Below are 288,358 nucleotides of genomic sequence, written 5' to 3' on the forward strand. Positions count from 1 at the left end.
ACTGGAGACAAATGTTTCCTCCCCGATCCAGACTTGGACTTAGCTGCAGATAGACTAGAAGTGCTCTGGGAAATGAGGCCTATTGTTCTTCTTCAAGGTTATCTGGCTCCCTAGTCCCGTGTATAATAGTGGAAGATGTAACAGAGAGGAGAGGGGAAGTAGGAAGGGTAAGGTATGGCAGAGGGATGATGGAGTTCTCATAAAATCGACTTTAAATACAATTTTTTTAAAAGGAAATGAACTTACTTTGGGGTATGTGTGTGTGTGCCTGTGTAAGTATACATATATGCATTTAACTGTCAGCAGAGGCCAGAGAAAGTATAGGATAACTAGAACTGTAGTTACAGGCAGTTGTGTACTGGGAACTGAAGGCTGGTTCTTTGGAAGAGCTTTTAACCAGCAAGCCATGTCTGCAGACCCCATTTAAGAGTTTTGAAACACCATCTTCCTTTTTGAAGAGGGAAAAGGCTTCTACAGTAGCTGTAGACACACTCTATATTGATGACTCTGTTAAAAATCTGACCACAGGATGAATCACTGGTCCCAAACTCAGTGCTTTCACCCAGTCTAAGACGCTCTGCTGGTGCAGTGCCTTCCCGATCTCCATGCTTGGACCAGGATGTATATCCTGCATCCAACCTGTTCACTCTGTCAGCCAGACTTTACCCTGATAACCCCTATATCATATTCATCTTCCAAGCCAATTTCTGCTCACAGTTCCTATGCTCTGGCCAAGCCTGGTAAGTTCACTGTCCTATGCCTAAAGGACCTTGCCCTCATGCCAGTCCTCAGGTAGAGCCCAGGGCTCACACACAGTGCTTTGGTCCAGTCCAAGGAGCTGTGCTTGCTCCTTCCAAGATTCAAGTCTGGGTCAGAATGCACACCTTCTGCAACAATCTAGCTTGCCATGTCCATATCAGACAAAACCAACAAAAACATCCACACGCCTGGGTCTCACCTCAAATACACAACAGTGTTAAAGGTCAAAACAAATATGCCCCTTCCCCAATCTATCAGTCCTACAGAAATGACCTTCAGTGAAAATTACCTGAAAGAACTATCATAAATTTCATCAAAGGAGCTTAAAGAAAATGCACATAACTCAATGAACTTACAGAAAACGAACTTGAAGAGAAACAACCATAAGGCTGAATGAAATTATAAAAGCTACCCAGAAGCAGAAAACTAAATTCAATAAAGAGATAGAAACACTGAAGAGTACTCAAGCTGAAATGATGATATATAAAATAACTGAAGAACCCAATAAGAATCTCTGGAACGAGGATTAAATAGAAAACAGAATTTCAGGTTTTAACAGTAGAGATATTAGACCACACAAGCCAAAGCTATGAAAAAAAATCAGGAAAGAAACATACAAAAACTATGAGACACCATGAAGAAAAAAAAAAAACCTTCAAATTATAGGCATAGAAGAGAGAGAAGAATCCTAGGACAATGGCATAGACCATATCTTCAACAAAACAATAGGGAAAACTTGCCTGAATTTAAGGAAGATACACCCACACAGATATAAGAGGCACAGAGAACACCAAACAGACAAGAGCATAAAAGAAACTCCCCAAATCATATCATACATATGTATATATCATGTATACACATGTATATACATATCATATATGTATACAGAACATAGTATAAGTATGTGCTTACTTATACATAAGTATACAGAACAAAGAAAATATATTGAAAGATGCAAGAGAAAAAAGTTACACATATAAAGGAAAACCAATCAGATGATTTTTCAACAGAAACTCTGGAAGTCTGAAGAGCCTTAGAGCAAAGCACACTAAGTCTTCAGAATTAGGCTATAGCAACTGAACCATAACAACTAGAACTAGCCATGGCAGTTGAAGGAGATGGAAGAGACTTCATGCTTCAGATAGGCTAAAAAGTTCTGGTTCACCAAAACAACCCTATGAAGAAAACTGGAAAGGAGCAGAGGTGGGGGTGGGAGGCAGGTGGTAGGTTGGGGTGGGGGGAGAGGGAGAATATAAGCAGGCCAAGATACCTAGAAGGCAAGCTCAGGAAGTTTAAGCACTGAAACTGTGTGTCAGAACAAGTATCAGAACTCAAGGATCGTGGCAAGTTATTAATTGAATGGTCAAATATCCAAACAACAGTTAAAATCAATACTAAAGAAGACTCTGAGTGACTTGCCAGAATTTTCAAGATATACTCGGAGGTCACTAAGTTCAGATCACTAGAGGAAAGTAAATTCATGTATATCTTTAAAAGTCTGTCTCTAAGTCATGTCTGATAGCACAGGACTGTAATCTCAGCTGTTTGGGAAGTTGAGGTAAGAAGAGCATAATAGCCAACAAGGACTGCATAGTGAGTTCAAGGCCAACCTGGGAAAGTTGGTGGGGCTTGTGTTGAAGTAATTTTTGTCTAGGGTTTTTGCTCTACTCTAGCGTGTATAGCTCCCAAATAAAAGACATAGAAATGTGGTATTTTGATTAACAAGCTCTAAGCCTAGAATGGGCAGCTCTGGGCTATTCGAACCGACATCCCAGTCACAGGCCCCATGTTACTTGCTGTTTGAGTCTCACCTGACTTGCTCTGTTCATGTGTGTCTTCAGGATGAGCTTCTCTTGGTGTCTTAGTCAGGGTTTCTATTCCTGCACAAAATATCATGACCAAGAAGCAAGTTGGGGAGGAAGAGGGTTTATTCAGCTTACACTTCCATATGACTGTTCATCACCAGAGAAAGTCAGGACTGGAACTCAAGCAGGTCAGGATGCAGGAGCTGATGAAGAGGCCATGGAGGGATGTTACTTACTGGCTTGCTTCCCCTGGCTTGCTCAGCCTGCTTTCTTATAGAACCCATGTCTACCAGCCCAGGGATGGCACCACCTACAATGAGCTGGGCCCTCCCCCTTGATCACTAGTTGAGAACATGCCTTACAGCTGGATCTCATGGAGGCATTTCCTCAACTGAGGCTCCTTTTTCTGTGAAAACTCCAGCTTGTGTCAAGTTGATACAAAACCAGCCAGTATACTTGGCCACATGCTTATGGTCCATCCTGCCTTATGGCAGCCTCCTTCTTCACGCTCCGCTCCACTCTCCCTCTCCTCATGGTCTCCTTTGAAACCTCCTACTCCATCCCAGGTTCTGTCTTCCTGTCCAGTCATAGGGTCCAGCCTTTTAGTAACCAATCAGGGACTATCGGGAAACATTTTTTACAAAACATTGGTTAATACAGTACCCCAAGATCAGGGTGCAGTCTGGCCAGGGGCACAGAACTTAGCTTCTGAATACACACAGTGCAGAAGGGTAACCCCAAAAGGCTTGTCTCAAAATAAGAAGCAAATGGAGAGCTGATGATCTGCTCAGGCGTAGAGTGTTTTTCTAGCATGTGCAAGGGCCTTGGGGCTCATCCTGAGTGTTTCCTACTCCCTGTAAAATTTCCAGTGTTAAAAACTATTTGCTAGGCATTCCGTTCTTACTAAAATTTAACCCCAATATGCTAAGCATCAGGGTCACCAAAAGTGTCAGGGGTTTCAAAAATAACTATGACACTTATATATTTATTTCTTTTAAAAATCTAGCTTACAGTTTTTGAAGCCCCATTTTTATTCATTGGCTGGAGATCATAGTGTTACTGTGAAATTATGTCTCAACTAATTTTTTTTTATAAAAGATGGGGTTCTTTTCTTATTCGTGCTCCTATCAGATAGCATTGCTTACACCCCTTCTGGTGAAATACTTTGTTATCCTAGGCACCTAAAGTGAATTAGGAAGGCCTGGTTCCCTCGCTCGAGAAACGAAGGGTGCAGTGTAAAGAATGATTCGCATGCTGCATGGACATGTTCCTGAGATGCTGGGTGTGAAATACTGCGGAAGACATTCGGACATTATAACAACTGTATCTGCTGCTCCTGTTTTCTCTGGGGGCGGCTGCTGTCTTCCTATGGTGAGGATGAGGAGCACTTTGAGGAGGTGATGGGTTTGGGAGGGTCTTCTGAACTGGTGTGGGAGCTGCTTCTGGCTCCCCTTGGCTTGAACTCATTGCTGTCTTGGTTGATAGGTCCCTGTACAGAACACTCATGTTTGGTAAGAAAACCAATGTTTTTCTTAAGAGTTACAGTTGAATTGTCAGTGTATTGCCTTTTTCCTTTTTAAACCCAAAGAGGTGTTTGTAGGCTGCAGAAACCTCAGTCATGTGTGTATACATTTATGTTGTTTAAAATGATTATATGATTGTTTTCAGCAAAAATAACAATGCTTTCAAAAAGCCTTTGTCTATTATGTGGAACTTGTAAAGTAGAAATAAAATACCAATCAAAGCTGCTAAAAAAAAAAAAAAAAAAAAAAAGGGGTTCCTTGGGATTCTTGTTTTTTTCCCCTTGGTAACAGGATCCAATCATGTCTAAAATCTAAGATGCTATGCATGAGCTACTCAAACCCATTCTGAAGGCAAGACACACGGAAGGCTTGGAGTGCTACCTCATGACACATACAATAAATTTCTTTTAACCTCATTTTTTTTCTCTTTGCCTCTTAGGGTCACTGGTATTTCTAGTCTCCTTATAAAGGTTGTGAATAAAATATCAAGATGAACAATGACCAAGTAACTTTAACCAATGCACATTATCTACTTGGAATAATATTCTACCCATATTTGAATTGTTAATTAAAAGACGGTTGATATTTTGGAATAAAATAATTTCCGAAATGAGACTCTTCCCCATTTACTCACACTTGGCCAGTAGAAAGCTTTCTGCCCTTAGTATTCAAACGAAGACATAACATGTATGAATGTTCGTGTTTATAATGAGAGATATCACACATGGATGCTCATGTTCATAAGATGAACACCCCTATCAGCTCAGAGTCTACGGGTTGCTTGGTAGAACTAAGACACCAAGTGGGAAGTAGTGGGCACTGAGGACACTGGCTTGGCTCATTGTAGTCTCACTGAGCCTCATAAGCCTCAGTGTCTTCTTCCTGGTTGTGAGAGCCCAAGACAGAATACCTGTACCTCAGTGACCTGCGAGCTGCAAGACCCCACAAATGGCCTCTACAGAGATCACAGCCAGTTTTGATCATTTTCTAATAGAAATAGAGAATGAGATAGTCTTAAAAGTAGATAGATAACTCAAAAGAAAATAAACATCTGACCCAGGATCAGGTGCTCAGATCCTTGAGGTATCCTGTCCTGAGAATGGTTTGGATGAAAAGGGTGAAGGGTTGAGCACCTGGAGAAGCCTGGGCTTAAAATGGCCCACAGCCATTTCAGGCTGTAATACTTGGTGCCTGGGTAGTGTATAGAAGGCACTGAGCATCTGGCTATTTTTAAAATGTGCATCCTCCAGAAAGAGCTGTGTATTCACAAGGCATGTGAAAATAAACTTTAGGGTTTAATCGTCTGGGGAAACGTTGTCACCTTCTCTGGTATCCAGTAAGTTCCATATTGAATACTGAGCTTTTTCATAGAAACAAATGAAAAATTTCCCCATTTCCTCAACTCTAGTCCAGAACACCTTCCAATTTTGAGTTTGTTTCATTTTTTGTTTTGTTTTTTTAATAAAGAAAAATCTGTTTAATTTGAAGATCAGTGTATATATCCCCAAAGAGGATCTGGATAGAGAGGTTTTCATTCTCTCTTTTTCCCCTCTGAGTGTTCACAGAACTCTTCACCTCCTGTTGCTACAGTCAGCTAACAGGAAGTCTGAGTAGAAACATGAGAACCAAGCTCCACATAGACAGTCTAGGGTAGAACAGGAGGACCACTCCATTCCTGCTAGAGTCTGAGGTGAACCCCAAGTGTTCAGAGGGACGTCATGTATAACACATATTCTACATATATGATGGAGAAACACTGTAAGAAGGAGGCTGCAATTTCAACAACAGAAGCACAAACTATGTGTGATAGGCTAAAACTATATCCTTCCTCCCAGCTAAACATGGATGGATGTTAGTCAATGAGCTATGGCTGATTGCCAAGCCCTTCATTGCTTCAAGATCCAAAGGATAGCTAGCCCCCAAATGGTGTTTCTCTCTGCTTTTCACAGGGCCCCTGTGTTTCCTTAGGTGGCTATGCTCTGAAGTCAGATGGTTGGTGTCACCCTTTTCTAGAAGCCTTGACAGCTGAGAATATGGTCACATCTTTTCCTAACCACAGCCTGAATTTCTGAAAGGAAACTCAAGAATTCCATTAAATTGTTTTTAATAAGAAAAATAGAAAAGTCACAGATTAGAAGTTATAAACAATATGAAAGACAAGGAAACCAAAGCATGTGCTATATTTGATTAATTAGGAAAAAATAGAATTCACATTTAAATGATATATAATTTAATTGCATAATAAACATGTAAGCATTTAATATAAAACTAAATAATTCAAATTCCCTCATCTCTCTATTCATTTATCACCCTATTCATCTCACAACCCAAATGCCAGTCCCACCCATGACAAAGGGAGAGTTTGGTAACTGCAGGCATGTAGGGAGCCCATTTCTCCTAAGAAAGAAGACATGGTGGCTTCTGACTCTCCTACTTGGAACTTTGCAAAAATAAAATTTGGATTTCAAGAATGCAAGCAGTAGACTGTGGTATTACATCACTGGCTGTTTGAGACAGGCTGGGATGGGATGGTGTCAGAGGACCCTGAGTTCCTACCACCTCCGTGCCTGGTCAGATTGATACCCCATTGTCAGATTCAACAGTCTGACCCATCTGTGAAACTAGTGATGTCTTTATTGGTATCACAACTATAGGCTCATTATAAAACCACACAAAGTTGCAACATTGTGCAGGAAAGGTTTGTTTCTTAAGAAAATAATTTAATTGCCTGCAGCACTCTACAGACTTGTTTTAGCTGCTGCACATGTATCTTCTTGCCATGCTCTGGCTGTCCATGAACACAGGGTCCAGGGAGGCCACCTTGGCAGCAATGAAGGAGTGGATGCAATGAAGGACCGCTGTCAAATCCTGGAACTCCAGCTCCTGAGGGGAAACAAGACAGGACTGTGGTCACTAGGAAGATGCTGTAAGGCAACTTTCAGAAAACTCGGTTCTTTGTGTACTGTAAGACTTGTTCTCCAAGTAAGTACAAGTACATAGTAAAACAGGTACTTTAATATAAAATAAAGGCAATGCAGTACAATCAACATCTATTCACAAAGATGGCTATACTGTTGTTTGTATTGGTACTCAGACAATATAGGCTGGGTTTCCTTAATCTCTATACAGGGTGAGATGTGTACCCTTTATTCAGCATTCCTCCTTAGTTTGTAATAGGTCTTAGCCCTGAAGATCAGAGTCACTGGCTGTCTTCACCACAGGCAAAAATGCCAGGGCTATCGATGACGCTGGCATCAGAATCCTGTGGTGGTGGGGCTGGCTGTTTGCTTACCCTGGTTGCATGTATATATTCTTCCATGTGTGGCTTGTAATGAGCATTTTTAGAAGGGTAACCAGAGTCCTGCTGTGTGGACAGCACATAGAGGGAGAGACATTGGTTCCTCCACATCCAGTTGTCATGTCAACAAAAGAAAGAAATGATGCTCAAGAATAAGGTTCTTTAGCTTGTGGTGCTCTCGTTAAATTTATGGTTTAAAAAGCACCTTAAATTCATGGGTCCTTACTTCTCCACCTTACAGCTCTCAAAGACTAATGTTGAAGAATAAAACCTATGTTAGCTGTTATAATTATTTTAAAAGTCATAATAATAATAATAATAATAATAAAATAATAATTTTGTGAGTGCCACACATGTAGGGATCAGAGTACACTTGGTGGAGTTATTTCTCTTCTTCTACCATGACTTCTGAGATCAAATTCAGATGGGTTCTGAGCCATCTCACTGGTCTCTGAGTTTATTCACTCCTCTACATAATTACCCACACAAAGTTCCCAGTCCCAACCAACAAAATTGGCAATGAACCTGCAAGGCTACATACAAGTTGAAGTCCTCACGTGTCATGCTGTTATAGAGAAAAGCAATCTTAGTGTATGGGGTACATGTCCACCCCGCCCTGCCATTCATCCAACAGATAGAAACGGTGATTTCAGTACATTACTCATATTTTTTTTTGGGGGGGTGATGTTGTTTGTTTGTTTTCTACTCTATGCTGTTTCAATATGGTGAATTTCCAATATGGGAAAGAACAGCACACTTCCTCTTAAGGTGACTGTTCATTCATTGACATCCCATTTACTAAATTTGAGCAACAATCTATCATATTCTAAAGTGCCGAGACAAGAGCACAGAGAAAGCACCATCATTTTCAGGAGAACAGTCTGCTCAGGCGTGTCAGTCCCTCAGTTCTACTCTTTGAAGCTGACCAGATGAAACCACTGGAATGGAAAGTCAGCACACCTGCCTTCAGGAAAGAAGGCAGCTCATCAGAGGTGCTAACATCCTTCTGGACACTGATGCTTGCACTAAGGTGCTTCTCTTCCTAAGAGAAGGATATCATACTGCAAATCGAGCTTCTAACTTCTTTTACAGAAGCCCCACCCTTATGCCTCTCTTGTCTTTAGTCCATTCCTTTCAGAAACTGCTCCTGTACTGGTGCTCAGGACCCTGAACCAACCAGAGTACCAGGGAAGGGTGACCCAGGAGAGGGGACAGGGGAATTCACTTTGAAATGACAAGGAAGTTGAGCTGCTGGTACATGGAAAGTGTGAGCCAGATGGAAAATGAATCCCACAAAGTCATTCCAGGCCAGAGTGGGAGAGAGAGAAGGAGGGAGAGGAAGTGAGGGGGACGGGGAGGGGAAGAGGGAGAGGGAAGGAGAGGGAAGGAGAGGAGAAGGGAGGGAGGGAGCAAGAGAGGGAAGGGGGGAGAGAGAGAGACAGACAGAGACAGAGAGATAGAGAGAGACAGAGAGAGACCGAGAGACACACAGAGAGAGGACACAGGTATGGGGTTCCTTGCACTTAGAAGCTATGTTCTACCTTCTAATACCTGTGAACCAAAAGTTGTCTTTTCTTCTTGCCAATATAAGATCCTGCTTTGCATGCAGGTGAAGATTAACCTTGATTTTACCTGCATAAAAGAATTACTTTGTTTTTTTTTTTTTCTGTTTGTTTATTTTTTGTATAGGTAAAGAACAAGATGTTGCAGATCCTTGGGGTTTTCTTTATACTGCTAAAGGGATTTCATAGTGGAACTCTACACTTGCTACATGGGCACCCCATCCTAGTTGTATGTTGAATCTATGAGTTGAGTTACCTAGCTGCTTTTCTGGGTGTCAACTCATCCTTGTGTCTTTTTTGTACACCATGAGATGATAGTCAGGATGTTTTATCACTTATGATTTTTCTCCATAAGAGAGGAAGTCCAAAGAACATTCTTGAACAAGCACAACATTCTTGCAAGCTTACCAAAACTACTTCAATCTGTATATGTTCCTGATCATCATCACCTTCTCGGGGAGATAAGTGGAACGAAAAAGTCACAAACCCCACAGTATGATTCCACAGCTGTGATTTACGTACAAAGGCTGAAAATTGCTTTACAAATTTCTACAGTTCACTTAGTAACAGCCTGGCACTCTGGAAGAAGCAGCCAGATGGCTACTGGCATTGAGATACACATCTCAAAGCAGCCTTGGTATTTCCCGGCATGGTAATTTGAAGCCACATTGAAAAAAAAAAAAGGAAAAGACTATCTACCACAGAGTGTCACTACATGCAAAATCATAGCCAAGAGTTTCCTTATGCAGGAATTGAGTGTGAGCTTCTGAAGCAGGAATCAGTCTTGATCCAGATACAGAGCATCCTTCGTTTGGGCAAGGGTCAAGTCATGGTACCTGATGCTCTGCTTATATCTTAAGCAGACACTGCCAGCAGGGCCATCCTGAACTACCCCTTTGGAAGAGTTGTGAGCCAAAGACATGGTTGGGACAGGACATTCATAGTGATTCCAGTGTTGTCTCTGTGCCTGACACTCCCCACTGGCCCTTTAAACATTTGTCACAGGTGAGGGTAAGCTAAAAGTCCCACCCACTGAGATAGGGAATCTGTACACTCCAGTAGGAAGTCATACAGCAGGGATACAGCCACCTTTTCCAACTTTGCCTGAGGTATATATAATAAAGATAATTGTTTTTAAAACAAGTTTGGAGAAAAGCCAAGAAAGCCATATCTGTAAGTATAGACTGTCGCTGCCCCTTTCTCATGCCAGCTGAGCCGTCTAGTCTAGGAGTGATGCATGTGCTAGCTTTTTCAAACACATTTGACATTTTGAGGATGGGGGTCTTCAGCCACAAGTGCAGTGGAGCCAGGAGAAGCCCAGGTGAGGATGATAAACCTGAGTCTCGGTGTGTTATACTGCTAATATGTATGCGGTGTTTCTACATTTAATCATGCTTGTTGTCAGTAGAGCCTCAGTTCAGGTCTGAGTAACAAAGAATTCGAATCTAGAAAGGAGCCCTGACCAGTGACCCAGTTTCTGCTCACCTGTGCCAGGCCAGGATGGAGTGGAGTTCATGGCTAATGTCTGTGACACAGAGATCTCACCCTGCAATTCAGATTCTGGGTCCTCCATATATACAGGGTGGGGAGTCCGGTCGTGAGTAGGCCAGTGCCAATAGCCTTCCAATGTTTTTAACTTTTGCTACTAGCTTTAGTGTCAACACTCCTCCCATGATTGTCTTTAAATTACTAATTGCTTGTCACATGGCTAGTCCATTTTCTACATGAATCTGGTTCAGTTTTGATCAGATATAGTAAATGGCTGAGCTGAGCAACCAGGACACTGGGTAATTTCCCTACCTGTAACCTCATAGCAGCTCCTGTAGCATCCCTGTGTAATTAATTAAGACTGAGGACAGGGATCAGGGGACTGTCATCGGAGCATCATCAGTGTGAGATGTCTATTATCCCTCTATCAACACAGCTTTGTCAAATCAATAACATCGACTCACCTCAAAATTACAATGTAAAGTAAGATAAAGGTCAGAGACCACCATTCCAGTTTTAAAATGATAAAACGGAGTTCCAAACAACCTTTCAAAGTGACAAGGACAATTTGTTGCAGAAATGTCACTTGAAGCCTCATAGGACTTTCCTGTGTCCCTGCTAGAGTTTTAGGAACTTGGTACAATAGTGTCATTATGTTGCAAGCTGTTTGAGAATAAGCTTTACCTCAAACAATCCTTCATCACCAGGATTCCTGAGTTTCCCTGAAGTACAGGATCCCAGCCTTTTTCAACTTCCCTATTCTGCAGCTGTCTTGGTGGACAGGTGGGCAGTGTTGACGGAGGGACATTCAGATGAGTCAGCTGCCCTCACGCTGGATGAACATGGCCAGTAACACCACACTGAAGGTATCAAGGAATGGAGGGGAGAAGGTAATTTTGTTTGATGGTTCCTTCTTCCCTTGTGAATAAAGCATCTTTGCATTTGTGCAGGGGTGGTGGATAGAGACAGTCCAGAAAGGGGCAGAAGCAAAAGCAAAAAGCAGATGGTAGCTATGGGTCAGTGCATGGGTATCATTGGGGAGAAACTATGCTGAGTAGGTTCTGAGAGATTCGTTAAGGTCATAGCACAGAGCACAGCACTAACACCACTCTAAAAACAACCTTTCAGGAAGTCTAGGGAGCTATGGATGGAGGGTGTGCAGGAGGCAGAGGCATGTCAGTGGGGCTAGGACACCTGTCTAGCATGAGACATAAAAGGCCTGTGGAAAGAAATTTCTTCCAAGAAAAGGACAAGAGTCAGTGGGGGCTTGACTTAGGGTAGAAGGGAAGGCAATGTCAGCTTTGAAGGGTGCAGGTAGATGCAGGGCTAGCTTTGTTCTTCTTGGTACAACCTGGATAATAAATCCCCAATGAATCAGGACTGTACCTGTGTTCTCCAGAAATTGTGAAGCAACCAGTGTGTGTGTGTGTGTGTGTGTGTGTGTGTGTGTGTGTGTGTGTGAGAGAGAGAGAGAGAGAGAGAGAGAGAGAGAGAGAGAGAGAGAGAGAGGAGAGAGAGAGACAGACAGAGAGATAGATATAGACAGAAACACAGAGACACAAAGACAGAGTGAGACAGAAATGGAGAGACAGAGAGAGACTGAAAGGAAGGAGCAGGAGAAGAAGGGGAGATCAACTCTTGGTATAGTCAGTATGGAGCTGGAGGGGACTAATGGAGAGTGTGAGAACACACTGCTCTCCTCAGAGGAGCTGCCTCTTCTCATTCTATTTGGAACTTACTTGCATCAGGTAAACAGTGGTTTCACTTTCCCAACATGTGGTTCACTGAAACATGAAAATACTCAAAATTTCCAGAAGTCAGAAATTTCTAAGTTTTAAGCTACACTGATTTGTGTGGCTTGGGGGGCCACACACTGTCTCCTGTCTTCTAAGCTGGGATGCTGACATCCTTCTGCCCAGTGTATACACACTGTATACACTGCAGGCTGCTAGTCATTTCGGGGCCCTCTGTGGTTATATCAACTGTGTTGGCACCACAGTGACCCTTACTCTGCGCAGTGATGACCCCAAGGAAGAAGAATGGTTATATTGGCTATTCAGATAGGACAATAAGAAGACATCAACTGCTTCCCTTTAGCAAATGTTAGGATGATCACGAACTTGAATGGCAAACACTGGAGGAAACATAGATGCACTGGTTTCAGTGTTAAACTCATCACTTCTAAAATCATTATGGCAAAGTATCTGACTTAAGGAATTTACCGGAGGAAATTTTACTTTGGGTCAAGATTTCAAGAGATTGCCGTTCATCACGATCAGCACCAGGTGGGAGCTGCTCATGGTAGTGGGAGTGTGTGAAGCACGTGCTGGCAGCTCCTCGAATCTTTACAGATCAAGGCACAGAGACCGCAAGCCAGAACAAGAAGCAGATAAATAACCTTCAAGATATATATCTCAGACAGCTGAGGCTCGCTAGCCGGAGCCTGGTGCTAAAGTTTCCACAACTTCCAAAATCAGCAATAGCAGCCGTGGACCAAAAGTTCAGACACACCTGGAGGACATCTCAGATTCAACTCAAGCAGGTGTTATCTGTGACTTCTGGAAGCCACTGGGTCAGGGATGGGTAGAAGCATGCCTTCTGGAAATAGAAACCCTGTCATCTCTTCTAGCAGGTTCATGTCTGTCTTAGTCCCTGATCTACTGCTTGAAGAAACACCATGACCAAGGCAGCCCTTATAAAAGAGGGCATTTAACTGTAGGCTTTCCTACAGTTTCAAAGGCTTAGTTCATACCATCATGGCAGCATGCATGGCACTAGAAAATAGCCCAGACCTTTATATCCTCATCTGCACAGAGGCAGAGAGACTGGGTCTGGCATGGGCTTTTGAACCCTCAAAGTTCACCCCCCAGTGACACACTGCCTCCAAAAGGGCCATACCACTTAATCCCTCTAATTCTTTCAAATAGTTCAACTCGCTGGTGACTAAGTGTTCAAATATATGGCCATTGGTGCCATACTTATTCAAACCACCATAGTATTTGGCAGGTTTTGAAGGCATCTATTCTGAAATGTTTGCTGTCACCTTCAAAATTGGCATTGTAATCTGTCTCTAGGCCGTGATCTGTGTTTGGTGATGGAATCATATGTTTTCTCTGATTCACATTCCTTTTTTCAAGGAAGGATCCATTTTAATTAAAAAATATGTGAATGGTTATATGTATGTGCCGGATATGTATATGTGACTGTAGGTGCCAATGGAAGCCAAAACATGGCATCAAATCTCCTGGAATTGGGCTATAGGCATTGCAAGCTGCAAGGCATGGGCACTGTAAATGGACCTTGGTTCATCTATAAGAGCACTCTGTGCTTTTCACCACCAAGCCATTTCTCAAGCACCTCAGGCTCACATTCCCAGTCTTTTTCCTTTAGTAAATAAGAGAATTACAAATTAATGCATTTCATTGACATTGGCAGGGTTTATTAATTTTTTTTTTTAAGACAAACGTGACTTCTCCAAGTAACCTTGATTCTGTCACATTTGGTGTTTCCACATATGTTAAGATGGACGAGAACTTTTGGCAAAGCTGTTTTAACTAATACGGCTTTTGTAATTTGCACTGGCTCCAGGGTATCACACACATACCGAGAGCAAAAGAAGCTGGGAATGAAGAACACCTGTGTGGTTTCACTTTTTTTTTCTGTGCTAGTAAATTTTTTATTTGGAAATTTCCATGTTCTGACAAAGATAAATAACCCTACACATTTTATTCAACCAAGGTCAATATCTTTATGGACAGTATAGAGTTTCCCTCATTTTTAATTTAATGTGGAAGGGTTAAGTCTTGCTGGTGATGCCCTGGGAAGATGCCTTCATGTTATTCTGATGCACAAATAATTTCCAATGCACGAAGCTGGCACTGGCTCACACCAGGATGTGCTTTGCCACGTGGAGTATCATCAGCCTCTGCAAAGCTGCCCAGTGCAGCCTTTGAGGTTTTCTTCCTGTCCCAGTGAGGACAATAGGATAGCATCCATTTCCCTTTTTAGAGGGGCATGCACACACACTTGTGCTTCTGTTTCCTAAAACACGGTGCTCGAACTCACTTTTCACTCTATCATTAACGTGAGTTGTTTCTTTGAAGCCAGACCTTCAGCCTTCCCTCATCTCCGGGGACAATGAAAAAGGAATACACTCACATTCCTGAAACAGAGAGGGGAATTGGGCCCAGCTGTCTCTGCTTGTAGAATCTGTTATTTCATAAACTATAATTAGAAGGAAAGTGATTAATAAACTGGATGAGGAGTAGAAGAGAAAATCTAGTCAGTTCCCTTGCATAGAGGAAAAAGCTTGTTTACAACAGATGTCTGCAGGGGCAGCTAGGCCAGCGGTGCTTCAGGGTGTCCAGTGTTCTCCTGATGCTTGGCCATGGGCACAGTCTTTTCATAGGTGGAGATAATCCTTTGACAAAGTTCCTAGCAACTCAGTTAGCTTTCTAGATATCTCCTCTTCCCAGGTAGAGTCTCATCTCTGTGATGGTTTTTCCCAGGCTCACTTCCTGGGTGAGGGTCCTCTGTCTTTCCCCAAATCTAAGTGTCACCCAGAAAATGGTATCTGTGCTGTAGAAGAGACCCAAGACATAGAATGTGACTAAGGGACCTCTTGGGGGACTTTCTGATCATCTAACCAGGTAGCATTTACTTGTCACTAATAAAATCTTTAAATTTTAATTAAATTTAAATTTTAAACAGACACTATGATTTATTATAGTCTCCAAAAAGCTCATAGCTCATTAAAAAAAAAGAGAACCATTTGCAGAGGTTGGCGTGAGCTGGCTCTGAAGTACACTGGATAAGTATCGTTCCAAGCTGAACTGATCGTGATGATTAAGAACACATCTAGGCCTGCCCACAGACAGAAGTTTCTGGAGAAGCCTGCTGAGTGTGGAAAATAGGCTGAAGAAAACAGTACTATCAGCTGAGATTCCATACACATCTCCAAGTCATGTCATAGCCTAGACCCCAGTGATAAAGGCCTTTATGGAGATTGTGGGGTCACATGAGTGGAGATTATATTATGGGTCTGTGTTCTTGCTTAAAAACCTCTTCCAGATACAGGAGGATACAGAAAGGGTGGCATTTGTGAACCAGGAAGCCTCGGATGCCAGAAACCAGATCTGGCTGAACCTAGGACTTGAAGCTCTTATAAACAGACTTGTCCTTAAACTCAAGGGACATGCTGGTGTCCACCGGTGTCCACCTGTCTCATTCTAGAAAGAACATCCCAGTGTGTAATTACGCTAGTTTTTCTTGCCTTGGCCTCTTTTTCTTCCTTCCTCTAACCTAAAGAGAGTCAGCAGCAAAGGGCTCAGAGATCATTCTTAGGGAGCAGGCTTCCCACATGCTTGCCTCACTATACAGCCCGGCTTGTTCAGGAAGCTCAGGATGTGAGTTGTCAGAGAGCCTCAGAAACTAGCTCCAGCCCAGGGACCTCCTAGATGGGTAATTGTATTATCAAGCTACCACTTGATACAAAGTATCTTCTGATGGTTACATATTTGCTTAGAGATCATTTAGCTATGTATTTCTGTCAATAAGGTAGTTCTAATTTCACAGTCAGCCAGGACACTCTTATTAAAATTCCACAACAAACAGGACACCCTTAAAACAAAACAAAGCCAAAAGAAAGCCACCTGCTATTATGTACTGGCTAAGCAGTAGGAACAAGCTTGCATGGGAGCAGATTCAAATGACTCTGAGGAACACCGGGACTGAGCACTGCTCCCGAGGGGCATTTACCCATCTCCACTCTTCCTGCTGCAGAGATCATTCAGCTGTTCCTGGTTCCTCCTCATGAGCATTGTAGCAATATGTCTAATGGCTGGATTGGGTTGTTCACTCTGCTTTGCTTCTAACTAGTTTTTCAGTGTGACTAGTGCAGGAGTATCAGTGATCCATGCCTGGCATTGGTCTCTGTGGGGAGACCCCAAGAGCAGAGTTCTGCTCGCTGCCTGCTGTTAGCCCAGGTTGCTCATACCCGGTTCTCCACTCTGCATCTCACAGGCTTTATTGACTTTCTGACGACAGAAACTACTCTTCCAGAGTGAAAATGATGTGCTATTGTTTCTTCCAAAGACAGAATTATTCTTCATTAGATTGTGCTTTGTTACAGGGATATGGATGGGGATATTAGGAGTAAGATGACAGTATTGGTCTGCAGTGATGAAAGTACTTCATTTTAATAATGAGAATCATTTTCTTCTGAGAAACTTGTAAAACCCCCCTTCTTCTTCCCCTCTGTTTCTCTTATCCTTCCCCACTCTCTTTCTTCCTCAAGACAGAGTCTCATGTATTTTAAGGTGATCTTAAACTTGCTGTACAGCCAAGAATGACTTTCAACCTGTGATGCTCCTCTACCTCCCAAATGCTGGGATTACAGGCATGAACCACCACACCCAACATTTTACAGTACTTTCTGTATTTCTGTACCACGTTTTTCCTTCAGTGTTAAAATGGACTTATTAAATACATGTGCACTGGACTTCATGCTGCAATGATTACCCATTTAAACCTGTCCTGAATTTCAGTCTCAAACACAGAAGCCATAAGAAACTTAAATACAGCCAACAAACGTAGAAATTTTGTGTGTGTGTGTGTGTGTGTGTGTGTGTGTGTGGTGGTAGGGGTTCACATGGTAAGTCATATAACTAACTAGTCAGCTACTCCAGGAAAGTAAGTCTTTTATTTATGAACATTTTAGAAGTGGGGGAGATGGCTCAGTAGGCAAAGTATTTGCCACACAAGCTTGAAGACCTGAAGTCATATACTTAGGAACCACATGAAGACATCTTTCATCCCAGCACTAGGCAAAGATAGGTAGATTTCTGGAGCTCATTGGCCAGCCAGCATAGAAACTAAGAAAGAATCAAACATTGGCTTCTGGCCTCTACAAACAGTACATGTAAATGTATGTGAACCCATATGTACATGTGCACACACCTACATGAACACACATATACCAGACACACACCCACAGAGGGAAAGAGAGAGATAGACACACACACACACACACACACACACACACACACACAGAGAGAGAGAGAGAGAGAGAGAGAGAGAGAGAGAGAGACAGACAGACAGAGGAATCAATTGATTGATTGATTGATTGATTGATTGATTGATTGAAGCTGTGTGTTAATTCCAAGAACACCTAGAGGTTTAATTTTCCCCCTGCTTCATACACCATAGCAGTTGCACTGGGGTCATTTCTGAGTGGAGCAGGGTTATATCAGGAGGGGAATCACCCCTGATTCTTTCCCTCACTGTGGTAACCTTGGGCTGGACCTGTGGAAGCCTCCTAGGCCAGGAAGTGCCCCTCACTCTTGCTTCACTTCAGTTAAAGCCTCAGCCTTTTTATGCATTGTCCTCACTTGTTTTCCCAGAGAAGCTCTGGTAATCTGAGATCTATGAAGGATCAGGGCTGGGCTGCAAGGCTGTACATCTGAATTTGGTGAGAGGTATCCATACACCTTCCAGACATTCCTATGTATGTACATAAAATTTCTCATTTTTTCTTAAAAAGATCTTCATGTTTAAATTTTTTGTTTAAACTAAATTAAACTTATTAACTATTATTATTATTAAACTAATTTAAACTAAATTAATTATTATTATTATTTAGTTTAAAACTCTTATTTGCGACATGCAGACAAAATGCTCAGGCCATTTGCCATCGGGAACAGCAGAGATCCAGGGACTCAGGCCTGGTGAGACTGCACTGCGAGTAGCTGGGGTGCAGAGAGGGCTAGGCCTGGTATGTGCCCCCCCCCATTGGTTCAGGAGAGCAGAAACTCTGCCTTAGGGACTTGGTTTCCACCCAGAAGGCCCATGCGTGTGGACCAAATGCTCAAGCCATTTGCAACGGGGAAAGCAGAGATCCAGGGACACAGGCAAGGTACACAGGAGAGACAGAAACCAATCACTGACAATAAGACCACATATAATCACAGACAACAAGATGGCAAGAGGAAAGCAAAAGAACTTACCCAATGGAAACCAAGACAACCTGGCAACATCAGAACCCAGCTCTTCCATCACAGCAAACATCAGAATGCCAAACACTCCAGAAAAAGAAGACTCAGACCTGAAATCATACCTCAAGATGATGATGAAGATCTTTAGACAAGAAGGAGAGGAAAAACATAAAGAAATAGAAGCTTTTAAAGAGGAAACACGAAAAACACTCACAGAAATCAAAGAATTAGAGGAAAACAGAACCAAAGAGATGAAGGAAATGAAGAAGAAATTTAAATGAAAATAGAAACAATAAAGAAAACACTAAAAGAGACAACACTGGCAGTAGAAAACTTTAAAAAGAAACCAGGAGTCACAGATGTAAGCATCTCCAACAGACTACAGGAAATGGAAGAGAGAATCTCAGGGGCCGAAGACAACAATGAAAACATAGACAAAACAGTCAGAGAAGATGCAAAAGAAAAAAAGCTCCTAACCCAAAATGTCCAGGAGATCCAGGACACAATGAGAAGACCAAACCTAAGAATAATAGGAATAGAAGAGGGAGAAGAATATCAACTAAGAGGCACATAAATATCTGCAACAAAATTGTAGAAGAAAACTTCCCTACCCTTAAGAATGAGATGACCATGAGCATAAAAGAAACTTACAGAACTACAAATAGATTGGACCTAAAAAGAAATTTCTCCCAACACATAATAGTCAAAATGCCAAGTGCCCAAAGCAAAGAAAGAATACTAAAAGCAGTAAGGGAGAAAGGTCATGCAACATATAAAGGCAGACCAATCAGAATCACACCCGACTTCTCAACAGAGACTATGAAAGCTATAAGATTCTGGACAGACATCCTAAGGGAACACAAGTGTCAGCCTAAGCTGCTATACTTAGCAAAACTCTCAATCACCATAGATGGAGAGACCAAGATATTCCAGGACAAAACTAAGTTTACACAATATCTGACCACAAACACAGTACTACAACAAATTATAGATTGAAAACCCAATATAAGGAGGGAAACAACATCCTAGTAAAAACAAGAAAATGCCTAAGCAAGAAAACCAAAAGAAGAAAGATACACAGGCACAATTTTACCTCTAAAAGCAAAAATAACAGGAAACAGAAACCATAATTCCTTAATATCTGTTAACATAAATGGACTCAATTCCCCAATAAAAAGACATAAGCTATCAGACTGGATACATAAACAGAATCCAGCATTTTGCTGCATACAGGAAACTCATCTCAGATACAAAGACAGACACTATCTCAGAGTAAAAGGTTGGAAAAAAAAAAAAAAAAACCTTCCAAGCAAATTGCCCCAAGAAACAAGCTGGAGTAGCCATACTATTATTGAATAAAGTAGATTTTCAACCAAAAGTTATCAAAAAAGATAAGGAAGAACACTTTTTACTCATTACAGGGAAAATTTGTCAGGAGGAACTCTCAATCCTTAACATATATAAGAGCACCCATATTCATAAAAGAAACCCTACAAAAGCTCAAGAAATACATTGCACCTCACACAATAATAGTGGGAAACCTGAACAACCCGTTCTCATCAATGGATAGATCATGAAAACAGAAACTGAACAAGGACACAGTGAAACTAGCAGAGGTTATGAACCAATTGGAATTAATAGACATCTACAGAGCATTTCATCCTAAAACAAAAGAATACACATTCTTCTCAGCACCTCACAGCCACTTCTCCAAAATTGACCATACTATCAGTCAAAAAACAAGTCTCAATAGATATAAGAAGATATAAATACTCCCATGCATCCTATCAGATCACCATGATCTAAGGCTGATCTTTGATAACAAAAAAGACAAGAAAAAGCCCACATACACATGGAAACTAAACAATGCTCTGTTAAACAATAGCAAGGTCAAAGAAGAAATAAAGAAAGAAATTAAGGATTTTCTACAATTTAATGAAAACAAAAACAAAACATACCCAAACATATGGGATGCAATGAAAGCACTGAGAAGAAAACTCATAGCTCTGAGTGCTTCCAAAAAGAAACTGGAGAGAGCATACACTAGCAACTTGACAGCACAGTTGAAAGCTCTAGAACAAAAGGAAGCAGATACAACCAAGAGGAGTAGATGGCAAGAAATAATCAAACTCAGAGCAGAAATTAACCAAATAGAAACAAAAAGAACCATTCAAAGAATCACCAAAACCAAGAGCTAGTTCTTTGAGAAAATTAACAAGATTGATAAACCCTTGGCCAGAGTAATTAGAGGGCAAAGAGAGAGTATACAAATTAACAAAATCACAAAGGAAAGTGGAGACATAACAACTGAAACTGAGGAAATTCAAGAAATCATCAGATCCTACTACAAAAGCCTATACTCAACAAAGCTGGAAAATCTGGAGGAAATAGATGAATTCTTAGACAGATGCCAGTACTAAAGTTAAACCAGGACCAGGTAAACTCTCCAAATAATCCCATAACACCTAAAGAAATAGAAGCAGTCATCAAAAGTCTCCCAACCAAAAAAACGCTCAGGTCCAGATGGGTTCAGTGCAGAATTTTATCAGACATTTATTGATGACCTGATACCAATACAATCCAAAATATTTCACAAAATAGAATCAGATGGAATACTATCTAACCTATTTTTCGAGGACAAAATAACCCTTGTTCCTAAACCACACAAAGACCTTACAAGGAAAGAGAACTTCAGACCAATCTCACTTATGAACATTGATGCAAAAATACTCAACAAAATCCTTACAAGCTCAATCCATGAACACATCAAAACGATCATTCACCATGATCAAGTAGGTTTCATCTATGAGATGCAGGGATGGTTTAATATATGGAAATCCATCAATGTAATCCACCATATGAACAAACTCAATAAAAAAAACCACATGGTCTTCTTACTAGATGCTAAAAAAGCATTTGACAAAATTCCACATCCCTTCATCTTAAAAGTCTTGGAAAGAACAAGAATCCAAGGCCCATACCTAAACATAATAAAAGCAATATACAGCAATGCAATAGCTAACATCAAACTTAACAGTGAGAAACTTGAAGCAATATCACTAAAATCAGGGACTAGACAAGACTGCCCACTCTTCCCCTACCTATTCAATATAGTACTGGCAGGTCTGTCCAGAGCAATTAGACAGCAAAAGGAAATCAAAGGGATAAAAATTGGAAAGGAAGATTTAAAAATATAACTGTTTGCAGATGACAAGATAGTGTGTGTAAGTGACCACAAAAATTCCACCAGAGAATTTCTACAGCTGATAAACAAGTTCAGGAGAGTGGCTGGATATAAAATTAACTCAAACAAATCAGTAGCCTTCCTCTACTCAAAGGACAAATATGTGGAGAAAGAAATTTGGGGAAAGATACCCTTCACAATAGTCACAAACAATATGAAATATCTTGGTGTGATTATAACTAAGGAAGTTAAAGACCTTTATGACAAGAACTTCAAATCTATGAAGAAAGAAATTGAGGAAGATCTCAGAAAATGGAAAGATCTCCCATGTTCATGTATTGGAAGGATCATCATTGTAAAAATGGCCATTTTACCAAAAGGAATCTACAGATTCAATGCAACCCAATTCTTCATAGAGTTGGAAAGAGCAATGTGCAATTTCATCTGGACCTAGAAAAGCAAAATCCATTCTCAACAACAAGAAAACATCTGCGGTAATCACCATCAAGATATATTACAGGCAATTGTGTTAAAAACTGCATGGTACTGGTACAGAGATAGTCACATGGATCAATGGAATAGAATAAAAGAGCCAGAAATGAGCCCTCACATATATGGTCACTTGATTTTTGACAAAGGAGCTGTAAACATTCAATGTTAAATGGACAGCCTCTTCAACAAATGGTGTTGGTCCAAGTGGCACTCAGCATGCAGAAGAATGAAAATAGACCCTTTCTTATCTCCCTGTACAAAGCTCAAGTGCAAGTGGATCAAAGATTTCCACATTAAACCAGGTACACTGAAACTATTAGAAGAGAAAGTAAGAAAAATCTTTGAACACCTAGGTCCAGGAGAAATTTTCCTGAACAGAACACCAATGGCTCGTGCTCTAAGGTCAAATATTAACAAATGGGACTTAATGAGATTGCAAAGTTTCTGTAAGGCTATGGACACTGTCAAGAAAACAATATGGCAGCAACAGATTGGGAAAAGATCTTTACCAACCCCACATCAGATAGAGGCCTAATATCCAATGTATACAAAGAACTCAAGAAGTTAGACACTAGAGAATCAAACAACCCTATTAAAAATGGGGTACAGAGCTAAACGAAAAAGTTCTCAATTGAGGAATATCTAATGGCTGAGACGCACCTAAGGAAGTGCTCAACATCCTTAGTCATCAGGGAAATGTAAATCAAAACAACCCTGAGATTCCACCTCACACCAGTCAGGATGGCTCACATCAAAACTTCAGATGACAGCAGATGCTGGTGAAGATGCAGAGAAAGAGGAACACTTCTCCACTGTTGGTGGGATAGTAAACTGGTACAACCATTATGGAAATCAGTCTGGCAGTTCCTCAAAAAATTGGACATAGTACTACCTGAAGACCCAGTTATTCCACTTCTGGACATATACCCCAGAGTAGCTCCAACATATAATTAGGACATATGCACCACAATGTTCATAGCAGCCCTATTTATAATAGCCAGAAGCTGGACAGAACGTAGATATCCTTCAGTAGATGAATGGATACAAAAATTGTGGTATATTTAAACAATGGAGTACTACTCAGCTATCAGAAACAATGACTTTATGAAAGTCTTAAGAAAATGGATGCATCTAGAGAATATCATCTTGAGTGAGGTAACCCAGTCACAAAACAACAGACATTATATGCAGTCACTGATAATTGGCTACTAACCCCAGAAAGCTCTTAACACCCCAAAAACAAATCACAGGTAATATGAAGTTCAAGAAAAACAAAGGCCACAAAAAAAGAAAAAAGAAAAAGAAAAAAAAAAATGAAAACTCATTATGCTTAATCTTTACACACCAAGAAAACTTTGACTATTTCCAGGTTACATCTTGTTTTACATATACTTTATGCTCATTGTAACTAGTAAGATTTTAATGCATACTATCAAACCTTAAAAAAAATCAAGTACTGACAAAAATGTATTCATATACTTTTATGCATAAAGCTGTACAATTATCTCTGTTTTTTAAAAATAAAGTTGTTCAACTAAAAATTTTTTTTAAAAACCTCTTATTTTCCCAACATTCATTTCTATGGCTTCTATAAATATTAGGTCTTTTTCTTTTATTACCAACCAGGATGAAAATCTACATAATCCAAGCTAAGGGCCACAGAGAAGTTGACATTTATTTCAGATTACCACACAAAAATTTCCATTTGTCACAGGCTGACACATCTTCCTCCCTTTTATCAACATGGCTAACCTTCAGTTGACTGACCGATTGTTAGAAGACAGGAAATTCGACCTTTAAATCCCACAGTTCCACCTCCTATAGGGTCAGCTCAGATGCCTGGCAACCATGTGCTCCTCCTTCCGTGTGTTTTAGGATAGAACAGTGCTTCAAGCCTACTGTGAACCAGCATCCTCAGCCCCCTGTGACTCTCAGGCTGAAGGAACGACTGGAAAGATGCAGAGAAAGGTGACAGGGCCCTCCCTGAAGAAATTCTGACAGGAAAGTGCTGCAAGTCTGCCCCACCCTTTCTATAGTAACCTCACTCAGACCCCAGGACTTGGCTTGCAGTAGAGGGAAGGATGCAACCTTCGGAGACAGCCCAACATGCTAAGAGTCTCATCCCCTCACTTTTAACCTCAACACAGGAGTCCACAGCTAACCCTAGCTTAGGGCTTCACAGGTTGTCCCCAGCCCTTCAGAGCTCCACACCCTCTTACAGCTCAGGACCTCAACAGCTTTTCTGTTTCCCTTGGTTTCTTACCACCTCAAGCCTCCACAGTCTTCCCTCTCTGCAGAGCTCCACAGCCCTCCCATCTCCACCTCAGGAACCCAAAGCCTGAATCTCCCATCTAAGGAACCCACCAATTCCCACTTCCCTTCAGAGCTCTGCACCCTTGTACTGACCACAGCTTGCCCAGTATGTATCTCTACCACTGGCTTTTGCCAATTCTCCACATAGAAAAGCCATGTAATTCTATATAATTTTTCTTCTTTGTAAAAATGTTCTTTTGTGGAATGAGACAAGGGCAGGATAAAAATAGACCCTAATCCTTCACATACAACAATGTCAGGTGGGTTGTGTTGCTCTGGTTAACTTCATAAGGAAGAAATTCAAGGAAAGAGGTGACATTCTGTCTCTAAACAAATGTGTATGTGTTACACACACACACACACACACACACACACACACAAATCTTTGAATGCACTAAATTTATACATTCATTTGACTTTAGTTTGCATTAAAGCTAGTTTGTTGATGATGGCAATTTTATGTAAAGCTGTGAAGAAAGTCTACCTAATAATAAAAAAAGAGGTACCTCAGTGGAGTGCCTCTGAAAGGGACAAGGGACTTTTTCTTACATTCAGTGCCTCAGACAATGCAGCTTGCAAAACTCCTCAATTAGATTTTGGCTTCTAGAGCATTTTCAAGCGCTGACTTCCTGCTGCTATTTACTAAGCAAACTGTGGATTTTGTTAGAATTAAATACTTTGTTTCCTCTGTCACAATTTCAGGTCATAGACTCTCAGTGGAAAACTATCAGCGCAGAGCTTAGGTTGGCTCCTAACTCTGGGCTGAACTTGATCCCACCCATGAAGCCTTTCATCAGCTGAGCCTCTCCCCGTGTGTCTGTGGTACAGCATGCACAGGTTATACCTTTGTTTCAATCTGCTTGGTGTCTGGATTCTGAAACAGCAGCTTTACTCGAGTTTTTCCATCGTCTGAAGATCCCTTAAGCTGAGAGAACTTGAATCTCCAGAGTACATTCTGTGGAGAGATGAGACAAATGAGTGATTGATAATCAGGGTTATAGTTAATCAATCAGTTCATTTAATTAATATATGTTAATAATGTTAAGCACCTATTGGGTAAATGCCACCTGTTACGGCATGTTCACCTTCAGTGTGCAGAGACTGACCCATGTCCAACCAGCTCAGTGCCTCATACTGACCTTTCTGGTCCTTACCCTTTTTCCCTCCTGCCTTTCCTGTCCCTATCGTGGAAGGTTCCTAAGACAGTTGCTTCCTTCTTTGCTTGCAGAACTATGAATTCAACTGAAGGCAGGTCTTCTACCCTGTAGGATACCCACCCGTTAAAATGGAAAGGTGGAACCTGGCTGATTACTTCACCATGGCTACCTTGGATCATTCAGCCTCAGGTTCCCAAGAACCAACAGCTCTGTCTTCCACCATTATCTCCAGTGCCTCTGAAGCCCTTTCTGACGTGCTTCAGAGGTAAAATGTAATCTCAGTCCTTAGGAGGCTGAAACGGGAAGGCAACCACAAGTTTGAGACTAATCTGGTTCACCCAGTGAGCTTCAAACCAGCAAGGGCTACCAGGGAGAACCTGCCTCACAAACCAAGAAAACACAATCTATGTTGTCCTATAAAAATACCAATGGGGATTAGAAATGTTCTAGCAACCTACAGGTTGTTTCTATTACAAACATCATTTCTGAATGAACAAAGCATTTTCAGTGTTAGGCAGACAAGAAGAGGAGAATGGAAAGTCTCAAAACCGGTTCTGTTTCTCTAGATGGCAAGCCATGCCATCCACACTGGCCTCAGGGTTCCTTGTGAGGTCCTTCATAGATAGCCAACAGAGGATGTGGATCTACAGAAAAGTCTCAAGGTTCATGCTCAAGACATTCGGACTCCACAGTATACTGAGACCCATTCACTCTATTCCTGCATTTCCTCCCTGCTGAGGCTGAGCCTCTGCCTTCTCTGTGCACTAGGCTGTTTTCTAGAGCAGGAATTAAGAGAACACAAAGCGTCTAAACCCAGTTTCATCATGTAGCCCTCATCTGGGAGTGTTAGAAGAAAATGATGCTCCGTGTCTCCTGCTTTGGGATGTGTCATGAAACATCCAGGCTCACATATTACATGGGGTGGTCAGCAGGCTTATTCTCTCTCTCTCTCTTTTCATGTGAGCCTTATGCCCTCAGCTTGGTGATGCCATAAGCACCTTGGGATAGTTGACCCTTATTAAGCTCCTTGTCTTTAATGACTCATGGCCGTTTGTTTCAACTTTCATACATTTAGAATGTAACTTTTTTAATTTAAAAGAAAACTATTTCTGAAAGCCGTGAATACCGTTTCTGCCTGCAGTCTAAGTAAGCTACTCAATCTCTAAATGCTGAGCCCTTCTTAAATATGCAACTGAGCTTCTGTACACAGATCTATCTGGGTTTGCAAGCTGGGAACTCAGAGCCCAGACTGGTTGCTTAGAGATCATGACACAGGTAGTGCTTACTCAATTCTAGACATCAGGAGATGGATTAGAAAGGGCATTGAGTCCCACTGGAGTAATAAAGGCTGAGGGGCATCTCAACACTCAGGTCTCGGTCATAGAGCAGAAACGCATCTTTGTGTGCTTTTAGCAACCAAAGCATCTCTATCTCTTTTTCTATTTCTATCTCTACATATCATCTATCTATCTATCTATCTATCTATCTATCTATCTATCTATCTATCTATCTTTCTCTGACCTTTGCTTTCCTTTCAACATTGACAATTTCGTTGACAGCACTGCTCACCCCTTCGAAAGTACTTGGGGCTTTAAGGTATTGAATGTAGAAAGTGACACAGATACCTATTTGGGATGCCTGGTGGGGTCCACTGGGGCCATGACACTGGAATTGTGGTATTCTATTTCTACTAGCAGAATGACTTCAGTACCTTAGTTATTTCCTTTTTTGTTTTGAATTTGGACTAATCTCCTTATAGTATTATGGGGGTCCAGCCTGGAGATCAGGCTTCATGGGCACCCTTCCAGCATCAAGCACCCAGGAGACCTACACTGAGAAAGTTGGAGTCTTGATGCTGTTAGCAAAGAGGCAAGAAAAGCAGAGTTCTACCATCCAGCAATTCTCTAGTTAGTAGCACAAGAAATATTTGCTCCCTCCAATGTTGGGTGGCAAAAAACTCTGGAGTGTGACTTATTTCAGAGAGGGACAGAACCCTGGTGTTGCTGGAAATCTGAAGGGCATAAACCCTGGAGTCCTGAGCCCTATGTTGCTGCTGAAAGGCTGGGCATTTTACACTGTTCATAATAATGGCTGGAGGAAGATCTTTTTTGGGTATCTGGCTGTTCTTTATTCTATGCAAGTGAGCCAGGAACTCGGAGAGTAAAGAGAAGTATTCAGTCTCTGCTTTACCTCTTCATTTCTAGCTCTTTCCCTGCCTCGATGTACCACAACAAGACCAGAACATCAGTTAGCATCAAGCTCAGAGCAAAAATTGTGTTGACTGGTGTTCTCTTGCCAACCAGCCTGTAGACATGACAGGTCCAGGGCTGGGGCCATATACCTAAAATGGTGTTCTTGCTTATTCCCATTTTGAAGACTTTAAAATATCATTGTAGAAATGGACCCATGTTCTATAGTCTTCTTGTTTAGCATCCGGGTAGGAAAATGCTTGGTTGTTCTTCCTGCACTTCTTAATGACGCCTTATGTTAGTGAAATGGATGCTGATGAGAATAGATGGATGCTCAGAGACAACCGCTTGTCTCTCCCAGGTAAGGGAGAGTGGGGATTACAGAACTGAGCCATTCGTGTATGAGGGATGTCTATGTGGATATCCACTAAAACACAGTTATTAAAATCTTAGCACTGTGTGTGTGTGTGTGTGTGTGTGTGTGTTTGTGTGTGTGCATGCATGCATTCGCACAGACACACTACAGAGAATGGAACCAGAACTGAAGGCCTTGTGAGTGCTATCATACTTTTCCACCAAATCACATTCCACTCTCAAATTGTGTTTTTCTTAGGCAGTTAATAAGGAGAGCTACTCCCGAGTCATGGACCTAGCTGTGGCCCAGCCATGTACAGAAATGGACTGGTTCAACAATGTGAAGGCTTAAAAAAGCCTCCTCATCATTTCTCTCTGTCTCTCTGTCTCTGTCTCTGTCTCTCTCCCCCCCCCGTGTGTAGGTGTGCATGTGGAGGCCAGAGGGTTAATTTCAGTTGTTCCTCAGGTACCATCTATCTTTTTATTATTTATTTATCCATTCATTTATTTTTGAGAGAGGCCTATCATTAGCTTGAAACTTACCAAATAGGAAAAGGCTGGTTGCCAATAAGCTCCCAGAATTGACCTGTTTCTGGCTCTTTTGTCTCCCTTATATAGGTTCTGGGGCTGGACCTTATGCTTGCAAGGCCAGCACTGTATTGACTGAGCTACCTCTGACCCCATCCTTATCCATGGTACTCTGGTAAGGGGCAGCCTACTTTGTCTAGCCCAAGGAGGCATTAAAGGCTTTCAGATTAGCTTGATTAGACAGTCTGTCACCAGAAAAGCTACTTCCCAAGGGCTCACAGCAGTCATGTACAGCATTCTGAAACAAATGATACCATTTAAAATGTCTGAAAGGTTGATTTTCAGGGAATGATGCTAGATTAAATGCTAAGGCCTGCACTGGAGCCCCATTTGAAACTATGAGAAGTAGGGAGGGACAAAGAAGGGTAAGGGAGCAAGTAAAGCAAGATGGCTGATGCATGGCTTAGTCGATATGGTGTGCTGTGGATTCAACCCCCACACAAGAGTAAGGGGTTGTGCAGCCATGAGGCTGAATGTGTTGCTTGTAGCCTGTGTAGAGCAGCTCAGAACTTTGCACAGATCCTTACAGAAACAGGAAGTGAGCTACAGAATACTAGACCCCCTCTTCCAGGTCACTAGGAACCATACTTTACATCAAGGTCGTTCCCTGCAGTGTTGTTACCCCTGACTGCACACTAGACAGTGGGTAGACATGGTACGATCCTCACAATGGCCTCTTGAAGAATCTTGTGTGTACTGTTCTAGTCCCTGGAGTGACAGGAAGACTGGCTGACTATGGGTAAGACTAATACAGGAGCACACATGGACCATCAGTGGAATTTCCAGCAGGCAGTAAGACTGGGGTGCTGGGCTTTGCTAGGTTAGGGCCTTGACCAGGATCTATTCCAGGACATTGCCAAGTGCAGCACAAAAGGCACACAGAGAATCCTTCCAACTGTGTGGAGGCAGGACATGCAGACTTGCCCTTAAGGTAGAATCCTGAAGGTCTTAGATTTAGTGTCCTGAAGTACAAGACTTTGTGTGTCTCAGAGGAAGAAGCAGAAACTAGGTGGAAGGCACTTCTTCCTCCAAGGTAAATGCTGTATCACCATATGCACGCCCGAAGGACACACATGACAAGAACATTCAGGTCTGGCTTCTAGATCATGTTAGTAGCAAGTGCAGGTCCTGTGTCTGTACAGTGCCATGGTCACAGAAAGGTGTGGCGGGAAGAACCCTTGACAAAGGTCAAGAAGTCATTTGCTCACTGACTCTGTGCTTTAAGCATACACGGCCTTTGATACAGAATGCTGGATACAGAATTGAAATCCATTCTTGATATTACATTTTCATGTAACTGCATTTCATTACTATTACAATCACCATGTGAATCCATTATAATAATTTCCCTGCGAGGAAGTAACAATGTGAGGTTTCAGGTACAGGGATTCTGTAACAAAAGCAGGTTCCTTTCCTGTCTCAGGATTTCTATATCTCTGCACACAGACTGCTTGGATGTTTTAGGATGCTCTATGCTGTTCAGGGCAGGTGCTAAGCAGCACTTCGGAGGCGGTGGGGGGGAGCATCACGGACACCAGAAGCAGCAGACCCCTTCCAGGGGTGATATAAAGCCTTCTCCAAACTTCTCCATGTGTCCCCTAGAGGGCAGACTTGTCCTGGCTGAAATCTTTGTTCTGGCAGAAGGAAGGGCATGGGGAAGAGTTCTAGACAAAGTTGAGGTCTGGGAACACTTATCAACTGGTTGAGAGACTGGGTCACAAAAGAGCATAGCCTAAGAGGCTCAGCTATGGTGGTTTGGAAACAGCTATGAGAAAAAGATTGCTGGCTTTCACGGGCCTTTGATGAGCCTTTACTTCTTCAGTGTGGACTCTGGGAACCAGGGGGAGGCGAAAGCTGAGCCGCACAAGGCATGCGGAAAGCAAGTTTCTGGAAATGTCATTATGGTTAGTAACAGAAATAAAGACACGGTCCAGTAGAACGAGCCTGAGCACGAGGCCCAAGAGACCAGACCACATTGGCATCGCTCACAATGGCACATCATTAAACTGAAGCTCTATACAACAAGAAAAGCTGCAACAATTCAGAGTTTCGTAAGTGCTTATCGGCAACAGCCAATCTGAAGGGAGCCACGCTGGCCCGAATGGACAAATAGGATGGCCTTTCTGCTTTGTGCTGCAAGAGAAACCACAGGAAGCTGCTTCCTGTGAGCCATGGGGTTCTGTAGCAAGAGGCACCTTGACGCTGCTCAAGCCACCCAGAGAAACCACTCTTCTGCTCTGTGGGTCTGCAGTGGGCTGTTTCCTGTTGTCCTTGCTAATAAAACCCCATGAGATCTTCAAACTAAATCTCCTGGCATCTCAGGTCCACCGTAGCATTCCTCACGGGGGCTTGTTTTCTCAACTGTCACTCATTTACAATTAGCAAGGTAGATTTTTATAAATATTATGTGAAAAAGCATCGGCTCTTCATGTTGGCAAAGAATTTCCTAACACTTAGGTAATTTGGAGAAGCCCTCAGATGGTGGTGGAAATAATCCAGTGATTTCTATTGCTTACACGGGTGGCTTCATCAACACAGCTGGAATCAAGGGCAGCTTTTCCATCCTGGATGCACCCTACCAACATGTGGAGTTTGCTCTCACTGAAACCACTCTGGTTTCAAGCCAGGGCTCTTTTTAGTATGTTCTAGTGTTGTGGGTTTTACCTTCGGAGAGATTTTGAAACCTCATCCTATGTTTTCCTCTCTCCTTCCCTCCCCATCTCTATCTGTCTCTGAATCATAGCCAAACACCATTTCTTTGGAGGTTTTGCTGCATGGGTTCTAGGGCTTGTAAACACCCAGGGACCCCCAAACTAGCAAGTAGGAAGGCAGATTATATAGGCAGACCTTCAGTTCAAGCACAGCCGATGGATGGGAGCTGCCTGCTCTCAGACATATCTGAGTAAGTGCAAACTAACACACACAGACCCGCAGGAATTCCCTGCATCTTACCTTTGTTTTACTGTCAAAGCAGGTGAATCCCAGAGCAAAATCCACCGTGAAGCACAGCGTTTCTCCTTGCCAGCTGCACAGATATGTTTTTGACTAGAAAAGAGTATTAATTTTGCGTGAGGACTCTGCAATAGTTCTGGTTAACTATAGGAAGGTAGTTGGGCACATTAGCTACTTTAGGCAAAGTACACTGTCTTAACGTTGAACACACAAATTATGTAGAATTAAAGGGAAGGTTTGGGGGCTACAGGGAACTGCAAATCTTCCTTGCTTTTCATTTTTAGACAAACAAAGGATGTTTTTAAAGGCATCGACTAAACAAAGTCAAATCATTAAAACATTTCAACAGATACCTGTTCTCCAAGGTACTTTCAGAAACACTCACTGGAATATCTGTGTGCTTTAAGTGTTTTACTGTAGTCTAGGGAATATAAAGGGCACATAGAAAGAATCAGTCCTAAAACTTCAGTAATCAGTCTGCAGGTGCCGTTACCTCAGTCCACAGAAGATATGAAACCATCATTTCTGGGTGTGTGTGTGTGGGGGGGGAATTAGGGTGCTTTCAAGGAATAGACATGAAGACCTTGCTTAGGGATGATGATGGGACTGGACTTGCATTTCTGACATATGTACTCAACACCAGGAAGTCAGGAGGAGCCCACCTCACATCTGTACATCACTCTACCCAGGATGCCCTGGGCATCCTCTGCAGTGTTGCTGACTCTGCCACTTAGATATGTTATATTATATCCTCTTCCCAGCAACAAGACAGATGCCTTAAATAGCATTAAAATAGATCAAAGTTCCCTGGTGAGGCTGTCACTGCATCTTGGCTCCATTCTCCCCTTCACCTCTCACAGGGGTTCAGAGAGCAGGCTCTCAGGACAGGGGAGAGACATGGAAGGTTCATGCAGAGAGGCTCAGCCCTGTGGAATCTCACAGCACAGTCAGCCAATGTTTGCATGGCACACAGCCTCTCCTCATTAAAATCTCCAGAGTCTGATTTGGTGTGTGTGTGTGTGTGTGTGTGTGCATATGTGTGTTAGATTTCGGCACCTGCATTGTGCTGTATATTAACTCCTTTTTGTTACTATGCTGGAAAATACCTCAAGTTGATACCTGCTTCCCAGGCTTTTGAGAAGAGTAGGCCTCGTGGTCCATTCAGTAGGAGAAGGTTATCAGAGAAGTGGTCACTTTGAAGGGACCCTTGTGGACTGCTTACATTTTAAAAATACATCAGCAGCTCAAACATTTTAATGTAACTGGTAGGGATAATTTTTATGTCACATGTTTGGAATTGTTCAAGATATATAGGCTTTAAGAATGACTTACTAAATAGCTTTAGATCTGATGTTTAAGGTAAGGATAAAAGTTATGCACAGAACACTTGGCTGGCCCCGGGCAGAGGAAACATGCCTTATTTTAAGGGACACTACAGCATGGCATACAACGACCCATAAAACAATGCTTCCTGGTGACAGTGGCACAGGACACCTAACAAAGCTCTCTGAATAAATTACTATGCTCAGGAGAGATGTACTAAATGCCTCCCACTACAAATGCCCAGACTTTAGAACAAGTTTGCAAAGCGTTTTAGAACATATTATATGAAAATGTCAGAGGGGCCTTAATAATAGCTTAAAGTGTACGGCTGTGAAGGTCAGCATCGGAACAAAAGAAAAGGCAGCAATAAAGAGTAACCAGTGTTTAAGAAAAACACCCAAAACCTCAAGCACAGAATCACATGGAGTTTTCATTTAAAAAAAAAATTCCGAGGCAAAAACCAAACGAGAATACTAGTGATCAAAAATGTCTTCTCAGCTTTGTTCTAGAGAAAGAAACAAAGATATGAAACCATCATTTCTGGGTGTGTGGGGGGGGGTGGTTGCCTAGAGATGGTGCAGAATTTATCCCATGCAATTGCTCATATCCAAGGAGGGGGATTATGTGAAAAGCGTTAATGGTCTGTCAGGTTTAGTATGCTGGCTTTCAGGAGGCTGAGGCAGAAAGACTGTTAGCCTGGGCTAACTTAGCCCATATTGTCAGACTCTGTCTAAGATAACAATAAAAATGAGGATGCAAATAATGATGATTAAGATCAAGACATCAACACAAAGCAACTTGGGAACGTCCTGGGCTCAAACACAGAAAAACAAGGAGCAGGCCTGCTCACATCCCTCTCACCAAGTTTGCTTGTGTTTACAAAGGATGTGATGTGAGTGTCCTTTCTAGTGTTGTTTTAGTGTGTGCGTGTGGTGTAGGCATGTGTCTCTGTGTGTGTGTCTGTGTATATGTGTCTGTGTGTATGTGTGGTATAGGCATGTGTCTGTGTGTGCTTGTATATGTATGTTTATATGAATGTGTATTATATATGTATGTATGCATGACTTTGTCTGTCTCCCTCTTTCCTTTCCATCCCTGTCCTTCCCTGCCCTGCCCTTCCTTTCCCTTTCCTTTCTCCTCGCTTGATTATGGGTAACTACTTTCAATTCTTTTCTATGTATTTGGTAGAATTCTCCAGTGGAAGGATCTAGTCCAGGTCTCTCTTAGGAAAGATGATAATGCTTCACCTTGATGAAACCCTTGATTTTTGTCACCTACTCTATGTATTCAGAGCTTCACAGGGCCTATCTACAAGAAGTCTGTTATGGCTTTTCTTTCCTGGTTCTGCCAACTCATGTTCTTTCCTCTCTTTCTTTCTTATGAGCCTTTTTACAGGCTTGTCAAAGTTCATGATATTTATAGAGAGCCACCTTTGTGATTTGCCTTAATACTGCTCTGACACATTAATGACATAATGTTTTCAGTTATTTGAGTATGTTCCTGTTACCTTTCAGTTCCTGATTACTGGTCCCAATTTGATGGGAGAATACAATTTAAATGGTTTTAGTTCTTCTCAATTTTTTTGTGATTATTGCATTGTCTGGGTATGGTTTATGTTGGTGTACGTCTCACAACCCTTGGAAGTAACCTCCAGTTACACGAAAGTAAGCTCCTGTTCAGGGGGATGCTATATGATTGCTTCCTGTGCTTTGCTGTTGGTTTGTTTCCTTCGCCCTCCATCAGTGTTTACTTCATATATTTTGCAGTCCTGTGTCTGGTGAACATACACACATTGCCAAGATTCCTTGGCTAGGGAGTTGGCTGCCCATCCCCCCACAATTCCTCCTGCTGCAGCATTCTTTGCTTTGAAGTCTACTTGATTTGATGATCTCTACCCTTGCTTTTCTTTGACCTGAGCCACATGCTGATATTTGAGGCAGCTTCTCTGTAGACATCATATGGTTGAGTGGTACTTGCTATCTGTGTAACATATTAATTATATTATAATATATTTGTATACACACACACACACACACACACACACACACACACAAATTTCCAATCTCCTGTTTGCTTCCTGATTAACGTCATGTTACGAAAGCGTTGGCATTCTCATTTTATTTGTCTGCAAGGTTTTGAGTTTTGTCATGGCTGACCTCACCCCCAGAGACTTACAGAGGCCTTGCCTGTGTCCACATGGCCTCCCCTCCCCACTCACTTGGTTTAAGCCTTTGCACTCTGTAATTTAGACTCAGACTGGACAGTTAGTATGGCTTTTGCTTCAACCACGACAAGATCCCTACCCTTCTCTTCCATCTTCTCCATCACTCTGGGTTCCCACTCTTGTTTCTTGTTTCTTGGTTTCTCTTTTCTGGTTAGAGAGATTGTCTATCAAGTCCTTTTAGGAATGTCTGCCAAGGACGATTCATCTTCATTTCCCCCTTAATTAGGAAATAGCTTGAGCGACATTTTTATTCTCTGAAAGGTATTTTCAATAGCTATGGGATCTGTCAGACACTGTCTTCGCCCTGGCACTTAAGTACTGGGACCTTTCTGTCTGCCATCGTTCTTTTTTTTTATGAGAAATCTCGCATAACCTCAGTTATTTCACTCTATAATCTTCTATTCCCTCTGGCTTATTTCAAGATAGTTTCGGGTTTTTATCTTGTTTTCTGAGGTTTAATCACAGCAGGTCTTGTTGGCATGGGTGTCCTTTCGATGTTTCTATTTAGCATCTGCTCACCTCTTAAATGCACAGGCTTCTATCTTTGAACCATAATTTCTTTGAGTATATTTGTCTTTCCTGCTTTCTCCTCTCAGGTTTCTGGCCACAGGCATCACACCTCAATCTGCGTCTTGAATCTGCCTTCTGTGCTTCCCCTGTTACTCATATAGACTGCTTTGTCAACTCGGATCTGGCCCTGCCCTTCCCTCTGCCCTTATCTTCCCTCACTGGTTGAGTTTTGAATTCAGTAATTCCCACATTTACATTTTCTATCTTATTCTTTCTCTCCTCTCTTGTGTTAGGTCTGTTTGTGCTTATAATATTTCTATTTGTTAAACTATGTTCATACTTGCTTTTTGAAGCGTATATTTTTTAAGGCCACAGTTGCCCTTGAATCTTTCCCAAAATAAGTTTAACATTTTTGAATTTCAATGTTGGCACCTGAGGACTGTCTAGCAAGTCTCTGAGATGTTTCCAGGTCTTGGCACAGCAGGTGGTTTTCTTTTGCAGTCTGGGGAGTTTTGTCTTATGAGATGTCTGATCTTAGGCAAATGTGATTGAACTAATTCCTTGATACTGTCTCAGCAGGGGAGAGGATATCAAGTGTGCTCAACACTGGAACCCCTTCTTGGCTTCTATGCATGCTCTGGATTTCTTGTTTGCCTGGATAAAGATTAAGAATCCTGGCCATCTACTTGTCTGCTGAGGACCCACATGGGAAGGATGTCTGAGCCTCCCCATAGTTGGCAAAGGTGGAAATCCTGACTCAAGAAAATTCCCAATCTCACAGCCAGAACCATAAAACAGGTCTAGGGCTTTAAAACCCTGTGAACCATGAAATTTTAATAAGCAGGAAATGCCCATCATATGCCAAAGCTTGCAAAACAACCTGGCTTATCTAACATCTTGCAACTTATTTAAAAAAGAAGTAATAATAATAATAATAATAATAGGAACAATTTTTGGCCTGGGTCCTTCCTGGCTCTGTTCTCTGCAACAAAACCTGATTCTTAGATCCTGCATGGCACATTCTCCTGTACTCTCAGACACTGAGCTTCAAGCTTGTCACCAAACTCTTAAACTAGTAAGACTGTTCTAGCTGTTTTACATTGAATAATTGCTATGCAGATGATTTGTTGCTTACTAGGCTGCATCTTTAGCATAGTGTTCTTCTGAGTCTGCCTGTTGGCAGTTCCTGGGTTTCCTGGCCATAGTTTTTTTCTTCAGTTCTAATTCTGAAAAAGTGAGGCAGAAGAAAATCCAGGAATCACCCACATTTCTTTCTCTCTCTCTCTCTCTCTCTCTCTCTCTCTCTCTTTCTTTTTGTCCCAAGGCATTTGGCTAGTCAGTTTCTGCCATGGTTTGGATGGAACTCTTTCTGAAAAAGATAGATGCATTGAGTAGTGGTCTCTACCTGGTGGCCCTATTTTGGGAGGGTACAGAAACTTCAGGGGGTAACTCTTTGGAAGATATTTTGTCCCTGTCATTTCCTGTCCCTCTCTCTGCTTTGTGACTTCCACAGCTGAACAGCTTTGTCTAGAGACTCACACCACACCACCCCACCTCCATGATATCCCACCTTATAACTGGCCAAGAAGTAGGGATCATGAACTGAACCTCCTGAAACCAAGAGGCAAAGAATGTTTCTCTTCCATGGCTCTGCCAGGTAACAGAAGTTACCAATGGTTTTCTGTTTTCCTACTCTCAGAGATACCCTGTATATTATATGTAATATCTAGGGTTTTTTTCCCACTTAGTGAGAACAAAAAGTTGCCTTATGATACTCTTCAGAAGTAATAGCTTCATAAGATTATTTTCAAAACATTTATTTTTAGTTTTTGGTCATGACATAATGTAAGGATTTAATAAAAAATATTTTAAAACAATCTACTGCTATTGAAATTCTAGTGTAGGTTTTCTGTGACAATCTCCTGGATTCTTAGTTCTACATGCAGTTCTTTCTAGAACACAGAGCAAACACACGGCTAGGCTTTCCCTCCCTTCCCAGTGGCCACAGTGGTTTTGTCTACTGCAAGTCTGCAGAGGAGCACAGGACAGCACACTGCTGCTGGGGGTATGGTGGGGTGTGGAGCCAGTAGGCTCTGCATGCCTCTGTCTGAGCTATATTCAGGGACCATCCCAACCTCTTCTGCCTGTCCCTGAGAATGAATGAATCCTTTCCCCCTTCCATTTCTCAAGCATACACCTTACTTAGTAGCTACAATGAACAATGTACTAAGGATGGATCACTTGCCAAGGCCGTGGAGGACCCAGTGTATGGGTGGTTTTCCACAGACACTCGGTTGAGAAACTGAAGATCAAGCTGAGCGCTATGAGAACTGCAGATCTCTCACTGCCCACGGTGCAGAGCTGCAGGCTTCTTCTGCTAGCTTCTTTTTGGCACAGTGTGCCTGTTGCTAATCAAGCCTCCCAAGCCCTGGGAAGGCACAATCAGAAAGGTTCTGAATACCTACCTATGCTTTCATCTCCAAATGCCACGCCAGAAAATTACATGTGTGGTAGTAGCAGGAAAATCAAGATAATTAAGATTAAAATAGCTCTTTGTACGATGGTGGGTTGTGAACTAAATCAGACTGTGCTAAAATGTAGTTTTAAATAGCACATTTGGGTTCATTTTCACATATTAAAAAATATTCACACTCCGGTAACATTAAATAAACAAAGGCTTGGATATTAGCTTTTGAAATATCATAAAGAACATGGTGGAATGTTTCAATGGAGCCTGGTAAATAACAAAGGAGCTGAGGAAGCAATTCTTTTTACTGAGAGGAGCAGGAAGCCTGGGGTTGTTTGGAGACACCAGGGCAAGGAAGAGATTGTAAAGCAGCTGCTACAGAAGCCCTTTGTCAGCAGCGCAGACACGGGGCAGCCTTCAAGCCGGGGCTCAGTCTGTCCACTTTCAAGTTATAGTAGAAGAACCATGCTAAGTCCTGCAGATCACACCCTCTCAGTTACCTAGGTGGCAGGTATCTTAATTGCATTTTAAGGTACGCAGCTTTGCCAAAGCAAAGGGAGGGAGGTGCTTGCTCACTGTCCTTGTCCTAGCTCAGCCTCCTCATCCTGCTATAGGCCACTAGAGATCAGAGCTGCAATCAGAAGTGGTTACATCCCTTTTAGGTTGTAAAGTGCTCCCATGGAAAATATGTCATGATCCTAAGTCAGGTGAATACAGTACTAAATGGAATGTTTACAGCGTGAGGTGTGGACCTTAAATAAAGAATACAGACAGCAACTCAACATTACGCTGTGGTGAACGAGAAAAAGAAGAGAAAGGGTGGAATGGAAATCTAGACAAAGGAAAAAGATATGCAAGATAAAAAATGCAAATGAAGGAGAAAATAGAAAAACAACAGAAAAGAGTTACAAGCTCAAAACCTTGAAAGGCAATTATTTTATTTTTAAAAGAAAGCCCTGGAGTCTAGCTGTATTGATGAAATACAAAGAAAACTCAAATAGCCAAAGTCAGAAGCCAAACAGGGCATGCAGTTGCTGGTTTTGCAGAAATAAAAATATGGCCAGAAAATACTAACAATTTCATAGAAATAAATGAGAGAAATGAGATGAAATGCATGTGTTCCTATGAGACACACGATCTTCTAAGACTGAATGTCATGAGGTAGAAAATGGGAACATTTATAGAACCGGTAAAGGTGCCGAGCCACAGCCACTGACCAGTCCAAAGGAAACCAAGAAACCTCTTGGCTTCTCTGGTAAATGCTACCAAATATCTAAAATAGAATGAACATCTCTTAAAAAGTTAAGATTTTGTGTTTTCAGACAGGTCCTCTGGGATAAGCTCTGCATGAGCTTGATTCCAAAGCCTAAGACTCTCTAGGAGAACAGTAAAGATCAGCGTTTCTAATGGAGACCAGTGCCCACGTTTACCACTAACAAGAACAACGTGAATTCAACAATGCATTATGACTATTACATACTGCTACAAAGTGGTATTTATCTCTGTTTAAAAAGAAAAAAGATAGTGCGGTATGACACACTCAGTCAATAGCCTGCAGTATATTGGAAAGGGATGGAGGAAACTTTTTCAGAATCCAACACCATTCTATGATTCAGGCAGAGAGATCACTGGTATACATGTAATGAAACAACACCACATAAGAAGGGCTGCGTGTGAAATCCCATAGCTAATGTCAGTGGTGAAAGCTTGGGAGGGTTTTGTGTCTTTGAAAGAAACAAAAGGCCTGCAGACTTGAAATAGAAAAAAAAAAAAAAACAACATAAACTCATCTTTGTTCACAAATGACACGAACTTTTATGCAGAAAATCTTTTAAAAAATCAACAAAACTGAACAGTTCTCATACATAGAAAATAAGTCAACCATGCTTCTACATGACAATCATGAACAGCCTAAAAAAGGTATGAAGGAAATAATCTACTTTATAATTACATCACAAAACATAAAATATTAGAATAGTCCACCAAGTAACAAAACACTAACCGGTGAATAAATATTCGAAATAAAATATTTAACTAAGAAATTTAAAAAGTCACACACTTGAAACTTGAAAAGTCATCTTGCCTTTGTAGCCCAGATAATGTAATGTTGAGGTGCTGATACTATGTGCTTTACCAATGCAAACCACATAAAAGCTCCAAAGACGTCTTCATCAGGTTAATTTTCATGAGACCATAAAACTGTTGCAATCAGACTGTGTACTAAGCTGTTCCAACTGTGTAAGTGGTTTTTCTTTTGGTTTTTATTTTTGTTGCCTTCTTGGAGGGGAACTGTGTCTTGTTTTAAGACAGTCCATTTTAAAGGCAGCATTTCATTCCACTGGCACGCGAACACAGGGGCAGGAGGACTCTGCTCCTTGCTATGATCTTAAACATCACCTATCCACACACTCCAGACATTGTCTTAAACTTTGCAGTTACTAACCGTTTACCAACAGTGAAGTAACTCTCAGTGATTAAATCTCTTGATTCTATTTTATAGATAAGGAAACTGAACCAAAGATATCATTATACACTTGGTCATAGTTTTCTAGTATGTGCAGTAAAGCCAGGGCCCAGGCCTGGTGTCCCACAACGCCGTACATTTCAAGGCCATGGTGCCTGCAGACTGGGTGAGAAATATAGGGCTGCTAAAAGGAAACTTTTTTTCCCATTTTTTAAATTGGAAATTCTCTGCATTTACATTTCAGATGTTATCCTTATCCCACAATCCCTTCCCCCCTCCCCCTCCTGTTGCCTCCATGAAAGTGCTCTCTCTCCCAACCACCCTCTTCCACCTCAGAACCTTGGCGTTTCCCTACACTGGGAGAATGAACCTTCACTAGACCAAAGGCCTCTCCTCCCATTGATGCCAGTCAATGCCATCCTCTGCTGCATATGCACCTCAGGCCATGGGTCTTTCTATTCAAGTTCATCAGTTGGTGTTTTAGTCCCTGTGAGCTGTGGTGGGTTTGTTTGGTTGATAATTTTGTTCTTCTCATGGGGTTACAGACCTTTTCAGCTCCTTCAGTCCTTTCTCTAGCTCCTTCTTTGGGGTCCCCATGTTCAGTCTCATGATTAGCTGCAAGCATTCGCCTCTTACCAGTATGGCTCTGGCAGAGCTTCTGAGGAGGCATCTATATCAGGTTCTTGACAGTAATCACTACTTGGCATCAGCAATAGTGCTTGGGTTTATTGGGCACATATGGGGTGTATCCCAGGTGAGGCAGTCTCTGGATGATCTTTTCTGCAATCCGTGCTCCTCTATTGGTCCCTTTATTTCCTCCGATGAACGTTTTGTTCTTCCTTCTAAGAAAGACTGAGGCATCCACTTTCTGGCCTTCCTTCTCTTGGAGCTTCATAAGTTCTGTGAAGGGTTGGTTCCTTGACCAGTTCTTTATTTTTCACTGAGGTAACTACAAAATCCCAACAAAGAAAACAATACCCACTGTCCCCTGCCCTCCAACCCCAGTCGAGGTACTATGAGTATTTAGTCTTGCTCATTGTGACCTTGGGCCCTCTGTTGAGCATTCCAAGTGATGTCTGTGAGGATGGTGCTATTAATAGTGTCCTCATTAGCTTCCCAATCAACAGTGTTGCTTCAATTTTTCATCCCGCACTGATTGCTCAGTCCAGGGCCACAGGCTCATGGTGGTGGCTTCAATGTTCCCTGGTCCCAAGAGTGGCTCCCCATATTGCTTTCATGACCAGTGTCTGTGGATCCTAATAATTTTGGTGTGGTGCAAGGGAGATATCCAGGGGAAGGCATCAAATCTGCGCCTCCCCCAAGGCCCATTTATCTTTGAAGCCCCTGGCTCTGAGCAGAAGAAAACCCTGGCGAACAGGCTCATGAGGAAGGGAATAAAGAAGGACAATAGCAATCATGAAGGCCACTTGCTGACAATTTCTCTTTGAACTTGGTTGTCCTGGCTTGTTTATCTGTTGCCAACTTGACAGAATTTAGAGTTGTCAGAGGTAATATTCTAGCAATATGCTACTTGTTCTGTAAAACTATCCTTTTAAGTAAAAATTTAAAAGCAAACCAATTTTCCTCTGGTTTATTCAGAGAATACGTGACATATTTTATAAAGATCCACCAATAAACTGTAAAATACAGTGGTTTGAAGTGCATTCCAAAAGAAAATTCGACCACTTTTTAGGTCACTTTGTAGATTTTGGGAGTACTTGATCTGTGAAAGCATTCCTTGAAGATTTGGGGTTCTAGTGACAAAGGAAACAGGAGGCTGGTTACGCTGGACATGTGCTCTGGAAAGCCACCTGGGCTCTGCTGTTAGACACATTACCAGGTCAGTGTTCATCCCTCCCTACACCATCTCTCAGAATGGGATAGCTAAAACATGGGGAGCAGAAGCTTCAAGATGAAAGCAATTAATAAAAGCTAATTTGGCAGGCTCTTCTGGAGAAGGGTTAGATTAAATCCTGAAACATAGTAAGTGGCAAAAATAAAAACAGTGCCACCAGTAATCCAATTAAAATTAAGCTATGATGTGCTTTACAGAAATACCTCACCAGCTCTAACCCAATCTAGGCTCTAGCCTTTGGATAATATTCAGAGAAGCCAATGTGCCAAGAACAATTCATCACCTCGGTTCATGATATATTTTGTATTTAACCACTGAGCCATTGTACAATGACACTACCCTAGACTGACCTCAACACACTAAATAGCCACACAGCAGCTGTTGGTACCTGGAGTGGGGAAGTATCCCATGATGTCCCTGAAAATTATAACGTTGTCTGGAAGCCCACAGAGATGTGGACAAATGGAAAAGACTATTGTACTCACAGTGTGGTGAGTCTAGCCTGCTAGAGCACAGGATAGAGTAGAGTACCCAGTGGCGTCATGGTAGAAGTATCCATATAGAACACATTCTGTAGGTCTGGCTTTTGTCCTGAAAGAGGGCATCAAGTAAGGATGCTCTTCCTCAGGAATCCTTGCTCTAAGATGTGTGACATAGACCACTGAAAGTCAGTGTGGAATGGACAGGAGAAGTACATGCAGAGAAAAAAAATGGTTCTTAGACTTTGCTCATTGATGTTGATGAGACAAATCACAACAGACAGAGCCTGGTCCAAGATAGTAGCCAAAGACTTCAGGGTCAAGTGGTGGCAAAGGGGATACGGGCACAAATGTGTCCCTCCTTAGAAAAGCAGGATCTCAGTAGCTTGAGAGGACACTTAGAAACTGCCCTGCTGTATTAGTCAGGGTTTCTATTCCTGCACAAACATCATGATCAAGAAGCAAGTTGTGGAGGAAAGGGTTTATTCAGCTTATACTTCCACAATGATGTTTATCACTAAAGGAAGTCAGGACTGGAACTCAAGCAGGTCAGGAAGCAGGAGCTGATGCAGAGGCCATGGAGGGATGTTACTTACTGGCTTGCTTCCCCTGGCTTGCTCAGCCAGCTTTCTTATAGAACCCAGGTCTACCAGCCCAGGGATGGCACCACCCACAATGGGCTGGACCCTCCCCCCTTGATCACTAGTTGAGAAAAAGCCTTACTGCTGGATCTCATAGAGGCATTTCCTAAACTGTGGCTCCTTTATCTGTGATAACTCGAGCTTGTGTCAAGTTGACACAAAACTGGCCAGTACACCTGCCTTCCTTCCTGAGAACGTGGGTTCCATCATGAATGCTGTCCTCTATAACTGCTCCTGTCTCCATGCATGTATTTGGTGTCTCCTGATGATGCCAATTCTCCAGCTCAGGTGCTGGTTTGGGTGCACACTGTATTGTCTGGCTTCAACTTGATTGTCTGCCCTGAGGAATGCAGAACCCACAGCACAAGGTGATAATTCAGTAAGTGTCTGCTGCGAGAAAAAAACGTGCCCCACTGAAAACACCCTGTTATCTCTTAGAAGGAGGTGAATTTAGTGCAACCTGTAAATAGATGGAAGGCACTGAAAGGGAGATCAACGTATTTTCAAACACAGCAAAGTTGAAACAGGCACACTGTCCACATTCAGGCTGTAGAGGCCACTGGTCACCTACTTTTTCTGCTCCCAGCATGGCATCTTCTCACATCCCTTGTATGAATGTATCTTCTAGGGGTCTCCAGATGTAGAGGTACTCTAATGAGATATTTGGGGATGAGGGTAGCCCAGTGTGCTTTTCTTGACTGATCTGTGCCCAGGGTTGGGTAAGAGCCCAAAGTACACATTTGAGTCAGTACAAACTCCAATGCTCTTTTAGGCTATTCACCAGCACCATGCCAACCTTGAAAACTTATTCGTGGTAAAAGGTAGATGAGCTTCCCTGTTTACCTAAGGACAAGCTGTTGGTGACAAGCTGTGATTCCTGCCACGTGTTTTTTTTTTTTTTTTTTTTTTTTTTCCAGCTGACACATCAAGCTACTTGATCAAATGTTCTCTGTCCATCCTTGATATCTGAAGGGAACTCTTAAGTTCTTAGATGGCCTCCTTTCTGGATGAAGTGTCTCTAGGGAATTCCTGTTATCAGGCTTTGACTTCTTATGTAAATGACAGTGACTTCTTGTAACATGTCCTTGAAAGATACCTGAACCCAGCTTCATGCTATTCACAGAGTACTGTTATGGTGCTCACTGTGAAGGCTTGCAGGAGGGAGGGGTCAGAGAGGAGGAGATTCACAGTCTTTCTTCCAAAGATGGTCTTCTCACCCCCTTTAAATGTATCTTTATGAAGGTTGACTCCCAGCTGGTCTTATGGCAGTAAGATGATATTAGTTGTGAATACAGTTCTGATGCACGGGGAAGTGGGGCAATGAAATCAAGAGAAACAGGTCACCTGATCCTAGGACAATAAGGCCCAGGATTCATTCAGATCAGATAATGGACAGACAGAAATCACTGTTGCAGATAGTGCTGGGCTGGCATCCAGCGAGAGGTTGAGGATTAGTAATCTAGGAGAAGACAAGGAAGCTCCAGAGGGCTCTGTCCAGAAACTCCACAACCCTACCTTTGGGGAAAAGGGTATGAATTTCATGTGCACATGCCACGAATGGGGCCAACAGTGGAAGGGAGACTCAGGGAAGGGCTAAGGCAGCACAGCTAGGAGGGATGCTAGGCCTAAGACGAGAGGGCTAAAGTACTTTTAACTGGAGGGTGTTCCAACCACAGACTCTTGCTGGAGCATGAGGAGTCTGAGCCCTTTCTGACTGTGGCTTGTCATGGGGCAGGCCCATGAGGGGACTGGGAAACCTAAGGAGAGACTGCACGCTGTGTAGCCAGCGACTAGCTCATTCCAGAAGAGTCTCTGCTGTCTTCTGCTCTACATGTTGCATGTGCACACATAGGAGTGGACCAAAGATGGAAGGGGCAGCCAAGCTTTACTCTGCACAGCAGATTCATGTCTGAAGACAACAAAAACTTAAAACAGATTAGCAAGTCAGCACACAAGCAAAGAGCTTTAGAATAGTTAAAACTGTTACCCATTTCCTTCTTTTGGTTAGGGTCACATTCCCATGGGAGTGTAGGCAACAGCAACATCAATCAGTATTATAACAAAGTAACTCTGCTCAAGGGCTAAGGTCCTCTTGAAATGACTAACTTTGCTCTTCCACAGTCAGGATAAGAAAACACATGTTGGAAACAGCTGCTTCCTGGCAATAGGAGACAAGCTGGGCCACTATATACCTGGTTTGCACTGTGTACATCATACACATATGTACACATAAATGTATCACACAAACACAACACACACACACACACACACAGTGGCTAGCTTCAGTCAAGTATGAAATTCTACGTTCAATGATAGTCTAGCATCATGGCCTCCAAATGTCCATCTAGTAATGCCTTGGACTTTGGGCTATTCCTTAAGTGGCTGAAGGGGTTCTTCAGGTATGACAGAGGGAAAAAAGACCTTCATAAAAAGAAACTGGGTCATTAGTCAAATCTCCTGAGCCCTCACCATAGAAAACCTGATTCCAGAACAGGGCTATCCCTGACTTCATGGATAGAGCAGAGCCAGGACAAAGGTATGGGGTAAAACTTTTCTGCCAGCTTTATAAATCCTGTGGGAGAGAACACTGTAGTGCCAGGTAAGCAGCAACACACATGGTATCTCTCAAGGCAATAATACCATTGCTCTTGTACCCAGTCTGTCAGGATAGTTCTATTTTCCTGTGATTGTTAGGGAGCTTGCTATCTTCTTTCACTCTAGAGGGTGGCTGAAAACACACCATATTCTTGTCTCAATTTCTGTTGCTTCACATTTTCTATTTGCCTTTTCCAAATAGTTTCCTAGGAGGTGTTTGTGTTGGGCAAACATAAACACAATTTAAGTCTAACTCCTATGTGCAAACATCAGGAGAGGAAGCCCCTGTTAAATGTATTCATGGATATGCATTTTCTGCATTGTTCACCAGCCAGACAGGAGGTGCTGGAGTTGGGCTCACCTCTCCTGGGCTTTCCTTTCAGGAACCATTAGCATGAGCCATATCTGATGATATCACCACAGGTTATGAATTAAGCCCAGAGAATGACTGGGTAATGCTAAGGGTGTGGTCAACATGAACTCCCACATACCTCTACAGGCAAACCGTGGTAGATAGCTATGGATTGTGAATACCTAAGTTTGGAGGGTTAAATAATATGGCAATGTGCTTAACAGAGACAGAAATCTAACAGAATTATACATTTCAGTTAGATTTAAATTAAAAAGTGTTACTTGCATATATCCATGACATGTGTGTGAAAGTGCATGTGCAAAGGCTTACATGTAGAGACTAGAGGATGATTTTTTTTTGCACATAGTTCTCTCATTTCACCTTTAGATTGGAGTCAGGGATTTGAACTCAGGTCCTCAGATTTGTGTGACATATACTTTGCTTCCTGAGCCACCTAACCAGCACAGTTTTTAAGGAACATTTTAAGAGTGTGAGATGAATATCATCCGATGAAGTCAATGTTCCCTTAATGAAGAATATCTCACAGAGAATGTTCAAACAAGTGAATGACAGGAAGGGCTCGTTACAATGTGGATTTATATGGAACTTTAAGAAGACGGCAGCCTTAGCGTCTGTTCTGTGGTCTGAGAAGCAACAGGAAAATGCTGGAAAGGAACAAAATCCCATTTCAAGAGTAAGGAGCAGTGCATTGATGGTTCTCAATTAAAATGAAAATCCAGCTAATAAGCTACTTCTGAGAACAGCTCAGCAAGCCAGAACTGAGGTGCTCTGCTTTGTGTACCAAATCAAAATAAACAAAATCTTAATTGCTTTAGGCAGCAAAGTGGTGATGGTCTTTGAATCACCCATTCATCCAGCCCAGCCCATCTGTAGTGTTCCATTCAGTGTCTCATTGGTTCTTTTTTTTATTTAATAAACAATAAAGCTTATTTGTAGTAGTCACAGTCACATGGTATTAGAATTCTTTTACTAACAGTGGTTTTTTGATATAACTCCAAGATTGAGATTTCCCTAAAAATGATATGGAAAATTAGTGGAAACACTTAGGGAATTGTATTTAGCATATTTCAATGTAAAGTGTATTTTAAACATTGATTAGCTAAATTACTGCTATCACTCAGGAGATAAATAGTAATTGCTTTAGAAACAATATGCGAAAGGAAAGCAGGTTTGCTTTCCCATCGTCTGACAAATTCAGTCAACAAAGTCAGGTCAGCAAATGTCCACTTTCCCCAGGCACCTCCACAGCCCACACTCCCAGTCATGCAGTGATGATGTGCAGAAAATATATTACACTCTAAACTCATGTTCCCTGTGGTGGTCAGAACCAGCTCTGTGCCTTTCGCCTACAAGGTGGGAATATCTCCTGGAGGAAGCAGTCCCAGTCTGGTTCTGTGCACTGGTGCCCTACACACTATGGGCAGCTCATCAGAGAACCCATCAGGCAGAAAGGATCGAGATTTACCACAGTCCCTGAGACTATGCAATAAAAGAAACTAGAGAAGCGAAGACTCTGATGGTGACAGAACAACTCATACACAGGAAACTTTAAGTCCTGTGCACCACACACTCTCAGCTTTTCACTTGGATTTAACTGCCCACTATTGAAGAACACTGATGGGATATTTAAGGTGTATTTTCTCTAGTGCCAGAATACAAGGCCATCTAATTTGGAGGAATAAGGTGTAAGCAAGAAAAGGAGAATTGATACTTGAGGAATGAAGGAGAACCTAGTTAATTCGAGGTATGAATGATGGAATAGATCCGTGTTAGGTAAGGGCAGGTCTCCTGAGTATGTCCTGTGTGCATCCCTGCCTATGATACTCTGGTCATTCTATGGGTTCACCCTAACTGAGGTTACTGAGGTTACCTGTTACTTATCCATAACAAAGTTCTGGGTTTGTTTAGAACTGAGATAAATGTCCTGCAGTTTTCAGAAATCTCTGATAGTCAACTGATGACATTTGACCAGTAAAATCATGCCAATGGTTTATTACTTATATCCAGTAGGTTTGCTGTGCCTTGGTGTTGGAGCAGATTCTGCTAACTGGGAAGCTGTGCTAACATTGTCTCTGTTTCTTTCCAATCAGAAGTCATGCATGATCCCCAGTAGATCTCCCAGTGCTTGCCGTGGTGCTGAGCTTGTGCTCCATGTCTTCAGGGGACGGAGATCTTCCCCCATGACTCCACTGTGTCGCTGTAGCCAGCTTTCCTGCAAAATGTATGCTGTGGCACCCAACATGAGAGGCATCACTAGCTTCTTTCCTTGTAGCCTCACAGAGCCCACATGAGTGACTAGCTGTGTCTCTGTTGTCACATGTCATCCACGAGATGAATCCCGTTCCATGCCTGGATACAGACTTCAGTTGATTAACATGGTTTTGAAGTCTTTGCAAATTTCAGTTGTTGTAAATGCAGCTGTTTTGAGCACTTTCCAGAATGTGTAGGTGGAGCAGGGCACCACTGACCTATAGTAGGTACTATTCCATTTTGAAGACCCCAACAACCCTGGGACACAGTTCAATTTCCTAAGAGTGGAGACTCCAGCTTCTTCAGCCTTATAGGTAGAACTGTCATCACCATCATCACCTTCTTCCTCCTCCTCTTCCTCTTTTTTTCCTCTTTCTCTTCTTCCTTCTTCTCTTCCTTCTTCCTGAGCCAATCATTTGCCACACATTCTCCCCTGAAAATTCCTGACAACTGAGCTGGTGATGACTGTCCCTAAGTCAACCTTTCCTGCTTTTAAATAGCTCTAGAATTAGGACACACATCATGTCACTGTCACAATGGCTGGGCTATGTCCTATGTTCTACTTATAGAAGAATAAACTAGGGTAAGTGTCTCACTTATATCAAGACTGCCCATGGATGCTCCCCTGGCTACACAGGGCTAAGTTTTTCAAAGGAAAAGACCCCAAAGCTTCTATTGAATACCAGGAGGCTTTCTGGTCTCCATATCATTCCAGATCCCCTATGTGCAAGCCATCAGCCTGGGAAGAATCATTCATCTGCACAGCTGGAGGCAGGTGGACCTTCAGAGGATTCTGAGTAAGGGGGAAAAATGTGACCATGGATGACGCTAATCATAGAGGCTATACCCCTTTCGTGTGTGACTACTTACTTCCTTACTGTTTTATATGGAACCATGAGAGTGGACAAGTGCATATAAAATAACTGATGCTGCACCAATCGTATCAACCCTGGTGTGGGGACACTTTTGAATATACTTTGCAAACCAAGCTTGGTGCAAAGAAGAGTTTGCCAAGCACTGGAGATAAGGTAGATATGCAAAGCCTCTTTCAGAAAATCGTGTTTCACTCCTAGAGACATCATGCAATCAAGTTCTTGTGGGCAGCACAGGGCCTTTGATGTGGAGCACAGAATAATGCTATCAGAGCATCAAATGTCACAACCTTGATCATTCAGTACTCTGAGCCTTGCTGCTTACTGCCCAGCAAAGGCATCACAGAGGAAACATTTCCTCTCATTCAGTCAAATGTGAGAGGTACGCTGCAGCAGAGAGACATGTAGATTAGCCTGTTTCATCTGCTGGAGATGGATGGGGTGATGGTGATAGTGGGGAAAGAAAACTCCATCACAAGGACTCTGATACAGAGCAGGATGTGCACATAGGTATCTTTTTTAAAAACACTTTTCTTATTAATTTATTCATTTTATAAAATATTATTGTAGCTCACAAAATATGCTACATAATAATATATGATGAATACATGATTCTTTTTCTTCTTCTTTTTCTAAGAAGACTGAGGCTTCCACATTTTGACCCTTTTTCTTTTTGAGCTTCATAAAGTCTGTGAGTTATTTCTTGAGTATTTAGAGATCTCTGGGACTAGTATCTATTTATAAGTGAATGCATATCATATGTATTCTTTTGTGACTGGGTTATCTCACTCAGGATGACAGTCTCTAGTTCCATCCATTTGGCTAGGAATTTATTAATGGAGTACTACTTAGCTATTAGAAACAATGACTTTACGAAATTCCTGGGCACATAGGTATTTCTACAACCATGAATGAAGGGCTGAAGCTAGTTGTAAACAGCACTGTTCAGACAAATCTCTTGGGCCCGAGTTACCACACTATGGTTCTCACCTATAGTTCCTGGCCACTCGGTGAAATAGCATCCTTAGTGACTATTCACCTTGCATTTACTTAACTCATACACTCTTCTCAATTTGCTCACATGCAATTTAAATATAATTCCCTCATTAGTTACAATGAACATATTTTTAGAGTAAAAAAAATTATGCTTGGGGGCACACCAAATGGGGCATTTGGCACCAGGAATAGCAGAGATCCAGGGACACAGGCCTGGTAAGACTGCGCTGGGAGTAACCAAAGTGCAAAGGAGGCTAAGCAGACACTCTGGTTGGTTCAGTGGAGCTGGAACTCTGGCACAGGGACTTGGGATTGCCCAAAAAGCCCTGGCTCAAAGTCTAGACACACAGGCCCACAGTAAGGCACAAGCCCTTTTCAGCGGGAGCCAGGTATTGCCCAGGAAAGGCAGTGCTTGAAGTTCAACTCTACAGACCCTCTTATACCTGGACCAGAGAGGAGTCTGACACATAGATGCAGGGAGAGCAAATCGGGAATCCTCAGAGAGCAGAAAGTACTGTGCCATTAGGAAAAGGGTCTGCTGTGGCCTACAGAAAGAGCCAGGTCCCTGCCAGTAATACTCAGGACCTGTGGGCACAGGGCTGAGCTAACAGAACAGCCTCACAAGAGCTCCCACATTTGAGCCCACAAAGACAGAGCGGAGTCACTGCTACCAGAACTGACTGCTTGCCCACCAAAAGCCAAACACTCAAAAGCAGTTTTCTTCCTGAACCTACTGGCCCTCTGGTCCACAGGAGAGTTGGATACCAATCACAGATGACAAGACCACATATAATCACAGAGAACAAGATGGCAAGAAAAAAACAAAAGAACTTAAGCAGAAACCAAGACAACCTGGCAACATCAGAACCTACCTCTCCCACCACAGCAAGCAGTGGATGCCAAACACTCCAGAAAAAGAAGACTCAGACTTGAAATCATACCTCAAGATGATGATGGGGATCTTTGAGAAGAGCATGAATAACCCCCTTAAACAGATACTGGAGGACAAGCATAAACAAATAAAAGCTTCTAAAAAGAAAACACAAAAAGCACTCAAAGAAATACAGGAAAAAAGAACCAAAGAGATGAAGGAATTGAAAATGGAATTAGAAACAATAAAGAAAACAGAAAAAGAGACAACCCTGGAGATTGAAAACCTAAAAAAGAAATCAGGAGTCACAGATGCAAGCATCTACAACAGATTACAAGAGATGGAAGAGAGAATCTCAGAGGCCAAAGACGACATTAAAAACGTAGACAAAACAGTCAGAGAAGATGCAAAAAACAAAAAGCTCCTAACCCAAAAATCCAGGAGATCCAGGACACAATGAGAAGACCAAACCTAAGGATAATAGGAATAGAAGAGGGCGAAGAATATCAACTAAGAGGCACAGTAAATATCTTCAACAAAATTGTAGAAGAAAACTTCCCTACCCTTAAAAATGAGATGACCATGGTCATAAAAGAAGCCTACAGAACTCCAAATAAAGTGGACCAGAAAAGAAATTCTTCCCAATACATAATAATAGTCAAAACACCAAGTGCCCAAAGCAAAGAAAGAATACTAAAAGCAGTAAGGGAGAAAGGTCATGTAATATATAAAGGCAGAACAATCAGAATTACAACCAATTTCTCAACAGAGACTATGAAAGGTAGAAGATCCTGGACACATATCATACAGCCACTAAGAGAACACAAATGTCAGCCCAGGCTGATATACTCAGCAAGCCTCTCAATCACCATAGATCAAGATATTCCAGGACAAAACTAAAGTTACACAATATATGACCAAAAATCCAGCCCTACAAAGAATAATAGGTGGAAAACCTAATACATGGAGGGAAACTACATCCAAGTAAAAACAAGAAAATACCTAAACAAGAAAACCAAAAGAAGAAAGACACACAGACAAAATTCTACCTCTAAAAGCAAAAATAAAAGGAAACAGCAACCACTATTCTTTAATATCTATAAACATAAATGGAGTCAATTCCCCAATAAAAAGACATAGTCTATCAGACTGGTACATAAACAGAATCCAGCATTTTGCTGCATACAGAAAACTCATCTCAGAGACAAAGACAGACACTATCTCAGAGTAAAAGGTTGGGAAAAAAACCTTCCAAGGAAACGACCCCCAAGAAATAAGATGGAGTAGCCATTCTAATATTGAATAAAGTAGATTTTTTCAACCAAAAGTTATCAAAATAGTTATCAGGACCAGATGAGTTCAGTGCAGAATTCTATTAGACATTTATAGATGACCTAATACCAATACTCTCCAAAGTATTCCACAAAGTAGAGTCAGATGGAACAAGACCTAACTCATTTTTCAAGGCCACAATAATGCTCATTCCTAAACCACACAAAGACCCTACAAGAAAGAGAACTTCTGACAAATCTCACTTATGAACATTGATGCAAAAATACTCAACAAAATCCTTGTAAAGTGAAACCAAGAACTCATCAAAACGATCATTCACCATGATCAAGTAGGCTTCATCCCTGGGATGCAGGGATGGTTTAATATATGGAAATCCATCAATGTAATCCACCATATAAATAAACTCAAAGAAAATAACCACATGGTCATCTCACTAGATGCTGAGAAAGATTTGACAAAATTCAACACCCTTCATGTTAAAAGTCCTGGAAAGGACAGGAATCCAAGGCCCATACCTAAACATAATAAAAGCAATATACAGCAAACCTATAGCCAACATCAAACTTAACAATGAGAAACTTGAAGCAATCCCACTAAAATCAGGGACTAGTCAATGCTGTCCACTCTCCCTCTACCTATTTAATATAGTACTGGACGTCATGGCTGAAGCTATTAGACAGCAAAAGGAAATCAAATGGATACAAATTAGAAAGGAAGAATTAAAAATATCACTATTTGCAGATGACATAATAGTATATGTAAGTGACCCCAAAAATTCCACCAGAGAACTTTTACAGCTGATAAACAAGTTCAGCAAAGTGGCTGGATATAAAATTAACTCAAACAAATCAGTAGCCTTACTTTACTCAAAGCACAAACATGTGGAGAAAGCAATTAGGGAAAAGATACCCTTCACAATAGTCACAAAAAATATGAAATACCTTGGTGTGACTCTAATTAAGTAAGTGACAAGAACTTCAAAGCTCTGAAGAAGGAAACTGAGGAAGATCTCAGAAGATGGAAAGATCTCCCATGCTCATGGATTGGAAGGATCAACATTGTAAAAATGGCCATCTTGCCAAAAGCAATATACAAATTCAATTCAATCCCCATCAAAATTCCAACCCAATTCTTCATAGAGTTGGAAAGAGCAATGTGCAAATTCATCTGGAATAACAGAATACCTAGAATATCAAAATCCATCCTTAAAAACAAGAAAACATCTGCAGGAATCACCATCCCTGACCTCAAGATATATTACAAGGCAAATGTGTTAAAAACCACATGGTACTGGTACAGAGATAGGCACAGATCAGTAGAACAGAATAGAAGAACCAGAAATGGACCCTCAAATATATGATCTCTTGACTTTTGACCAAGCAGCTGTAAACATTCAATGGAAATTGGACAGCCTCTTCAACAAATGGTGTTGGTTCAACTAGCACTCAGCATGCAAAAGAATAAAAATAGACCCTTATCTCTTTGTACAATGCTCAAGTGCCAGTGGATCAAAGACCCACACATTAAACCAGGTACACTGAAACTATTAGAAGAGAAAATTGGGAAAACAGAGCACATAGGAACAGGGGAAATTTTCCTGAACAGAAAACCAATGGCTTGTGCTCTAAGGTCAAAAATCGAGAAATGGGACTTAATGAGATTGCAAAGTTTCTGTAAGGCTAAGGACACTGTCAAGGAAACAAAACAGCAGCGAACAGTTTGGGAAAAGATCTTTTCCAACCCCACATCTTAGAGGTCTAATATCCAATGTATACAAAGAACTCAAGAAGTTAGACTCTGGAGAATCAAACAATCCTATTAAAAATGGGGTACAGAGCTAAACAAAAAATTCTCAATTGAGGAATATCAAATGGCTGAGAAGCATCTAAGGACGTGCTCAACATTTTTAGTTATCAGGGAAATGTAAATCAAAACAACCCTGAGATTCTACCTCACACTAGTCAGAATGGCTAAGATCAAAAACTCAGATGACAGCAATTTCTGGTGAGGATGCAGAGAAAGAGGAACACTCGTCCACTGTTGGTGGGGTTGTAAACTGGTACAACCACTCTGAAATCAGTCTGGCGATTGCTCAGAAAATTGGACATAGTTTTACCCAAAGACCCAATTATTCCACTTCTGGGCATATACCCCAAAGATGCCCCAACATACAATTAGGACACATGCACCACAATGTTCATAGCAGCCCTATTTATAATAGCCAGAAGCTGGACAGAACACAGATGTCCTTCAGTAGATGAATAGATACAAAAATTGTGGTATATTTACACAATGGAGTACTACTTAGCTATGAGAAACAATGACTTTATGAAATTCCTAGGAAAATGGATGATTCTAGAGAATATCATCCTGTGTTAGGTAACCCAGTCACAAAACAACAGACATAATATGCAGTCACTAACAATTTGACACTAAATCCAGGAAGCTCTTAACACCTCAGAAACAACTCACAATCCATATGAAATCCAAGAAAAATAAAGGCCAAAAAATGAAAGCCTCAGTTTTTCTTAGGTAAAAATAAGTGTATAGCACCCGCTCAGAGTGTGGTAGACCTGGACCTTAAATCATTAATAATCCAAGATCTAAGAATATAGCCTTGTGGCAATTTTTGGTATTCAAAGATCATTATGCTTAATCTATACACATCGAGAAGCCTGTTTCCATGTTATATTATGTCCTACATGTACTTTATGCTTATGGTAACTAGTGGGATTTCAATGCATGCTATCAAACCTCTAAAGAATTAAATACTGAAAAAATATTTATAATGTGTTATGCCAAAATGCCTTTAAAAATCTGTATATGTACCCTTCTTTTTTAAAAATAAATTTGAAGAGAGAAAAAAAATCCTCTTTTTTTCCACTTTCTTTTCCAAAGCCTCAGGTGCTGGTAATAGAACTGGTTGGAAAACATTAAGCAGGAAATATTTGAAAGAATTCATGTGTTTAAATTATATTCTGTTCTGAGTGGTGTAGTGAATTCCTGCTTCTTATCCCTCAGTTCAACACAGGATGTGAATCCTCTTCTGGTCCAGCATGTCCACACAGTGTGTCTTACCTTCCGGTTATTACTTAGAAGTTGTCATGACCCTTCCATTCTCCCAACCCTGCCGACATTTCTTGTTGACTGCACATCTCTTATTTGTACAGTCCTTTTAGAAGTATGAGCCTGCACTACATCCTACAATGGCTCCATTGCCACCTCCTTTGCTTCCATCAGGCAGGTAGTGCATCATCTTACATAACCATGCATCCTAGCACAGCAGGGGCATGAAGGCAGTAAGGGAGCTATTATACAAGAAATGGGTCTCTGTCACATAACTTACTACATCTACTTCATACCCATGCTATTAATTATCTGCACAAGTAAACACTATATTCAGAACTCAATACATCCAAGGTTTTCATACCCACTGGGGGCCTGGGAACATAACCAAAGAGTTTGAAGGTACAGGAGATATAAAAATTAAGGCATAACACTGTTTTCCCACTGGTTCTGAGATGACACGTGTTTTCAAAATCTCCAGGGAGTTCGGGATTCCTCTTCTACTCCGATCCCCTTGCTTTTCAGAAAGTTCTAAGCTTAAGGACAGTTTGCATTTATAGCCGGGTCCCCTTTTCCCATAGGGCTCTCATAACTGAGATGCTTCTAGCCCTCTCCCACTATGCTTTGGGGGAACTGATGTCTTCCAAGTCCCCAAAGTGGAGGCTAGTGGCAGTTCCTGTAGCAGATGGTCTTCCCTATATAGCTCTGTGGTCTGATGAACTCCTGTTCTAAGCTGGCAGAATCAGCCTGAAGAGACCTGGATTTTATTGTTGTCTATATTTTCTTGTCCCCTAAACATTCATAAGGAAACACTTTGCTTCTGAGAGCCGATCTGTTGGGTAGCTAACCAGCAAATACATCCAAGTCTGAAGCCTGGAAAAGAGGAGCTCCTGGGGCCACCTTTTCTTCTCACTGCTGTTAGCAGTACAAGTCATTGCTTGTAGCCAATAGCAACCTATTAGACAGATATTTTACACTTGCTGGCTCTACGTTATTATAGAAAAGATATTTTCTTTCCATTTTAATTGTTAACAAAATGCTGAAGCTATAAACAAAACGTTAGAGGAGCTAATGTGGGGAAAATGCATAAAAATATTTCAAAGTTCAGAATAAAATACATGAAGTAATGGATATATATTTTAATAAAAATGTCCTTGTATGTTTGGCAAGGCAGTTTGAAGGCTATCTGCTACTATCCTGGCATTTTCACAGGAATTCTGGAAGCAGTAGTGGAAAAATGGACCCACAGAAAAAGTTAGATATTTCTGAGTGACGATAAGACTTGAATAACTTTAGATATCTGCAAGATGAATATTATTTAAAACAATAACTCATTAAGACACTGTCACTTGACACTAGTCAGTAAGAAGCCTCGGCTTACTCTTCTGAATCTGAAGGTTCTTCTGTACACTGTCTTGTCCACATGGCCAAGATACAGAGGATTTAATCTGTAGAAATATACCCCAAGTCTATGAGGCACAAAAGGCACCATTCAGAAGTCTTTCTATACAGGTGACAAATTAGCTAATGCATGCAGGAAAATGAGCCCACAGCAGGCACAGGGAAGAAAAACCAATGATATCAACATTATAATTATGCACATCACCCAGACTTATCATGGTGAACCTTGGGTTTGTACAGGATCCAAGTCACTATACATCAAGCTGGTGAAACAGGAAAAAGTACAAGATGGGACATGCATGAAATAAATGTGACTTTGTTTATTATCAAAGGAGACTGGTACTTGCTGTGCCTGAAAGATACCAGTTATGAGGTGCCTCCTATAATTTCGTTTTTTTTTTTCCCTAGGGAGGCTGTATGTCTTATTAGAACAGGGCATATAGCACAGGAACTCTCAGGCTACACCACTATAATTTAATTTCTAGGTAGGTAGCTGTGGAAAATTCATAGCATCCTTATGTGCAGAGAAGCAGAAAGGAAATCAATGTTGCCTTCTCCTGTGTGAGGAATGCGGGAGGCCTGGCATAAAGCTGTGTGGGCTCCTAGGGTGGCCTGGGGTGCATCTATGTGTTGTTTTCAGGAATCATGCTATAGTTGGAAGAACAACTTTGAGCAAGTCACTGAAAGAGAAAGAAGATATCTAGAGCGGAGCTTGCCTTAAAATCAGAAAGGCGCCCATCCCTTCTCCTGTTTACCTGTTTCTTAGAGGAACTACAGGAATTCAGGGACTAAAAGTCACTTCTGTGGTAGAGCATTGTTGAAAATAGCTTGAGGGCCATTTCTAGGTTTCTAGAATAAAGTATCAAGTTCAAGTAAAAATGGAGCCTTCAGAATCTCCAGAGTTTCTGGGTCATCTTCCTTCTTTCCTTCATGATCCATAAAAGACCTGTACAAGCTCAGTATTTGATGCTGATAGTATTTTCTTCTGAATTTGCTTCATCTCTTCCAACATTGATTTTAGCTCCCCTACCCTCTCCCCCTCTCCTTCCTTATCTGAACACTGTCAACTTCTGGAGGACAGACTGTGATGGTTCCAGCCCCTAAGTTACCTTTGCCCCCTTTTTAAAAATGACAGTTCTGAACACTCTAAGAACACTGCAGACCAAACTATTAATCAGACTGAATAACTCACCGTGCCCACCAGCTTCCCTCCAACACAAAGTTCCATGACTGAGCTTCCTCTTTATGTCAGCATATCTCCTGGTTGTCTGTCACTCGTGCTCAGGGACACTGTATTCACCTGATTATGTTGTCTCACAACCTTGGACTGAAGCTCTGTAGAGCAGTGGCCAGATGGGCACCATCCATGTGTCTCCAAAGTAGAACCTGTGATACTTTTGTAAGCAAAGTAGCCCCAAAGTCTCCTCCCTACAAGGGGCATCTCAAAGTTGCCTTCTGGTGGCATGAGCTATTAGTATAGATTATTTCTACATAACTCCATGCTATCATATCTAGTAAGCACTAGGGGAAGGAGAGCCAATGTTGTGGACTTTCCCTCCAGTGTCATATTCTATAAAAAGTGAGACATCAGGTTGGTGCCTCAGCTCTAAGATGCTAATGAGCATCAGGAGCCAATTATCACATACCATGAGTAATGGCCAGTTCAGGGAGAGATATTGTTTACTGTAGATGTCTGGATGCATGTAAGGGCATTTATTGGACTAAGAGACTTCACATGTCATGAATTACCAGAGCTGATCAGTGCTCAGTAATGGCTCAGCACATCCCAGAGCCCATGTACATGTTGACAGCCATGTGACAGGTAAATAAACAGAATCTTTTCATTCTGGGTGTGAAACAGTCGATTTTAGCTTCTGTTGATCACACTCTCCGAGTTATCACCAGGCTAGTCGTGAACCCAGATCCTTGGCAAGGAGACAGACCTTGTCTGATGCATTGCTTCATTTATTTCCTGTCATTCTCTAGCCAGACACATCCTATGAAGAGGCCCATATTTACGACAACAGAGACCATAATACGTCCGTCCTTATCTGCTCAGTGGACACACATTTAAATTTGTGGATGATTTATTTTCGGTCTTTAAGAACAAAGAAGCAATTCAGACACATTGCTGTATCACATTCTCCTTTGGGCCATTAAATCTGAGAGGAGAGACCATTAAGTGCCTTAAAATATTGCACATCCAGGTAAGACAGAGCAGGTTATAGTTGTCTCCAAGTCTCCTGCTTTGTACCCTAAAAACTCCTCCCACAGCAGCAGGTGAGTCCCACAGTGGAAGGAGATTCTGCCCCTTTCCTCACAGTAAATATGAATGCAGATATGAACCTAGATGCAAGAACCCGTGACAGATGGCTCTCCTTATTAATGAAGGCCCTGCTCAGCAAGGATGATTGCTCCGACATGGATGAAAACCATTCACCTCTCACAATTCTCTTTCCTGAAATAAACCCTTATTTATACTCTGCCTGCTAGGTGTCGGATATTGCCTGAAAGCCGATAGTAAAAAAAGTATGAGTCCCACAACATACTTACCCCAGTTCTCTGAACTTCCATGAAAGTTGCTCTTTGGAATGCCTTTTCCCACACAGCCAGCTCATTTCCCAGCTCCACACTGAAGATGTGGCTCTTTCCATGGCTGGCTAGGACACTGAAGCAGTATGACCTGGGGTCTTCACCATCAAAATCTTGGAGACCAAGATACAAGTTTGCCTGCAGCCAGTAGTTATCTGAAAGCCAGAACTGAAAAACGGTATAGATTAGAAATGGGTCAGGACTAGAGGGTTGATCCCAGACTACAGAACCCAACCCACTCCTTGGGAAGAAGGTTGCATTTGCCTGGTGTGGTAGAGTCGGCCTCTTCCTCACAACCACCAAATGTTTTAGGTGGTTAGGAATTAGGAATGTTTTCAGAACAATAGCAAAAGTAATCAAACGGGAATTTAAAGCACTGGATATAGCCTGATGATCCATCACAGACTCATCCAGCTGCCCATGCCTAAAAACAGGCTTCCATATCCTCAGAATGTGTCTCTGATGTGCTTGTTTAGGAGACACCCCTATTGGAATTCTTCATGTCAAGGTTAGCTAAAGGGACCTGGATGTCACCAGCTATCCCTACTCCCAGACGAGGGGTATGGAAACAGGCAACAGGAACTATTAAAGGAGGCTTCTGGAATAGTCGGTCTTCTAACCCCCCACCCCCAATACAGATATAAAAATGACCCATAAAAATATTGTGCATAAGTTATACCCTGTCTCTGATCATTGGAAGCTATCCTTTCCTCAAAAAAAAAACTCTGATACTTACCTTTTAAAAATGTTATTTTAGATATAAAAATCTTTAAGACTCTTGTTTAGGATAAACCCAACAAACTAGTAAAAGCACACGGGAAGTTTCTGCCTACACTGGCTCTGCAGAGGGGCTGGGCTCAGTGTCTCTAAGGAGAAGTTCAGGCAGAATGGTGGGTTTGTTATAACTGCTGAGTTGTGAGGGGAATTGTTATCCAGTGATATCTCTTTACTGAAGAATCAGAAGTGTTCCCTTGTTCTTTCTCCTTTTCTGTCATAAATTGTAGGGAGTGAGTTCCCAGTGGAATGAATAAACCTTAATCAGAGGGAGGAAAAAGGAAAAGATGGTACTTTGAGGAAAAACTGAATCAAGAGGTATAAATGGAGACCACTATCATCCTTATTAATGGATTCATTATAGCAACTATGTATTTATATTGCCATGCTGACAATACTAAGAAGACAGAAACTCTGATCATTAGGACATAACGCATCTAGCTAGATATCTAATAACTCTAACAACGGGTTCAATAAAATGTAATTTATTTATAAAAATTGTTTCTGAATAGACTATGGAGTAAAGAGATCTGGTCACATAGCAACATTTCAAGGAAAATGAATATAAATTGAACTGAAATGTCTGAGTCCCATCTCACACCATGTAAAATTAGAACTTTGGTAAAACTCCCTCCAGATGACCACAGTGCAGACAAGGTTGAGAATGCCCACAGTGCACTGTCTGGGCTTTAAAGAACTAGAAACTTTGGTTCATGATACAGGTACATGAATGTGATAGTGTCACACCTACCAAAATTTTCCTCATGTTAAAAGCCTGTCATCATACCAGTACTTGATTGGCAGGGACAGGAGGGCCAATTCAAAGACACCCTCAACCATAGGATGAATTTAAGACCAGTCTGGGATATAGAAGAATCCATTAAAATACAAACCCAAACCAAACCAGACCAACCAACCAACCAAAAGATACGCCAAAGCTTCTAACAACATAACTAAAAGAATCCCCTCTAAAACTGAGGGTCCTGGATTTCAGTGAAATCTAGTGTGTTCAGGTGGGGGTGGGGGGCTCACCTTGGTAACTCTGAAGATAAGGATCCCGTTCATTATTCTCAGCATGTCAGGTCAGCAATGGAAATAGCCAGGGCTCACAAAGACTAAGGAGCTAGGCCTGTGTCCTTACACTGAGTCCTTGTTAGTGATGACACCTTCCCAGTTGGGGAAACTGACTTCCTGGCTATGGACCCTCACATCAGAACTGTTAAGTACATTGGACAATTTTGACAGCATCACATGATTGCTGTGGATAATCCTTTTCATGATCTTTGAAACGTTCCTCTAATTGGGTAGAAATGCCTTGATTTTTTTCTGGCCTGTCCAGCCCAGGTCACAAACTTGAATTTGATTACTAAAATAAGTCTCAACAGGCATGAAATGTTGAATTGGCAGGTAAGAGTGCTTGCTGCACAAGCATGATGACCTAAGTTCAAATCCTCTGTACCTGTAGAAAAGCCAGGATGACCTTATGTATCAGGAATCCCAGCACAGGGACAGCGAGAGGAGGATTGCTGGTGCTCACTATCGGGCTACCTCCAGGTTTAGTGAGGAAATGATGTGGGAAGAATGAGAGACCTAGCATATTCTCTTTGTCTCTGCATATTCAAGGGTGTGGGCATTTATACTCATGTACACACACACAAACACACACATACACATACACAGAGACACACAGACACACACACACTACTATAACTGCTTCCACTACCCAACCATCTATTCATTCATCCAAACACCCATACATACATACATACATACATACATACATACATACATACATTCCTTCATCCATCCATCCATCCATCATCCATCCATCCATCATTCATCCATCCATCATCCATCCATCCATCCATCCATCCATCCATCCATCCATCCACCCCAACTCCCAACCATCCTTTCATTATCCAACCTCCATCCATCCATCTACCTTAGTAAGCAATAGCATGGAAACGTCACTGGACTAGAAGAGCTGGGAGAACAAGAAAGGCTTATCTTACTATCTCAAAATGCCCCTCAATGAACACATTGCCCCTCCCACTTGGAAGGGCATCTTATCTTCCTGAAGTGTCTAAATGCCAAGGATACTTACCTTGTGAACTTTAAACAGCACCTCACAGAGGTTATAGGCACGTTCTGCTCGTCCCCAATCCAGTGTGCTTACCTGTGGATAAGCAAAGAGACATTTATGCCTTAGCTAAGAGCTCAAACACTTCTACCATGGAATGATTCCACAGGTCTCGACTTAGATGCTAAGCTTCCCTTGCCTTGGGTGTCAATAGACCTTATAGTCTGTTGTGGGTTCTAATTCTGTGTCCTCCTCTGGTGTACAACACAAACACATGAATGCAAAGAATGACACTTTGACACACCCACTACCCACACTGGTAATATGAAAACTTTATACTCTTTGGGATAATTTTAGTTTAAATGTGGATTTAACTCAATTAAATTTTAGTTTAAATGCAGAAAATGTAAGGTGAGTATGAGTGTGGGATGGGTCAGGATGACAGTCAAGCAGACACTGTTGACTCATCTTCTATTCCTCAGGACTACACTTCCTGGATGTTTCTGCTTCAGAAATAAATGGAAAATTCACCTAATCAATTTACTTGAGCATGTTTTTTTTTGTTGGTTTGCCATCACCTACTTCATAACTATTAACTTTTGAATGATGTGTTATGATTTGTAATTTACACTCACATATATGATCTCAGAGTTAAAATGTGTCTGATTGAAAACTGTATAGAGTTCTCAGCAGTGGCTCATCTGGCTCTCTCTATTGAGCACACACTTAGTCTTTCAGGAAGGAAACTTGAACAGGGCTTTTCTGTGTTGCCTTTGAGACACTGAATACACAGGTATTTAATTATCTGGTGGCTTCCTAGCAATTGTCCCGTCACACAAAATGCTGCCAAAGTCCTCAGATGTTAAGCCACTGAAGCCAGACCACTAGCTAAGAGTGAGTTTGACACAGAAGCAACATTGATGCATGACCATTTAACCGATCATTGCTCCACAGCCAGCTCTCTGCTGCTAGAATTCAACAACAACACAATACTGGACAAGTAAACCTTAACTGAAAGCAAGTAAGATAAAAGTGCTAATGCAAAGCTTGGTTTCAGAACAATTAGGCCTCTATGGCTCCTGCAATCAGCAGATGGTAGTCCTTGTTGCATCTTTCAGATTCTAAATGTCTAAGACGTTTGTGCCACCCCCCCAATGCCAAATTGTTCAGGGCTCTCAAGACATCACTGTCCTCACTGAACCAGAAGCCATTCCTACCCTCCTGCCCCACAGCCCTCTTTGCCTGGGCAATGGACATGCAGATGCTCTTCAAGGAAGAGTCCCATGGCCACTGGTATTACTGAACCAAAATAAATCACACTTGGGTGGTCACCATTAGAGAAGTGCTGATTATTATAACGGATTTAAAAAGTAAACAAAAAATGATTAAACACACTATTCAGAGACATGCTCCCTTCAGATCCAATGTGATCTTTAAATATGCATCACGCTTATTCATACTTTTGACTTTTCCGAGTGTAGTTTGTAAAAGAAGCATTTCCCATGTCTTTTTTTTTTTCAGAAACAAAATGTGAGTCGTAACTCAGAACTTCAGTGTGTACATTCATCACTTTTGTAAGCCTGACCTTTGTGCTGGACACTGATTGTGGTTATATTTCAATCATTTTAGCAGTGCCATGATTATTACATTGAGGACATTTCATTCCGGTATCCTGCTGTGTCAAATACATCTCCTTCATTAGCTTGTCATCTGTTATGGTAAAGCAGCTTGCCTTCTATGTTCTTAGGTAAAAACGGGAGGTGGTACTGCTTTTTATTGTTGGCAAACTCCAGGTTTTGTTGTGCTGTGTTTAAGGCATTTCACAGCACCCAAGTTCCTTCTGCTTTGATGTTCCTGCCGGGAGGTCATGCCTATCCAGTGGGGATGAGCCGATCTACGCTCTAGCCCCTGAGGCGCTGACAGTGACTGATGCTCCCATCTTGCATTCTGCATAAATCATGTTTTGCCCCTCGTCCTCTCAGTCACTGTGATGAATTCAGGGAAGATTCTGGACCCTGTCCAGAGATAGTGATGAGACAGAAGGTGCTGAGGTTTCTGGACTTGGGGCAAATGCTCCACATGAGGATTTCTGGAAGTCATAATAGGCATCAAAGACTTTGGTGACTCACAATACCTGGACAGTGGTTCCTTTGTTATAATAACGCAACACAAAGATGCAAAGTGACCTGAATGGGGGGGGGGGAATAAGGAAGGATATGGCTGCCCTCTATCTTGTATTTATCTGTAAGTCTATACTCTGTAAAATTAGACTGGTTAAAAAGCAGCTTTTCTCTTTGCTCCTTTCCCCAGACTACCTAAACTCCATGTATTCCTGGAGACTTCTCAGAGACAGACCTGATGTCTTCCCTCATATTCATAGAAAAGACTTAGTAACTGCACCCGCGCAGCTGTGTACCCAAGTGCTCATCCTTCATTCACCTAACTCTGCATCCCTGCCAGGGTTTGCTCACCTAGAGTACCGTGGCTTACCACTCAGCAGGCCGGGGAGAGCACATAGACAACTTGCTCAGAGAGAAACACACGTGCTGAGCAAAGTCCCACCTTGGGGCTGAGTAAGTAGAGTCAGATTTGATAGTCCTCAGCCAGCCTGGTTCTAGCCTGCACAGCAGCATTTCCCCACATGGCTGGGGTGTAAATATGTCTTATCCAGTAGAAAGGCAAACAGGAGACATTTTTGTTTCTATTTACAGAAAATTATCAGCAAAAATAGTTGTTATATTCCACAGGTTTCTGTTCACTTTTTATTAGTTATATATAATTCTACATCCCAACTATGAATTATAAACAAAGCACTCCCTCAGGTATCTACCCTGATTATCTACATAGCGAAAGCAGGAAACAGTTGACTTGAATAGCCATGTGACATATATTTACATATTCGTTACCAGAATATAGATGCAGAGTTCAGAATCTCAGGTCTGAGTGCTTAACAGTGTTACGACAAAAGTGAAGGTGTGTGGAGCTCTGAAGTTTCCTGTCTTAGTGCTCAGGGTTCAAGCCTTGGAACAGCTACTGTGCCTGCCAAGTTTGCCAGGACAGAGGTCCTAGGCCTTGCTGGTGTTTCAGATAAAGCACAATGACCTCAGTTTTCATTTCTAAGTCAAGTGACACTGGCAAATCCGGAAAACCTCTAGTGGGACAGGGGAGGTGGCCACCTCAGCTTCTCCTGACACTGTGAACAACTGAGTCTCATCTGAGTGCCCACCAATGTGCTGCGGGACCACCCTGTTCTCCTGGTCTGGCAGATTTGTGAAGAAACACAGAGGGCCCTAAGCTCTGTGAGGGAAAGAGGAAGATGGAAGGGAGGAGAAAGGAGGGGTTTGGGATTAAAAACACTGAATTCACACTGCAGGCATACATGTAATTATTGCTCTCCTTACAAAAGAATTGCTGAATTTGCAAACCGAGTTCTCTGTGATATCACCTCCTCAAGGGGAGGCGTCAATCGTGTGGTAAGCACAACTTGTTTTCCACTATGATGTTTTCAGTGTTTCTCTCACAGAAGGGATGAGGCCGCAAGCAGAGAAGGGATGCTCAGTTCTGTGCTGAGCTATCATCCTGCCTGATTCAGGTCTGTCCCTGGCCCTGTCAGTAACTGCCTGGTGGTGCCATATCAAGGCAAGCAGAGACTAAGCCCACGGATCTGAAACCTCCTCAAAGGTATATTGCACAGAGGGCAACAAGCAGACATTCGTGTGAGGAGAGACCACATGTCCTTCTTGCTTCTCTGAACAATGGCATTGATGACTTTCTGCACTTCCTGGCCATACGTGGCTTTGGGAAGAGCCGCCATTTTAGAGATAAGCTAGACAATATTGGTACCTTTTAGGGTTACTGTGGGATACATTGGGATGACTTAGCAGTTCCCCTTGGGAGCCATCCTGATCTGCAACTTAAGTCCATTCTTTTCAGCTAAACTTCTCCAAATGATAGAATGAATCTGCCTAATTGACACTTGTAAAATTACTGCTAATACTTCCTGCAGGCACAAGGGCCTTCACCACATAATTTATACACTAATGCTATGTGATGCTGTCAAAATGATTTCACAACCTTGATTTTTTTAACACATTTTGATGGTGTTTGAAAACACGAAGAGATGAAGCATCACCTTTGAGATTTTCCTTTGCAAGTCAGAAATAAATATTCTATCAGTGAAGTTGAGCAGAGTTAACAGTGGGGCTTAGGTATGGTGGGACTCATTTCATGCTGGACCTTGCTTCTTCCTCAGCAGGATACCTCATGGTCAAGGATGCTGGCCCCCATGCCTCCCCTCCTCCCACTCCCCTGGCGGAAGTCAGAATGAAGGACATTTCTTTTAAGCTCTTCCTAAATTTTCTGTACCAAGAATCTTTAGGTCCTTCTAGATTCTACTTCAAAATTCTGACAAGACATGTGAGAACTACAGCTTAGTGAATATTTTGACTTTTCTGTCATGTCAAACTTTCCCAAATGCTTATAACTGGCTGTTGGGATGAGGGCTGGTTGTGCTGTAACTACTTCGGGGAAGCAAGTGACAAGCATTTGGGGGATACGTGCAGAGTCACCCGCGTAGTTTCAACCTCTTGGCATAGGAAACTCCATCTCCTTCCTCTAGAGAGGTAGAGAACACATCGACTTTACTCAGATGCAATCCATCCTGTGGAGAGATGGGTGTGTGCCCTATTTGCTGCATATGGTCTACAAAGAGTACTAACTTGGAAGCTCTCATCTGGAGCTCCAGGCTCTGCATATGGGGACCATGACCACTGCTGGGCCTACCCAGCAAGATGTGTGTCAGAGCATCCTGATACTGGATGCTCTGCAAGTTGTTTATTGCTTGTCTCTGATCCATGAACTTCAATCTTCATGCAAGATTAAATAGCTAATAATATATTTATTAAAACTTAATGTTTAAGATTTGGGCAAACTGAAAACTGTTATTGAAAATTACTAGCAATGCCGAGATACAAATCCCAGACTCAGGAAATACATACAAATATTTAGATATAAATTCACTTATCACAATATGCATTGCTATGACAACAAAAAGCTGTTTGATATTAAAAGCATGACTCTTATCTCTTAAATTTTATGTGCTTCAGAGCCTTAAAATTCACTTATGTAAGAGAGCCATCCCATGGTCACCTTGGTCCAGTGAGATGTTCCAGTCGAGATTAGTTATCTCTGACATACAACGGGAGAAAATCTGGGATAAGGAAAATAAATAAGTTGCTTCATGTCCCCTGGTTGGTGAGCGGAACAATTATGAAGAAAACCTGTATCTTCGAGTTATTAGCTTGCAGCCAATTCCACTGAGACACAGAATAATTCCTCCTCATTGTCCCATACAATCTGCCCTATCTCAATGTTAAAATATGCTTTGGTTATTGTGGACAAAGGATGAATTGTTTAACACATTTCATTTTGTCCAATGCTATTCTATTATGAAAGGTAAATTTTTATCTTTCTATTTAACATGTTGTCTAGGCAGCTTTCGGCTTTTTCCATTTTTGTTTAATAAAAGGCTGTCCCTCTAAGAGCACACTTGGAGTGAGTGAACCTCACCTGTTTATCTCTAGAAATGTATAGGCACTGAGCCAAGTCTACAGTATAAAAACAAATGAATACGAAAACCCTGCTTTCATGGTCTGGCTTCTAAGCTGTTGTGTTTTGTATTTTTGTCTTTATTTCTTCTTGCTGATGGTGTACAATACATAATCAAGGCTTTCAAATTACTCAGAAACTAATTATAACCCTTTCCTTTGTTGTCCTTAATTAGAAACAGCTGTTATGTTTACTTCCAGTGGTGTTGCTGGGCATTGTAGATGTCACCACACTGTTCGATACTATGAAGACCCTTGTCCTAGATGCCCTTGCTATATAGAGGTCTTGTCCTATGGGGCCAGTTGACTTGGCTAAGTACTTGGATAGGCTTCCTTCCATACGTCCTCTTTCCTTCTCTCACAGAATCTAACATTTAGGAACACTTTCCAATAGTACATCTTCTCTCTCCTCTTGGAAGTTGCTCCATGTTGATTTGAGGGCTTAACAAAATGCTTTTGAGACTGGCTAGATTCCCCCCACCTAAAAATATCTAAATGGTTGATCTTTCCCTTTATATCTCATTTAGGGAGTTTTCTGACATTTCCAATTCACTGAGCACAGCTGTAGAGTTTCACTATCTTCCAACAGAAGGGATTAGCCAGCCAGTGACCATTCAGCAATCAGAGAGTGTCTATGTAAGTCACTTCACCTCCTAACAAGCAGTGACTTTATTATCATTTCAAAGGGATAACAATGACAGCTACATTACCAGAGAATTGAAAATTATACAAAGGCATAGGGCCTGTTCAAAGGAAACCCTCTAAGTTGGTCTGACTCTGAGTTGAATATTCATTCACGCATCACACTGTTTGCTTTGACCATTTTGATTCTTTCACATAATTACCATAGAGAAGAAGGAAACTCCTTAGGACTAGGCCTAGGGGAAGCACATAGCACTTTAGCAATCATAATAAAAGATCCAGACAGATGAACAACATGCTCATGTGGTCCCCAGTATTAAAACTATCCGAATGCTGCTGATATGATTATCCAGGTATTATATCTGAGTATATACTCTTATGCAAAAATATCTACTTTGTTAGACAAAACCATATAAATTTAGTAACCATAAGGAAAATTAATTAGATTATTTTCCGGGAAATTTAATCAGTGCTATGGAAACATAGGTGATTGTAATTCGAGAACATTTACAACGTAAGATTTTTTTAAATTAAAAAAAAAACAAACTTTTATTTAGATACACTGTTGTCCTAATCCAATCCCAGGGAAGAAAAAAACACATTAGAGGGAAAACCAGAGAAGCAGTAGTTCTTAGTGAACCCATTTTCCCACCCCTGGCCTTTCATTTTATACAGGATATACAAGCTGAGGGAAGCTGGGGAAGGTGCAGCTTCAGAAAATACAAAATTGTGCCAAACATTTGTGTTACTTTAATCTCACTTTAATGGTAAAAATTCATGTCTCTATCTGTGTAAAGTCTGATTTTTCAGAGACACCAAACTAAGTTTCATTAGTTGCTTGCAGTTCTGGTGGGTCAGATTCCCAAAAGATATAAAAACAAACAAACAAACAAACAACACAAACAAAACAATAAAAAATAATGAGTGTCTGGGATGAGCGCTCACAACCCATTTGGCCAATCTGTGAACAGTGTGGGTAGGAATTAGAAAATAGAACTATAGAACATCATTATGAATTCTTACATTTGTGTAATGAATCCCACTAGAGCAGGCTGTTAGCTTTAATCAAATCTGAAAATTGTGTGAGAAAGAGTGGCTTTGGAAATTTCATTATTTAGACATTTCATTAGAAATATCTAAAGAGAGGGGCTGTGTGTTGTTTTGATTGCATTTTGGATTATTCAGTCAGATAACTGTCTACATCCCACCCCCACACCAGCTGATATTTGAAGCAGAGAAATGCTACAGCTGTTTGAACTGAAAGACAGAAATGGATTTTCTTTATGAGTTTGAAGTAAGTCACTTGTGGTTAATCCATAAACAGGACCCATTCTAACCACTGAGTTCTGGAGGAAGGCATGAATACCCATCTATCTCTGCCCTCCTCCCGGGCTAACCTATCTGCTGCTTGGCTCATATGAATAACTCTAGCAACAGACCCCTTCACCCACCAGATGCAAAGGCTTCCTTACCGGAGGAGCACTGAAAATGTAGAATGATGAACCCCTCAGGGCCAAGAACTTGGATCTGAAGTTCTGAGAGTTGTTGTCAGCTCCTTGGAGCCTCTCATTTACCCATCCCATGTGCACCACCTGCAGAGGGAAACCTTGGAAAATTAAAAGCCAAGCCTTAATGAAAGTGTCTTAAGAGCAGAATACTAACCACACTCAACACACTACGTTCCATGACTTCAACAAAACATGCCCAGAAAAGATAGGAAGCCAAAGAAGCCTCTATGAATCTTTGAGTTCTAACTCAAACTCAAGTAGAGGATAGAAGTATACAACCCTTTGTGGTGAATCCTCAGATCCTTGTGGAGTAAGGCTCCACGAAGTAGCTGAGTTGAGGGTTTCTTGTACTTCTTAAAAAAATGTGGTACAAGGCTGGAGAGATGGCTCAGCTTTTAAAGGCAATGGATCACAACAAAGTGGACAAAAAAGCAGTGTCGACTTACACTCTACTGGAGCTTTGTTTTCTCATTCTCTTGTGCAGATTCAAAAACAGGTCATTCTATTTTCAGTGTTTACAGTAAATATAAGGCATCATACAATGTGAAGAAAACCGACTAAGGCTTTCTTTAGAGTTTGACTCCCTAACAGTGAAAATAATGCAAAGCTTTCAACTCAGATATTCCTGTTCCATGAAATGTAAACTACAAAACCAGAGTGTGGTTTAGGTGCATCATGGAAACTATAAAATTTGAGAATTTGTAAAATTTGTTAAAGAACAGTCCCCATATCACCTACATTTATACATGGCACATACTTTTTTATTAAGTGGCATAAGTAACTTCAGTTTAATTTTCCCATTTCCCCATTTTGCCTTTTCAAGAAAAATCAATTCACTAAAAAAAAAAAAAAAATTCTTATTCAAGAAAAACTTAAAATAAGACAGACAGAGTTCCCAACTCCTACCCCTGCTTCTCCCTCTACTTTTTAGGTAGTATCTATATGTAGTCCCCTGGCTGTCCCAGAAAGCTATGTAGACCATGCTAGACTCAACCTCATAGATATCTGCCTGCTTTGATTAGTGCTATAATTAAAATCCCTAGTGCTATGATTAAAGATGTGTTCTACCATACCTGTTTTTAGCACTTTAAATGATATATCATATGCACTATTTCAACCAACATTACCCAGCATCCTTCAGGACTCAAGACCTTGAGTCTAGCCAGAGATTATGGACCGAAACAGAAAGCTCACTAGTAATTCACAATGCCCGAAGTAGAGCATCCCTGTATCAACGGCTACCCAGTAACTCCTGGCAGTATTCATTTTCACACACCATAGACCTATCCTTAGGGTCAAGATGTCAGCTGACAACTAAAATTCAAACAAGACAGACTCTGTGGAAAGTAGCCATCATGGCTGAACATAAACACTGCTCAAATGTGTACAGAATATAGATGACTGTCCCTCAAATTTCTAAATTTGTCATTTATTAGAATTTGCATGTATGTATAGAAGCAATATGTATGGCTATTCAGGGATGTGTGGTGCATGTTTAAACATTCATGTAAAATCTGGAAGACTATCTTCACTGTCATTTCCCAGGTACTGTCTTCCTTGTTTTTCTGAGACAGACTCTCACACTGGCTTAAAACTTGTCAAGTCTGGCAGGTTGACATGCCTACAGCTCTAGGATTCTACCTGTCTCTGGGTTATTAGCATGTATCACCACATCAAGGTTATTTCTTACCATCTACATGAATGAGGCAAGTACCTCACCTACTGAGCTATCTCCTTAGCTTTATCTTTGTCTTACATGTGTTCCATAAAGGTGAGTCATATTCATGTGATATGATAAACTGACGATAATATTATCAAAACTTTCATGTGTGGCTTGGGATGCCTTTAACATAGTTTGGCTTTTATTGTAAAAGAGGCTAGAATGCGCAATATTGCTTGATAACCATGATAATTTAATAGTGTGTCTTTAAAAATGCCCCAGGCACAGTGACTGCAGACAGAAATGAAACAGTGTGAGCGCTGTGAAAAAACTGCTGGAATTTAAGTTCTTGAAGGTCTTTTGGATTTGGCAACATTCCAGATAGAAACATGACAGCAGCAGGGTCTTCTGTCTTCCTCTTCATAGGCTTTGTAATGAGCTGTGACATGTGGGCACAGCAGAGAGGATGGTGACATTCATAGGTGGATGAGTGAGTGTGGATAAATCTGAGTGCATGAGCAGGTACAATAGGCAGCTGGAAGGTAAAGTCAAGGGGGCAAGTCTGGATTCCCAGTAGAAATAGAGTAGCTATGATCTCTTCCTTCTCACAGCAGCAGAACTCAGACTTGGATTCTTGTTCATTTGAGGGCCACCATGGGTAGTCGGAGCTACAGGTATTAGCTGGGAATCTGGTGCCACCTCTGGAAGTGCTGCAACCAGCATTTGGCCCTCTCTGTCTGCTCTGCCCTTCACTTCAGTGTCTGGGTGACTCCACACCGCCAATGCCACGCACTCACATAATTCAAAGGAATACATACCATACTGAGGACTGGCCAAGAAGCGGCTGCCCTAGCCAACATGACAGCTCTGGTTAGTAAGAATGTGAATCACCAATTAACTGGATGTGAACTTAATTAAATCCCAAGTGTAATTTAATATAGCCTAGATAGCACCTAAGTAAGTTATAGCTTTGCTGGTGTTCGGGACATTGGCTACCTTGTGACTCTTCTTAATGTATGTATAGCCAGTTCGTAAATAATCTACAGGAAGCTAAGCTTATCTTTTACATTATGAATTTTTTAATGACTTGCTGCATGTTGTAAGAAGTGTATATCATACTTCATGAATGCTTCCCTGATGATATTAGGTAATATAATTAACTGGAGACCCAGGGCTTTACACCTCCACAGAGAAGTACAATTTTATTATCTCTTTTGGTATCCTTTCTGTGGAAAAGTCCTGTTTCTTGCTGGGCCAGTGTAAATAAGTGGCTAAGCCTATGACAGATTGTGACTACACACCTGTTTTTGATTCAGTATGGAATACACTTTCCTGTGCTACTAACATTCTCCTTGGAGTGTTAATCAAGGCATCATCTCCATCCACTGAAATTCAAGTTAGAAATTTTAGAAGAAATTTACTTTGGAAATAAATAAAGCTGTTTACAGTTTTACTAGGGTGAACAAATCCTCAGAGTGTACTTAGTTTGAGCTGATTGTCATTAGTTTTATGTTATCTCTCTCTCTCTCTCTCTCTCTCTCTTTCTCTCTCTCTCTCTCTCTCTTTCAGGGTGTGTGTGTGTGTGTGTGTGTGTGTGTGTGTGTGTGTGTGTGTGTGTGACTACAATAGGTATAGTTCCTTATGGCTGTCTACCTTTTTTGTTCTTTCTTTAAAAAGGGTTTCTCACATGCCTAGAATTCACCAAGACTAGGCTAGCTGGCTAGTTAGCCATAGGGCTCTTCCTGTCTCTGCTTCCTTAATGCTAGAGTTATAAACATATACCACTATGCTTGGCTTTTTAAAATGGGGGTTTTGGGAATCACACTCATGTCTTTATGCCTGCAAATAAAGTACTTTACAAACTGAACCACCCCCCTCGGCCCAACTTGGTCTTTCTTTAAGACAAAAGTGCTCCAGTTTGAGCAACAATTTCTAAGTTTAAATGCCAGATGTAAGAATCTATGCCCCGTGCTTATTGTACTAGTTTCTAGACTTTTTCTCTTTATTTCAAAGTTATCAGTTGTTAGATCCTGTTCTGGATTGTTTTGTGTCAGCCTGACACAAGCTAAAGTCATCTGAGAGGAGGAAACCTAAATTAAAAACAAAAACCAAAACCAAAAACTAAACCTACATGCAGGCAAGCTTATAGGACATTTTTTAAATTAGTGATTGGTTGGACAGGGCCCAGCCCACTGTGGGTGGTGTCATCCCTAGGATGCTGGTTCTGGGTTTTATAATAAAGCAGGCTGAGCAAGCCACAGGAACAAGCCGAGTAAGCAACACCCTTCATCTGTTCTTGCTGCCTGATTCCTGCTCTGTTTGAGCTCCTGTCTTGACTTCCTTTGATGATGAATATTAATATGGAAGTATAAGAAAAGTAATTTCCCTTCCTCCTCAAGTTTCTCTTAGTCTCATATTTTATCATATCGATGATGACCTTAAGACATGTGCCTTTTTTTATACCTATTTAATTATTATTTATTATACATCAATTGATCAATGGTTGCTTAAAGTGGAAAAATATTGCTTTTCATTTTTGAAGTGCTCAATATCAAATTCTAAGACACAAAATCGAGTGTGCAGAGTTTGGAGCAACTGTGTATCCCCTTCTCTAGAGCGTACCCAGACATTCAGGATGGCCAGGCTGGTGTGAAGGCCACCAACACAGCATGATGCTCCTTCCATGTCTAATATTAAAACACTAATGAAGCCTCTGGGTAAGTTCAAAGTGATATGTAAATTTTGAGTTCAGAAATAAATATATGAATAAATAAAATCCCAGAAAGTAAAGCTTCAGATTTAAATTACATGACTTTGGTTCGCTGTGCAGAAGAAGAAATAGAAGCTCAGATGCCAGTGTTTCTGCCAGAAAAGGACACAGCTGGAGTTAGATTCCAGGCTTTCATCAAACATGGCAATGCCAGTGAGGTGTGACGTGTACTGGAATTCATCAGATGAAGGTGGTGTCTCTTGATGTGAAAAGTGATTGGTGTAGGACCTATGGGCTCCTCAAAGGTTCGGCCATACCAAGAGTTGTCATTTCACTGTAGGCTCCTGATATTCAGTGACAGGAAGAGGTGAATTCCAAAGTAAAGGAAACACATCCTGCTTACAGAACAATGCTCCTTCCCTGCAGGAGAGTTGTTTGTGTCCACCTGCAAACTCCACCATTCTCTTAAGCAATCCAGATCCATGTCCTGGAGATATCACTTTCCATGGGCACACTGTAACTCACTACCATCTCTCCTCTAGGAGACCTGATCTTTATCTTTATCATGCATGGTGATCTCTCCTCTGGTCACAGATATCTCAAAAGGCAGCAGAGTCCTGTGGTCCTCACTGGATTGGCTGGAGGAGCTGAGGACAAGAACCATGTCACTCTGGCCATCTTTGAAGGGACAGACTCCCTAATCATGGCATTTTAGAGATGCTTCAGAGTTCTGAGGGGTTAATAGAATTCAATTTCAAAAACAGTAAATCATATGTGGGGAAAAAAACCAACACAAAGTCAGGTCAATATCTCACCAGCAACAGATAAATTGAGAAAATGTTCACGTGTGAACCAAGTGGAGGTGTCTTAGTGGGGAAAATTTTATGAAATTTATTCTCAAGTTGAAAACTTTAGTAGAAATGTAATATTTTATCATAGGGAGATATAGAATGAATGCTATTCTTGCTTAAAGACATTTATGGAAGTACTAATCAAACTAGCCCCTCTTTAAGCTATGAGAAGAAAATAGCTCATGATTAATTTATAAAATATTGAAAGTAATAAGTTATATTTAGAAGAGTTATTATTGTCAGTGTAGAAATGCTGACTCACAGGCCCGATTAAAGTGTAGGCTGAATTTATTGTCTTTCACAGTCAACACTGAATCGGCAGAGCAATGTTCTCCTGAATGTCATTGTCTTGACTTTAGATTCTGATGCCAACCACTGTTTAAAGATCATTCATAAGCACCAGTTTCAGTAATGGAAATACATTTCCATTAGTTTTCTTGGGGTTATAACTCAGGTTTCCTTAAAACTATGAAAGATGTGATCTGGCAACCAATGGACTATAAACAAGTTTCCTTACATGTGCTCAGCCTAATATGTGACTAACCATGGGGGAGGGGTGCCAGGAGTACTCATGAAGAGCTGATGCTGAAGAGGAGCCTGTTAAGGGTGAGCCTTGCCCTGGGTAATACATCCTGTGAGAACATTACCCTGAGGGAGTCGGGTGACAGGATTGTAGGAACAGACATTAACATCTGCCAAATCAGTAGCTCCTGGGAGCCCAAGCAACTATAGATAAGAATGTTATAAACTAAATTCCACCTGTGTTGATGAGAGTCTACAAGGATAATTTTGTCATAAAGAGTAGAGGTGTTTCATATTCAGAGACAAATTATCTTAATTTATCTTTATCTTTAGGAAGATTTGTAGCTCCCTCCAAGTCTGACGTACAATTCTTGGGACAATTATGAAAAGCCTTTCAGAATGTATTAACAGACAACTAGCTACCACCAGCTCTGCAGCTAAGAGTGCCACCAGACAACATAGAAAACCTACCATGTTTTCCTATTTTGCTTTAAACAACCAATTTGATGTTCATATCAATTGTATTCTAAAAGTAGTTTGACTTAGGATTTTTTTTTTCTGTTCTGTTACCATAAAAATGTTACCAAACTGGAATATAGTGTTTGGGGGGAGGGGGAACCTCCACATGTGCCTGTCGGCCATGGTTATTGAAATTTGGTTCCAGAATAAACTCTCATTGAGTCAACAACATCATACAACACAATGATCCCAAGTCACACAGGCCTTTCTCCACCCTGAATCCACTTTGGGCTCTCACACGGTCCTCTCTAAATCCTGTTCAGATCACATTTTCTACTGACTACAGCCCAGGGGCAGCATTTATCTCTGTAAACACAGGCAATCAGAACAGTCCCCCAGTGTGTTCCTGAATAAATAAAGAGCTTTGGGTTCACACACGTGGCAGAGTCTACCGAATTCAGTATGATTCTCACTAGCATTTTCCTATCTAAATTCCACAAAAAGGAAGCAGCCACTTTGGGGGTTCGTTATCCTACTGGGCTGAAGGCATACTACCTACCTGGTCACAGGGAGAACAGCATTTATTTGCCATTTTCATCTGTAGAAGGAAGACAGCAAGGGGTCAGTGTGCCACTCATGTTAGTGCCTTCATGGCTCAGCTTGTCTAAATGGCAGCTGAAATTAATCAGCCCAGGAACGTTCCTTGGAGATGAGTTTCCTCTAGGCTGTGCTTATCTTCAAATCAGAGCAAATACAAATTTATAACAGCAATTCTCAAAGCAGGCAAACAAGGAAACAAAACGAGGCACATGGGCACACTAGCGCCATCATTTGCAAATGTCATCCCTCGAAGTGAAGTGACGGCAGCTGCTGAATGACGCAGTATGACAGATGCTTGACCTCTACTATGTACCCTCTGCCCCAAAAAAGGAAGATGGCCTTCGCTCTACTCTGTGTCACATTACAATGCCCAGTGCCCAGAGTAAAGAGTCCATTCTTTCCTTATCTCTCCAAACCATGTAGACAGGTAGATGTTACTTTCAACCATTTTATCAGTGAAGGAATAGAAGTTCAGAGGAAGATTCATCCATGGCTGTGAGCCTACATGTCTGCCCTGCCACGCTGCCCAAAGGTCACCTGTGATAGTCACCCAATTATTACTACTTCAAATGTTAATCCAGTGCCACCCATCTCCTTTCTGTTTGCTTATTTTAGTTATTTAATTTAAAAAATTATCCATCTAGTATCATAGAGATTTAATGTATGCAATATTAAATGTGATACTGTAGGACTGTGTTGTGCCTTCAGAGTAGAAATCTCACATATGACCTTATCCCTAAACATCTCCGATTATTCAGTCAACTTCTATACAGCAATGGCCAGGCCAGGCAGGAGATGAGGAATGGGGGAACAGCAGGCACTAGGCTGTGTGATGCAGGGTATCACAGGTTGCATCAAGCTGCCAGGAGCAGATAAAGGACTGTGGAGCAAACATACAGCATGGGTACTGAGAGGGAGCAGAGATGGGAACTGGGCCAGGCTGTTGGCAATGACCAGTTCTGCCACAGCTACATGGATACAGCTTGCAGTACTTAGGAGAGTCTTAAGGAGATGATGTTACCTTCCTCAGCACATCTCCACGTATTCTTTCTCTTACAGATCTTACTGACTTGGAACATATCACCCAAGGCACAGAATGTTTCTTTCTGGATCAGCATATGTTTTTGGTTAGGTATGCCATTTTTATTTTTATTTTTAAAGAAATGTGTGTGTGTGTGTGTGTGTGTGTGTGTGTGTAAATGTTTGTGCTCATGTTTATGTGTGCACATACTTGGGGAGGCCAGAGGAAAACCAGGATGTGTGTGTATCATATTTTTAATCCCAGATAGTAGTTTATCCAAATAAAAATGCCACATTGTATTAAGATGGTTTGAAATACATACATACATACATACATACATTATATATATATGGTGGGGGTGGAAGGAGAGAGAGAGCAAGAGGGGGACAGGGAGAGAAATAGCCCTGTGCATGTGGGTGGCAAGAGAAAGAATGGGAGAGAAGGGGTGGAGAGAAAGACAGGGAGGGATCTAGTCTGGAAGTTTCTAATATTTGTATCTAAACACATCTTAATAGGCTAAGTTTTAGTTATTTGAGTTGGATCCTTGATCTGTTGAAACATGCATACGTTCTGTATGCAGACCTAACCTTGTAGTGGGTTAATTATCCTTAGAAGCTTCTCTTCATTAAGCTAATGCAAACAAGAGAGGGAGTAAGTCCCAGGCTTTATGCTCACATGTTGAAGTGTCAGGTCACTGATGTTGGTTGAGATTGCACGCAACCAGTCAGCACAGTCCTGGGCAGTGGAGAACTGAAGAACTCCTGTGCTGGCTCCATCCAGAGCCAGCACCTCCAATGCACTGGACCTGCATCAGGAGGGAAGACACCAGGGAGCCAGTCAGCAGAAGAATGACACCTGGTGGGGAAGGAGTCCAGCAGGGGCCAGGTGCTTCTGGCAGGTGCTAGGCTCAGCTGTGACACACCTGGGAAAAAGCAGACAGTCTTAATCTTCTAGTCATTGGGTATAATAGTCTAGGCTTCCTAAAGTGAGGATCCACACGGAACTCCCTCACTAAGAGCTGTTTCAAATTCAATAGGCACAAGGAAAGCAGGTCAGATGGGAAGGAAGGCTTGCTGTGGTTGAGATCTTTGAGTTACCATTTTATAGGCATCTTACCTGTAACTAGTTTGAAGCCCACCTACCACCTGAAACCGAACACACCATTAATCACCAACACACTCATTGCTGATGGGGGATGGGATGTCCCAGTGCACTTAGGCTCTGCAGCAGAGCTCAGAGAAGCCCCGGGGCCTTGCTTCAGTACGAACATGGGGAGGTGACTGACATAAGAGTAACCCAACCCCCAGTAATTGTCCTTGCTGGGAAGTCCTTAAAACCCATACTGCAGTCATATTTATCTACAGTCCACACTCAACCATGTTGTAATAACCTTTCAGCTATGAGTTCTGCTGAGCAAGGGGGAGGGCATGGGGAGGAGAGCTACAGAGACTTTCCATCCCCATGCATCAGTAATCTTTTTAAAACAGAGATCCCTGACGGTTCCAACCTTAATAAGCAGTTCTTGAACGAGAATGAAGCATTTAATTATTTCCAGCTGATTTTACAGCCTGGTAGACTATGAAGGGTGATGAATGCATTTCTGAAAGCTTTGCCAGAGGCTGAGCCTAAGGTGCAGCTGAGTTTAAACTGAAGGTGCAGGCAGATGGCAGAATCTTAGGGAACAGGCCAAGCATCTTCGCCATTGCCTTCATAGCAGTTTCTAGTTGCTTCTTTCAACTGTGTCTCCCAGGTAGAGCCATTTGTCTCCAACACCTTCATTTCAAGGTTCCTTGTTCCTTGGTTCCAAGGTATAGCTGCTTTAGACCTGTGTGTTCTGCATGACAAATTATTTCTCTATGTGACACATTAAAAATCTTTCTGTGTGTTTATTTTGGACATCGCAAGGGCATGGAATTTATTCTAACTGCACTAGGAAGTCACTGAGAGGCAAAGAAATGGCATGATGAGAAATGGAGGTTAAGTTTACAAATAAATAAATAAATACGTGTTGTAAACAGGCCAAAGGGACGGCATAGGGTAAGAGAGGCAACTGTCAACTGCTGGAGAAAGGAGAGCGCTTGGGGAAGCCATCCTGGGTAGGTGGCAGGAGGGGAAATTAGTGTAAAGATTAGACTCAGATCACAGGGCACGGAGGAATCAACAATGAATGCAAGTTTTGGCTGAATGCACAGAGGTATAGCTGTGTGATTTAGCAGCTGTGCTGGAGTAACCGAACCCAGCATGTGGGGAAGGCCAGATCAGGGACACAGTTTGGGCCATCTGTTTTCTTGTGATGCTGCCCAAGTAGAGCTGGGAGTGGCTGCTGGAACAATCAAGTGTGGGCACTGGGGACATGTCTTGTCTAGAAATAGAGCATGCACGCTGTCCACTGTGAAGGGTCAGGCTTCGAGAAGGAGTTAGCTCATCATGAAGCAACTTAGTCATCGAGGCACCTGAAGAAGTGGACAACCAGCAGAGAGAACAGCAAGACTCCTGGACAAAGTGGGAGATGCTAGTCTGGCATGTGTCCCCAAAAGCCAGCCCCCAAAGAAGGATTTCTGCAACAGGACTGAATGTTGGGGTTCTGATATTCTCTGTGCACCAGATGTGAAAACTCCTACTGCCCCCAAATATAGAAAAGATATACAAACCATCAGATGTGCAAATTATCACACAAGAAACATGAAGAAGCATTGCAAAGGGATGCTTACAAAAGCCTAAAGTTCCTCAACTACGAAACACGCAGATATTAAAGTAAGCAAAATGTCAGACCAATCAATATTCTAAAACTTCCTGGTAAAATGATGAAGAGCCTGAAAGAAGTTACAGGGAAAGTGATAAATTCAATATGGAATAGAGGAAAATGAACCTTGACTCTATTCATTCTTCAGACAAAGAGGTAAGTGAGAAGGGTATCATCCACCCAGGATGATGTTTGAAGACCTATGATGAAGGAATAATGTCCAGTCTTTTGTCTGGATTTGAGTGGAATCTCAGTTAATGGAACCAAAAGAGTTTTAACAGGATTTGATTATGTTTTATGAAAGTATTATAAAAATTTTATTTATACATTGGAAAAATGTATTGATTAAGGATATAGATGATGTCTGGAAATCTGCCACAGCATACTTGAGCTTTCATCTGAAAGCTGCTGGAATGCCATTTACAGTCCCTTCTGCACCCAGAGATCCTGAGACCGAAAGCCTTGTGCCTACTTCAGCAAGGCTTTCCATCCCCAAGATATCTATCCCTCTCCATGGACAGGAGCTGTGGCATCCACCTGAATGGTCAGCACCTAACTGCTGTCTACTCTCACCAAAAGGCCATGCAAAAGCCACGTAAGGCTGAAGGAACAGTTGAATGTCAAGTAGCAGCTCCTGAAGCTTTCTCTGGTCTTGACAACTCAATATCACTGCACCATCCATATCCATGTTAGTGACCATATAATCTGATTATGTTCTTCTGCAGATGAAAACCTGTTAGATTATCCCAAATCCAGTTGAATGCAATATATCGATGCTACATCAGAGTTCAGTGATGGTGGTGGGATATGAATTGATCTACCGACCAAATTCCGCATTATTAATCCTTCATCCTTATTTGCATCATAATTCACAAACATTTTTTAACTCGTTCCACTAGAAGTCTCTTTTTCATCTCAAGACCAAACACTAAATGATACCCAAAGTGTCTTCTGAGAAAACTTCATCAATAAATATATTGGCTTATTAAAGAGCTTCAGACACCATGGAATTGTAGTGGTCAGATGCTCATGTAGCTGGGAAGAGCTAGGATTCATCCACGCCATGCACATTGTTCAACATAGAAACAAACCCTCTGGTCACTTGTGCCTTTTCTGTTTTATATGGATACTAGAAGGAAATTGAAAATAAATTCTTAGTCCACATGGTGCTTAAATTCTGTTCCAGGAGCCCTGGGTAATTTTTCTGGCTAGGATTCTACTAATTTTTATAGAGGTGAGAAAATGAGTAAAGAATTTCACTGGGTCCAGTGGGTGGAGGCAGGAAGATCAGTTCAGGGCCAGCCTCAGCTCTAGTTATGTGAAACCCTGTCTCGAGGGTATGCCTAGGTAGTTAAATAAAAAGGAAAGAATACAAATTGTATGCCCCTCTCCTATTTCTGCCTTTTAAAAATGATTATCTGTTGTGCATGTGTGTACATGTTCTCATGCCTGTGTGGGGATGAGTACCCTTAAAGGCTAGAAGTCAGCGTTGGATCACCTGTAGCTAGAGTTACATGGGTCTTGGCAATTTCTGCCCGTGTGATGTGTATTTTCAAATATGTCTACAATGTGCAAAGAATTCTTATGCCTTTCAAATGAAAGTGTGTTAATTCTCTTTGTATCTCTTTGTGAGTCTGTGAGTCAATGATTAAACAACATGGGAGGGGCAATAAAGATATTTTGCACATCTAGCAAACAATGGCATTTAAAATGAACAATAAGGAGCACCAGCTGGCAGCCAGCCCTCCTTTGTAATAAACACTGTGCTCCAGTTTTCAAACATCATGCTGGTGTTATCCTCACCCTGTGGGTGTTATTATTGAGATTTGGAAAATGAGCTTATACATGTTAACCACTTACCCAAGTGCACTCATAAGGCCAGGCTAGCAAAGATAGGGACCCATAGTCACCACCAGGAGAGCGGAGGGGCTTCTGACTTCAGCCCCCTTTTAGCACCTGATAGTCAAGTCATCTGATCTGGAGAAACTATAAGATCCCATGCTCTGAAACCATGGCACCTGCTGTTTCCAGAAGTACATGGCTCATTCCTTCCCGACCTTGGTATTCATTTGTACCTGGTTTCTGATTGGGTTTTGGTAATTCTACATTGGCTATGGTGGCTAGTGGCTGTCATTTTCCCTTTTCCTTTTGGGCCAGGACCACAGACTGAAGAATGTGTGGGAGTCACACTACCCTCTGGGCAAACTGGCAGGAGCTTTGAACCGGGTCTTATCTAAGTAAAGATAAACAAAGCAACAACAAGAACAAAACTCTCTATGCCAGAAAATTACTTGGCTGGGTAAACTCTTCATTGTCCTAGGATCATGTCTACACTGAGCAGGAAGCAGAGGGCATTTGTAAGCACAACTGAGAAGTCTCCTTTTAGCTCCACATAAAGAAGACGGTTCCCTCTAAAGAAGAAATCTGGGTAAATGGTCTCTGGGAAAGACTTGGTCTTCATGGGTGACAGGCCAAAGAACTGTCAACATCAGTGTTGTTTTTAGGACTCCAGAAGGAGGTCTACTGTCACTTTCTATATATGAGAGCAAAGTGAGAATCTGGTGGAAGTCCCCAGGGTCACGAGGACAAGGCTTCATACCTGATCTGGGACTTCACGCTCTACAATGACAGATCACTGATGCTGTCTGGCACCTGTCCTGTGCTGCTCTGTCACAGCAGCTGCCAAGGGATCTACTGAGCCAGATTAACCCATGCTGGGGAATCACTGCCTCTAGCACTGTCTCCATCTCCTCTCCCAACCGAGGCTCTGGACCTGGCCATTGATTTTCTTGGATAAGAACTAGGTACTAGATCCTTTTCTTTATCTCTGTGCAACGTTCTTAACCACCCTGTAGTTCTTAAAGATGAAGAAGCAGGTAAACTGAGGACAGAGAGTCAAGATAAAATGACTTAGTGTGCAGGAGCGAGTCAGGACTAGAGAAGTCACATGCGTCTGCCACTGGCCGAGATGAAAGATCTGTGCACACAGCGGGCAGCCAAGAGCAGGCTCTGGGGAAAGTCATGCACACTGTATGCTTCTTTCATCTATTATGATTCAATTCTTCCAACTTTAAAACCTCCTCCTATTTATTTTCATTTCAGATCTTGAGAGCCTATTAAAGCTCTACACACAAAGAGAAAGAGCATCAACTTAGCGTCCAAATGGAAAGACTTGTGATGAGTTTATCTTGCTCAGCTAAGAAGCGATCTTTGTGTCTGAGAGTGGAGGCTTCGGTATCCATCAGCACACAGGGTACTAATCCCTTACAGTCAAGATGAATAATCCCCAGAGATAGAAGTGAAAGGTTCTACATGGAGATGCTGATATTTGATGCAGGGGGAGAGGCAGACAGAGAGGTTGCGGGAGTCAGACACAGAGGGTGGCAGTGATCTGCATCTGGAAGAAAGACATGGCTGTTTGGGGCAGCAGGGCAAAAGTGTGAGGATGACTAGGGAGACCATGGAAGAAGCATTTTGCTTCTGGACCTAACTGCAAGGACTCAGATCAGAACCATTATATATAAATGGTCACTAGTCAAGGCAGTAGACCAAGGTGGAGACTCAGAATATCTGTGGCTTCAGTAGAACACTGATCCCACCGGAGAGCTGTAGCCCAGCAGGTGTCAGGAGCCCATGGAGCAAGGCATCCTTTCATCAGTTGAATGGAGTTCTCCATGGATTTACACACAGTTCATTGTGAGGTCCCCAGGCAGAGAGGGTACTTCCTGGATAGGATGGAGAGAGGTTTCAGAAGCAGACACAAAGCAAAGCAGCTGCTCCTCTGCCAAGGCGTCCAACCCAACTGCCTGGTAACAACAGGGGATTCCATAGTTGTGGGAAAGGTAAAGCCTGCTGCTTAGGCATTGGCAACTTTCAGAATAAACACCCAGCTAGATGGTGACCATAGGGCCCCAGTACTGATAACTCTGCATGAACACTTGACTATCACTGTCACACACCCAATCTCACGGCAGGCCCCTCTTCCTACAGGGATGAGTAGTGTTCAGGGCTCTGCTTCTGTGCTCTACCCGAGGCTGGCACCCGAGGCTCACAGGCTTTGGGAAGACTATACTGTCGGAGGCCTAGAGTGCCTGACATTCTATAGAGAAGCCTTTCTGTTTTTTCTTGAATGAGTGTTTAAACATGGCACTATCATTTTGCAAAGCGTATCAAAGCCTTTATCAGGATAATTGTGACTTGTGTTATCACTTTGCAAAACATGCTTATGTGCAATGTGCCCCACTCTGTTCTGACTCCGCATAGCCCACCTGGTTCTCACTGATTCTTCTTACGTAAGGTGAGTGCTTCAGAACAAATAGGGTGTTACTCTAAGTTATAAAACAAAACTTCATTGTTATTTGTAGAACCTGAACAGATGGGACAGCAGGACCCACCCTTGTAGACTATACTCCTTCTGCTCTTTTTCCCCTTTGTCTTTCTGCTCCCCTTTCCCAACATGAAAAAAGAACAGTCAGTGACTCCGTATCCCTTTCAAGGCCAGCATGAAACGAGGTGTGGAAGGGCCCCCTGTATGGTAAGATGGAGACTGCATATTGGAAAGGGTAATGTCACACAGGACAGTGGGTGAGTATGGGCACCTGCACTACTGAGTTTCATTTCTTAGGGGTCTCTAGAGAAGCAGAAACTGTAAATTATATATGCACATATATTTGCATATGTGTTATGTGTTACATATTTACCAAGATTTATTAGATTGCCTTACAAAGTTTGGACCAGGTAGTCCAACAATGGCTGCATGCTGGAGAGGCTGAGGATCTGGTAGTAGTTTATAAAACCTGGATGCCTTCCCAGAGGCATGTCTCTTTATAGACATATAGATTATTGATCCAGTCAACTTGATGATGAAGATTAACTGCTCTTCTTTGGAAACATCCACTCAAATCTAAACTGTCTTCCTTCATTTTGGTCTTACATTCCTTAGACCTGCCCCCATCTGCTCAAGGTGTCACCACTGTGCCTACAGTTAGGCTTAATGTTACTCTCCCCAAACCATGGCAGGAAGCAGTGACGTGTTCAGCTTACTTCTCTTCCCTTTGTTCAGAGAGAGCCAAGCTCAGGTAGGAGCACCTGCAAGCAGCAGCATTCAGCCCCCAGAGGGCACCGGAGGGCAACTCCGGGTGCCCACCCTGCATGCTTCTCAGAGCCCACCCTCAGAGCTCCCTCCCCACAGAAACTGCCTCTGGGCTTTACAAACCCTCAGCTCAGTTCTACAGCTTTTTCACAGTGAGAAAGATTGTTGATGGTCTGCTGATATAAACATTGCTCTTGTCTTTTTGCTTTGACCCGCTAGACCAGTACTTCAGTCTTAACCAACACGAACCCAGCAGGGATCATCTAAGCCAGGATGGCTCTTAACTGAAGAGCTCTAAGAGGCAGTGACTGTCATGTGTATGTGTCAGTCGCTACGATTTTACTGATTTGTTCCACAGTAAATAAAAAAAAAATATCAGTTTGGTAAAGCTAAGAAAAACATTAGCCATATTCATTCCATAAGAGCTTGTCTTCTCTGTAGCATCAGTAGTCAAGAAGTGCTTATGAGAGAGGCATCTTGGTAGCTACCCAAGAGTCTACATTGCATCTGGTGCTTAGCAGTCAGTAATGCAACATGACTGAAGAGTCCTAGGCATCTTCCTTTCTCCCCTTACAGAGTTGAATTTGCTCTGCCCTCTGGGGGTGGGGGGACCCTCTGAGAACATACAAGTTGTTGCTAAGAATTGGTTTCATATCAATGTATTCTGTCCTCAAATTCTCATTGAACAATTAATTTCTGTTTGTGTAGTATAATTTAAAGACAGCCAAAAAAGACCCAAAGGGCTTCATCATATCCATATCTAGTTCAGAGCCTGTTTCTGAAACCATCCAGCAAGGGAAGAGTCTAATATCAGGGCCATTGAAGAAGGTCTGATCATCTGAGAGTTTCCCTATAATTCAGCGCAGTCTTTCAGCTGTGGGTCCAGCTCTGTGCTACAAACACATGGACCTAGAGGGAGACATGGCCAGCTGTATACCATGACTTTGTCATAGCAGATGCTAAATGGTTCCCAAGTGCTCATGAAACCCCTTGGATTATGACCCAGGAACGACCCAACACAGATGAGGGACCCACCAACTTCTGACACTGGGCCAGGCCTGCTGATCTTAGTTCCCAGGAGATCTTGACAGGTTGGGAGCTCAAGAAAACACCTCCTATCAATAGCCTGAGAATATCTCTATCCAGCCAAAGTTCCACAGGGAGATGATTGTGAAGTCTTTAGGGCAGGCTTGTTTGCCACCATCCTACAATAAACCCTCTGTGATTCCAAGACTTAGATCTCAATTCTAGTTCATCTTGGCTATGTACTAAGAAAGGCTTGCCTCGGCAAGACTGGATGAAAATGTTTCACACAGTGCTCTGCAGGATCTTGAGATGGCCGTACACCTAGTGTCTAGGCCTTACAATCACAGACCAGAGCAGCATGAATTACCCAGGAATCTTTCTAGCTTTTCATCAGTATCACCTAGAAACTCATAGGGATATATTTCATTCAATGAACCCAGTTCCAGGTTTGCAGCCCCACAGAACTCACAGTTCTGGGTAGCCCATCATATCCAGAGTAAAATAGGACAGGTGTCCTTTGGAACTCTGATGACCATCAACTGTGGCTTCAATGCACTTGAAGTTTAAACAGCTGACTTAATTGTGCCAAAGACAAAGTTAGTGAGGTAAAATGCAGGTTATTTTTAATAAGACAACTAGAGGAAAAAGCAGAAAAATGAAACAAAAGAGTCAATAAATCTTGGTGGACAGAAGGGAAACCTTCAGATACACACTGATGGAAGTCCACTGGGAAAGAAAAGAAGCAACAGGCGAAAGCAGTGTCTGGAAACATCCTGAATCTTGGGAGAGATACAGAAATCCAGATCCAGAGATCTTGAAATACCCCTAGAATGATCAATTCAAAATGGCACAGCCAGTTATATTAATCAAATCCTCAAAAGGTAGAATTCTGAAGCAGCCAAAGAGAACAAAAGTATCACATATCAGGGATCAACCCTCAGATTGTTCTTCAAATTCTCAGGAGAAAGAGTGTCAGGAGGGGGTTGGGCTACTGAATTTACAGTGTTAGAAATAGAAATGCCAAGTGAGAATACAATGCCTGCCAGGTTGTCCTTTAGACTAAAGGCAGAAGGATTTTATCACCATGACAATCACAGAAGTACTGAAGGGATCCCTCAATCTGTTATGAAGAAAATGTTAAATAATGCACAAAAATCTATGAGCGTGAACACTCACCAGCTTTGCCCTAGGGTTGAAAGCACCTGCCAGTATGTGGCTCAGATAAAAAGAGTTCTGAGAGAAAAGCAGCATGCCTGCCTGGCGTCTTCCTACATAGTGTGTTTATGACCATCCTGCAGCGATATCACACTCCAGCTTCTTCCTTCTATCAATATAAGTTAAACTCCACTGACTCTTCTGGAAACTCCTGAGCTTTGATGCTAGGAGGTAGTTCTTGAGGCCTCTATCTTCAAGGACTGAACAGCTACCAGGTTCTATATCTTTGTGCAGAAAAGCACTGAACTACCCTGTCCCAAGAGTGTAAGCCACTTCAAAAATTCCCTTTCTCTCTCAGGGGCGCATGTCACTCTCCCTGCAATTCCTTGTGCAGAAAATCTGTCTCAGTGCACTTAGAAGAGAAACTAAAACTAACATTTGGTGTGTTTTACACATGTGCATATCTGTATGTCATCCCCAAACAAACAAGAACAATAAAAGCAGACAAGAAATGAAGGAAAGGAAACTGAAAGCAGAATAAGGCTAGAAGTTGTTTTTTTTTTTTTTTTTTTTTTGAAAGATAAAATTGATAAGAACTTTGAGAGGTTTTAAGAAAAAAAATTTGCAAATCAGAAATGAACAAGAAGATAGTGCAGAGAATATGTAAGAACAGGAAGGACTGAATGCAGCAACTGGGAACCATTATAGCAATCAAGTGGATAGTCTAGAATGCTAAGGTGATCTAGAAGATAAATTCTTGGAAACACACCGAAAAGTAAGACTGAACCATAGTGAAGCCAACACTCTTAAGAACCATTAAGGAGAGTGGATTAAGAGTTTGTGTTCTCATAAAAGAAAATGTGAGGACCTGGATGCATTACTGAGTTCTACAAAAAATTACAACAACAACAACAAAAAACACCTAACCAAGCAACCAACCCACCCACCAACCAACTACCACCGCCACCACCACCACCACCACCAAAATCATCAATCCTTCTAAAACTCTTCCAAAGAATCAGAAATGATAGAACACAGCTAAGGTAACCCCCAAAAGACTATTGCTAGCATTTGTCTGACCCCAAAGCCAGACAAAGACACTACAAGGATACTACTATGAGCTATGAAGAGTACATGCATATTAACAAACAAACTCAACACAGTCGCAAATGACCACTTATGTAATCAACTGGAATTTGTTGTTGAGATAAAAGGATAGTTAAGTGCACATAATAAACAGGATACACTAGCTCAAGAGAATGAAAGGCACAAACACCTGACAATTTCAATGGAGACAGAAGGAACACTTGACAAAATTCAACATAATATAAAAAGTCTCAAAAGTCTGGGCATGGATTATACCTTAACAAAACCAAACCATGGAGTGGTAGAAAAAAAAAAGCACAAATCATACTCAGTGATGAAATGGTAATTTTTTATATATATAATTGGGAACAAGAGGAGAATGTCTATTCTCATTGCTGGTTTCTCTGGTAGTATTGAAAGTACTAAGCAACAAGACAAACAAAAAAAAGAGAGGAAAACCTGTGTACATGGACACATACATACAGGAAAGGAAGAAATGGAATACTACCTGCTGATTACTTGATCCTGTACACAGAAAATACCACAAAGACTTCACACTTGCACACATACACACACACACACACACACACACACACACACACACACACACACACACATACAAGCCATTCAAACCGACAGAGGTACTTACTCACTACAGCCAGAACATACAAAATCAACATACATAAATCACTAGTGTTTATGAACATGAGAAACAAACCACATAAAAAGAAATCAAAGAAAACAATTCCGTCTGTAAAAATGTCCTTTGCACAATAATAAAACAGTAAACATAGGGAAATTCAGGACATACATTCTGAAATCTATAAACATTGGTGAAGGAAAATAAAGAACATTGAGTTTTTATGGACTTGGAAAATTATTATTACCAAATGTCCACATTATAAAGAACAGTCATTGGGCACTAACTAGTGCTTGAAACCCCTGTTCGGGGAGATCTGGTGCCCCCCTTTGTCCTCTGCTGGCATCTACACGAATTTGCTCCCACACTTAGCAAATAAAGTTTGTTTTATATTTTAAATTGTGCATTTGTGTGTTGGGAGTCTGTAGGGCATGTGCACAGTTGCCCGTGGAAGCCAGAAGACAGCGCTATATTCTCTGGAGCTGGAGTCACAAGGGTTATAAAATGCTCAGTGTGGGTACTTGGGACCAGACTTAAGCACTCTGTAAGGCCAGTGTAGGTTCTTAACCACTAAGCCATCTCTCCACTGCTAACAACAACAACAACAACAACAACAACAACAACCAACAAAACCATTGAGGAAATCATGCTAATTTTATCACCACATATTGTGTGTGTATAAATATCACACCGATCTCCATGAATACATAGGTCTTTATGTATCAATAAAAAAGAAGCCTACAAACACACATATGTTCACAGCACCAATCACACAGTTCAACTCCACATGCACACTACACGTATACCGCATAACAAACATTGCAACCCCACACACGTAATTTCATGGCAGACAAAACTCAGTTCACAACAAGATGTTTATGCTGTGCCTTTGCTAACTTAGGCTGGGCACTGTTCCCTGTATCTGGCTTGTCTGTGAACTCAAGCAAGGAGCCTTGGCCCCTCGGATTACCCAGAAGGATACATGAGCCTTCATAAACACATTTTGGAACTCCATAATTAACAGGGCTTCCAAACTAGTAGCATTCATTGAACACAGGAGGTGGCCTAAACTTCTTACTTTATTAGTGCAAAAAATAAAGATCTCTGAGTTTAAATAGCTTCTCAATCTATTTGTAACTCAGAAAAGCACACATTCTTTTATATTTGATCCCACTCTGTTGATATTTAAAGTTCAAGACAAAATTTCTTCTTTTTGGACTATTTCTTGATCACTAGCAATCCTCTTGCTAGAAGAGAAAAGTTCCCATTTAAAATAAAATCAGTCACCCCAACTGCTTCTGTGCCACCTTCCTCTTGGCCTTCAACACTTCCTCAAATGCTACCCCACAGAGACAATGCCCGTGCCCGCCAACAGCGCCATCAGACACTGAAGCAGCAGATAGAATTGGTTTAACATGGGGTTTGCCAGACTTTTCCACAATGCCAGTTTTTCTCACTTAAGATGTTGATTGCATACCTGAGCTTTTCTGTTCCAGCTTTGTATCTGGAGATCCGAGCCATAGACAAAGGGACTGACAAGGCATCTAGCCAACGCTTCTCATACTTTGGTTCCTTAGCTATGGGTGAGGAAGGTGATGAGGGAGCCTGTGAAAATAAGGAAGAGTCAGTCACCACAGGACCGGTCACCACGCCGTCCTCTGGAGAGGCTCACAGAAAACGGAAACACCCCTCCCACAAGACCCAGATCAGCCCACTTCCACTGATGAAACCATTCAAGGTAACTTCTCAGGGATCCATAGAGAAAGCAGCACTCATACTTGAATATAAAAGCTTTCAAAAAATGTGTTTTAAAAAACATCTTAAAAAAGCAAAGACAGCTAAAGGTCAGGGCCAAGAAAACTGCATTTGAAGGAGGATCTCATAGACAGATCTTCCTTAACTTAAAAATGGGAAAACTTAGGAGGATGTTGGTCCAAATGGGCTGAGACAGTGAATGTCAGAGACCCAGGAATGTGGGCCAAAATGATATTCTTTCTACCAATGACAAATGGATCCCAGTTATGAGACATATTTCTAGGCCATCATGGGATGGTGGGTCTTGGGTTTCCTTGTTAGACATTCAGAAAGATGTGAACTTATACCTCTCCTTGACTAAAAGAACACATTCCTTAAGAAATTGACAGTAGCTCTTCCTACTTAACTTTCAGGTTCCAGAAATACTCAAGGACATGCCATTCAGCTTCAGACAATAGGTACCTTTGAAGAGAACTGGGTCAGACCTTTGTCTAACAGGATGGGTTGACTCAACAAACTGACTCAAAACTTACAATACAAGTTTTAAAAGATCCATGGATCTGGTACGAAGTGAATAAACAACAAAATAATCAAGTCCCCAGATCGAGAGAGTGAGGGAAGCCAGACAAACTTCTTAGCTGTCAGTGCAAGGCACTTCTGATGAGAAAGGAAGGTGTCCAGGGACAGATCTGAGTGAGGCCCATAGCACAGAATTCTCAAGGATGAGGACACATTCTAGTCCAGGGCCTACCCATTTATGCCTACCCATTTTAGAGTCACTGTGGAGTGGGAAACATTCTAGTCTCCTGTCTTAAGAGAGTGTGTTCATTGTGGTCAACCTGGCCCATGTTCTGTGGCTTCTCCTATGGTATCAGGTGAAGAATTGCCAGGGAAACTGAGCCAGGAGCCTTACTGCACAGGTCTGGTTTCGGTAAAGTTACTTGGTCCATCCACTTGCCTGATGGGTTAGAGGCCAAAGACGCACATCTTTGGAGATGTGGAGAGAAGCCAAGTGCTCTGACAGCAGGGAGGTAGGCTTCGAGCTTGTGGGAAAAGTCTAATTAACTCACCGTGCACACACATGTGTTTACGTTCACACGTGTGATAGGACTTGGTCATGGGTGGAGGGGGTCATCGACTGTGAAATGACAGTCACTTTTTTGGAAGCTCATCCTTGTGCACTGCTAACCAGCAGCAAGGAAGCTTCAAGAAACCCTGAGGGGGGACCTGGTGTGGAGAGATGTCAGCAAAGTGGGCACCCTCCAGAACAGACTCCAAATAGCCTCTGGGGCCAACCACGCTCACCCGACAGATGTCTACATCCAGCCCTACCAAATTTGTAGAATAAATTCCTGATTCTTAATAAAATAAAACACGTTATTAAGGAAGCAATGCCCAGGATGAGGTGCAAATCTATAAATACTGGGCACAGCAGCTGTGATACATAATTGTGAAGGGACAATTGGATTTAGCTCCTTTGCATTGTATCCAAAAGGGTCACACACTAGAGGAACCCTGCCAGGCTTCCTGTTCCTCAATCAGCCACTATGCCCCAATAATTACTCAGGAAAGAGGAAACAGTTCACTGTTGGAAATGTGAGTTTCTACTTAGCTCTCCCAGATTAACTAAAACATCTTAGACTTTCTTCTCATCCCTGGCAACACAAAGACTGAAAACTATGTTGATGGTTACGATTCTTTTGGCCGAACGCCTACCAATCTCATGTCTAACTGCATGAACTGAGCCTGCCTCCTTGTTGGCAAAGGCATGTTCTTCATCCCAGGGCAGTGGCTTCTATAAGCAGTTGAGACACATTTATCTACCAGGGAGGGAGAATGCTGAAGCATTCCACAAGTGTGATGAGAAAGCTATGTGTCTAAGGTGTCTCCTCTCTGGATGCTCATCTGGATGTCCAGAGAGTCGACTATGCCTCCCCTCCGCTCCAAGCACAGGAAAACCTCAAAGTTATCCAACTTGACAGCAATCATCTATGTTTGTCTCTAACCCCTTGGTTCCCTCCCCTGTCTTTGCCCTAAGCAGTCTTTCCCCTGCACACTTGCCTCTCAGTATTCAGCTAGATAACAGAGAGCCTGCATTTCCTGGCTCTCTCTTGTCACCCTGTCAGGTTATTTCTGCTTTGTCACACAGTCCAGCTAAATCAGAAATCTGCACCTGTCCCTTTTGAAGTCAGCAGAATAGCACATTGTTCCTTTTCCATTGTCCCAACACAGACCCCCCCTTGGGGGGGTCCTTCCTGTCACCTGCCTCACTGTTAGAGCTGACAGACTTCAACCACCTGGTTCCTGTTGCTTGAAAGCAAATGCCTTGCCTTATCCTGCTTAATGCTTTTGAAACTGCTGCCTCCTGTCATTTGGAATCTCCTTGTCTGAGAACTGTGTGGCACAGGAAGCCTGGTGGTCATTTGGATTCCCCTGTCTATATCTGACAACATGTTGCACATTGACTTGAAAAACCTCACTGTGAATATAAATCTCATAGGCAATTCCTCAAATACATGTTCTCAGGCCAGGTTCAAGGACAGTTTATTGATACTGAATGTGACCCTAAACTCTTGCTGTTAAGGATCCACATGACCTTGACCCTGCCACTTAGTCCCCCACTGTGGAGTGACACCTTGGTGCAGCTGTCACTCCAAGTGTGCCTTTCCTCCATGTGACCCTTGCTCTGTTACAAGAAAGGAGTCTCCGTCCCCCTGTGCTTGTGAGTTGTGCAAGCATCCTTTGGTGTAGCAGTAACAGAATTTTGCAAACAAATTTTAACTCAACTTTCCAGTCCTTAGAAGAGAATGCAGTGCTTAACAACATTTAAAATAATGTCACCTTGGAAAGGAGCATCGAGTGATACTGCTTGAGGTCTGGCTGGTAAAGCCACAAGCAAATAGAGCCAGGTAATATCTAGTACCTGCCAATAAACCATGTCCTGTCTTTACTTCACCTGAGCACAGTTTGTGACCTTCTGCCACATCCAGATGCTAGTAAAAAAAAACACTCAGCACTCACGGTGAAGCTCCATTATTTATTTAGTAGTATTTATTTCTACAAAATCAAAATGTAAAAGCACTAGACAAAATGACTGAGGACTTGCTTGTTAAAGGTATCGTTTGTGGCTATTTTGACATAAAATAATTTTTTTTTATAAAAGGAAACTCATCACTCAATCAACATTACTAAGCAGAACACATGCAACATGTCAGTTTGAACAAAAAGTGCCCCCCACATAGCCTTTGATGTGGTGTGCGCGTTTCTTGCAGTGAAAGCTCATTATGAAGGGCTACCATGTCTCCATGTTGGCTGTAGATAACCACAGAACGATTTCAGTTTTTAAAGAATGTTTTGATCAATAAATAATCACTAAACCTAAAGATAAGAGTCTGTCTCTAGCTGTGGGGACACTTCATGTTCCATTGAAAAGTAACGATGGCTGCTCAGCAGACAAAAACCTGCCTGTGGGTCTCAGCTTGCAATTTTCATCCTCAGAAATCCTGCTGGGGCTGTGAGCCCTTGGTAATATGATTTTAGAGAACAAAACAGCATACACATGATTTGAGAGAGAGACAGAGAGAGAGAGAGAGAGAGAGAGAGAGAGAGAGAGAGAGAGAGAGAGAGAGAGCAACATTTGACCCAGCAGAGAGAAAAGGACAACCCCAGCAAGGCCCTGGGTTGACAGGAGACTGTGAAACACTCTGCATGTGAACATGAATCACCTTTCCCACTGGGACTCTGTCCATAGAGGGGACTGCCATTTCTAAGTGCCTGGGAAGTATTAGAAAGATTTCAGTGGGAAGTTCCAAGTACTGCTATGCCTTAAATGCATGCAAAACTACAGAGGCCTGTGTCTGAGGTCTGGCTGGGAGACCACCAGCAAGTAGACAAAGGGTGCACCTAGTGCTTTGTCAGCAGCCCTGTCTCTCCTTTACTAATCTGTGCTCAGCAGGACTCTTCCCACTTTAACTTGTCTAGACTATAACACCTAACAAAGGGAACAACAGGAGATAAACAGAAAATAAATAAACCGAGTGTAGCAACTGTATTCTAATACCCCCCACACCCTCCCCACACATGCACACACACACACACACACACACACACACACACACACACACATATATGACCCAATCATTTACTGAAATAGAAGGCATAGCTGCCCTGACTCCTGCCCTGCCAATCCTAGCTCTGTGCATAATTTGTGCTGTGGACATGAAGCCCTGTGCATGCCTAACCCTGTACACACCTGGCTTGTTACACCTGACTCCATTAACATTGGTCCTTTGATCATCTGGCCCTTTGCATGCCTGGCTCCGGGGACACCTGGCTCTGCCTACCCCCTTTGACTCATACCTGCAGAAAAACAAAAGAGTAACTGAAAAGTCCAGGTCTTAATAAAGGCACAGAGTCCTGCTTTCATGCTCTCAGAGGTATTTTTGGGAGTAGGAATTTAAACTGTAAACCATGTTGAATTGGAAACAGGCTGTAAATGCTGGATTTGTTACCATCTCTAACTCTCTTAGTAAATTTGTATTATGCTGTAGAAGAGGACTAAGGAGGCACAAAACATGTTCAGGGCTTTCTTCCGAATAGCTGAGAGCTGGGTCAGTATTTTGTTGATGTAATAAAATACCAAGGAAATAGGAGGAATCATTTATTTTGGCTGATTCAGCTTATGGTCTGTGGTTGGCTCCACTGTTGTGGCTTGAAAGCTGTGTGTGTGTGTGTGTGTGTGTGTGTGAGAGAGAGAGAGAGAGAGAGAGAGAGAGAGAGAGAGAGAGAGAGAGAGAGAGAGAGAGAGAAGCTACAGTTGAGGATTGTGGTGTTGCATATTATTTTCTTTCCTCATAACTGTGAATAATACCTGATAACTTAAGGGAGGGTAGATTGATTTGGGTTCACAGTTTGAGAGTACAGTCCATGATGGTGGAGAAATCATGGTGGCAGGCACAGCTGTCCATTGGAACTGTAGGCCCATTGCATACAGCAGCCACCTAGCCAGAACTCTACAAACCTGTACCTGCCAGAGATAGAAAAAAGGCTCCACAACTTCCCCAAACAGTGTTGCCATCTGAGGACCAAGTCTTCAAACACATGAGCATGTTGGGTTTGTTTCACATTCAAGCCATGATATGGAAGAAAACTTCTGACCTCAGCGCATCCTAGAAGCTAAGTATGTAACAAGAAGGGACCAGGACAAAATACATCCCTCAAAGGCCTGGCTACTACTGTCAATAAGGCTTCACCTCTTGGCTTCTAATACTTCCTAGGGATATTATCAAATTCTAACTCAATCGAAGGACGGATCCACTGATCAGGTAATGACCAAAGCACCCTTCATTGACTGGATCCAGCATCTGGAACCTTCCTTTTACATATAACTGTTCTGAGCAATACTTCACATCTAAACCATAACAGGTACCTGAAACACACTTCTAAGTGCAATGTATAAAATAAGCCAATTCCTCATCTTTTGTACTGGGCAGGAGCTTCCATAAATTCAAGACAACTCCACAGCCAGTCTCCAATGGCAGCTGGCATGCAGTGCTTTCCACAGCTCACTTTTCATGACAGAGAACCGTCATCTAAAGTACATTCTGCTCACATAAGATATCAAGTCACACAAAGGTCCCCAGATCCCACAAGAGGGTGCAGGTCTGCACTTTCAAATTCTTTACTGATAGCAGTTCTCTGCCTTCTGAAGCCTTCCCAGTTGTCTTGGTACCTCCTCAGAAAACCCATGAGTTTTCAGGATGAGACTTCAGCTTGCTCTGGTATCACCTTTCTTGTTTTAGAGACCTGAAAACATCTCTGATGTCCCCAGGAATGATATAATAGCTAATCTTAGTCTTGACTGCTAACTTGATTGAATCTATAAATTCTGAGCTAAATAAAGCATACCACAGTCTCTCTCTCTCTCTCTCTCTCTCTCTCTCTCTCTCTCTCTCTCTCTCTCTCTCTCTCTCTCTCTCACACACACACACACACACACACTGTTTGTGTGTGTGTATCTATCTGTCCGTTTATCTGTGTGTCTCTGTTTATTGTGTGTCTGTATCTCTCATCTTTCTCTCTCTCTGTATATGTGTGTGTGTGTGTCTGGTTCTCTCTCTCCCTCTCCCTCCCTCTCCCCCTCTCTTTCTCTCTCTGTTTGTATGTGTGTGTGTGTGTATAGATAGGTCCTAAATGTGAGTAAACATGAGTGGTTCCAACCAGTAGGCAGGGCAGAAATGGCACAACAGAATGAAAAAAGAAAGTGAATGAGCTCAGGAGTTCTCTGTGCACCCCGCCAGCACGATGCTCGAGGCTTAGGTGTAGCACAAGCTCCCTGCTTCTGTGAAGAATGAAGCCTCTGAAGCAGTGAGCTAAGACACATCTGCTCTTTGTTGCCTTGTTAGCTTTGGATACTAAGTGATAGCAACAAGAAAACCATCATAGCTAGGCAGGTGACTGAGCCATTAGAGATGGGAGAGAGTGTGGGGACCTGCAGATACCATATGAAAGTCAACAATCTTTTTCTACTCTCACACTATTTCTAGAGTCTGGACCCCAAATTTGGTGCCTGTCTAATTTTGAAAATTCACACTCCATTCTCCTAGAAAACTGCTTGGCACAGAAGCTGCCCACTAGTACCATGGCAACTCTGCCAAAGAACAGTGTGCAGACCCCCAGCTGTCCTGAATAACAGCAAGCTGCTGAGTTTACAAACAGTGCTTCAGGGCACTTTTCCTGCAAGACAGACAGCAGCACAAACCTGCAGGACAGGAACCCTCACTCCTCCTCTGTCCCTGTGGGGGAGTGAGGATACAGGAGAGGTAAGTCAAATAGTTCCTCCCAGCCTTCCTGGGAACAGTGAGTTTGTGATTTTCCCTTCTGGGGTGGCACAACTGTACAACTAGTTAGGATATTTTGTGTGAAGAAATAGTTTGATTCTAACCACCCCAGCATTATCTAGGGAAACCCACCTGAAACAAGAAACTAGCTGGAAGGTTGTATTGATGAAAGTGATTTTAACAGCTGGAGGAACTGGAATCAATTCATATAATTGCAATAATTGATATGATATGATAAATAATCAATAATTGCACCCATGTATTCAGAGATGAGAAAACAGGGAGCTATGGGAGTCAAAGGGAGCTTCCCCCACCTCTCATACCTGGAGGATATCCAGAGTGCAGAGAATGGCTGTGAACACACTTGTCAGGACATCCACACTCTAGTGCTCCAAACAGCCCAGATTTGGGAGGTTATTCTTACCTTATTAAAATGTGGGCCTTGTATAAAAATCACAGTGATTTTAACTGTGAGTTGATGCTGTAGTTTGGGTGTGGAATGGCTCTTCTATAGGCTCCTGCTTTGAAAGCTGAGTTTCTAGCTTGTGGGATATCATGAAGGATCTGGATCTTTAGAAGGTGGGGGTCTTTATGGGTAAGAGGATAACCGAGTAGGTACTTGAAGGAAGCACCCCAGGCTCACCCCATACTTCCTGCTTCCTGGCTGTTGTGTTCTGTTGTAGAGTAACGAGCCCCCACCACATGTTTGGCTATAGCAAACTCCTCCATGCTTCCTGTCATGGTGGCCGGAAGTTCCCTGAACCTGCAAGTGAAATAAACCTTCTCCTTTTGGAGCTATTTCTCTGAGGTATTTTGTCTCATTGAAAAGAAGAATAACTAATAAAATTGCTTAAGATATAATTGCTTATGTGACTTACATGAATGGGTCTCATTTTATGGGGGGGGAGATACACACCACCTTTATTTGTTTAAAAACATAAAACAAAGTCAGGTTCTAATGTACTGTAAGAAAATTATGTGCTATTTCCCCCCATGCAAGATCCAAATATGGATAAGGTATGGTAATATTTCAGGATAGAGCTTAGTCCAAATACAACATGAACCTCTAAACTTCAAAGTCTTCCAGAACAACGACAACAACAACAAAAGAATTGCAAGCAAATAGTTTTCATGCATTGGAGGTATAAAAGCAAGGCATTAGTATAAGCTAGACCTAAAAGTCTTCACTGACTTCCCCAGTTTAGGAGGGAAGGTTTTCTAAAGGAAGCACTTTTTTAATAAGCAGGCAATGAAGATTGCTGTCAGTATGTAATTTAAGGTAACTGCTACCTGATGTCGGAGATGATGGGTTATTTTGATGGAAGCACTACATCCCCCTTTAAGCACTATTTATAGCAGATCTTACATCTTTCCTATTTTGCAAACAGTGGTTCCCTGCTTCTCTTCGGGGAAGAGGGGTGACATCACTTTTCTCTCAGCTTCTGTAGTCCCTGTGCTGTGGCAAACACTATGTCAGTAAGTGGTCACCTCCTGGTTTGACTGTCCTGTTGAATGAGTCAATTTCTTGTCATCCCTGCCTTTGTGATGGAAGGTCTCCAATATGGTCATCAACCATGTTGTCCCCTACAGAGAGCGTGTTCCTAGCCGGGTGTCTTCTCTACCTTCAGGTACATCTTGCAAGAAGCAGGACTAAGGTGTCTATTTCAGGTCCTTTGTCCTGGTTCATCAGTGACTCCTGTGTCTAGTGTAACATAGAGCAACAGCCATTAGAGCTTTTCTGCTTCTCTTTGCTGACTTGCCTTAACCAACTGTCAACATTTTACCCAAACCAACTTCAAACTCATGAGCTCAATTGATTATTCTGTCTCTGACTCCTCTCCTGAGACAGGCTATTGAGGTATGCTGCTATGCCTGGCTCAGAACTAAGATTTAAAGTCAAGCGATGGCTGTGAAAATTAGGATGCTGTTCCTCTCTGGGCCCAAGACTGAGAGAAAGAACTTAGCAGTGTGCTGTTTATCCTTTGTTGGTTACAGAAGCCACATTTTAAATCACTAAAAGCTATTTAAACTGCCAAAGCAAGGAGTTACAGCACCTTGTAATTATATGAACAAACATGAGGCTTTCCCCTGGGTTCTACTTGAATGTGGGAACAAGATAGGAACTACTATAAAGTATGCTTTTAAACCAATTGTGGAATGCTAAGATTCTGCTTCTACACTAAGCCGACTTCCCAGAGGGAGGCTGGTCTCAGTTTTTGGAGGCAGACCCAGGAGAGCGGGCATTGGTGTTTGCGATGATGCTTTTCCTTTGCCCAGTTCTAGGCTCTTAGTAGAGGGAAGAAGAGGCACAGGATTGCACCTCTTTGTAAGTACAGAGTGTGCTTGCTTCCTTGATATTGTTTCTGAATTCGGGAATAAACTCTCACTGTACCCCTTTCATGTGAGTCTTCTGGAAGTCTCCAAATATCAACTTGAGACCCGGTTGCTAATGTTGCCTGAAACTCAGAGGCTGCTTTGAGTTCTACCTCAAAATGAAGAATAGCATTTGCTCTCTATGCCATTATGAACTACTGGTTTATGGTGTCTTAGTGGGTATAATGATAAAGACCCCACATGGGCGTAAATGTCAACAAAACTGACTCTAATCCCTGTCATTTCTGTTTCTTCCAGAACATCTACAAGAGCCTCTGTTGGATCATGGACGGTTTCCCCTCAACCCAGGGCCCTTGGGATTGGCTTTTCCAAGTTATGAGGTCAGGGGATTGCACGTACTTACTGTGTGGCTGCAGTGTCCATTCAGGTGCAGACCACTGTCAAAGAGAGGCGATGAGGCCCTGCTGCTGTGGTCACTGGATGGCCCTGGGGACCCTGAAACAAGATGAGAGACTTCATTCCAGCTGTGGTTTCCAAGCACATCATGTGTGCCTATATGTCTGCAAGATGACAAATCACACAACTAGGGTCAGCAGTCCCTGGATAGGTCCCTCTCAGGGATAGGGAAGTGAAGTGGGGTCATTGCTTTCTTTGCTACTTCATTAGCCAGAGGTTCCCTCTCTTTACTAGGGCTTGGTCTCTCCATCAGTGCTCCTCGAGCAATCATTTGCCCATCATGTCATCAGGCACTATCGAGTTGTAGAGCAGAGCTTTCCCTATAGTAGGACCATTAGCCCTTGCAGTTTCTCATCCTGTTCCCTCATTATAGCATATTTCCTCAGAGTTGCTGGTTAGTGGATGACTTTTTGTAGTGGGAATTTTTGCAGGCAGGCAGTATGAGAATGCAGACAATACAGTTATGGAGACATAACCCTGTATCAGTCACATCACACACCACCATCATCATGATTGTCTATGGCAAACTGATTTAAAATTTATTTGTGTATTTACAAATGCAATGAATTTGCTTATGTAAAGACAAAAAAGATGTGGCAGGGTAACATCAAATTAAATGGAAAGAAATTTAAAGAAATTTAACTAAGATCAAAGATAGGGCACTCTTTCTATATCTATTCAATGTAATACTCAAAGTTCTAGCTAGAACAATAAGACAACTAAAGGAGATTAAGGGGATACAAACTTTAAAGAAAGAAGAAGAAGCATGTTATTTCTGGATCATATGATAACATATATAACCCCAAACATTCTACCAGAGAACTCCTACAGATGATAAACACCTTCAGCAAAGTAGCTGGATACAAAATAATCTCAAAGAAAATCAGTAGTCCTCCTTTATAGAAGTGTTAAATGGGCTGAGAAAGAAATTACAGAAACAACACCCTTTACAATAGCCACAAATAATATAAAACATCTTGGTGTAACTCTAACCAAGCAAGAAAAATATCTGTATGACAAAAACTTGAAATTGAGGAAGATATCAGAAGCTGAAAAGATCTTCCATATTCATGGATTTGTGGGATTAACACAGTGAAATGGGCATCTTACAAAAAGCAATCTACAGATTCACTGCAATTTCCATCAAAATTCCAACATAATTCTTTACAGAACTTAAAAGAGCAATTCACAATTACATATGATAAAAAAATTCCAGGATAGCTAAAGTAATGAGTACAATAAAAGAACTTCTGGGGTAATCATCACTTTTGACTTGAAGATATACTACAGAGTAATAGTGATGAAACCCACAGAGTGTTGGCATAGAAACAGACAGGTTGATCAATGAGATAGAATTGAAGACCCAGAAATAAACCCACCTATAGACAATTGATTGTTGACAAAGAAGCCAAAAACCATACAATGGAAAAAAAAGAAGCATCTTCGACTAATAGTGCTGATCTAAGTTGCATCTAACTGGATGTCTACATGTAGAAGAATACAAATATACCCATATTTGTCACCTTGCACAAAACTCAAGTACAAGTAGTTCAAAGGCCTTGGAACAAAACTGTGCACATCAAATCTAATAGAAGAGAAAGCAGGGACTGCCTTGAAAATATTGGCACAGGAGATAGATTCCTAAACAGAATACTTAGCTCAGGCACTAAGATCAGCAATTAATAAATGGGACCTCACAAAACTGAAAAGCTTCTTCAAGGCTAAGGATACCACTGAAAGGACAAAACAGTAGCCTACAGACTGGTAAATGATCTTCACTAACGCTATATCTGACTAAGGATTAATATACAGCATACATGAAAACTCAAGACATTAGACAACAACAAATCAAATGACAATTAAAAAATGGGGCACAAAACTAAACAAAAATTTTAACACAGGAATCTCTAACTATCAATTAAAGCATTAAAATTATTATATAATATATAATATGATATATGTTATATATGATATGACATCTGTTTTATCATATATGTATATAACACACAAACATATATAAAACATACATATATGTATATACTATTTACCAGCATATGTATATGTGTATGTGTATGTGTTTACATATATACCACATACAAGCTATACCACTGTTTCTTGACATATACCCAAAAGATGCCCCACTATTCCACAAGGACACTGTTCAACTATGTTAACAATAGTAAAAAACTGGAAAAAACCTAGATGTTCCTCAACTGAAGAATGAATAAAGAAAATGTAATAATTTACACAATGGAACACTACTCAGCTATTAAAAACAAAGACATCATGAAATTTGTAGAAAAAATGGATGGAACTAGAAAATATCCTGAGTGAGGTAACCCAGACCCAGAAAGATAAGCATGGTATATACTCACTTATAAGTGGATATTAGCATAAAGCACAGGATAACGATGCTACAATCCACAGACCTAAAGAAAGTAGGTAATAAGGAGGGACCAAGAAAGGACGCATGAAGGGGAGGAAAATAAACACTGCAGGTATATGAAGGCAGAGAACTGGGTGGAAGAGGGTTGAGGAGGGGAATGGAGATGAGGACCAGGTGTGGGGAGAGGGGAGAAGAGAGAGCAGAAATCATTGTGGGTGGCTCCTCTGGGACTAGAGACCTGGGAGAAGGGAGATACTCTGGAGTCTTTGAAGTGACCCTAACTGAGACTCCTAGTATTTGGATTCAGAGCCCGAAGTGGCCACCTCCTGTAGTCAGGCAGTACTTTCAGTGGAGGGAGGGGAACATCAACCCATCCACAAAACCTTAGACCCAAACTTTACCCTGCTTACATGATGTTCAGGGATAAAGTTGGAACAGAGATTAAGAGAAAGGTAAACTAGTGACTGACCCAACTTGAGACCCATATCATGGGAAAGAGTCAACCCCTGACATTATTAATGATACTGTGCTATGCTTCCGGACAGTAGTCTAGCATAACTGTTTCTGGAAAGGTTTCATCCAGCAGAGAATAAACACAAATGCAGAGAACCAGAGCCAAACCTTTGGTGGAACTCGGGGATCCTTTGGAAGATATGATTGAGCAAGCAAGAAGGGTCAAAGACACCACAAGAAGACCTACAGAGTCAACTAGCCTGGCCCCATGGGGCCTCCCAGAGACTGAACTAACTACCAAGCAAACAACATGCAAAGGCTGGCTAGTTCCCCTACACATTTGTAGCATATGTGCAGTCTGGTCTTTATGTGGGGCCCCTAACAATTGCAGTGGAGCTGACTCTGACTCTGTCTCTTCCCCAAGCTGGAGAGGATGAGCTTAGTCCTGCTGTGACTTGATGTCCCATGGTGGGAAGGTACAGGGGGGGGGGGTGCTTCCTGTTCTCAGAGAAGAAATTAATGGGGGAAGGACTCCCAGGAAGGGTAGGACTAGAAAGGGGTTATGACTGGGATGTGACATGGATACATTAATGGAAATAAATAAAGAAGAAAATAAATGTGGCATGGATAACATTCATAACCATAACATTTTTACAGATTAGGGGACTGATAGATCTTCCTACTTTGTCTTTTGACAATATTATGGGAAATTATCTGACACAAAAATGTTTTCCCAGGGATAACATGGAAAGACTCCACCTCAGCACATCTGATCCAGTTCAGAGACAACAAATGCCCAATAAACATAACTCCTTTTAGGAACAACCCTGAAACCACACACATTCAACAATCAAATTAATCTTGTTTGTAATTTAATTAAGAACTCATAGGGAAAGCTGTCCAGACTCAAGGTCCCAAGGGAAGCTCCAAGAAAAAGACCGTATTCTGTATGTTGGTTCTTCCTTCCTTTCTTTCTTTTCTTTTCTTTTTTCTTTTCTTTTCTTTTCTTTTCTTTTTTTTTTTTTTTTTTTTTGTGGTGACATCTCCTAAAGGCAGATGGTTGAACACCACTGCCTCACTGACAGAGTCCCAGAGACTGTACATCTGGCAGTACATAAGAGCCCCTCTAGAACCCACAAGCAGAGAGCCGGCCAGGGGATTGGGCCTTCTGAGCCCTTGGAAAGCAAGCAGAAGTGCAGAGGACAGCAGGATGGCAGGTCCTCTCTCAGTCTGCCCCTTGCAGCAAAAGACAGTGAGAAGGGAACAGAGAAGCAGGACCATGTCAGCACTTGACCATGTCATCTTCCTAGGACTTATTCTCCCTCAGTGCACATGTGCACTGGGTGTCTATTGAAAGAAGGCTCTGAGGCTGACAACTCTTCTCTAGTCCATCTCTGCACCCCCACATATGCACACCCCAGCAAGTCGGTGTCCCTTTTCCACCTACATTGTACCTGTGAGGATCAGCACTAGCAAACCCTTCACCACATTCCTACAAGAGCAGGGGAACATGAGGGATGTTTGTTTCTATTTAAATGAACCATACTAACACCTAAAAGTTTCTCTGCTCTTTTATTACCCAGATACATACAGATGCTGCCTAGTAGAATCTATCCCAGTCCAGGCTTGTGCTCTTTCCATTACAGAGTGCTATTTTTTCAGTAGCACATAGGCTTGTTTTTGTTTTGTTATTTTATTTTAGCATCTCTGTGTACACTTTAGGATAGTCCATGAAACACTTTCCAAAGTCTTTCATTTATTTCCAGAATCAGCTTGTTATTTGAAAGAAAAATGAAAACATTTTGAACTGCCTATATTTACCCCTAAAACCCCTGAGGGGGTGATGTTGTTGTTCTAAATGAGACATAACAAATGTCACCATAAACATGTATCTGAAGACTGGCCCAATGTGGGATACACCCAATGTGTGGGCACCAATACCTGACACTATTGTTGGTGCTATGTTGTACTTGCAGACAAGAGCCTAGCATGACAGTCCTCCAAAAGGCTCTACCAGCAGCTGACTGAGACAGATGCAGATACTCACCACAAAGTATTGCACAGAGGTTGGGACCCCTATGGAAGAGTTAGGGGAATGACTAAAGGAGCTGAAGGGGATGGCAATGCCATAGGAAGACCAACAATGTCAACTAACCTGGATCCCTGGAATCCCCCAGAGACTGAACCACCAACCAATAGATTGGACTGAGGCTCCTGGCACATATGTAGCAGAGGACTGCTTTGTGTGGTCTCAGTGGGAGATGATGTGTCTAATCCTGTAGAGACTTGATGCCCCAGGGTTGGGGGATACCCAGGAAAGCACACTCTTGGAGACAAAGGAGAGGAGGATGGGGAGGGAGAACTCTGGGAGGGGGAATGAAGGGGAGACATTTGGGCTATAAATAAATAAAACAATTAAGTAGTTGATAAAAAGACTTTTACCATTAAGAAAAAAAAAGATGAGCAAGAGGAGGAGTAGGAGGAAGCAGCAGCAACAGCAGCTTTGCGTAATAAGTGAAGGAACTTAAAACTGGTGGTCTTTTGTGGACACGGGGTTCCTATTAATTAATTTCTCAGTGATTTTCAGATTTTCCTCTGTATCTCCAAAGAAAGAAATAGAACAGTCCCTATATTTTCTGTTTATAACCAGCATTATCTATTTCAAAACTTGTCAATTAGTAATTGGGGTATGTAAGAATGTGTGTGTGCGCATGCACACATATGTGTATGTACGCACATTTCTGTTCACTTGTGAGCAGGAATATGTGTGTAGAAGAGTACATGCACATGTGTGCAGATGTATGTTGACAATAAAGGACAACTTCATTTATTCTTCCATGAATGTCATTCACCTCAGATTTGGAATCAGGGCCACTCACTAGCTTAAAGCTCACCAAGCAGGATAGGGAGACCCAGGACATCACACTTGTCTGCTTCTCCTCTATTGGAATGACAACTGTGTTCCTCTAGACAACTGTGTTCCTCTATACCTGCCTATTTTTATGTATGGACTGAGGATGTTTTCAAGACAAGCACTTTACTAAGTTCTCACCCCAACTTTATATTTTCAATTATTGATTCTATAAGTAGTTTGTATAAACATATTTACAATAAATAGTTGTAAGACCCTCATCCTTCGAGGAGTAAATTATATTCTGTCAAAAGTTCTTTCTGCATTGATTAGACACAAAGCAGCAGGGGCCACAGAGGTAGATATCCTGGCAGATGCTCTAAGCTAAACATGGCATCACCATAGGACCCAGAATGCCCTTCTTCAGTTTGAGTATTAACAAAGATGTCCAAACAAGGCCCGTTGATGAATGTTCACAGAAGCGTAATTCATAACAGTCCAGAAATAGAAGCAAGTGTCCATTATCTGAAAAGTAGATGGAGCAATGCCCTACATCCATATAAAGCAGAGCTATGCAGCCTTAGCAGATGCATGTTACCTCACCAATGACTTTTGAAAGCATCCCACTGAGTGGAAGGAACTGAAGGCCAAGGTCACAAATTGTCTAACAACGTTGATACACATTTCCAAAAAAGGAAAATCCACAGAGAAAGCAGTGGCTACCAGTGGCTGGGGCCAGGAAGGCTTCTGACTGCTAGCTTGTGGAGGACATTTTGGGCAGTAGAACACGAAGAACTTTAATCAATAGTGATGGTGTATGGCCCAATGAAATACTAAACAATATGTGAAGTCTATCTGTATAAAACCATCAAGTGTCTGGAAAAATCACACAGGTCTGTTCTCTCAATCTCACTGGGTATTTATTTTCCCATTAATATCAATTTCAGAAATGCTGATGTGGACATTTTCTTTACAAGTCTGTTGGGATTTTTCTACATCAGCAATCACCTCTGTGGGACAGATGTTGGCTTCAGACAAACAAGCAATTCAAAAGGGGCTGCTCAGGCAGAAGCAATTTTACCTCAACGACATGTATTCACCAGAGGCCATTTTGCATGGATTTATGGAATGGTTATGGCCCTATTGTTTAAATTTTTATAGAGACCATGAGTTAAGAGTTTAAGGTTGTAAAGAACAAAATAAAAGGAGAATGGACATTTATGTAATTAATGGCAAATTCAGTACACATCCCTGAACTCTACATTGGTCCTGGGCAATGGGGATCCCAGGAGTTCACAGTGGGTCTAGCCAAAAAGGCTGAGCTCTGCACAGGCTCTCATCAAGGGGGTTCACAAGAGCTCCTAGCTAAGTGAGAGCTATGGGGCAAGGCCTCAGATTGCAGTCAAGCCCGTGAATGTAAGTTAAAGTTCCTGGACTTGAAGAGCTCTTTTATCCTTCAAGAAAAATAGTGGCCTCAGAGTCATGGTAGCCTTTCCTTTTCAAGTAATAGATGTTGAAACCTTTGTAGCTGTTGGCTCTACGGCTCCCATTATACCAGGTTTAGCAGCTACGAAAAACTCACCATTCTTTTTCCAGCTAGAAAGGTTACTGACCTCTAATGAAGGTGGAAAGGCTGTGAAAGTCTCCTATCATCTATGTGGTTCCTGCTGTCCCTTGGGCCAGGCTGTAATTATTCCTCTTTTCAATCTCAGCACACAGGCACATTCAGAATACACAGCTCCATGAAGGAGTCAAAAAACACTCACCTGGACATAGGCTGCTATGTACTCTATTTAACAAAAATAAGATGAAAACAAAGGCTCAGCACTGGTACCAGCCTCTTACATCGTGGGGGGAACAGTGTTGGTGTTTGGATACAGCCTCTTTGTACACAGCCCTTAAAAGACTCCATTATTTCCAACCAGAGAGTTTCTGTCATCGTTATGTGATTTGGGTACATGTGCCACAAAGGCCATGTGCTAAAAGGCATGGTCTCAGCCTGTGGCTGGTAGATAGGGGATCTATTAGGAAGAGACACAAAGAGAGTGTCTAAGTAGGAGGGCCCCATCAAATACCTCCCCTCAGAGCTCAGGGATCCCAGATAGAAGAGAAGACAGGAAGAGGGTAAGAGCCAGAGGGATGGAGGACAACAGAAGAACAAGGCCCTCTATATCAACTCTTCAAGGTGCAAATCCACTCATAGAGACAGAAGCAGCAAGCACAGGGCTTACATGGGTCCTACCATGTCCTGAATAATACCATAGCTTTTAGCTTAGTAGTTTACAGGGCTCCAAAATGTGTGAACAAATGAGTTTCTGACTTTTGTGCCTGATCTTGGGTTTTTCTTCCCCACTCTTGTGTTACTGTATCCAACTTTGATATAATAGGGGTTTTTTTTTGGTTTTATTTTATTATATTTTCTTGTGTCAAAAAAATCTTAGCCATGTTCCCCCTTGAAAAGTCTAACTTAGAGGGAAAAGTTCAGGTGATGTGTCCTTGGCCCTCTAAGCCCTTCCAAGTCTCTCTCCCTCCCTCCCTCCTTCCCTCCCTCCCTCCCTACCTCCCTCCCTCCCTCCCTCCCTCTCTCTCTCTCCCTCCCTCCCTCCCTCCCTCCCTCCCTCCCTCCCTCCCTCTCTCTCTCTCCCTCCCTCCCTCCCTCCCTCCCTCCTTCCCTCTCTCTCTCTCTCTCTCTCTCTCTCTCTCTCTCTCTCTCTCTCTCTCTCTCTCTCTCTCTCTCTCTCTCTCTCTCTCTCTCTCTCCCTCTCTCTCTGAGATTCCCAGTAACCAATATGAGCAGATGCCACTACCATATGTTTTACTGGGCTCCCATAGGCTCAAAGTCACAGGCTCAAATGACTATCAACCAACTGCATTTAAACAACCCAAACATCCTTCATAGGGTTATCCTCCCTAGTGTTTTGTTATAGACATGGAGCAGAGAGAAACACAGGCCTCTTCTTTAACCCATTTTCCATCAGGGCACATTTCTGTCCTTCATAGTCTACATGCCATCACATCCACAGCAACTGGACCCCACTCTGATAGGCACACTGTTACTTCACATGCTGTTTAAAGAGCCTCTGTCTACATCCAATGGGCCATACTTACTGACTCAGCTTCCCAACTACCAAAACATGTTCTTGACATCACTCTCTGAGTTGATGAAATTGGTCACATCTGATACTGTCTATTATTATTCGTAACTTTCTCCCCATTTTCATATTTGCCTTCTTTTGTCACTCTACTGTGTTCTTGTTCCTCTCTCTCTCTCTCTCTCTCTCTCTCTCTCTCTCTCTCTCTCTCTCTCTCTCTCTCTCTCTCTCTATCTATCTCCAAATCACCCTAGTGGCACTGACAAAATACAGAGTCTTGCATCACCTCCCATGTCCTCCCCACACCATCTGAGCAGCTTGTAGGATGCTCATCCTGATCTGTGGTTACTCTGATCTATCATATATCACATTCCTGTCTCTGTGCCCATAGGACCATTGCTAGCATCATCCATGGCATTCCACAATGACAGCTGTGATCTTCCTTCTAGGTTTGGATCTGTCTTTTTGTATCTACTTTCCTTACTCTGGGATCCTCCCATCATCTCATGAAACCTTTCCATGTCCTCTTCCACATCACCCCTGCTATTCTTCCTTCATTTCACAAGGTGGTCTCCATGGACACAAGGAAGGTAGCACCTCTCACACACGTCTATAGAGTAGCTGGGTACCAATTTCTCTAAGAATAGCAAATATCACAGCCACTCCCTGTGTTCCCTGAAGATGACAGGCTCAAGGGTTCCAGGAAAAAGAGGGTAACAGGAAAGTCTGAGTCCAATGGTTCTTCTGATAGAGCATGGAATGGGTTGTGTGGTCAGCATCTATAGCTCAATAGGCCTCAGAAGCAGCACTCAGTCCACTTGCACAGTAAATAAGAAAGATGCCAAGAACAGGTTTACAGGGATGGGAGAGGAGGAGAGTGAGTGGGCACCAGAATGGACCAGAGAAGAGTCACCCTTTCCCGAAAGAATATGAATGGGAGAGTAAGTCAGGGTAGGAAAGGAAAGCTGCCTGAGGCCAGGCAGGCTCCTTGGGCTGTCTGCTGCCCCTGCACTTGCACCAGCAAATGACAACTCTAAGGAAGCTAAGTATAGTCTTTCACATCTTTCTTAGAAATAGAAGACAACATTCAAGAGGGCCCACACCTGTACTGCTACTCAAAGAAAGGGCAGGACCTTCTGTTAAATGTAATCAGCTATGGAGAAAAGTTAAAGTCACAAACAGTGCTCAGCAAAGCACTTTTCCAGGCTTGATATTTATCACAATCTTGATTTATTAAGTATAGAAGAGTATCACAAGCTCTGCTCCCATCACACTAGACACTTGAATATGTACATTAACATGATTGGGCTGTATACTTAATATGAGATCAACCTAGGTATTATGAATATAAACCACTTGACATATATGCACATGGATATATGTGTAGATAACTGTGTGTGCATGTGTGCTTGTGTGTGTGTGTTAGTGTGTGAGTCTGTGAGTATGTATGTGTGTTAATGTGTGTGAGAATGTGTATATGTGTGTGAATATATGTGTGTATGAAGGTAAACACAGTATCAGGTAGTTCATGTGAAGAAAGGCACAGAGTTGTTTGCTTCTGATGATGATGTGTGGAGTACTTTAGGGACCTGTTGGGCTTCTGTTTGTCTAAACCATTTTTCTTTCTGAGCTCTCATTTGGAAAATGATTTATATGGACTGTTCCAAGATATGTGGAAAGATAATTCGGGGAACAAGAAAATTCCACAACACACTAGGATTCCACCCCTTCGCACTTACCTAAAGGCAGCTTCAGAAATGAGGGCGCTTCCCTGAGATACTCAACAGTGATGGTGACATCATCGCCAGCATTTCTCAGAAGATGCACCTGTTCAGAAGGTGAGAACAACACTTCACCATCACAGAAGAGCCAGATGCAAGGGAAGCATGAAGTCTTTATAAATCCTTCTTGATTGTTAAGAATTTGTTTTGGAGTTATCTTTGAGATACAGAAACTCCATAGGGCTAAACTGGGGTAAAGACAATTGGCTATGTATATCTAAGAGTGCACAGCACCTGCACTTTGGCTACGAGTGTGTGAACATCAAAAGCAGCCATGTTAATCCACAGGGCAAGGGTCCCTTCATGTTAAATGATTTAATATACCAGAAAGTAAGATCTCATGCATGAGAAGTCAATTTGTTGATACAAATCGCCAAATGTCAGACACTGGCAAAAGACACATTGGCTGAGTGACCGTGACATAACCATATAATTTCAAAGGTCAACTATCACCTTAACTGGGGAAAATGACAGGCATCATTATCTGTGATGTGACACTCTCTGCTGAAATCTCAAACTACTCATGTGGGTTTGGTTTTAGTCACACATCTCATATCCATTTCTAAGGGAACCCAAGGTCAGCTTTTTGTACACAATACATTTGTGCTTACGTTTATTTTATTAAAATACTATTAGCCAGGCAGTGATGGTGCATGCCTTTAATCATAATACTCAGGATGTGAAGGCACCTAAGTTTAACACCAGCCTTGTCTATAGAACAAGTTCAGGGCAGCCTTGACTACACAGAAAAACCCTGTCTCGAAAAACAAGACAAGTGTAAAACACTGTTGGTCTACATGCTATATATTTGCTTATTAGGATTGATTGGAGTCCCATGATATGCATGACTACAAACTTTCACCATCAAAGGTTCATCAACCAGCTCCTTGGACGATCACCTCTGGGTATGTCTTTCGTGGGCGTGGCTGCCCCAATTAGCTTTATCTGACCTGTGAGCTGACTAGACCCTGAGTTAGCCAGACCTTCTGAACTGACCGGACACTCTGTGTTCACCGGTTTTTACTCCATGACATGACTGTCTTTAGGACTTTATGGACCATGGCCTCACACACTATTCCTTTCCCATTAGAATTGCTGAAGCTCTGCCCTGCCCTGACCCTGTTTGCTCTCATCAAAAATTTGGATGTCTCTCCCCTTAATGCTGCCTCCAGGACCATGTCCTAACAGTATCCACACTGCAGATGTGTCAGGTATATGTTCTCTCTACCCAGACCCTGAGTATTAACTTGCCTCAAACTTTCTTAGTTCTACCCAAGGGTAAGGCTGAGTCAACCTGACCCCACCTCCCTATCTCCATAGCATGTGTTGACCTGCTGCTTACATAAGGGCACAGAAACTGTGCTTAAGGAAGGACATGTCACTATCTCCCCTGCAACAGGTCCCAGTCCCTAAATGTTTTCTCTCTGTCTTCAAAGCACTATTAGTACAAACAGAAGTGGGTCTTGCACCAAGCAAGGATATATTGAACTGAGCAGGGAGGAGGCTTCTCCTTGCTTGGCATGTATCCCAGGAGGTGGACCTGTCTACACTCACTTCTTGGCCAGTCCAAGAAAGTGTGACTATCTTTCCTTGGCAAGCAAAGTCCAGGAACAGATGGGAAAAGTGCGTGTAGCTGTATATCCTCTTGCTGCAGTGAAGGGTTTGCCTTGTAAATCTTTCTTCTCTCTGGACAGGAAATGGCCAGGGAGGCTCATGAGTGGATAGCCATAATGATGCCCTGGTCCCAAGAACTCAGTGCAGCTTAGTTCTAAAGAACAGGGACAGGAACTGTTGAGGTGTGTGGAAGCCAGGTTGTTACAACCTTGAAAAGCTTTCTCTGATATCCACACAGTCTAGGCAGGCTATGGTGGTTCTGTGGCTCTGCCATGGTAAAGTTTGCTCTGCATGTTTGTGCAAGTATGTGTGTCCCTGTTGAATTATTAAATAAAATAAAATGTGAATCTCCTTAATTAATTCTAGAGCCTTCAGCAGAACCAGTTTGGTTTGAAACATTAAAATGTGTGATCACATATTTATACGAGTTTATATGTATCTTGATAATTTTGCCTGAGAATAACAGAGCCATCTGGAAGACCATGGCTGTATGACCTGAAATATTCAAGAGCTTTAATTAAAAGTTAGTGACTTTTTAAAAAATTTCTTAAATCTCAAAGTGCTCACATCGCTCCGATCTTTCAGGATAATGTGTGGGTGAGAGACAAGTCTTGACTTACTAGCCATTACTTTCTTCTAGGTCAAAGCCTGTGTGTGGAGCAGGAAAGATAAATCAGTACTGGCCATGGGCGCTGTTGTGTTTACAACAATCTACAGCTTGTTTCTTCCTTGGCAGATCACTGCCTTGTACTGACAGCAGCTCCTTTCTGCCAGCAGCCACTAGTTACCTTTTGTAATTGTTGCCGTTCCTTGGGGACTGTTGCTTGGGGACACATCCCAGATTGTAGTGTATACCTCGCTGGGGCCATTGCTATAAGCTACAGTTTTCATATCTGATTTCTATCCAGGACCTCACAGGTAAGCTGTCTTAAGGAGGTTTCCACATAATAATTTTTTTCCCTATACTTCTATACCATCTGGGACATTTCCTATATGTTAACACCCAAAGCTATCTTCTCAGATTATCCAGACACAAAGGAACTAGACACTAAAGTTTCCTTCTCGGGGTCTGGGTTCTGTCATAAGGGTTGATTCTTGTGAAATACTGTCCTGCAGCAGGACAACTATATGTGCACCATGGAGAGAGGCACTCTAATGTGGTCACCTCCCAATGGCCCCACCTCTAAATGGACACAGCACTCTGCTATCAAGAAGACTGATGATGACCCAAATCGAGGGCTCTGGGACCTCAGTGTCATGTTCTTTATAGTCCCCCACATTTCTGGGGACATGAGTGGATGCCCTACATGAGCAGACATGGGGCAGCCCCAGAAGAGTGACTGCACAATTTCGAATTCAAAAAGTATTTAAAATGCGATGGAAGAACATGCATTTTAAAAGGTGCAAACCTTTGAGCACCATTTCAACCTTGCAGGCCACTGTGAAGAAGTTTGTACCTTTCCAGAAATAGTCACAGTGAAGTCCTGCCTCAGATCTCAAGGGCAATTATCTGTTAAAGGGCAATTGGCTTTATCTGTAAAAGCTCACTGGTGCCCATTTGCCCACTGAGCACACAGTGAGTCCATCAGTTCCCGTGACATGCAGGAACGAGGCACCAGAAGATTATTCCGTCCACTTTCTCCATTTTTTTCAGTAATGGATACGTGCCCTGGACTCTGGCTGATTGCTTTCTTTGCCTAAAACAAACATCAGAGGTTCGTGAGTTTCTGGCTACTGTTGGATTCATGTGTCTGGTTCGAAAATGTGCCTGGTTTAGGTTTGCAGAGTGGATCCGGCAGTGGGGTTTGTTCACTGACCCCTGGCTCACAGACCTTGTCTGTTGTCTTTGCAGGAGGAATCCAACCAACACACTAACACCCCTGTTGTTAACTGTGCTTCCCTCACTTGCTCAGGCTGCTTTGTAAACTTGCTCCTTCATCTTCTTTGTCACATCTTTGGTCATATTAATTCTCTCTCTCTCTTTCTCTCTCCCTCTCTCCCTCCCTCCCTCACTCCCTCCCTCCTTCCTTCCTTCCTTCCTTTTTTTCTTCATTTTTTTTTAAAAACCTTCATGATTGTGTTAGAAGCTCCTTTCTATCCACAGGTATTGCTAAGCTATGTCTCATAAATTCTGACATAAGAAATGTTTCAATGTTGTTCATGCTTCTTTTATGATTTGAAATATTTTCATGTGTTTCAACTTGGTTAAAAGTTGATATTATAGAAATGGGAAAACCTTACAAACAAGGTTAATTTTTTTTGACTGGAGAAAATCTATGCTAAGCTTCCTTTGTGGCTTAAACTACTTCAAATATTCCATGTATTCCAAATATTCCACATGGGTATTATAGGGAATAAATACAAACTTTTACCCTTACATATACACATATTTCCAGACTTAGACTCATGCTTACACACACACACACACACACACACACACACACACACACACACACACACATACACACACACATCCTAATATACACTAATACACACAACATTGATACACACAAATTTTTAAATTTTTAAAATAAAATTAGTTTACCTGTTTCCTATATTGCTTTGTTCAATCCAAATGTAACTATGTGAAAATGTAGTTATAGATACTCAAGTTTAATTATAACATCAGGACACCAACCTGTATGTACAATCATGAGGCTTTATTTAAATCTGCAGTTCTCCCTTATTAAGTGAACCACAGGAAGTCAACTAAAAGAAGTGAACTTTGAGGGTCTTCTACCTTTTATCCCTAGCACTGCAGCACAGGATTCAACACCCATAAAAGAGGTAGAAGGGCATCCATGATACTTTTCTCTGCCTCTGGAGAATAAGGGAGATTCTACATGGTCTGGGAAATTCTATCCTTCCGAGAGACAAAGCTGCGTGGAGCCTCCATAGGAAACACCCTAGCTCACTTCCTTGTAAACACATCACATTTTTGATAGCAGAGCTAAGTCAGACTTAATGTGGCCTTTCCCCCTTTCCAGTAGCTGGTGCTCTCTGAGCATAGAAACCAAGGGGTAGCCACCTTATGGAAGGGTGAGCAATATGCCAGCCTGGACTTCAGCTGAACACAAAGGTCTGTTCACAGAGCTGCACCTCATCTTCACCCTGACCATCAGAGTGCAGGAAAGGCGTGATTACTGTCAACGGGCTGCACAGTCTCTCAGTAACCCCACTTCCCGAGCTGATTTACACCAAATTAAATTGAAATTGATCTAAGTGACTTCGATTTCTGCCCTACAAATTGAGACCCTAGAGTGACCCAGGCTGGGTACCCTGCCCAGAAGAAATGTCTTCAATTCATTCTTGTCTGGAGTTGTGGCTGCGTCTGGGCTCTCATAAATACAGACTCTTCAGAATCTAGCCCCTCCTCCCTTTCCCAAGGTGACATCTCTTTTACTCATCTGATGACACAGAGATCTCGAGTCAGTGCTTATGTGAATGGTGTGCCCTGTATTCCCAGCAACAGACTTGCCACCTCACAGCTTGGCCTCACTCTAAGTCAACCTATGCCTCTCAGAGGAAGATCTGCCTCTGCTTCATCCCAGACAGCCACTCAGCCTTCTGAAAGCTGCACCCCACTTATTCCGTTATTGACCACATTCATTGTGTTCTGGGCTCTTCCAGATGCACTATATCCAAGCACCTTGTGCCGGAGAAAGTGTGCTTGGTGCACGCCACTGATGTTTCTACTTTTCTGTTCATAGCAAAATACTGTTAAAATTCTGCTTGCTCTTCAACCCCTCCTTATGTCTGCCTCTTTATGTCTACTCACTATATCCAGTCCAGTAAAGCAGAATTCCTAACCTTTATAGCTCACACAAGTTGATTTTCCTGGTACCTTTAACCTGGCTGCTCCCTGCTCCTTCCTGTCAGTCCATTCCAGTGTGTTTCATACCTGTCTTTGTATTGGTCTGCCTGGAAAACCCTGCTGTCCTTGCTTATATCTGAATGCTGCACCCTTCATTCCTTCAGTGCCTCACCTGAGTGAATGTCCCTTTTCAAACATTCACTGACAAGCTCCAGCTTCCAAAACCAGATATACACTTACTGTCTCCTTCTCAAAGTAGTGTGACTCTGCAAAGCCCTTTCCTCAAACACAAACTTCAACCATGTGGCTACCTACTTGCTGCCACAGTGAAGACATACTCCATTTGTACTGTTGTGGTTAACAAGTACAAACCATAAAAGATGGTTGGCATGTACACTGGACCCTAGTGCTCTGAGCCTTTACCCTGAAACCCACCCTGTCCTTAAATTACTAACATTTTGGTCAAACTATCTTAGAGTTTCAAGAATGCATGGGTGTGTGTGTGGTGTGTTTATGGTGTATGCATGTATGTGTGTGTGGTGTGTTTGTGTGTGTATGTTTGTGCTGTGTGTATGTGTGTGTGTGTGCATATATGCACACATGTGAGTACAGCATTGTGCTTCTGAGCAAACAGGAAAGTCCATTTTTATAAATACAGGAAAAAGTAATCTAGTTTTCACTTAATGCTTTAGTATTTTAATTTTGATGAAGTGTTAGATTGACCAGTGTCATATCCATCTGTATTTTGTATGATGTTTGTTTTACTGACTCCCTTCACTTTATATTCTCAACACTATTTTTCAACACATCTATGTATCATTAATATTTCATAATCAGCTTTTCTAATTTAATTCTATATGATCATTTATTAATTATTATTATTGTTATTATTATTATTGTTATTATTATTATTAGTAGTAGTAGTATTTGTTTTTCAAGACAGGGTTTCTCCCTGTAGCCCTGGCTCTCCTGGAACTCGCTTTGTAGACCAGGCTGGTCTTGAACTCAGAGATCACCTGCCTCTGCCCCCTGAGTTCTGGGATCAATGCAGTATGACACCACACATGGCTACGAAGTCTGGCTAGTCTTTTCACTCCTCCTGCCTTCTCCATGCTATGTGGTCGATTTTTGTGTTCTCAGTTCTAGACTGACTGGTGCCACCCGACTTTCAGGTTCACTTCCTTGCTTCCCACTATTCTGTAGATATTTCCCTTAAGGGAAATTTTCTCTTCAGGATGATGAAGGAAGCTCCAAGAAACATAAAAGACCTGGCAGTTTCAGAAAAGGATAACACAACCGTCCTCTCCCAAAAGCAGCAGAGGGGAGAGGAAATCTCTTTGGAGAAGCTTCCTGACAGCTGGGTGCTTATGTGTTACAAGTCATCACCCATGCAGAGGGGTTCCACATGATGTAGATGCAGCTTCCCTTGAGCCACTCATGTTGTAAATAACCCCGATACATTCATTAGCTCAACAACCAGACAGGGGAAATGATTCCTTTCCTTTGATATGTCATTGTTGAGGTGAATAGATAGCAAGAACCACTGTGATGGTGAGGATTTCCTGGCTTTGTTTAAACACAGTAAGGAGTATTTTTTTTTTAATTACCTTGAATCATTTCATAACAGAACCACAATTATACCTTTTCACAACTAGTTTCTAGCTTGTATTCAGCCTTTTTCACCCTGACTTATTTTAAACACAGGCATCTACTTATGAGGCACATGCTTAGTTCTTGTTTTAGTAGCAACCAACTTCATGTTAGTGGCTACAGGCATTGGGAGTCCACCGTGTTTTTCGTGATGCTGAATCACTAGTTATTTGCGTTGGAAAATAAATACAATTTTAACATCCACCAGGCTTTGTTGCTTTCAATCAGGTGCATTTTTTCTGCTTGGTTTAGTTACTGCATTTAAGCAGATTATAAAGTAAAACCTGAACAAGTTCTAGCCACAGGAAAATCAAATGTCTTCTGTGAACAATTATAAACTTTGAAGCGGTTTCCACCTTCTCTTTTTCTTTGCATCACACAATTGCCATCTACCTATGAACTTAGACAACCGAGTTTTAATTTTCTAAGAAGATATTCTTTGGAGTATTCATCATTATCAGGCATAAAGTAGACCCATTTTTACCTTTTATAGTTGGATCTATATTTTTAACAATTTCATGTTTTCTTTACAGCTCAAAAGAAGCAGGTCCTATTTTGTGTCATTCGAACAAAGATGAGGCAATTTTCAAGAGTGGGTCATTTTTCCTTGCATATTTTGACAGGATCATCACATAGGACAGCAGTCCATAACTGGCTGTAATGGTGGATTTCTTGAGTCAACCCTGTTGTTTGGCTTCTCCCAGGAATTTTAAAAGCAGGTCCTCTGCTACAGATTTCCCATGCATATACACATATACACATACACACATAATATCACATGTTTGCACACAGGTAAACATACATGAACACATCTTCTCATGGTGTCTTTAGTAGCATCTAATGAATCATTGATTAGCAGCATGATGCTTAGAGTGACTGGGGCAGCATGAACTATCAATTCGGGATTCTTTTTCTTTTTGTTCAGATTGAAATCACAGATATACAAAGAAAAGCTCATCCAAGTCTGAGTTCAGGGTGACGGGGTCCTCCATATTTGGGGTTACAGCTCCGTGGCAGCCAGAAGTATGTCTCAGTGTTTTCTGGAGTTCTTGCAGTGACGGAGACTGCAGCTCTCTGTGGCCTTGGCTTTCTATAGCGTTGGCTTTCTATAGCTGTTGGAAGAATCAGCCTTCCACTTTCTTTTCTTCTCAGTACTTCTGTAGTGTGTATGGTCTCAGCCCTCCAAACTCTAACCCTCAGCTCTCTGAAATCTGTTCCTAACTACTCTGAGATTCTTCATCCACCTTCTGGCAGTGGCTGGAATGTCTCTGCCTGGAAGTTCAAACAATTGTCTACTCTTCATGTTACCAGCTCAGCTTGGCTTATCCATCATAAAGACTCCAGAAGGGGTTGGATATAGAAATGTGGTCAGTGCACAGTGGGGAGGTCTGTTGGACTGCTACCCCGAGAAGTGAGAAGATGACTGTTTATATAACCAAGTAACACGGGCCAATTTCTAAACATGAGTTGTGGAGGGGTTCTTCTCCTCTAGACTGGGAACATCTACAGAGAAGTCACTGGAGTGGTTTGCGAGTGTGTGTGTGTGTGTGTGTGTGTGTGTGTGTGTGTGTGTGTGTGTGCATGCTGGCTCAGGGACTTCTGGAACTGTTATGGACAAATTAAGTAGCCCTGGTAAGGTATTTAAAGTAGCCATGACTTAAGTATTGAACTGTTTATTATCCATAACCCTTGTAACTGGAATGAAATCTCTTCAGTGTTAGCAACTGTCTTGAAGCATCTGTGTCTAGATCCAAGTCTCTCTGAGCAGTTGTAAGATATTTAAAGTAGCCACATATCTTGATTACAGCTGGGGGAGGGTACGAAACATGACTGTATGATTGGCAGCTCCTGTTTTAACTTTCTCATTCCTTGGGTACCATTTCAATAACTTCTGCTTTAGCTTCCATTATTTATTTTCTTCTGCTCACTTCTTCCAGGAAACAGCTACTTGCTTTACTATAAGTGTATTTTTAAACATTTTAAAGTGTATTTTTATGATAAATGAACTCTGTAACTATGACAATGTAAAGCAATGCATTGAAATGGACACAGAACAGAATGATGACAACGATCAATTTTCTTTCTCTGAGGCACCATACACCTCATACTCTGTACAGCAAGTGTATGGACAAGTTGCTGTGTCCAATAGCTAGCTACTGAAATACTATGCAGTACCATGACTGAAGCATACCGCTGAGCTATAAGAAGAAACCACCTATTAAATTGTATGTTTACATGTTTAAACATTTTCATCAACTTCAATTCACAGTTGATTTTTCAAACCAGCAGTCTAAGCTTCACCTTGCAGATACGTCACCTTGGGAATATATTTATGTTAGAAAAATTCTTTACATTGAACATAACTGATGTTTTTTCTTTAGGCACTGAAACCAGAATTTATTGTAAGATTGAGAGAGGAAAATTGTACGGTGTATGGGGTATTTTACAAATGGGACATCTCTAGGACGCTTACAATCCTGACAAACTAAGTCTACATATATCATTAACAGTGCTCTAGTCATTTATTTTGCATCATACAATAATGTATACATGAAATTTGATAAAAGTATATTAATGTCAAATAAATCTTGGTATAACAACATTTATAGAATCTACATAGATATATGTTTCTATTTTTATTTACAAACTACTAAAATTGAAAAGTTAAATGTATGGCCTTTCTCTACAGTGTGTTTTCTTATCATTAAAAAGTCATACTTTGCAGAAGACAAACATCAGTGCTTATTATCACTAAGTCCGGAAACCTAATAATGAGCATGCTTCCTCCAGCTGATCATAAGCCCAACTACTCATCTCTAAAGACCAAGAAACATGTCTGCCCATTTGTGAATCTCTCTCTAGCCTTGCACACAGGGAACAGCAATAAATATGCCCTGTGTGAGGACATTAATAAATCAATGGGCTGCTTGCGCTGAGCAGGTCTTCATCTGGGCACAAATCACTGCAAACACTCCATCTGGTTTCATGTGAATTCGGCTCTGGGCAAGTGGGGAGGAGCTTTGCCTTCCATAGGAATAGAGTTGACTTACTGCACAGGCACCGGGAGTGGAAGGATGAATGGAAGAATGCCCAATAGGAAATGCTAACTAACTAAGAGCTTATCTGAATTGTACTTCAACACAGAATGAGACCCAAAAGGGACCCTTTCATGGTCTCTTAGGGACTCAAGCCTGCCCCTTGCTTCATATTCTCTCCTGCTCTTTGCTCTGGTTTCACATCTCATGCCAGCTCAGACCCTGTGCATGTTTTGGCAGCACCCCACTTTTCTCCTCTTTCACCCTGTTTCTCAAGACAGCTTTAATGCAATCTCCATATTTGCTCATACATGTGCAACCTAGACCCTTATTACACAAGCTCCATGGCACCATCCTTTGAATGGCTGCACTGTAGGACTCTATCTCTGCCCAAACACTAGATTTGATGCCTCAAGATTAGGTGTCTCTCTCATATTTCTTTGCTCTTTAAAGCCCAGCCTGATTCAAATTCATTTCCTTGGGGTCAACTGCTTATGAATACCTTTGATCCACATCATCTTAATCAACCACCTAACACTTTAACCTTCCACATTATACATTTTATACACTAAGATGCTGGAATGAGCCAATGTGTCCCAAACTGAACGCTGTACAGTGGGGGTCTGTGTGGTACTGGACAGACCTTAAGTAAAGCCTGGGAGACTTTGATTTTTGCCCTGAGGTGACCCTCTAAGGCAATATGGGAAGTCAAGTAATCCATGAATTTCTGTGCCCTTGAATTTAAAATAAGAAAAAATCATATGTATTTCCTTCAGTATTTGTGAAGACCTGCAGGTCCCAAGTGTGTCTGTGTTTATGAACACACTCAGATAAATATGGGTTAATAGAAAAATATATTTAGAAGCAAATAACATACCAAAAATAGCCCCCCTGAGATATAAGACTTACCACTTCTTCATGGGTTGCATTTTCTACGTTAATGCCATTAACCTGAACAGACAAATGAAGAGTTTTGAGGATAATGGTTGACTGCAATACGTTTAAAGTTTAAAGATGGAATAGAGTTAAGCATTAAAGTGTAAGGTACTGACCTGTAGCACAGCATCTCCTATGAACAACATCTCTGTCTGGTCAGCTGCAGGGTTGCAAAAGCACCAACATCGTTAAGGGGATTTTGGCAACCTTTCTTTACAGCAGTCTCTAATCAACGTGGTGTTTCTAAGAACTACATCCATGTGCTTCAGTGTCTGCAAATGTTTGTACATCCGTGCCCAAACACGTTCTATTTGGTGTGTTTGAAGATCAGTGTTAGTGTGGTTGAGAGAAAACAGTGATGAAAGTGTGCATGCTTGCAGAGTTGTATGGAATGTACATTCACATGCATGTACCTGTATGTACACACCTGTGTATACCAGTCTGTGTTGTGTGCATTGTATATGCACATGAGTTTGGGTGTATATGTGTATGCATAATTGTATGTGGGAATGGGAAAATGGAAGACATCAGGGAGCTAGATGGATGACCAATTTTAAGCATGTTAAGAGATCTGTGATGTGGAGCATAAGTGCCATCCCCTCTAAGGACAGATTTGATTGAAGTATGTAGAAAGTGTGGTTCACACTTTTCATCACAGATAATAAACAAGGAATTTCGGGAGTCATTCAGCATCTCCCTCTCCTTGACATGAATGTGCACAGATTGCTGTCATTGAAAAGGAAGTACTACGTTCTAAAGCTGAATGAAATCTCACACACATCTCCACTCAACATCTTCCCTGTCATAGGATAAGAGATGACTCAATGCAACTGAATGAACTTCCACCGTACAAAGCATCTTCTTGCATTTATAATTAGAGTGAAGTCTGTGAGTTTGTTTGACTTTGTAAAGATATTCCGCTAAATACTAAAAAAGAATGACCTATTTTTCTACATTGGCATCCTCTTAAAACTGTTTGTATGGTTGTCATGAGACAGAGGCAGGTGGAGTTCTCTCCGGCTGGCCTCACTGTTTACACAGAACTACACTTAGACTCTTTCTCAAAAACCCAACCAATCAACCAGCCCAACCCAAACATACAAACAAATACAATATGTAAAAGATATTGACAATTGTCAATATTGTTTCTACTTATTGACAACATGAAATAAGATGGAAAATAAAATATATCTTCCGTATATTTGAATCTTAAAGCAAGTATGTTAAGTAATCTGGTTCTTATTTCACTGAGGCTTACAATAGACAAAACCTCACAAACCACGTCTTGTAATCTGGTCAGACAAGCTTCCTCAGTCATCTCTTGTTGTGACCAGGTCTCCCTTTGGCTAAGTACAGATGCTCATAATTCTCTTTTCCCTGCCTTTCTGCCTCTGCAGCCCCCTTTGGCCCTCAGCTTCACCAAGTGAGATAGGGCTAAATTAGAATCCTTGATCCTCTGGCACACAGGAGGAATCTAAAAGATCTGGGTTGACAGAAGCATCAACCCCAAATTCCATCAAAAGATATTGCACATATAACAGAAAAAAATATTTACAAGCTTCTACATGAGTTTTCAAAGGTGTATGCCTTTGACCTCTGTCAGACACATGTTGAGAAGGTCCGTTTTGTTCCCAGGATGACCAGAAGACATCAGCTGAGTAGAGAGGGAAGGAGCCAATGTTCAGCCATGCTTACACCTATATTCCTGTGCTGGGCCAAGTTCATAGCTGGACCTCCATACATGCTACTCCCTTTCCTCCGTGCCTGTGCTGTGCCAGGCTTCGATCTGTCCCCTCCCGCCTTGCCATGCCTGCACTCTTCTGCTAGACTGTGTCCTCATTCCTTTTACTCGGGTGATGCTTTTATTGGTTCCTTCCTTCCATGACATGTTAGTACCTGTAGCCCACACTAAACAAAGCTCCACATGTTTCTTCCTGCTATGCCAAACCCTGTTCCTGCGCTACCGTTTCTGGATTCAGTGTATTCCTATAGGACTAGAGGTTCCTTAGATGGCAATGAATGCTGGGTGGATGTGGTCTATGCACTGAAGCATTTTCTCCTAATGCCTCTTGCATAGAATACCATTTTTAACTCCGGTCATGAGACTTGCATATCTGATTCAACACATTTCCTGTTTGGAATCAGCTCACAAGCCAACAGGACTTCCATCTGGGACAAACAGCTATGTCCCATATTTTCCAGAGTGGATGGTGTTGTGTTCTGCAGGCTGTGCTGTGTCCAGATGCTCCACGCCAGCTGGGCTTCAAGAGGATGAGCGTTAGGAAACTACTGCACAATTTTGATACGTACACATGTTATAAATTCCCAAGTAATAAAATTAAAATGTCAGCAGTCACCTAGGTAAATAGCAAAGCACTTGAATAAAAATTTCAAAATATGTTGGGAGGGAATGAACACCCTTCAAGAAAGTGGGTAAGCCCTCCTTTCAGTGGAAGCCAAGAGATCAGAAGTCAGTGGTAAGTGCCTGCTGAATAATTTCTGTCTCCACTGTGTATCTTCTTGCCTCAGAAGGCAGTTTTTTCTCCCTCCACTGGGAGTTAAAGAAACAATGGAGGGAAATTTTTGAAGAATAGACAGAGGGAAATGGCCCATGCTTGCCTTTCCTTCAGGAAGAAAATGCAAGCACAGGTGGTCTTCCCATACTGTTCCTTTGTTGTTTGTTTTTCTGTGCTATTTGTGGAAATAACCAGATTTATTAGAACCACCATTCCTTGAATTCAAAGCAAACTGTAAGCTTTATTTCTAGTATGATTGAGACTCTGATATTTACAACACAAAAATAGTCACTTGGCAATTTAGTTAAACTGTTATCCACAGTCTCACTGAACTTAGAATGATTCTTGCTGCAAATGTAATTCTAGCTAGAAAGACCGTAAAGTAGCTGTCTGCCTTATGCTCTATGCACCTACCATCATGAAGAATGCCTCAGAATAAAGGAAATATAAGACAAGGAAGGACCCTGCTCAGCTCTTGGTGAAAGCTGAGGTCATTAGGAATTTCCCTGAGGCCACCATGGAGAAGTAGGAAGTGACCCAGTCTCAGATAAAAATCTCTAGAGCCCAGTTCCCTGCAAGTTGCCACTAGGTCCTGTTATGTCTGTTCATCTTTCTAAATCTTGATGCAGGAATGTTCAACATTTCCTTTTTCCCCTTTCTCTTTCTTCAGTAGCTGCCTAGCATGTAGAAACCACCTACTTGTGGTTTTTCTATTACTTGAGGCTTTCTTACCCTTTCTCAAAAGCATCCATCCCTGCCTTATGGCTAACCTTCACACCATCTTAACTCAGCACAGCCTTTTTCCTTTCTTCTTTACTCCTCCCCCAAGTAGCTACTGAGAGCCACAGATTTCAAACTTCTAAAATTGTCCTTAACCTTAAAAAAATGTTTCCCTGTGAATTACAAATAAACAAATCTAAGACAAATGATATGGTCTGTTATTAATGGACAAACATGAGAGTTGAGTTTAATTGTAATGCTCTTAAATAACATAATCTATTTCATCATATTGGGCTAAATTTATGAATTTTAGCCTAATGGTGATTCTAGCTCATCTCTGTGGAATAAAGTCATTATGCAATATACAAAGCCTGATGCACTGTCATCCACACAGGTGACCCCTGACGAACATCATCAGCTTTCACTTGTCCCAGACTTTCCTTCTCACATACTTCTGAAGGACAGCTTTGGTGGGTATAGCCTACTTCTTAGCAGTCAGGTTTTTATTCATACAGTTTCCCTCTTAAGAACGGTGAGTCCGGCACGGGGGTGGTACATGTCTACAATTCTAGCATTTGGGAGTTAGAAGGAGAACCGTGAGCTCAAGGTCATTCTCACCTTTACAGCAAAATTTAGGGCCAGTCTGGGATACCTAAGACCCTGTAACCTTGGACCACAGTACTGGGAGAGATAGTACAATTTCCTACGGTGCTTGGGTCTTTCTCTCTAATGTTTCTCCACTAGAAATGTAATGTGCTCATGACTCCATTTGGTATTCTTGTGGCAAATATTACCCCTCCCAGGGTACCACAAAAAAAAAAAAAAAAAAAAAAAAAAAAAACACCAGAGCAACCTGGGCACAACTACCTTTTAATCTAAACTTTCTATGAAGAAAAAAAAAGAGATAATATCAAAATTATATTTTGTCAAAAACAAACAAACAATATATTACATCTTAGCACTGGGAACCTGTTAAAATATTAAGTCCTCCTTGACCCTCTGTGTTTCTAGAATAAATGGGGGAGTACCATTACTGAGATAACCCAGGGTTCAAATCTAGGGTTGAAAACACCAAAGCAGACCTACAACTGCTAAACATTCAAGCTATAAAATTTCTCAGACTAAACCTATATACAAAGCATCCTCTATTTGATTCCTTTTCTTTGGTGTGTTAGACCTCACGCCTGTTCAGCCCAAGCTCTGTCCCTGAGCTACCTCCTGAGCCCCCATAGCCCAGTGCAAACCAGAGCACCAGTGTATGCACACACATGCATAGCATGTGCACACACATGGGCACAGCGTAGCAGGAGTTAGATGATATCTGGTCTCACCTTGCACTTCTGCAGTTTTTTATTTAGTTTTTGTTCCAGCGCTGCCATGGTAATAAAATGTTCAGGCATGTTCACACATGTCCACGCATGTTCACACATATTCATTGTTCTTGTGAATCAGGGAAAGCAGTAACCTGCTCCTCCAGCCTTTTCTGTGGTCTGACTTTCATTAGCTCTGCCTTACAAGTGGAAGCCAATTAGGCCTGTCCTCATCTGTCACAGGTTTCCTACAGCCTCTGAACTCCCAGCACATTTTGTCCAGTCACATGGGCCTATGGTAAGTAGTCAGCCACAGTGGCTATTTCCTGTTTAGTCATGGGTTCAATAACCCTGACTCAAAAAGTATTGAGTAAGATGGGAAATTATGCCATTTCCATCAGAGCTGGGGACAAGAAGGACCAGGTGGCCTTATGTTGGGAAGGTGGCTCACTACTACCTCCTTAAGGAAACCCAACATGGGAGTTCAATATACAAATTCAGTTCATTTCCCAAATCCTGTCTCTGTGAAGGTTGTATGGCCTGTGAATTTGAAATTCTTGACCCAAACAAGGGAGATAGATTTCACGTATTTCAAAGTACCCTAGGACTGAGTAAGTGAGGGAACTCTTAGTAGAGATGATGTCCTCCATATTCTGGGGACCTCCTAGGGTAGAGGAACCTTAGTGGTTATTATTGTTTGAAAGTTTTTCTTCAGTGCTAGGGATAGAAACCAGGCCCTCACACATATTAGGAAGGGCTACACTCAGCAGCTATAGCCACAGCTTTCTGGAGAGGTGTATTTTACTGCTAAAACAGCTATCTACATCCTTACAATAGTTTAAAGGATGCTAAACTTTACTTTCAACATTAAAATAGTACTTTTTCTCCAGGGCATAAGGCAAGGACCCAGTGGTATTGAGTGTCTTCGAGAGCAGAAGCAGAGGAGCCCAGAACCCCATGCCTCGAGTAGGGCTGTGGGGAGGCACCAGGAGGCTTAAGTGTCATGTTCCTGGAAAATCTGTGTGGGTCCTGAATAGGCTTGAGAAGCTTCCAGGACATTGGTCCAGGGATCTGTAAGGCTTCTCTCCAGACACTAAAACCACAAGCTCCACACTGCGGTCAGTCGGTGGCCTGGTTCTGACATTGTCACAGTAGCCTTTAGTGTTTCTGTTTACCTTTCTTTAGTTTTGTCTTAACTCAGCTGCTAGAGATGAAGGGTCTCAGACAGAATTTAAATTAAATCTGCAATAGATAACGTGTGCTTCTGAGCTCTCGAAAGATCCCAGAATTCTTTTTGCAGCGTTCACATTTCTCATTCAGCTCTGCAGTCATTTTGATTATCCTTGTCAAGTTCTATTTATTCTGATAGATTTAAAAGCATTTCTCTCATTGATGCCTTAACAATGAAGAAATGTTGACATATTCTCTCTTTGATTTGTGGCCCAATTCAGGGGTGAAACAAGAGCATTCCTTATTTGGGTCTAAGGACAGACTAACCTGAAGCCAGAACAAAACTTGTTTGGCACTGTGAATCAAAAAGCAAAAAAAATTAACATAAAAAACAAATGTGACTGCACATCTACCTTGGCAGGTAAGTAGGTTCCTTGTAATGCACTTCTGACAAGTCCATCCAGACACTGAGATAAGACAGTGTCACATGACTCCAGACATTCAGAGAAAAGATACTGTTTGTCACAGTGGGCCCAAATGTTCACATTTTAAATTTCAAGAGCAATTTCTTTATAGCATCAAATAGACAGGAGAGTGATACACATGGAAAGAAAAGTCTTTCATCGGAAAAACAAGCTGCCTCCAACCCAGATGTAGGGCATGAACATGGTGGGTGCTCCAGGGCATGTGGACAGTGGAGTCACAAACACATCCACGAAGCTAAATGTTACTGTTATTGAACTAAATAATATTTGAAACTTTAATGGAAATATGGGAATCAGAGAAGTACAAATGCTCAGAGGAAAGACTTAATATTAATTTTATATATTCAGAAATACAAATAAAAAATATCAAATGGGGAAAATCCCTAATGACAAGAAAGTGGATGGAGTGGATGGCAGGCACTGATGACAGTGAAGATTGTGGGGAAGATTAGTGTATTTCTATCTACCTACCCATCTATTAACTATTATCTGTCTGCCATCTGTTCATGTACAATCTACCACAACTATCCATTTACTATTATTTAGCATTTATCTCTCATCAATTGACTGACATCTATCCACCCATCCATCTATCCATCCATCCATCCATCCATCCATCCATCCATCCATCTATCTATCTATCTATCTATCTATCTATCTATCTATCTATCTATCTATTCATCCATCCATTCATCCATCCAAACACTCATCCATGCATATATCCATCCATCTATCCATTCATCCATCCAAGCACCCATCCATGCATATATCCATCCATCTATCCATCCATCCATCCATCTACTTATCTATCTACTCTTACCCATTCATCAATCCATCCACCTAAATCACAGAGATGGTTTTCCTGGGTACATGAACAAACATCTTCAGGAATGACATACCATGGTGCATGCTCAGCCTGACATTAAACCACAGTCCAAATTACAAGTTAGTCTTTGTAAGATGTCATTGCTAGCTGAAGGCTTTTGGCCACACTTCACCTGAATATACCACAAAAAGAAGACAAATTAATCCTAGTTAATTTTTCCAGATTTTTGATGGGCCTTTGTGTCTTTACTAACTGTTCTATTTAGCATCATACCAGTGAGGCTCAACTCCTATTCAGGTTATTAAGAAACAATAGTTTAGACAGCTTGCAGTGGTGAGTAGCATGTGGTTCTCTGAGCCCCAGTGGGCTTTTTTTTTTGGTCCAGAGGAGCTTTGAGGAACTTCAAGAGCATTCTGCTCACTGTGGAAACCTTCAGAGGCCCCAAAACTAACCAGCTTGGAACCTAGCCTGTCCACCCGTCCTTGTCGGATCTGACTGCCATTTAAGATGGTCTACCTCACACAGTCTGCAGAGGTGAGTGGCTGGATATAAAATTATCTTAAAGAAACCAGCAGCTCTCTTTTATACAAACAATAAATGGGATGAGAATGAAGTTGGAGAGACAATAGCCACGAATAATATAAAAGTGAAAGATCTGTCTCACAAGAACTTCAAATCTCTGAAGAAAGAAATTGAGGAAGATATCAGAAGATGGAAAGATCTCCCATTCTCATTGACTGGAAAGATTAATAAAGTAAAAATGGTCACCTTGCCAAAAGCAATCTATAGACAGATTCAATACAATTCTATCACAATTCTTTATATATCTTGAAAGAACAATTCTCAACTTCATATGTAAATAAACAAACAAAACTGAGTGGCTAAAACAATCCTGAACTTTTGGAAGTATTACCAATTTTTACCTGAAGTTTTACTATAGACCAATAGTAATAAAACTGCATGGTGTTGGTATAGAAACAGACAGGTCAAGCAATGAAATTGAATTGAAGACCCAGAAATAACCCACACACCTACGGACACTTGATTTTTGAAAAAGAAGCCAAAATCATACAATGGAAAAAGAGACAGCATCATCAACAATGGTGCTGATCTAACTGAATATCTGCATGTAGATGAATGAAAATAGATCCATGTTTATTACCCTACACAAAACTCAAGTTTAAATGGATCGAAGACCTCAATATAAAACCAGATATATTAAATATAATAGAAGAGAAAGTGAGAAATATCCTTGAACTCATCAGTACACTTCCTGACAACTTCCTGAACAGAAGGCCAGTGGTTCAGGTATTAAGGTTAAGAATTAATAAATGGGACCTCATGAAACAGAAAAGCTTCTGTAAGTCAAAAGACATCATCACTAAGACAAAATGACAGCCTATAGATTGGAAAAGATCTTCATTGACAGCTTACAGTGGGCCAATATCTAAAATACATAAAGAACTCTAGAAGGTTGACACTAATAATTCAAATTTTAAAAATTAGGTACAGAGCTAAACAGAAAATTCTCAAAAGAGGAATCTTTATTGGCCAAGAAACACCTAAAGAAATGTTCAAAGTCTTTAGTCATCTGGGAAATGCAAATTAAAACTACTCTAAGATTCCACATTACACCCATCAGAATGGCTAACACTTAAAGAACAGCACATGCTGGGGAAGGGTTGGGGTGGGGAGTGTTAGTTGGTGTGACACTCAGAGGAGCCTTCTCTTTTTTAAAACAGAAGGGGAAGAAGAAATGTGGTAAGACTTGTGTGAGCAGATACTGGGAGGAAAGAAAAAGCTGATATTGGGTTGTAAAGTGAATTAAAAAAATAAATTAAAAAAATAAAATTATTTTGTCAAAAAATAACATTCCAATTAAAAAAAAGAATTAATTGTAGTATATTTTTAAAAAAATCATTATGAAGTTAGCATTGTGATCAACTTATTTAATTAACAAATTCAAGCTGTACGCCATGTGTTTTATTAGTAAACAATGAGATGTCCTGTTGTGGCACAAAGAAAAACAATGTTTTAAAAATTGAGTTTACTAAGCTGTCTGTACTAGTGGTGAGAGACTGGGTAAGCCATCATTTCTACCTGTTTCCTGACCTGTAAAATGAGCAAAAGCTTCTATGCCATTTCTCAGCTTTTCAGGAATTTTTTTCATATGTTGAAGTTATTTTGACCATTTCCAACTTCAGGAACTTTTTTTTAACTACTCATTTTTTGTGATCTCTGTGTAGTTTGTCCTGGATTCTAAAACTTGGCTAAATCATCACTAAGTTCTATTCTGTTACCAAGGAAAGCTTCATTCTACATTACTTTGATAGATCAGGTGAGTGACAGCAAGCTATCATGGGGACATTAATTGATGGGCTAAGTGACAGATGACCTTCCATTAAGATGCATAGACAGCTCAAGGTACCCTGTACCTCTGTAACCTCACCCTACATGTACATGTTACACATGTATTACAAATCAATGTGAAGCGATCTGTGTAGAGGGTGGAAGAGTGATTGCATGCAATATAGGGTATGGATGATGAGGGGAAGGTAGATTCCCTAAGAGGATGCCAGTTTGGCTGTAGATAGGAGCTAGGTTAGTAACAATGACACAAAAAGAAGCTCAAAATCCAGGTGGTTCCACTTGTATAGCAATTGAGAGTTGTCTGTTTATGGGGCGATGGGTTGTCAACAGTCACATTGCAGAATTATGTCCAAAGAAAGTAAATATTAATGGGAATTTATATCCTTAATGGTAGCATCTAGTTCCCATGAAACTATCTCATTCTAATAAAGTGTGTGCAAGACCTTCACAGAAAGGTGTGAAACTTGCTGCCACTGGGAAAGTGGAACGTTTTGTGGCTTTTTCTGTATGGCCCAGGTTCACAGGCAGCCATTATGTTGACCAAGCAGCCTAGAGTCCTGACCAGGCAGTGTTTGTCATATTACTCCAGGTGCCTCTCTGAATGAAAAAGCAAGTGTCCAAAGTTGAATGCCCAAATGGCTCAGCCTGATCTGAGAAGCTGATTGAGTTTCCTCTTATGATATAACCACTTTGTACAATAACAGCCATGTACTTTGCTCAGTTCTAAGAGACTTATTCTTGCTACTCTGTGGCCACTCTGATGTTAGGAGGAATGAGAAATTGTTCTTCACTTGGGTTTTGGAACGTTCTATCCGCTAGATCTCACCAGCCATATATTCCTTTCTGTTTGTAGCAACCCTCTGCTTAGAATTCCTGAAGAGAGAGAAAAAAAACATTGAGCAGGAGAGGGAGATGCTACTTATCAGAGTGATAGGTTGATAAGAACAAGCAATGTCTTCATCAACAGGAGCAAGGCTCTTAGACTCTCAGAAAATCCAATAAGTCAAGGAATTGAGGAACTTCTGCAAGCCTGTGTAGCCACCAGGAAGTCAAGCCTTAGTTTCCCAGAAAGGTATGGAAGACAGCTGTGGTGGCTGCTAATAAACACGAAATTTGGGCTTTTCTACTCAACCTTCTTCTACAATGATGACATTAAGGCAAAATAGGGCATTAGGTTTCTCAACATCCATTTGAGTCCTCGGTTTGTCTTCCCAGGACCTATAGAGGTCACTTTGGCATCACACTTCACGTGAGAATCAAAGGCCAGTCAAATATACTGCACACTGCAATTGAAAATACATAACCTTCCACCTTGTTAACTTTATATATTTTTGAAATTGCTTGCTTATGTAGTATATAAGTGTTTGAGTGCCCTGTCTGTATGCCTGAATGACAGAAGAAGGCATTAGATCCAATGGTTGTGAACTACTCTGTGATTGCTGGGAATTAAATTCAGGACCTCTCCCCAATCCTTAAATTTATATTTTTATGATTATATGCTTGAGACTATTTAGCCTAATATGTATGTGAGATAATCATAATATGTTTACATATATGCATGTATATATAAATATCAAAACTAAAATGTATATATGTGTACTAATATACACAAATATAGCCAATATTAGGTAAACAAGTGAGAATAAGCAGATAAAGGGTCAGATAGAGGAAGATAAACAGAAAGATGGACTGAGAGATAAAGGATGAATTCACAGATGATCTAATGACAGATGACTAGATTTCCATCTATGACTCAGTACAGCTTTCTTCACTATGCCACGAACTTTCTAGGCTAATCATCTTGTGCTGTCCCACTCTGTGTTCTGAGAGCAGGCAAGATATTAGACACTCATGATGGAATTTTCCAAGCAAAGGAAGGTAGACAGAGAGAACTCCAAGGTTACTACAGGCTGCTGCAGCTGCACGTATCCTGCCTACTGTTCTTTGCTGTTTCTGCCAGCTGTCTTCACAGTGTTAACTACATAGCAAACTCCCATGTCAACTTAGACATTCCTATATGGGGTAAGGGCTATCCTCCTTCTGATATGGAAGGAAGTAAAATTAAGACAGGCCTGGGGGCTTCTGAGACCCTCTATTTGTAACGGTTTATCACACAAAAGATTGTAGTTCTACAGTCAGAGCAAGGAGAACTTTATGATGCTATTTCTAACATTTTCATTCTAGTTAGTAACAACTTTTAACAGACAGTGCTGCCATATCTTTACTTACTACTAGACATGTTTTAAATTTAACATGAGCTACGGTGCATAGTACAGTAACCTGGAAAGACAGTTGAAGGCCATGTCCCATCTCAGTGTGTCAGTAGCTCTTCTGTTTGCCTCCTACTTGATTATGTATCTTCAATCCTCAGATCTGTCTCTCATATTTCTCCCAATGGTCTCCAGTCAAGGACAAAAATGCCTTGTTCAGTACTGAGCCGTGTTCTGAGGAAGGTGAGCTTGAGGCTTACTCCCCAATTCTCTTTTCTTCTAAGCCACGAAAGCACAGCACAAAACACAACATATGGCGAGTCTTCCATGTGTCATGTTAACAACAGAACAAAAACGACCAGAAAGTAGGATCACTTGGAAGATGGAAACAAAGTAGGCTATCAAGGTGGGAAGAACCATTTGAGAATGGAAGCAGAGAGAAGATGGCTCAGTGGTGGATATGAGGCAGTGATGTCCATGGGGCAAGGGTGGTTGGGTTTCTAGAGAGCTTAGTTGAAGAAGAAAGGCCTTAGATTGTATGACTGGTGAAGATGCTACAAGTCAAGTAAGCTCCTGTGTTCTCATACATGAACTACCCTGCTCTCCACACTAAGAAGGTAGAGTCATTGGCTCCTGAAAGGAAATATACCCTGAGTAAAGAAAAAACACTCAGTAAGTCATGGCAAGCAAGTTGCTTCAACCTCTCAGGAGATGAATTTGGGGCCCAACTCTGACATAAAGGAAAGAATATGAAGAGGTTTCTCTCTTGAGAGATGTAAGTATAGTTGCTTGGTTATAACCCACATTTCTCTCTTAAAACTGGAATAAAGATTCATCTTCTCTCAACACTGTTGCTCTACTGCATGCATGAGACAAAAGCCTGAAGGAATTCCTGCAGGCTAAAGCCATTGCACACAGCACGTGTCCTCCTTGGTTGTAAAAACAAATGCTCTTTCTTCAAGACAGCAAAGATTGTGCATATTTTACCACCACACTCTTCCCTACTGGACAAACTACATGCTTCCACAAAGCATACACCTAGAACCACAGACACGGAGCATGAAACCAAGTGACTGGGCTCAACCTGCACCATTTCTTTCTCCAAATGCTCATGATAAGGAAAAACTCAAACCTTAAGGGAATGTGTGCACATGAAGAACCACTTTTGGCTTCTTAAAAAAGGACGTTTAAATATAAAAATGTTTGAGGCAAGAAACTATCTTAATCACTTTTCAATCGCACTAATAAGATACTATGACCAAGGTGACTTATAGAAGTGATGTTTAATCTGGGGCTCATAGTTGCAGAGGGATAGAGCCAAAGATTGTCATGGCAGGTAGTCTGGAAGCAAGCAGAATGGTGTTAAAGCAGGAGCTGAAAGCTTACATCTGATCAACAATACATAGCAGAGATGGGGGGTAGGGAGGGGGAGGGAAGGGGAAGGAGGGAGGGGGAAGGAGGGAAGTGGAAACTAAGTGTGAATGGCATGGGATCTCAAAATTTCAAAGTCAGTCCTAGTTGTGTGCTTCCTCCAACAAGACCGCCCTAGTCCTTCTTAAATAGTTATACTAACTGAACCAAGAATTTAAATATATGGTTCATTATGATTAAAATGATTAAATCCACCATTCTGATTAAAACCACCAGTGATCTAGTTATAAATTAATTTGAGGTAGTAAATAAAATCTTGTTTTTAGTTAAATAACTAATAATCAGAATAATCTGTATGTGAATGATTCTGGTTTTATACCTAAGGTTATCTGAAATGTTGTTTTAAACCTCTTCTCTACAAGACGTGATCAACCTTACAAGGCAGTAACCCATAATAGGAGAAATACAAAGGATGCTCAGGAGTAAATGAAGAAGCAGAGATGTTAACTGCTGTACCAACTGCAGTATTGTAAGAGGTCCTTCCAATTGCACAGTGCTGTAAGGGGCTGCACAGAACAGTGAAGCCAGAAACCAGGGATGGGCATGTTCCAGCTGCTGATGGAAAATCCTCCCAGTGTCTATGCTTCAGTAACCCCATATAGAGGTGATCTGAGCAGGAATTCATTGGATCTCTAGAAGCCACTTGATGAGGTACAGAACATGAAAGTGCGAGCTTGAATTCTAGTGCTTTTATTGGAACTAGAGCTACACAAAGCTCTTATGTTTTCTCCCCTTTTCTAATGTTCTCTATGAAAGCAGGTTTGTCTTTCTCCACTACCTTTAATGACAACACCAGTGCATGTCATGGTGTGAACACTAAGAGAAAAGGAAGGGAGGGAAGGAAGAGGGAGAAAGGAAGGAAGGAACAAAGGCTGTAATTATTCTAGTCATGGCTGTTTGGACTGTTGGATGGAGTTTTTTAATTGCCAAATGAATCAGTTACAGACATGCACAAATTTGATTTGACATAGGTGAGAAATCAAAGGAACTAAATTTTGTGATGAAGTTTTAATGCTCTTGAATTATTTTCAAGATTCCTTTAATAAAATATGTGATAATAAATTTTCCCTCATGATGTTAAAAATCACACTGTATATTACTAGGGATTTGGAGACAGAGATAGTTAGACTAGCATCTGGTCTGTGGACAGTTCCAGAATCCTCTGGTCCCCTAGCCATAGGAGACCCAGACCTCTAAATCTTCAGGAATCTGAGATCATAGCTAGGGCTGTCCTCATCTGAACCCTGGGGTCTGTTCTAAGTGTGGTCTGAATTCTATGACCTTATGACATTCCTGTAAAGTATCATCAGGATCTGCAGTCGGGTCAAGCTCAGTAACTTGCATCTAGGATTCATGTTCTGCAGTGGAGGAGATGAGAAAGATTGCCTCCTAAAGGGTGGGAAAGCCAGGGCTGAGTCAGCGTTCTTTCTTTCTCAACTCCTGTGTTCTCTTTCAGCCACAATCTCAGCATCATCTCTATCTGTATGTGTCCTTAGGGAGTTGCCTTGGTTCCATCAATTCAAGTAAAATCCATTTTTTAAATCTGATTTCTCATCTCCATTGTCCTGTGAACTTAAGCATTACACTCCTCTGGACAGCTCATGCAACTGACATGGAATATTGGCTTCCTGCCCTTTCTTTCATCTGACTCCACAGGACCAGTTAAATTACTTTACCAAGGTAACTGTCACTCAACTGTTTTAGAGTCAGTGTGCAGTCTTCACTCTCTGTCCTCCCATTATGATACTTCAACCTGAGCAGTCTCAGACTGCATCTACAAAGGGCATCTGGATCCTGACCATTTACTCTCCATACTGCAGCTGAATAATTTTACAATGCAAAACAAACCTTACCATTTATTTTACTTTTCAAGAGATTTCATGTGGTACCTCTTAATCATTAAAAGAAAACTATTCCTTACACAGCAAAATAATAATTAAAAAAAAAACAGCCATGTTTTCTTACTCTCTCATCCTTAACATTTTAAATATGCCATGTGGTTCCTGTTCTCGGAATGTACATGGTGGGTGTATTAATTGCCAGCCTTTCCTGCTATATACAAGACCTGCAGCAGACAACTTCAGTCTCTGCGCTAATGCCTCAGAGAGCTATTTGTTGAACAACATTGGAGAAATTCTTGGAAATAAGAGAACTCCTGATTTTGTGTTCTCCTTTGATCCAACAGGTTATTTCAGCCTTGCTCCCAAGAGCAAGAGAGAAAAAATAGCCCAAGGGGCATCTGTGGTTAGAGAATGAGAACTGGAGAATGTTCTTATTCTATTTCCTTCTAGGGATGCTGTGATATCTATTCAAATTGGAGTATGCTGGGACATAGGAAGTTTCTCTTGGAATAAACAGACATTCCCAGAATTAATGTCTTGTTCTGATTTCTACTTTTCCTACCCAATCCCTAGCCTGTCTGAAGACTCCGTACTTGATTGGATGATGGTGTGTCCTCTGAATGTCCACATCTACATGAGAAGCATAGGCTCTGTTTCTCATGTCTGGGAATAGCTAAGCATCTGACACCTTCATGCATTAGTGACTATTGTACCTACTGCTATGAGGTCAATCCTCCAAGGATCCTGCAACATTGGGCATTAAGTACCACACCCCACCATCTTCTTCATTAGGAGAGCATAACCCCAGTCAGCCTCACATAGAGATTCAGGATGAGCCAGCCTGTGCCTTTGCCTATGATTCTGAGTCTGTGTCATGCATTAAGACATGAACAGGTGAGATTAAACCCTAACCCTAAGTGCAACCAAAACACTAAAATTTCCTTTAGACATTTAATATGAAATACTACAGGACAGCAGAAATAGAAGATGAACAAAATGAAGTGATGAAGGAAGGTGTCTTTGAGACCTCCATCAAAGCACTGAGAAGATCCTGTAGGAAAGGGCCCAGGGCAGGATAACACGGTCAGCAAACCCTCAGGTTTGGATGCTCACAACAATGGTGGCTGTCAGATAAAAAGAGGATTGTGAGGCAACACCACCTTCATGCCAAGCCTGTCTGGGCTGGAAAAGTTAAGCAAGAGACCTCCAGAAAGATGAAGAAAAGGGGTTTTCTCGAGAAGCACTGTGCCAGTGTGTCACACTCTAGACAGCTCTATTTGCAGCCGTCTGGGGCCTGTACTCTCTGACCACACATACAATCATATAATCACCATAACCAGGCACAGAGGCCACACTTTTTAGAAACACAGCCCCAACTCCACTTTTCAGTTGTCTTAGGCTGCCTCCTGAACCACATTTTTTCCCCTCAGTTGAGCATAAAATTCTTCATGGACTTTTATCTGTTGCTTTGTCTAATTCCTTTTTTGAAGCATTTCCTATCCACAAGTAAAAGAATGCCCCATTGAGAAAGAACTGATAATGTTTACAAAGATTACCTATACTGAGAGAAATGCACACGAGCAATCTTCCTTCAATTATTAATCAGCCAAGCAGATGGTTGACAGGGGTGCAGAAGTAATTAAACAGCTAACACACAAGAGAATTGATTTATTCCTCACTTATAGAATTTTGCTTTCAATGCACGAGAGCCTACACGTCTGCAAAGCGTGTCAGCTCCACAATTATATTTGATAAACAACACAGATTCCACAGTCAAATTTAACCACAGCATTTGTTCCTAAATGCTTTTAAAATCTCAGAAAGAATGATTATTTGATTCTGAGAACTGTAAAACTCTTTCATTTTTCCTGCTTGCCAACGTTAGAACTAAGCTCACATTTTCCGATCAAATGAAATTTCTTGGTGCCACCAAGGGGGAAAACGCATACTAATATGTGTATTTCCATTTCTTCTATCCTGACCCACAGGTGGGGTCCTCCATTCCTCTGCCTCTGGGGAAGACAGAAAGCTGCATTCTTAGGCTTACTGGCTCCCAATCCTAATTAAATATCCTGTCTGCTGTAAGCAGGGCTTATCACCTTGCTCAGAAACAGGCAAACTAGATCCCTGCATTGACTCCTAAATGTCCTAGGAGAAGGTGAATTTTCATGCAGATTCTACTTTTATAATGAACCTTGTGAACACTACTCTCCTTCTCAAAAAATGTATTTAAAGGTGTTATGCTGCTCTATAAGTCCCCTGAAAATTCACTGCTTGTTTGAACTGTCTGCAACAATGCCATGCCTCCTGTGATCTTTGTCAGTGGTTTGGATGGGTCTATAACACAGACTTGCTGAATCCTCTGCCATTAAAGCACTCCACCTACACTGTTCTGTGCACTCCAGACCAAAGCTAATTGTATCAGAACAAGTTGGGTTCTTGGTCTAGTACAGTCAGATGTAATGAATAAGGAGGTTTTAAAAGATAGTTCAAGTTTATTCTTCTCTATTGCCCTGTGCCTTTTGTTTCCAACAGGGACAGAGTCAGAGTCATGGGAGTCCATGGTGGCTGGACACCCCTAGATTTGGTCTCAGTTTGAGGTGTGGAAGTTCACCAAACTGACCACATGTCCAGGTGTCCTGACATAGTTCCTTTTCAAGTAGAGACCTAAGGAGGCATGTTAACCCCGAGATGACTAGACCTCAGGGGACCTCCATATTACCTCCAGCACACCAGTCTCTAGGGACAGAGCTCCCAGGCAGAAGATTGGTTTGGGATGATGAAGCTGGAGGAAAGGCTTGACAAGTCTGTTATGAGAAGCTTAGGGCAGCATGTCCAGTAACTTTGTGACATTGGAACATACCTACTTTTTCTGAGAATTACCTGTCCTTTAAGGAAGTTCTACCCTCACTTTTTCCTGTGTAATGGTGTCCTCTACCAGACCTCTGTTATTACCAATCAAGGCTGGTACCCATGTGATGGGCTGATGTGATACTTGATGCCAAGATGTTCATGTGCCTTGGTTCCAAGCAGTAGATTTTCACCTCCCTTCTGGGTCACTCTTGACGTTCTACAATGGATATGTATTTTTTGTGCCTGTGGGCTCTTACCAGAGATGCCAATGGGCCCTATAGGGTTTCAATTTACACTAAAGTTCCTGTAGCTTTAAACCAATCATTTTCCAGACTTGTAGTAGTAGTAAGTACTCTCTGTATAAGTGATATCACATAGCAGATAGTCTCTTATTGGCTGACAGAAATAGAAAGATCAGCCAGCATGTATCAAAGTACCAAACATATCTTCTGAAAAGACACACAGCTATAGCAATAAAGTTTAGCTTATAGAATGTAGCAAATAAACATGTGCATGCTAATTTCTAACTTAAAAAGCCATTTTCTTATACTGGTTACAATTTCATGACCATCACTAGGACCAGTCTTACCTGCTTGGTCTTTGAATATTTTGGATATGACGACAGGTACCCCATGTTCTGCTCCTCCCTAGAAGGCAGAGACATGAGAAGAATATTGTTGTAGGTCTGACATTGAGGGCTGTGACACCTAAGGGGCAGAGATGACAAGAAAACAAACTCATACCTTGATACTGAGGCCCAAGCCGCCCACAGGTTGTCTGTGAAGTGTAACAGTTCTGTGCTTTAAAAAATGTTAGGAAAAAAAATAAGTTTAGGTCACAATGCAGTATCAGAGAATGAGCAAAGGAATGTCTGTATAACTTCCCAATTAAAACTTAAGCAACTCTTAATACAAACTTCCAGCTTGGCCCTCTCCAACCTCTGCAAGTAGCAGTACCATAGCCAAACTTCAACCAGTGGTCTGCACATGGGGAAAGAAGCTTCATGGGAAAATCAGGTCCTGTTGAAGGCATCACTGGAGTTCCACACAGAAGGCTACAGAGCTGGTTAGCTTGTTGCCTCACTCTCATTGTTGCTATGACAACAGAGCCCCATGTGAACACTGCTGATGTCCATTCTCCAAGTGGAGAAGCTGACACCCTTTCAACATTCCTCTCCTGACACCAGCCCCAGAAGGGAGCTCCGCAGTTCAGACCTCTGCAGTTTAGTCCAGCTGTGATCATCCGTATTCATTCCAGAAGAACCAGTTTTTCCAGGCCCCCTGAACAAAGGTGGCTGATAAATTTAAATCAATATGGTAATGCTAGCTAAAAATATAATTAGGAAGACTCAAAATCTTATCTCTTATATGTGAAATTATGGTCACTCCTTTTGCCGTGGTCTAAACTGACAGAAAATATTTTGCCCAGCCACATGCTGGCATGGGACAAATCAGGCAAGAGCTGCCTTGGAAAGGACAGGCAAGATGTCTGGGGTACAATAATAGAGAAAATATTTCTTTTCCTATAGTATATTACAGGAACCACAAACATCATATTTAGCTGAAAAGTAATAACACCCATACTAAAGGACTCCAAAGAATGGATGCTTGAAAAGCAAGGTCAGAGGTTGCAGGTTGGGGAAGAACACCTGGGGACCATGCTTTCTCCTGGGATTTGGGTACCACAATAACACAGAAACAGCAGGCTGGTAGGAAAAGTTGATGTGGCTTTTGGCAGGTGTGATGTCTTCTACATCATGCCATATCAGCCTGTAAATATACTCTTAGGAAGAATTATGTCCGTTATTAGATGGCTACATGCTAGCTGAATGTGGCTGCACATGCCTGTGCTCCCAGAACAAGAGGCTTGCACCCATTACTTCCCACACAGCCGATGCCTTAAATACGTGATAACCTCAAAATAAAGAAACCAAAAAAAGAAAAAGAGACGAAATATACTTCACAGGGTCTATGAAGGAAAGCCCTGCATAACATTGTAACTGGCAGCATTATACTTGTGCAAAGATCAGATGTCTAAGCAATGAACTCTTAGAGCATTCGAGGAAGGATAGGACTTCATTTTAAAAACCTTAGTGGAAGAATGGTCATTCTCATTTTCCTCATTGAGGCTACATCCAAGTGCACCTGGCTCTCACCCCAGACACTTTGTCAGTACGTATCTGAGGGGCCAAGAATATTGTCAGCCACACTGCAGCAAGAGAGGGCAGCCGCACATTTTAAATCACATACATCACAGCACTTATTAATTACAACATTCAGAATCGCAAAACAAGCTGAGTGTCTAAGGATGAATGAATGGAGCACAGAGGAATGTCAGCAAACCCTGAACAGGAGGGGAAGATACTCATCTGTGACAACATATACTAACAGTTGAGTATTATTAATATGTTGAGACAGTGCAGGCACAGAAGAAAAATATCTCATGATCTCACATCCATGGCAGATGCCTGGGTTATAAGGTACAGATGTAGCAATACTGTTCAGAGGCACAAAGTGTGAGTTAAAGGTAGGTTTTATATATATGGCAGGTATGGTGGAACATGTCTAAAATTCTATAGGCATGAGGGTTAGAAGTTATGGCCATCCATTGGCTACATGAGGGAGTCTGATGCTAGCATGGGCCATGGGGAAACCCAATCTCAATTAAACACAATCAAAAAAGGTTAAGTTCTGGGTATCTGACTATAAAATGTATGGATGACAATTCACAATATTGTACTGTACACTTGAAGTTTGCTAGGCAAGTAGATCTTATACTCCAATACCACCGAGATCTCCACACACATGCAGGAACATGCATGCCTGCACGCATGCATACATATACATACACTCAGTGTGGATGCACAAAATAATGTATTAGCTTAATTACAGCAATCATTTCACAAAATATATGTGAGCCAAATCACGACATTGTATATCCAAATATGTGTGATTTTATTTGTAATTTATATCTTAATAAATCTGATAAAATGAAACTTGTTGTAATAACAGACTATTAGAGGAAAAGTCATAGGGATTGTTCTGTGATAAAACACTATGATCAAAATTAACTTGGGAAATAAAAGGTTTATTTTAGCTTGCAGGTCCAACATCCCAGTTCATCACCAAGGGGAGTCAGGGTTGGGACTGGAGGCAGGAGATTAGATGCACAGACCTGAAAACAAGTTTGAAAACATAACAAGATTTAGTTTGGATGTTAAGAAGTGAGGGTTACTGAGGGTAAGAAAGACTATTATGGCAAAGCATCTTCTAGAACTGCGAAGCCACTTTTATGCTTACTAAAAAGATGTATAGAGTGTGAGAATTGTCTGTGTCGCAGCGGGTAGCTCTGTCTCAACTCATTAATAGTCAGAAGGAAATGCCAAGGCCTGAGTGCCAGTTGATTGTTAGGAGAGGGCTGGGCTGAAACCTAAGTGCAATCTCTTCTAAAGGTCATTTCATAATACATCGTGGGAGGGGCATGAAACCCAATTTGAGAATTCACTGAAGTACCCCCACAGAACACATCCACTTCCCAGGAGGAAAGTATGGTCACATTTTATCATCCCTTCTGGGTCTGGTCCTCTTATGAATGAGTGCATGAGGGCCTATGTGTGCACAGGGAGGGACGCTCATTTGTTGTGGAATGTTCAGACTGCACACTGCCAGGGGTCAATCACATTACACAGGATCCCCATTCAACTCCATATCCAGCTTGGGATGCTATGGCCCCGACTCTGACCATAGTTCTTCCAATCATTGAAGATGACCTTTTCTTTTTTATTAAAAACAAATAAATCAACCATTTTATCTGAATATTTTAAATATAGTCCCTTCACATGTTATAGAGCAAATTGACAAACCTATTAGCTATATAGAAGATTTGAACAATATGTTTAATAAGATTAAAAATAATAAATGTATTATTACACACAAATATGTATGTAACTTTGTAGCTCACAGAAGATATGCCCTTTTTGGGTCAGCTGTAGAATGATCACAGAAATGCTTATAAATTATGGCACAAAGGCAGCCTCGGTAAATTTAGAAGGATCAACATCATATAAAGATTTCTGACAAAAACACAATGAAGCTACATTAGCTGGAGGCAAGGATTTTGAATGGATTTTTCACAAAGAAATGATAAAGATAAAGGATAGCTTAAGTACCCTGAGTTGGTGAGAGTGCAGTGTTAGGAGGAGTTGTGAGAGCGCAGTGTTGAAAGGCCTCCAGCATCCAGTGGTACCCATGAAGATAGACACGTATTACTTGTCAAGCCCATCCCCCTCCCCCCTCAACCAAAGACTCATGCCTGGAGAATGAAAATAGCCAGCTGGAAAAGTATACAAAAAGCTTAAAAGAAGGAAATAACTCTACAGGAAGATGTAAATAAACTGCAAATTATAACAAAGAAAATTCAGAAATGGATGTCTTTGGAAAAGGTTAATAAGATAGATAAACTACTGGTGAGACCAAATAAAAGGGTGTAATAAAACCAAAACCAGATAAGAAATTAAAATGACAAACAAAACAGATTTTGATAAAATAATATAACATAACAATGCTCTGAACACATACTATTTAACACCAATACTCTGAAAAACATAGATGAATTGGAGACCTCTGTAAAAATGAGAAATTCGAATGTTGGCAAAAATGAACATAACATCCAGATCGCTTATAGAGAGTAAAGAAACCAAGACCCACCCTGTCCTTCCCCCAGACCTAGGTCTCTGGGATCACAGCTGAGTTTTGTAAAGCACGGGGGGGGGGGGGGGAATGTGCCTCACTTCAGAGAAGCTTTTATTGAGAGAGAGAGAGAAAAAAGAAATACTGATTCATTTAATGGAGTAAATTTAATCAGCATTCTAAACTAAAGGCAGAAATAAAGTATAATTTACTTGAAAACAGAGTCTTAAAAATGCCTGTTAAAACTTCAGCAGGCTTTGGGGCTAGAGGGATAGCTCAGTGGTAAAACAAAACAAAACAAAACAAACAAAACAAAACAAAAAAAAAAAAACTCTTGCTGCTCTTGCAGAAGACCCAGATTTCATTCCATGTGGCTGCTCACAACTGCTTACGATTCTAGTTCCAGGAGATCTGATACCCTGTACCACCCCGATATAGATGTAGGCTGTTGCATCTTTGTAGTGCACACAACTGCCTCTTGACTCACAATGGATCTGTCCGGATCTTTCTCTTGACCACAGAGGGAAATCCAAGAGTGGACTGGTCTGGGCAGCAGCAGCCTTCAGAATCCCATCTCCTCCAAATGACTAGTTCTGCCAGACGTTGACGGCCGAGCTATGTGAAGAACTCTTTATTCTAAACCATACAGTGGTTAAATAAAAGCCAGCACCACTTGTGTGGTTGCTGTTTTGGGTTTTTAGATAGACTCTTACTCTGTGCATCTTTGTAGCTTTGAACTTGCCATGTAGTCCAGGCTGGCCTCAAACTCACAGAGAGAGATACATGACTGCTTCTGCCTTTAAATCCTTTCCTAGCCAGAGGTGTCCATGTTAAGCAATGTAGGGCGTATCATGCTAACCAAGCAGTGATAGGTAGAACCACTGGGCTCACTGACTAGCCAGCCTAGCCAAACTGCAGTGCTCTGGGTTTGGTAAGAAACCCTGTCTCATGAAACAAGGAAAAACAAAAAAGACCAGAAGGATCTGCTATCAGCCTCTGGCCTCCACACATTCATACAAGTGACTACACCACACACATATACACTTATACAGATGTGTACACCAAACCTCCTCCACTCCCACATACATTTAAAAAAAAAGTGGAGAAGGAATGAGATAGAGACACAATAATAATATTTAATTTTGTGATGTAATCAGCTGGTACTTGCAGACAGGTAAACTGCAACATGCAAATTTCCATGGAACCTTCTGGAACAGCAAGTTTTGAAGGCCTTTCCTGAAGCTCCTGGTTTGGTGTGAGCCATGCTCTGGAAGCAGGAGCACTTACATTAGCACCAGGAGAAGCTCCCCCGATGCAGACGACATCTTGCTTTTGAATAGTCAGCACCTCTTTCGTCAGCTTCAGGCGGACGTCATAGGCATTTTCCAACCCGTCATCATACAACAAGGCCAGAGCTGTTTTTGTCTGTGGATACAGAATGGAGACGTAAGCAAGTGAATGCAGGAGTCCTCAGCAATGGCAGATGATATGTGCCTCCTTTCCTGCCACCTAACCTGTGCACACACATTTCTCTTTATGTATGGTAGAAAGTCAACTGATTTACAGATATATCTTGGACATATCTTGGTACCTTACGAATGCTGCTTGGGGTTTTTCTGACTTCATGAACAATATTTCCACATCCTCAGACCAGAGGGGCTAAGTGGGTCTCCTTGTCTCCATTTGCAGCAGGTATTCAGGGTATCAGGGCTACCTCAATAGCTCTAGATGGGAAAATGCAGGGCACTAAGAGTCCCTTGGAGTCAACACCCAGGACAATGACAACAGAAGTGGTTAGAACCTGTCCAGCAGCTTTAGTCCATGGCACATGGAAAGTCACACCAGGCAATGGCCATCTGAGGAACAGCCTCATGCTGATGAGAAAAAGCAGGGCACTCAGCTGACATGGAAAGGCACAATACCAATTCAGGTAATTTCAATATGTCAAGCACATAGTCATAGATATTAATTGTCAATAATACATGGAGCCAAGAAACTTGCACCAGTGAGTTGTCCTGGTTAAGAAAACCTCTAGGCTCAGAGACTACAGGAGTTGAAACAACTGAAATTCATTCAGAGGAGAGGACAGTTACCTAGGATAAAGGACAAAGAGAAAGTACTGGCCCTTCAACATGTGAATATGACATTCTAATTATATATTTTGTGATGCTTCATCTCTATAGCTAACTTGGCTAGATGGAGAAATGCCGAGGAGACCCAACAGACTAGAGTGAGTCTGAGGGAATTTCTAGATCCAACTAGACTGAATCATTTCCAAGCTGACCAGTGGTTTCATTCACTAATGGATCAGGAAGTTCGATGACATGGGACTATGGAAGGTACAAACCCACGAGAAGAAGGTATGCCTTTGAAAGGAGTATCCTATCCATTTCCTGTTCTTTCTTTGCTTTCTGATGTGTCATTCACACACTGCAGCTCCCATGCATGCCCTGATTCACCATAGCCTGAAGCCACAGCACTGTCATATAGTGGTGACTTAGTGTAATCCTCCTGCCTCACGAGTGTTTTCATAATTTTTTTCACAGCTACAGAGAAACTGGGAAATACACATTTAAATATTGTATGCCATCCATTTAAAAGCTTGCCAAAGAGAACAAGCAGGACTCAATAAAGACCTGAAATGGGCCATCTGCTGCCTTCCTTTGCCATCTGAACCAGGTAACGTCAGTAAATCCAGCCCCTCAGATGTTAAAAAAAAATTAAAAGTCAGGGACAAAACCAATTTGGAGATAATTAAGCTTTATAAGTCAAAACTATAATTTTATTCTAATCACTTTTTCCTATGAAAACATCCACTTACACCCAACTCCAATTAGCTTGCCAGAGATAATTGTGCTTTGACATAAATATGACACAGCACCCAGGGGATGTGCCGAGTGCTCCTTGACGCACCTCCACAGACCCTGCCCACGGTCGTCAGAAAACCCACCAGAGTTGTCTAGATGCAAAGCAGTGAAGAGACCATAGCTGGCACCAAATCCAGGCAGGTTGGAGAAGCAATCTTCCTTCTTCCTGCTCCACTCCAACGCAGGACTCTCACCACTGCACTGTGGACCTTTTCCTTCACTAGTACCCCAAAATAAAAGTTACCTTAATCTGCTTCTTTAAAGTAAACTTGTTTTTTCTCATTAATGAACAAAGAATTAAAAACCCAATAAAATAAACTACTATCCCTCCCATGGCTTTCCATCTTGGGGTGGACAGTGTTATTGTATATTCTCTATGTTATCTATAGGTGTGTTAGGGAACACACCTAATCTTCTGAAGCCATAGGCCACTGCGTTTTCCTGAGCATTTAACCATCTCCCAATGCCATCTATGCCCCATAGGAACTCTTTACTATGACTAGGGGAGCCTGATAAATGCTGATCATTCTTCTGGGAAAGGAAAGAAAGACGCAGAGTCTTCACCTCACAGGAAAAGCAACATTTTGTAGTGCTCTGTGGGCTCTGGTCTCCCCCACAGTCTGTCTTTGGATGTTCAATTACACTGGGGGGGCTACCAACATTGCAGTCCTGTGCCCACCTGCTCTTTACTAGTCTGACACAGCCCCACTTTCACTTCCTGAAGGTTCAGCATCTAATCTTCACACCATCGCCTGTTATATCCCTGAGGCCTGGTTCCCTTCTCTGCTCTGCTTCTTCCTTGGAACCCTCAGAAAGTGAGTTTCTCATACAAGGAGGACCCTATTTACTCTGTGTACGTTTGGGTTCAGGTTCCTGCAGCTGAACTCATTATTGCCTAGAACAGAGAAATGTTCCTTTCCCTAGTGAGATTAAGGAAGAAAATTTCTCCCTCTCTCTCCCCCTTTCTCTCACTCCCTGACCCATACCCTATCTCCCTCTTTGTGTGTACATAGTGTAGTGTACTAGGTTAGCATGACTTAAAACCACGCCACTGCCTTGCCCAGGAGCTGACACAGTACTAACCCTTCCCTTTTGTTCAAACCGGTTTAGCTCAGGACTGATCACAACCAGCCCTAACCCCAGCTTCCTTTTGAATTCCAGGATGAAAGACACACACACACACACTCAGCCTTGTTACCTTAACTTGCCTGCTAAGCTCAATTGCTGGTCGCAAATACCTCCCACCTGGAAATGAGCCCATACCAATTTATTATCTCCATTTCTCCTCCTGCCCTAAATTTAGTGACTTGTTCCAATTAGCCCCTGCCGAACATCTTTGGCAACTTGCCCATAGTGGGAGACATCAGACCCTACCTGCTCCAGAAGTCTTACATGGTTGCTGTGTCCGTTTCCTCCAAAGCATAGCAAAAAAGGCCCCTTCTCTTCTTTCCTGAATCTCCTTTTCCTCTGGGACCCTGAAGTCCCATCTGTACCTTCCACCCAGCAATTGGCTCCCAGCCTTCTTTATTAATCAAGAACCAATTAGGGAACTAGACCTAAGGATCAGGATCTCTCCTTACACATCTTATATACTATGCTACCTTTGTTTGCTATGAAATGAAGTTTCTGGGGACAAGCCAAATTTATTTTAAAGACTAAAAAGCGAATTGGCTGATCAGAAATTAGTGATTGTGAGGAATTGGGATGTTGCAAAGCCAGAGCCAAATCATCCTGAGTTATCTACAGCCCCCTTAATAGTCGTCATGGTCTACATCCGTTTCTGACTTACCACTTTGACTACTACCATGTGAAACATTTCGAGGTGGGTTCACAGCAGGTTCACAGCCTCAAAGCTAAGTTTGTCCTCAGAGAGCATCTGAACATAGCAGACTTCCCTGTTTTGCTTCACATGGTTGTTTGATGGTTTCTCCAGTGTGTTTGAAAACTGCCTTGATTTATAATGTACTATAACTATAAAGACATCAGGAACCTGTTACCACATTGGGGCATGGTATTTGGGACAAACAGTGTGTGAGTTCCTGGTCTATCATTTCTTATATATTTGTCTCTAACATAAACAATATCTTGTTCCTCTTGAGGTGAGAGCTGGGTTTTGTATCAACACAACATTCAGCTTACAATAAAGTGACAGTTTTGTTGCAGAGATAAATCTGTTAGTCACTATTTCAGGGTTAAGGCATGCAGTAGTTTAAGATCATTGGAATGCTGACTGTTAGATGCATAAACATCTTTTTGACTCACTCCACAGCACATTCCTTACTATGAGGACATAAAAGCTCTGATCACATTGCTAGGCATTGGTTTTTATCGTGTGTGTGTGTGTGTGTGTGTGTGTGTGTATTAGCATGTATGTGGCCACATACATATGTAAGTCTTCATGTAGAGGCTAGAGGAAAGCTTCAAATGTTGGTTCTTAGGTGTTTTGTCTACCTCTTTTTGAGACAGGGTCTCTCATTGGCTTGGAACTCATTAATTAGGCTAAAAGGGAGCTTGACCCCCTACCATTCAAGTAAAACATTAGGCATGGTGGCATGTTCTTGTAATTCTAGTGGCTAGGAGGAAGAGCCAAATGGATTGCTGCAGCTTACTGGCCATCCAGACTAAACTACTTGGGAGAATCCCAGGTCACAGTGAAAGACCCCGTTTCAAAAAAAACAGCATGGAGAGTATCTGAGGAATGACAGCAGAGGTTGCCCTCTAATTTCTATAGACATATAAGCACAAATATACATACACATATATCTCACACACATATGCAAAATCAGCATGTGTGTGTAAAAAGTAAACAGAAGGGGTATCAATATTATGAGTAGACATTAAAATGTATTTCCACCAACAATGGACATAAAGGATGAAGTACCTCATGTTAGCATCAACATAAAGGTGAGCTGGTCACCAGATGAACTTGTTTCTATTTAGTGTTAGAATAAAATTGCTATTCTTGCAGCTTAGTCATTGGCCACCATACAATATGTAGTACAAGATTGCTTATATGTGTAATTTCATTTAGGCATTTTTATAGTCTTTTGGATTTATTTTTCAGTAACTGGAATACCAAATCAAATAGAACTCCTTAGCAAAAGCCTGACTTCTCATTAATGACCTTGAGGTGACTGAAACCAACAAGGAATTTGAAGATCATTACAATAGTGACATCAATATTATTATATTTTTAAGTAATTAACATCCAAAAGTCACTATATAAAGATAAGACAAAAGAAGGGACATATAGTGAATAGGAAAGACCAGGGTACAGCTCAGATCACTTTCCTATCATATCCTACCATATCATTATATCACATCATTGTTAGGAATGCATGTTGACATGCTTGCCGTGGTACATATGTGTAAGTCAGAGGTCAAGTTTGTAGAGAGAGATCTCTTTTACTACATTTAAGTGAGTGCCAGGGATCGAACTGAGGTCAGCAGGGTGTGTTAGGTGCTTGTTGTTGTTGTTGTTGTTGTTGTTGTTGTTTTAATTCTTTCATATATTGCATCCCAAATGCAGTTTCCCCTCTGTCCTCTCCTCCCACCCCAGCCCCAGCCCAATCCACTTCTCCAATGTCCCTTCAGGAAAGGGCAGGCTTCCCAAGGATCTCAAGCAAACCCACTGAGCCACCTCACTGGCTCACCCAAGTCTGTTTTAAGAGGCATTTTCATAGCAATAAATCTCTACATTAAAATGAAAAAGACAATATAAATGTCTTTAAATCATGCACCCAAGGATATAGGACACAGAAAAACCAAACCTGAGGTTTATATAAACAGGGAAGAACAGAACAAATAAGGAAAATAGAAATTATAAAATTTACAAAAGAAAAAATCAATCTAAGAGTTGTTTTTTTTTTTTTTTTTTTTGTTTATTTTGAAAATTAAATAAGCCTTTATCTAGACTGAGGAGAAAATGCAGAAGAGTCAAGTCCTGAGTGGAAAGTGCAGGTGTTTGTTTTAGCTACACAGTGTTGGGAGAGCCATCAAGCGCCATGATGGAGTGAAACTGAAGGCGAATCCAAGTGGAGACGTGAATCCACACGCCACAAAAATAAAGCCACCAGCAGGCGCTAAGAACAACCACAGACCAAAAGTATCCTAGAGGAAGTGAATACATTCCTAGAATTATATGCCTTAACATGATTTTATTGGGCATACATGGGAACCTTGAATAGAACAATTGTAAACAGAATACTGACCTGGTAATTCAAAGTTCCCAACTAAAAAGAGCCTAGAAACAGATGGCTTCCAAGCTGAATTCTATCAAATGTTCAAAGGTGAATTAATGTCAGGATGCTCAAAGTCCTTAAATACCGGGCTGGAGGAAATACCTCTCCCCTAGAAGGCTAATTTAGAGGCTAGTAGCACCTCACACCAAACATCAACAATGACACTGTAAAAGAACTACTACTGTGTTCAACATTGATGCACAGGTCCTCCACAAAATACCAGCAAACTTAACTCAGTAATAACTCAAAGACAGCACATGATGTGAAAGTAGGTTGCATCCCTGGCATACAAGACATAATTCAATGTACTATATTGAAATAACATAAAAGTTAAAGACCACATGATCATTTCAGTTGATACAGAGAAATTATTTTCTAATTAAACATCCTGCTTCCATTTAAAAAATAGCAGCAGTTTGCATATAAAAAGGCTGTCTCTCAATAGAAACATTCATGAAAATCCTCTCACTAACAACATCAGCTTTTGGGAAACTGAATCAGAGCTTTTAGCAGATAAATAAGAGCTCCTTGACAATGGACATATCTGCCATGTCATTTAATGGAAGGAGTATCACAAAACCACCTGAGAGTACAACAGTGTAATTAACAATGATGATGATGATGATGATAAAAAGTGCTTGTAGTAAACTGAACATATTCCACAACCAAAAGGAAAGGAAACAGTGAAAACTTAAATTACAGACTGAGAAACAAAGCAAGACACACAACCAATATGGAGCTAACATGAAATTTACATACAGCTCATACAATTCAATAACTAAAATAAAATAAATGGACAAAAAACAAAACAAAGATCCAGAATGGATGTTTCCTCCAAAGAGGAAACAAGGGTGACCAAGAAGTTTGCAGAAAGATGCTCAACATTATTTACCTGGAAAATGCAAGCTAAAATCAGGATGAAATGTCACCTCTTGTACAGTTGGACTCCTATTATCAAAGTCAAGGGAGAGAACAGAGTATTTAGTTCTCTGGTAAAGCATTTACTTAGCATGCCCAAAACTCTAGCTAGGTTCAATCCCCAACAGTAAAAAAATAAAAATAAAAATAAAAAAGTAATGGGTGTGTGAATATAGTTGGTATAGCCATTATGGAAAACAGTGTGATGTGTAAGCACCCCCCAAAAACCCTAAAACCATATCTGCCACATCACCCAACCAACCCTGCAACCTTCATACACTGAACCCTAAATACAGTCACCAAGTGACAGTAACAGCTGCACCCTCATGCTCATAGCACCTGTCTGAAAATGCAAAACAACTTGTTTCTATCAATGGATGAATGAATCAAATATTCAGGTTATATCTATGCAGGCCTAAAGATTATTTGACTTTAGTGAAGAAAGAGAACCTGTCATTTGCTTCAACAAATATGGAAGACATTGTGCTACATTGTGTTAAGTACATGTAGAAATACCCAAGCGACATGGTTCCATTTATGTGTGGAATCTCAAAAATAAATACATCAAACACAAAGATAAAACTATCTTGAGTGCTGCAGAGGAAATGGGGCAACACAGGTCAGAAGACAGGCAAGACTGGGCAGTTAAAAGGCAGCCTGGAGGCCATGTTTAAAACAGCACAAGTTTGAGATTTCGGTTAGGTAAGCAAATACCAGCTGCTCCCACAAAGCATAGGGGTTACTCTATGAGATAGTGGGAATCTCAGTTTGCAGCACACAGCAAGTATCTCACTAGTTGTATCTTAAAACCTCATGTGAAATGTCTTCAACACACAGAATAAAAATTGTTTAAAGCCATCAAGACTCAGGACCTGCCTGCACATGGCTGAGCCCCTAGAGAATCCTTGCAAGTGCTCTCCCACCTGAGCCCATGGTAAGCCCTCAACCTGCCACATACCCTCACTGGCTCTCCATGGAGGGAACACCTAGTGATCTCCTGAACAGATAGGGTGGTGAACTGTGGGATCTGATCCTCTCTCGCCCACCAAGAGGGCCAGGTGACTGCAATCAAGACTAGGGACCCGCCTGCAGATGGCTGATACCCCAAAACAGCCCTGCATGTTTTTCCACCTGAACCCACAGGGAGCTTGTCACACACCCTTCAGGCTGTCCTGGGAGGGATAGCCCTGAGCTCCTGGAGGACAGCTAGCTTGGTACACTCTGGGATCAGATACTTTCTAGCACAGCGGGAGGGCCAGACAACCGCCATCAAGACTCAGGACCTGCCTGCACATGACTGAGCCCCCAGAGAAGTCTTGAAAGAGCTCTCCCACCTGAGCCCATGGAGACAGTACAGAGTCACTGCAATCAGAATTCACTACCTGCCTGCAAAAAGGCAAACACCCAGAAGCAATTTTCTTCCTGAGCCTACAGGCCCTCAGATCCACATGAGAGACAGGCTCCAGTCAGAGACAACAAAATCACCAATAATTACAGACAACAGGATGGCAAGAGGAAAGCAAAAGAACCTAAGCAATGGAAACCAAGACAACTTGGCAACATCAGAATCCAGGTCTCCCACCGTGGTAAGTAGTGGATTGCCAAACACACAGAAAAAAAAGACTTAGACTTGAAATCATACTTCATGAGATATTTGAGAAGCACATAAATAACTCCCTTAAACAATGACAGGAGAACCAGGAGAAATCACTCCAAGAACTACAGGAAAACACAACCAAACAAATAAAGGAACTGAAAACAGAAATATAAACAATAAAGAAAACACAAAACGAAAAATTACCCTGCAGATAGAAAACCAAAAATAAAGAAAGAAAGAAAGAAAGAAAGAAAGAAAGAAAGAAAGAAAGAAAAAGAAAAGAAATCAGGTCACAGAGGCAAGCATGACCAACAGACTACAAGAGATGGAAGAGAGGATCTCAGGGGCCAAAGACAACATATAAAACAGAAAAAACAGTCAGAAAAGATGCAAAAATCAAAAAGATCCTAACCCATTATGTCCAGGAGATCCAGGACACACTGCAAAGACCAAACCTAAGGATAAAAGGAATAGAAGAGGACGAAAAATATCAACTAAAAGACACAGTAAATACCTTCAACAAAATTATAGAAGAAAAGTTTCCTGAACATACAGGAAGCCTACAGAACTCCAAATAAATTGGACCAGAAAAGAAACTCTTCCCTACACATAATAGTCAAAACACCACCAAATATTTGAAACAAAGAAAGAATCCTAAAAGCTGTAAGAGAAAAAAGACAAGTAACATATAAAGGCAGACCAATCAGAATTATACAAGACTTCTCAAAAGAGACTCTGAAAGCTAGAGGATTCTGGACTGATGTCATACCGACCCTAAGAGAATGCAAATGCCAGCCCAAGTTACTATATCCAGCAAAACTCTCAATCACCATAGATGGAGAAACCAAGATATTCTAGGACAAAAACAAATTTACACAATATTTGTCCACAAATCCAGCCCTATAAAGGATGGTAGATGGAAAAATTTGAAACTACACCCCCCCCCCCAAAAAAAAAAGTAAAAAAAAAATCACTCAAAAGAAGAAGCACACAAACATAATTCTACTTCTAAGGACAAAAATAACAGGAAAGAAAAATCACTATCCCATAATTTCTCTTAACATCAATGGACTGAATTCCCCAATAAAAAGACAAAAACTATCAGATTGGATACATAAACAGGACCCAGCATTTTGCTGCATACAAGAAACTCATCTCAGAGACAAAGACAGGCACTACCTCAGAGTAAAAGGCTGGGGAAAAAACTTTCCAAGGAAATGGTGCCAGGAAACAAGCTGGAATAGCTATTCTAATGTCAAATAAAACAGATTTTCAACCAAAAGTTATCGAAAAATATAAGAAAGGACCCTTTTTAATCATCACAGGAAAATCTATCAAAATGAACTCTCAATCTTGAACATCTATGCTCCAAATACAAGGGCACCCACATTTATATAAAAAAAATCCTACTAAAGTTCAAAGCATATATTACAGCACACAATAGTGGGAGACTTCAACACCTTGTTCTCATCATTGAACAGATCATAGAGACAGAAACTGAACAGAGACACAGTGAAACTACCAGAGGTTATGTACTAACTGGAATTAACAGACATCTACAGGACATTTTATCCAAAAACAATATATATATATATATATATATATATATATATACATTCTCAGAAAATCATGGTACCTTCTCCAAAACTGACCATATAGTTAGTCACAAAAGAGGTCTCAAGAGATATAAAAAAATTGAAATACTCCCATGCATCCTATCAGATCACCATGAACTGAGGCTTATCTTTAATAACAAGAAAAACAAAAAAAAAAAAAACCCACAGACACATGGAAGCTTAACAATGCTCTACTCGATGATAACACGATCAAGGAAGAAATAAAGAAAGAAATTAGGAATTTTTTTAGAATTTAATGAAAATGACACCACTACATACCCAAATGTATGGGATGCAATGAAAGTAGGAGTGAGAGGAAAACTCATAGCTCCAAAAGCCTCCAAAAAGAAACTGTAGAGAGCATACACTAGCAGCTTGACAGCACAGCTGAAAGCTCTAGAACAAAAAGCATCAGATACACCCAAGAGGAGTAGACAGCAGGAAATAATCAAACTCGAAGCAAGAATCAACCAAATAGAGACAAAAAGACCTATACAAAGAATCAACAAAACCAAGAGCTGTTTTTTTGAGAAAATTAACACAATTGGTAAACCCTTAGCCAGACTAACTAGAGGGTACAGAGAGAGTATCCAAATTAACAAAATCAGAAAAGAAAGGGGAGACATAACAACAGAAACTGAGAAAATTCAAGAAATCATCAGATCCTACTATAAAAGCCTATATTCAACAATTAGAATAGATTTCAAAACTAGAAAATTTGGAGAAAATGGTTAAATTTCTCGACAGATACCAGATATTAAAGTTAAATGAGGATTGGATAAACTATCTAAACAGTCCCATAACACCTAAATAAATAGAAGCAGTCATCAAAAGCATCTCAACCAAAAAAAATCCCAGGACCAGATGGGTTTAGTAGAGAATTTTATCAGACTTTTATAGAAGACCTAACACTTATACTCTCCAAACTATTCTACAAAATAGAAACAGAGAAACACTATCCAACTCATTCTTCGAAGCCACAATTGCTCTCATACCTAAACCACACAAAGGCACTACAAAGAAAGAGAACTTCAGACCAATTTCTCTCATGAACATTGATGCAAAAATACTCAGTAAAATTCTTGCAAACTGAATTCAAGAACACATCAAAACAATCATCCACCGAGTAGGCTTTATCCCAGGGATGCATGGATGATTCAATATAGGAAAATCCATCAACATAATCCACCATATAAACAAACTCAAAAAAAAAAAAAAAAAAACCACACACACACACACACACACACATGATCCTCTCACTAGATGCTGAGAAAGCATTCAACAAAATTCAACACTCATTCATGATAAAAGTCTTGGAATGATCAGGAATCCAAGGCCCATACCTTAACATAGTAAAAGCAATATACAGCAAACCAGTAACCAACATTAAACTAAATGGAGAGAAACTTGAAGCAATCCCTTAAAATCAAGGATTAGACAAGGATTAGACACTGACCCCTTACCTATTCAATATAATACTGTAAGTCCTGGCCAGAGCAATTAGACAACAAAAAGAAATCAAAGAGATTCCCATTGGAAACGAAGAAGTCAAAATATCACTATTTGCAGATGATATGATAGTATACTTAAGTGGCTCCAAAAATTCCACCAGAAAACTTTTACAACTAATAAACAACTTCAGCAAAGTGACTGGTTATAAAATTAACTCAAACAAATCAACTACCTTCCTCCACTCAATAGATAAACAGGCTAAGAAAAAATTAGAGAATCGACACCCTTCACAATAGTCACAAAGACTATAAAATACATTGGGGTGACCCTAACCAAGCAAATGAAGGATCTATATGACGAGAAATTCAAGACTCTGAAGAAAGAAATTAAAGAAGATCGCAGAAGATGGAAAGATCTTCCATGCTCATGAATTGGCAGGATCAACATTATAAAAATGGCCATCTTGCCAAAAGAAATCTTTACAGATTCAATGCAATCTCCATCAAACTCAATTCTTCATAGAGTTGTAAAGAACAATTTGCAAATTCATCTGGAATAACAAAAAAGCTACAATAGCAAAATCTTTTCTCAAGAATAAAAACACTTCTGGGGGAATCACCATTCCTGGTCTCGAGCTATATTACAAAGCAACTGTGATTAAAAAAACAAAAACCAGAAAACAAAACAAAACAAACAAACAAACAAATCCAAAAATAAAAAAGACTGCATGGTATTGGTACAGAGATAGGCAGGTTAGATCAATGGAACAGAATTGAGGACCCAGAAATGAACCCACATACTTATGGTCACTTGATCTTTTACCAAGGCATTAAAAACATTCAATAGAAAAAGGACAGCCTCTTCAACAAATGGTGCTAGTTCAACTGGCAGTCAGTATGTAGAAGAATGCAAATGGATCCTTTCTTATCTGCTTAGACAATGCACAAGTCCAAGAAGATCAAAGATCTCCACATGAAACCATGTACACTGAAACTATTAAAAGAGAATGTGAGGAAGAGCCTTGAATACATAGGCACTGGGGAAAATTTCCTGAACAGAACATCAATGGCTTATGCTCTAAGATCAAGAACTGACAAATCGGACCTCATGAAATTGCAAAACTTCTGTAAGGCTAAGGCTACTGTTAAGAAGACAAAATGTCAGCCAACAGATTGGGAAAGGATCTTTACCAATTCTAAATCTGATAGAGGGCTAGTATCCAATATATACAAAGAACTCAGGAAGCTAGACTATAGCAAATCAAATAATTCTATTAATAAGTGGGTACAGAGCTAAACAAAGAATTCTCAGCTGAGGAATATCAAATGGCTGAGAAGCACCTAAAGAAATGCTCAACATCCCTAGTCATCAGGGAGATGAAAATCAAAACAACCCTGAGATTCCACCTTACACCAGATAGAATAGCCAAGATCAAAAACTCAGGTGATAGCAGATGCTGGCAAGAATGTGGAGAAAAAGGAAAACTTTTCCACTGTTGGTGGGGTGGTAAGCTGGTATAACCACTCTGGAAAGCAGTCTGGCAGTTCCTCAGAAAATTGGACATAGTACTACCTGAAAACCCAGCTATTCCACTCCTGGGCATATACCCCAAAGATGCTCCAACATATAACAAGGACACATGCTCCACCATGTTTATAGCAGCCTTATTTATAATAGCCTGAAGCTGGAAAGAACCCAGATGTCCATCAAGAGATGAGTGGATACAGAAAGTAGTTCACCTTTGTGAAGGCAAATGGAGGGGGAGGGGCGATGGGAGTTGGACAGAGTAAAGGGATAACATCTCAAATGTAAATACAAAGTAACTAATAAGAAAAGACAAAAAATTGTTTAAATATGTTCAAATATACAGTTGAAGATAATATAAATTGTATATTTTAAGGCTCATGATTTGAAAACTATTATAAACATTAGAAATAATATAAACATTAGAAACAATAATATTTTCTTGGCATATAATTTGAACATTTAAACTACACAAATCTATATCAAGAAAACATCACCACATCAGACAAGGCATATTATAGAAGGTTATTATTAAACAAACAACACTCCCTCTTTGACAGGAGACTTATTCCCTGTTTGGCATCAAGAAATGGCTGAATGGGTTATATAGGTACACCTCTGTGAACACTATACCTCAGTGAGACTGGGGACAAGAACAGTTTATATCCTGTTTCAACATTCTTATGGATAGCATCTCCTTTGGTTGTTGAGACAATCACTTGCTCAGTAACGAAGACAGGAGAATGGCTATGAATGAAAAGGTATGGTTTCTAGTTCCCAGAGTACAGGTGGTGAAGGAACACAGCCACCCTTCTATGAGACTGTACTGTTCTCAAGCTCAGGAAAGGAGGGTTTTCTCCAGGTCACTAAGGTAACCTGGGGCTTTATATTAAACTGGAGAGATGATAGGCTTGTTTTTATGTTTCTCTTAGTGACAACCTTCCTGCCACTGGCTTCATCTGTATAAAATCCTAGGACTGTCCTCATGCTTGGTTTTTGACCCGAAATGTCTTTTGTTTTGTCTTTTTGTGAAGTATGTTTCTAACCCTCTAGGAGTTATAGCCCCAAATTTTAATCAGAGCCACTCTTTTCAAGGCTCTTTAAGTAAGACGCCCGATATTATTGCTTTAAATATACCACAGTTGGTTCTGATTTCCTGTTGGGATCCTCTGTTTTCCTTCCTTCCTGTTTAGCTTTCTATAGGAAATAAAGGAAAAGGTGGAGGTAAACTGGCATGAAAATGCGAGAACAAAGCAACCATACTTTTATTAATAGCCAGGAAGATGCACCCAAGCTTGGAGACCAAGTACACCTACAAGGTTGGATTCAGCATCAGCAACTAATGTACAAGACAAAGATGGGGAAAGAAAGACTTCAACATGTGACTACTCACCAGTCTCAGTGACCAGCACATGAACAGCCTATAATCATCTCTTGGGGGATAGAAATAGGCTATGGACACACATACACATACCACATTTTACTCAAACTCAATATCCCTAGAGTCTCTATAGAACTTATGTTGGTCCATAAACAAGTAGTTCAGAAGGTTCTTCCTCTCCTGATCCCTTCCTACTCTTGGGAGTTTTTCACTTTATCTAAATTATGCTTTTAAAAGTTTGATTTCACCTTCTTCCTGTATGTGGCCCCGTTTTTAATTATCAGTGTGAGATGATGAGCTCAGGAGGTAGTGTTCTGAATGGCCTTTGATTATCCAGTACCTGAGATTTTTGAGTTAACCACATCTTGGATGAGAAAGGCTCCATTATTTTGACCTTCTATCCTGCCTTCTTGGAATGAGTCAAGTATGTCTGAGTCAAGTCAATTATATTTAGTGATTATTCTTAGCTAGATCTCTTTGTCATACTTTCAAAAATTTCCCTAGAGATGAAAATACTCCAATACCATCTCTTCTCCTTCTGCTACCCTGGCAGCAAAACTCCTCTCTATCTGTCCCATGCCCAGGGTAGATAATAAAGACATACACTGTACACATGGCCCTTTGTGTTCTGTTCACATGAGCTGTGACAAAGTAACTGCAGAGGCTTAAGCTGACATATGATTTCCCAGGTTCAAAAAAGACACTGCTCTGTGGACACTATAGTGGTGCTATGGTGAGGTATGATTTCAGAAGTACACACATCAATAAGGATGTCTGAAAAGACAGAAGGAATCATATTATTAGCTGTCTAGCTCTTAATTGGAATTAAAACCTACTCATCAAGAGAGAAATCATGCCTGGTACTGGGAACCTAGCCAAATACTCAACATTAATAAAGATCTTGGAGAGGAACTTTACTAAACCAGCATAAACTATAACTACATTCTAAATAATTGTTCTTTTTTTTTTTTTACAGATAAGTGTAGTTCTCACCGCTCCTCAAAGAAATTACTCTTGCAACAAACTGAGATCATTAAAAAATCCACAATCAAAATGTAGACTCCAATCCCAAATGATATATTTACAAAACAATTCCTGCACCTGAAGTTCAGGGATCATTGTAGAAAATGGGGTAAGAAGCTTGTAAGAGTCAGAGGAATATGAATTTGTTGTAAGATTGTGTCCCCTAGGAATGTCAGAAGATACATCTATAAAGTTTAAGCATCATGACTTTGTAAACATGAGCTGAACAAGGCTGAGACCAATAGAGATGCATGGACAAGTAAAGGTCAAGGGGCCTCAAGCCTAGACAAAAATACTACAAACAGCCAATGAAAGCTGAGAGCAGGAGAAATGGTATTTCTAGTTATCAAGTATCAAATGCTTATTCCCTAAAATCTCTCTCTCTCTCTCTCTCTCTCTCTCTCTCTCTCTCTCTCTCTCTCTCTCTCCCACACACACACGCACTCTCGAACACACACACACACACACACACACACACAGGCCACCACCATCACTTGCAACAACAAAGTAAAAAGAGGCCATGATTTAAAGAGAAAAAAGGGAATATGAGGTGCATATGAAAAGGCTCAGAAAGAGAAAAAGGAGGTAGGAAGTGAAGTACTTATAATCTCAACATAATTCTCAAAAAAATAAATTGATAAACAAAACCCCAACATTGTCCTGTCGAGAAATATAAGTAAAACCAGAAATATCCTAGAAAACAAGAACAATCTGCTGTGGACTAAATTACAAGAGTTCTCCCCTAGACTTGCTTGTAAATCTCATCAACATGTCTCAAATGCTAAAATCTACAGCCTTTCCCTAGAAGGACTTTGTATTATCGAAACCAAAGAGAGCATGAGACAAGACACTATTGGAAAAGATAGCTTCACTACACCGGGGGCCAGTTACTTCTTATGCATTAGGACACAGTGATGTCTGCCTCTAGATGCTCACAGAGCTCCTGCCTGACACAGCATGGCTCAGATTGGCTCTGATAGCAAATACTTATCAGAACCACCATACCTTTAGGATTAAATCTACATCCTGCCAGAGAGAGGGGCAAAACCAGCAGCAGAGACTTTCTTTCTCAAACCCTTAAAACTCAGTCAAAATCATATTCATTCTCAAAACCCCAGCCATGTAAGACCTAGGTAATGAAAATGCTAGAACCTGGAAGAATCAAACATGTCCTTGGCAGCAGGAGAATAGCCCTAAAGATCACCAGAAAAATTACATGTAGGTATGCCCGAGGAGAGGAGAGATTACAAAAACAGAAAGCATAAAAGGTGAAATGAAACACAGGATGTTTAAGGAAGATGAAAACCAGGCAGAGATAATTGGAATAAAACCGACAGTGAAATATTGTTAAGTCAAAGGACAGTCCAATCAGAAGCCAGGTCATGCTGAGTTAGCTTAAGTGCATAACACAACTGACATAAAAATGAATATATAGAGAAGATGACAGAAATCAAAAGCCAGATAAGAATGAGCCCCCTTGTTAAGCATCAGTAATGGCTATAGATAGACTAGGAAAATATACGAAAGTAGATGTACCCATAGGAGAGAAGGTGAGACCCAGAGGGTTGAAATGAGATATTAACAGCAGCATCCCAGATCACATCTTTTGGGAGCAACTGCAGTGTAAGAGTAAAGGAAAAAGAAAATGATAGCACTTTTCACTTTCAATAGGTTTCAGATTTATATCCCTGACTTTTTTCAAGTTTAAATTCACTGACACAGGTAGAGTTTTGTACAGAACACAAAGTTATTCAAAATTCCTGAGAGACAGGTCAACGGGACCCATTTCTTCCTGGGGAACTAGGGCAGAAGTTGAACATCTTTACAGCACTGTTAAATCACTCAGGATAATAGCCTTTATTGGAGGCACCACTTTATAGTTGATCCTTCTTTAAATCAGCTAAAATGTTGCAGCAGGGTGAGTCGTTCCCTCGATCACAGCTATTAGTCCCTTTCCTGGGGCCTAGTTGCCCTAGTGTAGGTCTGTGACAAGCAGCCAGCTTACCAGCTTACCTGTTCTCAAAAGAGCACTATCTGTCTTAGATACTTCTGGATGCCTCTGGGAAGCTTGATTCTCAAGCACAAGTCAGGCTCCAGAAGGCACAGTACCAGTCAAGACTGATTGGAAACAGCTCCTGTTTGACATTTTGCCATCATAAGCCCAGGTTGATTCTAGATGATCCTGTACCAATTTTCCACCATATCCAGAGGGAGATCACTTCCCCTGATAGCCTACCACAGGGCCAGTGATTGCTGCAAACATACTCCTTCATTTGCAGGAAGGTTGTCTTGATTAAAGCAACTACCTTGGTCATTCTGTCTTTCTAGATTTGGAAGCAAGCTCCTTCAAGGATCACAGTAGCTGCCAAGTTCTCTCATCAAGCTATAGTCTCCAGCACTCAGAGCCAAAACTCTTTTGAGGCCTAGAATAGAAATACTAATAATGTTTCTGCATCTGTCTAAAGAGCTTAGGTCACTAGTATAATCCTTTCACATAATAAAACCTAGGGCTCTAAATCATCTTTAGTAAATTCTTCCAAATTTTTCAAAAAGGAGGAGCATGGTACAAATTCCTCCATAGGACAGGAGAATAGAACACACCATGAACTTCTATCAGCCTCAGCTGGGGCCAAAGCCCAACAAGGGAGGTGTTTTAACGATGTATCATGTGCCAATCATGCTTGTGATCAAAGATGTAAAAAATCCAAGGGAAGCATCCCCACTTCCAAAGGAGTAATAGATTTAGAAAAAAATGGAAGCAAAACATAATTAGTAAAGATATAGGCCTTGAAAGAGATTACTACAACCCAAGGTGGGGCAGTGCATAGGCTAGTGACCGTCTATCTCACTGTCACCTCACCAGGAGGAGATACAGATGGCAAACGAGTCTATGGAAAGATGCTCCTCTGAGGCCCAACAAACAGCTGACAGAGAGAGAAGCAGATACTTAAACACCCGTCCAGTGGTTTGAAGTCAGGGACTGCGGTGGTTGAATTAGGGAAAAGCTGGAAGAAGCTGAGGAGGAGGGTGACCCCCATGGGAAGACCAGGAGTCTCTACAAACCTGGACCCCTGAGAGCTCTCAGACACTGAACCACCAACCAGAGAGCATACACTAGCTAGTCTGTGGCCCCCGACACATATACAGAAGAGGACTGCTGATCTGACCTCAGAGAGAAGAAGCACCTAACTCTTGGGAGACTTGAGGCCCCAGGAAATGGGGAGGCCTGGCAGGGTGTGTGGGTGGTGGTGAGGGGGGACATCCTCTGGGAGACAGGAGAGGAGGAATGGGATGAGGATCTGTCAGAGGGCAGAACTGCTAGAGGATAATCACTGGACTATAAAAAAAAGATTAAAGATAATAAAAAAAAGAAAAGATGCCCAACCATATCATCCCAATGAGTATTAATGAAAAGACCTAGAGTCACAGCACTAATTTCTAAATATCCAGGAGGATGGGTGCAGTGAAACTGTCACTCACACATGGTGGGGACAGCCACTTAGAAAAGAAGTTGGCTTCTTAACAAAATCATATGTGTGTTTGCTACACATCTAGCCATCCCCCCCCCCTTTGGGTGTGTTTACTTAGGATTTCAGAACTTGTGTGTTCACTAAAACTGGATATCTATAGCATCTAGAATAAGTAACCATGATGTTACTCAGTAGAGTAGACAAGTAAAGTGTGCTTCACACAGACCAAGGAGTATTAATCAACCCTGAAAACCGACTAGCTATTTATCCATGAATCAGGCATAAAGACCCATAACATCACTCAACAAAATAAATCAGTGATTAGCCTCACCACTATCAGTATGTGAAGTTTGTTGTCTTAAAAATCTGTTTACTAACATGTTAATTATACACAATAGTGAGTTTCAATGTGACATTTTTATCAATATTGATTATTCAGTATTTTTTTATCAAAATGTCTGCATTACCTTGCTCTTGTTCTCCTTTCATTCCTGCTAATTCCCTAATCAATTAGGCCATCTCGTTCCTTCTCCTTTCGTGTCTTCTATGTGTGCACACACAAGGTTCACTTACAGGAGTCTGAGAGAGAAATGATTTACAAGTTCAAACACACTTTATCATTGGCCACAACACTGAAGAAATTGTCTCTTGCTCCTGTAGAAACTGTTAACTGACTCAGAGAGCTGTGAAGCCTCTTTAGCAGCCTCACCGTCATGAAACTCTTCTGTAGTTTGCCTTATACATGATTTTTGCCAATGCATCATCATGAGGCAGAAATGCTCTTTTGCAATAGCTGTCATCTCGCAGTGCACAGGCAGCCTCTTTCTTCTCTGTAGTATCACATAAGATCAAAACCTCAGGCGACAGCAGATTCTGGAGAGGATGTGATGAAAGAGGAGCACTCCTCTATTGCTGGTGGGATGGCAAGCTGGTAAAACCACTTTGGAAATCAATCTGGTAGTTCCTCAAAAAAACTGGAAATGGTTCTAACTGAAGAACTATACCACTACTGGGCATCTACCCAAAAGATGTTCCAACATATAAGAAGAAGACATGGTCCACTATGTTCATAGCAGCCTTATTTATAACAGCCAAAAGTTGGAAACAACCCAGATGTTTCTCAGCAGAGGAATGGATACAAAAATGGTGGTACATTTATACAATGGAACACTATTCAGTCATTAAAAATGAGTTTGTGGAATTTAATGACAAATGGGTGGAGCTAGAAAATGTCATCCTGAGTAAGGTAACTAAGACACAAAAGAAAACACATGGTATGTACTCACTGATAAGTGGAATTTATCCCAAAAGCTCAGAATACCCATGATACAACCCACAAACTATATGCAGCTTAAAAAGAAGGAAGACCAAAGTGTAGATGCTTCAATCCTACATAGAACAGGAAACAAAATAATCACAGGAGCTATAGGGAGCAAGGGACCTGCCACGGAGAGAGGAGGGAGAGGGAAAAGGTGGGCAGGGACATGTATTGAAAGGAACAGGAGAGCAGTACAGAGGATCAAAAATTGAATAGACACATGTACCAGAGGGGGCGGGGAACTGGGATAGCCACTAGAAAGTCCCAGACTCCAGGGAAGTGAGAGGCTTCCAGGAGCCAATGGTGATGACTTTGGCCAAAATACCCAGTAAAGGTGAGATACAACCTATAGAAACTACCTTCAGTAGATAGGCAAGGCCACCAGTTAAGGGATGGGGCCACCCATGCACCTCAAAATTTTAAACCCAGAAATGTTCCTGTCCAAAAGAAAGACAGGGACAAAAAAAATAGAACAGAGACTGAAGAATACGACATCCAGGAACTTCCCACCTAGAAATCTATCCCATCTGCAGACACCAACCCCCACACTATTGCTAATGCCAAGAAGCACTTGCTGAAAGGAGCCTAATATGGCTATTCCCTGAGAGGTTCTACCAGCACCTGACCAATACAGATGCAGATACTTACAAGCTTTTGTCTGAGCCCAGGGACCCCAATGGAAGAGCCAGGGGAGTGACTGAAGGAGCTGAAGGGGACTGCAGCCCCATAAGAAGAACAATATCAGCTATCTGGACTAACCCAGAGTTCCTAGGGACTAAATCACCAACTAAAAAGTTCACATGGAAGGAGCCAGGACTCTAAATACATATATAGCAGAGGATGGCCTTAACTGACATCAGTGGGAGGGGAGAGGGGTTTCACACTCCCATGTAGGGGGATGATAGAGGGGTGAGGCAGGAGTAGGTGAATTGGTAGAAGAATATCCTCATACAAGCAAAGGGGAGGGGCTGAGGGGAAATGGAGATGAGATGGGATGGGATGGGGTTTGTAGAGGGGTAACCTGGTAGGGGGAAGTCATTTGATATGTAAATGAATACATGATTAATAATAATAAAAGATATCTGAATGCTATTGTCAATGGCCTTGGATTTTAAAATAAAAGCATTATGGAGTTATAATCACTAGAATGCTGGGATCAAATGCTGATAAGGTGAGAAAAATTAAAGATATTCAGCAGAATCCCAGAATACCTCACTGGAGCCAGAAAACATGTTCCTTACAGGCAATTACTGGGAGCAGAAACTTGGTTCTGTGACTACTGTTTACTTATCCAAGAAGGAAAAAAAAAAGAGAGAAACAATCCAACCATGATGATAAAAACAAACAAGTCAAATTCTCATGGCATGCTGGACATATTAAAGAATTTAAGTTGAAAGCTTTCTCTCATTTTCAGATGGGTCTTTTCTATGTAGCCCAGGCTGGCCCAGGGCTGAAATTACACCTGTACACAACTTCTGGCTATAAAAGCCTTTTAAAAAAGTATTTTCCTGACTGTTGTGGCTTGCTATAATAAAAAACAAAAACCATCTGGGCAAAGAATAAATCTTGAGCTAATTCTTCTCTCCCAAGAACCTGGGTTTGAAACTCGAAGCAGGTCCATGCAGCCTCCGGATCTCTTGTGATCCCTGGACATGAGTTTCACATCCTCCCTGAGTGGGCGACAGGATGAACCCTTTTGATTTGTTCAACAGAAAAAAGGCATCTTTCCCTGCACAAACCACCAGACCCAAGTCACCACGACTTTCCCTAAAAATCTACCCTTGTCACTTGATCAAGAGTTGGCAGAACAGGCAACAGAGACGAGAAGAAAACTCAGAAATCAAACCTCTCATTTGACACACACCCAGGCTCTGTCACACAAGAATATTTTTGAAGCATAATTTACATCTAATGTCAAGGGTGGTGGGCAGAAGAGAACTTCACTGCCTACACAACCCTCATCTCTCAGCCTTCTCACAAATGGTATTTTCCACCTCATTTTTAAGTGTAATACACCATCGGGCCTAATGTGAATTCAAAGGAAAATACCTAAATTAGTCTTTATTTGGCAGATGAAATCAAGAAGTGTGTATTCAAGGAGACACTGTGTCCTGCTCATCAGTAGACTGATGTATTTGTTGGACAGGTCCACGTAGTTTTGGGAGTGGTGCAAGGAAGCCACACTTGAAGGAGAAGACTGGACAGAGATCTTTTCTAAGTTAAAAGGCTTGAAAAATGTAGATCAAATCGTCTCAGGGAAAGGGGGAAAGTGCTGGAAGACAGGAGCTAAGGGAATGCAAAACATGAGCAGAAGGACATAATGAAGAGACAGTGGATGAAGAATCAAAGGACCCAGGTGTTAAGGCTGTGGGGCTGAAGAGAGTAGGAGATGGAGAAGGCATCCACAAATTGGGGTGCCCACAGGAATCACCTAGTCCTGGAACTCAGCCACCTGGGGAAAGCCAGGAGTTATGGATTTTACAACTCTCTCCAATTCTGGTGGGGAAAATGAAGACTGGTTAGAGCCAAGGCAAGAATGCAGGAGTGAGAGCCTGCAGGATGGATGGCTAAAAACCAAAAGGAGGGCGGCTATGTTCAAACCAGTGGCAAGTTACAGAGGACCATAAACTGAGTGTGATCACAATAACCCAACATGTTCTTCTAATTCTGAATGTCCTGGCCAAGCAGCCAAGCCCAGAACATCCCATACAACAGTTGTAAAAAAACTTCACTATCAATGTCTGCACTGGGCTGGGCTACCAACCAAATTCCCCTAGGCAAACACAACTCTGTGTCTGTTAATCATTAGTGGGAGCCACAGGTATAGTCTCCAGTGGTTTAAATGGAAGTCACTCTTTTCAATAATCCAGAGAAAATAAAATAAATACATTCTTGAAAATTCTGCCTTAAAATGTGTAGAGCCCTAAAGTTTAAGACAAGTGGTCTCTACCTTCCTAATGCTACAATCCTTTAGTACACCTCCTCAAGGTGTGGTGACCTCAACCAAAAAATTATTTTGTTACTTTTTCATAACTGCAATTTTACACATTTATAAATTGTAAATATTTGTTATACAAGATATTTGATGTGTGTGACCCACAGGTTGAAAACCATTGCTTTAGACAAGGACACAGCCCTATAGTATATACTAAAATGTCTGCTGTAGAAAGAAAACCAGCAACCTGTCAGTAACTGGACTTATGGGGTGTTTTTAAGGAAAACAGAAATCATTCAAGAGCTCTAGGTCCTATTTCTATAAAAGCAGAAACTGAAGTAAGCCGCAGATCAAAGGCTTCTTCAGTATCCAGAACAGTGGGTGAGTAAGCAGCAACACTCGGTGCGTACCTCATTTCAGCATAATTTAAAATATACCTGCCAGTCTGAAATGGATTTTAAAATGCAATCTAATTGTGAGGAAGATGTTGAGAAAAAAATTATACATCTATACATCTATTTAAGAGTTATAAAGGTAATTACACAATTAAAATAAAATCAATGGATTGCCACTAGCATCCAAATGTTAAATCTTCTGAGGATTACTGCTCACAAAATGCATATTTTGACAAGAGTGTTGCTACTGACAGGAAAAAGCAAAAGTAAAGAATTCCCTGCCGTTACCGTATAAGGGATGCATTGGTTTTAGAAGTGAGGCAGGGGGATTTTTACATCGTCCACAGGAACACAGAAGTTTATAAAGGGAAACAGTAAAGATGCCCTTCTTTGGAAGAGCTAAAAACATAAAATATGGATCATTTGGGAAGAATCAACTGCGGGTAGAAACAGGGTAAGGAATAAAAGTAAGACACCAACGTTTCCCAAATGCATCTGTGTCACAGATGTCACATTTGACTGTAAAATTAAATTAGACACAAGCTTCTAATGCTCTAAAAAGAAATAACAGCTTCAGTTACTGGATTTAACAGGCTCATCAACATCCATTTGAACATCCTGCAAACCTGTAACAAGGTTGAACTTGAACTGCCATGTGTCAAAACAATGGTGAAATTAATCATACTTTATGGTTGAATTCTTTAGAGGATAATTCTTCTTGCCTAATTGTTAAGATACTTCTCATGTATACTGAATTAATTTAGAGTGCCAGATTACAATATTTTAAAGGACAATCACAAAATCTGCTCATTTATACACTAATTAATAGGACCAGAGGCAGAACAAATAGGACTTTGCTTCAGAAAGGGCTTCCCCAATACAACAAGGCTCCCTAGTATACACAGCATTCTCCAGTACACATTACACCCTTCTGTGTGCATGGCAGTGTGCAGACTATTCAACATCCCCCAGCGTATATAGTATCCTTCCTACACTGAGTCCAGAGAATGGCCCCTGTGCCTGCAGTTCTCCTATACACAGCACGTCCCCAGTCGATACAGTAATACTCTTCATGAAGTGCCCCACCCCATCCTACAGCCTCACCAGCTTGGCTTCACATGCAGACACAGCCATTCTAGAAGTGAAATTCTTTCCTTTGACTAGCTATTCCAAGTTCCAAGTTCATGGATCAGTAAGATTATTAAGATGTCAGCAAGCCTCAAAACTTACCTACACATTCGACCCAACCTTTAAAACGATCTCAGATGCATTTTTTTGGCAGAAATTGACAAATCAATTCTCAATTATATTTGGAAAATCAGGAATTCTAGAATATTCAATAAGATTTTAGCAAGAGGAACAAAAATAGAGAATCACAGATGTCAACTTCAGAATACTACAATGGTGCATGGCAAAACCCTTAGATGGAGCATGGTTCAGGCATAAGCACCGGTAACTAGATGACTTAATAAGAATAGGGAACCCAGAAACCAGGGAATTAATAGTGCATTGCCCTCAATAATGGGTCAAAGATGCAAGGTACAGTGGTGTGTGATTATAATCAAAGTTCTCAGGAGGCTGAGACAGGGGGATAATACCAAACTGGGCTATATAGTGAGACCTTTAATAAAAATAAAATAAAATTTTAAAGACAGAGAAGAAAGATACCAGGATAAAACACACATGCAAACAATATGGATGTGTCCTACATTTCATCATACATTGAGATTAGTTCAAGATAATTTGAAGACTAAGGGTGAAGGCAGTGTGCTTCATCAGGATGCTCTAGAGGAGTAGAAGTGTTAGAATGAATAAGTATATGTATTAGAGTTGCTTGCAAGCTATTGTCCCACTCATCTAACAATAACTACCTCCCAACAATAAAGCCAAGAATCCAGGAGCTGTTCAGTCCACAAGGCTAGAAACCTCCCAACTGGTATTCAATCTTCATAAGAATATTGAAGAAGTAGGTTCTCAGACCAGTGAGGGAATGCCTCAGCAGCAGAATAGAACTTGCCAGTGAGAATAAACACAGCACAGAAACAAAATATGAAGAGAAATGCAAAATTAGAACCTTTGTGCTACACAGGACCACATTGATAACATTGAAAGAAAACCCACAAATATGACTAGCAAATTAAAAATAACATATGATAAGGATGTTCTACAACTCAAGTTAAATGATAGTTTTATAAAAGAAAAAGAAATAGGAATGCCTTTTGATGAGACACCCAAACCCCTTGAAGATGTTCAGGAACATTACTGGGTGCATGTGAAATCAAACCACTGTGAGGTTCCATTCGGTATCCATTACAGTGGCCCTTAGATGAAAACAACCCAAATGTCTATCAAGTAATGAATAAGTAAATAGACCCTGGTGCATGGTAACTAAAACATGGCGAACTGGTACAATTAAATACTGCTTTATCATAAAAATAATGAAGTATCCATACATCAAGTTAAAGATGGACCCTGAAAATATTCTGAAAGGAAGAATCCAGATAGAAAGATGATTGCTTCCCCAGACACAGAGTCATATTAAATTGATGTATTTCTTTTGGACTGGATTGAAGAAACACATTTTAAATTCTCTAATCTTGAAGCAAAACAAAATATCAAATCTGCCCCATAACAGATTAGCCTTTGCTGCTTTTTCCTGGAAAATTACCTGACATTGTGCTGCGCTGCCTAGTCCCTGGCAATGCAGGGTTGACAATGTCATCATTAGCCTGTGCAAATGAAGGGTCTCATGTTACTTTATTGCTCAGAGATGCTTTGGCTGTACATTTTTATCTTTCTGTTACAAAATACTCAATCTTTCAGTTTAAATAGCCTTTGTGTTTTTGTTAGAAATCTCTATAAACTATACCTTCATGGAGAGGGTACATTTATAATGTAGACTGCCACACTGTATCTACTGAAATATTCCTATTTTATCACTTTTATTATTAAAATCCTTCAGAGATGCTTTTTTTTCTGTTTACTTTCTAATGTGTAGTTCTGCTGTGTGTGGTCACAGATCAGGCCACTGATGTGGCATAAGGGAAGCTTTGTGGCATATAGTTCTCTCTCTCTCTCTCTCTCTCTCTCTCTCTCTCTCTCTCTCTCTCTCTCTCTCTCTCTCTCTCTCTCTCTCTTTCTCCTCTCCCTCTTACTCTCCTTCCTTCTCTCCTTCCTTCCCTCCTTCCCCTCTCTCTTTCCTTTTCTCCCTCCTTTCCTTTTCTCTCTCTTTTTCACCCTTCCTTTCTCTGTTTCCATAGAGACCCACAAAGCCTGTACTAGTCACTCTTCTATGCACCACCCAGTTCAAAGCAGCCCCTGTTCTGGGAGCGATCAGTGAATAACCTACAGCTGTCCCTCGCCTATGGATATTCTTAGTACCTCTCTTCACCCTCTAAAACTAGAGAGCATCCTCTCCTGTGCTGATCACCTAAAACGGAGGTTACAGAGCAGAGCTGCAGCTGGTCATTGTTTCAGAGAGAAGCAAACTACCAAGTTCACCAGCAGCTTTGTGTCTGACTGAAGCACACTGACTGTGTAGGTTTAGGTCGTGTCAATGCAGAAAATGTGCAGAGACTCAAGGCAATGGTCAGTGCTCAGTGCTATGCAGGCTGCAGGAGCTCTGGTGGGAGGTGGGAGGAGGGGCGAGAAAAATGTTCAGATTAGGAGAACTTATATACTCGTCTAAGAATGACCCATTACCTATTTTCTATAAAAACTGTGTTCTTGTACTTTTACAAAATATTGCCTTTAGTACTGTGTTTGATCCCTTTGGAAGGAAATAGCAAGACCTTTTTAAATTTCTCAAGTCTTAAGAAGGCTACATCTGTCCTCACATGCCTTGAAAACAGTGATTCCATCTAGCTTCTCACTGGCACACAGTTCTGTGTTTTTCTACTGCAGGGGAGCAAGAGCAGAGGTATACCAAGGTACCACCCCATCACTAGGAGAAGAAATGCAGAGGAAGCCATTATCCAGGCTAGGCACTATCATCTCAATTAAGGGAAGTGATGTGGAGCCAGTCAGTTTGCATCTGATTAGAGTCCAAGAGGAAACCAAATAAAATTCTTCAGTTTTCTTTGATGGTTTTGCATTGCTGGTGGTGGACCTTAGAGCTCTGCATATGTAAGAGAAGCACAATACCACTGAGCTGTGATTCTGGCTCTAATGAAAACCCTTTAAATTGTCTGGTGGCTGTATCTTACATATATAGTATAAATAACTCATTTCAACCCAACATCAATATAAAACAGGAGATCTCATTCCTCTGCTCCATCGTCATCCCAGATCAGACACTTGTGTTTGTCCAAGGATTGGTCTCTTCCTACCTGCAGCCTTCCCCTTTTATCTTTTGTCTCTTCTTCCTGAGTGGATATTATTAGTCACTCATTCTCCTAGCTCTTGTTTCTCAAGGTCTAAAATCCGACCACCACACTGACTGTCTAACACTCAGGCACCCGGCTGGAAGGCAACCCTTCTAGGAGTGAGTGAGGAAAATGACTGAGAAGAGCCATTTTTGTTTCACTGAACTAACCAATAATTTGTACACCCACCAAGACGCCACTCACGTTACCTCAAGATGCGATGCTTGACAATGAATAACAGTACCTCTGACCATCCATCATTCGTGGTCACGGATGGTTGTGGGACTTCTTTTACTTCTTCACACCAAGTTTCTTGAAGGACATTACAGACAGACAGAGCTGAATGTGACATGAGTGTAGATTTTGTTAGCAAACAGATGAGCTACTTCATCACAAAGGGCTGATGTGGAATCAAAGACCAAAATTATTTTACTAGGAAATGCATCTCTGCTGAAATGATTATCTACACAGTCAGGACAAGGGACTTGGATCGTCCCAAATGCCTGATGCTACAATGTGATTTTCCCAACCATCCTCAGCAACAGAAAGGGTGTTTTATGAAAGATTAATAATTATCTTATGCAACACAGAAACCCAGAAATTATTCAGTCAAAAGTCAATGGAATTTACTCATGCTAAATATGCATTAGCGAAGCATCATAATTTTTAATTATGAAAATGGTCTTCCCCTACTGTTACCATTTGATGTTCAAAATAATGAGAGAGTGAGTGGAACTCAAAAGAACTACACTAATTTTCTGACACTTTTTAATGAAGACAAATTATTACCTAGTATGAATTAATATTTTAAGGAAGATTTCTATAATTGCTTCAATGTACCTCAATATCTGTGATGTCTGTAAATAATGTTCATAAATTACTCATGTTGTTGCTCAATTAATTATCTGCATTGAAATAACTTTAAGTTATACTAGTCTTGATAGTACACAGCATTAAACTCATTCAAAAAAGTGCATTCTTTAATTCAGTAATGCACATTTGACTTCTGTATACATGAGAATAGATGATTAAGCACATAAGCTGACAGAAAAGTATTCCTCTGGGGAGTCTTCTGCCCATTTTGGAAGCCAGAAAAACTGTTTTCATCTCCCTTCTCTGTGCCCACCTGTTTCTCATAGATCAGTAGCCCCGAAAGTTCTCACGAAGTAGAAAAGAACTCTCTGGAATTCCATACATAAAAATATTTCTGATATATCTTTGAACAAGCCTTAAAAGTCAACAGGAGAGCAAATGACATTATCCATAGCCTGAATCCAGGGCATAACAGAGAAACAGACCATAGGACACATCCATCCCACATTTGAAAAAAGAATAAAGAGAGAAAGAGCAATTTAATCTTTGCAACAAGATTATAGTTTCCTGGAGCCCTGGCCTGAGATAATTGAATGTTTTAAAGGTCCAGAAAGAAGGAGAGGAGGACTGTAAAGGGAAATGAATCTTATGGCACATAGTCAGACACACGGGAGGAAGTTGTGTCTCACATATCCCTTAGCTTGCTGCCTGACCTGTATTAACATGTTTTTAAAAATCCAGTCTCAAGACTCATGTTTAGTCTAAAACCATGTATTCAAAGACAAAACTTAAGCTATATTTATATTATGAAGACCAGTAAAAAGACTATATTTCATCCATGAATATATATCATGCATATTCTGCCCATGGAATGCTTAACAACCATTAACAGAAATGAGCATATTTAAAACCACAGTCCAATCAGAAAACAATCCTTAAAATACTTCTGTTAGAAATTAATATATTAAGTCAATGGTGTACCAAATAAAAAAATCTTCAGCAGAAAAATGAGTATTTTGAAAAAATTTGCACATGGTATTGATTTTTATATTCTTTACTGAATGGACTACATCCTACAGACAAAGGTTAACAATAAGCCAGTATTAGAGATTACTTCCTACAGACCTGTGTTAGTAATAAGTCAATATTTAGTTAGCAGTTTTACTGTTGACAGTGTATTCTTTATAATCTCAGGAATACTTAAAGTACACAGAGGATACACTGATATTGTTATTGGGGGTCAAGATTTTCATTCTTTGAAGAAATACACACAACAACAATTTTATAGATTTTTAAAAAAATGTACAATATAAAATCTGAAGTATCATTGAGTTAAAGTATTTTTAAAATGCTTGTTTTTGACCTGCCCAGAAAATGGCTTTACTACCTTTTGATTTCTAAATGTACAACATTAAGTAGCAATTAAACAGTAGATTTTGAAAGGATCTCATCTCCCTGAAAGGAAGGACACGTCGTTTCTAGATTCTAGAGGTCCAAGACCACAATCAACTCTTTCCATCAAGGCCAGCACTCATGGGGCAGGTCAGCAAGATGCAGAGGCCAGCTTGTAGAACCCCCTACTAATCACGTCTTAGGCAGCTTAAGTATTAAAGAAACAGTAATTATAACTGTAAAACATTTATTAAACTCGAAAATGTATACACATACTGATACTCAAAAAGCAAAGAGCAAGACAGAGAAACTAAGATCACCACAGCAGCACGGGTTTCAACACCACTTTCTACTATGGAGACTTACAATTTAAGAGATAAAATTAGATCTGGGTGAAGCTCAGTGTGGAACATGTCAGCAGCCTGGGTGATAGCCCTGGTTCTATCCCCAGCAGCACACTGGTACACACAAAGGAATGAATTAAGTGCCAGTCTTTAATTTCAAAGAGAAAAGACGGTTATCCAAAGGATATGAAGGTATGCTATTGAAATTTAAGAGAAAACTGGGCTTCTGTCAGATCTGGGAAATAACTGATTCAAGAGCCAGAAAAGGAAATGCAGATATGGGAGGGAGTGTTGATAAACACTATTTATGCTGACTGAATGACTAAGACAGCTGGTAGATGATAGATAATCGTTGGAATAATAACAGACTGATAATAGATTGTAGATCCATGGTAGGCACAGGGACACAGGGGGGTATGGAAAAGAGAGGGAAGCCAGGGAAAGACAGGACAAAAAAGAGGAGAGAGTAAGTTAAGTGTTGTAAATCTGGGAAGCAATTCCCAATCAAGTCAGACACTCAGCACATAAACAATCAAAACACCCGAGATAGAGAAGCTCATAACATTAATAATATCACTACTTCTGCAGCAACAAAATAAAACAGAGGTAAAGAAATCATAATAGAAACTTAATTTGGAAATATAAGTAATAGATGTATAGGTGTTTATTGGCCTAAACTCTTTACTCTCTGTGCTTTAGAAAACATTCCGTGCTATAAATTGGGAGAATGGTAGTGGGAGCCCGTGCACGGATGAAGTGCAATTAGCTCCACATGAACTATGTGGCTAAGAACATCCACTTGATTTGGAACAAAGCTCTCATGCCAAGTCCCTCATGAAACTCAAGCATCCCAGACACATCGCTCAAAGTCTCTAAAGCAGATGACCACTCAACACAACCAGGTCGATTACTAAAAGGTCAGCTCAGGAGGGGATGTGGAGGAGAAAAGACACAGCCTCTGGGCTCAGAAGGGCCAAGTTCACATCCTGATCCCAATTACTGACAGCAACCTGCCCCCAGCCGATAATCCTACATCTACCTATCATCACCTGGCTTTACCTTGTGACTTCACCCTGGCTCCCAGTACTTAGAAAACCATGGATGTGGTCACACTGGTGCCTGATACATGGTTAGGTTTTGAGAAGAGACTCACCCCTAAGTCATATGCACTACCCTCTCTGGCTCCTGTGTTTTGGACAGTGTGGAGAGTAATTCCAGCTCTCCAGCTCTTCAGAGCCTCCGTAAGCAGAACTACCACCCATCTGAGCCTGCCTGATCCTCAGCTGCGGTCCCAGAAGTATCGATCACTGAGAAGTCTATACAGTGATCAGTCTGTGATGACAGAATCTGCTTCCACGTGTTTCTATTTCTGTCCTTTTCCCCCACCAACTCTATGAACTCTGCAGTCTCTCTGACCCTTCCCCCCATTCACACCACATAGGATCACGTTTTCATGATTTTTATAGCACATCTGTGGTATTTCCTAGATAAACTCTCTTTAATTCTCAACTCATATGTGAACTAATTTTCTACACAACTCCAACTGGTATCCTTCCTTTCCATTCTTGCAACCATTGTCAGGTTAGTGTCTGCATCAGACCATCAGACCCTGTTCTATACAAGCTCACTTTGGCTAAAGATCAAACTATGTCCGATGTTTTACAAGAACCTGCAACACTAGAGTCCCAGGCGTTGTGTTTTTAGCCTTCTCTCTTGCCACTGAGAAAAACCAATTGGGGCCAAGCCACGTGGGCAATAGTCCTGCAGACCCCACAAATGCCTTGCCTATGATCACCTTGCAAAGTGTTCCCCTAAGACTGATTTGCTGATTGCCCCTGTAGACCCTACACAGGTAATTTATCTATTTTCTAGGTCAAAAAACTGCCGGGGTGGTGGGATATATCTCTCTACAGCCTTCCCTACCTCCCATGCATCCCACTCCCAGCACCCCTTTAAAAAGAAATTCTGCTGAGGGTGAATGAAAGGTTGGACATGAAAGTCAATTAGAAAGTGGAGGCCCACTGCACTTGGGCCCCTGCCAACTCTTTTATAGAATTCTCTCTGTCTCCATGTGCCTGCCTTGTGACCCTCACTGCCCCAGCTCTTTGCAGCATGAAAGCTGTCAGCAGTTTTCTGCATGTGTTGAGCTTACTTCGTGATATCAAGTGTGCACAGCTCTCGTTTGTTAAAGCCTGGCTCCCAGACTTTCTCCTGCTACTGTCTATGATGCTTTTAATTGTCAATCTGACTGGACTAAGAAGCACCAGCCTGCAAGGGCTTCTTTGCCTCTTTGGGCAAGACTGGCCATTTCCTTAGTGCAGTAAACCTGAATACTTAATAGCTACTGTGATACTTCAGAAACTAGTCAGCTTTGATGGCAGCTTTCAAAACATTGAGAATGGATCATTTTGAGTTATTATATACTTACTCATCACAAGTAAGTATCCACAGATGCTCTTTAATGAAATTTATAGTTTGGTGAAGGACTCACTAACAACAAACTTCCATTCACTTATTGTGCAGACACTAAATAAATGGGAAGTTATCAACAAACCTTGTAGAGGAGCTAAGACACAGCTAAGGGTAGTGTGGGTGGTTCTCCTCAGGAGCTTAGGCCTAATGGGGCATTTCCAGGCTCACATTGCCCAGAACAAGACACATTTTGTCACCATGTCATAAGATCATAATCTTCCGTTCACAGAATATCAACTTTGTAGCCTGAATGTGAAGGTTGGAGTTTATCTGTGTCTGATACACACAGATGTGTGGATGGCTTTCCTTTGCCAAGGACAGCTCACAGCACAGAGCCCAAGAAGCACACAAGAATACCTGTTTTATGCTTTCTCCTTTTCAAAACTCTGCATTCCATCTAGGCCTTCAACTTATGAGATAGAGCTGCCTACAGTCAATAATCCTCTCTGGAAACTACCTCAGACAGACCCACCAGTGTTCTCCATGAATCTTCCGGACTCTTCTCAATCCAATTGAATTGTGACTCAAGATTAACGATCACCAGCACATCCCTTGTCCAGTTGACACAACATTCCTGTCCTGGCCTTGACAGACGGCCATTAAATGTAAAGTCTACCTGTGAGTTTATAATCTTAACAGTTCCAACACTGTCCATCAGTCTAAATGTAAACATCCTTGAACAGTGAAGGAAAACACAGCTTTGGGTTCCTGATAAACCTAAAATCAAGATGCTTCTAACATATGATGGCATAAATATTTCTATTTGAAATATGACAGAAGAGGGCAGACAGTGGTGATTAGACTAAAGCAAAGCTGAAAGTCAGATGAGAACGTATTAAATTCTGTAGCTCAGCTCCTCATCAGCGCTTTCCTTGTCATTGGTTTCATGCTCCAGGCATCTCCAAATTTCTGAGGCAGCTACAGAATCCCTGTCACCCTCATAGGTTCACTTACTGCTTTCTCAGGGGAAGCCTGCAGGGACTCCTGCCAGGCCTTCCTTGGAAACTTTGGTGGGTGCATTTATTAGCCTGGCCTATGACTTGCATATTCTACACGCTTGTAGAACCAACATTCTGTGGACATGACCCTGCCAACTCAATGCACTGGTGAGCATTTGAACCATGGCTGAAGCATCTCAGTCCCTGAATGGTGAAGCATATCCTGAGGAAACACCTTCCCGGGGATCTCTGTCAGCGAGTTGTTCTGGTGACGCTCTTTTATCGATTAAAAAAAAAAAAAAATTTACAAATGGGTTTGCATATGTAAATTTTGAGGCAGAAAACATGTTTTGCCTTATAGCACTAATCACTTAGAAGACTTAGCTCCAAATAAGACAAGCCACTCAACATCTTAAAATCTGTTTTTTCTCAGGCTTCCCCTCCTACCACTTATAGTGTAAAATGGAACTCTAGCCGTAATCATTTGCTTTAGCTATATATAAATTCCATATCTGAATGAGTGTTGCTTTTCCAATTACCCACCTCATGCTACAGAGCAAAGTGATAATTACGAGCCAAAATCGAAGCGTCCTAACATCTGAGGTTCACAGAGGCCACATAAACAGTTCACCCACAATTCCATAAACATGTCCACTCAGATATACTTATTAGCTATAAAAAATAGTCACTGTGACCCAGCATTGGCTCTAAAATCCAAATTCACCTCAACCCAAACTTTTATACTATTAAATTTGTTTGGTGGTTCTGGGAGGCTAGATAAGCACTTTGCCACCTAGATGTAGTTGTAAGTCATTTTTGTTTTGTTTTGATTTTTCTTTTGGTGTTTCCTGGGACAAATCCTCATCTTCTAATACTGGCTGTTGTGGAATCACTAAGTAGTCTGGACTGGCCTTGAAGTTATATCAGTCTTGCTGCCTGTCTCCTGAATACTGGAATTACTACTGTGTGCCACGATGCCTAGATCAATATTCATGTCTTAGGAGCCCCGCGAGTTATCTCTGAAACAGTGAAACAACATTGTATCCCGAGATGGACATCTATACGTGGGCACAGCCCATGAAGATCATGTGTGCTGGCAACCTCTCAAAGCAGGCAACTCCATGCCTCCCTCACCATTCTAAGCATCTAGCAGGCCTAGGCAAGCTCACTGCTTTCGTTGCTGGTGACAGGGATGTGAGAAATACAGGACCGGGATTGGAAATGATATCATAAAACAGAGGCATAATTCATATCTCTTTTGCCATGTTTCCTCTCTATTGCAAAGCCTGTATCCATTTGGAAGCCTATCTTCTTGGTGTATATAGCAAGACTCTATCAGAAACCCTTCCAAAGCAGCCAGCTGCACATAGACACCCAGCCAACAGGGCATCAGGATTCTGGACCTTGCTACTGTTAAAGCACACACCTGTGCACTACACTTTTCTATATATCAAGAGATGTATTATTTGTTCCCTGGGAAATTTCTAGTCTGTCTTTTGCTGTGTACCTTTTAATGAGCAAAGCATTTCACAATTACCACCTGATAGCAGCCACTGTCCCCAAAGCTTGTTAAGTATGTCTGTTTTTCATTTCAAATGGGGCCACAGCAGTAGGCCAGCCTTGTTACGAAAGCCCAAGCATTGCTATTTTCATGCCTTGTCATGGTAGCATTCAAGGCACAGTCTAGCATTGCAGGACTCAATATCTGCCCTCCACATTCCCCACAGCTCCAACCAGCATACCAGCTTTGAGATATGTATGACTTGGGAATTTGGATTACCCTGGAAGCTCATTAGAAATCACCATCTGAGATAGAGCTTCAGGAAGAACCAGCTCAAGCCCTTTCCGCTACAGAAAAACTGAAACTGGCCCTTCTGAGGTGGAGGAGACAGATGCAAAGCATCAGCCACCTGCCAGCTCTCCCTCTGGTAATATGCAAACACACCAACAGCATACCAGGATACACACTCATTGGCCTAAGGATGGTATTTATTGAGGGTATGGGAGAGAGAAAAGGATGGTAAATTACAATAGGAAAGAAGACCACTGTGCTTCCTGTGATCCTCCCCATCTGCCAAAACAAAACCGATTGGTGACTTTCTGGCTGGTGTTTTTATTCTCTCTTAAGCTATTTTAATTGTATAAGTGTTTGAATGTTTGGCCTTCAAATGTATATGTATATGTACCACATAAATGTCTTAGGCCTGCCAAGGTTAGAAGGCCATACCGACTACCCTGAAACTATAGCTACACAAGATTGTGAGCTACCCTATGGGTGCAGGGAACTGAACCTGGGTCCTCTGAAAGAACAACATGGATTATTAACCACTGGTCCAGCTTTCTGGCTCTCCCTTGGTATTTTAAAAAAGGGCACAAACTCTTTCCCTTCAGTTTTATAAGATATCATGCAAAAGTGATACTGATTGGAGTTAGCAAAGGCAATTCTATACCATGCACTATAGAGGCACATTTGCACTTCATATTGTAATAAGAAATCTGGAGGATGTTATAAATAACTCAGCAGGTTCATATGAAAATTCTCAGAAGCATGGCCGACCACTGGACCAGAGGGACAAGACTGAATTCTGGAGTGATGAATTGTTATCCTTTCTATCCTTTGAAGTCCGCTGCTGGAGACGGGAGCAAAGGCAAATTGTGGAGATGTTAATCCTCTGTCGCCCTAGATTGCTAACAGGCTGTCTAAATGAAGTGCAGTACATAGATGTAATGCCTGTCCCCTGTCACCAGTGTGAGTACGCACTCTGGTGTTCCAATTCCAACACTATACTCTTACTCACTAAAGTTTAGTTATATGTTTTCTCTCCAATTCTGATACAAATGCCCACATCAAAATTAATGATGTTTATAACAATCTGTGGGGAGATGTTCACCACTTACAGTTAAGTATTATTATGAGCAAAATGTCCTCCAGGACTCATATCTAAATGTGATGGTGGCCAAGCTGAGCCTCTGGGAGGTGACTCATGACAATAATGACTGAAAGATAGGATTAAGGTTAGCACCTCTGTAGGATACTTTTCTTCTTTGGCTCCAGGGATAGACACTCACTGTCTAAGAAGCACTTGCCAGCTTCCCAGTCTTGATCTTCTTGCCCCCAGAAATCACAAAGAATGTACTTGTCAGCTTAGAAGCCCTTAGAAACGAAGGGTCATGGGACCACCAAACTGACCTTCCACATCTGTTGAAAATGGCCAGCCTCCGTGAAAACAGGAAGAACTCTAAGTTTTTGTATTTACAAAGAACACTAGAAAAAGATGGCATCAATACAAGCAGATTAAGCAGAAAAACTCTTTCTCCAAGGTCAACAGAAACCCAATGCTCAGTGAGAGGTGAGATGTCAGTCATGTGCCTGGGAGGCTGGGACGCAGGACCAATAACAGAAAACATCAGTAAGAGTTTTAATAAGAGCACCAAAGGGATTCACCAGAGACAGAGCATTTCAAAAATGCTGCTCAAACAATTGGAGGAGCATGCTTAAAAATGTTAACGGCAGTTTAGGGGAAGATAAAGAGGGAAAGGAAGAAAGGGGGAGGGAGGAGAAAAAGACAATCAGTACAGCTACAAAAGTTTAAAATAGTTGTCTTATAAAGGGCTTTTTGTTTTTTTACTGAGACTGGGAAACAACTGAAAAAAGGAGAAATGCAATTGTATGTTTATAATTATATATATATATATATATATATAATATATTGTATATAAGTATATATTTATGTTTATATATTGATAATACAATTATATTATAATAAATATCTTACAAATATGTGCACACACACACACACACACACACACACACACATATCATTAACTATCAATCATGTGGATGGCTCTAGGGTCCAACTCTACTTCCACCACTTAGATGGCTCTGTAAGGTAGGCAACTCTGCTCTTGAATGGTGACTGCCTGAATTACCTGTTGAAGTGTAGCCATCTTGCTGGCTTTAGCCATTCACCTTACTTCCTTCTGACCTGCTCCCATAAGGTTCCCATTTTCACTCAGCTTCACCAGACAGCAGGACCTTCAATGAGCACCTAACTGAATTCTGTCCTATATAAATGTCCTACTGGCATTTCTGCTGCCATGTTTTCCTGCTCAGGAAGATGGCAATTACTTGGAGAAAGAAAACATATTTACTACTCCTGCATCTTCCAAAGCACATGGTATGGATTATTCACATAATCATCACCTGGAAACTGTGGGACAGGGGGTATGCATGTATGAGTGTATGTATCATACACACAGGTGATAATCATTTGTGTAGTAACCCTAAACTACATTCAACTAATACTCAATGTAGATAAAAAGCTTCTAAACAAAAGGTTGTTGTAGCTTACAAATATTTTGGCAAATTCTGTCCCTAAATTTGCATACTACATGTATTGCTAGGTGATTTTCCTGGAACGGTCAATTCTGGAATGTTTAAACATTTTTTTTTAAAAAAACAACACAATGTTTTAATTAGACCAAGACTACATAGTGTCTTTGCCACTAAAAGAGCCAATCATTTCTTTCATGAAGAAAAACATGCTCCACCCACTAATGAAGAACCTTCTCAGTTTTCTTTTTTTTTCTCACAGAAGTTCTGAGGATTTTTTTTAACTTTTAAAAGATTTATTTAGTTTTTGCTCTCTTGTGTTCTTGCTTTTTGCTCTCCCATTCTTGCTCTCTCCCCTGTCCCTCCTCTCCCCATTTCTCTCTCTCTCTCTCTCTTTCTCTCTCTCTCTCTCTCTCTCTCTCTCTCTCTCTCTGTCTCTGTCTCTCTCTGTCTCTCTCTGTCTGTCTCTCTCTCTGTCTCTCTGTCTCTCTCTCTGTCTATCTGTCTCTCTGTCTGTCTCTCTCTGTCTCTGTCTCTCTCTCTCTGTCTATCTGTCTCTCTCTGTCTGTCTCTGTCTCTCTGTCTCTGTCTCTGTCTCTCTCTCTGTCTCTCTCTGTCTCTATCTCTGCCTGTCTCTCTCTGTCTCTGTCTCTGTCTCTCTGTCTGTCTGTCTCTCTCTGTCTGTCTCTCTCTGTCTCTGTCTCTCTCTCTCTCTAACTCTCTGTCTGTCTCTCTCTCTGTCTCTCTCTCTGTCTTTCTCTTTCTCTCTCTTTCTGCATCTGCTACCCTCTTAAACCCCCTCACTGTGCCCCGAATAAACTCTATTTTGTACTAAAAAAGATTTATTTAATTTTATGTGTATAATATTTTGCCTGGAGGTATGTATGTGCATCATATATATCCCTGGTGCCTATCAAGGTCAAAAGAGAACATCAGATACCTTGAAGGTAAGATTGCTAAGAGTCAATATTTGGGTACTGGGACTCCAACCTTACTTTGCCAAAAGAGCAGCAAATGCTCTAACCACTGAGCATGGGTTAGACAGTTAAGAGAATCTTAAAGCTGATTAACATAGCTTCCAGCTTCATGCTTAGCCTGACAGTCTCCTCACATGAGCTTGAGCTATCTTGCTTAGTCTCTCCTTTTTATAAATATCCTTTTCCATGACCATCTCATTCATAACATGCAGACATCATCTTCTGCATGGGACATACAACCTCATTCTGACAGGACAGACTGCCCATCATTCTGGTAAGTATATTTTAACTGAAAGGGGAAAAAAACACAGGCGTTCCAGTAGTAAAATGAAAACAAATCTGGCTTATTGATTTCTCCTTTTCAAAGGATAAAGGTATTTGGATCACTGCATCCCAACAGCCCCATGAGTACTTGGGAAGAAACACCTTGACACAGCCTCAGTTTGCACAGAAGAAAAGGTTGGCAAATATGAAACCCATTCTTTCCTCTCCCCTTGTATGAGGACACATTGCTTGTAAGAAAAAAAATGTGATTTTTCTTGAAAAATAATATGAGCAAATTAATAGCATAAAATAAATCTCCTTTCCCTACTCTGTTTTATGCATACTGTGTGTCTTCAGGGGCCAGAGGTCCTTAGCATTGCTCACCTAAGATTTTGAGATGGGGTCACTTGCCCAATCTGAAGCCTAGTAATTTGGCTAGTGTGGCCAGTGTACTCCAGGGATCCACATGTCTCCTCCCCAGTGCTGGGATTAGATGTCAGAGATACTGTTTATGAGTAATTGCTTTTTCTATTCTAATTATGACATTTAGATCCTTCAAAGTTACAATGGCCCAGGGTAGATAGATGTCATCCCTAATGTTAATTCTACATGGTCCAGCACTAAGGGGCCTGGGAAGCAGGCTCAGAGCAGGGGATGTCAGAGTAGCACACACTAAGCCCACATTCAGAGCTGCTTTGGGGCTTCCAACAAAGAAGATGCTAAAAAAGGGAAGGAAAGACTCAGAGTAGGGAGGGACCTAATTACCGAAATTGCTCAGTGTGACATGCCTTCTGATGATTTCTACATTTGCTACATGAAAAAAAAAATCAAAGAGGACTTTGTTTTTGTATTGATTAAGCCTGGGCCTGTTTACAGGATGATCTTTAGCACATCTGATGGAATCTTGCTGGAGAAGATGTAGACTCCAGGGAATTGGTGCGGTTCTCTTCAGAGGGTGTGTTTTCCCTGTTAACTTTGCTTTAGAAATCCAATTGTACCTAAGAACAAAAGTGATTTTTGTCTATTAGGTCCTTTGGAATCACTTGGTGATTAAGAAAACTTTATTTCCATGTTACATTTTGTTTTACTTTATCTCATTGTAACTATTAGGTTTTCAATGCATACTGTCAAGCCCTTGAAAAAAATCAAGTACTGACTAAAAAAATATATTCACATAGTTTTATGTAAAAATTATTTTAATGTCTGAAAAAACAGTACTGACAAAAATGTATAATTTTAAGCAAAAAATGTTTAAAATCTGTACATTTATCTTTGTTTTATAAAATAAAGTCATTTTAAAAAATAAAAAAAAAAAGTTTGATACGGGCAGAATGCAGTTATTTGTTTTTGAAAAGCTAGAAATGACACCACAAGAAGACCTATAGAATCTGGGCCCAAGGGGGCTCACAGAGACAGAACCACCAATCAAAGAGCAGGCATGTGCTAGGCTCCCTACACATATGTAGCTAATATGCTTGGTGGTCTCCATGTGGGTCTCCTAGCAATTGGAGTGGAGGCTGCCTCTGATGCTGGCTCTGTTTCCTCCCTTTGCATCCCTTTTCCCTTGCTGGGCTGCCTTGTTTGGCCGCAGTGGGAGAGGATGCTCCTAGTCCAGTTGTGACTTCATGTGCCAGGGAGGCTGGTACTCATGGGGAAGGGGAGTCCTTTGTCAAAACAGAAAGGGTGGGAGAGAGGGAGAGAGGGATGTGAGGGTAGGACTGGAAGAGGGGGGAGGGGAACTGTAATCAGGATGTAAAATGAATAAATAAAGGAGGAAAAAAGAAAAAATAGAAATGAACAAAATAGTTCTTGGCAACAAAAATGACACAAAGCATACTTCTACACAGACATTCTCTCAAAGCAAATTATATAGTCTGTAACTACATCATTTCTAGTGCTGTTGGTGGAATCACATGTGTGTGTGTGTGTGTGTGTGTGTGTGTGTGTGATGTGTGTGTATGTATGTGTGTGTGATGTGTGTGTATGTATGTGTGTGTGATGTGTGTGTGTATGTATGTGTGTGTGTGATGTGTGTGTATGTATGTGTGTGTGTGATGTGTGTGTATGTATGTGTGTGTGATGTGTGTGTGTGATGTGTGTGTGATGTGTGTGTGTGTGTGTGTGTGTGTGTGATACTATCATCTTCCATTAATAGAAACATCATCTGAGTCACACCCGGGAGGCTGAGAATCCAGTAGTTGCTTGGGCCACCAGGCTCGGTACCTCACCAGGTAGAGCAGACCCACAGAGCTGATCTCACCTGGGAAACCAACAACCTGGTAGTTGGTCAGTCCACTGTGTTTGGTTCCTTGAGAGCTGCTGATCCTTACTCTAAGATGTACTAGAGCACAGCAGAAGAGCAGCAGTTTCACAAAGGATGAAGTAGGGCAAGCCAGTATAGAGCCCATCAAAGAACTTCAGAGAAGGATGCAGGACTAGTCAACACATGACTTAGTCTAGACATGTTGGATTGGGAATCATCTAGGAATCAGCAGCAGCAGCAGAGGTGGCAGCATTCAATCAGATCAGAGGTAAGGGGGAAGGCCAAGCAGCCAATGGCAAATACTGGTCCTCTGCCATTCATTTTTCTTTCTGGACTGCTACCAGATGGGCAGGATCTTCCTGAATTAATTAAGGCAATCAGGACAGTTCTGTTGAAGCCATCTATTCAGGCTATTATAATTTGTAGCAAGTTGACATTAAAACAAACCACAATGGCATCTACACCAGTAAAGTACAGAATAAACTTCTGTCTGCATATTGCACACTGCGTATCTAAAAAGCAGATAATCAAAGCAGTAGTTCCTGGTATTTCCTACTTTAAGCGGATGTAACACTGTGCTCTTCACCTTTAATGGCTCTTGCGCAAAACTGGTTTGATCAGTACTATTCTGGGAGTAGAGGCCTGGTATGAGTCCTTAGTGTCGCTATATACATAAGAGGTGCTCAACCCTTCTATGATCAGTGTCTATGAAAAGAAGATGTGGGGTTCATTGGAGAGCATAACTCACAAAGGCCAGGATGTAGGACGAGTCAACACAGAACTCATTAGAGCATCACACACACACAACAAAAGGTCCAGTCAGTGTAGCACAGAGCACAGCAGAGGGCAGAAGTCTCACAAAGGATGATGCAGGGCAAGACAGTATAGAGCCCATCAAAGAACTTCAGAGGATGCAGGGCTAGTCAACACAAGACTTGGCAGAGAGCAGAAGTCTCATAGATGAGGATAAAGGAAAGAACATCATGAAATTTAACAGAGGTCAGGCACCTCGAAGACAAGGTTACAGGGAAAGTCAGCACAGTGCTCAGACACGGCTAGAAACTTTGTGGGAATAGTAAGTTGAGTTCCAGACTCCAGCAGAAGCAGAAGAGGAAAGATGGACAGATTGGTGACATCCATTAGGGGAAAAATCATTGACTGGGGTCTCTCCAGGGTACAACAGTATTTATGTTTGACTCAGGAGACTTGAGACAGAGAAGTGTGGTCCTAGCTAAGAGCCCACAAAGCTTAACTACAGGTAAACATCTCTAACCCTGGTTACAGGTTTGCCTTTTGATTTGCTTTCATCCCTTTGGAAGAGATGCTGGTAACAAATTAAAGCTTGGCTCCCTCCACTCTGCAGTGCTATTGGTAGGAAACAGCACTTTTTCCTCTTCCTTCTAACAGACAGGATAAGATAGGGAACAGTAAATGCATCATTTGACAAGAGTAATTAATATTACAAATTTGCAAGCAAGCCTGATGAGATTCAAATGTCAACCAATTCCATTCTCTAACTTCGAGTTACTCAATTTCTTTTTGCCTCAATTTCCCACATATAATTCAGCTCCCCAACAGGGCTGTCACAAAGATGGTTCAGTTAACATCTACAAGCTAACTCTAACCTTCTATCTCTGTAACAGAGTTATAGAGGCCTAAACTTGGAAGAGAATTTACTATATCTAACATCCCCTTAATGTGTTTCAAAGATAATAAGAGAAGTTTTGTTTGTATAATATCAAATATTAAACACATTTCCCAGTGTGCATTTTCCTTGTGTGAGTATTCATATGCACTGGAAATCATGTATGTGCATATCCATTTGCATATATATATGTGCACATGGAGAGCCAAAGACACTTCAAAGATTCATTCCCCTGAGGCTCTCCTCCTCATCCTCTCCCTTCTCCTCCTCTTCCTTTTATCTTCATCATCTTCTTTTTCAGACAGGATCTGTCACTGTCCTGAAACCTTCAAGTAGGCTCAGCTTTCCAGTCTTCTGTTCAGCAAGCCCTAGGAATCCACACATGCCTGCCTTCCCAGCACTGGGTTTATAAGCACATACTGTCACACTTGATTTATTTATGTGGGTTTATGGAATTAGATAATTCAGGTCCTTGTGCTCACATGGTAAGTACTCTATGCACTGAGCCATCTCTCCGTTTTCTGAAACACATATTTTAATACCACACCTGTACATTCATTATGTATGCTAGATAGCACATGAGGCTAAAATTGCAGATAAACATCAAACATCCGTAGCAAATACTGAGCTTTGTACAGACCATTGTGTTCTCCGCAAAACAAGTGATAAACTGAACTTCTCCTTCTCTTCAATTTAAATATAAAACGGGATGGAAATGTAGGTATTCTAATCTAAAATTTATCATCTATGGGCTTCCAGCAGTCTCTGTGACTTGGAAACACAGTATTTCCTATGCTGATCCCAGATAGTAGGAAGCAGAATGGAGCCCATGAATTATTCATCTCCTATGCCCAGGATGTCCTAGAGGAGGCCACTTCTCTCCCACTGCTCACGGAAACCAGCTTCTCTGACCTGGTCACCTACAAAGAGAAGTCCTTCAATAAGCTGACATGTGAATAGGTAAGAGGTGTAGGACTAAGAATTCATGGCAGAACAAAGTATATGAAAGTCTCAGAAGTGCCACAGAGAACTGGTGCTGTTACATAAAACCGTCTGATGTTTAAGGGAATTTTTCTATTACATGTGTTGAATGATAATTTATCTACTGAAATTTTTCAAGGTTTGATTATTTGTTACTCTTGAAAAAAAAATTTTGACTGGACTGAGAGACTCAGAAGTATCAGCTCTCCTGAAGGAGTTTGCAACCCCAGAAGAACAACAATACCAACCAGGCAGAGCTCCCAGGGATTAAACCACTATCCAAAGAGTACACATGGATAGATCTATGGCTTCAGCTGCATATATAGCAGAGAATGGTCTTGCTGGGCATTAATGGAAAGAGAAGCCCTTGGTCCTGTCAAGACTCAATGCCCCAGTGTAGGGGAATATTGGGGCGTAAAGTCAGGAGGGAGTGGGAGGGTGGGAGGGGCACCCTCATAGAAGCAGGGGTAGGGAGGATGAGATTGTGGGTTTGTGGAGGGGAAATCTGGAAAGGGGATGACATTTGAAATGTAAATAAGATATATCCAATAAAGGTAAAATGAAAAAGAGAAAGAAAAGAGAAAGAAAAAAAAAGTAGCAGCTCTCCGTGGAGGACACCTTAGCTTCTTACAATCCACCCCAGTATTTTTTTGTTGTTGTTGTTGTACTTCACCAAAAGTTTAGCATATTCTGAAACCCCTTCCTCGTTTCTCTTAGTGAGTTATTTTTTTAGAGCAACATGTTGGCATTTGTGTGGCAAGACACACAATGCTAAATCTTGGGTGATCCACTATGTGTGAGGCACAGTGTATCTGTCAGTCCTGGAATCAACCTTATTTTCTCTCTGTTTCTCTGAATCTGTCTCTCTGTCTGTCTCTGTCTCTCTGTCTCTGTCTCCCCCCCCCCACCGCCATTTGTTTTTTACAATAACCTATTTGAAAGCACTCAGATTGGCATCCTTAAAACTAGTCTAAAAACAGTTCTTTTCTCCAGTTTTCCTTGGTCTATAACAGGGATACTCCTTACTCAACTGCATTCATCTTCTCCCATGACTCGTGCACCTTGCTTCAAGAAAAACCTTGTTCATTATTCTCAGCAGTGATTCAGAGCATATAACCCTTCCACTCTTTACCCAGAGCATCCACAGCTACTGTTGTGGCTATGTGCCTCCCACAGAAACTATGAAGCTTGTTTTCACCTTCCACTTCAATGAGTTTCTGAAAACTGGTGGCTTCATTTTGACATTGTCAACTGCTATAAGGTACCACATTAAAAAAAAAATCTAGCTGTGGGGGCAGGTAACATAGAACAGTCATTTATCATGGGTATAAAATTATAGAAGTTAGAATAAAGTCAGATTTGATTCAGTTTGTGGCATACACAAGAACTCCTTCTATTTCACTTAAGACAAGTTATTTGGTGGCTAAGAATTAAAGTTCTCAATATTGTCCCAGAAAAATATCATGGCATTTACCTACTAAAATTGAGCAGGAAAGCAATAATTTTATAGTTCTTGGAAAAGGAACTTTTTAATAATTCTCGAAATGTTTTCTTTCACTGTTTACTCAAGTAGTTCCTGAGTCAAGATGTGACAGTTGTATAAGTGGAAACACCATTTTCGTGTCATCTCACATCCACTTCGACTATCAGCCCCAGTGCATGGTTGAATTCATTCATTAAAATATAATCTCATAGAGGCAGGGGAGATGGAGGAGGGGATAGGAGGCTTGGGGAGGGGAGACTGGGAAGGGGGATAACATTTGAAAGATAAATAAATAAAGTAACCAATAAAATGAAAAAAATCAATCAATCAATAAAATAAAATCCTGAAGTATATCTAACATAACACATCAAGGCATTTAAAATAAAAGAGCAAACAAGTACAAAGAGAAATAAGAAAACCAGTGAGCTACAGTGGAGACTTCATCTTTCTCAGTAACTTGTGTAATGAAAGTTGACTAAAAATCAACAAAGATACAGAAAGTATAAACCAATTGCTGTACAACTTCATTAGTGACATTTATAAGGAAAAACAAACACAGCAGAATATACTTTTGCAGATACACTTAAAACACTCAGGAAGATAAACCATATTCAAAGCCATCATACCAATTCTGAAAATGCATGAGAACTCTTCTGACACCAAGTGTGTCCACTCATACAACTAAATAAATAAACATCATAGCTATGGAAAAACTACACCAAATGATTTTGCTATAGTCTGTGGTGTGACATTGTGTTAGAAGAGTCACTGTGGGGATTTGGGGACTCAGTTGAGGCGTACCCTAGAAAATCAGCAAGGATCAAGCTGTGTCGATCTATAGGAGCCCTCCTGTGACCGCTCTTCCCAAGAATCACAGTAATGATGACATGGGTATAATGCTTCCACGAAGATCCTGCCTTGAAGCACACGCAGCAAGGCGTTTGCTGTGCTCATTCTGCAGGAACCCTCTCTGGGTCCCAAGAGGAGGTGTGTTCTCAGCACAAACCCCACCATCTGCACAGACTGCATAGTCTCCCTATTGGGAAGAGAAGTGTAAAGATGGTTCCAGGGTCCAGACACGGGCTGAATTTGCAAATAGGCCTCCATAATAGACAGAGTCTGTGTTCTGTTGGGATAATGGTTTGGGGAAGGATAAAGGAAGCAAACCAAGAGGCTTCCAGAAGCAATTAAGATACTGCCTAGTAGAAGTGCACACTATCAAGTACCTACAGTTGAAAGAAAGGGGATGGGGTGGATCAATTTAAGATTCTATCTAAAGTAGAGGAGGGGAAAATAAGCTTCCAATTAAGGAGTAATAAAAAAAAAGTAAGTTTTTTAAAAAAAATCCAATAAACTTAAAAAACAAGAAATAAAAGTACAGAAAATACACTAGAGAACTAGTAAAAACTAGCAAAAACTAGGAATACACTAGGAATACACTAGAGAAACCATGAGAGGGAAAGCAACAAACAAGAAAGGAGAGAAGCAGGACTCCCCAGAATGAGGAACTGGGTGCCACCCGTAAAGAAAGAATGTGCAGTAGAACCCTGCTGAAGAACACTCTGAAGGACTATTGCTAAACACATTAGTATCACACACACACACACACACACACACACACACACACACACACACACACAGGTCAAGAGAGAGAGAGGGAGAGCCTCCACTGTAATTAAGTGATGTTTTTCCTTGAAGTATAAAGTGGAAATTATTTCACACACAGAAAAACATGCTATCTTCTTAATAGATCTAAGACACACTTGGTAAAACTCACGATATTCTTCTACCATGAATCCTAGATGTGGGGCTGTCGAGAGAGGTCAGCATATAAAGGCGCTACTGCCTCATCTGAAAACCCAATGAGCTGAGTCCCGCCCCAAGAACACACATGGTAGAAGCAGAGTCCCAACTTCTAAGAATCCTCAGAGGAGATCTCCTTTAATTAAAGATCTTAACAATGAAAAAATGAATGCTTCTTTTTTAAGATCAGAAATAAAGCAAAACAATATCCCAGCCTCTGCCTGTGCAATACTATACCATACAAACTGTAATCAAGCAAAAATAAAAAGATAGGGAAGAAAAGGATAATACACTAGGAAACAAATACCTCACTCACAGGCAATCTGATCTTGCAATTTTAGAGGTCCACAGAAGAACAGGAGAGACAGCTTAGTGGTTAAGAACTCTTGGTGATTTTACAAGGACCTGGGTTTATTTCCGGCACCTACACAGCAGCTCAGAACCATCTGTAACTTCCTTTCTATGGCACCCAACTTCCTCTTCCGACCTCCCCTGGTACCAGGTATGCACATGGTAGATATTCATACATTCACATAAAACATCACAAAAATAAAATCACTTTTTAAAAGAGATGCCAAGGGGATGGGCCTAGTGATTCAGGAACGTCATCCTAGCTCCTTGGGAGGCAGAAGAAGGCTTACAATCTCAAAGACTACCTGGGTTGCATAATGCATCCCAGACCAGCCTGAGAAATTAGTGCAGTTCTAACTCAAAATAAAAGCAGAGAGAGGATGTCATAGCTCAGCTGTAGTGTTTGCTTCATGGTCTCAATAGACGGCATCTCCTCTAAAGTCTAGAATCAAAAATAAGCCCTTCTCCCCTCAAGTTCTATCACGCGGGTATTTTGTCATAGTAAATAACAAGTCACTAAGGTGTTCAGACTACACATAGCCTTAAGGTGCTTGAAGCCAGTGTAGGATGCCCTGGACAAAGTGGCGCTGTGGGAAGGTAAGATACCACAACAGCCCACACCAATGAGCCTCAGAGCAGTTCTTATTGAAACACTTGAAAATGTAACAAAAATCACCTTTATTAGCTTTGTGAACAATTAATACCCAGAAGGCTTGCTTCAATGGAGATTGCTTTCAAAGGAACGAGTGAGGTACCTGTCAATGTGCACAGGCACACCCCACTTATTTATCTACCCAAAGCTGCCTGAAGAGTAGATGCTGCATAAGCCATGCGGGTGTCCAGGGACAGTAGTCATCTCTAATCGCTGCAAGGAAGAGACCAAGGCCTCAGCCATGCGGGTGTCCAGGGACAATAGTCATCTCTAATCGCTGCAAGGAAGAGACCAAGGCCTCAGCCATGCGGGTGTCCAGGGACAGTAGTCATCTCTAATCGCTGCAAGGAAGAGACCAAGGCCTCAGCCATGCGGGTGTCCAGGGACAATAGTCATCTCTAATCGCTGCAAGGAAGAGACCAAGGCCTCAGCCATGCGGGTGTCCAGGGACAGTAGTCATCTCTAATCGCTGCAAGGAAGAGACCAAGGCCTCAGCCATGCGGGTGTCCAGGGACAGTAGTCATCTCTAATCGCTGCAAGGAAGAGACCAAGGCCTCAGAGCTTGGATCTATCACCCACGATTCAAGGAAACCGGTACTTCCCTGGATAAAAGAAAGTCTAAGAACACACAGTGAGGTTTCCTGGCTGTGAGTCTTTTTCACAAAACCTTTTCCAGCTGCCGTGTGGTGTCTAGTACAGAGTCACCACTATTACTTAAGAAGTTCTGAAGTCAGTTTCAAAAGGAGATATAATTTAGTTTAGCATTTATTGCTTTCACAGATACTTTCCTGGCATCTAGTCCAAAATACCCACTATTGCAGGCAGGAAAAAAAAAAAGAAAAAAGAAAAACACTTGAGAGAGGTACAAAGGCTCAACTTAGTAAAATGAATATATACCTTCAAATAATGTAAGTCCAATATGTTTGTGTTTCAAATGTACATATATCAGAAGTCGGTCTAGATGTGTTTATTATTAATTATAAATTTCATTAATTTAGTTGTGAGCACACTTGTCAGATATCAGAGTGAGGTATGTCTGGGGTCAAATGACATGCACACAAGCCCTTGTGCACAACAAGCAATATGGTGGCCACCTGCTCACTCTTCTTAGTACTTTGATGAAACAAGTTTCTTCTTCTTCTTCTTCTTCTTCTTCTTCTTCTTCTTCTTCTTCTTCTACTACTACTACTACTACTACTACTACTACTACTACTACTACTACTACTACTTCTACTTCTTCTTCTTCTTCTTCTTCTTCTTCTTCTTCTTCTTCTTCTTCTTCTTCTTCTTCTTCTTCTTCTTCTTTTTCTTCTTCTTCTTCTTCTTCTAAACATTTTCAAAGTCCAGAAAATTACACATCATGTACATAAAAAATCTGTCTCTTTGGAGCATGTTCCCTCCATTTTCACTTTAAGATAAGCATCTATTTTCATTTTGATGCAATTTGGAATTTCCTATGTCATTCTATTTAAATTTGTGTTTTGCAATTTTTCATCTTCCATAGTTCACACTTTATTTTTTTAAGTAGGTTTTGGATTCACATAATGGTGAATATTTCTCAAATCATGAGGTCTATCTGTAAAGGTTTTAAAATCTCAAGACCCAGAGTAGTAAAAGTTGTAATTTCTACAGCTCTGAGATCACAAAAAGCAAGTGACATGAATCAGGCATTACCCAGTTTCATGACATGACAACAAAAGAATAAGACTCTTGTTCAAAGTCAAATTACCAATATTAACCTGTGTCTGTCCTCCCAAATCTCCAGCTACTGAAGGAGTTAGGCCAATGACCAGGTCAGAACCAGGCTCCTGCTTGCTAGAGGCTGTGTTTATTCTCTACTTGGGGTTAGTACTATCTTCTCTCTTTCTCCCTTCTTAAACTTTTAGTTTTCTAATTTATATGCCTTTTCCAGCCAGATCTGAAGTCTCCTCCGGTCTCTCTTTAATACAGTTTTTCTATTTTCTTTATTTGGCTTCATTACTGAGTATTGTAGTTGAAGAAGACAACATTTCCATCCACGGGGAGGCATAGCCTCTGTTTTGTAGGTAAAGATACTCAACTCAACTCATTATGTCTGTTGCCAAGGCTGATGCCATTTCCGGGAAGCCAGAACCCAAACCCCACTGTTCTACACTTTAACCTGATATGGTTAAACAGATTACAGTTAAGTGGGACATGGAAAAGTCATAGCTACAAAGCAGTGGTACATTCTCACTACTGTCAGAGCCAGGGCTTCTCTGGGATGGGGAAACCCACCGCTGCCACACTTAGCTGGATGTCCAGCTCATCCTCTACTACACCCAACCCCAGACAGCAGCTCAGCTCTGAAACAACCATCACTAGTTGATGCTGTTTCCCTGGAAATGTGCTCATAAGCAGAACAAGGCAGACCGAATTCAAGATGACCCAACAGCGGTGAGGAAACAAAGTGACTACGCTTACAACATAGGATCCAGGAAAAGATGGACTGGTATGGAGGGTCCTCAGGAAGCTGTAACTCAGAATTCTATTTGTTAATCCTCCACTGAGTAAGAAATCAAAACAGGTCTGCTCCTGGAGTCCTGGTGTCCAGCCAGATCCTACCATTCCCATTAGCTACGTTCCTAGCCCCTTACGGAAGTGACTTAAAGAGCCAAGGACTCAGTTGGGCTCTTGGCTTGCGGAAGTTCAATCCATCATAGCTAAGGAGACCCTGTGGGGAACGTGGCTCGTAGCTGTGGCAATGGGAGCAGAAGACTGATGTTTCTATCTTACAAGGATTCAGGAAGCAGAGACCTTAAGCCAGAACCAGGACAGGCTGTAACCCAGGTGAGACAGAATCAAGAGGGAAAGGAATGAGAATGGGGAAATACAAATCAAAAGATGTTTGAAGTAGTTGAGAACATGGAATTCCATTTTAGTTCACCCAAGAGTTCTAAAGGAAGGAGGATGTGCCCTTGGCAGGCCACAGGGACTCCAGTGTCAGCATGCCTTCAGAAAGCAAGACACTGAAAACTGTTGTAGGTTACCATGATCTGTTTCAAATGATTACAACCTCCACTAGAGCTTAGTAGAGCAGGCATAACAGTAAGCATTATTGAGCTGGGGGATGTTGAGGAAGAGACCCTTCTCAGCAGAGACAACAGATCCTTGAAGATGACCAGTCAGTTCCACATCCACACAGGCATCGTTCTATTTCTGTGTGCAACTCAGGATCACCCAGAGGCTGATGTGGCTGTCTCAAGAAACCTCCTAAGTAAAAACATGCACCCTGCTTCACATTAGGGATTCCAGGTAGTCCAGCAGGACATTGCAAAGGAACAGAGACAGGGGTCCACAGGACACAGTAAGTTTCCATTGGTGCCCTGCTTGTAGACTCATGAACACATAGATAGCAGATGTATGGATGAGAAATGAGCCAAGTCCAGTCTGGGTTCTCATCCTCGGTCAGCACTATCTGGTCTAAACAGCTTAGCTCAAAGCCATACATGACACCAGTAACAAAGCTAATAGGGTTTGATATCAGTGAGGGTGAGTACAGTGTGAAATCCATCATTGTAAGGCATGGGTGAACACCTCCCAAACACCAGCTCCGATGGTGTTCTCAAAGTTTACCAATATGTTGCCCCCCCAAAAAATGTTAGAGGGAGTAGAGCAGCTATTTTCTGAAAGTTATTTTTAGACAAACCCGAGTCTTCCCCACTCAGTAGGAAAGCAGACAGCAGAATGTCCTGTAGGTGTCAACTTTGAATACTCTCTTGAAAACCCACTCTGAAATTTAACTCACATACGTGACAATTAACCCTAGAATGACTCGGGTAATGTGAGAGCAGGCCATTTAGCCCTACAGAGGCTCTGTTAACACAGGTGTAGGTAAATTAACTCACCAGGAGGTCAATTTATCAAAGAGGGATCAGTTACCTCACCTGCATTACAGAAAAGGACTAAATACCACTCCACAAATTACATGTGTCTGAGAGAAATAATGCTAAACAATCTAAACCAGAAACAAATGATATATACTTTAATAAAATGATCCTGACTTACAAAAACAGATGAGCATGTCTGGATTTTAGGAACAGCCTGTGTCCCAACCAAACCAAGTACAGGGAGCCCAGGAACTATTTCTTCCACAGGCTCTCCTACACTTCACACACATTCTATACTGAGGTACTGGTACGAACTACCCACACAACCTCAGAAGCTTGAAGGCATTCAGACCACAGAGGGTGCCAGAAATTCACAGCTTGTAGCAGCGGCTGGTATCCTGGACTCTACCCAGGTAGCAGTTCTCAGAGCAGCCCCAGCCCAGATCAACCGGCCTGGCCATCTTCCTGTTGCATATGCATGGACTTTTGCCTCCCATATTCTTTCTCCTTCCCAATCAGAGGGTTTAAATGTGGTAAACAATGAAGTGTGGGGCCTGGGGGCTTCCAAATAAACTCCCTACTCCCTGCCTTCTTAATGCCAAGCTCCAAGGATTTATCTCTGCCTTAATAAGAAAGCAAGGTTCTCTGAGGAAATGACTGAAATGAATACCCAAGGCACTGAGACTCTTCAGAGATCTGTGCCAGGCCTGGCCGCCCCTGGGTGAGAATAATTATACAGGACACAGAGAAGCACCTTTGCTCAGAGACAGCTACTTCATGGAGATCTGTACTTCACCCTAATCAGACAGTTGTTCCATCTTACCCCACCACCCCACACATGGTCTAATCAGCAGTTCTCCATCCACCACTGAGACTGATTTTAACATATAGTGTGGTGTGTGTTCATAGCAAAGTATGTATCTGGGCTGTAACATTGCCCAACCTAATAATGTCCACCTTCCCTCTCTCTTCCTCTCTCCCCCTTTCCCCCTCTCTCCCTCCCCCTTCCCTTTCTCTCAAGAATCCTGGGATTCCTCCCGAGCTAGGAACAATGTCATTTTACTGACCTATTATCCTTACCCTTCTTTTAATTTTTTAGAGACAGGGTGTGTTGCCCAACCTGCCCTTGAACTTTGTATCCCTCCCATCTTAGCTTCCTAAATTGCTGGAATTACAAGCAAGTGGCACCAAGCCAGCCTTAGAAATTAATTTTCATCATTAAATCATAATAATTAACATCCTTAACATCGCGTTAGATGCTCATCCAGTACAATTCATTTTGTGTACAGAAGAGGAGGGCATCCTATGTGTGTGATTAATCATTTCATTATCATTGGCTCTTAGCAGTTTCTTAATTAGAATATAATTTCTCCTATTTTAAAGTACTTTGTTACTTTTAAATCCTAAATGTCAGTTATGCACATTTGATATCACAACTACATACATACATACATACACAGTCATGTGTGTATGTATGCACGTATGTTATGTTATGTATGTTATGTATGTATGTATGTATGTATGTATGTTATGTTATGTATGTTATGTATGTATGTATTATGTGTGTGTGTGTATGTTATGTATGTATGTATGTATGTATGTATGTATGTGTGTATGTTATGTATGTATGTATGTATGTATGTATGTATGTATGTATGTATGTATGTATTTTTTTTGACACAGTGTTTCTCTGTGTGTAGTTCTCCCTGTCCTGGAATTTCTTCTGTAGATCACACTGGCCTTGCACTCACAGAGATCCACCTGTCTCTGCCTCCTGAGTGCTGGGATTAAAGGCTACAGGGTTTAACCACAACCACCTGGGGTTAAAAAATGTTGGTCAAAGACACTGTTTCAGTTAAACCCAGAGATCTGTCGTGTAGCTTGATTATAGTTAGAAAAATGTATCATATTTTGAAAATTTGTAATAAAGTAGGTTTTAATTTTTTAACCACGAAAAATATCTGAAAAATATTTTTAATTAGCAAAATGCTTTTAAGATTTAAAAGATTATATATTGCTCTAGTTTCAAGACAGTTTAAATAAAAACAATTTTGGAAGTTTCCAGCACTTTTTCATATCTTTTTGGATTTCAAATAAATAAACTTATTTTTTCAATACCATTTTTTTACATTATAACACTTTTTGAGTTATAAACCAGTTTTTACTGCATTTCAAATCCTAAACACCAATTTAGACAGTGTTGACTTTAGATATTTTTCTTCTAAAGCAATTACAGGAAGTCTATAAAGCCTTAGCCAGTGCAGCTTCAAAGAAATGTCATATCTTTATAGAACTTTTAAGATGCCATTTTTTACACAAAATATTGCTCTCTGGAGTTATAACTAAAAGACAAAGTAAAAGACAAATTGGAAAAGGAACCAGGCCTGGCATTGTACTCTAGGAAGTTTGGCTTTGGGGACTCTGAGGCAAAAAGTATTCAAGTTCAAGGCTTTTCTGGGCCATGTGGTAAGGTAAGACTTTATCTCAACAAAACCAAAATAAATGAATAAGGTAAAATAAATAGCAAAATATACTTTATAAACAGAAGGTTAATACATAAGAAAAACTATCCAAGATGATACTCTAGTTCACAAATGTATTAAGTATTCTGTTATTATAAACTGAATTATAAAGCATTTTTTATCAGTTTGACTTTTCTTAATATCAAGAAATTTGAATGAAACTTCTAGAATTGGGACTATCAATTTTGAGAAAGGTCTTTCCTCTTGAGTAAACAGCAACAACAAAACAACAACAACCCAAAACAAAAACTTGTTTCAACGGAGTCCACATCCTCTGTTTAACACCATTCAGCTTCCAGAGTGGGTCCTCTCTGAATCCTTAACTTAGAGGAAAGCCCTGCACGCCCGCTTGCCTATGGAGTCCAAACTGCTGCACTCCCACAAGAAGAGGGAGAAACGGTGGGTACCAACAGCTGGAAGAGAGAACTGGCTAGAAGAAAAGGCTTTGTGGTTCTTGAGATTGCTGAGAGAAAGACAGGCACATAACTCAAATGTCTTGGCCACATTCTCATATTCCCAAAATGGTCAAAATGGGAGGTGATGCATGTTACATAATTTGGATTATACATAATATACTAACTACATGTTATTCATATAATGAAGATCATGCTACATACTTTGAATATATATACATTTGTCAATTAAACACTTAAACTTTATAAAGAAATTACATCTCCATCACAACCTCCGAATAAGGCAATATTAACCACATGTAATTTCATAGATCGTTAAGATGTAGCTTTAAGTTTAGGAGACCATACTTCTACTCCCTATGGAAGACATATGGTAAGGCAGAGCCAAGACTTACCAAATATATTAAATGTTTGCCAAAGAAGCCTCAGTGGAGAGCCTAGCTCAGTTTGACAGAACCCAGCTGCCCTTTGCAGGAACCGTGAGGGTTCTAGGTTTGTATAACTGAATGGAGTCACCAGGCTCTCCACTTGCTTCTGACAAAGGAATACAATGATGGTCATGACTTCACACAACTCCACCAGGGTGACGATGGCCACCCTTACAGAGATGATCCAATAGGGACAAAACTACCAAACTCGGAACCTGTCCCAAAAGTGAGAATCAAAGCTATGGAAGTATCAGGCAGGAGAGCAATGATCTGCCTTCAGAGAAGTAAGGTCCCCAAATGGACCTGGGCCACCATCTGTGAGTCCCCTGTCTTTCTGAGCAGGTACTAGAACTCTGAATCTCTTCCACTATGAGTGTGCAAGGGAAATAAAAATCTTTGCTCTAATAGCCACAGTTCCACAGAAACAGCTATAGTGTGTACATGTGTGCTCTATATAGTGAATGAGCATATGTGTTAGCTAAACATGTGTGCTACATGTCTGTTACCTGCCTGTGTGTATGTTATGAGTTGCAAGTATGTGCACAGTGTACAGGTGCTCTCTGAGCTTTGCGTGTACATAACTTATATGAATGTGGATCCACATGCTGTTTATAGTATATACACTTGTGCAGATGTACAAATGCATATGCTATGTACATGCACTTATACTGACTGGTATGTGCATATTGGTAATGTGTATACACATGGACATGTTATGTCTGTGTATACATAATGTGTATTGTTTGTATACACATTGTGGCATGAAGCATGCAAGTGTGGGATGTATAGGCATAACATACCTGTGTAACTAGCACATTTATGATGCATGTGTACTTTTGTGGTACAGGCTGCACAGAAGTCCCTCAACTCTATCTCTGCCTCTAAGGCTGAGCAGGCAGGTCTCTCTGCAAACTCTCAGCTCTGCATCCTCTTCCTCTCAACCCTCACACAAGCTGTTCTTTCGGTTCCTTCACCTCTGGTTCTCAAATTATTATTGACTGGCTCACAGATTCCCCTACCCACACAAAGGAAGCTGCCAAAGAGGTGGAGCCACTCCCTCTAGGCCTCCATTGATCAGTGGACTCACGGATGTGCTCATATCCCAAAAACTTCCCTCAACAATAACCATAAAATGTGCGCCTCTTATGGCTTTCCTTTCTTCATATGCAAACCTCTCTCAATAACCTCTGCATATATTTCTGATGATTCTGGTCACAAGCATGGGCAAAGAATCTGCTCCTTTAGGTCTTCAGGAAGCCAGCCAAATACAATGCCGCACACCTGTAAACCTAACACTTGAGAGGCAGAAGCAAGAGAATCAGATGTTTAAAGTCTTCTTGGACTACATGAGGAACCCAGTGTCCTAAAACAACAAAGATAAATAAAGCCTTGTAGGCCAAGCCAAGTCTCTATCTGCATCCCATTGCACTAGTATCTTTAGTCTACAGTAAGTATATGGGGGGACCACAGGTGGCTCAGACAAGTCCTGTAAGTTGTGCCTACATGCTTATGGTCACACTCACAATCACACAGCGTTTTCTAAAGGGCATATTCTTCAGCATCATGAACTCTCACTTTCCAGAGACTGGTGGTGGTACTCACCCTGCACATGCTCAGTCCCTCTCTGAGAGCACAGGAAGTACTTACTGAACTGATGTGTCTAATTACACCAGGACAAGATACTATCTTGCTGCAAAAACAACAGCATTTAAAAAAAAAAAAAGCTGGAGTTGGAGTATTACTGTGAAACAATGTTGCAAGCAGGCAGAATGTCCCTTTGACATCTTTAGCACCAGCCAAAGGATAATGCTTGTCGGAAATGGACACAGTGGTACCAAACACAGGGTACGTTTTAACTATTAATAAGGTGGCCTTTCTCTCAATATCTAGAAAATAAATAAGAGAATGTAACTTAAGCCGACAATGTCAACACCAGCATGTGGTTCTAAACAGGCTGTTTCTGGCCCCCGTGGAGCCTTAACATCCCAGGTTTAAGGTAGGAGAAGTAATTTCACAACACTAGGGACATAATGAACACTCTAGGTAATTACAGTGCAAAAAGTCAAACCGATAGAGCCATTTGAAGAAGTATAATTACCTGAAGAAATCACTAAGACAATCTTCAGCACAGGGAACAGAATAAATTACATTTAACCATTAATGGTTATACCGATGTGTAAAATTAAGATTTAGCTACTGTTAAAAAATGGCATAATTTTAGTGAAACATCAATAAGCTAATAATCAGTGTAAAGTAAGTGATCGGTTCAAGAGCTAGAATCAGAGCTTTCTCCTCTCATTCATAATAGTACACAACAACATCAACCGAGACAGGCTATGCCTCAGCGTTGCCTCCTCCTCCCAAGGCAAAGGGCATAATTGCTACTCGTTTGGGGATACTATTGTTATCAGAGCTGGAACTGTCCCTTCTGAAATTCAGGCACACTGCTCCTGAGGATGGCACAGGGAAGCTTGTGAGCAAACCATACAGACAGCAGTGGGTGCTGGTGGGAAGTTCTGGCTTCAACAGCGACTAGAATGAGCCAGTGATAGGGAAGCTAGGGCAATGTTGGACGATCAGGACTGTCCAGGACATGAAACTACCCAATAAAAGTTCGAAAATCAAGGCCAAACGTTTAGAGGGCACAGTCTAAATAGTCAACACAGGCCAGGGGTTGACTCTACGATGCTCAGACATGCAGATGTCAGACAGAAAATTCAGTTCAGGGTTTAGTAGAAGGTGTTCTCTATGAACCCTCAAACAGAGCAGGTTCAACCATGATGGCTTGTAGACAACTTTGTGGGGCACAGAATGAAGTAGCGGCATGGTTTGGGGAGCCTCGGGACCAGACCAAGGAACAGACAAGAGGTTATGCAAAAATAGCTTCCAGTGGCTACCCTATACATCCTAGTGTGAAAACACAATTGGAACAGTCACCATATTGGGTGAGGAAGAGGAGCAGTAGTCAATACACACTAAAGCTGAGAATCTGCCTGCAGACAAAGGCATAGAGGTCTGGGACTGGGGCCATGGGGTCAGCCTTGTCCTCAGTGGGGCAGATGACATGCTCAGCAAGTGCATTGCAGCATGATACCTCTTGTCACAGGAAAAATCAGAGAACTGGAGACACAAATTGGGGGTGCCCCACTCCCTCTCTTTTACCTCATCTTGGAAAGGGAAAGAGGAGGAGGATTTCTTTGTTCAACTTCTAAAAGCTGAGTCACCCAGCAGTGTGGGAATGTCCTAGATGCAAAATATTTGTTTCTCGTGAAAAACAAATTATAGATTTTACTGGGACTACTGACAATTATACCACACTTCACAAATATGGACTGTTTATAATGAAACCCGGTAAAATCCCGGGGTTATATTTTACCTATAACAAAGTCCTTCTACGTAGATCTCTAACTATTTGAATCAGTTCTAGGAATGAGATTCAACAGTGCTATGTGATCTTTGTCATTCACTTACTTCAATTAAAATGAAAATAGATACATTTATTCTTCATTGGTCAGGGCTTAAATGAATTTACTACCGTCTGGAGAGAGGTATACATTTGTTCCTGGGGTCCAAGGAACAGTGATGAGAGAAATAAATCCAAAAAATGAAAGTCAATGGCCACAGTGACACACATGGTGATTTTAATATCTCATGTGATTGTATTTATCGTAATACAAGTCAGTGCTGTAACCAAGTGGAATCTATCCAAACGTCAAATGGATTTTGGTGCCTATCCAAGCTGGTTAAGTCAAAATGCTGACGGTTTAGAATCAGCATCCTTCTTCCACAGGACAAAAAACAGTACTGTAAATATTAAGGCAGATAATGTGTTAGGCACATAGAGGAAATGGAGATAAAACAGGTCAAACTGAATGAAAATTTAAAAATTTCAGAGAAAGTGGTCTCTGAAATTAGAATACCTTATGTGTTAAAAATATAACCTGACAGTTTTATAACTTTGCAATTACAGCCTTAAATAAGCTAAAATGGCATCGTCGCTTTCCTTAAATCTTAATTATTTGCCTAATAAAAATGTAACGGATGAATAATAATGCCGGGTCTGAAAAGAAATATTTAACAAGGAAATTCAGACTGAAAAAGAATCACATAATCCTCACAGTACTTTTTAATAGCATGTGTTGAAGCATTCAGGGGAGAGTTTCAGCTGTCACTGGGCAGGATAGGATTTTAAAGATGCCCTGTGTGTCCTTGGGGCTAGAGAGGAACAGCCAGCGCTCCCAGAGGAAGCCAGGAATGGCCTGGAGTGGGGATCAAGTCCGAAAGGGGAGCTTAGTGCAGAAATAGAAGGGATAAGCCGGCTTCCACAGTCTGAATGGAACTCTAGTAAGGCCTAGGAGACAGCACCACCTCCTGTTAGCAGAAAACAACGCAACTTTTCCAACCCCATGTGAGCTCAGGGCATGAGTGGTTAATGGACTCACCAGTATAAAACCCAAGTGCCTTTCACGAAATTGTTAACGTCTTTTCCCTAGAAGACCTTTAGATGCCTTTTTTATTTCATTCGATGCAACGAAATTGCTCAATCTAACTGAATAGCCAGTTTCTGAGATCCATACTACCTAAACTATGTATAATGCATGCATGTATCAATAGTGTCACAGTGTACTACACTGACATGGAAATTATATGGAAATTGTCATTTTAAATGACAATTAATTGCTAAGGGCGACTGGTGTCAGAATGCAAATGACCAATAAGAACTGCTCTCTCTCTCTCTCTCTCTCTCTCTCTCTCTCTCTCTCTCTCTCTCTCTCTCCCTCCCTCCCTCCCTCCCTCCCTCCCTCCCTCCCTCTCTCTCTCTCTCTCTCTCTCTCTCTCTCTCTCTCTCTCTTTCTCTCACTGTTTGTCTGTCTCTCTCTCTCTCCACTGCTTCAGTGGGTAAATGGGCTTCCCAGGCTGGGGTTGCTAGTTTTCTCCAATGCTTATCAATGAGTCTCTAACACAGCACAGGGGAGAAGGCAGAAAGAGGAGGCCCTTCTTCTGTGGAACTCACCTTACCTGATGTGATTAGTTACAAATGCTCACATTTCAAAGCAAAAAGCCCTGGGAAGGTAACCATTTAATAACAAGGGATCCGAATACAATGGCTTTCCTCTCATCGCATGCTTCAACACCACCTCCTCTGGTTCCTCAAAAGTGTGTGTGCAAGCCTAGGGTAAAACTGAAAACTATACAGATAAGTAGATATATATATTTTAGAAAAAAAAGACCAATTTAATTTCTGATATTTTTGACATGTAAATACAGTTCTCTAAATTAGGTCCTGTTCATATGTTCACCATGAAATATTTCTCCTGGTAAAAATCAAGTAACTCCCTATTTTAATATACATGGATTTGGCCTATGATGTCACAGGCACCAAAAGAAATTCTACTGGTGAGATCAAAAGTGTCTGAAAGAAAGAATGGCATATAACAGGAACAGGAAACAAAGGGAAGAATTGGGATCCTACAGTGCCTGCTTAACTTAATCTCTGCAGTAATAGAAGTTCTCTCTCTCTCTCTCTCTCTCTCTCTCTCTCTCTCTCTCTCTCTCACACACACACACACACACACACACACACGCACGTGCTCGACTAAGTGATACCACTACTAAGTGTGCCTTCAGAATGTCTAGAAATCTCTGCACCTTCCCACAGCCAGGGGAGGGTAGATCATCCTATTAATCTGCAGCCTACCCGTTCACACTGTTGTGTATTGAAGGGTGACCACTTAAAACAAAAATACTCAGTAAACACAAGTCCTGCTGAGAACTGCAGACTCTCGGCCTATGGAATGGTTGATTCTCAGAATAGAACTTAAGGAAATGACTTAACTTAGAAAATGTGTGTGAGACACCAAATCTGGCCCAATTGCTACGATTCAAATAAGCAGCCATTATAAAGAATACATTCTATTTTTCACTTCAGACAGAAAAATTAAAATTAGGACTACAATAGATCCAGTACCATCTTTGTTTATAATTATTTTTCTAAGTAGATGTTCTAAATTCTGTTAACTGAAGCCATTGCATAGCTAGGCGTTGTAAGTTCAACAATGTTTTGTACAGTAATTGTTAAGAAACTGTAGAATTATTCAAAGATGTCTATGCTCCAGGGATTTGTTAGGCACCATCCATCAGAGTTTCAAATGCTGCAGCATGAAGTACAGTTAACACAATCCTGGGATACTGAGAATGTGTAAATGTCAATCTTGGAAGATTTACTTTGAATACGACCTCAAACCTCACACATTGGGGGTTAGCAATTACTGCAACCCACAGGTATGTTCTGCATGACTAAGGAACTGTATGGCCTCACCAGTGACAACAGCTCCCTTCAAGTAAAGTTCTGAACGGCCATTTGACATCATCAAGGCTCCTGTTACACATAAGTTGCTGCACAGGTCTTGGACTGTCTAGCAACTTAGTGATTGACATGGAGTTCAGCAAGCTTTTTGGAAGGCTTCTGTGTAATGCATACACTTCAAACTGAAGTCTGCTAAAACTCATGGGTACATTCAAAGTAAAATAAATCACTTTGGATCTTCCTCTAATGATAACAGTTACTAACAAGACTTGTTGCAAGAATATTTCCCAAAATGCACCGTGGGAGGACATTCTATTAAAGTCCTGAGAAAAATATGTCACAAAGCCAGGGATACTTGTTTCCTTCTATTTCCAGGTAATCTAAGTGTTATCTAAGGCATGAGTCCCATCTGCTGTACTTGGGTAACTGTTCACACTACAAAGTATTAAAAACAAACAATCAAAAACCAAAATCGCACCGCATTCCACCCAAAATGTTGAAGATGCCACAGGACTCTCTAGGATTGTTCAACTTGCAAAGCAGATACACTGGTCTCAACACATTAAACAGACCACACCATGCACTAGCTGTTTCTGAAGGATTGTGACTGAACAGTTAGCAACCACTCCAGTCTACAGTCTTAGAAACCTTTGTTACCCTAAAAGGACCTGAAAGGTTTGGGCATTTGAGCAGAGTTAAAGAGGAGGCGTGACTGCAACCCAGGACACAGGAGCACAGCTTCTTAAGGCCATGATAAACAGCTGCTGTCTTGCACCCTTTCCAGAACACTTGGTTGTGATGTGTGGGTGGCAACTTGAAGGTTTCCAAGAACTTTCCGTTTTTTTTTTTTTTTTGTTTTGTTTTGTTTAAATCAACATTGCAGGGTTTTGTCAATCAATAGTTCCGTTTAAAAGAAAAAATAGGGGGGGGGGGGTGGGGTGGGTGGTTAGGACCTAGAATAGACTTTTTAAAACAAGTTGCAAAGTTGGCCCATCAGCATCTTCTTGGCTTCTGGAGATACGGAGCTGTTGGCCCGAGTGATAGGCAGAGGTAGCTGACACCACACCTCATCAAGGAGACAAGAACCCCTGCATAGTGTCTGAGTTGCTGCAAGAGCACCTGCCTGGGACCAGAGAGACCACTCCTTGGAAGAAACGCTGGGCAGAGCCCAAACCCCACGGTCTGGAAGATCTCAGTTACCGCGCAGTAAAGGAAGGCACCTGTGCCCCATGACCCAGATGTTAAAGAAAACAAAAACCTGCACGCTGGTAACTGTGAGGAAAGGAAGACAAGACTGCGGTGCCCAGGGGCTTGTGGTATCCACTCTGCCCAGGGCCCAGAGCCAACCCCCGCCCACAAGAGCCACCGGGAAAGGGGGACACAAGAAAGGAGGAGACGCTGGAAGAGGAGGGGAGGCAGGGAGACTGAAGGGACTCAGAGGGCCTCCAGGGGACCCCACTCACCCGCGCGGGCACCAGTAGGTGACTAGGACGCCCGCGGGGGGCGGCCAGGGACTGCGATCCCTCGGCGCTCATCGCCGCCCACGCGACTAGGCGTGCGCTTCGGGCTCCGGAGCTCCTAAGTCCAGCGCCTGCACGGAGCCCGCGCCCCTCTGTGGACGGGCTGGGGCGGACAGAGCCAGCAGCCACTGCGCTAGCAAGCAGGGCAGGCACGGAACCCCGCCCACCTCCCAACAGCCCGGCCCCTACTACTCTGCTCACCGCCCACTAAGCCCCGCCCGTTACCATCAAGCCCCGCCTTATGCCCGGTAACCCCGCCCACCAGCTCTGCCCTACCACCTCCAGTCAGTGATGGTTGTACTGACTGGTTTGTGGGAACTGTAAAGCCGGCCCCCACCTCCTTGCGGGGGACTATCACTTCCCCCACCTTGGTCAGCAAAGTACCGAGCTGAAACAGGCTCGGATGCGCACCATCCTTGGGCTGGAAGGCTAACCGGGAACTTGGGCCACTGGGGACCAGGAAGCTATTCCCAGTGGATTCTGCTGATACCATCACTGGCACTTAAGGATGCTTCCTGGCCACTTCTGTTCGCAAAGCTTGTTAGATTCTGAGTGTGGTGGTGCTTTGTCGTGACAACTGCATTGTGTCCTTATGGTGTTTCCGGATTTCCACACCATAACCTAGCCTAGCTACTATGAGGACCCACTTCTGGGGAAAAAGAAAGCATTAGGGGTCTCCATTCCTGTATGCCTATCTTTTCCTCTCTTGGCATCTACTTAGGCTTCAACCCCCACTCTGAAGGGCACTCTGGGGTCTATGCCCCAGATTTTACTCTGCCTCCAGTCACCAGTCCAAGCGAAGAGTGTCTCTTATTTGATCTAATCTGTGTCAAAAGAAATATCGTAAAAGTGATATTGGGACCCTAGCCCTATCACTCACAGGCATGAATGTGCCAGTGAACAGCATCCTGAGATGCTTATCTTGACTTTACTGCTGCACTGTTAGGGAGAACTGCAAGTCTTATGTGGGGTTTTGAAGGCTCTCGATGGACAAACAAATATGGAACAAACCATTCACAGCTAAAACCTAAGCAGCCCTGAGTTTGTGACCCAGCAGTACGTGAGCAAGGCTTTCCAGGTTCCCAACTCTTATTTCTCTTCTGCCTACAATTCCGCAGCTTTGATTCGTGGAAAAAGAGGTGTACAACCATCCTCTTAGGCTTTTCCAGTATAAAAAGCATGCCTTCGCTGACCAGACAAGGGATGTTTAGCGATTTTTGTTTGTAGAGAATCCTAGCATAAGAATGAGATCATACAACTCATTTGACGCTGCATTTTGAAAACTACATGAGTTCAATCTCTGGGAAATCAAAGGTCTAAAGATAGACTTTTACCTGAAATACAAAGTGAAGATTCATCCCATAGTCTGAAGGAGAGGCAAGTATGTAGTTATTCATCGTGTTAGAGTTGGTAGACTGGATGTTAGTACAAATTTAGCAAGTAAGAAAAAGGGGGGCATCTTTTGCTGAAATCTTTTTTTTTTTTTTTTTTTTTTTTTTTTTTGGTTCTAAATACTGTGTCTTTCTTGGTGATCACTGGAGCCTGGAGCCCATTCTGTGCACACTCCATGATCCTTGATTCACAATACTTGACAACTTGACACACACTGGGGCTCCTTGGGAAGCTAGACAATTCAGCCTTGAACTATAGTTTCACAGATCGTGTGTATTAGTAGCTAAGGTTGCTCATCAGAGTTCTGCTACTTCATTTCCAAAACAGTGAAGCTCCGGTTCATAAAAGTTAACAGCAAAACACTGACCATCCAAAAACCTGAGCGGGCCTATGTGATGTGAATTTCCTGAAGTTTGACTCAGAGGTTTCCATGGTGCAAGTAGAGTTCTTTCTGGAATGTTCCCCCAAATGAGTCAGCATCTCCTTAACTATTAACTCAAATTAACAGAAACACTGTCAATGTAGCACACAGCCATCATGATAGGAAAGCTGTGGCAGTGGGAACTTGGGTGAAGCTGGTACATCGCATCTGCAGTCAAGAAGGAAGAGATGAATATTTGGTGCTCAATTCAATTCCTCCTTTTTATTCCATCCATTACTCCAGTCCATGTATTGATATGATCGGCATTCAGAGTGGGTCTTCCCATCTCACTTAAATCAATATAGAAACTCTCTCATTCATGTGTCTAGATGTCAGAACACAGTCCAGGAGGGCTGTGAGGAGAATTCTGGGAGCTTGTGGGAACACCACAGGAAAATAAGACAAGAGACATGTGACCTCAGTTTTTTCAAAACAAGGAATTCTTGGGATGTGTTTTTGTACTTCTGCATGTAGTAGATAGCAGCGAGTTACTTCAAATTACTTATGGCTAGCTGCTGTTACTCAATTAAATATTTATGCCTCAGTGGAAAAATATATCTTTGCCAAATGAACTTTGTTTATCTGTGTGACCGGATACAATTTGAACTCATGAGAACATTGCTCGCATGACCTTTCTTACCTCTCAGACTATAAATTGTTGGGGGATCTGTGCAAAGTTTGCTATTGCATAAGACTTTAGTCCACCTCGTTTATTTGGCTTTATTCTCTCAGATCCCATGGCCTCTGGAGCAGTGAACCCACAGTTTTTGTCTTCTAGCGGCGTCTCTACATCCTTCTAAGTTGATAGTCAGTACTAACCACAAGATAAGCTCACCCCATTTCTCTGAAGCAGAGGAGAGGAGATGGTCGGTGCTCTTGCTCCCACTGCCTGCATCAGAGGAACACAGCAAATGTCTAAAAGACCAACCATTAGACCTGCCTACTAAAGGTTAAAAGTGCTTTCTATAATGCCACCCCAGGGACCCGGTGTTTGACACATGGGCCTAGGGGCATAGTCAACACCCAAACTGTAGTCCCATTTCTCTGTATGAAACTTATGATTCCATATCAGATTTTTTTTTTGCTAATATAGCAAAGACTGATTGGAACAATACATGTTTTTCTAATGATGTTCATTCTCTTTTGTTTTCTTTGGCTCCAGGTCTAGTTCTGGGTCATGTGTTACTATGCCAGAAATTGCTTCAGTCTTGATATTTTTTGTTTGTTTGAATTCTCTCCCTGGTTTGATTTATTAATATATATTTTTAGGGCTATCACAATACATCACACTAGGAAGCATGATGTTAAATCTGCTCCAACTCTCATCATATTAAGTAAATCACTTGGTTAAATTAATGACTTCAGGCTCATCCACTATGAAATTAAGTTATACATATTGTAATTACTAAGTAAATTTTTACCATAAATGTGAATTGGGTTCCGGTTTCTGAAATACAATATCTCAAGAATGAGTAAATATCTCACATAGTATCAGGAGTTGAAAGTTACTGGCCATGAAGGTCTTCTAGGCTCAGGTGACCTGGGAATCATGTTCAGGTCACAATCCTCCAGTTACTGTCAAGGGATGCACGTGGATAGCAGCTGATCTCGCTCAGAACAAGCAATAAGGCATAAGCTCCAACTACTATGTGACCTAGGTTCAGAAAGCATCTACAGTGCTGCCAGGAAGCAGCACTCATGGGCACAATTCAGTCCTTGTGGGAAGAAACAGGGACAGCACCAGGAGGAGTGAATCCCATAATCGGGACTGCAACTTCATGTGTGTGATAGTGGATAGCTGAGATGTCCTTTGGCGTAATCTATGACAGTTTCCAAATAACAAATTTACAGTTTCATTGTGTGCATGTGTAGGTGTATGGGGGGGATGTGCTTCGTTGATGAACATTTGAAAAGTACTTTGGCTTTTTGCTAATCAATCTTACTATTTCCTTCTACTTTGTACAGGTTCGGTATCTGGAGTTCTTTATGTTTATTGGGAAAGAAACTTGGCAAATTAATGTGATCCTTTCTATTTTTATAAGCTGTCTATGCTATAACTTTTTCAAGGTTAGCTTTTATAACATTATTAAATATTAATTATACCTATGACTTATTTTAATCGATATTTATAGTCTTAATATGTCAAATTTAAGCTGATAAAAATCTCATCACCCATATTTCCATATTTAATTTTTTTCAACTAAACAGGTTTTATTATTTTTAACAAGTCAACATTCAGTCATATTTGTCAACTCTTAGTTTTTCTGTCTCTAGTTAGTCATTTTTAATCAAATGATGTTATCATTAATTGGGGTGGCTTTGAATCCAGTTTGTAATTTTGGAATAACGTAATTTTACATGAGACAGTTTAGGATTGTAGTATTACCCTCATGCAGGAGCTTGTGACATGAGCTCAGAGAGGCTGAGGCTGACATTATCACAGTATAAAGGATGACTACACAGGGGCTGGACACTGGTGCAAACAGATGTGTGGATTACTAGCACCATGGGCAGAGCTCTGCCTTGGCTCCCCAACAAACCTGATGAAGCTGCTTTGAGGACCTAAGAGCTCCAGAGAGGAGGGAGATGGAGACATTGTCTCCAGGAAGAGCAAGCGCATGAGAATATCTTTGGCTGTGCTGATTAAGCTCATGGAGGGGGGGGGAGACACTGAGGTTCTGGAGGTGACCCACCTACTTGAGAGCTTGTGGAGATGTTAAGGGGAAGCAGCTGAGATGTTAGGAAGTAAAGACTTTGTAGTTTCTAGCTCCAAATTTTCAGATGCAGGTATGGAACCTAAAGTAACTGCAGAAACCAGAAAAATAAAATGGTCCAATAGATGGTGTGAGGGCACAGTAGAGAGGAGACATATCAGAGTACAAGTGTTTGTTTTGAAGAAGGAAATGGGAAAGGAGAGGGAAGTTTAACTGGGTGTGGGGTGGTGATAAATACAGAAGGAGGGGGGAAGGCAGGTAAAACAACAGTCATAAGAAACCATACCATTAATTGTATAGCTAAGAATAGCAGTAATGCTTGTAGTAAGTGTATAAACTCACATACATAATGAAAATCTCTAGACTAACAATGTTAATGCAAGAACGATAGATTAACAAAACCTCAACACCTATGTTAAGAATCCCTTCTGGATTCTCCAGCCACCTGTCCTACCAGCTTCATCAAATGTGCAGATCCGGAATGATACAGGTTAGCGTTCCTTCCCTGACCCATCTACCCTGCTCACTGGATCCTCTAGGGTACTCCAAACTGCCCTGAGCACTCTTTAATCCCTGAAAGACCTCCATTCTCCTGCCATCTCTCTACCCACCTCCATCAGACCTGAAGATCTTGAGCCACACAGTCAAAGAATACCCATCAGAGGTGTGCCACACTAGGATCATCGAGATTAACCCCACTGCAAATGCCTACTACAACAGAAACATCCAGAGACCAAAGCCATCCAGATGGCTAAAAGCCCTCTAAAGAACACAATCAACAAAAGTAAGAGTAATATGGCACAGTCAGAGCTCCCCTACTATAGAAAGCCCAGGATATCATAACACAACTGAAGCACAAGAAAATGACTTAAATCCAATCTTATAAAGATAATAGAGGCCTTTAAAGAGAAAATGAATACGTTTCTTAAGGATATACAGGAAAATACAATTAAACAGGTGAAGAAAATAAATAAAAATGTGCAAGACCAGAAAATGGAAACAAGCAGCAAAACAAACAAAAGCTGAAAAGGACAGTGTCTTTAACAATTGGTGGTGGCTGAACAGGAAGTCAGCATGCAAAAGAATGCAAATCGATCCATTGTTATCTCCTTGTACAAAGCTCAAATCCAAGTGGATCAAGGACCTCCACATAAAACCAGGTACATTGAAACTAATAGAACAGAAAGTGGGGAAGAGCTTAGAACACACAGGCACAGGGGAAATTTTCCTGAACAGAACACCAATAGCTTATGCTCTAAGATCTAGAATAGACAAATGTGACCTAATGAAATTGCAAAGCTTCTGTAAGGCAAATAACACTGTCAAGAGGACAAAACAGCAACCAACAGATTGGGAAAGGTTCTTTACCAATTCTACATCTGATAGAGAGCTAATATCCAATATATACAAAGAACTCTAGAGAATCAAATAATTCTATTTAAAAATGGGGTACAGAGATAAACAAAGAATTTTCAACTGAGAAATATCAAACAGATGAGAAGCTCCTAAACAAATGTTCAACATCCCTAGTCATCAGGGAAATGCAAATAAAAACAACCCTGAAATACCACCTCACACCAGTTAGAATGGCTAAGATCAAAACCCCAGTTTACACCAGATGCTGGCAAGAATGTAGAGAAAGAGGAACTCTCCTACTTAGTTGGTTGTACTGTAATCCCTGTGGAAATCAGTCTGGCAATTCCTTATAAAATTGTACGTAGTACTACTTGAAGATCCAGCTATACCACTCCTGGGCATATACCTAAGAGATGCTCCAACATGTAATAAGAACACATGCTCCACCATGTTCAAAGCATCTTTATTTATAATAACAAAAAGCTGGAAAGAACCCAGATGTTCTTCAACAGAAGAATGGATACAGAAATTGTGGTACATTTACACAATGGAGTGCTACTCAGCTATTAGAAACAATGACTTTATGAAATTCCTAAGCAAAAGGATGGAACTAAAAGCAATCATCCTGAGTGAGGCAACCTAGTCACAAAAGAACACACATGGTATGCACTCACTGATAGGTGAATATTAGCCCCACAAATCTCTGAATACCCAAGAAACAATTCACAGACCTTATGAAACTCAAAAAGAAGGAAGGCCAGAACGTGGATGCCTCCATCTTCCTTAGAAAGGCAAATAAATCACTCATGGGAGGAAATACTGGAACAAATAGAGGAGCAGGGATTGAAGAAAAGATCACCCAGAGACTGCCTCACCTGGGGATCCACCCCATATGCACCCACTAAACCCAAGCACTATTGATGATGCTAAGAAGTGCTTACTAGCAGGAACCAGATATAAATGCCTCCTCAGAGGTTCTGCCAGAGTCATACATATACAGTTGAGGATGCTTGCAGCTAACTATCAAACTGAACACAGGGACGGCAATGAAGGAGCTAGAGAAAGGTCTGAAGGAGCTCAAAGGGTTTGCAACCTCATAAGAAGAACAATATCATCAACCAACCAAACCTTCCAAAACTCTTATGAACTAAACCACCAAACTATTGAGCACACATGGAAAGACCCATGGCTCCAGCTGTATATGTAGCAGAGGATGGCATTGTCTGGCATCAATGGGAGAAGAGACCTTTGGTCCAGTGATGGTGCATTTTCCCAGTGTAGAGAAATGCCAAGGCATTGAGGTGGAGAGGACAATTGAGTGAAGGAGCATCTTCGTTGAAGCAAGTGAAGGGGGAGGGAGATGGAAGAAGGGGAAGGGGATAACATTTGAAATGTAAGTACAGAGAATATTCAATAAAATAATTTTAAAAGAATTACATCCAACTTCTCAACAAAGTCAGAAAGAAAAAGTATACCCGTAATTCTATGAAAGAAGAAAAGGGGAAAAAAAAGAGGAAGAGGAGGAGAAGAAAGAAAGGAAGAAAAAGAAGAAGAAAAAAGGAAAGAAAACAGGCAAACCAAAGAGAAGAAGGATGAAAATAATCAAAAGCAGGGCTAAAATCAATCTGTTAGAAACAAAGAAGATAATACAAAAAATTAGCAAAAACAAGAGCTGGTTCTTTAAGAAAATAAAAAAGATAGACAAATCCTTAGCTATGTTAACCAAAAGACACATGCGCGCGCGCACGCGCGCGCACACACACACACACACACACACAAAATCAGATATAAAAATAACAAAATCAGAAATAAAAAATTAAAAAATCAGAAATAAAAAGGGAGACAGTCACTGAAAACATTCAAAGAATCATTTGATTTTACTTCAAAAGCCTATACTCCACAAAATTAGAAAATCTTAAAGAACTGGATGATTTTCTAGACAGATACCACTTACCAAAATTAAATCAAGATCAGGTAAACTATTGAAACAAATTTATAACTTATAAGAAAATAGAAAAAAATCAAATAAATAATAATAAAAAAGTCAACCAAAAAAATCATAGAGCTAGAGGGTTTAATGCAAAAGTCTAGCATACTTTCAAAGAAAAGCTAATACCAATACTTCTCAAACTATCCCGCAAAATAGGCACAGAAAGGAATGTGCCTAGCTCATCCTATGAAACCACAGTCAATATGATATCTAAACCACACAAAAACTCAAGAAAGAAAGATAATTTTAGACTGCTTTCATTTATGAATATTGATGCAAAAATACTCAATAAAGTACTCACAAACAAAATTCAAGAACACATCAAAAACATAATTCAACATGTTCAAGCAGGCTTCATCTCAGGTATTCAGAAATGGTCCAAAACATAAAAATCCATCAAAGTGCTCTAACATACAATAAGAACACATGTTCCATCATGTTCATAGCAGCCTTATTTACAATAGCTAGAAGCTGGAAAGAACCCAGATGTCCTTCAACAGAGGAATGAATACAGAAATTGTGGTATATTTACACGATGGAGTACTACTCAGCTATTAGAAACAATGACTTTATGAAATACCTAGGAAAATGAATCTATCTAGAGAATACCATCCTGAGTGAGAAAACCCAGTCACAAAAGAACAAACATAATATGCAGTCTCTGATAATTGGATACTAGTCCCCAGAAATATCTGAATACCCAAAAAACAACTCACAGAGCATATGAAGCTCAAAAAAAGGAAGGCCAAAAAGTGGAAGCCTCAGCCATTCTTTGAAAAAATAAAAAAAACAATCAATAAGTGTATAACACCCTCTCAGAGTGGAGTAACCTAGATCTTAAATCATTAATAACTCAAGAGCTAAGAAGACAGACTTGTAGCAAGTTTTGGTATTTAAAAATAATTATATTTAATCTATACACACCAAGAATACTTTGACTATTTCCATGTTTTGTTTTACATACACTTTATGATCATTGTAAATAGTAAGATTTCAATGCATACTATCAAGCCTTTAAAAATCAAATACTGACAAAAATATATTCATATAGTTTTATGCTAAAATGCTTTTTAAAATCTGAACATATATCTCTGTTTTTTTAAATAAAGTTGTAAGAAAAAAAATCCATCAAAGTAAACTACCATATATACAAACTGAAAGAAAAATAACACAATGTCATTTCATTAAATGCTGAAAAAAACCTTTGACAAATTCCAACATATCTTCATGTTACAACTATTAGAAAGATTAAGGATACAAGACACATACCTAATAATGATCATAGCAATATACAACAAGCCAATTGCCAACAACAAACTAAATGGAGAGAGATTTCAAGCAATTCTACTAAACTCAGGGACAAGACAAGGCTATCCACTCTCTTTCTATCTATTAACTATAGTACTTGAACTTCTAGCCAGAGCAATAGGACAATTAAAGAGATCAAAAGGATACAAAATGGGAAAGAAGTTCAAGTATAGCTATTTGTGGATGCTATGATACTATACATAAGCCAGCCCAAAAATTCTACCAAAGAACTCCTACAGCTGATATATAACTTCAACCACATGACTGGATACAAAATTAACTCAAAATTATCAGTATGCCTCCTTTACACAAATGATAAATGGGCCAGCACCATCTACAATAGCCATGAAGAATATAAAATGTCTTGGTGTAATTCTAAGCAAGCAAGGTAAAGAGCTATGTGATGGGAACTTCAAATCACTGAAGAATAAAACTGAGGAAGACATAGGAAGGTGGAAAGATCTCCCATATCCATGAATTGTTAAATCTGACAAAGCAAAAATGGCCATCTTACCAAAAGCAATGCAATTTTCACCAAAATTCCAACACAACTTTTTACAGACCTTGAGAGAGCAATTTTCAACTTCATATGGAAAAACAAAGACCCTAGGATAGCAAAAACAATCCTGAACAATAAAAGAACTTCCAGAGAAATTACCATTCACTGACCTCTAGCTATACTACAGAGCAATAGTAACAAAAACTGCATGGTATTGGTATAGGAACAGACAGCTTGTTCAATGGAATCAAATCAAAGACTCAGAAATAAACTCACATACCTATGAACACTTGATTTTTGCCAAAGACACTAAAACCATAAAATGGAAAAAAGAAAGCTTCTTCAACAAATGGTGCTGGTCTAACTGGATGTCTACATGTACGAGAATGTAAATAGAGCCATTATTTATCACTTTGCACAAAACTGATGTCCAAGTAGATCAAATACATCAACAGAAAACCAGATACACTGAATCTAATAGAACAGAAAGTGGTGAATAGCTTTGAGCACATTGGTACAGGAAACAGCTTTCTGAGTAGAACACCAAAGGCTCAGGGTCCAGGACCAACAATTGATAAATGTGACGTCATGAAACTGAAAATATTTTAAGGCTAAGAACACTGTCAATAGGACAAAATGGCAGCCTACTGGTTGGGAAAGGGTCTTCACCAACCCTACATCTGACAGAGAGCTAACATCCAAAATTTATAAAGAACACAAGAAGTTAGATGTCAACAACTCAAACAATCCAATTTAAAAAAATAGGGTGCAGAGATAAACAGATAATTCTCAACAGAGAAATACCAAATGACTGAGAATCACTTAAAGAAATGTTCAAGGTCCTTAGTCATCAGGGAAATGCAAATCAAAACAACTCTGAGATTCTATCTTATACCTACCCGAATGGCTTAGATAAAAATCTCAAGTGATAGCACATGCTGGCAAGGATGTGGAGAAAGGGAGCACTCCTCCACTGCTGGTGGGACTGCAAATACACAACCATTTTGGAAATAAATTTGGCAGTTTCTCAGAAAACTGGGAATAGTTCTGTCTCAAGACTCAGCTATATCCTGGGCATATACCCAAAGGATGCTCCACCGTCCCACAAAGACATTTGCTCAACTATGTTTATCACAGATTTATTCTTAATAACTAGAAACTAGAAACAACCTCGATGTCCCTCAACTGAAGAATGGATAAAGAAAATGTGTACATCTACACAATGGAATTCTACTTGGCCATTATAAACAAGAATATCATTAATTTTGCAGACAAATGGATGCAAGTTGAGAATATCATCCTGAGTAAGGTAGCCCAGACCCTAAATTACATACATGGTTATGGAACAATGGATGGTGATGGGGTACCCTGATTCCCAGTAGAGATAAGTTGAAGCCCTGGGGGACCTTAAGGAATGGCAGGCAGCTTCCTAGTCTCCTGGGAGATCAGGCCCCTCTCATGCAGCCACACCCCCACAGCCCCCTGTAAAGAGGTTTGAATCGCATAGTGATGCCCAAAGTTCCTCCTCTACAGGTGAGGATGAGACATAGGCTCAAGCCAGATCAGCTATGTTCCAAGTCCCTCCTCTACAGGTGAAGACATGGACACATATAGAGCAGGACCACACCCCCAAATATGTTGATGAGGTATTCCCAAGATCTCAGGCCAAGCCAATAGGAAGTAGCTGTTGTAAGACTCGGAACGATCCCAAAACTGTATATACGAGGTCTGTCTGAAATTAAAGGTGTGCAGGAATTACCCCATCATCTGAGTGCTTCTGTCATAAGATCTGTAACACCAAAGCTTGGGATGAGATCTGCTCTCCCGAAATTGGCACTGCCAGAAGCTCCCCTGTTCCTCTGTAGGAGTCTCACACTGGTTCATCATAGTCCAACATCCTCAGTCCAGCATCCCGCAGCACAGCAGAGACAGAGGTGAGACAGCACCAGCATCAGAGATGGTGGAAACAGTTTCCCCCTCCCTGACTGAGCTCTCTCCCCTTTACCTGAAACCATACTCTTAGATGGACCAGAGATCTCCCTGTGAGGCCTCCAGAACACATGCCCATACATGGTATATTCTCAACTTATAAGTGGATATTAGCTATAAAAGAAATTATACCCACCCTGAACTTCACATATCCAAAGAAGCTAAACAAGCAGGAAGGGCCAAGCAAGGATGCTTGAATATCAGTTAGAAGGGGAAATAAAATAGTCATAGGAGGCAGATGGAGGGAGGAAACTGGGTGGGAGAAGGTATGTAGAGTGGAATTGGGGGGGGGTCTTCAGAATCAAGTGTGGAGAGAGACAGGAGAGGTAGCCAGATGGCCAAGAGACTGAATAGAAGAAATCTGAAACTAAAATAGGGGTGGGGAGGTAGACAGAGCATCTTGATAACATGACAGAAACTTTGGATAGAGGAGGTGCCCATGAATCAATAGGAATGATCTTATCTGTAACTCACTTCGTTGGGAATATGGAACCTGAGGAGGCCACCTTCTGCAGCTAGGTAAGAACCCCAGTGTATCGATTAAGACACCAAACCATCCACAAAAACTTTCGACCCCAAATTTATCCTGTCTACAAGAAATACAGGGACAGGGCATCAGGGGATGGAACAGAGACTGGGGGAATGACCAACCAATAACCTGCCCAACTTGAGACCCATCCTATGGGCAATCACCAGTCCCTGACACTATTAATGATACCCTGTTATGCTTACAGACAGGAGTCTAGCATGGCTGATTCTAAGAGGCTCCATCCAGCAGCTGACTCAGACAAATGTAAAGACCCACAAGTAAACATTGGATGGACCTTGAGGACTCTTACAGAAGAGTTGGGGGAAGAATTGAGGACCCCAATGAGAGCTCCATGGACGACCAATAGTGTCAACTAATCTAGATGCTTGAGCTCTCAGAAAATGAGCTAAAACCAAAAAGAATACTCAGGCTGGACCTAGGCCTTCCCAAGCATATGTAAGAAATGTGCAGCTTGGTCATTATGTAGGTCCTGAACAACTGGAGTATGGAGGGAGCTGTTGTCCCAGAAGCTGTTTCCTCTATGTGGGATATACGCTCTTCTAAGAGGATATGCCTAGCCCCACAAAGACTTATGTGCCAGGGTAGAGGCATACCCAGTGGGTCCTCTACACTCTCAGTGGAGGAGATAAAAGGAAAGATTGTGGGAAGGGATAACCAGGACTGTGAGAAGGATATAAAGTAAATAAATAAAAAAAATTAAAAGTCCTTTTTGACTTTTTGGTCAGAGTTGTCCAAGGGACTCCCAGACACTGTAGGCTGTTGCTCTTGTTCCTGATTGTTACCCAGGGGTGGTAGTAAGTCCCTATTGCAGCAGACACTATGAACTTTGGACACAGCACACAGGAATTTTGGGCAAAAGACTTGATCTGGTACTGACCCAGAAGTCTCCCCCTTGAGAACTAGCTCTCATGGTACCAGAAAGCATCATACAAGCTTCCAATGGAGGACAGCAAACAATAGTCCAACCCAGCTATGAAACCATAAGCTGAAGCAATGATCAGCATAACATTGTAACCCTAAGAGAGGGGTAACAGAATGCATTCCCTAGCAGTAACCACAACTCTCAGATTGGTCTTAAGGCTCATTCAACAGGAGGGAAATATGCCCAGTACTGGAAATTTAGTCAACTACTTTCATGGATCTTGTGAAGGGAAGTCATGATCTTGGAGGAGAACCTACAACTGCCATTTACTAAAACAGCATAATTCTTAACTACGTTTTAAATATTTATCCTTGTACCCACAGATAAGTGGAGTTCTCACCCCTCATCAAAGATAATTCCCTTTGCAACAGATGGAACCCATTACAGAAAACCACAACTGATTAAAATGCAGAGAACAAGAAATGCTCTGATTCCTAGTTCCAATTGATAAATCTGTAACACAGTTCCAGCACATAAGGTTCGAGGATCTTTGCAAAAGAGAGATTGGAGTAAATATTGTAAGAAACAGAGGGACAGGGAGTTTGCTGAGAGATTGTGTCTCCTAGAAATGTTGAGAGGCTGCACTCTTAGAATCTCATCAGCATGGCAACTTAAACAAGACCAAATCAAAGGTCATGCTAGCACAAAGGAGAGGCTGATCAGAGGCCTCAACCACTGACAATGAAATACAGGTAATGGACCGATGCTGAGGGCGTCAAAGGCCTTTTCCCCAAAGAGCTTCTGCTATAATTTCAGAAATGAGCAAGGAAGGGAGGCAGGCAGGAAGAAAAGAAGAAAGAAAGAAAGGAAGGAAGGAAGGAAGGAAGGAAGGAAGGAAGGAAGGAAGGAAGGAAGGGAGGCATTAAAAAAACTAACTTACCCCTAGGGTTCACACAACAAACTCTACAAGTCAGGAGTGTGCTAGGGACAGGGACATGTGCCACAGCTTCTTCTGTCAAGCAGCTGCAGGGTATTTCCTCCTTAGTGCTTCAGGCTTGTCCAAAGCAATCTCCTTTATCTATCCATTGCTAAGCACTTATTCTGTGTGTGAAATTCTTTGAGTCTAACTGAAGTCTTTCTTGATGTCCTATATGTTGCTACATATGTAGGTCTACCTGGGTCATTTCACTGCCTCTTTTCTTGCTGTCTAGTGTCTCTCCTGAATTTTGTCTTTTCAGCCAGTCATATTTTGCTTATGTAGTTTTTAATTGTGTTATTTCTACAAGGTGTCTTGCTTTCTTTCCAAGTGTTTCCCCTGCAGCTGATCGTCATAAGGTGGCTTTATTTTCTTCCTCTGTTACAACCCAGATGCAGTGAGAGCCTCTGAGACTTCAGACAAGATCCAAGCAAGATCATTCTCCTGCATACACAGGCTTCTCTTGACTTACAAGTTACTTATTTTAATTTCAACAGGGCCAGAGCAATAGAGTGCCTCTTACAGAATTTATTGAGATTCATCCATAGAGTGCTGTGTGCCCCATTTCTCCTCTTTCCGTCTCTCTGACTCTGTGTCTGTCTCCTTTGCTTGTCTGACCTCATTCCTTCTCTGCCTTCCATTAAATTCACTGTTCATTCTCCAAGCACTGCCTTATAATGATGTTGGAATTCTTGGGAAGACCTTGGGAAGGTAGATTGGAACAGTAATACTTTAAATGTGCAGAATTAAACACAAAGCATTGACAAGGAAACAGGACAAGCACTTAAAACTCTAATTTATTTTAAGTGTGTGATTTTTTTAAACCTCCTAATGACAGTGTTATAGAAATGTTTGAGTCACTGTGGTGTGTAGCTCCCACTTGTAGTACATTGAATGCTGGGTTTTACTTAGGAATAAGCAAAAACAACAACAAAGGGCTCTCTCCTTAAGTTTAGATTCTCCCCGTGCTCAGGTGGACTTTAAAACTGTTAATTGACTTGTTTTTTCTTTGAAGATTTTCTTTATTAGAGAATATACATTTGCTTATGTTCCCCCTCCTCCCAAGTTTCATGATCACTTCTTCCATATATGTGTTTGTGTGTGTGTGTATGTGTGTGCGTGTGTGTGCGTGTGTGTGCGTGTGTATCCTCCTGAGTCCAATTATTTGAAATCTGTTACTTGCATTTAGTGGTCTGGTATTTGCATTTATTTTGGGTTCATTAATTAGAAAAAAGAACCAACCAAGTCCAAATCTAATAGATGAACAATTAAAAAATAATAATAACAAAGCAATGAAAAGAATTAATGAATCTAAGAACTGATTTTTTAAAACAACAAAAATAACAGTGACAACAGCAGAAAGATTTACAATCCCTTGGTTGAATTAACAGGAAAAAAAGACCCATTTTAATAGAAATATATATGAGCAGGGAAACATTGCAAAATACGCCAAGAGATTCATTGTGGAAACATAAGGACTGCTTTAAAAATCAATATGCAGTTAAACTTGAAAATCTAAAAGGAACTCAACTCAAGAGACTCTCAGTCCCAATCCACCACAATTAGATCAAGAAGAGACCAGTGACTTCAACAGACCCATGACAGATCACAAACGTCTCTTGACTAAAACCAACCCAGGTCCTAATGGATTCACAGCTAAACTCTGTATGAAAAGAAAAGAACCACACCAATGCTTCTCAAAATATTTCCCCAAATTAGACAGTAAGGAACACCAAAATGCACACTGGGGAAAAGAGCACCTTCAACAAATGCTGTGGGATAACTGGATGTCCATATGTTAAAGTAAGAAATTGGTGTCCTATGTATTGCCCTGCACAAAATTCAGGTTTTAGTAGATCAAAGGCCTTAATGTGAAACATAAACAATGAAATAGATTTTTTTTAAAAAAGGTAGAGAACACATACTTTGACAGGAAAGGATTTTCTGAACGGAACTCCTTTTGCCTGGAAATTACTTCCAACAACCAATCCTCCACAGGCCTCAGATGTGCTCTCAGATGGGGACATTCACAGAACTCTTGGTGACAACAAACCTTTAGATGAGATAAAAGTTACTAAAAGGTCGATGTCTAATCTGATACTTTCTGGTCTCAATAAGTTAGATATACATAAAGTAAGTGGGTTTTCAGTAAATTGAGGTTCTAATTTGTTTTTTCTTAAAGAAACATTTAATTCAGAGATAATGGTTGGGAAAGAAGCACTTTCACAGAGCAGCCAAGCACAGCTAAGAAAATGAGAGTTCTTTTGCTCTATTACTTAATCCGGGGCCACACATTTGTCTCATTCAATTCTTACCAAATAATGTACCCTGTGTTGGGCACTATATGCCTGAAGCCCTCAATCCTGAAAAATCCCATTTTCAGCTCTCCAAGGTCTTTGACCCCCTGAGCCAGAACAGTGGTCTCTGCCATCCATGTTTTAGGAACCTTCTTTTCCTCCAGCCCCTGCCCACCAATGCTCATCTGACCAGAACCAACAGACCAGCAATTCTGTGTTGTCCAATTTTCCTAGCATATTTGGGGGCACTGGGGTTACAAATGTGTTGATAAAGTATGGGTCATTGCAGATTTCAAGCAAGCACAAGGAGAAGAAATAAAGACTGTAGAAGGATGGGCGTAAGCACAGTAGGTGTAGAGCATTTACCAAAAGCACACAAGCCTCAAGGCTGCAGGTGGAGATGGAAACTAGCAAGGTTAGAATTTTAAGATGCACCTGAGTGAATCCTTATCTGTCTCTGTCAGAATTAGGCAAAGTAGACTCTCAGAGGAGAAGATATCAAAGGGCCACTTCATAATGACAGCAGTGCTTTGTGACAAACTGTAGTTTGTGATATCACAAGCTTAGCTCATACCTCATATTAACACCCATGGGTTTCATTAGCTACCTAGCTGAAGAAAAATTAGGAGGTAAAAAGAGAAACTTACTTTCAATAGAAAAGAGTATAATCTGTCCTCATATGTAAAGTGATCACTTAAAATTAAAGGATCATATCCTGTCTGAAAATGGACCTGTCTACTACATTATACCCCAAAACTGGAGTGATATTTTCATTTGTGTGCATATTAAACACTTGCATACATACTGTATGCTAGGCCGAAACCGTCTTTCAGATGAGTTTGTAACATGAATTTGTTCTATGACTACCACAGAACTAAGTTCAAAAGGAAATTTCAAATATTAACTACTTAACTTTATGTATTTGGATATTAAAGATCAATTCCTACACAACCCATGGACAGCCGGACAATTACAGCACAAATTAGCAGATGATTTGAACTCAATACGAACATCATAGCCTTCTTATCAAAGTTCGCCATTCGCCACTAAATTATGCCTTGAAGAAAATTTACAGTCTTCAAGTCCTAATTACAAAAAGAAAAGGTTAAAAAATTCATGAGAAAAACATCCGTCTCTGACAGTTAGGAAAGGAAGAATAAATTAAGCCAGTAACTAGATGAAAGGATGGGACAGAGAGGAAAACATAAATTAGTTAAGTAGCATATCAAACATCGTAAGTGGATCAAAGGCAAGACATGCAGCCCGTGGAATGCGCACGGCAAATATGAGAATGCAGAGGGGTCTCACCCTTGCGAAGGTGGTAGACGTTAAACCAGAGAAGGGTAGCTAGTTGCTAGACATTTTCTTAGAGACCAATCCCCTCTCTTTTAGAGATTTTTGCAAGTTACATGTTATCTTCATTTATGCATTTATTCATCTGTGTGTGTGGTGTTTATATGTACAGGGGTTTGTGTAGCTGTGTGTATGTGTGTGTGTGTGTATGTGTGTATGTGTGTATGTGTGTGTGTGTAAGGAAGGGGAAGAGGTCCAAGTGCTTCTGTATGTGGAGGCCAGAGGTCAACATCAGGTACACAATTATCTTTCTCAATCATTCTCCACTATTAATATTATTAATTCTATTAGTATTATCATTTTAGAAGAGACCCTGGGCTTCCCCAGTTTCTATAACCTGGCTACCCTGTGAGCACCAGTGACTCACCAGTCTCTGACTCCATGCTGAAATTACAGATGTATGTTGCCACTCTAGGCTTTTTATGTGAGGAGTTCTTCATCTTTAACACCCGGCATTTAATAACTGGGTTATCTCCCTAACTTTGAAAGCTACCCTATAAGCAAAGCAAAAGCTGCTGCCCCTGTACTCTGAGTTTTGTTTAAAAGTCAGGTCATCTGATGGCATTTATTTATTAACTTTTTTGAGACAGCATCTTTTTTTTAAGCACAGCCTGGACTTGAACTCATGACAATCCTCCTTTCTCAGACTTCCAAATGCTGATACTGCACATGTGTGCCAGCACTTCTAGAAAGGTTATCTGAGTTTTAAGAGTTATCTTTGGAACTCTCCATGGAGGCTGCTGTATCAGAGACCATAATATGTGTTCTCACAGCTCTGGGTAGCTGGAGTCAGAATTGAATGTCTGCTATGTGCTTCCCTGAAGCTGGGTTTTCTGAGATCCTGGACATTGCCTGTGTCTCAGGTGGCCTCTGGGATTCTGGGTGCACTGCCGAAGATACACCTTCATGGCTACACAATGCTCTTTGTTCCGTGTTCTCACAGGGCTGTTTTTATATAAGGTCCCTAGGATGACCTCATCTTACTGAATTGTTCTCATATGTGATCCAGACAATTCTCCTTGGAGTTGAAGCTTATCAAGAAGAAAAAGAATTCCTCCTTCCCCCAGTTGGGCTCATTTATTTCAATGCTGAGGCTTCAGGGACTGGCCCTATTGAGAAGGATTGGGAGTTTTGGTTTGTTTGAGGAAGTGTGTCACTTGGTATGGGCACGGAAATTTCAAAAGCTCACACCTAATTCAGTTCCTCCTCCACCCCCTCCCTGTGGATTAGGTGCACAGCTACTGCCCCAGTGTCAAGCCTCTGAAAGTATAACAAATTCCCAACTAAATGCTTTCTTTTCTAAGAGTTGGCTTGGTCATGGTGTCTCTTCACAGCAATAGAACAGTGACTAATGCTGGGCTCTAGTCAAAATTTACTCTTGCTTAGTGGTTCTTGTGTAAGCATCATTTACTTTTGTGAGACGAGGAAGGAGATGGTCTCTGGCAGTCTGAGATGACAGAGTGGGCACTAGAACTTGCTGGTCCTGGGAACAGCTTTATCGATTAGAACACACAATAGCTTCAATTTTCCAAGTCACTGGGATGGATTTTCTATTTCAGTGGGTACAATTTTCCAAATGGCTGGATTTACTCACAACTGGCAAATTCAAGGCTTCTTGATAACTTCTGATTCCCAGGTTGAGAATGTATTTTATTTTGAAGGGGTTATTAACTGTTGATTTTAGTTTCTTCTATTTAATTAAGTGATAGAGTTCAAATCCTGTGTTCATCTACCTATCACTTCAAAGACTGCCATTCATATGCAAACAGGTTTTTGTCTTCAGTGCTTGCATGAGAGTGGTCGATGTTCCCATCATCTGGAACTAATACAGAAATGTGGGGGGGGGGGGTGGTGTGCATGTGCGTGTGTGCACCAGAGACCAACAATGAGTATCTTCCTCCTCCTATCTTTGGAAATAGTATCTCTCATTGAACCTAGATATCACTGATATCACAGTACAATATTAAGGGAAGTCAAGTAAGAAACTCAAGTCAGGACTCTAGGGCCAAGAACTGAAGTAGAGACCATGAAGGAATGCTTCTTGCTGACTTGCTCAACCTGCTTTATTATGCAACCCAGGACCTTCTCAGAGTAGCACTGCACACAGTGGGCTGAGCTCTTTCACATCAGTCATTAATCAGGAAATTGTTCCCACAGACAAGCCCATAGGTCAATATGACAGAGTAGTTCCTCAACTGAAGTTAACACTTCCCAGATGACCCTGGTTTGGTGTCAGTTGACAGAACAGTATCCCACAGTCTTATGAACCTAAGTCTTAGGATGAGAGGTTGATGGCTTCTTATTTCCAACTACTACCATTCAATGCCATTTCAAATTCCCTTGGAAACCATCAACCTCTGTTTTCTTCTAAATAATTCCTCAAAGCCATAACTAGACCTGTGTTGGGGGATACAGCCATACTGTGTGTGCCAATTGAGAAGGACAGTCTCTTACCCTGGAGAATGAAATGTGACCATCACACAGTCTTACATTCAATATTGGAAATACACTACCAACAGGGTCTCACGCTCCTTAAACACACTTTGTAATTTTCTTTCAGGACCCCTGGGTGTGTATAGAGAACAATTTTTGCTCAGTGTGCCCACAGTTTACTGAGGACTGAGTCACAAGTCTTGTGTGTACTGTGGGTGGTCTTATGTGCCATTCTCTGCAGAAATCTATAAATCTCTAAGGCTGCCAACACATGTATATATCTTCATAGCTGTATTAACTAGTATAGTATGAGCTCATAGAAAATTCCCAGTGAATATCTGTTAAATGTGAAAGAAGAGGATTTCTTTATCTCCCATACTTTGTTAAGACTGTTTCTTGAATCTGTTGAAAAAAGAGAATGAAAATAAGTATATTCAAATGTCTAGAAAAATCTAGAATTTGAATGATTTGCTGTTTTCTCACATGCTTTTGAAGTGTCTGTTATGTCCGGGAACTGTGAGACCAGACGCAAAGTCCAGGTGTGATGGGTTGATTTGACCATACCAGGCAGAGGTTAGACCTTCACCAGAGGGAAGAACAGCACTACAGAGTGTAGGTGGCCTGTGTCCTGCAAAGCTTGCCCAGATCGTCCTTCTGAGTACCCGAACACTTATATCTCCTCCAGAAAACTAATGGAGAAGAAACCGAAGTTTTTTATCCTTTGTGAAGAAAATTGGTCAAATCTGCCTGAGACAGTGGTCATCTTCTCCTCTACACAGACCCACAGTGTGGTATGCATCGCTCCAGCTCTCCTGAGAGGTCATTGCTTGCCCTGTGCACTTTGACCACAAGGGCCTCAGGCATCTCTACCCAACCATGTAGATTTTATTACCAATATCATTTTGACATCCATGGAATGCTCTGGTTGAATGGTACCTGATCATAGGTCTGAAGTAGGTCTCCAGTATATGAATCTCCAAGCCCAGTGTGCAGGGGCTTTGAGTAAGGTATCATTGTTAAATGAGGTCTGAATCTGAATCACTGATGATGAAGAGCACTGAGAAGAGGAAACCAGAGAGCCTGTTCTCTTTATGATGTAAGAACTGGGAATCAGCAATCTACATCTCAGAAAAAGAGCCTGTTACCAAATCTTATCATAACAGAACTTGTTTCTGGCTTCAAGATGGCAGACCTGGAAAAGGATAAGCTTTGTTGTTAAGTTACCAGACTATGGTGATTTGATTTGAAACAGTCTGGGCTTAGGAATCCTTTTAGTTGTCTTTGGGTAACACTTTAATTTGATGTACCAATTTTTGTAGGAATGTAATTGAATTCATCATAACTCATTTGTCTTTATAAAATTATTTCTATTATTGATGATAATAAATTCATTCTCTATTTTTTTCACTTTAGATATTCCAAGATATTGAAGAAACATTGGAAATTAAATTTTTTGAAATCTAGGGAAAGATTAGGGAGATACTTTGTTTGGCAAAGTGGGCCATGAAGACCTGAGGACCAATCCCACATAAAATCTCTGAACGTGATGGTACATACTTGTAATTCCAATCCTCTGGAGGATTTCTGGAGCCTTCCTAGCCAACCAATCTAAACCTAATTAGTGAGACCCAGGTCAACAAAAGTCTTATCTCAAAAGTGGTGGGCAGTGTCCTGATGTTACACCTACACTCACCCAAACATATACATAGCTGAGCACACATGTTCCCCTACAGAAGCATGCAAACACATATACATTCACAATCACTTGCATAAAAATTAAAACACTATTTCACAAGGTTTCCTAGTGTAGATAACCTGTTGGTGTTAAATGTGCTCTCTTACCTTCCTGTGTGTGAGCATGTTACTGGCATAAACATAAGTCAGGAGTGTCAAATCTGCATTGTAATTTACTTTTTGCCAGGCTTTCTCAGTTTATATAATCATATTATTCCATAAAGTTCTCTTTGGGGTGTAGCATGAGATATTTAACTTCCTTTATATCATTGGTACCCATTGTTATCAATTTGGATGAGTCATTAGTTGCTAAGGTATTTGGCCAAATGTTATTTCAGATGCATTAGTTACATACCTTTCTATTTCTATGATAAAACGCCATGAACAAGACTATTTATATAAGAAAAACCATTTAGTTTATGGCTCAAGAGAGATACGCATACACCACAGCACAGAATTGTGGAGGTTGGTAGCAGAAGCAGGAATAGTGGCACAAACACCCAAGGGCTCCTGTCTTAAACTACAAGCAAGAAACAGAAATCACACCAGGATTGGTAAGATTCTAAGAAGTTTATTCAGCATTCATATAACCATACCAGGGTTTCTGGGAAGTTGGCTGTGTGTGACATCAATTCTGGGGTCTGTCACCCCAGTATTTTCCCCTCATGCAATTAAGTTCAAGGCCTTTATAGAAACAAACAACTAGCCCTCCACCCATAGGAGGGCCTTCTGCTGCCTCAGACAAGCTATAGCATCTACCTACTGGCCCTTAGGCTGTGTCTTATGCTAAAGTCTTGGGATTTGTTGAGTTGTCTCAATGATATGAGTCAAAATCTTAGAGGTTTCTACAAATAAACACACACATTGTATTTCTGCAACTCTCTCTCTAGTTAAATATTTACAACACTTACATAATTTCTTTCTAACTATATATAGTATAGCTATATAAAATCTCTATATAGATATGTACAGATAGATATTCATCATCTCATTGTTTCTGTTTGTGATCTTTGACTAAAATATTGAGACATTTCCAGTCAATTTGGAATTTAAACACACTAGAGAGAATATTCATTGCCTTATGTGGGATTCCTAGTAGTGAGATTGCTGCTTCATGCTGAGTATGTTTGGAGGATGGAAACACAGAGCCATATTCTAAGTAGAGATGGCATCCACTTCTACAACCCCTCTAGGTCTCCTGTTGCTTCTGGGTCTCTGAAGTGTTTTTACTGTCTCGAACATGATTTATATTTAGTTTAATTTATTTATTTCACCCTTAAGTTGAGGTTGAGATTCCTGTCATTTTAGTTGTTTATATCCTCTATGTTAGGTCATATCCTACGTACAGCATGCATTTCTAGTGCCCTGTATACAACGTGCATTTCTAGTGTCTTGTGTAAAGCATGCATTTCTAATGTTCTGTGTACAGTATGCATATCTAGTGTGAACACTACTCATGTGATTTTTAGCTCATGTGTCTCAGTGAGAACATTTTGCCATAATCCCAGAATGGGCTGCAAAAGCTTCCACTGGATTCCTTCTTAGCATGCTTTACCTAGAAAAGCATTTTCTATCCTACCCTTTTGTGTGATACATTCTCTGATCTCTTTTTACACTTTTATGTCTATTTTAATAATTACTTATAAACATGAATTTCAACATTATGAAACCTGAAGGAAGAACCTTGTGCTTTTCTTATTCATTATACTAGAGGAAGTGATGTGCATGGTAACTAATAGCTCAGTCACATTCATTGAAGGGACAAGCAAAAACCTACCCTAAAATGTAAGAAGGCGACATATAGAACTAAAGATAAATGAAAAGGATACTTGTTTTTGAAGAGATGTCTCCAGAGATAGGACTACTTTAAAACGAAGTTGTTATTTCACTTTGAATAAATTTATCCTTGACAGTAGAGCATCTTATTTGTTACCACATTTTAAGTAATGTGTGAGCCAAAAATACAGCTCCCAGGAGGTTTGTCTAAAAAATATCAAAGGCAGGCACAGAGTAAGTTTCAAATGTCTTTTCTGGTGTGACTTCTACACTGCTGGTGACTGCTAAAATTGTCAAGTTTTGGTTATATGGAAATATTTGGGTTTTGTTTGTTTCTTGATGTGTTTTTCTTCCATAGCAATCAGTGGTGAGAATGCAGGAACATCTGTTTGCCAGCTGTGCAGGCTCTGTACTCCTGTTCCCTGTTACCTCAGCTATTGAATCTTCTAGTCTGAGATCTCTGTCACATGAGCAGATAAATTATCAAAATAACTAGTCTGATACTCAGAATCAGGGGGGAACAAACATATATCCGGTATTTAGGTTTTACTTTGCGAGAAATTTATAAACGTTATTTTTCTACAGGACTCCACAAGCTCTGTAGCAAGGTTTCCCAGGAGCCACATCTCAAAGAAGACTTACTCAATTCAAGAAATTTAAAACATCGTTAGATCCTACTACAAAAGCTGGAAAATCTGAAGGAAATAAACAATTTTCTAGACAGATACCAGGTACCCAAACTAAATCAGAATCAGATAAACAATCTAAACAGTCCCATAAGCGCTAAAGAAATAAAAACAGTCACTAAAAATCCCAACCAAAAGAATCCCAGGACCAGATGGGTTTAATGCAGAATTCTATCAGACCTTCAAAGGAAACCTCATACCAAAACTCTTCAAACTATTCCACAAAATAAAAACAGAAGAAACAAAACACTACCCAATTCATTCTTCTAAGCCACAATTACAATTATACCTAAACCATACAAAGAAATAGAACTTCAGACCAATTTTTCTCATGAACATTGATGTAAAAATACTCAATAAAATTCTTGCAAACTGAATCCAAGAACATATATAAACAATCCTTCATCATGATCAAGTAGGCTTCATCCCAGGGATTCAGGGATGGTTTAATACATGAAAATCAACCAGTTTAATCCAGTACATAAACAAATTAAAAAAAAAAAAAAAAACACATGATCATCTCATTAGATGCTGAGAAAGCATTTTTTATGTTTCTTAGTTTTCCTTATACATTATTTCCTGAATATTTTTTTAATTCTGACTTTGAATATTTTTATGTAAACCTAGTCTTAGTATATGTATATGATGGAGGCAAATGCTCTACTACTGTGCCTTGGCCCCAAGCCTGAGAATCTACATCTTAATTAGCAAGGCACCATGAGGTGGTATAAGCACCAGATTATAAACATTACTAGAACTCCAGGAGATGCGAAAGTCCAAGATAAGTAGATACTAAGTGAAAAGTACCATCACTGAGCATGCCCAGCATGCCCAGCTCTTCCCTGACTCCAGAGCCTTTGGAAGTAGTACCAGTAGCAGCCTCTGGAATGGGTTTCACTGGTCTCAGCGGCATAAGCCAATCACCATACACTATGGCATGGTCAGAAAAAAATTCCTTATAGAACATGGAGGAAACTTCCTTTCTAGCCTATGTTCTCCTGTAGGTGTCTCACAGTGCTTAGCAGGTGAGGCATATAGATGACCAACTTTCAGCTTGTGTTCCTGGCAGGCCTTTGACTAATCCTGTGACTCTGCCCTCATTTCCCACATTCCCAATCCCTAAGGCCTGCTGCTGATATGACATTGCACTGGAACAGAGCTTGTGCCTTTTAAAACCAAAGTTTTACTTCTTTTACCCTTAATGATTCTCGCTGGCAAATGGCAGTACCATCTCCTTTACAAAGATGGGAAAGCCATGAGTCAGAGATCACCTGCACCTTGATTCCAATAGCTTACCTCCTCAATGCAAGGCCCTGGCTATTAATACACAATAACCATCTTGTGATCAACGCTATTTTCAAATTTCACTTGAGATGATAGATTTTGTTTTCCCTATGGGACCCGACTTACTTCTGCCCCCATCTCCAGGGATGATTTCCATCTTAAAGAAAGTAGATTGTGCAATCCATATGCAAAGCATCTCAGTTATCATCTTTATTTTCCTATCCTTAGTCAAGATTGCCCACAAGATGGATTAACTGAGCTCATCAACTCGTACAGTTCTTAACATAAAGTCAGATTAAGTCACTTGGTCTTTTTGCTGAAGTCCTAATAGTGGGAGCAGGGGCTGCCTCTGACTTTTTCTTAACCTGTTTTGGGGACCCTTTTTATTGTGCTGGGTTACTTCATATGAGGGGAGGTGCCTAGTCTTATTGCAACTTGATTTGCTGTGTTTGGTTAACATGTTACCTCTGAGTAGCCTCCTCCTTACTGATGGGCCCAGAGGCAGGCCAGAGGACTATATTTTCAAAGCAAAGTTTGGCCTTCTCATGAGCTTCCCACCATATCTAGAGGTTCCTATAAAGGATTTTGGCAAAGAGAAGGATGGGTGTACCTTGCTCTGCCTTGTTTCGCTATCCTTGTGGTGAAGGTTCTCATGGGGACTTGGAGCCTCTGTGTGTACACTTCTGTGATGTCCACTCTTAAGAGACTGAGGTGAAAGGAGATACTGAGATAGCTCAAATGCAACATGATACAGGGAGCAATCATACCTTGGCGTTAGAGAGGCAGGAGAGTAGCGAGCTGTAGAGTGGGGGTCTGCACCCGCTCAAGGGTGAGACACCCCACGTAGAGAACTTGAGTCCCTGCCAACATGCAACTTTTCACGCTGCAGTTTTTGGTTTTGAGGTACTCATGAACACCTCCCAAGGTGGAGAGAAGTACAGTTTAACTAAGGACTTCAACTTTCAACATGTGCTCATTTATACACAGAGGCCAACAAGCAGCCCAGCAGAACTAGCCTCTGTGTCATCTGAACAGAAGATCTCAGTATCCCTGGAAACAGAATCTATTTCTCATATAGAAACATAACAATTGCTACATGAAGGTCTGAGGGTGCTTCCATGATCTGTTTGTACAAAGGCAATAATGTGTTGGCAGCATTAGGCTTCAGGCCATAGGCCTGGCAAGAAGCCCCCCAAATGGCCTGCAGTTCTTCATTCACGTGCCAGCTCCTTGCTTGAGAGCCTCCATCCCAACAAAGCCGACTTTGCTTCCATCTGTCATCTGCCCTATGACTCTAACATGTTCTAAATTTTAATCCAACTGTGTTAGAGGAGATTCGCAAGAATCCATTAGGAAACACATTTCTTGGATCCATTAGGAAGCAGATCCCTGAAATCCAGTAGGAAATAGATTGCTAGACATAAATTTCAGAAAGAAAATGGAAGATGTTACAACCAACAGAGAAAATAGCACCAAGCTCTGGCATTGGCAGGCCCTCCTAACAGGCAGCTAGCTAGTCTTTCTCAGGAGCTCAGAGTTTCCTCTGTTCTAATTTAAACTCAAGTGAAATGCCAACCACAATGTTAGGCTTCCAATGTTGTTTGGAAAGACATACAGAAGAAATAGATTTTCTTGGTGTCAAAGTCAGAAGCATCAAACTCCGTGCCTTTCACAGATTTGCAAGCTGGGAGGAATTGCTGCTCTCCTCTTCTGTGTGAGCTCCCACCTTAGATCAATTCAGCTGGGGAGGGGCAGCTCCTGTATACCTGGTCTGGAGGTTGCCTATACGTTCTGCTGATAGGAGAAAAATTTAGCAAAAAACACCCCCTGGAATTTGTGAGCTGTGTAATTTCCTGAGGCACAGTCTCTTGCTAGTGTCCCAAAAAGCTATTATCATTAGCTTTCACTGTGTGTGTGGATTGTAGCTCTCATGTAGCTTCTGGAGGCCCTTAGATTTGCCAAGCCTAGTGGAATTACATCACGGAGTGTAAATATTCCCCTTAGACGATTGGGTATAGTTGCAACACCTGCTCCCCATGGGTAGAACTTGCATCCAAGACTGTCTTGGCCTGCCAAGCTGCCAATACTAGAGCTCTTTGCTACCTTCTCAGTTTGCTGTAACTTCTTCCATTTTCTTTCTTGTGAAACTTGTGTCTAGCAATCAGTTTTCTAATGGATTCCAGGGATCTGCTTCCTAATGGATTCCAGAAATGTGTTTTCTAATGGATTCTTGTGAATATCTTCTAACACCATTGAATTAAAATTTAAGAACATGTTAGGGTCATGTGAAGTCTTATTTTTGCTCAGGTCCTTTATCTCACCTAGCAGGCTCTTGTTTGCTAGGTATGGAAGGTTCAGAATCAGTTGATTGGAGGTTGAATTTAATAACCTACATGTGTATGAACAAGAAAGAAAGAGTACTCAAGTGGCACCCTTCATGGATTTCTGGGTATCCATTTACACTCAGCAAGGTTTCTTCTACATATACCATTGCTGAACCTTACCCAAAAATACTTTTACTTTGGAACTCCTGTCCAGATATTTACAATACACATTCTTAGAAAATCTGACTTTTAAATACTTTCAATCCTTCTAGCTTTTGTCAGTATATATGTGAACCATTAGGTAAAGCAGCTATTAATATCATCATAAATATTTTATAGAGTGACAGTCTACCTAGTTCCAGTGTGGAGTACAAAATTAATCTCCATATTGAGAAGGACAAAATCAGAATGCCCTATGCACCTGTGTCAGAGGCTCTCAGAGCCAATGGTAAAGAAGTCACCTGTCTCTTGTGGTACCTCCCACATCTAGTCTCATCTCTGCAGGAGGACCAGTTCTTGTCAGGCTGATTGGGAGCTTGATTTTGTTTCTGGCTCTTCTGGTCTGGCCATCTCCAGGATAATGCATCTATCTTTAGTTGACCTTCGGGTTTGACATTGGCTTGTGCTGAATATCTTTGGCAAGCTCTCTGCCTGCTGTGCTGCTGAGAAGACCAGACAGAGCAGGTGCAGGAAAACAAGATAATGTCTCCAGAGCAGAGGTAGAAAGAGTTTCCATGACTGACCATTCATGCTTTTATTTGAAGGCTGCAGGGTGAGATCATGGAGGCTTGGTTGTGTGTGTTAGTGCTTTAATGAGCTCCCCCTGAGACCAGAAGGGCAGAGACATTTATAATCTCAACTTTTATTAAGAGTTAACTCTGATATCTTGCTAAGAGACCCTAACACATTGCCATAGACCACTAACTTCAGAGGACAGAATTATAGTGTATTTTCAGTGGCCTTTTGGACAAAGACACAATATAAAAAAGCTAAGAGGTCATAACCTACCCTAATGTCTAAAGGTTGCCTCTCAGGATGGCGTGTGTGTGTGTAGCATATATATATATATATATATATATATGTGTGTGTGTGTGTGTGTGTGTGTGTGTGTGTGTGTGTGTGTGTGTGTGTATAAAATATATTATATTATATATAGCATATATAGATACATATATGTATATGTATATATAGGGAATACACACATAATGAATGTTGATGTAAAACCTTTAGGTTCTATGAACTCTGCAGGGATTTTGGAAACATAGCTTAATTCAGTGGACTAGAAGACAATGTCAATATGATTAATACAAACATATGCCAAGCAGACAACTCCATGAGCCAAAAAATGCTATTCAAACTCTAGGATGATAAATAAATTTGCTTGGTTGGCAGCAAAGCTAACATAAAAAGCATTATGGCAATTTTTGGAAGAGGAGGGATAAAGATTGAATAGAATCATACTTGTTTCTTTGTAGAAAGAAAATATAGTTGACTCCTGAGAGTCTCTGCCAGAGCTTACCGATACAGATGCTGATACTTGCAGCCAATCATTGGACTGAGCATGAGAACCCCAATGGAAGAGTTAGGAGAAGGACTGAAAGTGATGAAGAGTTTTTCAACCCCATAGGAAGAACAACAATATCAACCAACCAGATCCCCCAAGAAATCTCAGGGACTAAACCACCAACAAAAGAGTACACATGGAGAGACCCATGGCTCCAGCTGTATATATAGCAGAGGATGGACTTATCTGGCATCAGTGGGAGGGAAAGCCTTTGGACCTATGAAGGCTTGATACCCCCAGTGTAGGGGAATGCTAGGGCAGTGAGGTGTAAGTGGGTGGGTGGATGGGGTAGTATCCCATAGAAGCAGGGTAGAGGGGTGGGATAGGGTGCTTTTGGAGGGGAAACTGGGAAGTGGAATAATATTTAAAATGTAAATAAATAAAATAACCAATAAGAATTTTAAAAAGAAAGTAGCATCACTGGGCTTCTTGTTTGGGCATTGGAAGAGGAAGCAAAAGGGAATTTTCAGACTGAAAGAGAAGTCAGCAGGGTTTGGCAATGCCAAATCAACACAGCTGGACTGATTACCTAAATTCTTACCCATCATCCCACCTAAGCCTTTCTGTGTTTGCAGAGGACCTCTGATGGGGCCTTTCTTAAACAGCCACTCTTCCTGTGCTCACAGATGAAAGTTGACAATGTGCTAACTAAGCTTGTTGCCTTTTAGACACTGCATAAAGCTGTCACTGTGTTTTCAGTGGATCATTGCAGAAACCAAAAAGCAGCCTTGCCTTTCTCTCTGGGGAACTCAGAAAGCAACTTAGTTCAGTTACCGCTTAGATACTTTGTCAAAGAACATAAGCTGACCAAATTGCCTCATCATGATCACAAATAGAAAAAAAAAGGGGGGGGGGTTTGACATTTGAGAGATACATCAAAAAATTAACCAGTTCTCACAGTTCTTAACATGGACTGCCTCAGAATGGCAACTTACCCTATGAGAAGTCAAACAGAATGCTAAAACAGCACAGTTAAGCAGAGACTCTGCCCCAGAGTGACATGTGTCACTCAGTGACCACTGTGTCACTTCCTAAACTGTCACTACCAACAGTGCAACTCCTTAAAGAATGGCAGGATTAAGTTCACTCATAGAAAAGACTGGCTACCAGGCAAGTGTAAGGACTTCCAACCTGGGAAATGTTTCTGAGGTGAGCAAAAGCAATGCTTTTGGTAGATATTGAAAGAATAACTCTTCCATATGCAGACAGAGTCTAGTCGCAGAATTCATGCTACTTCACCAATGAAGCCACGTCACAAGGGTCGGTATGCCTCTTTACTCCTCAGAACTTTCTGAATGTGGAAGGATGGACCTCTGTCAGAGTTCTACATCTTACCTGGGGGTGTCTTCACTGTGCAGGCATGGCATGAGGGCCACAGGGCTGGAAGCCAGAGCTGCCTGCCACTGCATATCAGAGACCGCCTCACCTGGGGATCCACCCCATATGCAGTCACCAAACCCCAGCACTATTGATGATGCCAAGAAGTGCTTACTGGCAGGAACCAGATAGAGATGCCTCCTCGGAGGCTCTGCCAGAGTCATAGAGATACAGCTGAGGATGCTTGCGGCTAACCATCCAGCTGAACACGGGGATTCCAATGAAGGAGCTAGAGAAAAGACTGGAGGAACTGAAAGGGTCTGCAACCTCATGGGAAGAACAATATTATCAACCAATCAAACCCTCCAGAGCTCCCAGGAACTAAAACACCAACCAATGAGCATGCATGAAGAGACCCATGGCTCAAGGTGCATTTGCAGCAGAGGACAGCATTCTCTGACATAAATGGGAGAAGAGGCCTTTGGTCCAGTTTTCCCAGTGTAGAGGAACGCCAAGGCACTGAGGTGGAGAGGGTGATTGGGAGAGCGTGCACCTTCATGGAAACAAGTGGAGGGGAGGGGAGAGGAGAGCAGGTTGGGTGGTAGGATAATATTTGAAATGTAAATACAAAAAAGGTCCAATAAAATAATTTAAAAAAAGAAAAAGGGGGAAAAAGAAGGTATGACCCCTGGAGCTGGGCTTTCATATTGTGACATATATCCAAGAAGAAGCAAATCAAGAAAAAGTTTATTTGGTTTTCAGTACATCAGTACATACCAGTATTCAGCCCATCATGGTGGGGAGGGCATGTGGAAGGAGCTCAAAGGTCATGTGGGACCTGAAGTGAGGAAGCAGAGGCAAACAGAAATTGGTGTTCCATTCTCTTTCTCCTTATTCCATTTTAAACCCCCAAACCATGGGGGTAGCACCACCCAGTTTGAGGTGGATCTTCCCACTTCAATAACCTAAGCTAGACAATCTTTCCTAGAGGTTTGTTTTTATAGCGGGTCTGGATCCTGTTGAATTGATATAATGAATCCTGTGATGGTGAAGCCTGACTTTTGATCCAGGCATGGAGCTGGAGATAGTGTGGGCTCTACCCAGTGTGTCACCTGCACATGGAGGTGAGGACAGCATTGCCAATAGAAGCCAACCTCTGCCAAGTTCCCAGGACATGGCCTCTCCTATACAGAGCATGAAGTAGAAAACCTCAGCTTGCATCCTGTGATAGCTGACAGGCATCATAATGCTCAGAGCCTCGGCAATAATCCCATGGCAAGAACACTTAGCTGTGACCATGATACAACCTTGAGGATCTTAAAGACCTGTGGATACGCTCTGCTCTGATCTACATACATTGTTTTTCTGCCTTTGAAAGTGTCACCTGTGTTGGCCTTTGGAAAGGTCATTAAGGATCTTCTGTTCAAACCTATAGATTTAACCAGACCGATAGATTACAGCTCGATGAATGTCTACATACTTGGCGTAACCATTCGGGGGAAAAAGAAGCTGTGAAACTTCACATTGCTTTTATATTTTCATTACTGGCTATATTTTATGTACTTAACACACTGCCAAAAATGATAGAGTGACAACCAGAGAAACAATTATCTTCGTATCCTCTTTTGTAACTCATGTTCATTGTCTACGTTTTGTTCTTTCTTTTCCCTAATATTTAGCTTTTCATATTCTCTTTTCTACATATTATGCTGCAACCACATGTACATTTATTTAACATATACATATTTTACTAACTAGATTCACTATATAAGGGAGGACATGCTTTATTTTTTTTTCTAAGATTCTGTAACTTTAAGTTTTTTTTTTTTTTTTTATAGTACAGAATAGAGTTTATTCAGGTCATGGAAGAATTAAGAGGGTTGTAGAGGCAGAGAGAGAGAGAGAGAGAGAGAGAGAGAGAGAGAGAGAGAGAGAGAGAGAGAGAGAGGAGTAGATGCCGGTGTCAGTCATAAGCACATGGAGAGAGAGGGGGGAAGGGAAGGGGAAAAGAAAGGGTAGGGTTGGGAGAGCAAGAGAGTCAGGAGGCAAGAGAGGCCAAAAGAGAGACGAGGGGGCAAGTAACCCCTTTTATAGTGTCAGGTCACTGGAGCGGAGCATACCTGACTACTGCCAGGTAATTAAGGGGTGGGGTTTATAGAATCCCAGCATTCCCCCATTTTGGTTTAATTAAAAAAGAAAAATTAGAGGTGATGGTGGACCAGGGAATAGGGTTGTTTCAATCTCTTGACTGCTTCACGCTTGTTTGGGGCAACGTATCTAGAGAGTCCAGAAAAGTGGGGGTAGGGATGTTTGTCCAGTCTTAGAGTTGGCTGTTTTCTTGTTGTCCAAGGTCTGTGGAACCATCTGAGGATAGGTCAGAAGGAACAGGTCCAGTGGAAGTGTCTGTGTCTGCGAGAGAAGGCTGAAGCATCTGTAGGTTGCTTCTCTGGAGCTGTTCTAGATGTAATAAGCACCTGGACTTGACAAGATGCTGGAACACACATATGTATACATTATAGGTAGAGATTAAGTATATTTGGTTTGAAAGAAAGAAAGATTTTTCAGGTGCAGTCCTAATGCTGCCATTCCTCCCCTTTTCTTATCATAAAAAGGAGAAAAAAGGGAGGGGGAGGCTGATGGTGAAAGGGGAATAGGGGTGTCAAGTCTCATTGGCTACTTCCTGCTGTCTTGGGGCATCGTAAGGGGGTGCAGCTGGCTTTCACCATCGAGATCCACCTGGCAAAGGTTCACATCAGGCTCCTCTATGGACAGTGGCTGGTAATCCTGTAATAGGAACTGATTAATAGTTTGGTTAAATTTTTTTTTGTCTGTTGTTGAAGTAGACAGAAAATTGATAAGGTTTGGAGCAACTTTTTACAGGATATGTCTCAGTTGTCTTAAAACAGTTTGTCATGCCATGAAGAGGAACAGAGAAAAGGTGTGGAGTGATGGCAATGTCAGAGTCAGGGCAGCTGAATGTTGATAGTACTTACTGGGGACCCTGGTTGATTTTTTTTTACAGTAGAACTTGCCAACAACTTCTGTCTCCCACCTGGGATCTCATGGATCTTGTATGTGGATAAAGAGCTGTAGGCGTCTCAAGAATTACCTTAAAAGCGTTCTGGTAGGTTCTAGTAATTGGATGACAACAGAAGAGTGTATAGCAACAGACTCGGGGGTCTACTGAGAAGCTGGTAAAGAAAACATGTTTGTGTTAGTAGGTTGACTTGATAGAAGAAGCAGAGGGGTTGCTCGCGAGCTTGATTTCAGGCAAATGGGGGGGGGGAGCAAAGGAAATAGAGGCTCCCAACTTAGGTAGAAGATCTCTTTCCCAATAAGGGAACAGGACATGTTGGCACTACCAAAAAGGAATGACTGAGAGGTACATCCCTAAAAAATGTAAGTGCTGGAATCTGGTGAGGAAGGTAAGGTGTCCCCTTACCTGACGATAGGAAAATGGGAGGGAGAAGTAGGTCCCCAAAGCTCAATTTTATTGGCAGCTTTATTTTCATAGCAGTTTTGGACATTAGCCAATTGTCTGAAGTGTAACTGTAAAGATTTATATCCTTCTTTGTTGTGTGTGCTCGGTTTCCTCATACGTAATCTCACCTGTTTATACTTAGGTTGTCTCTGTATATGTTACACAGAGAGTCCTTTCCTATCCCACTTTCTATACTTCTAGAAATTACAATGTTTCCAGTTTGAAATGAAATTCTACAATTCAGCTTTAATTGGTTTCTGTATGAGGTGAAAATAAGAAACTTTTTTTTTTCTTCTGCAGGGAGAAATACAAACTTGTCAGCATCATTGTTGAATAGGCCCTTTCCGATACAGGTTTTTTTCCTCTTTTGTCAAAAATTAAATGGGCATAGTTTTGTCATTTTACTTCATGCTCCTCTATCCAAGTCTGTTGGTCTTGGCTGTTTGCACAGAGTACTGAGCTGTCTTCATCACTGCAGCTGTGTGGTATAATGTGACTTGGAGGACAGTGATACCGCCAGTGGTCCTGTTCTCAGGAGTGCTTTGTGTTCTTTTGTAGGCTCACATGAATCCCTGTATTTTTCCCCTAAACCGGCAAAATATGATATCGGAATTTTGATAGTTACTACATTAAAACTGTAATTAAATTTTGGTAGCATGGTCATTTTCACAATATTGATTTGGCCAGTCTAGGAGGATGGTGTGCCTTTTTATTGTCTAGAATCTTTCATCCTTTTTCTTTTCAGTCTTGAAGTCTCCATTGTAACTGTTTTCCCCTTCTTTAATTAGATATATTCCTACCCACTTAATTTTCAATGGAATTTGATTAGAGTATTTTTCCTAATTTCGTTCTCTGAAATGCTTTATTGTTGGAACAAATTAAAGCTATTCTGTTTGTGTGTCTTGCAACTTCATTGTGTTTGTTGGGTCCATCAAAAAAGTCTTTTTAGTAAAGACTCATGTCATCTGTAAATAGGGATGGTTGGACTTCTTCCTTTACTGTTTTCTTTTTATGTATTTATCTTGGCTAATTACTATGGCTAAAACTTCAAGTATTGTATTAAACAAGAAAGTATGAAGTGGACACCCTGTCCCATTTCTGATTTTAGATAAAATGCTCTTGCTTTCTTTCAATTTAATTTAATGCTGGCTATCAGTTTGTTGTGTATATCCTTTATTATTGTGAGACACATTCCATCTAACCCTAAAGTCTCCAGAAATTCCTTCCTGCAGGCATGTTGGATGTTTTTCAATGCCTTTTTGTCACCAATTGAAATGAATACGTGGTTTTTACCCTTAAGTTTATTTATATGGTCATATCATATAATTGTGATGTATTTCTGAATTCAGTTTGAGCATATTTTTGTGGAGAGTTTTTATATCCATATGCCTTAGGGTTTCTATTGCTGTAAAGAGACACCATGACCGAGGCAACTCTTATAGAAGAAAATATTTAATTGGGGTTCATTTACAGTTTCAGGGGTTTGGCCCATTATCATCATATCAGGAAGCATGAAACCACGCAGGCAGAACTAGTGCCTGAGAAAGAGCTGGGATTTCTACATGTGTATCAGAAGGCAGACAGAAGGAGACTGTCTCACACTGACCAGACTTTAGCCTATATATGAGACCTCAAATCTCCACCTCCATAATGACACACTTCTACCAATAAGTCCACATCTCATAATAGTACAATGTCCCATTGTCCAAGCATATTCAAACCACCACACCATGTTCATCAAAGATATTTGTTTATAACTTTCTTTTTAAAGCATTTTTGTATTGTACTTACCTGGTTTTGGTATTAGCATTAACTAGTTTCACAAAATGAATGTGTTAGTGTTCTATTACTTTCTATTTTGTTGAACAAATTATAAAGAATGTATATAAGGTATTACTTGAAAGCTTGATAGAATTCAGCAGTAAATACATTTGGTCCTGGTATTTTCTTTGTGAGAAGACTTTTAATAACATTTTCAATCTCATTGCTTGTAATAGATTTGGACAGATATATAGATAGAAATGTAGGTATAGAAAAATGTATAGATATAGATTAGTATATAGATATATGCTTGTGCTGTATGTAAATATATATATACATATATATGTTATTACATGTTTGCATATATACACATAGATGCACATAAGTGCAGTCTAATCAGTCTGTATATTATTATTTTTATGTATGCTCCCAGGGCTGACCATTTGGTATTGGACAACCAATTAGAGTGTTCCCTGGGGAAGAAAATTTCTCCTTCTCTTGGCATTCCTTATTTGCCCATGGTTCTTTCTACAGCTTTTCCCTTGGAAAAGAATGAAGTTCAGTCTCCTCTTATTGACTGTGCTGATTCAGTTACTGTTGCTGAAGTCCTGGCTAATGACATTTTCCCAGGATGTGGCTGCAATCCTTCCTGAGGGACATGTTGCCAGCTGATTCACTTTCTTGATATATAAAGATAAATGTCATGCCTTGCTAATGGAGGAGATCATTCATATTTATGAATTTCTTGCCAGAGAGAAAGAACCTTTAAAAATCTTTCAAGAACTACACTGAACTCACAATACTTTACTGACTGTATATTCATGGCCAAAAATTGACAAATCAAAAGATTGCCTTGGATATTTTCTATGAAATACTGTGTGCTTCATATAATCAAAGGATTGCCTTGAATATTTTCTGTGAAGTATCATGTGCTTCAGACAACCTGAGTCCAAGGGCCTGCTTACAAGTATGTACCTTCCACAGTCAGAAATCAATCAAGTTATTCATATTTTAATAAATAATTGATAGAATAAAGTAATATCTTGAAATTTTTCAGAGAAAATTAGTTTTACAGTTGTTGAAATCTATGTGTTTCTTCACTGTGTGAGTGTTATTTAAAATAATATAACACAAACTTTGATCTGGAGCTACATAAGGCTAAGGAATTCAGCCCTAAGCTCCTGGAATTCTGCTCACATTTTGCAATCAGATAACATTCAAAAATATCTAACCTTTTGTGAAGACACTAATACAAAAGTCATTAAAGACAGTCACTTACAATTCCATTATCAAACTGCAAAAGAGGTTTGTACTAAATCATATTTCTCCCAACATTAATCTCATTACAAGTTGGGTTAAGTAGAAAGCCACTTAGCGGTGCCCTGAACAAGCTGGACCATTTTTCTTTGTGTGACTATACTATAAACTGTTCTGGGGTATCATGACCTATGTCTTAAGATTACAGAATACTTATGGATTTTTTTTTAGGAGCAGAGCAATGTAAATTAAATAACCCCTTAGAAATGTATACAATCCCCTGTTAGAATTTCCAAGGATGTAGGATACATCATAAATAAAGTATGGTAGAATTCATAGGAAAAACCTAAAATTTATAAGTTAGCTCTATGCTAGACACTGTTCATGTAACATCCAATATCTGTCACCTCACTAGCAGTCCTTCATGTCACTGTTAGCTTGTACTTGTGAGACAGAAGGAAATGAAAGCTAATGGCTTAGAAGCTTAAAGTTAATTGTGTAGTTATTCCAAACAAATAAATACTTAGGTGACCGGCTATGTGATGGACCATATGTGAAATCTGGGGTGAGGTGGGTAAGGATTACAGAGGTTCAAAACTATTTGTGGATGAATGCATCTGCCTAGGGGTGGCTAGTGTGTTAAATGAATCTCACACTACCTTCCTCTGTTATGTAACCAACAAAATAGCTTAAATTTGCCTCAATTTATGGCTTTCTTCATTTTGTAATAAAACTTCACAAGACTGCTTCCACATTAAACATGGAATTTTGGGTCCCCTAATGTTGTGTTCCTGGTCCATCGGCACTGAGACCGGCTCAAGAGGAAACTGTTCTTTTTTTCTGTTTTACAGTTAGAGCTCAGGTGTTTCTTTGTTTTGTGATGAGAGGCTCCACCCTAGGGCTCTTTGGGTTTTCAGATCCTCAGGATGGTCACCCTTTGGTAGACCTTGAGTACTGGAAAGCTTGAACAAAACAAATGAATCTGGGTCAGTGGATTCCCACCAATTCAACATCAGTGACAAATGAAGACACATCTCAAGGAGACAACCTTTCCTCAAGTTCAGCTCTACTATGTGTTGATATGGGCTCTGTATCATCGGCAACCTGATTTAAAACTCAGGTAAGCTACTGCCAGAATAGAATCACTTAATTCTGTCCCTGAAGGGAAGAAATGTTTGTTCACAGTGCCATTTATTTATTAGATACTTAATCTAATGTAAATAAAATTGTGAAAATACCACTGTGTTTATCCTGTGACTGAAATGCTTATGGAAGAGAAGCCATTTAATGTTAAAATACTTATCGATTTGTAAATGTATGTTATAAAAATTAAAGCCAAGTAAATCTATTGTTTTAAACTGTGCTAATAGATGGATAACCAGTTAAAATAAGCAAATTATTACTCTGTGCCAACTATAAATAGTTCTTTGGTCTGAGACTCTAGAGAGCATATGGTACTGACAGGCCCCAGACATAGTTCTGAAGGCAGTGACCTCAAATTAGTAGGGAAAATCCTTGAGAAGCTTAAGGCAACACATACCTTATTATCACAGGGTTTTGGTGCAATGGAAAAAAGAGTTTGAGGAGAAAAACTGGATTTGACTCAGTAAATCATAAGAAGAGCCTGTCACTTCATCTTCAGGAAAGAAGCAGGGTACGTTTTTTAGGGTAGAAACAACTGGTGTAACCCTCATGTGAGGGAATTACATAAAGAATGCCAAGAATACACTGGGTTGGGCATGACACAATATCCGTAGTCTGTCCTGGATGCAGGTAGGCTTGGAAATTGTGATTCAATGGATTTCTTCTCTTTTCCTTGTTCTTTTTCACAACACAACATCAATTTATCAACATATCAAGTATGTAAAGACATGATTTCTGTACTGGAAAACAGACAGAGGGGAACGTGCGTGAGAGGAAGGCACATGCTTCATAAAGATAGAGAGTAACGTTTGCACCACACCTGCATGTGGCAGAGGATGGAGTCCACTAAGCAAACACTTGAGAACAGAACAGAGGAATGGAGGTTTGGAAGACAGTCCAGGTGTAGTGGGCTGCAACCAGTGAGGTTTGGCCCTATGAGACCTGTGCTTTCTTGCCTAGATCTGTACTGATAGTGGATCTGCAAGAACCTCTGGTAGAGAAATCAATCAGGGACTTGTGGTGGTCAGCTGGAGCCTCCTGCCCCGTGGAAAGCACTGCCCCATAACTGATTAAAGTGTCTGCTCTACCCTGGTAACTGGGCTTCTCTGCTGGTCCTGTCAGGCACAGGTGGCCAACTCGTGGATATAAGGATGCATACTCAAATCAAGTTCCTAGAACTTCTCAGTTGACCCTGGTGACAACCAGATGGCTCTGTTCCTCAGTTCAGAAGTAGAATCCTGCATGAGGCACAGCCTTGCAGGTCTCAGCCTGTGAGTCTCTGGTAATCTCCTTCCTGAGATGTCTCAAGTACCGCATGTGTTCCCAGAGAAGAATGTTGGCTGGGTGGTGAGATGCGCTTTTTGAGTGAATAAAATAATTCTGAAGTCAAAGGAAGGAAAATGTAAGTCATAAGAGGCAAAGTAGAACACCCACATGTCCCAACGAACAGTGGGAAACGGCACACTTCTCCTCACAGAAGACAACTTGGTCACGCGATCTGACCACTCCTGTGAGCTGCTGTCTATGGAAGACACAAGTACACAAACATCTGGAAATTTAAAAAGAAGACAAAAACAAGTTAGAATAAAAAACGTCTCAAGTGCACTGTAGAGAAAACCTCAATAAATATTACAAAGGCAGTCAATAAGGAAAATGGCCAATACAAATGACCAAATGAAACAAGAGATAGATAAGTTTAAATGAAAATTAAAATTAATGATAGTATAGTCAGGGGTCTTCTGAGACATGAATGTCACCTCAGCTCCTGGAAAGTCCCAGGCCTGCAGGTGACTGAGAGTGGAGTTGAAGATATCAAAGTTTCTCATCCACCTTTGAATACTTTCTCCTCGGGCTGGTCTTTGCTCCATCCAGGCCTTCAGCTAAGAGCAACTCACTTAACCCAAAACCCAACAAGATAAATGTTAATAAGTAGAACATCTGACCAAAATTCTGGGTGCTTTGTAGGTAAACTTAGCCGTTAAGCGAAATTAACCATCAAATGAATAAAAGAAAAATAAAAATCAGCAGAACTATGAAATGCTGATACATATCCATATTCATATCCACACGCACACACACACACACACACACACACATACACACACACACACACACACACACAGACACACACACACACACATTGCTAGAACTTCAAAGCACCCAGCAGCAAGAACCAAGGAATTCATAATAACAACTTTTCCATAAGCAAGAATGAGTTGGAGCTCTACATTAGAAGGGCCTACTTTCACCTGTGGGAATTGGCCTGGAGTGTTTACTGCTGAAACATAAATGCATTAGTCAGGGGTCTCTAGAGTCACAGAACTTATGAAATGAACAGGGAACTTGTTGGAAGAACTTACAGGCTACAGTCCAAATAATCTAACAGTGGTCGGCTGTGAATGCAAATTCTAAGAACCTAGTAGTTGCTCAGTCCCTCAAGGTTGGTCTTCTGTTTGTGCTGGAATCCCTAAAAGGTAGGTTTCAGTATGAACATATGGATGTGTTAGCAAGATAAGGGCAAGCAGAAAACAAAAGCTTCCTTTCTCCCACTTGCTTATATAGACTTCCAGCAGAAGGTGTGCCCCAGATTAAAGGTGTGTCTTCCTACCTCAGAATCCAGACTAGGAGTGAACTCACCCATTTAAACCAAGAAGATTACCTGTCACCGGTGTGCTCTTCATTTCTAGATAGTACTTTCCCTCTGATGCAATCAAGTTCACAACCAAGAATAGCCATCACACATCCCAGAACAAATAATAGAATTTAGAGAAAAAAAAAAAAAAAAAAAAAAAAAAACGAATCCTAAGGACCAAGGGTGAAAATTCTCATGTGTTGGATGATTAGAGAGAGAAGTTAACTGCGTGATTATAAGTATCCCTGCAGCCTGAACACACTAGAGCAGCCGTGCAGAAGCCAAACAGTAGTTAGCTTCCCAGGGATTCTGGATCAAGAGTCACTGTTCTTTGGACATCAGGGTCATAAACAAAGTCATGGGCATGTAGGCCACTCAGTGAAGTGCCCATGAGTTACCTGTGGAGAGGACTCCTGCAGAGGCATTCTGGGGCCAATGCAGGAGACACTCAGCTTGCTCCTCTCTTCAGCGGGAACCGGCTCTCTGGGACTAAGCGTTTTCAGTGTCTGAAGACACAATTTATACTTTACCCACTTTTCCAGCTGTTCATTTCAGAAGGTTAAGATTGTCAGGTCATCTCACAGCTGGTGAAATAAGCCAACATTTATTACTCTGCTAAACTGAAAATAATTTTTAAATTTCTTCTTGTGGGTTTTAGAACTGCCTTTGCCATTTGTCTCTGTACACACATGAATGATTAGAGATGAAGCCCACACAAGGCCTAAAGTGGATGCTATGTAGTCTTTGGGAATTAAAGATGGTAGCTTTACTTCTTTGGTATGGGGGAGGGGGTTGATACAATTAATTCTTTCTGAAATTTCAAGCAGATTAAAATACATCCTCTCTCCATGTACATGCAGTTTTACGGCTCTCCTACAGCTTATCTTGCCATTTTCCCCACTACATTGTCAACAAATACCATTGAATGATGTTACCTGATTCCAGCTTTACAATTCATCTAGGTGTCAGTATAAATGAAATACAGTGGGGTCACTACATCTTGCCCTCTGGTGCTGCCAATGAGTCCCTTCATCCTTCACAAAGGACATAGAAGACAAGAAATAGCTGACAGGGCAGTGACCATCTTAAAATGGCTTGTGTGTTACATATTCTTGGTTGTCAACTTGACATGCTTGGGAAGGAGGGAACCTTAAATGAGAAAGTACCTCTATTAGATTGGTTTTTTGGGAATGCCTGCCAGTGGATTTCTTGATTGTAAATGGATGGAGGAAGGCCTAGCCCTTTGGTGCCATCTCTAAACAAGCAGTACTTGGTTGGATATTTTACATATACTTTGAATATGCAAAGTATAGAGTAAACAGCATCCCTCTAGGGCTTCTCTTCTTTTTCTGCCTTCAGGCTCCTTCCTTGGTTTCCTGCTTTGGTTTTCCATCTTCTTACAAGAACTTCTAAGACAACAAAACACTTTTCCTCCCCAAGTTATTTTTGGTCAGTGCTTTATCATCTAAATGAAAAGCAAACCAGGACAGCTTAGAATTTGTCACTGGGTAGAAATCCCAAAGTTGGTAGGCTCTTTCATTTTCTTTATCCTCCTCAAACACTAGGTTCTGTGAAGCCTATAAACTTTCCTGTAACCAGAGGGGTAAGTAGAGTCATTGAAAGTTGGAGTCAGCCTCGCAGAAGAGTCGCTAAGACAGGAGTGTCCTCTACAGGAAGTCAGCATAGCTGAGATATACAGGGGTCAGTGTAACAAGGGATGAGTGAGCGCCTAGAGTTCTTTTGTGGGATTTTCATCAGATGTTGTCATGACATCACAAGTCCAACAGGATTTTGCACTCCTCATTGTCTCTCTGGTGCCATCCACAAGAATTCATTCCTAGATTATTAATATGCAAACTTTTGTATCAAGAAGAATAAAATCTTGACTATTAACAATCATATCACACATATTTTAGATTCTAAATGAAGCGTCTTCATTATGTATAAGAATAGATGCTTTACAAAGACAAGTATTCTTACATTTAGATGTCTATATTTCTCAAAAATTATGAATTGCAAAATAATTTTTACTAATTATTGCATTATAAATAAAAGATATGTCTTTAAATATAGGTTCTTTAGAAGAAGGATACTACAATATTTCAGACATAAATTTTTATTTTAGACTTGAATAAGAAGCTTTCATGATGATTCTTTTAAATTTTTATCTGAAGATGCTAATAGAGACAGCTTTCACAGAAAGGTATTTTTAGACAAATGTACATGGTTCAAATAAAAAATTAATATAAAAACAATTAAAGTTATTATAATAATTTAATTGCCTTTCAAAAACATTTTGTTATATGAACGATTTTAAAGTGTACTTTTGGAATTCACTAGAAATTTTATTTTAAATCTTCAGAATCTTTTGAGTCATTCCTTTTAAACACTGAAATTATATCTACTCTTCTCGTTTAGTGCTCCACAGCCAGATCATCAGAATTAAGAAGTAGTTCTTTGCTCTCCTGGTTGGCATCTCAGCAAAATCCGTGGGTCACTATATCCTGCCCCTCTGGTCTGTCAATGAGCATGTCCCCTAACTGTTCTCAGGACATAGAACACAAGGAAGAGCTGACAGGGCTCCAAAGCCAGTGACCATCTCTTAGCTCACCCTGGGCTTATTAATACATTGCTCTGTGTCAAGGAACTCAACTCAGTGCAGAGCAGAGCATAAGGACCATGTGGACATCGCGCTGGATGACTGAGCTCCACTCTGATGAACATATTACAAGATTATCCCTCTTTCCTCTCAGCATCTAGAAAGAGCAGCGCACCTGATTTCTGAATTCTGACCCCTACTAGAGAGTGAGCCATCTGGGTAGGTGTCCTTTCTCTTTGGCTGCTCTACCCAAGCCTTTGCCAGCTGCAAATGAGCCTGGCAAATGGCTCTGTAAGATTTGTTCATCTTTTTCTTTTCTCTGTTGGTGACATTCGTGTACATGCTACTATATATTTCTACAAATAGTAATGCAAGAAGCAGTTGATTACACCCCGCAGAGCATGTGTACACCCAGCTGTCTCTGGGGCTCACAGCCTCCTTGCCTGTTCATACTCTCCGCCCACATGGGTCACAGTGCATTACTGCCTGTTAGGCTGCTTTTTCACAGAAATGCTGACTTTTGCCATCACGTTGCCCATGGGTACATTACCCTGTTTGACATGTACTGGAGAACAAGTAGCTGTATATTTTCTGAAGGTTAAATTTCCATTTCCAGGTTGTAAACTAACATGTTCTCATGACCTGCCCATTGTTTGGTTGACTTCAACCTTACTGCTCTCAGGTCTGTAAACGCTCAATGCTCTGTCATATTGCTGCATTCCTCCATTCAGTGGAAGGGATCGTCCTACCTGAAGGTTATGACTTTAATCTGAGGCCTCTACATACATCTGTGGGGGGGGGTTATCTTGATTACATTAATTGATATTGAAAGATCCATCCTAATTGTGGGTGCCTCCATTTCCTGAGTTGGAAACCCTAGACTAAATAAGACAGAGAAAGGGAGCTGAGCTACACGCAGTCATTCGTAGCTCACTACTTCTTCAATGTGGGTGTAATGTACTTCACCTTCTGCCATTGAGACTTCCCTACCATGAGGTACCATGAGGCCCAATAAAATCCTCTAAATTGGATTAGTCACAGTACCTCATCACATCAAGAGGAAAAGAAACCCAAGCAAAAGCTGTTGTTTTGAAGCTATTTCCATTGCAGACATTGAACACTGACTCTCGCACATCACTCTATAGAATATGAGTAATGAAGAGATGAGAGAGGGCTCCTTTGTTACCTACTGACTTCTCTTCTTATTAGCAGGACCAGGGCATTCTCTGATACCCACCATCTGAGTTTACAGAAGACTCTTGCTTGTTTCAAGCCATAAAGTTTCCACATACAAATCTTCTAAAATATTCTTCCCTTTTAGACAGCTGAGTTACTCTTTGAACAGCATAATTAGCATATAAAGGGTGAGTTTTCCATCTAAAGGCACCTGAGGCATTTCAGATTCGAGTCTCTGGAAATGACCTTGCTTTTAAGGTGCCTTCAAATCAAGACTTTTTCACTCCTGCCATGAGCGCTTTGCTCTACAGATGAAGGGAAGGCATTGTTTCAAACACAAAGGGGGCCTCACACCAGCCAGTCCTGAAAGGCTCAGAAGCACTTTTATAAGATCCTGTAGGAAAGAGAAGGTGTTGGGAGCACAGGATGCTGGGGCTCAACCCCCCCCCCACTGTTTTCTGTGCATTCTGCCCCTCCAAACTAGTACCTGAAAGTAACCATGTGAAACTGTTGTCCAGAGTGCCTGGGACTACTGGCTGTATTTCCCTTGGGTCTCTGGAGGAGGTAGATATTAACATTTTCCATTCATGAATTGTTTAGGTGCAGATAGTGGTTGGCTTGTGATGCTTTGGGTGCTGGCACTTCAGGTGGCAAAATGGTTGGGAACTCCTCTCCTATCTATGGAGGCCCCTAAGACTTAAGGTTTTTCCATTACAAAACATTAAAACCATGAGCTCTGTGCTTACACTGGGACTAATGTTTCTTTTCCTCTTTGTTTTCCCAATCCAGGAGCTTCCTAGATGTTTTGGGTCACAACCACCTTTAAGTCTCTTGTCCTCTTTTATGGTCAGTAGACAATAGACTGGTAAGGCTTTGAAATCTGGTGTAAATGGCCCAGATTTGAATGAACTCTTTTCTTTTTGCTGTGTTTTGAGAGACAAATAGGTCAGCAGTGGTAGTGGGAGGCAGAGGATATGGCGGTGCCCAGATGGCTTGTAGGTTACATGTTCTTCATGGCTTATGCCTGCTTTCTCATTTCTTTGGGCTGTGGCTGCTCTGCTTGAAGTAGGAATACGAAGTCGTAGCAGGAAAGCATCAGTTGAGGGTTTAGTAGTTGTGATGAGGTTGTAGTGGTAAGATCTGCTAATGTTGTCAAGTCACATTGCTGGCTAAATGGCATATACTCTACTGTTGGTCTACTTAAGATTTAGACACTGGCTTGGCCAAGGCACAATGAGGATTAATGCTTTGAGAGAGAAGCTTGTTCTAGATGCCAGGCCCAATGCTGAACCATTGAGATGAATGGAAAAGAACAGGGATATCGAGAGCAGACTATGTCCTATTCTAAGTTACTCTGCATTGTATCAAATGATGATTTTCACGCTTGGCTTTACACTTGGAGTCTCCATTTTACAAGCATCCTTTGCTTCATTTTAGAGAAGAAGACAACTAAAACCCTGGGTGGGCCCAGTAACATCTATAAGGCACCATCCATTGAGCACATATTAACAGATGATTTATTTCTATGAGTAGAAGGAGAGCTACTCTTTAAGTTTATTAGAGTAAATTGAGACTGGAGGAAGGGAGAAATTCTCTACCCCTCACAAGTGGAAAAACAATGGTCCAGTGGCCTTAGAGCAAACAATTCTCAGGAGAATTATAAAATGTGCTGACTGATAGCCATCTGAACCTCTGGAAAATCCCAGTTAGGGTCCTGATGCAAATGCTCATGAGCCAATAGATTTAAAGGTCAAAATACTTAGCCAATGAATTTAAATTAGAACCTTATTGATATAACTTGTACCCCTTGTATAAAAGCTGCTTGTAACAGCCTTCTGGGGTCACCTCTCCTCTGGATGTAGGCCACCCCAGTGCACTGGACTAATAAACCTCTTGCTTTTTGCATCGATCTCTGATTTCTTGTCTCATTCATGGGAGCCTCAAATAGATAAGTCTCAATTTGCGATTTACAAGACTATCAGAGCACATGATATATTAAAATAATATCAGAGAAACCAGGTCCAAGAACTTATAGGATATAATAGAGCAAGGAAAAAGTGCAACTTTTTTCATAGTGTGTGTGTGTGTGTGTGTGTGTGTGTGTGTGTGTGTGTGTGTGTACTATATGGTGTGTGTGGCATGTGATGCAAAATTAGTATTAGCAATTTTGCTTAGAATAAAAGAACCTTTATATTCCTTGACTAGGTTATAAAGAAATGTAGGATTTATGACAAATTGCTGTTATTGAAAAAGAATAACCATTCTTTGTGAACTTATTGTTATTCAATGCATTCTAACATTGTGTAAAGATAGATACATGCTCATATGTCTCGAGAATAGTGCACGAACACTATGCAGAGAAATGAAAACACCGTAGAAATAAAGCCATAATTGATGAACTTTAAGAACTTGGAATTATTCTGGGAATGTTGCTGATCCAGCTTGGGTGACTTAGTGTGGCTGTTCTTACTAGGTTAGTCTCACAGGATACCAATGCATTGGGATATAGAAAATGCTGTAGAGCTTATAACTGTGGAGTTAGATTTAAGATGCTGTATGCAATTATAATTTAAATATAATTCTAACGCACAGAACACTTACTAGTCAGCTGTCTATGAAGGCAATAGTTGATGTTTGTGTGTGGACTGAGTGAAAAGCAGAACCCTTGTTCCCACTTCAGCAGGGCAAGCTCAGGGATCCTTGACCATGCCCTTATGTCCAGATCTCTGGGTATAGAATTTGGTCTTGTGGTTATTTGCTTTGACAGTCAACAAACTTTGTGCCCTTCCTCTTAATGCTTCTCTTTGCTCCATGACAAATCTGCTGGCCTGGAAGTCAACTACCAAGAATGTGACATGATGACTTTCTCTGAATGCTGTTAAATGTTTTTTCATTTATTTGGCTTTAAAAAGGTTAGTAATGATGTATTATGATGAGTTTGTTAGATTTCATCCTAGCTGGGGTTTGCTTAGCTCTTTGAATCTATATGTTTTTGTCTTCCACAAAATTTGGAGTTCTCTGATACAGTTTCTTCAAGATCCTCAGCATGAGTTTCTCCTCATGAAATGACAGTTGAATTACAGTTGGAAATGCAATCCTATGGGACTCTAGAGTTCTTTGTTGACAGGTCTATTTTCTCCTTGTTGTCCATTTTTTAAAATTTAGACTTTATATTGACTATCTTCCGGATATCATCAGTTTTTACTTTTTTGATTACAAGTGTCTTCCTCTTGGTTTTGAGTTTGCACACACCTATTTTTTCCAAGACGTTTTATTTTCTTACTTGCTTCCCAGAGTTCCTAGTGGCTCAGTAAGAGTTCAAAGACTATTGTCTTGGTTCTACTAAAATTCTTTGATGGAGACTCAGCACACAGCATTCTCAAGTTCAAGGTTAGCAAGTGGGTTGCTGACTTACTCCTGTTGTGCTGGTGCAGGTACATGTGAAATCTTGGCTCTGCTGCTTGTTCTGCCCATGGTTCCAGCAGACATAAGATGATACACTCCAGATGAAGAGGCCAAGGGTGCCCCTGCTCCTGCCCAGGGTCCAGAAAGCAGATTAACTTTCTAATATCAGAAGCTGCCTCCTCTTGATGCCAGGCAGCATGGAAGCAGAAGAAGAAGCTAGAAATTCCTCCTCTGCTTGGGTCCTTGACCAATCCCAGCCTATTAGTATAATTTTGGTCTATGCCTGCTGATACAGCTTCTGGTTCTCTTTTATGATCTTAATCATAAAAAATGCTGGACCTAGCATACATGAAAATTTAGAAATGTTTTCTGTTGGTAAAATACTCTTCTTGCAAGCATGTGGACCTGAGTTCAATTTCTGAAAGCTACAGGGAAAAAAAGATGAAGATGTTGGTATACACCTTTACAGCACTGAAGAAGCAGATACAGTGGGATCAGTGGATTTCTCTGTCCAGCCAGCCTAACCTTCATAATCTCCAGACCCTGTCTCAAAAACAAAATTGTCTGACATCTGAAGAACAACACCTGACATGTCTTCTTGATGCTTCCCATACATGTATCTACATACACATATTCTCCTGCACACACAAGCATAAGCACACACATGCACATTCACATATACACACATACTTATACACAAACTCACACATATACTCACACATACTCTCATGTACACACACAAAAACACACTCACATACACATATATGTAAATGTACTCATACCACCCACACTCATTCACACTCACACTTTCATACACACATATACACTCATACACATTTACACATATACACACATACACTCACACACACATACTCACATACCCATTCACACCAACTCACACACATGCATACACACACACAAACACACGCATGAGCACATGAACACATTGAATTGTTTGTTGTTTGGTTGTGTTTGTTTTATCGTCTAACTTACACAACATTTTACAAGATTTATTTCTAATCTGTCTGTGTTTGTGTGAAAATCATATGTGTAAAGAAATTTATAGAGGCTTAAGGTATTCAAGAGGATGTTGGATCCCTAGAGCTGGAGTTATAGACAGTTATGAGGGACCCAATTTGAACTCTGGATATTAAATTTGGGTCCTCTGAAAAAGCAACATCTTTCCAGACTTACCAAAAAAAATTAGGTTTTCTTCATTTGTTTTGCTTCCTTGTTTTTTCTCCATGTACTTGTGTGAGTATATGGATATGTGCACCTGGGAATGTAGGCATTTGTAGGGACAACTGGTTTGCTAGATGGATACTGGAATCTGAAATCTGCTTCTCTGGGTTGAGGAGGAAATTGTTCTCACCACCTAGTAATCTCTTCAGCTCTGTGTAGACACAATTTAATGCATAGATTATTTTCCAAAAAGCTCTAGTCAACTCTGCACATCTGCGGGAGGAAGCTGAGGCTAACAAAGGGAGAAAGATACCCAAGTCACAAGCCAAACAAAGCATTCTGTCCTCACCTACGAGAGCACAAAGTCTTAAACATCTGTGGTCATTTTGAAGTCATCCAAAAGCAGTTATCCTGGGGCGGGATAAATAGCAGTGTACCCACTAACCTGTGACTGCCATCGGTTTCCAGGGTCATGTGGGGACAGCTCAGAGCCTAAAAGAAAGCCTAGAGTCAGAGTCTTCAAGGAACAGCAGCTCTGCAATTCAATTTCTAGAAAGGAGCAGCTGTCTAAAACACAGGCAGATAGAGGGGAAGGGAAAGAAAGAGTGAGGAGTATGGAGAAGAGGAGAGAGCACTAGTCAGAGGTGTGGTGACATGAAACCCACCTTCCTAAACAGCTGCCCTGCGCCTGGTTGGCAGGTAATGCTTTATTGCCTCTCAGAGGATGAACATCTACTTGAGCTTTTGGTGGGTCAGAGGAAGGATTCTGGGCTATATTCCCCTGAACAATGATGATGATTGTATACACCCTGGGGTTCCAGGGATCTTCAACATGCACAAGGAAGCAGGTTTTCAGCTAAAGATAAACAGACCATCCTGTGGGCTTAGTAAACTGTATTATCTGCCTGATGAAAATGGAAACATTAGCAGCCTCTTACAAAGGAGCCAAATGCCACCCCATTGTTCTCAGATTCTCCCCCGGTAGAAGTAGAATTGTTAAATTTTCTAAGTCCTTATTTATTTATTTTTTTATTACCTTTCTCCTACACATAAAAAGGTTTCTAAATTCCTTTGGGTTCTTTTGAGAGAATGTAAATGTATTTCATCACTCAAACAAAATGAAACCAATAAAGAAGCAGCTACAGGGAAGGGAGTGAAAGAATTGTGGCTGCTTATACTCAGAAAGGTTGATGCAAAACACTTTTCATCTCTGATGAATCCCTGGTGCTGGGAAAGAGCTGCCTTAGCAGTTGGACTCTGGCTGAGGTGTTACCATTACCCTTCATTCAAGAGAAAAGTTAAAAAGTCCTTTCTTCTCTCCATCTTGTTAAAGATGCTTCCATTTGGAAGGTGTGTGGTTAGTGTCCAACATACATTATATGTTTCCTGATGAGCGGGGACACATGCAGAGACTGTGCTTGGGTTAGGATAAGACAACACATTGTAACTACTTGCCACTAAAACTCTTGAGAGACCTGAGAATAGTAAAGGTAATTGAATATAGGAAGGGTCAGGTACTTTTAGGTCTATCACCCAAACAACTCATTTGTTTCCTTCAGAAACGTGTGAGAATGGGTGTGTTGAGTTGCAGTTGGAGTCTACAGCTTGGGCCTAGAATACAGAAAGGAATAACCTGGTGCATGTGTCATATGGAAAGTTTAATAACATAACGTGTGTAGAGCCCTTGGAGTGTGGTGACTGCTGCGGGAGGCATATTTAGGATCTGGGTGAGTGGGAAGTTTAGGGGCAGGCACTGGGAAGGTAAGACAATGGGCCGTCAGACATCACATGCCACCAAACACTCTCCGAGCCAATGAAGCTTACACAAGACCATTTACACTTGGTCTTCATGTCTATCATTACTAATCTCCTGCCAATGTGGAAATTGTCCCTTTCACCTTAGCCTAGTGACAGTCACCTGAAGGAGGGGAGTAGAGGTTGGGCTATTCTGCAGACAGCAATTGGTCTTAGTATTGGGTTTTTGGAATTGGGTTGCACACTTACTGAATTCCGGGTCCAAAGGTATACATTGTGTCTATAGTAGTCAGCAACATAGATGCCTGCTTGGCATAGTTAGGATTGTGGATCCTGTTATTCCACTGCTGGGAATGTACTGGATGACTCCATACCCTGCCATAGAGATATTCAACCTCCCAGTCTTTACTGCTGCTTTATTCAGTATGGCAAAGAATTGCAATCTCCCTAGTTGTCCATCAACAGAGCAGATGACTGAATGATAAAAGCATGTGTGTGGGTGTGTGTGCATGCATGCATTCGCATGTGCATGTGTGTGCACTGTTCAACTCTGAAGGAAAATTAAGTCACAAAATTTGCAGAAAAAAATGGATGAACTCGGGATGTGTGCTATTAAGTAAAGTCACGTAATTACAGAAAGGAAAAAAAATAACATGTTCCCTCTCGAATTACTCATTGTGTGTGTGGAGGGGGAACAAGTGTACATGTGGGTATAATGCAGCATGTGAAAAACGGTCCAGGAAGGAATAAATATCACAGGATGAGGGAGGACTGAATACAACAAATGAATATAAGTTATGAAAAGAGATAATGATGTTATTTTTCTAATTCCAATTTTTTTTTGTCCTAGTTAGATTTTTCTATTGCCATAATTAAGACCCTGATCAAAAGCAACTTGAGTCAGAGAGGGTTTGTTGCAGCTTACAGCTCAGAGCCCTTCATCCAGGGAAGTCAGGCCAGGGACTCAAGGCAGGAACCTGGAGGCAGAAACTGACGTTGAAGCCATGGAGGAACGTTGCTTACTGACTTGCTTTTTCTGGCTTTTTCTTGCTCAGCCTGCACTTCAAAAAAAAAAAAAAAAAACAAAAAAACAAAACTGAGAACCACATGCCAAGGTGTCAGTTGCCACAGTGGGCTGGGCATCTCAACACCAGCCATTAATGTAGACTGGCTAGTCTGGTGGGGTATTTTCTCAACTGAAGCTCCCTCTTCTCAGATGATTCAAGTTAACCAAAAGCTAAGCAGAATACTCTGTTAAGAATTTTTCAATATTTTTTTTTGGTAGTGGATAAGTACATAAAAATATATTCAATGGTGAAAGCATATAATCCAATATGAAGCTTCAGAGCTTCTGTTTCAAATGCTTACTCTAACTGTATAAAAGGCTATTAAATCGTGTAAGGTTTTATTCTGGTTTACTAGGTATTCAATTTTTATTTTTTTAAAAAATAAATTTTAGGACTAAATAAAAGAATTAGGGCAGTCAAGTAAGACGAACAGGGTTATGTTACGTAAGATAAAATGGAGTTTAGCTTCAGGTAACTTACATCATGCCTCTTCAGTGGCACAGGCTTGGGACATTTCAGAGACCCCAGCAGAGCATAAACCATCTTGGAAGACACAAACAAGCTGTGGCCTGGATCAGATAGAGTGTGATCCAAGCAACCCAAGGTGGACTTCTCAGGCTGATGGACCTTCTACAGCCCTAAGCAACAGCACTCATTTTAGACACTTGCCAGAGAGGACGAGAGGACCCTGGACTGCAGACTTGTCACTATGAGAAACATCATCATTGAAATGAATTATGCATACCTAAGCATGTTGGATTTCTGGAAATGTTACCATGATGCTAAATTGAAGCCAAATAGAAACTGGAAAATCACTAAGGCTAATATCATATGGGTCCCGGGCACAGTGCTGTCGGGTCACAGTGAAGTCTGAGTTTGAGCTGTGACAACTATCATCTTTGGATATTCCTGAGACTCCAGAATACCAACTTTACAAGGAAAGAGATTTTATCTAGGTAATTCTCAAACATTTAAACTGTTTGAATATTTGCATAAATAATTACTTTCAGCAACCCCCAGTGGTGGTACTTTCAGTAATATGTCCACATTATTTTCCAGCAGTTGTTGCTAATGAAAGTGAACTGCATTTATGAATATAAATTATTAAGATTAGCCAACTGATACATGGCAACTAATTTTCAAGATACTCTCTGTAAACACATAAACTTGTATTAAATATTCATATAATCATTGTGATAATTAATCCATAAAGCAATTATAAGTGAAATTAAATTGTCTTATAAATAACCAAATAAAGTGGGGCTTTAAAAGCTAGGAATGTAACACATCAACTTTTACAACTTACAAAGCATTACTTTAACTCTACTGATTTCAGCTGTGTACAGGAAAGCTCGGGCTCTACTGGGTTCACAGGTGTGTGGCTAAGTCATGAGCCTGAGAGGGGATAATGGTTCTCTATGAGAGGGTTTCAGAAGAAGGCAAATGATGCCTCCTGACCACATGTTACTTGGTCCAGATGAGATCAACAGACCTTTACCTGCCCACCGAGGGTGTGGGTACAATGCTACAGGGAACAGAGGGCAGGAGAAGTATCAGGGTCCAGCTGTGGTTTCCTTGATAATTCAGATGGGTCAAGTTTGCTGGAGGCACTGAGTAGTATCAGTCTTAAAATTCGAGGTTCTCAGAGATCTGGCCATGTATGTAGGGAAGCTCCAAGTAAGAAGGTAAGGAGAACTAAGGAGATAGTTACCTGCTTTGTGCAGTCCATGCTCAGCTTCTGGCTAGGTTCCCCCTCTCTCCACCTGCGGTTCTGCTCTTGGGCCAGCCCCTCTGTGTGGATCCCTAGTCTCTCACCTCCCTCCCTCCCTCGTGTTAGCTTTCTCATAGCTGGCAGCAATATTTTTAGGTTTTCTGGATTCTCTGCCCAGAAGCCCCTCTGTCTTTTGGTAAGTCCTGGTGAGACTTTTCCAGGGTGACTTCTCTAGACAAGCAGTTAATATCCACTGCTCAGCAGTATCATCCCTACACCCTTTGGTAATGCACTGATATAGCTCGGTGCTGCTGCTGCTGCTGCTGCTGCTGCTGCTGCTGCTGCTGCTCTTTCTAGTGGGGAATAGGAGATGTAAAAGTACTATTCTACCATGTATTTTAAATAATTTGGTAGAACAAATAGGTAATTTTAATTCTGTAAATTAGACTCCATGTGTCCTTCCTTCCCAGACCCCCACCCCTGCCTTTATATTCTCTTCCTCCCTGGTCTCTGGCTCTGCCTTATCTCTATATATTTCTGTCTGACTTCTCTTTATCACTTCCTGTCTTTCATTTTGTCACATGCATTTAAAGCTGTGACGTGTACACATCCACATCATTCACATAGAAATAATGAAATGACCACAGATAAGCACATCAGTATAGATGCTATTTTTTGATGTATGGTAAGAAGATCCCAAATCTACTCTCTTAACATTTTTTCATTACTCAATACAATGTTACTAATGCTATAAATTAAATCTTTAGACTTATTTATCCCGAGAAAGCTCACACCCCTTGTCCCACTTCCTATAATCTAGCCTCAGAGCATATGTCATTGTCCTTCCTGCTCCCATTACTGGTTGCATCACTATGCACTGAGTAACTTTCAACTTACTCCTTTTTCACTGAAGAATATTTGACCAAGTAGAAACAAACCTGCAGCAATTGGTATGGTGTATCTTAAGAGCTATGGTGAAGTTTGATGAACAGGCTCATCAGATGATCGGAGGAGACAAAGGGCAGATCAATCTGCCTTGGAGATTTGTGGTTAGTGCTGACCCACAAGCAGAAAGGGTCAGAGGAAAGATTTAAGAGAGAAAAACCTACTGTAAACAGCAGAGACTTACCATCTATCCATATGGTGTCTGGAGCTGGGATCAAGACTGTCAAAGCCAGGCCTTGCTTTGGAAGAAAAACAACTTCATCTGTGAAGAAAAGCAAAATAACAGTATTTGTAGGAACAAGGGTGCATGGCTAGAGAAAATAATGCTAAGCTGTAAGCCACACATGTGTGTAAAATGTTATAAGGAAACTTGGTATGCTAACTAAAAATTAAGAAAAAAAGTAACAGCTATAACCTTATACATTGTGTCGGATCTTTTAGCTTGCACAGTCTTGACAAAGAAATTACATACCCCTCTTCAACTACTCCTAAGCAAAATTAGCATATGCAACCTTGTACCATGCTCCCAATTTTGTATAAAGTCCCCAAGAGAAGCTAAATTATAATGCTTTTTAGAACACAAACTTCCTCTTAAGCTTGATTTTTTTTCCTACTGTGACACATTTCCTCCCAATTTCTTACTGTGTCACCTCTCGGAGTTTTTTTTTTTTTTTTTTTTTTTTTTTCCTGTAATGGTAACAGAAATCTACAAATACTGAATAAAGAAAGGTCTCCTTCTGTTCTTTTCATCTCCAGGATGGCTCAGCCTTCACTGTGGGCAACAGGTTAAGAAGAACAGCAATGTAGAAATGGGGACCTGCACACCTCCAAATTAGGACTGCAATCTAACCACGCTGCAAATAACATCCAACCTCGCTTGGTATCCTCATGGGGACCTCTTCAGTAAAAAGAGTGGGGCTCACAGAGATGAGGTGCCTCAGAACTGGGCAGAGCCCCAAGGACTCTTGAATTCAGGAGAAGGCACAGACATCAATGTTATCCCCAGGCCTTACAGAGTATGTAAACAGCAGGGTTGCAGTGTGCTAGGCCTGTGGTGACGTCATATCTCTTCTTTCAAACACCTCTTGTCTCAACTTTGGACTGTCAATCATGGTGAGAACTTAATTTCTAAGTCTATGGTTAATTAATAGGTTACCTGTGTAAAAACTATCATTATTGATCATTGAGTCAGGACCGCTTAGTTCTTTCTGACAAGTGTTGTTCTTTGAGGATACAAGGGCTGTCCCTTGAAGAGTAGCAAGCCTAAAGTGTGGAAGTTTCAAATGCTATGCCGGTGACATATGAAGGAGAGATATGGTACTATGAGAACAGTAGCCAGGTGCAGGGTGGAATCCTGTCCGATGTACATGATATGTTCCGCTGAGATGCAGAGCCTAAACAGATCCAGTTTATGTACCCTGGGTGACACCACACTGCCTTTATAAAAGGCCCTCCTGCCTTTGCCGTGTGCTCGCAAAACCGCCTCTGCTCTTTAGAAAAAGCCTTCATGACCTGAAACAGCACAGGATCAAGGTGCATACCTTTAACCAACACAGACTCAAAACCTTGACATATAGCCAAAAAACACAGCTGACTGGTTCTGATAGCTCACTCTGGACTTCTGAACTAGCTGTTTTCTAGAACTGAAGTGACGAAAGCTTGGGTTATAACATAACTCTGTCTTTTATTTTTCCAGTTACTGTGTTCTTATGAAGACAATCAGTTCTGTTTGTCTGAGATGCTGGAGTTCTCTGAGAAGCCGTAAGTGAAGCCTGGTGCTCCACATACCCTAGTATCAACATCCTTATTAAGACGTTGATGTGACTCGGAGCTCTAGAATGTTCCCTAGCCTGAGGAGGGTAACGACCCAAAGAAACCTATGGAACCTGCTAATCATCCCATAGTCTTTATTTTAATAAGTTCTAGTTATTTTAGCCCTGAGGGAGAGACAAAAGTCTCTGCAATCATAGCTGGAAATGGCAGCCATCAAAGCAGCAGTAACTGTCTTCCTTGACAAAGTTATTCTTGTATGTGTTCAAAGGAAACCTCAACGCACTTTTCAGTTTTAAAAGTGTGCAATACCCATCATATGTACTAGCAGCCTGAACTTCTTCACACTCAAATACCCACTGCCTCAAAAATGACAATTTTCGAATGCTACTGGAAAAATGCCATTGTTCACTTACAAAGAAGTAAGTCAGCAAGCCATTTAACTGGCTATGAGGTGGCAGCCTTAAATGCTGATCACAGGCTTGCTTACAATCATTTTCTCTTGGAGAAAACATTTTTGCTTAGACTCTTCTGAGAATACCAGTGAACAGCTGCTCATATTTCTGAGTAGGAGATGAAAGGCTCCCCACATAATAAAGGAAATAGATTTCTGTCTCTGCGTGTGCTTGTAACATGGGCATAGTAGAGTGATCTTTCTTAACTTATTTCCTAAAGTAGGATTCTAGCCTGGAGTACAAATTATTTAATGAGACACCTCAAAACGTGATGCATTTTATTGGTGGGTGGCTTGTTCACAACAAGCCTTTCTATGGTAAAATCCGCAGACGTCCCTGCCAGTGTTCAATGAAATCCTTCAGAGCAGAATAGATTTCAGGTTCCAGGCAGTAGTGTTTCAGGACCATGGTCAGCACTGGGGACTGCTGTTGCAGCTCATAGGTCACACAAGGCCGCTGACAATTCCTTTGCTGAAATCTGAATTTGGACACACAAATGACTCAAATGGATCGCTGTACTTAAGGCTGATTTGGGAGAAAGAGCCAAAGAGAACACACACACAAAAAAAGTACCTGCCTTTGTTTTTTACCATACTCTCCAGTGGCTGAGGTCCTCAAAGCAAAGCCTGCCAGCTGAAAACCAATGGCACTTTGGTTTTTGAGCCTTTTCGTTTTTTTGATAGGCAACTGGGATTTCTTTTAAAGATGAAAATGTCACATAAAAGCAATGGGGTTTTGTATTTTATTTCTCTAAGAAAAACTGGAAACTCTGGTCTTCCTGAGGCCTCTGGATACAGAAAAGGATTTTGAATTGACTGGTTCCTGCCTTTCCCACAGAGAATGTGGCTACCACCTTTACCTTACCAGTCTGTTCCAATCTAAAAGAAAAAATGTGACTTCCAAAACCTGTTTCCACTCCAATGAGAGTATGGTTTTCCACTAACTGTATCCTACCCTCCTAGATAGCATAGCTTCCTTACTTTACCCAACACAAAGGGTGTAGTGTGCTGGCCAGTTTTATGTCAATTTGATACAAATTAGAGTTATTGGAGAGGAGGTAGCCTCCGTTGAGATTCTGCTATGATACACAGCTATGGGCAAGCCTATAGGACATTTTTTAAATTAGTAATTGATGTGGGCAGGCCCATTCCATTGTGGGTGGGGCTGTTACTGGGTTCTATAAGAAAGCAGACTGAACCTCAGAAAGAAGGAAGGCCAAAATGGGAATGCCTCAGTCCTCTTTGGAAGGGAGAATAAAAACACTCATGGGAGGAAATACAAGGTTAAATAGAGGAACAGGAATTGAAGAAAAGATCATTCAGAGACTGCCTCACCCTGGGATCCACCCCATATACAGCCACCTAACCCAAGCACTATTGATGATGCCAAGAAGTACTTACTGGCAGGAACCAGATAGAGATGCTCCCTCAGGGACTATGTCATAGTCATAAAAATACAGCTGAGCATGCCTGCAGCTAACCATCAAACTGAACACGAGAACCACAATGATGGTGCTAAAAAAAGGACTGGGGGAGTTTAAAGGGTTTGCAACCTCATGGGAAGAACATTATCAAACAACCAAACCCTCCACAACTCCCATAGACTAAAGCACCAACCATTGAGCACACATGGAGAGACCTATAGCTCCAGTTGCATATGTAGTTGAAGACAGCAGTGTCTGGCATCAATGTGAGAAGAGGCCTTTGGTCCACAGAGGGCACGTTTTCCCAGTGTAGTGGAATGCTAAGGCAATAGGGTGGAGAAGGTGATAAGGAGGGAGTTCACCTTCATGAAGACAAATGGAGGGGGAGAGGGAATGAGAGCAGGGTGGGAGAAGGGGATAACATTTCAAATGTAAATACAGAGAGTATCGAATAAAAAAAAGAAAACAGACTGAACAAGTCAAGGGGTGCAAACCAGTAAGCAGCAAATAAGCAACACCCCTCCATGGTTTGTGCTTCAGCTCTTGCCTCCAGCTTCCTGCTCTTTTTGAGTTCTTGTCCTGACTTTCTGGATGAACGGTGATGTGGAAGCATACTCCAAATAAATCCTTTCCTACCCAAATTGCTTTGGTGATGGCGTTTCATCTCAACAATGATAATCCTAACTAAGCTTCCTCTTTCCACACCCACAGGGAAGGCACAGCTTCTCAATGTTTTTTTCTTCCATGGTAAGGGTGGGTTTTTGGAAACAAGGTCTAGATATTAGTCAGGTCTCCTGTTAACATCATCTGTCTTCCATAAGTAGGTCTGAGTTGACTATTTCTGATTCATGGATGACTTAGTTATTATAATTTACAGAGACAGACTTCATATTGGCTTATAAGTTGCCAAATATCCATCTGTCTTTGTTGGAGTGGGAGATTATTTGTGGAGTGTAAAGGAGAGTGGGTAGGGAGAAGAGAGATTGTGAATACACTGGTCCAGACTATCACTGTTATGGGGAACCTGCTTTGATCAACACCATTCTCACAGTGCTGTCTGAATCTTTCCACAGGTAGATTACACATGTCACCATCTCAATTTCTTCACAAGGAATCTGGAGATGAAAGATAGTTTGCCTTTTAATGTGCTGAGTACCATCCAGATGGTAACAGGATGGTAATATAGACTTCAAAATCACAGTGGCAATCCTGTGTTCTACACAGGTCACACAGGCTCTTGAGAGACGTTTCTGATTGACAGAATACAGTTTGTGTATCAGTAAGAGCACAGGATGCCAAAAGCTTGCCACACGTGAATGTTCTTCATCTTCATTCAAGAATAGAATTGAACTTGTTGCTGTTTGATTCAGAGAAGCTGTCTAGGGGGCATTGTTGGTAGCTGCTATAGGTGTTAATAACATACCTGATATCAACATTTTCCATTCATGAACATGAAGTAAGGTGAACTCATTTTTCTTTTCAAATTAGACCAGCATCTGAGAGAATTGTTTTTTTTGTAATTGTGAATTGTAGATACTGCATGTTATGTTAGGAGTTTAATGAAAACCTCAGGAGAGACACATTTGACCTTCACTTAATAGTAACTACTCTCTGCTCACAGAAACAGGAAACTGTCTTGGAGAACCCAGTGTCAGAGAAGTAAACAGGAGGTAACATGATTTTCCTGAGTCCCTGGGTTGGCTCAGGACCCCTGAGGTGCTAGTTCTTAGTGATATAGAAAGCCTAACCTTATTGTGCCCCAGTATCTTGATACCACAACTCTAGGGCATCCTCTGTATTGTACCCTTGAGTCCTTCACTGGAAAGTAAAACAAGAAGTAGTTTTAAAAGACAACCAGCACATTAAGCAGCTCAAACTCAACATATGGCCAAGTAAAAAAGCATGTAGTAATGTGACAATGTGACAAGCTAAGGTAACACCCAGGCTGAGGGTCAGCCTATATGTTGTTGGAGCAAGGCTGCCTAGGAAGAGGAGTGCTCTCCAGAGACTGTGGCACTGTCAGCATCTAATGATGTGTTGGCAAAGGTGATGGATGAAAACACAGAACATTCAGATGTGAGAGACCAGTTGAGTAGCAAAAGGAAGAGAAGAACCAGAAATGCACTCACAGGGAGGCTACAGCAGAAGAGAGCTGTGACTGTTTAACCTACAAAGGCATTGTATCACCTTCCCACCTTCTAGAACATTCCAATAAAAGCAATTTTGTATAGTCATCTATAAATATGCTAGTATTCAGAAGAAGCACTTTTGTCAGGCCTTGTTTATAGAACTGGTGGCTACTAATTAGACTACTTTTCAGACTATTTAAAGAAATGGATGGTTGTTTGACATTTTTCCTGGGGTGAGCTAAAGAAATGTCTTATTATCCCAGATAGAGAACAGAGAGACCAGAGTAAGATTTCTATGCAAATCCAGCTTGGTGATCCAGTAACTTCTTTCAGAATTACATACAGGAGTATGGATACTTCTTAGGCATCTATGGCATATGGAAAGACTACCTCCAAGCACTTGTTTGCTTCTATATAACCCATAGAAAGGGTATGGCTTGTTGAGGATCTCATAAGTATCTCCTGAGACTCATGAGACTCCCTTCCAGGAGGGAGATGTTGGCTCCTGTGTATTCTTACAGCTGCACAGATTTAATATGGAGATGATCTTGCCCAACATCAGGAAACAGCTCAATTATAATTGTCTAATTAAAGAGATACTACTTATTCATCTGATTGTGATTATCCACCTGATGTCACAGTGACAAGGTTTCACTTGCTGATCTTTGGTGAGTCCCTACAGATCATCACACCATCCTGGACCTTGTACTGTGCCTGCTAGTCAAACATTAGCATTGCTTCTGAGAGGACTCATAGGAAGAACCATTACCATTCTGTGGATCACCTTCCTTTGCATAACTCACCCCTGCCAGAGTTGAGTGCTCCTACACTGGACTGCTTGGCCCATCTTTTCTTCCTCTTAGTGCTCAAATTCCAGCTCTGGCAGGACACAGGTCTCATTGTCACCTACACCAGCAGGTGAAGAGGATGATTTACGTTAAAGGTTAACATAGAATAAACTTGTACCCTGGACCCAAAGGCAGCCTCCAGGAAGAGTTCTACTTCTAAAGTGAGTGTGGAGCCCTGAATTTTTCAGCAGTGCCACAGATGACCCTGGTTCCCTTTTAGAGACTAGCTGGAGGGAGTGAGGTAGGAAATGGGCTCATGCTGTGGACAAAAGAGAGCACTGAATTTGGATGTACCTGCCTTCTGTACAAACATTTGAGAGCAAGGGGAACCAAGAACACACATGAAGGCTGACGAGAGGGATGGCAAAAGAAAAGGAGGAAATCTGGGAACACGCTGTGCTGCAGTTGAGCAGATACAGGCATTATGTACCTCTGCCTTGTGCAGGGTTCACAGATTGTTTATAGGCACCTCATGAGGAAGGCATTGGCCACCATTTGCAAACAAGACACTCTCCTTGGAACCCCACCATTGGTGCTGTGAGAAGGTAGCTAAACAGAAACCTCTTTCCACTTAATGCCTGGACAGAGATGCATTAAGTGGGGGTAGGTTTATGAGGAATGCTTCAATTTCCTGTAGGCTCTGTGGGTAAATTGGATATGGGGCAGCAGAGTCTGGGATACTGATATTGGTGTGGGAAACACTTACTGTACCCAAGGAGACGGAGTAGTTGTTTCATTTTTCTTCCACAGTGAAGCACTGAGCTCAGGTCTTTCCACCCAGTGGGGATTTGGCAGTCTTTAAAGCTACTCATTTCTGACTCAGACATTTCTTTTCATAATACCCTTATTCAGGGCATTACCAGGAAACATCTGCACTGCATGGGTGGAGAGCTAGGTTGAAATTACATTCTAGAAGAAAGGACATGATATGCTTTCTGTAGGAAGTGTCAACTTGTGCCAACTGGAGGATAACAGTGTTGGGAACAAGTGAAAGTTTGCCATTGTCCTCATCCTCTTATCTGTGTATCAAGTGGTAGCAGAGGTTTCACTCAGAACCTGCTGAGCTTCTGCATTCTGCTCTTTGCTATCTCTCAGCTGACTTCAGCTGCTGGCTGTTCAGGCTGCATGCAGGTGAGACAGACTGCTCTCAGCAATGGCCTGTGAAAACACCTACATATTTCACTTTCTCTGGAGTATTGAATATTACAGGGATCTGGGAGAAAGAGCATCCCAGGCAGAGACAAAGGAGGGCTCAATGAAGGGAGGACTCTAGGGGCAAACAGGAGGAGAGATGCAGACTGTGCCAGTCTTGAAACCAGGCAAGTGATTCTAGAACCCCTGTAGTAAAACTATTGTTACATTTTACATCTGTTTGAGAAAAGGGAAAAGCTTCACCCTTCACACTTCTGTAAGCAGCCTCACTCCATTGCTGAGGAACACATGTTCCATTGCCTCGCCCTGGCCCACTGTATCTTAGAACCCAACATCTTGGTTTTAGAAAAATATAGCAGAGAAATTCACAGCAGCCTATGAGAAAGGCCAGCTCGCATGAGAAGGCAGGGTAAGAAAATCCCCTTTTGTCCTCCCATGTAAGAAAAAATAAATGGAAAATAATCTGTTATTATTGTCTAGAGTCTCAATGTGTCCCCCAAAACTTAAATATTAAACCTTAGTCATAATACAATTATGTCAATATTGTCTGGATCGGGGTAACTGCAAAAGCTCAGTTAGTTAAGGACTGATGCACAGCAGGTACAGAAAACCTGCTAGAAAAGCAGAACCTGATTAGAGGAAGTGCATCCCTGGGGGCATGTGTGGAGGATGATATTTTGTACCTGATCCCTTCCTTTCTGCATTTCTGCTTTCTGGCCACCATGATGTAAATATCATGTCGTATGCCACTGAATGTTTCATAATTCATTATAGCAACAAACGAGAGGTCAACACAGAAGGTGAGGCCTGATTAGAGCACAATGGCATGTCCCCTTACATGAAAGCTTGAGGCTAGCCCTTAACATGTTTAGGCATTTTAAGTCATGTGAGTCTTAACGCCAAGACGCCATCTTAAAAGCAGTCCTTACCTGATGCCCTACCCACTTCTACCTTGCCCCTAGTGTTCTGAACCCTGAGAAATGTTTCTATACTTTTTTGTTTTCTGTTTCTTTATTTTTTTAAAAAAAAACATCTATAGTGTTTAGTGTAGTAGCTTAAAGAAAGTAAGAAGTACCCATTCTGCCTCTACACTGTTCCTTTTGCCATATCACCTTCCCATACAGAAATGTTCTGATGAGCAGATGCTGCCCAATTCCTGAGCCACAGATAATAGCCAATGGCACCATTGAAACTCTGCCTGTGGCAAGACTGTCCTCTGCGGGAGTCCTGGGATGAGCTCACAGATGGGTTTGAGGCTGAAGTGGTGGGTTGACAACTGAAGGGTGGGCTAAAGACCCACAGGAGCACAGGCAGGGAACATGGGCCCGTGCATATGTGTTCAATGTAGAACTTTCAGGAAATTATTTTTCCTTTTTTACTTATACACCTACAAAGAAAACGTGGTTTACACCAGGGAACCTATGACATTTCAACCCAATAGTAAAGTGTGAGAGTAAAATCTCATAAAAATCAGAGCCAGAAGGGGAATAAAATGAATTTAAGAAGAAGAGATCCTGGGCCACAGGATGAGTTCATTGGCTGAGCACAGGAAATGTGGTTAGTCTATCCGTAGTTCCACTGAGATTTTTTAAAACCCACAGTTCCATTATAACATGAACATTTGACTTGGAAACAAGCAACAGTTTCATTGCTGTACCGTGTGTGCTATTAATTTAAATTGCTTAAATGCATTTCTCATGCATTAGTAATAAAGCCAGACTAAATTACAATCCTTAATTTTTTGCTGATGTTTTTATTGCATGGTGATATATGGAAATTTGCAGATCACTGAGAGTTTTAATTCATCTCTTTCCCTTGTCAGCCTCTGGGGATAGGAAAGATAACAGTAAAATCAAATTCTCCTGGCACATTAGAATGACAAGCCATGGGGAAGACTCTACCTAGCTTATAACCTTAGAGCAAAACAAACAAGCGAGATTTATAATTTCCAGTGGTCTCTATAACAATTTATATCTGTAAAATCTTTTCATGTTCTGAAGCATCTTTAAGAATGAATGTTATCCAATTTGTGTTTGTTTGTTTCATTTTGTTTGTTTTTGAAGACAAAGTTTCTCTGTGTGACAGTTCTGAATGTCTTGGACCTGTCTTTGTAGACTCGGCTGGTCTCAAACTCACAAGACACCTGCCTGCCTCTGCCTCCCAAGCACTTTGACTAAACGTGTGAACCACCACTATCCGGCTTCTCTTTTAAATTGGTTTCAGATTTGCAGAAAAGGTGCGGATAAAGAATGCACACACTCTGAGCTTACCAAGCAAGCAACCATATTTAAAAAATGCCTCCGTGGTGGGGGGGGGGGGTTCCCAATTCATCCAGCTATGAACATGTAAAGCTTGCTCACACCTGCAGTCTGTGGTGTGTAGTGCCCGGGAGACAACTCCACTATGGTACAGAATATGGCCAACATGCTGGGAGGCATGTGATAGATGTGTGACTTGGAAGTGATGGTGAGAGGCCCAGAAGCCGGATTCAAAGAACGGAAGGTAAGAAAGAGCCAAGGTAAATGTTCACATCAGGAGGATAATGGACGTTTTGGAACCCTGAGGGGAGAAGGGCACAGGGAGATGGGGCTGCCAGGATCATGCAGGACGTCTTAGCTCTTCACAGAGCCTATACTTGTTCTTGAGAATATCACTTATGGATGGTCCTAATGCAGCAAAGGCTCATCAAATGCTAGCTGTTTTTGTTTCTGCAGTCTCAGAGTCGCTTAGAATAAAAAAGTGATTCAAAATAGAATTTTCTACGAAATTTTTAAAAGGCAAGATTTATTTCTCACGGAAATTTGTGCCTGAACAGAATTCAAACATTGCCCATCTCTGGCATCTTCTCTTTATCAGAAATAGGGTGAGTACCAGACCAGGGCTCTGAGCATCAGGATGCCAGTCGCGCCAAATATGACTTCCCAAAATTTGAGCAGATAGGATTATGGTAAAGGTCCATGATCTGATCCCTAATTCATTAATTCTAGTAATTTCTGCTGTTATACAATTTTTCTTTAAACTTATTTAATGGAAATAAAACCAAGTAGCCTAATTGCCAAATGGAAATGTAAAATAGAAACAACAAATTTGTATAAAAAGCAATGCTTTAACATAAATTCAAGGAAAATAAAATTTTACACATGCTAATGCTTTTGGATGTAATTGAGTAAAATATAACATGAAATAAATTAATTCAAAATAATCAAATTTAATTTACTTTTTCCATTAAAATTAATCTAGTTATTTTCCAATTAATTGTATTTCTAAAAACATCTATTTTTAAAAATTCACAGTGTTTGCTTGCTTTCTTTTTCTCTTTCTTATTTCTTTGTTCTCTCTCTTTTTTCTTTAATTCTTTCTTATTTTTTATGCCACTTGTATGTATCAGAGGGTAACTGTGGGATTCATTTTTTTCCTGCTACCATGTGAGTTCCAGGAACTGCCCTGCTTTTAATAAAGACACCAGCACCCAATATTTCCATGTTCCAGAAAAATCCTCTGTTGAATGAATAAATCTTTTGATATCTCACTAATTTTTGGCCAACAATCTTATCCTTGCTCACAAGAGGCAGGGAAGCAGAAATCCTGGTACACAGAAAACAAACAGCAGACTGTTGACAGAGGTATTCTGTGAAGCAAACGAAATCAGAGTCCAACCATGTAAATTACAGTAATTTCTATGTTCTTGGGGTCACAGGAAACATTTTAGTTCTCATTTTTAATAAACTCTAAGCATATAGATTGAATAGCTTTTAAAATTTTTTTCCAGAATTGTTTAGTTTTCCTCAACAGTTTTCTGTTCTGCAAAGCATGTTCACAGAACTTCTGGTAGCTTACCATCAGTCAGAACACACTGGCTATTGTGTCTGTACTCGGTGTATTTTTGTTGTTGTTATTGTTGTTGTTTTTGGTTGTTGTTGAGTGGACATTTACTGTTGCATTACCATGGTCTACTTTAGCACGATGAACCAAGATGTGAATACAAATTCATGAAGCAAAGATCTCTGGAAACATTCTTTACCTGCTGAGCAAAGTTCCTTGACAACTTCTAACACCTGATGTATTACTTATCTTTGTGACCAAGTTGTGGACAAAAAAGAACTTCATTGGGAAGTGTTTATTTGGATTGATGATGCAAGGAATAGGGTCCTTAGTAGTGGGAGAAGCAAAGCCCAGGAGCATCTATCTCATGGCTGAGGGAGGAGGAACTTGCTTATATTGGATGGATCATAAACCAGAAAAGGAAATGTGGGGCTCAGCTTTTGTTCTCCTTCACTAATGTTCAGAGTAAATTTTCTCTCCACAGTTAACCTGTCTGTTGGTAGAACCACTCTCACAAAGACACATAGAAAATAACTAACTCCCAGGTGATTTCTAAATCTGGTGGAGTGCTTTGAATGGACATGGCCCACATAGGCTCATAGGGAGTGGCAGTATTAGGAGGTGTGGCCTTGTTTAAGGAAGTATGCCACTGAGAGTGGGCTTTGAGATTTGAGAAGCTCAGGTGAGGTCCAGGGCCTTACTCTCTCTCCCTGCTGCCTGCCAAATTAAGATTTAGACTTTTCAGCTCCTCTCTAACATCATGTATGCCTGCACACTTGTCAACCATACTTTCCCTCATGGTGACAATGGGGACTAAACCTTAGAACTGTAAGCCAGACCCAAGTAAATGTTTTCCTTTATAAGAGCTGCTGAGGTCAAGGTGTCTTCTAAACAACAATAAAACCGTAAGACATCTAGTGAAATTAATAGTGACCATCAATCCAATGAACATCAGCTGTGACATCTGAGATGTTTGACTGTCACTGGTGGGATAGGCAGGTCCTCACACACAGTTCTCCCAGAAAACTAGTCATTGTTTCTACCCTGACACAAGCCAGTACTTGTATATGTATTGTTTCTGCCAAAAAGCAATGTGACTTTTCTCATTATCCCATAAATCATCAATAGGTCTTGGAAATTTGCTGTGCTGTCTTGAAAGGGTTTTACTGTCAAGCATTTTTCATTAAAACATACACAAACTAGTGGAAGATTTTGTGCCTAAGTGTCTTAGAGTTAGAATGTACTTCTTGAAGAAAGCAGCATGCTCATTTGTTAGAGCTGAGGAACCTGTAATGTTGTAGAATTATTATACATTTGCAGTGAGAAATCACTGTACCCATTTGGAGATTAATAAAGGGAAAATGAATTCTTTAATAATAGCATGTGACTGGTTTGGGCTAAGGCACAGAAAGGAGCCAGCCTCAAATAGAAAATCTTACCATCTTATATACACCTTAAGATTATACATTCACAAATGATGTCATTTACAAATCCTTTTTATGTCCCAGATCCAGGTTACTCTTTGACAATTTAAACATCAGCAGGAGACTACAAGTCTAGGTTCTTGGTAAGATGGGAGATGTATAAAGAAAACACTTGTCAGAGTTATTTTTGAAGCACACCAGTAGTTTTATGTTTGTTGCTTGGTTGGTTGGCTGGTTGGCTGGTTGGTTGGTTGGTTGTGTTTTAGAGTGTGTGTGTGTGTGTGTGTGTGTGTGTGTGTTTAAATAGTTGTTACCTAGGGCCATCTTTTCTACCTGGCAGAATTATGCTTTTCCTGATAAGAGCACAAAGAACTTAGTGGCATAGCTTAACTTAATGATGCCTGTGACCCTGTGCTGTCCATTGAGCTGTCCACATTCTCTGACAGAAGGATGAGCCAAATGGCTTGCCTGCTTTTGTTATGGTAATGGAACCTAAGTGGAAGTCCATCTTGGTGAACAAGCATTAACAGAAATGATTTCTCAGCAACCCCAAACTTCAACTGTGATACAATGCTTTTCCTACATCTGATTGCTATACTATTAGTCTTCCTGTCATATGGGAGGCAGCACCCCTTTTACTAAATTCTCCTTTGTATAACTTAATATTTCCTAAGCAACATTATCCATAAGTCCTTTATAGCATTAATTTAAATGCTTAAAGTTTCTCCTGCACCAATAGGGCATGCATTGTGGAAATCCACAATTTTCATGGAATTATTCCATTCTTTTTCTGTTTGAATATCACTAGTTCAAATCAGATTCAGGTTGTAGTTAGAGATTTAACTTCTTCAATTCAGAGCTGCTAGTACAAGCTAGATTTATACAGCTTCTTTTATTTCTGTGACATTCAATGACAAGACAAGACAATATTGATGAAGAAGTCTGGAATTTCAAGGTATAGACACTGTAAAGCAATAAACCCTGGAAGTGTCATCAAAGTCTGGAGTTTTCTAGGGGACTGAGTAACCAAACGACACAAAGCATGACTGTAGATGCTACAAGTCAGACCAATAGACAACATTCAGGTTGAAGCAGGCATAGGTAATTTGATGGATACACTGATGAAAAGCACAAGTTGCCAAGGCTGATAGGAAAACACAAAATAAAATCTAATGATCCTGAACTGACAACCCACAAAGGAGCAAATGGAGAAAGGCAGATCAGTCATAGTTAGAAACTTTGTTAAGGGTTTCCTAATAAGTCAAAGCCCCAGGAAATGCAACAGAAAGAATGTTGCTTCTGGCTACAGAGGTCTCAGGCTATATGGTCTTTAGCCTTTAAAAGTCACTTGGAATAGATTGCCATTAAAATAGGTTTGACCTATTTAATCTACCTACCCCAGGAGATTAAAAAGCCCTCTATCATTCACAAAGTGAATTCACACAGCCTCAGAATAACACACATCTCTTTTGGCTCCCCAAGACTTCTTGCAAGCTCCCCTGCTTTGAAGCCTAAAGTGACCTCAGGTTCCCTGTTGTCTTGCTTCCCTGGGCATTGCATACATGGATATTCTACCCTAATAATAGCCCCAAGGTGCTGCATGCCAATGGGTACATTTACAAACAGAATGAAAACAAAGACATTTCACCAACATTAAAGCTGTAAAAATTGATAATAGAAACATTATCAAAGAGAATCAAATATATAAATGTAACAAAATATTCTCCATATGTGTTATTTATTCATGTTAAAGATACATTTAGACAATTAAAAAGAAAATATAATCATATTCCAAGAATCTTTAAAATAGTGACACCTTTAATCCAATACTTCTATTAAGAAGTACTATAAACCTGATAAAAATAGAAATACCACTATTTCAAGATCTTCAAATTGCATTATAATTTAACTTTTATGATGTTAGAAAATCTGATTTGTACCCAAAGTACACAAAAAAAGTATATTGGGTAAAAATCAGAGTTCAGAGGACTCAAACACTGTGGCTAGCCAAGAATCAGCTCTACTTGAGAAGTAGACTTTTTCACTCAAAGGTTGCTCTTCATGTTCAGAAAACCATCAACAGGGATTTCATGGCTTTCAGGTTAGCTGGGAATGCAGGCTAAGGCAAGGCACCAAAGAGGGAAGCGGGCAGCCTAGGCTGGTCCTGCAAACTGTTTTTTGGGTCTACAGGGTCTTCTTTCATCCCTCCCTCTCTTTCACTATTTCCATGATGTGGATGATGGTCCCCAGTCAGAACATTTGGAGTTACAGTAGAACACATGAGGAGCTGAAGCCAAAGGACAGGCCCAGAAACCAGCTGGGGCAGGTCCAGGGATCAGCCAGGATCCTCTGTACTGGGATCTCTGCCTCCCAACACAGTATCCTCCCATGTTCTGCACCAGCCCTTCTTCAGGATTTGCCAGTGACACCACAAGGGGGCTCCCTCAGGAGCCTGCAGACCAGGTTACTCGGGCAAGATCTCTCCATCTCATACCCAAGACAGCAGATTGTCTCAAGAGCACACTGTAGCTTGCTGAGACAGATGGCCTGCAATGTAATGATGGACCGTAATGGGCACTGAACTTTATCTAGTGCATTTGTCTTTTAAAAGTAGTATATTTTAGGTTAATTTTTGTGTGCTCCTAATAAAAATAAAAAGCAGTAAGCAGCCTAAATTATTTTTATAAAGTACAAAGGAGAGTGATAATTTTAGCTTGGAAATATCATTCAGATTTGAAATACATTCTAAAATTAAAACTATGGCATCAATTGCCTTTTCTTTCTTTTTATGCAAGTATCACCATGATATCCATGCAAATTAGGAACAGTCAACCCAAACTTAGTTTCTGAGAAATAACGAAGTTGCAAAAAACATGAATTTCTCTTTTCATATTAAGAACTCATAAAATTGTTAATAGTCTATGTAGGGCAGCTAGGCACATTTAATATTTTTGTCTAAAATAAAAATTATTTACACACAGTTTAACAAAGGTGTTTAGCATTTAATTATAGGCTGTCCAGCATTGAGAAATATGATTTTAAATTACCCCATGTCATGCTTTTACATAACCATATATAAATTTCCTTATAAATTAGTTTTTGATGATTTATCTTAAATATTAAATTAAAAATTTGATGCAGCTTCACAAGTAAATTACATGCAAATCTCTCCATCACAGATGTAACTGCTGAATTATTTTTCTAGTAGGTAGTGAGGGATGTTGGTGTGAGTAGATTTCCATGCTCTTTATAGAATGGAAAAAATTATCATGACACATTGGAAAAATATTAATACCTAAAATTATTGACAACAATTCAGAAAATTCACAAAGCATGCCAAGTATTGGAATGGAGACTTTTAGTCCCACCCATCGGCATACAGAAAATCAGGTGGATTTCTCAGAGTTCAAAGCCAACCCTGCCCATACAGTCAGTTTTATGCCAGCCAGGACTGTGAGATAGATGTTTTCTCATGAAATCAAATGGTTTAAAGTGAGGCTAGGAAGGGCGGGGTTTTGCTTTAACTCATCATCTTCGTTGGTGGCTCCTGTTGGAGGTTTTGATGTGCAGCAGATGGAGAGGAGAGAACAGTGATGTGTTCCACCCTCATGTCACCATACTGAGAACCATGTAGCTGGTTCCGCTCCCTCCCAATGCTATCTCATCCACTGAAAACTCCTGACTTACTGCGTTCCTCAGTTCCTCTCTGCAGTTTCATTCCTTCTCTGTTCCTGCTTTTTATTTTATTTTTTCCCAGGAGGTCAAGGCAGGCACAGCAGGGCAGGAAGAACACATCTACCTGGATGGTGCTTTCGCTGTGGCCTGTCAGTTACTCTCACACGGTTGTTCGGTGCAAACAACACAGGAAAGGGAGAACTGGAAGTTAATCAGACTTTCCCGAATTGACAGGATTGGGTGTCCTGGGGAGGCTGTTGTGCTCAACTCATTTGGCAAGAAAGGTGATCTTTGGGCTGTTTCATGGCTGCATTTTTCTCATACACTTGAGTTCGTTGTTTATTAAGTAGGAAGTGAATGGCAGTTTAGCTGCATTTGATAAACAGGGTTAAAGTCTGTTGTCACTGAACCTGTGAAGGAAAAGAAAGCTGAAGCATTCCCAGCTGCAACTAGCTGAAAGGCACCATGGAATTCATAGGTCATTCGGACAATACCTATACATGCCCCCCCCCCCACAGTGATGTTTGAGTCACCAAGTGTTTCAGAAGCAACCTATTGCACCAAAGGGAAATGAATGTCAAAATAGAATTGAGAAGATTTTCATTTTTATGTGTATTGTGTGACTATATCTGTGTAAGGCATGTGCACATGAACACAGGTGGGCACAGAGGCCAGAGGTTGTATATTCCCTGAAGCTCGAGTTAGGGGTGATTGTGAGCTACCTGACATGGGTGTTGGGAATGGAGCTCAGGTCTGCTGCCAAAGCAGTAATGCTCTTAATTACAGACACATCTCTCCAGCCCTCAAAGTCATTTAATTTTATGGAAGAGAAAATTATTATACTGGTGTGTTGAGATCACAATCCACTCTGCCCTAAGTGATTATGTAATGTATAAAGCAGTGGTTTTTTTTCAAGAATTCAAGAGTCTCCATTTTGCAAGCAGCTTTTAATTTCATTTTGAGACTAGGGGATACCTGGCTGAATGCGTGGATGTTACCAGATATCTGGTACCACCTGCCCCTGGAGCACTCATGCCTGTAGTGAATTTATTAGGATTTTAAGATTATCGGGACAATTTATTAAAATCATATCAGGAAAACAGGCCTAAGAACTTATCAGACATAAAATACCACAGGACTCAGCAAAGAATGAAACTCCATAAGGAAGTGAACACCTCACGCTGAAATCACATCAATCCCACCAGCCTGTCATCTGACTGTAGTCACTGTAGTCAGAAATGGAAGGCACTCATGCCCACCCTGTGCCCTCCCACGCTCCGGCAGAAAGATACCTATACTGGAGGGAACAGGCAGGGAAGATTTGTGGACATGGTGTTCACGGGACATTAGAGATACCTGAACAAAGCTTATCTCATAATTCACTTCAATGGATTTCATAATATGTTTTTTTCAAGGCAGAGATAAGGCAGCCTGGAAATGCTCAGCTGAGCCCTGAAGGTTTCCTCCCTGAAGTGATACAGCCTCACATCTATTCAGCCATGGCAAGTTGGACTCTAAGTTTCATTCTTCCTTCAAGAATTAAATCTATGGAAGCTGAGATTAGAAGGCCTTAAGCTTGTACACACATCTCTTCGTGTGCACATGTGACAGTGCCACTGTCCTCTCCAAAAGAAATGCATTTGACTTCAATGACTGGTTGTGTCCTTTCATTCTCCTTCCTCCATTCTAAGAAGGGCAATTTTTTTCTTTCAGATGAACATTTTTTCTAGATAACATGTCTATTTTATATCTGTGAGTTGGACTTGTTTAGAAAATTGTGTTTCTAACTAAACAAAAGCCTGTAGTAGGATATGTGTAGTTCAGCGGAGAGAGGAGATGAAACACAGGAGACTGCTGAATGCTTGAGGGATTCCAGAGAACATCCCATTTTCATTGATGACTTATGCCTGTCAAACTGAAGACAGGACAATGATATTGGGATCAGAAGGGTTTCTACTCTCTGTGCAGGAAAATACAGAGTAAGGAAGACTAAAGTAAGTCACACAGGGATCCTGGGGTTCCCAAGGAGCAGAGCCTTTAGAATAGCTAGCTAAGGAGACCTAGGGATCCACTTGCCTCTACCCAGACAGCTTTGTATCACAGATGTGTGCTGCCATGCCAGGTTTTAGTGTGGGTTTTACAGCATCTTGACCCATGACCCACACACAGCAGGCACTTTGCTGACTTAGCCATCTCTCCAGTCACGTGGACACATATTTTAATTGTGTAGATATTTTCTTCACTTGGGTTTAAATCGGGAGTGGTTGTGAATCTCAGCTCCATGGACACCCTGCAGACACGGAGGATGGAGAGAGGTAGCTGTGCAATTTCTTAGCCTGCAGACAGTGTGGATCCCTGTGTTGGCTACTTTTACAGTACTATGACCAAAGAAACAACCATCTTGAGATGAATAGTTCAAAGCATGAGCCCACCAGAAACACTTAAATCAAAACCATAACTCATACCATTACACTCGGCTCTCAATGGGGGTGAAATCCTTCTTGGTAATGACTTAAGTTTTAAGTGTGAGTTTAAAGGATGGAAATCTTTGTTGATGTGATGTCAGCAGGAATAAAGATAAAAAGCCTCCTTCTTGACTCATCTGATGACTTAGAGACAGGAATGTTGCTAAGGACATTGACCAGTTCAGAAGCAGCAATTCAGAGCAGTGTTGCTGAGGTGTAATATTTGGGGAGGCAGAATGCACTTGGCATACACCTTGATGCCACAGTGGGTGCAGAAGCATATGTACTGTTTATTTTTCCACAGCAGATGACTCTCCCTCTCTTTTTGATGGTCTTCAATACTTCTTGACTTTGAGTTTTCTTTCTCAATCTTTCCCAGTTCTTTATGAATTACACACAATGTTTGGATTATAGTCATCTCTCCTCTCTCAACTTCTCCCAGCTCCATCCCTTTCTACAACCACTTTACACTGTACACTCTCTGCTTTTTAATTTGTCTCCATTATATTCATTTTTGTTTGTTTTGCATGCCTATTATACAAAGCTCTTGGGAGGCAAAGGAGTCATTTTGTGTAGGGTCTCTGGATTTACAGCACTTACCATGCTGTGGGAAGCATACTGTGTGACAGTCATGTCAAGCAGAGTATGATCAGCTCCTGTAAACAAGGGGTGGGGTCTACTCAGGAGGAGCTGACCCCATGCTAAGAATCAGCAGTTGATGCTGTTATCTAAGTCAACAAGAATACACACACACACACACACACACACACACACACAAACACACAAAGAGAGAGAGAGAAAGAGAGGGGGAGACTATGAGAGAGAGACTGTGAGAGAGAGACGGAGAGAGAGAAAGAGAGACTGAGAGAGAGAGAAAGAGAGGGGGGTGAGGAAGGGAGAGAGAGGGGGAGGAATATGAAAGTAAGGAGTGGGAGGGGAGAAATAAGGAAAGGAAGAGCTCGAAATTAAGTAAGACATCTTAGTATGCAAATAACAAGACCTGCAGAGGGAGATTCTACATGATGTTTGGTTATAGAATATCATGGTGAAATTTTTGAGGCTCAAAATCACCACGGTATTTATGGAGAATATGTTACTGTGGCAGTTTGAGTGAGAATGCTCCCTATAGGCTCATATATTCGAATACTTGAGCCACAGCCAGTGTAACTGTCTGGGAAAGATGAGCAGACACGGCCTTGTTGTGTGGTATCGAGAGCAGGAACTGTGAGGCCCTGATAAACTCTTTATCCTGTCAGTTGTCTTGGTCATGATGTCTCATCCCAGGAAATGCAAAGTAACCAAGAGGCATTAGTAAAGTTTGGTGTGGAGCCTTGAGAAGAACTCTGCCTTGGTTAGGGTTCTATTGCTGTGGGGACACCATGATGACAGCAATTCTTATAAAGAAAAGAAAATGGTGGTGCTAGTTTACAGTTCAGAGGTTTAGTCCATTATCATCACATGGGGAAGCTTAGCGGCAAGTAAACAGACATGGTGTCAGAAAGGTAGTTGAGAGTTCTACATGGAGATAGGCTGGACAAGAGACACACTGGGCCTGGCTTGTGCTTCTGAATCCCGAAAGCCTAGCCCCAGTGACACACTTCCTCCAGCAGGCAGTATGGACTCTAAAAACTGAACAACCCTCAGTAGTGCCTCTCTGTATGAGCCTATGAAGGCATTTTCATTCCAGCCCACAGCATTCCGTTCCCTGCCCCCCATAGACTTGTACTTACGTCCTAATGCATAAAGCATTCAGTCCAAATTCAAAAGCTCTGATAGTCTATCATCTCAAGCCTGTTTAAAGTTCTGAAGTCCAAAGTCTCTTCCAAAACTCATGACCATCTCTTAACCACAATCCCCTGCAAATTCAAACTGAAAAAGCACATCATATATTTCCGACACATAGTGGTGCAGGATGTACATTACCGTCCCAGAGGGGAGGAAATGGGGCACAGTGTGGAGATATGGGACCAAAGCAAGACAGGAAAACAGCGTGAACTCCAAGCCCTGCATCTTTATGTCTTATGTCAAAGTGCTCTTCAGATCTCCAGTTCGTTTCGGCTGCGTTGACTGTACCACACTTCTTTGGAGGGGTGGGTCAGACTTCCTGTTAGCAGCTTTCCTTAGCAGGTATCCCATGGCGCAGGCATCTCCAACTTCTTTGGGTCTCCAAGACAATCAAGGTTTCACTTTCACAGCTTCACGCAATGGCCTCTCTAGGCTTCTATACATGGCCACGCCTGAAAGGCTTTCCCTAATCACAGAAAGGAATCCCATAATTCTCTGTATCCTTGACCATGGCCAGAACCATGTGTGGCTGAAACTGCCAGATCCTGCTCCTGGCTGAGGCTGGAACATGGCCTCCTCCTTCACCAGACTTTTCTAGTTTGTTTGTTTGCTTTGGTTTTGGTTTTTGTTGTTGTTTTTAATGTTTTTTTTTTAATTTTAATTTTTAAAAATTATTTATTTATTTATTATTTATTTTTGCTGTCTAAGCTTGGCTGTCCTGGAACTTGACCTGTAAACTAAGCTGGCCTCAAACTCAGAAATTCCCCAACTCTGACTCTGGATGTTGAGATTAAAGGTGTGTACCACCATGACTAGTCCTGAGTTTTAATTACTTTTCAGAAGTTGGAAGCTTGTCTGGGTGGAGTCTTGCTCTGAGGTCACTATTTCTTATACTCCAATTAGCTACAGGCTTTCCTTAATCTGCTTACACTTCCTGGTGCCCCTTTCAGCCACAGAAGGTACATTTTGATTTTTTTCACTTGCTTGGCTTGCTTCTTTTCATTACAGATCTGCACAAACGTGGTCACTAATAATCAACACAGTCAATACTAAACTGTCCGGAAACCTCCTTTGCCAATGCTGTTTTTTCATAACTCTTCAATTTAGCCTTAGGCAGTTTTTTTTTGAAGGGAGGGTGGCAGGGGACAAGGGCACAATATAGTTATATTCTTAGCCAAAATATCACAAAGTTGTTCTCTAGCCCACATACTAATATTACTATAGCTCTTTCTCTCTTGCTCTTGTCTCTTTCCCCATTCTTTCCCTCTTACCCCCCCCCCAGCCTTTCTCTGTATGCTCATGGCCAGTCTCTAGTTCTCTAGTTCTCTAGTTCTCTAGTTCTCTTCTCTTCTCCTCTCCTCTCCTCACTTCTCTTCTCTTTTCTTTCTTCCTCCTTCCCACTCCCTCTCCTTTTCCTCTTTGACTCTACTGCCCTCTAAACTCCATTCCCCATGCCCCAAATAAACCCTAGTCTACACTAAAAACAAAATAAAACAAACATACAAAAAATATTATTCTCCTCTGAAACTTCTTGAGCAAGACCTCCACAGTTCAAATCACTCCAGCACCACTATCGTCTATGCTCCTAGTAGGATAGACTTACTTAAAGTGTTCAACTGCTTTTCTAGTCCCAAAGTATTTTATATTCCTTCAAACAAAGGAATGGTTCAGCTTATCACAGCAATGCCCCAGTCCCTGGTACCAACTTCTGTCTTAGAACTGTATCACTGTGAATATAAACATGACTACATCTCTTAAAATGGAAAACATTTCATTGGGGCTGGTGTATAGTTCAGAGATTTTGTTCGGTATGGCCATGGCAGGAAGCATGGTGGTGTGTAGGCAGACATGGTGCTAAAGAGGTAGTTGAGAGTTCTACATCCAGATCAGCGGGTAGCAGGAAGAGAAAGAGCCCCTGTGCCTGGCTTAGATTCCTGAAACCCCAAAGCCTAGTCCCGGTGACACACTTTCTCAGAAGGCCACACCCACAGGTTCGGACCTTCCAATAGTGCCACTCCCTATGAGCCTATGGGGCCTAATTTTATTCGAACCACCACAAAGACCAAACAAGCAACTGTTGTTTTATTATGGAAAAATTGTCCA

General features: G+C 41.1%; 1 protein-coding gene across 3 annotated transcripts; it reads right to left on the reverse strand.

Moving 5' to 3' along the window:
- Positions 1 to 6,838: 6,838 nt before the first annotated feature.
- SNTG2 (syntrophin gamma 2) lies at positions 6,839 to 210,383 on the reverse strand (the record flags this gene model as incomplete). 3 transcript variants are annotated; one of them, XM_080910387.1, is made up of 17 exons in its annotated part: positions 6,839 to 6,970; positions 25,260 to 25,370; positions 31,656 to 31,748; positions 59,889 to 60,095; positions 62,806 to 62,877; positions 70,502 to 70,621; positions 77,299 to 77,337; positions 79,036 to 79,165; positions 91,580 to 91,707; positions 101,434 to 101,525; positions 112,008 to 112,095; positions 123,072 to 123,113; positions 123,215 to 123,258; positions 141,420 to 141,477; positions 141,574 to 141,630; positions 146,806 to 146,943; positions 210,312 to 210,383. In XM_080910387.1, 17 exons carry the CDS (start codon positions 210,381 to 210,383, stop codon positions 6,839 to 6,841), a joined length of 1,623 nt encoding a protein of 540 aa, XP_080766513.1. The 3 variants fall into 3 exon arrangements, with proteins under 3 accessions (XP_080766513.1, XP_080766515.1, XP_080766514.1); XM_080910389.1 differs by lacking the exon at positions 210,312 to 210,383 and having other exon boundaries at positions 141,574 to 141,607; positions 146,806 to 146,843; XM_080910388.1 differs by lacking the exon at positions 210,312 to 210,383 and having other exon boundaries at positions 141,574 to 141,625; positions 146,806 to 146,843.
- Between the last annotated feature and the right edge of the window lie 77,975 nt (positions 210,384 to 288,358).

Source organism: Micromys minutus (assembly GCF_963924665.1).
Source record: "Micromys minutus genome assembly, chromosome: 1".
NCBI lineage: Eukaryota > Metazoa > Chordata > Mammalia > Rodentia > Muridae > Micromys > Micromys minutus.